This window comes from Ammodytes marinus (assembly GCF_949987685.1).
Source record: "Ammodytes marinus genome assembly, chromosome: 5".
Taxonomy (NCBI): Eukaryota; Metazoa; Chordata; class Actinopteri; order Uranoscopiformes; family Ammodytidae; genus Ammodytes; species Ammodytes marinus.
In genome coordinates, this window is record NC_137234.1 from 23536353 (window position 1) to 23824710 (window position 288358).

The 288358-nt window shown below is 42.8% G+C and overlaps 8 protein-coding genes across 8 annotated transcripts; all 8 read left to right on the forward strand.

Annotated features, from left to right (window-relative positions):
- Nucleotides 1-2172: 2172 nt before the first annotated feature.
- mlc1 (modulator of VRAC current 1) lies at nucleotides 2173-5738 on the forward strand (the record flags this gene model as incomplete). Its single annotated transcript, XM_080027617.1, has 11 exons — nucleotides 2173-2439; nucleotides 2980-3069; nucleotides 3265-3318; nucleotides 3448-3549; nucleotides 3694-3795; nucleotides 3978-4046; nucleotides 4119-4235; nucleotides 4366-4422; nucleotides 4725-4847; nucleotides 5111-5266; nucleotides 5658-5738. The coding sequence occupies 11 exons, from the start codon at nucleotides 2173-2175 to the stop codon at nucleotides 5736-5738; spliced, it is 1218 nt and encodes a 405-aa protein (XP_079883743.1).
- A 5143-nt stretch (nucleotides 5739-10881) lies between these two features.
- On the forward strand, nucleotides 10882-16444 carry panx2 (pannexin 2; the record flags this gene model as incomplete). The annotated part of the gene is made up of 5 exons (XM_080028349.1): nucleotides 10882-11110; nucleotides 12533-13647; nucleotides 14806-14941; nucleotides 15657-15833; nucleotides 16122-16444. 5 exons carry the CDS (start codon nucleotides 10882-10884, stop codon nucleotides 16442-16444), a joined length of 1980 nt encoding a protein of 659 aa, XP_079884475.1.
- A 1966-nt stretch (nucleotides 16445-18410) lies between these two features.
- trabd (TraB domain containing) lies at nucleotides 18411-26683 on the forward strand. Its single transcript, XM_080028136.1, has 10 exons — nucleotides 18411-18470; nucleotides 18777-18944; nucleotides 20136-20202; nucleotides 20674-20840; nucleotides 21745-21885; nucleotides 22257-22367; nucleotides 22486-22625; nucleotides 23345-23517; nucleotides 24249-24345; nucleotides 24463-26683. Exons 2-10 carry the CDS (start codon nucleotides 18891-18893, stop codon nucleotides 24632-24634), a joined length of 1122 nt encoding a protein of 373 aa, XP_079884262.1. The 5' UTR covers nucleotides 18411-18470; nucleotides 18777-18890; the 3' UTR covers nucleotides 24635-26683.
- A 568-nt stretch (nucleotides 26684-27251) lies between these two features.
- Nucleotides 27252-35804, forward strand: selenoo1 (selenoprotein O1). The gene is made up of 9 exons (XM_080028128.1): nucleotides 27252-27920; nucleotides 28415-28618; nucleotides 29097-29274; nucleotides 29655-29785; nucleotides 30185-30462; nucleotides 30908-31076; nucleotides 32382-32567; nucleotides 33542-33698; nucleotides 34328-35804. The coding sequence occupies exons 1-9, from the start codon at nucleotides 27364-27366 to the stop codon at nucleotides 34535-34537; spliced, it is 2070 nt and encodes a 689-aa protein (XP_079884254.1). The 5' UTR covers nucleotides 27252-27363; the 3' UTR covers nucleotides 34538-35804.
- A 476-nt stretch (nucleotides 35805-36280) lies between these two features.
- Nucleotides 36281-44964, forward strand: mapk12a (mitogen-activated protein kinase 12a). Its single transcript, XM_080028167.1, has 12 exons — nucleotides 36281-36687; nucleotides 37365-37494; nucleotides 37676-37734; nucleotides 38861-38972; nucleotides 39059-39088; nucleotides 39275-39322; nucleotides 39752-39866; nucleotides 40539-40610; nucleotides 40830-40909; nucleotides 41021-41099; nucleotides 41199-41372; nucleotides 41838-44964. The coding sequence occupies exons 1-12, from the start codon at nucleotides 36569-36571 to the stop codon at nucleotides 41903-41905; spliced, it is 1086 nt and encodes a 361-aa protein (XP_079884293.1). The 5' UTR covers nucleotides 36281-36568; the 3' UTR covers nucleotides 41906-44964.
- A 7929-nt stretch (nucleotides 44965-52893) lies between these two features.
- Nucleotides 52894-82234, forward strand: mtss1la (MTSS I-BAR domain containing 2a). Its single transcript, XM_080028166.1, has 14 exons — nucleotides 52894-53502; nucleotides 56946-57007; nucleotides 57118-57191; nucleotides 71378-71462; nucleotides 71642-71733; nucleotides 71840-71914; nucleotides 74867-75024; nucleotides 75193-75300; nucleotides 75487-75584; nucleotides 78466-78598; nucleotides 79123-79197; nucleotides 79937-80113; nucleotides 80319-80487; nucleotides 80769-82234. Exons 1-14 carry the CDS (start codon nucleotides 53434-53436, stop codon nucleotides 81563-81565), a joined length of 2172 nt encoding a protein of 723 aa, XP_079884292.1. The 5' UTR covers nucleotides 52894-53433; the 3' UTR covers nucleotides 81566-82234.
- Nucleotides 82235-87773: 5539 nt separating this feature from the next.
- Nucleotides 87774-193920, forward strand: LOC307250572 (neural-cadherin-like; the record flags this gene model as incomplete). The annotated part of the gene is made up of 33 exons (XM_080027689.1): nucleotides 87774-88779; nucleotides 132570-132767; nucleotides 135619-135844; nucleotides 136693-136897; nucleotides 138360-138471; nucleotides 140855-141104; nucleotides 144408-144550; nucleotides 146108-146280; nucleotides 148028-148196; nucleotides 148861-149031; nucleotides 149474-149646; nucleotides 152872-153039; nucleotides 154476-154725; nucleotides 154850-154977; nucleotides 155324-155510; nucleotides 157427-157570; nucleotides 158980-159263; nucleotides 159662-161270; nucleotides 161973-162066; nucleotides 162874-163058; nucleotides 164403-164632; nucleotides 165149-165426; nucleotides 167742-167956; nucleotides 169776-169903; nucleotides 170011-170138; nucleotides 173479-173602; nucleotides 175229-175412; nucleotides 175713-175879; nucleotides 178743-179007; nucleotides 179772-179955; nucleotides 181617-181867; nucleotides 192039-192193; nucleotides 193276-193920. 33 exons carry the CDS (start codon nucleotides 87774-87776, stop codon nucleotides 193918-193920), a joined length of 8829 nt encoding a protein of 2942 aa, XP_079883815.1.
- Nucleotides 193921-231718: 37798 nt separating this feature from the next.
- On the forward strand, nucleotides 231719-249313 carry tshz3a (teashirt zinc finger homeobox 3a). The gene is made up of 2 exons (XM_080028165.1): nucleotides 231719-232068; nucleotides 245109-249313. The coding sequence occupies exons 1-2, from the start codon at nucleotides 232029-232031 to the stop codon at nucleotides 248429-248431; spliced, it is 3363 nt and encodes a 1120-aa protein (XP_079884291.1). The 5' UTR covers nucleotides 231719-232028; the 3' UTR covers nucleotides 248432-249313.
- The last annotated feature ends 39045 nt before the right edge of the window (nucleotides 249314-288358 follow it).

The following is a 288358-nucleotide window of genomic DNA, read 5'->3' on the forward strand; positions in this document are numbered from 1 at the left end:
TATTGCGTCCAAAGGGAATTCTGCTCATCAGGCTTTGGGTCATGAACTTTCCACCTTGTTAAAAGGGTTAATCTATCTATGCCATAGACAATGTAGCCTACTCCATAGACTCTATCTAGAGTCTATGGAGTAGGCTACATTGTCTTTACTGGTAGGGGAAATAGTTTATGAATTTCGACAGATTTGGTCATTGAATGCATGTTTTTGTGTCAAATCAATGAAACGTGTTTTAGTCAACTTTGACTTCTGTTGTGCTTATTGCGTGAAGAGTTTTCAAGAAGTGTTTCAAACTGTTCTTAGTCCTTAGGGAAAAAAGGCTTTTAGCTAGCCTGCTACCGTGAACCCAAGAGCATAAAAACACGCAGGATACTCCGGGTTTGTTTGGCTCCACAATTTCTTTTTAAACATTTATAAAGAAAGGGAATCTCTCATTGTCTCATTACCTATGCTGTAGGCTATTTAATTTTTATTTTTTTTTATATTTTCATTTATTGAATAGTGTCATATCTATTCAGTGGATCCCCATTCATGTCTCCAAAGAACTGTTGCAAAATAGTCTACTTTTCTATTCAAGGGTGCATGGTATTTACACTGTGTGTGTGTGTGTGTGTGTGTGTGTGTGTGTGTGTGTGTGTGTGTGTGTGTGTGTGTGTGTGTGTGTGTGTGTGTGTGTGTGTGTGTGTGTGTGTGTGTGTGTGTGTGTGTGTGTGTGTGTGTGTGTGTGTGTGTGTGTGTGTGTCTGTGTCTGTGTGTCTGTCTGTGTGTGTTGGGCGGACACATTAGAATTGGACAGAGCGGACAGCAGTTGTTAAGGAGTCGTCAAGGTTACCAGCGCCCGGGAACAATGTTGAGCTGGGAATGCAACGCCGTGTTAAAGACTGAATGGAGTCCTGAGGTGCACAGGATACATGTACATGTTTGTGCAGTGACAAAATGAGCACACACTCACAAGATGTCGTCATCCAAAAAGACTAAGGCCTACTACCTGAATAAGTAATTGGGGGAAATTCATCAAAGGCAGAAATCGATCTATCTAATCTATCATCAGATTAGTTATGTCAGACAAGGAACCACGTGATTAAGCCCTGAAAACGTCTCTGTTGCCACTTTTCTAAAGCACTGTTGGGCATCTTAATTTACTGGGCTGTGAACTGCAAGTAGAGCTGTGAGGGGAATTCCACAGGGGGACACATTCAACCACATAGACAAACACACAAACTGTATTGACACGGACACTATACATCAATAGTTTGTATGTGAATATCTCTCTTTTCCAAACAGAAAACTTTGTGTGTTGCCATAGGCTCCTTTCTAAGTGCCCATTGTTTGGTTTTGCGAGTGGGCTGTAGAGCATGTGTGTGCATGTGCAAATAGGAATGTAAAAAGGGTGTTTGCCCTACTAACTCTGCCCCCAGCGCGAGCCCCTTCATCCAACCCTGTTGTCATGCACAGGCGCTCTCTCCTTGGCACAAAGCAGGCTGGCAGCACAAGAGCCATGTGTTTTAGCTCCACGCTTTGAAGGGCTCTGAAAAAAAACTTTTCAGGACTGTTTCGTGTAAAGGGATTGAGAGAGAGAGAGAGAGAGAGAGAGAGAGAGAGAGAGAGAGAGAGAGAGAGAGAGAGAGAGAGAGAGAGAGAGAGAGGATACAAAAGGAGAAGAGAGTGGGGGTGGGGGTGAAAGAGAGTGTATGTGTGAGCGAGAGAGATGGGGAGCAGAAGGAGTTTTAGACAAAAACAAGCTCTCTTCCATGTTGTGATTTGATCAGTTGTCGGAGGAAACCCTTGTTGGATAATCTCTGGGGGAACATTTGCAAGCGGTTCGACAACAGGTGAGTGTGCAAGGGAGCAATATGAAAAACTGTTTTGTTTTATTTCATAACACTGCATTAGTGACCTAATTGATCATTTTCTTTTAGTTTACTGCACTTCTCATTGCTTTCCTTCCTGAAACATCCATCTTCCTTTTTTTTTTAAATAGGCTAATTGCTTCCTGTTGATAGGAACGTCTCTGAATAAACATTTTGAAAACAAGGTTAAAATATGGACATTGGACCTGAACGTATGACACTTTCACGAATTGGAATATGTTTCCCCCTCTTCCTCTCCCAGTGGGCTGTGGCCCTCACCCGCTGACCTCATCATTAAAGTTAGCCACCACCAGCTGCTTCAGTGATGCAGTGCGACGAGCTCTCGGCCCGGGAGGAGTTCACCTACAGCTACATGCCCACCAGTCTGGAGAGGGGCGCTGGGTCGCTGGGCCGACGCAGCGACAGGGGAACAGGGGACAGGAGGCCAGACAGGGGGACGGAGCGCTATAGGCCCGAGCGGGACAGCTACACAGTGGACGTTAGGGCCAGTGACCTGCAGCTGGCCCAGCCGGAGCCTCTAAAGCACCCCTGCTTCAGCTACAGGGCTTGGCTCTACAGTGTCCTCATAGGGGTGAGAGCGAAGAGGTGGCTAGGGGGTGGCATAGGCTACAAGGGAGGCACATTACAGGGTGTACTGTATATATTAAGTCCATAACACACAAAGTTTATAGGTTGGTGTGATCTTTCCTCTGATGAGAGAGAGAGTATCCCAATCTAGAGCATTTTGAGTGAGATGGCCACAAGGAATCCTGTTCTGTGCTTCCACATTTTTGGAGAGGAGAGACATACAACGACTGTCCGATGCATCAAAATAATCCAAAAGCTATAACAAAATGGGTTTTCGGAACGGTGTATGAGTACATACCAAGACAAAACTAGAAAAAAAACTTTACAAAGGTTTGAAAGTGGTTGCTGCCTGTCAGTATTTCAAATATCAGCAGTTTGTCTGTGTGTTTTGTGTTATATCTGGTGAACTGAACACTTCTAATTTATGTATTATATGTTTGCACGGTGAGAGGTGTTTTAGCATTCAGGTGCAGTCTCAGCTGTTGAATGCATTTATGAGTGTGTGTATTTTTGTATGCATGGTTGTGTGTGTGTGTGTCCACAGGGCAGTCTGCTTATCACATCTGGTTTCTCTCTGTACCTGGGAAATGTGTTTCCTGTTGCCATGGACTACCTACGCTGTGCCGCAGGCTCCGTGAGTGACCGTCATGGAAGTGTATTCACACAGCCATGATACTATGCTGAAATTATATGCTGCACCACCTTAATGAGTTTATACACATTGTTTTCCTCAACACTGTCATGTCTAAATCCCAGTTACACATCCATTTTAGACGGCATCTGCTATAGAGATAGATGCAGCAGCTCATTCATTGCTGTTTCTACCCAGGGCCTCCCTGCGGCGATAGCCAGCCTTGCCATTGCCAAGAACAGACATGTTGCAGTGAGTAAACAATGAACACACCAAGCTAAAGAGATAATTATGTTTAGCCTAAATGGATTTGTAATTGAATTTCCTACAGGCAATTAAGGCTTGATACTCATTGCAGATTTTTATCGTTTTTTTTTCAAGGTGTCAGATTTCCAATTGGTCTATGTGTCAACGTTTGCTGTGACCACCACCTGCCTGGTTTGGTTTGGATGTAAACTGGTCCTGAACCCTTCTGCTGTCAATGTAAATCCATCATAGTATTATATATAGGATACTGATACTCCTCTGGCTGCACATACTGTATCAAGTTATTCTTCAGAAAGAAGCATTATCTTCTACTTCAACCTTCCTTCGGTTCTCCCTCTCTCCCGCTCTGTCTGTTCTCAGATCAACTTTAACCTCATCCTGATGATTGTTCTGGAGGTGTTGATGGCTAGTACTGTCATCCTGTCAGCGCGCTCTGCAGAAGACTGCTGCTGCCACAGGAAGGTGAATGTGTGAAAGTGTGTGTGTGTGTGTGTGTGTGTGTGTGTGTGTGTGTGTGTGTGTGTGTGTGTGTGTGTGAGACTGATTGCTTTTATACCCAAAATTGATGTCTCTCTCCCCTTATTCTCCTTATAGCTATCACTCTCCCCTTTCAACTCCTCTCAATCTTTGTATCCATCTTTTAGCCAGCATATGAAAGACCTGTGGATATGAAGCCTGCAGTGTTCCCCTCTCGACTCCTGAAAGCATATTCTGTAGGTACTCCTGGCATTTGTTATTTTACATCTGGTTCATTCTTATCAATCACTTAAGAATGTCTCTTATAGGTGATCGAAGTTATTGTGGGGATTTCTGCCGTGTTTGGAGGAATTATTGCACTCAACATGGACGCTTTGCTACCTGGCCCCTACTTGTCAGTCACATTTTTCTGGATTCTTGTGGCTGTAAGTCTTTTCCCTTTACTACTTACTTTTCATTATGACATATGATTGCACCTCACAATGATAATCAAGATGCAGTCCATCACTGGCCTTATATCACATAACTTTGTGTCTGATCTTTAATCCTTTGCAGTGTTTTCCTTGCGCTATTGCCAGTCATGTTGTGTCAGAATACCCCAACAAATGTCTGGTGAGTACAAGAGAGCACATCTGCTATGGGAATATTTAGTTTTTTGACTGTCCAAACCAAATTAATCATGTTTTCCCATGCTACCTCAGTAGGAGAAAGTATGGAGCATCTTTATCTGAAACTCTGTATTGTTGTGTACACCAAGGTTATGTATGTTCTGGGTCCTATTCTGTTTGCAGATGAAGGATAATCTTTATTATTCCTACATTTCTCAGTTATACAAACTCTATTTCCTTTTTAATCTTTGTCTTCAAACTTATTTTCTCAGTTTCTCCATTGTCTTTCTTCACGGTGTCTCTCAGGTGGAGATGCTGATTGCCATCAGCAGCGTAACGTCCCCCCTGCTCTTTTCAGCCTCCGGCTTCCTCTCTTCCAGTGTGATCAGCTTCATTGAAATTTTTCTGCATGATGTGCCTACAGCCAAGGTCAGTTAAGTGAATCCACTATACTATTAGTATGCAATGTTTAGCATCTGTAGTCAGCATAACCTATTCAGCCTTAACCTTCTTTTGCATGAGAAAATAAAAAACAGATTTTAGAGAAACTGCAAAATTGACTCTACTAAAGTAATTTCATCTCTGTACTTTGTACTTGTGTGTGTGTGTGTGTGTGTGTGCGTGCGTGCGTGCGTGCGTGCGTGTGTGTGTGTGTGTGTGTGTGTGTGTGTGTGTGTGTGTGTGTGTTCCAGCAATCCTACGACATCCTGCTGCTGATTCTGATGGTGCTGCTGCTGGTGCAGGCAATTCTCACTTCAGCCACGGTGGTGCACTGTGCATCCTACAAGAGTCAGCTACGCAGGGGTGCTCCAGAGTGCGAGGACAGCATGCACAACCCGATCCATGAGGTAAGGAACTTGTGGTCCGTCTGTATTTCTTTCTCCTTTTCTGTAAATCCACTTTCAACAAGAGACATTTGAAAATGTGTCAATAGATATAATTATTTCTCAGGTGTAAGACTCATTAGCTCATGTGAATGGCATATATCTGTAATTGACTCGACGTCATTGTAAAAGAGGGTCACCCCTCAATGATCTTTCGAGGATAAATAAAGGAAAATGAATATACATACATATCAATGAGCTGGTCCTACAAGTTCAAACACATTAAAAACACACTTGCCGCATATCCGTCACACATCATTTATCTGATTGTTTTTTGTCACCTCTACCCCTTCCATATTTCATCTCTCCCTAATTTGTCTCTCTCCATCTCCCTCTTCTTGTTTTGCTCCCTCAGCAGCACGCACCCAATGGAACACTGCCGGACTTTGACAAAGACATAGCCTGGAAGGCTGTTGTGGTCCAAATGGCCCACTGAACAGTGTCAGCATACGGAGAGGAAAAGAGTAAGCACAAGGAGTACAATCCGGACACAGTAGTAACGATGTGATCAGAGATGGAGAGAGACATGGTGGGAAAGAGAGAAGGAAATGAAGAAAATAAAGAGGAAGAAATCAGAGAGAAAAAAGTTTTCTCTCTGAAAATCGTTTTTTTATTTTGATTGTTTTTCATGAAAAGATTTGCATACATAATGGTTTGAATATTTTTCTTTGAAGCCTGTTTTCTGTGGTTTCATAATTGTTGCCTGATTTGGCGAGGAGTGACATTATTTGACCTGGGAATTGAACCATTCTCTGTAGTTTACTAAGCACATGTGTTAAACTGTTTTAGTTTTTTACTGTGACAACAGATAGCTACAGTACATACAATGAACAATCAATGACAATTTTCATTTGTATTCAAATGTTCCTAATCACAAAGATTTATGAATGATGTCTCAAAATATTTAACTTTGTTTGATGCTGTTTATATGTACACAATTAAAATCACACACACAAAGTATGATGCAATTTTCAATTCAACTCACTTATGTTTGTCAGAATCATTGTCAAGGTTGCACATGTTGACAGAAAATGTCGGAATGTATGCAGTACATCCAACTCAATGTTGTTCTCAATGGTTCATCTTTTTTCTCTAAGAAGAGAGTTATCTTAAATGAGATACACTATGCAATTTTGATACATTCCTCCAAATGTGGTGGCTTATCTATCGCCTAGCACTGGCTCAATTTACATAGAAGGAGGATAGTGAACACCGCTTGAATGTAAGTTATAGGCCTTTATTTTGTATTAGTATTAGGCCTCTATGTGTTCTCCTGTATATATCGGTTTGGTAGTGGTAATTATTTCTTTTTAGAAAAAATAAAATGTTTGTAATTAACGTGTAAAATGTTTTAAGGTTGCATTTCTTAATGTTGTGCACTTGATCAATCTGCATGATGTAATGTATACATGAAGAGATAACAGACATGGTTCACACTCAGTGGCCAAATAAAGTGAGTTAAGCCTACAATCTATTGCATTCCAATACAATTGTTTGGCTATACATTCTTCTTTCATGATGTCAATTCAATGCTTTATTGTTGAGACTTCTTTTCACTGGACGGTGTTGTTGCCTAATTGTTGTTGCATTAATTTGCCCATATACGATTATATCCAAATGTAGGCTAATATCAAGTTCTGCCACCTTCAACTATGTCCACAGTGATACACATATAATCGATATAGCCTATATATATATTTTTTTTTATTAATAGTAAAGCAGTTTGTACAGTTGGACCTCGAGAGAGGGCACTGAGTAGCCTATAGCCTTTGATGAAAGGACAGGTTTGTTTTGTTTTTGTTCTGTCTTTCCCACCGGCTGTTATTGCATTCTTCTGTAGTCTATTCTTTACAAGATGCCTCACATCCTAGACGTGAACACACAAAGATATCTGCAACAACGCCGAACCCGAGGGAGAGAGAGAGAGAGATAGAGAGACTATAATTGGAAGCAGTCGTAGTGAGGTGCGGCTTCCCCAACCGGCGGGAACCGGCTCGAGGAAAACTGACTTGTGGCTTGCGCCGCCTCCGCGCGCTCAGAAAGAGAGCCCAAGGCTGCTGGAGGCTGCAAACAAACTTACCAAGCTGCTGCAAACCCGCTTCCCTTCAGCAGCGATGTAGTGGGAATGTAAAGGCACCAAATATCATTCAGTGAGAGCACTAGCCTGATAATGAATTCCTTCTTCTTCTTTTTTTTAAAATAAATAGCCTACTTCATTCTGTTTCCTTAAATGACCTCTCTCTGTGTGTTATCTCCAGAGTCAGCGCCAGCAGCCCGTAACATTATAATGAGGACTCCTCTGTTATCAGCTCCAGGAGGCGCTACTTTATTTCAAACTTGAACTTGGTGAACCCCAACACGGATGTTGTTTTGGACCATCAACTCCCAACAAACACGCAGCACGCCACACCCCGGCCGTTATTCTGATTGACAGATATCTATCCCATTCGTTGTTTTCACATTCCTTTGGCCAGTCCCACTATAACAAATGATGGTCAGGCTGAATACACCTTTCACTAAGAAACTGAAAGACTGGCAGTGCCTTGTAGTGTGGTTGTAGATTGATTTGAATAGTGATGTCATTGTCAGTCATTGATTTATTTAGCCAAAGTCATATTCCTAAATAGGCACATTCCCTATTGCCTACTCTCAATCTGTGGGTTTAAAAGACTATATCCATTGTATAACATTCCACTAATGTTGAGGAAATATAGTTAGGTAACTATTTCATTGATAAACAAATGTAAAAGTAGCTATTGTAAAATTAGTATGATATCAATTTCTGCACACACATTTATGTTTCAGCATCTCTGCTCTGCAACACCACCACCTGTCCTTATTGGAGTCGCGGTCGTCGTTGGGATGAGAGCGAAGCGATGTGATGGACGAAGGAATCTGGATGCGTTATGTCATCCGTCGGTTCTAAGGAAGAGGTAGGGCAGGGGAGGGGAGAGGAGAGGGGTGTGTAAGGGGGGGAAAGGCGGAACAAACCGGTGTGTGCTCGGATACATGCTGTAGCTGCTCGCCCGCACTGCAGATTAACTCCTGCCGGGCCGGTTGAGATGCAGCGAGATATGGTGGTGAGTGGATTTTTGTTATTTTGCCTTCACTGCATGCACATATGGCTTTCCTTCCGGTGCTAGTCTCTCCAGCGTGGACAGGTAGACGGCTGATGCAGGTATTGAATATCTCAGAGACTCTCATGCACGCACGCACGCGCACATACAAACACACACACACACACACACACACTCGCACACCACAGTCGCTACACTTGATTTTAAGCAGGTCCTCTCTTGCTTTTCGGGAGCTATCCGCGGCTCAGGTGCTGAAACGGCTCGTCATCTGCATGCAGCTGCAGATCACTGCAATGCAAGTCTCTATTGGACCGTTGGTGGACCTTACTGGTTGCGATTCTCCCGATGTCCTGGACGCACAGACCTGTCAACAAACGGCTCTGAGAGGAACCCTAGCTCAACACGAGCTATTTAGGACACATCTTCTTATCTTATTTTTATCACCCGGATCAAATGTTCCTGCAGTGTCCCCATTCGGTTGTCAAAAGTGAGAAAACAGCCAGGATATTTTACGTTGTGCAGTTTTCTATAAGTTCAAAATTTTATTTTTTCTAAGATGTAGGCTATCATTGGTCTGCTAAAGTTAGTCTTCCGGACGGATTTGTTTTGTGAATGGCTGAGAACTAGTGTCAGATCTATACGGACAGAAAGTTTCAGTTCCCTCTTCAGCCATCATCTCATTCATAATGAATGAATGGGGCTCCTCTCCATTTATCTGTGGTCCCGGAGCTTCATCTCTTTGTAGCCGGCTTTGCTGGTCACAGAATTTGCGGCCAAAGAATGTGGGATTCCCTCTTTGAACATTGGAATCATCCCCTAAATAAAGGGAATTATCTGCTGGACTGGATCAGTGCCAGTGGCTCAGAGACAGCAGTGCAGCCTCCAACTGAGGGGCAGAAAATGCGATGCTGCCCCTTTAAATTTCAATTATGCAAAGTTTATTTCCCCCTCTCCCTGCAGACAGTGTTTGAGGATATAGATAAACTTAACCCTGATAGTATAATCTGTACTATGTGCTATGATATACCATAAGGGACATTTTGTTCTCTTGCAGCGTGTCAGCGTTAATATGAAGAGCAGCCTTGAATGATGTCCTCTGATAGCATTTCAAAGAAATCCGCTCCTTGTGATCTTGCTCACCCTGCGGGTGATAGTGCTATAATGCTGATTAAAGTAATTGTCCCCTGTACTCATGAAACTGCAGTCTCAAGGCTCCAATCCCAGAGGTAATAAGAATACTTTCCAAACCCTGGACTGGAGGGCTTGGCCTTCTGGACTTAATCATTTGTATAATGGGAAAAAGTGAAAAGAGGGCAAAAAAGGATTAATGACGTGAGGAAAAAAAAGAGAAAGTGTATTCTCACTCCTCCCGAAGGACATTCACATAACCTTCAAGTGAGGTGAACAGGAACAAAGTCCACCCTGCAAAATGACTGTAGAGGCGCATGCTTATGCATGTATCCATATAAGAGTATCTCTCTCACACACCCACACATACACTCACTATCTATGCTTGACAAGGTACCCAACTGGCTGGGTTCACCTGCCATCCGAGTGTGAACATGCTGTTCCACTGAGTTATTGATCACCAGGACTCCAAAGGGGGGACCAGGGGACTACCAATTTAGGCAGTGTCCAAAAAAAAGATAAGGTTGATTATTTCTCAACAAAATAGAACATTTGTCAAAATCACTGACTGAATTATGTGCTTAATCAATGTGTGATTAGCTTCCTACCTAGAAAATAAATCTGCCCTTTAGTGTCCTTGCTCCGATGTAATCACAATCACACACTTCACTGGTCAGGGAGTGAGCATTAGTCGTCCTCACCACATGACTGCATTGTGGAGGACAATGGATGCGAACAGAGAGTCTTCCTGAGGAACACGTGAGACAATTCAAATTCACACCATGGCTTGTTGGACTAATTATCTATCATACAAATTGTTCCCCAGAAATTCAATCCTGTACCTCTCTGTACTTTGATGAAAACACACACCTTGACTGCTTTTCTGTCTTTCAGGAAAGGATCGGTCAGAGCTTCTCCTGCCCGAAGCTCGCTTAACAACTCTTCAGCCAGCGCTCGTTCTCCCTTGTAATCGCAAGGACGCCTCTTAAACACGGCTCATTCCTCAACCTGCCACACAGTGTTTGTGTGTGTGTGTGTGTGTGCGTGTGTGTGTGTGGACTGAGGCCAGACACTGTAGAGATGGGTCAAAACAGAGGGATGCACACAGAGGAGGAAGAGCGAGGAAGGAGCTACTGAACATTACGTCTATCCTTTTAAACAAGAGGGGCAGTGGCAAACTGAAGAAAACTCAAAGCTCTGAAGAACAGACCACACAGTTTGACCTGTTTCTTACCCACGTGTGTGGACAGGGGCTGTAGTTGGCAAAACATTTCTGTCTGTGTGTGTCTGTGTGTTGATGAGTATTTAACCACAGCAGGGAGTGTGTCTCCAGCCCCAGAGGGAGTTTGTAGCGTGTGCCCTTTGTGGTTCCGGATGCAGAACATTCTCGATCAAAACCTAGACATGGCTACAGCTCTGCTCGCCGGGGAGAAGCTGAAGGAGCTGATCCTGCCCGGCTCGTCCCAGGATGAGAAGGGCGGGGTGCTGGCCAGCCTCATGGTGCAGCTCAAGCTGGAGCTGCCCTTCGACCGCGTTGTCACCATCGGGACGGTCATCATCCCCATTCTGCTGGTCACCCTTGTCTTCACCAGGAACTTTGCAGGTGAGACTTCACTGCCTACTAGAGGGCAGTTCCTTCATTGCCACATGTTTAACAGCGAAAGGCCAGCGTGGCTAATAAAGTTGCGGTATCCCTTCAGTTGTATAGCTTCGGAAAGAATCTAGCATAGGTCGGGTTTGGAATGTTGCAAACACAGATCACTTTTAAGGCAACAGAGGGTCACAGATAAACCCAACCTTTTTATCTAAGAATGCAACAAATGTAAAAGAAGTTGAGCCGAAATAGTTACACCCAGCATATTTTGAAATGAAGCCATGCAGGGCTTCAGACAGTGTCCTCTTGAGACAGACAGTGTTAAGAAGAAGTGTAGGTAAGAGATTAGGCAAGGCTGCAAAAGGAGCATAGACAAATGCATTAGAGGAGCAGACAGGGAGTGGTAGGAAAGGCCGGAAAGGCTAATGATGGGGATGGATTATGTGTGTGTGTGGGGTGGTAATGTTGTTTGGTTAGAAGGCATAAGACTGGAAGCGATGAATGGGACAAATGCTAGTTCACTGCTGAGTCAGCCTCTCTGCATAGAGTCATTAACCATCTGGCACTGAGCGTTAAACTTAAGCAGAAGAAAGAAGTGGGAGTTTAGTGAAGTTCTTCTTGTCATGATGTTTAGTGCACTACCAAAACATATTTAGATGACTCAGCACAAGGAAATCACATTGTCCTCTGTGACAGTAACTTGAAAGAATACATGCTGACTTGAACATAAATCACTTTTAGTCATAGCTTTTAATAAAGACTTGCTGGAACCCTGAATCGCTTAGATTTGTACTGATACAGAAAAACCTTGAAAGGAAAGGGTTGTTCTCACTTCCCCTGTGTGAGCCGGGCGAACATTTCAATCAATTCACAATCAGTGTGTTATCAGAGACACACAGTTGAAGGATTCTACAACATTCTCAGAAATACAGTGCAAATAGAAATGAAACAGAGATCATTTTCATTCATGCAAGTATTTTCCTAAAAAATTGAAATACATATTTTCCAGACACATTTATCAACCACTAACTTTGGAAGAGAAATTAATTGAGCTTTCAAGTTGTTACTCAGACTGTCTGTTTTAAACATCTGTTGCAATATTCAGAGTGAATAGTCACATTGACTTACAGTGCTCTGTCTAGGTGTGTGCGCATCCGATTTAATTGTACAATGTATGGGTACTACTACAGATATTTCGGGAATGTTTACCTCTTTTCATTATTAAATAAGCTTGTGAGATGAAATTGTTAAACTGGGGTTTTAGTTAACCTGTCTGTTTGTGTGAGGTCTTGCAGGTCGTTAAATTGCAAAGTTTTCATATGGCCAGAACAGGGGAAAAAAGAGGCTCAGGATCGAGCATTGTTAGATGTCATCATCCAACTTCTTAAAGTAGTGTTTGGGTCTGATTCTTTCTATCTGTGCTTTCCTCAGAGGAGTCCATATACTGTTACACACCGCACAACTTCACCAGAGACCAGGCACTGTACGCCAGAGGCTACTGCTGGACAGAGCTGCGGGATGCTAAACCTGGTGTGGAGTCTCACCTTTGGCCTTCGCTATTTGAACATAAATTCCTGCCCTACGCCCTGCTGGCCTTTGCTGGAATCATGTACATTCCTGCTCTGGGCTGGGAGTTCCTTGCCTCTACTCGACTCACCTCAGAGCTCAATTTCCTGCTTCAAGAAATTGATAACTGCTATCATCGAGCTGCTGAGGGCCGAGCCCCAAAGATTGAGAAGCAGATCCAATCCAAAGGACCTGGCATAACTGAGCGAGAGAGGAGGGAGATCATAGAGAATGCTGAGAAAGAGAAAAGCCCCGAGCAGAACCTGTTTGAGAAATACTTAGAGAGACGAGGCGAGAGTAACTTTCTAGCTAAGATTTACTTGGCACGCCACTTGGCTATTATCTGCCTTAGCTCTATCCCCATTTCCTACCTGAGCGCCTATTACGCTCGTCAAAGGCAGAATGAGTTCACCTGCGCACTGGGTGAGCCCCCGGACATTAGCAGCTATCTAGAGCTGAAGCTCAGGGTCAACTGTAAGCTGCCTGCTGTGCAGCTGCAGCGCATCATGGCAGCAGTAGATATTTCTCTGCTCTGCACCATGAACCTCATCATCCTGCTTAATTTGCTGCACCTGTTTGTGGTGCGAAAGTCCAACTTTGTATTCGACAAACTGCACAAAGTTGGTATTAAAACACGGCGGCGCTGGCAGAAGTCTCAGTTCTGTGATATCAACATCCTGGCCATGTTCTGCAACGAGAACAGGGATCACATCAAGTCGCTCAACCGGCTGGACTTCATCACCAATGAGAGTGACCTCATGTATGACAACGTGGTCAGGCAGCTGTTGGCTGCGCTCGCACAGTCCAACCACGACGCCACACCCACTATGATGGACTCTGGGATACAAACACTTGATGCCAATATGGACCCCTCTGATCTTGGAATGGGAGAGATTGGTGGGGAACCGCTGGTCATCAAACGGCCCCGCAAGAAGATCAAATGGATCCCCAGCTCCAATCCTCTTCCTCAATCATTCAAGGTGAGGCAGCTGCAGAATCTAAACCTGTTTTCCTATAGAAAACGAATTATACTTCCAACTACACTCAACAAAAATATAAACGCAACACTTTTGTTTTTGCTCCCATTTTTCATGAGATGGACTTAAAGATCTAAAATTCCTTCCAGATACACAATTGTACCATTTCTCTCAAACATTGTTCACAAATCTGTCTAAATGTGTGATAGTGAGCACTTCTGCTTTGCTGAGATAATCCATCCCACCTCACAGGTGTGCCACATCAAGATGCTGATCTGACATCATGATTAGTGCACAGGTGTGCCTTAGACTGTCCACAATAAAAGGCCACCCTGAAATGTGCAGTTTTGTCTCACAGCAAAATGCCACAGATGCCACAAGCATTGAGGGAGCGTGCAATTGGCATGCTGACAGCAGGAATGTCAACCAGATCTGTTGCTCGTGCATTGAATGTTCAATTCTCCACCATAAGCCGTCTCCAGCAACTTCACACAGCCATTGAAGAGGAGTGGACCAACATTCCACAGGCCACAATTGACAATCTGATAAACTCTATGCGAAGAAGATGTGTTGCACTGCATGAGGCAAATGGTGGTCACACCAGATACTGACTGGTTCTGAGTCCCCAGACCCCCATTAAAGCAAAAAAATGCACATTTCAGAGTGGCCTTTTATTGTGGACAGTCTAAGGCACACCTGTGCACTAATCATGATGTCAGATCAGCATCTTGATGTGGCACACCTGTGAGGTGGGATGGATTATCTCAGCAAAGCAGAAGTGCTCACTATCACACATTTAGACAGATTTGTGAACAATGTTTGAGAGAAATGGTACAATTGTGTATCTGGAATGAATTTTAGACCTTTAAGTCCATCTCATGAAAAATGGGAGCAAAAACAAAAGTGTTGCGTTTATATTTTTGTTGAGTGTAATTATACTATGTATTATACTAAAACTTCTGCACATCTTCCAAATGACCCATATCAGCTCTTTATAAGAGCATCTTTCTATGAACAGAAACAGGAAGTGGTCCTATGTAGGTCTTCCAAAATACTGTATGTAGAACTCTTTAATGCTGCTTTAATTGTTGCCTCTGGCTACCTGAACAGCAGTTTAAACTATGATAATTAACAGTTTCTTTGTCTCTGTCCTTTCTAAAGGAACCCCTAACGACAACACGTCTAGAAAATAACACCAAGGCTGAAAAACCCAAACCAATCAAACGAAAGACAGTGGCAGACAACTTCATTGCGCCACTTCAGGATAGCAAGAGTACACAGTATCCTGTAACAAAAGGTATGTGGTACAATGAAAAGTAATTTTGTGACGTGTTAAGAAAGAAATGTTTCATTTAAAGTAGCTACTTTAAATGAATGAAAGTAGCTACTTTAAATTAAACTAAAAGCGGTAGTGTTTTTACGACACCAGCGCCCAAGTGTGTGTTGTTTTGTTTAGGAAGCAAGTGAAAGAGCGATAGCAGGATGCACCGCAATGAGGTAATGCATTTATATGTGACTATGTCAGATTAATAACCTTCCAATATGAAAGCAAAGAGAACTTTGATTTAGTAATGTGTGGGTAACACAGGATGTTTCACTCTGCTTGCCTTACATCGTTTTGGTAAGGTTCGGAGATCGTACCCCGAGCAAAGGCATTGATAATAACTAAATAAGAAAAGTGTTTTTTCACTGATTGTCTCGTTTGCAGTTACAGGTCAGTTATAATGACCCGCTCCTTGTAGCATTTTTTTTTGCGATTGATCAAATGACTGTTATGTAAAGGAACTGGCTCTCAAACCCACAGAGAACCACCACCAAACTTCAGTTCAGCTCATCTGCTGGATGTGTACATATTTTCAATATCACTTTCATACACTGATAATACATGTTGTGTTTAGAGCTTGTCCCAAGAGGTTAAGGCAAGTTACTCTGGATGTATGACTTATCTTAGCTAACTACCTAGCTGTAATGTTTACCTCCTTTTAAGTCAGACCTTTCATTTTCAATCGTAGATGCTAGTGGGATGGACAAAAAGCATGCTCGCAACTTCTCTCTGGACGTCCACCCATACATGCTGACCATTCGTAAGCCAAAGGTAGAGGCCACAACCACAGAACCTCTACCCAACGTGGATGCTGTGTACCTTGAAGGCACGCACACTATTGTTTGTGTGTCTGGTGCAATTACAGGTAAGACTGATCTCTGCCTCACTCTTGCTCATTCTGGTTCTGGGCAGATTTGATCACATTTAAGAGACAAACGCCCACAACCACAGCTTGTTAAAACAGTGGCTATGATTATTGAGGACATGTCATTCCACTTGCTTAAATAAATATTGCTAATGCCGCCTTCCATGGTGGCCACACAGCCTTAGAATGCAAAACGTCAGCGTAAGGGACGCACAAACTTTATAGTTTAAATAGTTTCATAGATTCTTTTTTGAATATTGTCTGCCATTTCTCCTCTTGTCTCTTTAGAAACTAAGGTATGCTCTCCGGAATGCACCAACTCTGCCTTTACTACAATGACCCTGCCCACTACTAGTTACGAGAACGGGGTGAGCCCGAACCCTCCGTCCAGTGAAGACCCCCTCAGTCCCAAGTCGTCTCCAACCCAGAGGGAGCCTTACACCCAGCCCGCAAAACCGGAGTCTCAACCACCTCCACTGACCAAAGCCTCGACACACCAGCTACTGAGCAGTATACATCACACTCTCTTTGAGGAAGAAGAGGATGAAAAGAACCGTATGGACAGACTGGCGGAGAGACCTGGGGAGCTCATTGCCGCTGGGGAATGCTGAAGGAGGAGAGGAAGAGGAACATGGACCGAGATTCCTTTTCCCACCCCGACACTACGCTCTGCGCACTTGACCAACACGTCAGTCACCTCCTATCAACAACAGCCACCTCAGCTCTTTAAATTAACTCACAAATGTCTGTGATGGGTGGAATTGGGCGGGAGATGGACTGTGAGAAAACGACATGGATTTTTGGTAGTCGTGAAAGCAAAATGACTCAACTTTTAGACGGGAAATGAATTCAGAGGATAACAAACCAGTGTATCTCTTAGATCATGTTGGCCAGAGTACTAATGTGGGAAATGATGTCACAATCATGTCTCAGGATGACTGTGTATGGCTTAAAACCCACCAATGAAACCAGCAGTGATTTAAAGCAACAGGGTGCTACAGTGCAGGTTCAAACAGCAGCATTAACAGAGGCCTAATGGAGGGATGAATGGCAATGAGAGATGAGTGAGCTTTCTAAAAAAAGAAATAAGAAAATATAGCACACACTTTTTAGAGATGCAAATCTGCAAAGACGATTGCATCATGGCTTCAAACAAAATGTATTTTAAACACATATGTTAACGCTTAGTCCCTTTATCCCAATAGCCGAGTAGAAAGGTAGCTCACGCAATACAATGGCTAAAATCTGCACAATTAATATGCAAAAGATCCCAATATTGTGGCAATAATGTATGCGCTTACAGCATATTTCACAGAACACTATACATGTATAGACACTGTGTATGACTCAGTATTTTGTGGGGTGTTCCAAGTATAACACACTTTTCATGGCTTTATCATATCAGCCATTTCACTTAATGGAATATGAATGTGAATCAGATCTTGACTGGACTACATTTGCACGCCAATAATAGGTCAATTGGCATATTATACACACTCACACTGTGAGGTGACTTGTAACTACCATTATTGCTCGGAGAAACGGTCAGATTTGTCCGATAGGTACCGAGTATCTATGTCATCTTGTGGAGAAAAAGCAGCAATGTGGGTGTTTTCTTCTTGAAGACTTTAGCAGTGGAGTCGCTCCCTATGGTAAAATATGTGACTTTTGTGTTCTGCTGGCTTCTTGTGGGAGTGCTGTCATGTGAAGTGAATGAAGTGAAGAATAGATTTAACGTTGTTCATAGCTTGAAGGTTTATTACATGATGAAGAAGCTTTTGATTGGCATCTGTCTCGGACACAATTCAAACTTCTTTCTGGGATTCTACCCATTCTCGCACTGTGTTCGCATCCACTTTAAAGGAATTTGTAGAGTAGTTGGTCTGGTATTTGTAGTATAAAACAAGCGTATAAGGAAGGCTATGCTTACACTTTTCACAGGAAACAAGTGAGTGAACAAGAGGGGGATTGGTACCACAACAGCTTCATACCATTTTGTCCAGCTGCATATGATTACAGGAACGTCTGGCTGCACTGACTTGTTCAACAATGTGACATCCACTACATACCTATGCATACTATATTCACCTTTTCTTCTGGGAAATTCAGTTAAAGGCACACTTTCAAGACTGTGATTGGAGGTAGCTTACCCACTTCAGCCTACCTTTCAGTTAAAATAACAAATGTTCCATATCATTGTCATGACACAGGTTAGCTCAAACTCCCCCACAATAGACTAATCGAGCACACTAAATGCATCTGAAAGCACTTTAAGACTTGTAGCACGCACGAACGAGTGAGTGAGTATGTGTGAGGGCATACAGTATGTTGTAGTAGGCATACAGCTCTCTGCATTTCTGTGTAGGCTACACTTTCACATTGAGACAGTAGCAGAGGTAAATATTTGAAGGTCTAGTGATAACGTAGAGTAAAGGAAAGTCCGCGCGACTTTGGTTGGTTGTACTGTGTGAAACATTATAATGAAAACCAATTAAAAAACATTCTCCAAATAAACGTGCGTGTCCCCACAATCAATAGCCTACGTGTACCAGAATGCACCGCGACTGTCAGTTTACAGCCGAGCACCATACTGCTGTACTGGCGAAGAGCTCATTCACAGAAGGGCTGGCTTGCTCAGTAAGTTTTTCACATTTGTTTTAGACGACTATCGTGTGATTTACAAAATTATTTGTACTCGACAATGGCAGCATTTGTGTTGAAAGTATTACGTTACAACGTGTTTATTTGACGATAACGTTATCGGTCTGGCTAGCCTACTTTAGCTTGAGTTAGCTGTCTGTCATCATCCGGTAGGTAGCCAGCCAAAGCGAGGATCCCTCAGTAAAAGCTCCATGTTTAGCTGACCCGCACCTGGAAGTAATTTTGTCGTTTGTAACCCTGCCTTTTCCTGTACGTAATTTCTATGTTTTTAACTCATTTCAGCTTTTGCTAAAGGCTACAAACCTTGCCGTTTCACTAAGCAACGTCAGCAGAAGGTAACGCTGCGCCGTAGTAGGCAGCTGTCCGTGAACGCCTCACTGCTCACGTCTGTGTTCTATGTTACATGCAGCGTGCAGCACTTCAAACATGGAACAGGACAACAATTCAGAGGTCTGTAACAGTTGCGTACTTATTATGTGTGGGTGATTTTTTGTTGTTGTGAAATGTTCAGATGTCTAGCTCACATAAGAATAAAGGGGCTTTTTTTTTCTCCTTTGCAATAATAATGATGTAGTCTGTGTTTACTCGTATATTACTCTGTTGCTGACTTGATTAAGTTGTGTTTTCCACCATTGTTATTTTTAATTTGACCTGAGCAGTTGCCTCAATGTGTGCAATCAGTCCGTCTTTCGCAAACTGGCTAGACGTGGAGAGGAATGATCTCTTCATTTTGCGCAGGTGTAAACATGCCTTCTGTCTAAGACAGGGGTTTTCAAAGTGTGAGAGAGTGAGCCCCCCCTCAGAGAACAAATTTCAGCGGAACCCCCCCCCCATTTTTTTTCTAAATCCCTGTGTTTTGAAAGATCTTTTAATTATTTTACAAATTTAAACATATTTTTGAAACATTCTAATTTTTTTTTGCATTTTTAAGCAAATTTTTTAATAAATTTTAACATCTAAATCCAGTGTTTTAATCCTGCTTCCTTGAAAGCATGGATAGTAGTGACTGAGTGTGCAGCGGAGTGAGAAAGATAGATAGACAGACAGACTTGCCCAAATTATTGACTAGTTAAATGTCATTCACACATCCAGTGTTTTTTCGCTAGTGCCTCCAATGTCCTGCTGGAGGAAAATAGTAGCCAGTGGAGAACCAGACCCTCCTAGCGGGGTCCGGCGATTTTTTTTCACCTTTTTAAAGTGAAATGCATGAATCTGGTGCATTTTGAGAGGAAAATTAAGAGGCTAAATATGAGGAATTTTGTGTGAACAAATAATTTGGAGACACTGGGTCTGATGAATTAGAAGCTATTGAAGAAGGACACATGGATTTTCCATAAAAATATTAATTTAAAATGAAAAAAATTGTGCAGGGTCCTCTGGGTTGGGCTTGGTGGTCTTTTTCTTTAACAAGACCTATTTCTCTGTAATATAATGAATGCATTTAAATGCAGTAAGAGGAACGAAGCAGAAGAACTCTTGTCCAGCTATGCCGTGATCTTAATATAAAAACACAAACTCAAAAAAAAATCTTTAGATTATTATTTTTTTTCACATATTCATCCGCGCCCCCCCCCCTGCCATAACCCCACAGTTTGAAAACCACTGGTCTAAGATATTGCTTGCTGTTTCTTTGATTGCCAGGATGAGTCGGTTGGCTCAATAGAGGATCCCTCTGAAGAGGAACTGCCTCGTCTACCTCCAGGCCTCTGTAAGCTGTTTGTTTTTCTCGAAATAGTATTTCACCAGAAAGATTGTGTAATACCATTGCTGTCATGACCATTTGTCATGTCATGTTCTTTGTTACAAAAAAATTAATACTTAAATTTTTTTTAAATTTATAATAGTTTATCAAGCTGACAATCCATTTCCATTTCATATTATAAATATTCATGTCACAATAGTGAAAGTCTATGTTCTGTACAAAAAAGGAATTTGCCACATGTTGTGTAGTGCTACTTAATGATGTAATTGTAGATAATCTCCATATTATTACACAACATACCTCAAGAATGCAGTTTAACCGGTTGCTACTGGGTTCATAATACTCCTAGAAAATCCCAACCTCTTGTATAGTGTCTCTTATATGTTGTTCTTTTTTATGTGGTGTGCACTTGTAACTTAACCCATCTCCATGAACCTTTTATTGGCTTTAATAACGGTTTCTGTTGTTCCTTCCTAGCGGAGGGTGAAGCATTGGAACTGCTTTGGCAGCTGCGAGCCCAGCGCCGGCAGCCTTCTCCCGAGCTCCCAGAGACAGTGACCCGTCTTACTGCTGCTGATGGCAGCATCCTGTACCTGGTGGGCACTGCTCACTTCAGTGACAGCAGCAAAGAGGATGTGAGAAAGGTGAGGCAATGAGAATTTTTAAACAGCCTTCATACAGTACACTGCCACCTAACACCCTATTTATTGCCAAAGGGAAATAATGGAGGGATTCTGTGAATGTGGAGAACTGCTGTAGAGTAGCACCCTTAAGCGATTATTAGTTGGTCTGCCTGTATACGGTAATCAGGTTGGCATTCCTATTTTGCCAAGCATAAGGAAAAGCTTGTCTGCTTTTTCTTTCCCACTTTTTTTTGTCTTTTGTTTTTACTTCCTCCCTCACTGTTCATTTGCTAGATGTTACTCTCTTACCCCCTTATGCTCTCTTATGCCTCGTTTCCACTGAGCAGCACAGTAAAAGGTTCAGCATGGTTTGGTAAGGAAAAGTAACCCTAGATCTGGCTTTGCGTTTACTCTGCGCACAGTACCCCCACTTGGTAGGCGGGATATGCCGGACAGCGGCCTCCATTGCTGGCTAGGCCCGACCTGCACTTGCACTGCATCAAAAGATCCTGGCCTAAGCACAATTGCTTTTTGCCATTATGTCACCAAGTTGAATATTTTCCTCTGGACAAAATTGCAGCAAACTTTCCACTTCAGTTTAAAGTAAACCCTTCAGAAACATTTTTCTAAATGTCCACTGCGAGAATTGACGAATTGGGTCGCGGGGAACATAAATCGATGTCAAGACTACGGATTTATGCTTGTGCGCTTACATGTGGATCAGTACCGCGACGAAGCACACGTCTTCCAACTCTGGCACGTTAGTGTATCGTGCTTGATCGTGTTACGGAGCATTCGCACTGGTCAAACGAACTAGACTTTAGCCGTCAATCACGCTCGGGCACAGCACAAATTCCTAGTGTGATTGCGCCTTTATTCTGTATCCTATGTTACATACCCGCTGCTCTTTCTCTCCCTCAAACAGACGATCTGCGCTGTGCAGCCAGACGTAGTGGTGGTGGAGCTGTGCGAGTACAGGGTGTCCATGCTGAAGATGGACGAGAGCACACTGCTGAGGGAAGCTAAAGACCTCAACCTGGATAAGGTTCAGCAGGCCATCAAACAGGTCAGGCCTCAAGATAACGTTGATTCAAAATGGTGGTAGTGTGAAAAACAACAATAGCAGATGAAATGGAGGAAGGAGGGGAAAAAAAGAGAGAAAAGGGTTTTTGACACCGGAAAAAGCTGTCATCCTATGTTTGGGAGACACAGCGAATGGGGTTGTAGCATGCATTAATTCTTAATGGAAAAATCAATATCTCTGATATATGATGCACAACAGGATGGAGTATGAGCTTTTAGTCTGTTCAGGACTTATGTGTTTTTTCCTCTTATGTCTCTTATGTTTTAAGTTATGTTTTTGTGAGTGCATAAAACATATAAATGAAAAGAATGACTACTAAATGCATATTCCTGCCTTACTGTGTGTTTCTTCAGAACGGGCTGATGTCTGGCCTGATGCAGATTCTGCTGCTTAAAGTTTCAGCTCACATAACAGAGCAACTGGGCATGGCTCCTGGTGGGGAGTTTAGGGAGGCCTACAAAGCGGTAAACACACACACAAAAATAAGTTTAAAAAAAGAAAGCTGAATAACGGTTAAATTTTTTACGTCTTCTTTTTTTTCCTCTCTTATCTTTAATCCTTGATATTTTTCTTTTCACACAGTCTAGACAGGTGCCATTCTGTAAATTTCACCTAGGGGACAGGCCGATCCCTGTCACATTCAAGAGGGCCATTGCTGCTCTCAGTCTGTGGCAAAAGGCCCGTCTGGCGTGGGGACTTTTATTTTTGTCCGACCCAATCAGGTACAAGCTCACCTAAGTCACTTTTTGTCATAAGACACAGGGTCGTGAGATCTTTTTTTTTTAATACATCTATATCATTAGACACTGCTGTTCAAAAAAGAATAAAGCCGTTGAACGGTCTCTCTTCAGAAATTTCTATTTTGTGAGTAGAGTAAAGTTTAAAAAATATATATATATTTTATTGTAAATGATAGATATTAAATAAATATTTGGGAGAATTGTTGTAAAAGTAGCACACATTTTGCGTTGATCAATTTCAATCTTGTATAAAGGCAGCCACAGTGTATGTGTGTGAGCATCATGGCTGTTTATCTGTGTGTTCTGTTTAGAGCTAGGGGAACGTGCGCCCACACATATTTCACATGCCAATTTCTTAATGTCAGCCTCTGTGAGATCTGACTGGCGGCTTTCTATAGAATGCGATTATGTGTCCATCTTGCGGTATTTCTTAGATTGTGCTTTAAAACTGAAGGGGAATTTTCCACGGCGTCTTTAAAGCCTGGAAAATGTATGGCTAATTTGCCCCTAAAGATAATAAATGTTTAGGGTTAGGCATTGAATACATCTTGTATAAAGACTGCTAGAGAGAATACTAAATAAATAATGCAGACTGTGTAGGGCCCTTTGCATTTTTGTTCCTCTTTCTTTCTTAACCATGAACTACTTCCTACGTGACCACCAGTGCTTCCTGTGTTGAACTATGTGTCATCATGTTTCAGTAAAGAGGACGTAGAGAAGTGCAAACAGAAGGACCTGCTGGAGCAGACCATGTCCGAGATGATCGGCGAGTTTCCTGCTCTCCACCAGACCATCGTGGCTGAAAGAGACATCTATCTTACACAGACGCTCCGCCTGGCTACACGCTGTGTGGAGGCCCCCCCTAATGCCCAGAGTGCGTATTACACCGCTTAATAATTTCACAGTTTTATATATGTATTTGTTATTCCTCCCTCCTTGACATGTATATACAGTATGTTTATAGGATCTATGGTTTATGTATGCTTATATTTTCATCCTCTCATCATAAAATACTGTTTTGCCTGTTCATTTTGTTGTTTTGCTTATACATTGCTCTTTGGAAATTAACATGTAATGCTAATTTGATTGTACATTTAAATGTATCTTCAAAATTGCAAACATGTGTACTGTGTTTATCTATCACCACATTTGTTACCAGATTGTTGTGTAATTACCGGACAGTCATGACAATGCGGGTTGAATGCTACAGAGACTGTTGATGGAAATGCTAAGTCATTCTGTACATGCATTTTTTGCATGCACCATGTTTAACTATATTTCACTGAAGCAGTGGGACATGTTTTTATTAAGTTTCTCTCATTTTAAAAGCAAATATTGCTTGGATGGCGAGACAACGGGAAGTCATGCTCACTTAAAATCATATTGTAGTTTCTGCAGTGCATTTGTTCTTGGTAATTGAAATATGGTTTTGTCTGTCTTTGTCTGAGTATTGGATGATTAATTTTTTCAGAATGCCCCTGAAATGGTGACTCACTGATAAAAGAGATGACTTTACCTGTCACACCTAATGATAGAAATATTAACACATGTGATTGTGTAAGTGTTGATTGTTTGTGTAACAAAACATCTTATCCTCTCTTGTAGAAGTGCCTGGCGTGGTGGTGGGGGTTGTAGGGATGGGTCATGTCCCTGGCATAGAAAGAAATTGGGAGAAGGAGCTCAACATTGATGAAATCATGAGGTACGTTTATCTTGTTTTGGCATTACATTACAGGAAGCCTGTAAAAGATACATCATGTGACTCTTCCTCGATAAGCGCGCAGTTGCTCATTGTGTCTATGTGTCTCTTCCTTTTTAGCGTCGCACCTCCCTCACGTTTTGGCTGGGTGGTGCGGAATGTCATAAAGGGTGTTGTGATGGGAATGCTGGGATATGCCTGCTACCGTGCTGGAGGGAGTCTAGGTAGAACGCTGCTGTCTTTACCTGCAGTCCAATCTATACTGGAGACCATACATCCACCCCCTGCTTGACCCCCCCCCCCCTTTCCTCGACTGGCCTTCTCTAAAGCCATCAGTGACATGACCTTTTTGATCTATTAAAACAATGCATCCTTCACCAATGGCCTTAAACACAGGAAGTGAGGCTGGAGGAAAGATTTCAACCAGCCGCACACGACGATGAACTAACAAGGACCTCAGGGGGTCAAGAAGAGCCTCCCGCCTCCTACTGCAGACCCTGTAGACGCAGCAGGGGCCGTACTGCCAAAGAAACCATGACAGTACTCTTCGTTTTCCTTCATATTTGGTGCAAACCCTGCATTTTGTAAGGTTTACATATGCCAATAATTCCTTTTGAATAGAAATACATATTTCCCCCACCATTCCTTAAAATCACTCGTCTGCAGAGTTTTCAATTGACAAGTACAGTATTATCAGGATCATCTTCAGTCAGCTACCCTGATGCAACTGAGGCATTTTTTTGAGAGGTACCCTGTTGTAATGCTGTCTCCTAATTCCTTTCTCCTTTCCGGTGCCAACCAGCCCTGTCGAAGTCCAGCACTTTATAAGAGACTGGAGTATAGTCTTGTACTGCACATGTGGCCTATGGAAGAGAAAAGACAGTTGAACAGGATGTCATCGATATAATAAACAAATTATGAAAATATATTTTAGAAAATTAAAAAGCTCACTATAATTTTCTTTATTAATTTAAAGTATGTCATTTGAAATTCATGTTCTTCCAAAACGCATGTACAGAATTAGCTTTAGACTAAATTACCTATTTTCCAAGTGCACGGTCCGGCTGTCATCCACAGACAAGTGCCTCATATTGCAGCTGTAAGGGCTAAAGGTGAACTCAATGGAAGGGGGAAAATGTGTGTTACATGCATCTTGCACATACTGTCTGCAACCCAATGGTCAATGCAAGTTTCTAATATTCTATCTTTCTATGATTATACGATAGGCCTGATTCATAATTAATGTCGCCCTAAATGTTGACCATCTTGTTTGTGTTGTCTTCGTTTCAAATTGACACGGTACGACCACCCCTTCATTTTTTGTGGTCAACGGACTGATTAAATGTGCCTCCGGATGAGCAATGCGTTAATGTTGTATACTATTGTTTTGATTGTACCTTCCATATGAGGGACCCTCTCGTATTGGCTTTAACTGAGTAAGGGTTCAGAAAGCCATCTCTTATGTGCGAACATGGGTCATTTAGTTAACCAGCTGTTTTACATTCTATGAAATATGCATTGTTGCTTGCCCGTCTGATTATGAAATGGGGATTGAGATGATGAAAAAAGACATTGGTTTGTTTCCCTAGAATTAAGGAATGAACTTTGCTGTAATGATTTCTAGCCGGGATTCCCATGGAGGGAAGTAACTGGTCAGAGTTGGGAGGTTAAGCCTTACACTGCTATCACTGCTGCCTTTGACCCTCTGCTGAGGCACTGACCTGTATCCATTGTACAGAGCTTGTTATTGCATGTCTTGTTATTACAGTCTAGATGACATCTTCTTGAACTTGCAGGATATGTCCCAATAACTCCATCTGTCCCAACATCAAGTATTCTCATATTAAGTGATTTGATGTCAGCAATAGAAAAGGAGATTGTATACTGTATTTAATTCTGGAAATGGTTCAAGCTAATGTAGGACTTGAGTGAATGAAGGAGTGCCATTTTATTTTAGAAACATCATTTAACCACTTTAAAGTTCTCCACACATCAAACTTCATAGATAACTGGTCTTCCAATTTATAAAACATGTCTCTTGCTTGAGTAGGAGCTAAGAATGCTAAAAGAGTGGAGGGGACATAGTCATGCGTTTCAGTCCCTCAGCAGTATGGTAAAGTGAACCTCAAACATTTTACCCTCTTGTATAATTTCCAAAGGTTTAATCTGTCGTGTGTTTGAGATGTGCCAAGAGAAAAACTATTGAATGCTTGTATTTGTTGTGAGATTTGTTTCCCCACACCTGTGTGTGTGTGTGTGTGTGGGTTTGTCATTGTCGTCAAACCAAACATTAAATCCTAACTTCTGTAATTAATTATTAAAATATTTCAAATAAAGATAAACTATATTTGCCTTAAAGATGTTGCTTTTTTAACCCTGTTGCATTAGTGTGAGAGTTTAACTATCAACCATACCAGTCATTCTCAAATGTCGGTATGCACGTTTTTTTTATTTAAAAAAGGTTAATTTAAAAAAAAAAATATGAATAATGCATAATTACTAAACTAATCAAGCTTTATAAACTGCACTAAATTAAAAGTGCAACTATAACTATGGTTTATTGTTAATTATTGCAAGTGTTTTTGGGCTTCAATGTTTCTGTATTGTAATTTTTTATGTAAGCCTTTTTTTATTCTAACAAAAGATGTTTGGAAAATATTTCAAAAGCGGTTACTTACACTATAGAAAGAAGTTTGAGAAACACTGACTTAACCTTAATATCTTGGTTTGACGCTTATTTTACTTTCGCCCCTAGACCAGACTGTATTTAAGTTTCGCCATTGACGGTGAGTACATCCTTGTTTTATTAGGTCCATGGTTCAGCCAGCAGTGCGTCTTTACTGTTTGTATCCGGTCGGACAAATAACAATGTTACACCGTGTTACACCGACTGTGCGACTGGCCCGCAAACATCCGCTGTAGTTGCAGGATTATGAAAGCATGACTTGTAGTAGCCTGTTACCACTTTCTAACTTCGCCAGCGATTAACAGCGGACAGATGGCCTTATTGTGTGTCTGTGGATGGCTTATTTAGGACGTCGGCTTGGACCATCCCGCTTCTTCCTTCCCGGTGTGTCCGTGTTCAGACTCCTCTGCACGGTCGGCATGGACGACATGGGTCTGGCCATGTCTGGTTGTTCCCCGCTGGAGCGACTCGACTTTGACAACGTCGCCCTCCGGAAACTCCCCCTGGACGCGTCCGAGGAACCGGGCGCGCGACAGGTGAAAGGAGCGTGTTTCTCCCGGGTCAAGCCGACGCCCGTGACCCGGCCCCGGTTCGTGGCCGTGTCGCATGACGCCCTGGCGTTGCTGGGGCTCAACGGAGAGGAGGTCATGAACGACCCGCTCGGCCCGGAGTATCTCAGCGGGTCCAAAGTCATGCCCGGGTCTGAGACCGCCGCACACTGCTACTGCGGCCACCAGTTCGGCAACTTCGCCGGACAGCTGGGCGACGGGGCGGCCTGCTACCTCGGAGAGGTCAAGGTGCCACCAGGACAAGATTCCGAACTGCTTAGGGACAACCCCAGCGGCCGATGGGAAATCCAGGTGAAAGGAGCTGGACTGACTCCTTATTCCAGGTTTATACTTCAGTTTATCTTAATTTATATTAGCTTTAAGTTATTTAATGGGGTGAAAGAACCACAAATCACCAACTTAAAAAAAAAAAAACTCTTAATAAGAAAAACAAAGCTTTTTGGGGAAACCACCATGAAACATTCTTTGAATCCACCTGCCATCCATCCTCCAGGCAGCAGTTGGGCTCATATTGAGTGAGCAGATCACATAGGCCTATTGGAAGGAGCCTGACCATTCAGGGTTTTTAAAAACAAGCAGTAAAATATTAAAATCAAAACAACCAAAAAGACGAATAGACTGGTATAAAGGAAACGCTTATCTTGCTATGTTGGTGGCTGCGTTTCGTAATGTTTGCAGTGTTTGGGTGTTACTGACATAGTTAAATGGTGGTGGATTACATTTTTTAAGATTTTTAAGCTGTCTGACGTAACTATCTGTTTTAATGAAGAAAATTCCCCCTAATCCATGTATGATCCCTCTGCTCTGTCCTCCACAGAACAGCTGATGGCCGTAAGGTGCTGCGCTCCAGTATAAGAGAGTTCCTGTGCAGCGAGGTGATGTTTTTCCTGGGTGTTCCCACCACCAGAGCCGGCTCCGTAGTGACCTCAGACAGCAGGGTCGTACGAGACATTTACTACAGCGGAAACAATCGCCACGAGAGATGCTCTGTGGTCCTCCGCATTGCACCCACCTTCCTCAGGTGAGTCTGCGCTGTCTGTCCCCCACTTCTCTTTCATGTCTGTATGTCAGCTTCCCGAGAAGCGCAAACCTAAAAGAAGAGCCGGCGATTTTGGAGAATGCTTGTTGTCAAAATCACTTTTGTCAAAATCAGGGAATATCTCCTCACGATAAACTACCTGTCCGCACTGTGTGTTAGCTAAAAAAAATCTGGTGTTGATTGACACACAACCTAGGTTCTGTAAAGGGGTATACAAAAGGTTGTGTAAACGAAGGAGGCCACCGTAACAAGCAATGCCCGATTACAAAGCCTATGCTGTATACTAAAATTGGAATTATTTTTCAGCACAATCGGAAAACGTACAGATAGCAGATCATGAAGAGATGTTCTCTGATTTTTAAGAAAGTTAAAAGTCGTCTTGACAACACGCAATGGCTGACTCCACCTTTAATAAGTCCTTTGTTTTGTCTTGTGTTGCGCTCTCTCTCTGTCTGAGCAGGTTCGGATCCTTTGAGATCTTCAAGCAGGCCGACGATACCACGGGCCGCCAGGGTCCCAGCTACGGGCGCGATGACATCCGCCGTCAGATGATGGATTACGTCATCGAGATGTTTTACCCCGACATCCAGCAGAACTACCCGGACAGGGTGGAGAGGAACGTGGCTTTCTTTAGAGAGGTCAGAGCACACTCGACATACAAATGTCAGCCAGTGAAATTGACTACAAGGCTAATATGTTTTCAAGGATTTACTCGAATCAGCAAGTAGTCAGTTAGTGACAGTAAAGTTCGAAGCCAAGAACATTAGGATCCTCTTATCCCGTTAAGCTGCTGTAGACAGTCCAGTGACTGCATGCGTGTGCTGAGTCACTGTGCTTTCTGCTCCACATCAGATTCAGATATAATCAAAGAATTAACCTTGGGGTACAGACTTTTGAATTGTTTTTGATCTAGTTAGTAATAAATTGCATCATCTATACGACCCAGAGGTTGTTTTCAGAATGAAGTTATTTTTGGAAACACAGCATGGCAAAGTGACTGTCCTCTCCCTGTCTGTAGGTGATGGTCCGCACAGCTCGACTGGTGGCCCAGTGGCAGTGTGTAGGTTTCTGCCATGGTGTACTGAACACGGACAACATGAGCATACTGGGACTCACGCTGGACTACGGTCCATATGGCTTCATGGACAGGTCAGGCACAGTTGTTTTTGATTGATCCAATAGTAATCCAATTGATCCTATATGCTTATATGAAACTCAAGTCAAAAGAGGGCGCTCGTGGTGTAGTGGTTAGAGCGCCCCCCCCCCCCCTTCAATAGAGGATCAGTCCTCCAGCAGACCACGGGTTCGATTCAGGCCTGTGGTCGTTCTCTGTATGTCATTCCCCTCTTTGCCCAATTTCATCTCTGTCTCTCCAAGTTATCTAATAAAGCATGGAAATGCCAAAACAATCTTTAAAAGATCCTTTGTATTATTGTTAATTATCACCATAGGTTGAATGCTGATCCTAATATGCGGGTTGTTTGTGTGAATCCTCCATCATTGGTCAGACTGTCGAAAAAAAAAAACATCTTTCCTCATCCCTCTCAGGTTTGATCCAGATTTCATCTGCAACGCCTCCGATAACTCTGGCCGATACTCGTACCAGGCCCAGCCGGCTATCTGCAGGTGGAACCTGGTGAAACTGGCTGAGGCTCTGGCTCCAGAGCTGCCAGCAGGGCGTGCTGAGGCCGTGGTGGATGAATACATGGATCTATATAACGGCTTCTATCTGGAGAACATGAGGAGGAAGCTGGGCCTGTTGAAGAAGGACGAGCCTGAGGACGAGATGCTCATCACCGAGCTGCTGCAGGCCATGCACAACACAGGTTGGGTTTTGAGAATACTATTTTTGCAAACATAACTGCATGTAAGAAATGAACAAATTGTCTCTGGAAACCTGGTCTAAAATATCAAAGTCAATATATGATAACACAGTTGGGTGTCTCGATAAGCCCCCCCTCCCTCCCAGGGAGCAGGGAGGAGCTTGGGTGGAGCTTAGACCTGAGTCTTCTGTTTACAAAACAATACCAACAAATGCTACTATGTAAAATACAGCCAGAGAAAGGAGGACTGTGCAGATTAACACACCACCAAATCTTCTAGTAGGGCAGAAGTGATCATTGAGAGGGATTATTTTTGTTGGACTCTATAATGAATTTTTTAATTAAAATGTTTCATAGTTTTAGGTAAGAAGAGTGATTTGTGGATTTGTGTTTACAGGGGCTTAGTTATCACCATTATCATAAGCCTTTTTCTGTGCCCGTCCTGCAGGTGCTGACTTCACCAACACCTTCCGCAGCTTGAGTCAGATCTCCTGTCCTGCGGAGGGAGAAGGTGATGGAGAAGAGGAGGTGGTGAGGAAGGCTGCAGACCTCGTGCTGGAGCAGTGTGCCTCCTTAGAGGAGCTCAAGGCCGCCAACAAACCCACTATGGATCCACGGTGAGCGCGCCATGCATGCTGCGTATGGGGCATTCAACCTGTTGGAGACATACAGATCGCCAGGAAATAAATCTTACTATTTTTGGTGACCTCCTTGGACCCTTTAAATTAAAATGTCCATATGATGAACAAAACGCATGGTTAGATTGTCATGATATAAATTAGAACGCTCATGCTTCCCCAGCGTATGTGGCGCATTGAAGGCTCGGGATAAAGCACCACACTTTTTGGCCCCTTTGTGTAAAATCATAAGTATAGCAACATCAAAAACATTGAATAATGTTCACACTGTCCAAAGGTTTTGTCTTGTCTGGTGTAATGCTCAGTTTATCCTCTAGGTGCCACTAGTCTAGCTTCATGTAGTTGGACTTGATCAGCACCTCAACAGGAAGAGTAACATTGTATTTTGAAACGGAAAGAAAAATGGATGTGTCTCATTGCGTCAGTTTGAGTTGTCTTAAAGGTGTTGTAAGCGGAATGGTTCTTTTAGCTAACTTCCTGTCAGTTACTGCAGTTAGCAGTCCCCTCACTCGTCCCTACGTCACCACATTAATGCACTGCGGTCTTCAAGCAGTGAGTTATCTAGCATCATCTCAGATCCATAAGTGTGATAAAACATGATAAAAACCATCAAAACAGACATTGGGAAGGATTTTTACCTGCTCCTGCATAAACATTCACCCATCTGTCGCTCTGGCGTGCTCCGGCAGGGAGACCATGAGTGAGATGGGTGTTGGTTTGTAGCGTTCTCTCTTGTGATTGGATACAAATTTTGGGTTCCTCCAATAAGTTTATTTGCCGTTTACATGTAGAGCAGCTGACTGAGAGATCGGCTTTATAAAACGTGCACATTATGTAAGTGATCACTGTATTAATAAAGAGCGATTTAACACTTATATTAACACAAATAAACCGCTTACTTCACCTTTAAAGTAACATGAATTGATTTTTTTAGCACTGAATTTCAGACTGAAACAATGCTAGAGAAACTACAAAATGGCATCATGTGTTGGGTCCAATGCTGTGTGGAGCGCTGCGAATTATGTCTGGCTTTTTTGTTTTTATTTTTTTGTTTGGAAGCCATGGAGGGAAACGGACTAAACCAAATGTCAACAACACATTCAAACTTGAAATCTGATTTCCTGCTTGTAAACAGAGTGAGCGGAGCAGAACTCGACAGAAATCAAGTATCTCGCAACAGTTGAAACCTGGATTTGCCTGCGTTGGCAGCTTTGGTTCCGCTGCTTACTCCAGCACGCCAAGAAAGATTATAACTTGCATTGGATTTATGTCTTGTGTTGACAGTGAGCTGTCCATGCTGCTCTCCATGGCACAGACCAACCCTGCATTGTTCCAGATGATCTCGGACCGGATGACCATCGCCAAACAGTTAGAGAAACTCAGCAAACTGAAAGACCTGATGGAGACCAGCCAGGAAGAGCTGACAGCCAAACAGGCCGAAGAGTGGACGCGCTGGATCACACGCTATAGGTGAGATCTTTTTTTATATTAAATTATTATTAATATAATTATTTGATTTAATAAAATGGCCGGATAGAGGAAAGGTACCGACGGGGTTTGTACAGAGTCTTGAAAGTCAGGAAAATGCTTGATTTAAAATCTTGTGTTTTAAAATGTGCTTTGAAATCTGAACACATTACTGGAAAATGCTGGCTTTTTTGCCATATTGACCAAATTGGCTTAGGGATCGTCAATAAAATATTTTCTAGTTTACACAAAACAGATATTTTTCAATAACTTTATGGTGACTTATGATCATAAAATGTAACTCAACTGGGCGCTCGTCACACACTTATTTTGATTGATTATGTAAAATACTTTTTACATCATTAATGAATTAATCATAATCATTAATTTAACAAATGTGTCAATACAAGATAATGGATTTTTTCTTCAATAGCTTACAGTTCATGTGTCACCAAATTATTCCAGAAATTAGAACTACATAGCAAACACCTCTTTAAATTGGATTTTAGTGCTTATTCTATTTTAAATTAATATTTTCCAATCCGATGATTGTCAATATACATTGTATGAATACCCTTCAATTCTACAGATGTGGCAATGTATGAAATCATGTTTTTCCCCCCATATAAAGCTTTGGGGTCCATGGAAAAGTTTAACTTTTATCTTCAAAGTGCTTGTATTTGACTCTTAAAAAGCTGTACGAACCCTGTATCTGAAGGAAACGATGAGAAAGAAACTACTGTAGGTTGGCCAGCGAATCTAGAGTTAGAGGGTGGAGGTGGGGGGAAGTGCATGGGGCAGGATAAGAGATGTTTTCTCTGTTTTTGGCTTGGATAGTATTGGGTGGAAGTGTGACTGATAAAAGCGGGCGGACAGAGGGGAAAGGGGAGGAAACTGTGAGATGGGTCTGACGTTTGCTCAGTTACTGTAACTCCCTGACTGTGTGTTTTTTAATGTGTTATCGCTGCGTTGGGCAGGAAGCGTCTGGCCCGGGAGCTGGAAGGCCAGAGCGATGTGCAGGCGGCGCAGGAGGAGAGGGTGAGGATCATGGACGGCACCAACCCTCGCGTGGTCCTCAGGAACTACATTGCCCAGAATGCAATTGAGGCGGCAGAGAACGGAGACTTCTCTGAGGTCAGGCTCCGGAAAACGACTTGAATGCGCTTGTCATTCTGTATTCCTTAAGTCAATTAAAGCTATAGTGTGTAACTTCTGTCCGTCCCCTCCCCCCAATACTGTCAGAGCATCTACATGAGATAAGCATGCGGTGTTCCCACATGGATTTTATACGTACTGGTTAACATCCAGGTTTTTTCTTACCAACTGAAACAATTCGTTACCGCTTCTTTGGATTTTTCTGAGCTCCTGCGGCAGTGCAGGTGGGTGACACCAGTGTAAACGCTGCCATATTAAGAAAAACAGACAAGAGTTTTGGAGAGCTAATAAGCTAAATCAACTTTGGGTCAACTCATTTGGCGATGTCTTGAATGTAACCCAACATGCATTGATATGAAAACGTTACGCACTATAGCTTTAATTTATCATTGGTCTGCTACTTTGTTTTTGTAAGTTAAGACTGTTGTGCATCTGAAAAAATAATTCATATGTTAGCGGAGAAGGTGTTCTCACCGCACTTGATCTTTGCTTTAGGGAGTTATTTAAAAGTAGAAAGAAAAATCTTTTTTCGCTCACTTCCGCTTCAGCGTTTTTCACTTCCAGGCTGTTCACAACCTGCCTTCTCACTTCCCCTCTGTGTGCCTCAGGTCCAGCGGGTCCTCAAGGTGCTGGAGAAGCCTTTCTCCTCTCAGCCGGGCCTGGAGCTGCCGGCATGGGCGGGCGGAAACCAGGCCGCCGTAGAGGGAGACGAAGGGGAGGAGCCACAGTCAGAGGCGCCTTCTGCATCCACAGCCCGAAACCCCGTCCCTTATGACAGCAGGCCCCCAACTTGGGCCACCGAAATCTGTGTCACTTGATCTTCGTAACAACTTCCCTGATGGTTAGCCTGCCTGCCTGTCTATAATGATGAGAGTTTTTATTGTCATTTTCTCCAGTCTCTGTACAACTCTCTGTAACTTTGGCAGGCAGCATCGGGGAAGTTAGAATGAGGCACGGCACCCCACACAGGCTACTGATACAGAAACCCCAGACAGGGAGTGAGTCGAGTTTTGGTTTGCACAGACGCATAGAATTACAGGCATGACGTGGCTGTGTCTGGTAAAAAAAACAACAACGTTTTACCATTTTTTTTGACGTTGTAATTTCTCTTCCATGGTTTGACACTCCTGCTTAAAACAGGATGTTACCGTGTGCTTCAACATAAGTGACTACATTTGAGAAACTTGATAGAGGAGTGGTCCGACAAGTCGCCCATAAATCCATGGTAGATTTTTATTTTTTATAAAGTGGATTATTTGTGGATGACCCTCAACGAGAGATACGTTAAGTAGGGCGAAGACAGAAAAATGCAGTTTACGGAAGACGTACAACAACATATGGAAGAGAAATGCACCCAAAGACATCTAGGAAAATACTTGACTTGCTCCCTGTCTGATTGGTGTTTGTCTAGCTATTAATGACGACTCTGACGACAAAGTCCTACAAGGGCCCGTCTGACTCTGAAAAACAGTGGGGTGTCTCCTCGACACAAACCAAATACTAGGATTGCACTTGACCTGAAAAGCCGCAGTAGATACACACGCACAATGTATATTTTCAACTTTTTCTTTTGTTACAGTAGCTAATGGTAAACACTGCCTTTTGCCATTTCATAGGCACAGGGCCACACGCACAACTTGTGTGTTCAGTAAGCTTCAAAACAAAAACTACAGTGAGTGGGTCTAAAGTTCAGCAAAGGAAAAATGGGAACTGCATGTTCATATTTGGCTGTTGTAGTCAGTTTGTGACCATGCCAACTTCTTAGGGGAAGTTAATTTGTGCCACAAAAGTGATGCTATGTTATCAAGTATGATGCTGTAGAAAAGGCAAAAAACTTCCACTGCTATTCATGAATATATGTTTTAAGACTAACATAATTGTTGACTATTGGAAATGGAATTGTGATTAATCTGATTGTTTGGACGGTTAATTAAATTCCAATTTGTTGTCAAAATCGATCCATTAATAATTGATGAACTTTCTACTCAAACACATGACAGAAATGATCATGAATTAAGAAATGATATCGCGCCAGTGTTTTATGATTCCTTAATAAATACGAACTATGGGTTAGCCCTAACCTTAATATATCCTAATAAACTGCAGAGCTTGTAGACTTTTTGTCTTGCTTCTTTTCTGCCAGATCATGCATACCTACCATGTCTGTTCATGAACTTCCCCACCACATTTTTGCGTTGCGTAACAGTTCGATTGATGTTGCCAGGTTGTTGGATAGCCTACTTGTAAAGCGAATCTGTATACGTGTAAATGTTTTATTTCCAGTCACCCCCCCCCCCCCCCCCCGTGGGACGAATAGGGGAATATCGTATCTTTATTTGCGAGACAAGGGGTTATTCGTCCTGTTTTCTTGACGCATTGACAGTGAAGTATATCTGTAACCACTTAGCCGTGTGCTTACACCCCGAAGCTACGGTAGCCTAATATTCATGTCCCAGCAAGTCTCAATATTTACATACCCCAGTCTTCAGCATACCTCCCCGAGTGTTGCCATTTAAATCAGGCCAAAGTATATTGTCTACTTCATTTGGGTTGCTGTCCAAACTGCTGTGCGCACCTAATTACGCATTCAAATGTCAGGCAGCCAGCCCAGTGTCCTATGTCTCACATTCCAGTGTAATTTTCACCTTTTATTGGAAGCCTCCTGCAGGACTCGGGAGTGGCTTTGGGTGACCTTAGGGTGCGCCCTGAGCGGCTGACACGCAGAGCTGCGCAATGAGCGAGGGTGAGCGCATAGGTGGAATCTGGGACAATGGGTGTGTAGCAACGGTGGAACCAAAACAACTAACGAATCACCTATCCTAGACCCTTTTTATTTTATTTTTTTGAGGATGTCTAAGCGAATCAGACCCGGCTATAGCCGCCAAGAAGTCAACAAAACCTCATGGGAAGTACCGGAGCGGTACCGGGATCTGAAGCAGGTGGGGACCGGGGCGTACGGGACAGTATGGTAAGTCTATCCTGCCGTGTAGTGAATGGGGCTTCAACACGAATCGCACACTGGTGGTGAATTTGTAGCATGATAACAATGACCACGACGGAACAGATGGTGCGACACACACCGTGCCACCAAAGCCGAACAAAAGAAAAAGTAATATGCGCTCCGCTGAACACATGCTTCACTTCCTTATATGATGGAGACACTTGCAACGACACCTTCGCTTCGCCGCAATAGCCATCTTTGGTTTTGCTTGAATAGATTGCCGAGTTATGAAGACCGCATGGCTGGCTCATAGTGAAATACGCGCGTAGCCTATAAGCTACATAACAATAAGAAGCAACTTCTCGGGCACCTTTGTGCGTCTCGCCTCATGTGGTCCCTTTGTTGTCAATGAACCTTGTGGGCGGCTACGAAACTGCTCCTACTGACTCAATGCGACTTAATAACATATGAACAACTCTGAGAAATTGTGGTCGGATACAAGCTGGAGATGGAACCGCCTGCTACAGCCCGGTCACTGGCTGCCGGAAGGAGCTGATGAGGGAAGGGGGGTTAGCCTACAATAAATGGTGAACATTTCTGATCAGAAGATAACAGTCATTTTCAGTTACATAACACAGGCATGTTGGATCAGTTAATGTTGCCTGGAAGATGTTATATATTTGCTCTATTATTGTCGCCCTCAGCTCGGCAGTGGACTCCAGAACAGGAGGCAAAGTGGCAATCAAGAAGCTGTACAGACCTTTCCAGTCGGAGCTCTTTGCCAAGCGGGCCTACAGGGAGCTGAGGCTACTGAAACACATGAAACATGAAAATGTGAGACATGGCACAATCGGTGCACAGTTAAGGGGTCAAGGCCCTCGGGGGCTACAGGCCTATTTCTTATTACTTCAGTGCAATTTTACAGTACTGTCTAGAAAGAAAGAGAAACATCAAAGTTAAGGTTATACTCCAACTGTAGTTTATGACATATTGTGTTTTTTCTCTGTCTGTGCAGGTGATCGGCTTGTTAGACGTGTTTACTGCTGACCTCTCCCTGGATGTATTCCATGACTTGTAAGTGCACTTTATGCTTGAGTGCAGGACTACCCTATTGGTCTCAGTTTTTTTTGTCAAGATTGTTTCCAATTGGCATTAAAGCTATAGAGTGTAACTTCTGTCGCCCCCATGAGGATTTCTGAGTAATAACAACAACAGCGATCGTCCATGGGTTTTATTCAGAACTGAAACATTTCGTGGCCGCTTCTTGAGGTCCTGCGCCAGTGTCGGGCGGGGGGTGGGGGACACACACCAGTTTGTAAACGCTGCCACACTGAGAAATACAGAGAGTGGAGTTTTGTGGAGCTGATAGGCTTTATCAACTTTGTCAACTCATTTGGCGAAGGCTTGAATGGATGGAACCGGCGCAGTATATTTTCTTGGTCCTTTACTCAGAAAGCCGGCGTTGGTAGTTAGTTGATGGAAGAAGACAGTTGAATGCAGATGAGGAGGTCTCAGGAACAATTCTTTTTTATTTAAACAACAAAACTCATCCTGCAGTCAAAACGAAGCCAATAAGAATTTAAAGTGTTTGTAGCCAAATAACTAATAGAGGTACCTACACAAAACAAAAAGCTATGGAGAGTTCCTTACTTTGAGACCCGATTTTTCCAGAATTGTGGCTGCTTTTAACCCTAACCAGCTCCACCCGAATGGTCAGAGGGCAACCTCTGGCCCCCAGAGGACATCCTGAGTTTAGTCATCACCTAGAGTCGATATGTCACGTTGGCCAAGAAGTCTGATTCAGCAACTTTTAAGACAATGCTGATGATGAGGATGATGATGATGGCCAGGGTCAATAAACTACTTTTAACTCTTAGCCAGACTGTCTTTGATTAACTCACAAGACAGTCACCTTTGTGTGAAATTTGAATGATCTACAGGTCAGCCTTGAGGGTTTCCTCACTCAAGCAGCTGACATCCCTGACTTTGCCCCCTGCCAGATGAGGCTAACTGTCTTTGTCTCCTCTGTAGCAGTAGACCTTAATATAAAATGTATAGTAACATAATACACTACAGTAATCTTAGAATGTGTCATAACAAAATACACTACACCGGCATTCATGTATATGAAAAAGTTACGCACTGCAGCTTTAAGTCAGGAAAGTGTCCCACCCGTGATGTTTCCTCCTCCTTCTCAAAGTTATCTGGTGATGCCGTTCATGGGGACCGATCTGGGGAAGCTGATGAAGATGCAGAGGCTGTCGGAGGAGAAGATTCAGTATTTGGTTTATCAGATGCTCAAGGGGCTTAAGGTGGATTTCATTGTGGACTCTTTTATCACTTTGCTACTTCAGTTGAACTGTTGGTTAAATCCCTGTTCCTTATTCTCTTATTACAGTATATCCATTCTGCTGGCATAATTCATAGGGTAAGCCGTCTTTTATATACATGTATTCATTTCCACCTTGTATGTGTTTGATACAGATTATGTTCACAGTGTTACCTTATTGTAAAGGGTGTTGGGGTTTTCCCGCACAGACTTATTACCCTCCCCTTTTTATTACACTGTTATGACTGTTATTTTAGTTTGTCTTTTCATATCAATTCTTTTCAGGACCTCAAACCAGGAAATCTGGCCATCAACCAAGACTGTGAGCTCAAGGTGCATATGTACACACCCCTAACGAACAAAACAAACACAATGCATCACGTGACTTCATTTCAAGATATAGTAAGGTGGAATCATTGATTCACGAGACTGGTTGTTGATACACTTGCCTGAGCTCTGTAAACAAAGGCAGCCTACCATAGCGGTAGCGGATTGTGAATATATAGTCAATGCTTTTGACAACAAGCTTTCTCCACAATTGCCGACTCCACCTTTACCTTCCGGAGTCACAATTTAAAATTAGTACTACCAATCTATAACTATAAACTTGACGATTCTACATTCCTGAGCATTTCCATTAAGGCTTATTAACCAGAGCCGTATTACCTCAGTATGAGAAGATACGCTATACGTTTTGCTCTCTCTCTCTCTCTCTCTCTCTCTCTCTGACTCTACTGCATGTTTCGTTTTGTGTTCTGTCAGATCCTGGACTTTGGTTTGGCGCGGCAAGCCGACAGTGAGATGACCGGGTACGTGGTGACTCGCTGGTACAGAGCCCCAGAGGTCATCCTCAGCTGGATGCACTACACTCAGACCGGTAATGAAGAGCTACTTACAGGGAGAAAAAAAACTCTACTCCTCTTACTGTCTGCTTTCATCGCTGTGTCATGCCCCATTAGCACTGAACCCTAATCTTTAATCTAATCATGTGGCATGAATTAGTTGTTGAAGTGTACTCACTTGCCCTCTACTCACAGCTTCGGCTTCAAGAAATGTGATTTACTACATTTCCGAGAATTGCCTTTACAACCCCCCCAGTGAACAGGGAGGCTTGTTGCTTTACTATTTTTTTCTTAAGATTTCTTCGCACATTCCAATCTATTGAGGCTACACAGCCCGTAGAGATTTAGAATGTGTTCCTCTGCTATGACAGATTTCAGTGTATGATTGTGAATGGTGCTTCTAAACAGCAGTTGATAACCCTGCTTTATAACGGCTTGATTGTAAACACATTGGGAAAATACACCTCATCACTATAAAATAAACCCAGAAATACAACGTTAAACAATGTTTAGCAGGGTTTTGTGTCAAAGTGGTGTCAAAAATTGAACAAAGTAAAGTCTAATAATGAGAGTGATCTCGTATAACGCCTCACCCTATACTGCAGGTGCAATGTTGCTTCTGTTGACTTCCCTACTATTGCCTGACTTAAATACCCTTAGATGGTAAGAGGAAATCTGAAATGTTTTGTTCTCTGCTTCTTCCTCAGTGGACATTTGGTCTGTGGGCTGCATCATGGCAGAGATGCTGCAAGGAAAACCTCTTTTTAAAGGCAGCGACCGTATCCTTCTACTACTACTGCTGACCCTTTTTCACTGACCTCACAGCTAAAACAAGAATTTCACCGTTTTTGAATGATCCTGTGTGTGTGTGTGTGTGTGTGTGTGTGTGTGTGTGTGTGTGTGTGTGTGTGTGTGTGTGTGTGTGTGTGTGTGTGTGTGTGTGTGTGTGGGTGTGTGTGTGACTCAACACGTTTGACCCTTGACCCCGTTTTCATCAGATCTAGATCAACTCACTGAGATTATGAAGATCACGGGAACCCCGACTCAGGAATTCATTTCAAAACTGGTATCTGAAGACGTGAGTTCCCACCTGGAAGTCCCACAGTTGGGCAAAAGCATACACACCACACTCCTATTTTATAGTTACAATCATTTGTGGCACATTGATTGTCTACATTTCTACTTTTAGGCCAAAGGTTACGTCAAAAGTCTTCCAAAAGTGGAAAAGAAAGATGTTCAGAAGATGTTTCCCACAACTAATCCACAAGGTAGGATCGTGTGCTTTGCCCGCATTTTAAATTTCGCCAATTTTTTAGTTTGACGGTCAAACTGTGATTTGGTTTTGTGTTCAATCTCTTTGTCCTCAGCTGTGTCTGTGCTGGAGCACATGTTACTGCTGGACCCAGAGAGCAGGGTTACCGCTGCAGTGGCTCTCACACTGCCTTACCTGGCAGAGTTCAGGGAACCAGAGGAGGAGACGGAAGCGCAACAGTACGACCACTCACGAGACAACGCAGACCTGACCCTCAACCAGTGGAAACGTAAGGACGAACGGGGTGGAGTACCGTCCTCATACACCCTCTTCACTCTTACTTTGTAAAAAGCCACTTCCTGGCAAATAATATGAAGAAATCTGGCGTTTTTCTATTTGTTCTGTTTTTGGAAATAGAAAATGAAAATCAACCTGTTTTGTTCATCTCTTTTGGACCCCAATAAAGAAAACACTTTGTATTTCAATTCTCTTTTTTGGATTTTAAAAACTAAAATCCAATAACTGCTAATTTTTAGTTTTTTTTTTAATATCTTTTTGTAAAAGAAAAATCGAACGACCAAAAGATACACTGACCCTGGGCAAGACTGATGATGGTGCTAAGGAAGCGGGGAAAAAAAAGCAAAAGAAAAAAGTTCAGGAAAGGATGGAGGATGTGATGTCAGAAGGGGAAAGCGAGGAAGACGATATGAGCTGTTTTTTATTGATCAGTGCCTTGCTGTGTTTCTTTCTTCAGGTCACACCTTCACAGAGATTTTGGCCTTCAAACCAGTTGTGCCGGAATCCAAGGAAACCTCACTGTAGGACACTCTTTAGAGGAGGCTATGCAGCTCGGGGATCACAACAAACCAACATGACGTTTTATCTTCCGTCTCAACTGGGTCAAAGCTCTCTATGCACGCCCCACGGAGCCAGTTCATATCTTTGTGCAACAAAGTGCAAGCTGTTTCAATCCAGTTGTGGATTTGTCTTTCAACATCACCATGGTCCGGTAGCATGTCTCCTGCCAGGCATCAGACCTCAACAGTGTGTCCTACAGTTCTGAGGAGGTTATTGGGTTGCTGTAAGTCAGGTAATAATATTGTTTGATAAGTAACTAAGTTAGCAAGGAGTTATGTTTTGTATTACTTAAGTTACTTACAAAAATTTCATTTCGGTTTGAGTGGTACAGAACAGTTTTAGGAGTACTTTACTGAATACATCAGTGTGTGTGTGTGTGTGTGTGTGTGTGTGTGCGTGTGTGTGCGTGTGTATGTGTGCGTGTGCCTAGTTTACATGTCTGCTCTCTAACCTCGTTAGTCCTCACAATGGCCTTAATAAAACAACACAACAAAAAATACTGCTAAGCTGCCAATCATACGAAATGCCCACACATTTTAAATTCATACTAAAACTGACAGATACTTACAGTTTTGTATGTTTTACCATGTTTTTTGTTTATCAGGCGGTAGCACAAGACCATGGACGTCGATTTGGCTAAACAAGTGGGGGGGACAAACAGGCATTCTGGAGTGCATTTTCAAAAGTGGGGGGGACAATGAGGAAACATCTTTTTTTCTCTTTAGTGCAGGTAATGAACGGTTCTGAAAGACGGCATACCCGCTCACTAATGAATACAATGTATACAAAACACTGATGTCTGACACATTTGATGAAAAAAGCATTTTCAAAAAGCAGCGGACATATGAGCCACTAGCTGCTCCCCGTAGCCCAACCAAACATGACGTAAACAAAAGGAGCTTGTGAAGGTAGTTCCGACTGAGCACATCGAGCCGAAGCACGGCTGGACTGTCGCACAACAATATTACTCCGCCTCGGTCTCCATGGCAACCTAGCTAGTAGCATAGCCATGATCAGCTTCAATTACTTCTTGATAAGTGACGTGCGGTGAGGTCAGTGAGTGGGTAGGCACTGAGTTCTGAAAGCCAGATTTCTCTAAACCTATATATTGTTAAATCAAAAACAATAAACAACAAACAGGCACGCACGGCCGATTTCAAATAAGTTCCTCCCTTTCTTTCTCTCTCTCACTCACTCACTCACACACACAGACGGGACGTATATGAAATGTCACGACGGTGACTTCAGGTTTGCCCGTAGCCTACTGTAGTTTGGTCTAAATGATTAAACATCGCATCCATCGACTTAACGGACCCGTCCCTCACACCGAGGGCCGAAAAAACGTAAGGCAACAAGTCAAACCTTCGCCGATTCAAACTACCGGTACTACTTCTATTCAACTTAAAACTAAAAGACAGCATTCATCATTATGTAGGACTACAGCATAACTGATGGCAACTCCACTCCATAAACTTTATCTTAATAGATAAAGTACCAGTAGCCAGTATGCCCCATGGACCTGTCCAGCATCAGAATGTAACCATTTATCCACATTGCAGAGCTTAGGTTTGTCCGTCAGTAACAATGAAAACACAACTGCTCAATTGAATATAAAATGCAGAATGGATTGCACTCGGTATCAATTCATCCAACTTTATTATTAAATAAACCCCAAAACAGTTTCTGACTCACCAATCTGACTCCCTGGCTGTAGAAATAAGCAAGACGATAGTAATCCAGTGACAGTCTGACTGACAGCACAGCTAGCTAGCATCCTTCCGTTCATGTAGGCTACCTGTCCGTTTGAAATGCTCGAACATTGTTTGTCCCTGTTGCTGCTGTACACCGTCCAAGGCTGGCGCAGGCCTTTCTCTTGCTATTCATTCTGTTCCTTTTTAAATTATAATCCAATATCCAACTCCAGTCTGAAATATCTGCGGGCACGGCAGCTGCAATGTTGATTTAAAAATCCGCGGGGGTAATGCGACGTGAATGAGCATAGCCAACGTAATGACGTTGGCCTAAGCTGCGTAAATGTCTAGTAATATCTCGATTTTAATTGGTCCATGAATGATATGTAATGTAAAGGCTTATGTGGCATACCATTTACGTAAAAAAGGCACAAAGAATTATACTTATTTGCGTACATGTTAAATAATACAGAATCAAGTGTGCAAGCGCTTTTTCTTGCCGTCCACAATGAATAGGCGCATAAGCACTGATTCTTTGCCGTACACAATGAATGGGAAACAGCAAAGGCACAATATTTTTTTGGCGTAACTTACTAACTGCCACGTTTCGAATCAAAACGTCTACACTTTTTTAAAGTAATCGCGGATTACATGTAAAGATCGAAATAATTAACAGTAACAGTAATAATACAAATATAAGTTTATTAAATAAAAAAAATATTTTATTTTATTTTATTTTTTTGCACACGGCGCCTACCCTGACCGCACGTCACTGTAAACAACATCGTCAATATCCATGTGCCGCGACACAAGCTGCTGTTAGTGTCCGCTACATTAACAGTCATTAGTGGGCATAGAGGATGGTAATCCCTACAGTTTACACTTCACAACGGGACACTTAAAACCACTCGCCATTGTCTCTCTGCTGCTGATTGAAATGCATCAGTCTTCTCTGGTGTGCAAACTAGCGGAGACTTCGGAGCATGTTTTCTCTGGTGTGCAAACTAGTGTGTCTGCGTGTGAGAGAGAGAGAGAGAGAGAGAGAGAGAGAGAGAGAGAGAGAGCGAGAGAGAGAGAGAGAGAGAGAGAGAGAGAGAGAGAGAGAGAGAGAGAGAGAGAGACCTTAACGCTGTGTTTTAATACGGCTGGACGCACTCCATGTCCGGCTTAAAAAGTGGGGGGGACAAAATGAGTCTTGACGAAAAGTGGGGGGTACATGTACCCCCCATCCCCCCCGTAATCGACGTCTATGCACAAGACACATGATCGATGCTGATTTGTACATTCTTGTTTTTTTTTTCGAATCCCACTCATGCATTTTTATCATTAAAGTTTCCCTTTTTAAAAATGATGCACATGTTATTCTTTAGGTTCCATCCAACCATGCCTGTGTAACTGTTAAAGTGTATTTAGGCTCATCATATAGGGCCAATCATCCTATCGCTGGGTGTTCATTCAGTTTATTCTGAAGTAGTTCAAAGAATAACGCTGTAAAATCAGCATACTAAACATGCTAGCTACAAAATATGCAGCAGAGTTTCCAGTTTCGGGTCAAGGAACAAGCTCTTCAATGGCTGGATACTACATTTCCCATGATGCAACTATATAATCATATGATATATAAACAAACACTAGGTGGCAGCACATACACAAGGTATCACCAGGCTGCATGTTTAACTCATGACATAGTAATGTTGTCTTGTCCAGCACTTTGGTCTATAGACTCTGAAATATCTTGACAAATGTTGGATCAATTTCCATGAAATCTAATACAGCTTGTCATAAAGCCCCAATGGATAAATCCAAATGATTTTAATGAACCTTTGATTTTTCCGGCAGGCAGATAAAAGTCTTCTTCAATCTTCCAGTTATATATTATCCGTAATATTTCAAAATCTGGATTGGCACATTTGCTACACACACACTCACAGTTCTTGTACAATGTGGTTTTTAACTTAAGTATCCCTTGGGTGGAAATTTAAATTTTTCCCAATACTTGATGAAACTAATGACTTTCCCACCGGACTCAGCTTTGTGTTTGATGCGTGATATGTAAGCATTCTAACATGCTAAACTAAGATGGTGAACATGGCCATTGTTGTATGTAAAAATGACAGCATGTTAGCATTGTAATTGTGAGCATGAAAGCATTGTAACATTTAGTTTGAAAAACCCTAGGTTCCCTTAGCTCAGTCTTGTTATTCTCCTTTCGGACGATAAAACCTTTCATACGGGACGGTTGCAGTGATTCATTGTACTGCTGCGGTTTAACGCAGACACAATTATTTTTGTATTCAGTATGATTGATGACTTCACACAGCAAATGTTTAAACATTCTCGCAGTCGGCCCTGTTTGCTTTGAGATTCTGCTCATTCCTCCGCAGACACTCTCCCGTTTAATGGGTGTTGAATTTAGCAGGCTTGTCTTGAGTGACCTCCAGAACGCCGACTCCCCAAAGGGCGACTCCCCGAGGGTCAGGCTTCCGTCCTGGGCCTGAGCTCCTCCGACCTTCCAACCCAAACCCTGGGTGATGTGGACAGTTCACCCAGAAGTCAGAGAGTTCTGTTCCCCCCGCTGCAGACAGGAACACAGCAAGGGAGGGAGGGGGGAGGGAGGGAAGCACAGCACAACACAGCACAACACAGCACAGCAACACATGGACCGGAATCCTTCCTTGTTTGTTGACCCTTTGTTTATTTTCAGACCACGCATATTTTCTAAGACACACACACACACACACACAACACACACACACACACACACACACACACACACACACACACACACACACACACACACACACACACACACACACACACACACTCACACAGATATGCCTGGCATGCACAGTTGTATACACACACAGGCAGTCAGTCCGTACACTTAAGACTTGACACTGACTCTGGAGGGAGTACCCGTGGAATGGCAGCGATGCCCAGAACACTGATCTGACCAGGGCCCGCCCTTCTTCCTTTAAAGTGGAATGTCAGTTTTTAGCTGTGTTTATCTTACGCGTCTGCTGGGGGGCACAGCATCAACGTGAATCTCATCATGGTGAATGGATCAACACTGTCTTTTGCTGACATTCCTCACCCTTTTTTCCATTGGTTTTTAACTGATATGAACCACAACAACCAATAATTTGGGTCTTTGCATCCGTCCTTGCTGCTGAACAAATATACACACTCAAGGGCTGAGTGGCAGAGATAAATCGAGTTTTACCAGAAGGCGAAATGAAGATGTGTCACTCCACTGAATGTCCTTGTCTGTTTTTTACAGATCACTTTATGTACAAAATGTTCATGTTTGCTTGGTTCCAGATGTTTGTTTGGATCTGTGTTGTTGGTGCTGCTTTGGCAAGTTTACAGAGGTCTGCGTTTCCTCACACTTGGCTACACATGTGTCAAGGATGGTGTTAAAGAAGACAGGTATTCTGGATGAGAGCAGAGCCCTCTTTAGCACAGGCGAGAAAGGTCTGTTTCATGGTGCATAGGGTTGCAAAGGGGTGGAAAGTTTCCGGTAAATTTTCGCTCGGGAATTTTGGGAATATTGAAAATTGGAAATTATAGGAATTAACTAAATGTCGGTAATTTAAATTATTATTATTATTTTTTCATATCCAAACATAAATCTAAACATTTAAACACTATGTTTGGTCATAGGCAGTCATCCATGCAAAATAATACAATTAAAAAACATTACATTTGAACAGATATATTTGTAAGAAGAACTTTATCAAGTTTTGATTATTTTATGAACAATCAGTAATTTCACTGAACAACAAAAAGATGAATGTTGAGTTAAATATCTGTCTGACCCCACCCATTCAATCATTAAAGTCAAATGCCCCCCATGTAATGGAGGAATGCACAGAGCATGGCCTCAGTACCCCTGCAGTAGGATGTGTGCTATGTGCAATTTGCCAAGTGTACTTGCATAAAATCTGGTTGTTTTAGTCAAGATTATGCTAAAATAAAAAATCTGATTTGAAATAAAATGTTCATAAATATATTAAAACTTAGTTGAAAAAACTGTTTTTTACTGTCTAGAACGTTTGCCTGGACTGAAATAACATAGTTAGGAGAATGTTGTGCATTTGGGTTGCTTTAAATTTAGTAAATTCCCGTTTATTCCCGTTAATTCCCAAAATTCCCGTTAATTCCCATGGAAAGTTTCCAACTTTGAAAATTCCCGGAATTCTGCAACCCTAATTGTGCACCAAATATGGATTTGTTCCCATTCTTTAAAGCTTGCACACTGTCTGGTGACAGCTGTTTGAGGCCGGTTCAAATAATAAGTTCCACATTTATAAGTGAGATAAATCATTTCCCCCAGCCTGGCATGCTTAAAAGTTTTCTATTTATTTGTATAAGCGAATGAATACTTGTGTTTATAGCTTTCCCTGGCTTCAGTATTACTTTGTGAGTGTGTCTGTCCTGGGGGTTTGTTTGTGTGTATATGCGGCGGCTGTGTTTGTGAGTGTGGAGGTCAAGCACTCGCAAAGAAGTGAGTCACTTGTCCGACACATATAGCTGAGGGGTTTTTCTCTCTTCATTCCAATTCCATTAAAAAAAAACTTTATTGTTTATCACAGTGACGGAAAATTGCCTCTAGTTTGTGGCTCAAACAACATAAAAACAATATAAAGACTTAGGCCTATATAAAATCAAGACAACAAAACAAGACATTTCTGTCTTACTCGCTCACCCTCTGTCTTGCTGTCTTTCCACGTGCCCAAGCCCCCTACCCCTGCCCTGGTGGGGTGGGAGAGATGTATACAGAAGAACACGTGTCCACATGTGTTGTCAGGAGGAGAGCAGGACCTGTCCAAATTCCACTGGCTCACATGGAGCTGATGACCCCAATGTTAACGCTGAGGGGGATTCTTCAACTCTCTGAGGTAAGGGGGGCACCAGGGGGAAGTAAGGTGTGCAAGAAATAGGGAGGACATTTGGAAGTTTTGAAAAAAATGATAAGACAGAAAAACCGAAGAAGATTGGAAGCAACTAGGGCGATCATGGAGATTTAAAGCTATAGTGCGTAACTTTTTTATATACAAAGATGAATGTCGGTTACATTCAAGCAAGCCCCAAACAAGTGGACACACAGTGGATTACGCCTATCAGTTCCGCAAAACTCTCTCTGTATTTCACAGTATGTCAGCGTATACAAACTGGTGTCACTCCCTGACACTGGCGCAATGGCTGAAAAATAACCAAAACATGTTTTAGTTGTTGATTCTACTGCTATGAAAAAAACCTGGAGGTATAGCAGAAAGTTTCGAAACCATGGTGATCACCGAAAGTTTACATCATGTAGATGCACCAACAGTTTTGTTGTAATTACCCAGAATGCCCCATGGGGGAGCAACAGGAGATACACACTACAGCTTTAAGAACAGAAGTACGGGTAACCTAATTGACAATCTCAGCCAGAATGACCTGTCCAGAATACGTTAGCCATCCAACAACCCCCCCCCCCTCCCCCTGTGTTTGAAAGCTTGTGGAATATGCAATGTAAAGAGTGCATACCACAGATTCTGATCCTTCTCCCAGGACAACATTCAGTCCATCTGTGGTGTGTTGATGTACGGGGTTATGGTGTGTACAGTTCAGAGAGGCGCAACAGAGGGGAGATGGGAGCCAGCTGCCCAGCCGAGACTGTCATTTGTTTTAAAGATGAAGGCTGCAGACGATCGGACATAGCTTGCGTATTGAAAGTTCAAACGAATTGTGAAACTCTCGATATCTTTTAGGCAAAATAATCACCTTAATGATTAAAAGCATCATCTCATCCTTATGTGGTCAGTTTTCACCTTTTCCATAACCGCTTACTGTTTGTCTCCTGGATATGATTTTCTGTCCGTGTAGCTTATGAATAAATCACTGTCTGGCTGGCAGCCTTTGGAAAACATTAAAAACTTCCACCCATAAATAACAAGACAGAATACCATAATCTGCATTACAGTAATTGACTGCGTATTAATCAACCATGACCAATTATAATGAAATTGGTGATTGTGCTTCCTATAATGAAGGTAACATAACAACAAACTGAGTTGGAACCCTAGATGATAAATGACACCTATCTTTTTCATTTGCCATTAAGAAAGCAGTGACAAGACAGTACATATAAGCCAAAAGCACACTATGAAGTATCCCGCTCAGCTTGAATTCATTTAATTAAAATGGATTTGAATGGTGACAAACATTCACGGTGGAAAGGAAAAAAAAGCATCTAAACATCCACAGGAATTTCTCAAACAAAATTGTCCGTCCCCCTCCGCATGATGGGCTTCTTCTTCTTCTCTGCGTGGGACCGACTAAAGTTTAAAACCAGAGGCATATAGCATGTTTATATATGTTTCCTTACGGCTCCCTACAGGTGAACTCACACCACATGGTTCAAAGTGAGTCAAAAAAGACAACTTGTACAACAATCTGACCCTAGTCAACCCCTAATGATATATCCTGATAGATTTCATGGTCAAGTGGACACAAGACCTCAGTGGTGACCTCAGTGGCCACTTCAGTGGGAGGGTCACAGGCTAGCTTCTCCAATGTTGTCCTTCAGTGATAAACCGCGGATGGCAGAAGGGCTGCAGCTAAATCAAGGCTAGGACCTGGCCTCGGAGGTGAAAGGGTCACAATACATCACAATGCCTGTGTGTTTCCCTTTTAGTATCGAGGAGAGCTGCCTCAAGGTTGGAGGGGAACCTGAAATACCACCCAGAAGAATCAGGAAGTGAACAGGGGCAGAAAATAAGGCGAGATTAGGAGAACAAACGGGCGTTTGCTTTAAAGTTGCCCACCTCGTACCCCTTACGTAACCCGGTGTTACAATGTAACACCTAATGTTATCCAGATATCAACGACTTATCTGCAAGCTGAGTAAATGCCAGATTGTTTTATATTTCCCCTGGTTAACAAAATGATAAATTCCCTCTTGTCTGGGTGAGGTGAAACACAGAGCCAGCGGCGGAGGCTGAAAAATAAACGAGCATTATCGCACAATGGTGGGTGAAAATGTACCCTGAAGTCCAAAGCCCTTAAAAGTCAGTTATATAAGCCTTCAAAAATCTTCTGAGTCTCCCCAGCTTGATGTGTTTAGGGCTGATGATTGCTTTCAGTTGTACGGCGTAAGTGGGAGAGCTAGGCGAAACAGAAACCGGTGCATTTTTCCTTACTAAAACCCATCCCAGCCGAATTAAGGAGCCTCTTGAAGGCACACACATATCGGTGGTATGGCAGAGAACAGAGTGGACCCTTTTTTCCTTTTTTTTCAAAGGGGGGTGGTGAGGAATGTCAGCATCTGTGTTGGTGATATTTTTCTGTTTTATAGGCTTAGCTGTTTTCTCAGAGATGCCAGTGAGTGCTGTGGTGAGAGCACTGCAGGGACTGGGCTCCAGTCCCGGGCCTTCCCTACCTCATGTCTGTCCACGTGGCCAGGAGAAGACACCAAAGCAGACATAGTTCCTCAAGTAGTCACCACGACTTCATAAAAAACGAGGAAGGATTTTGTTTTCTTTGTGTTATTCTCAGTCTCCTTTTGTTCCTAAGGCACTCATGTTTATGACTCTGCTCTCATTTAATAGCCCCTGCTCTCATGACAGGATGCTGGTATCTGGTTGCTCTATAAATACCCACAGCAGAAGTCATGTTTTTCTTCTGTAGGCTATAAGAAGTAGGCCTATAATGGATATTATTACATGGCACAACACTATGATCATGTAATTGCATTGTAAGCGAACTCTAGTGACATGGCCCGTAGGGGGCGGAAGCAGAGGAAATGATGTAGGCTAGTAAAAGAAGCATAATTGATTAAAAAGAAGAAGAAGAAAAAACTCTGGGGTTGGTCAACAGACAGGCTGCAGTTCTTTGGCTGATCTGTGTTCTGCTCCGAGGCCTGTCTGCTGGAATGGTCTCTCTGAATAAAAAAAAAAAGAAAGACGAGAGGGGAAGGTGTGTGTGGCAGATAGAAATGGACAGGATGTTTATAAGGAACACAGTGGGGTGACGCCAAACCCCCCCCCCTTCTAGCCACCTAACAACAGACCAGTTATGATGTGATTTAAGTAGGCTACATTATGAAAAACTCTGGTTGCCTGTAACTCTGCTTGTAAGGCTGAATGGGATGGTGATGGATTAATTAGACAGTTGTTAGTTAAACCTCAGGCCTACTGCCTTGGATTCTTTAATTAGCCTATTTCGAATCTTATCAGCCTACCTCCAAATGATGTGAACTTAGTTTAACAGAATTCTGTTTTCACTTTGTATTTGTATTAGGCTAGCCTATATCTTAAAGGTGCACTGTTTAACTTTAGGTGTGTCAGGGAAGTGAACATGTTCCAAGGTATATTCTGATAACTGGATTAACAAACTTTCCACAGAAAAATGAGATTACTGGAACACTGTTTGAAGTTAGAAAGCTACCGGAAACGTTACTGTTGTTGTTTACAGCAGCAGGGACCACAGTTTTGTTCTAGTCTTACAATTGGTTCCATGTTCCTCAAAATCATTTTGATTTGATTTAAGATGATACAATTATTCAATACAAGGAGGTACGTGTTGAGAAAATATGTTTTGTAAACTAGGCTAACTGCTGGCCTGCAAATACAAATGCCCCTCCCTAGAAACTGCATAGTGCACCTTTAAATGCAATATCAACATGTTTAATATTTTTAATGTTTTTAGTAGGCTATGTCCATGTAAAGCACTTTGAATTGCCTTTTGCCTGAATTGTGCTAGCCCTATAAACTTGATTCTTAATCCCCCCCCCCCCCAAAAAAAAAAAAAAAAAGTGTATTTCCCCTATCAGGAACAAATTACACTACATTGAAATTAACATTGTCATGTGTATGCAGGAGGTTAATTGATGCAATTGCGGACCCCATGCTCATGGTCCATGCTACTGTTGCCTGAAAACAACTACAAAGAGCCAACTGATCAGTGATCATTAACGGACGCGTGCGTGAATACACATCGGGGGCCGAGGAAATCCTCCTTTTGCATCTCTTGGGACTTCTCTATGGGAGGACAGCCTTCACTTTTGTTTGCATGGTTTGCCTGGGGGTGGAAGGAAAAGAGGGGGTCGGGGGGTGTTCTTTCTTGTCCCCTCCTCCTCGCCCACTTTAATGTGAAGAAGGCAAAAAAAAAAAAAAACTTGACCGGCCCCCTTTCCATTCCCATGGATCGCGTTACGGGAGACTCCACTCCACTCCAGTCCTGAGACATCTGCTCCGCCGCTAACAACGGAGCGCGTCCCCGTCTGCCTGCCTGCGACCGATCTCGTCTCCCGAGGTGCCCCCTCCTCCCCATGCCTCCTCCTCCTGCTGGTGCTCGCTGCTGCCCTCTCCCCATACAACTGTGATCTCTCCGTTATTTGCGTTAACGCGGTGATCATGAGGAGCCACAGTGCACGTGCCCTCCACGTTTTCCGGCTCTAGTTCACCGGGAAAAGAAAGCGCTTTACGTCCCTTGCCCTATCCATCCCTCTCTCCCGTGCGTCGGTCCGAGAGGCGTATACAGCGAGCAAGAGAAGCAGCAGCGCCCCGGTGCTATCGGACGAGTAGCAGCACATTTCTTTTTGTCTGTGTGTGCGCTCCGCAGGCTAGTGGTGGCTGTGGGCTTTTTGAGGCACCGCATCCTTGTCTCCGCTAGAGTGCTGGCTTGACGTTGGGAGAGGACAAGCAAAGGGCGGACGAACAAAGATCTCCCATGTCTTCAACAACCGGATATTTAATCTGATTTCTTTCTGCAAGCTTTTCCCCCCTCCGTTTGTTTGTATTTGTTTTTGACACCATGGAGTCGGTGGAGAAGGAGTGCGGAGCGCTGGGTGGATTATTCCAGGCCATCGTGAACGACATGAAGGTAAAACGCGCACGTCACGTTCAGATTGAAAGTATAGACAACAAGGATAATATTATGTGACCTTTGTGGTTTGCACGGTGGCTTGATCATCAGACATATTTTTACTGCCTTTGTCTCTTCCAACCGGGTTCCTCCCCCCACTGGAAACACTAGCGCTGCAGGGACAAACTGAGGGATGAAACATGTTTCCCTTTGTGCTATTTGCATAATGTGGAGCAGGTCTGTCAGGCACTAGTTACATGAAACAATACTTCAGTCACTGTGTCAAACTGTGTGCCATATAACTGCCTGCAGGGAGGTATTAGTAGAGCCATATGTTTATTCAGTTAAAAAAATACTTTGTGTTTGCGTCATGTGTTTGGTTCAGGGGTCAAAATCTAACCTCCTCATCATACCAATGAAAGGGTTGAGTCAAGTAATCGTTTAAACTTCAACCAAAGCCAGGCAAAAGAAGGGAGTAGACTAGAGCAATACAAATTGAAAAGAGTGTTCAAATATGTGTGCAGCTATCACAGTTTAGCCTACCAATGTTTTCAGGGGGTGCCATTTGACCCCAAACAAGTGTTCCTCCCTCAGCCATCCCTGCCTCCAAGATATCTCTGTATTAAATGTAGCCTAACACACATAATGATGATGTGATAAAAAAAATGAACGTTTCCATCACCTCAACCTCCTGGACTGAAACAGCAACCAGAAGCTTTATTGATTGCCCCCCCCCTGATGTTTGGCATTGTGGTTGGGAGCCGTTACCTTTTTAAAAATATGTTAGTTAGGCCTTAGTTTATACAGGAATTGAAATGACTCAAAGTAGCATCTCATTTTGTATAACACATCAGGTCTTCCAACTCTTTTGAAACAACTTCTTCAGCTGCAACTCGATTTCTCCTATTTTCGTTTTACATGCATGCAAGTGTGTGTGTGTGTGTGTGTGTGTGCGTGTGTGTGCGTGTGTGTGTGTGTGTGTGTGTGCGCTGGGGGAGGGGCCAAGTCAAGGAAGTTGAACCCGGGGGGGGGTGGCGGCCTGTTGTTTGTCCACTACAACAGATGTTTAGTGTGAACGTATTCATCAAGCAGCTGGCAGCTCCCAGTCCTCTCACTGTGGAGGACGCTCATGCGGCAAAGTGTTAATAACGGGTGAACCAGTCAAGCGTCGGCAGGCACTTTTCCTTCCCTAAAAGATTTCTCATTGATCTCTGGCTCACAGGGCCGCAGCAGCAGCAGCAGCAGCAGCAGCAGCAGTGCCTTTCAGGACAGAGTATTTATGGAGCCGCGTTTGTCAGGGCCCTCCGATTAAATCAGCCCCCGTCTACTGGCGAGCAGCACTGTTTTGGTTTCATAGATTTGCCTTTACTGTTGTGCTCATGCCAGGGCCAGAGAGAGAGAGAGAGAGAGGGAGAGATGAGAGGTGGTGAGCTCATAAAAAGAGGCAGTGAGTCTGTGTATTGATAAGCAGGGCAGATGAATGAGACGGAAGCCCTTAGTCAGCACAGTGTCCATGTCCACTGTCTGAGACCTGACCTCATTCTGCCGCCTGGCTGGGCCACACAAGCCTGTCAGACCCCCCCATGTGCTGCATATCCCCCCCCCCCCCCCCCCGTAGAGGCACGACTTTCCTGTGCTGATCTCACCCGACTGAACAATGCTACAGCATGATGTACTATAATTGCTTACTACATGATAACTGTAGGCTACAGTGCACTAAGTCAACCTCTAAGGCCTCTTATAGACTGTGTGTGCGGAAAGAAATGTTTCGACCCAAACAGCACCCGCTGGTTACATAACTGTCTACTGATTGAAGCAACAGGAGAAAGAGAGTGAGAGCTAGTGGGAGAGGAGGTGGTGGAGGGTGAAAATAAATGTAAATGATTCAGCTGGATTAGAGCAGCCATAGAGAATTAGGTCAGCGGCGGATGTGAAACGGGCTGAGACTCCGAGCCTCTGTTGTGTGGGTGAAAGCGACCACCACCTTTTCGTTTTTTAACCAATTGTCCCCGAGAAACTCAACTAAGGCCGATCGATCTGACCTTTCCCTCCTGTGGATGACGAGGCATGGGAGGAAGAGCTCTCCTCTCCTCCTTTTCCTTCTTTTCCTTCTTCCCTTCCCCTCTTTCCTGTCTCACCTCTCGGCTTACTTCATGCTTGGTGCTGGTTACACACATAGCTTACCTCGGAATGGATATTTCACTTTATTTAAAGAAGTATAAATGGCTATAAAGGTGGCCTGATTCTGCTCTGTATGTAGCCCCTGGCTTTCTCTTGCCCGCTCCTTCACCCGCCTCCCTCAGCTGTCTTGGCAGCGCATCCCTCCAGCCCCTGGGAGTCGCAAGCCACACAAGCTAATTAGACACCTGTTGGGAGTCAAGTGCAGACAGTGAGGCTGGGGAGGTTCATGGAAAAAAACGTTTTTTTTTTCTTCAAGGGACGATGGCTCCTAAATCACTTCCTAAGGCTGAGGCTCTATAGTACGAGAAAGGCTGGGGAGCTTAACGCTGTCATTGTCAGAAACGCATGATGCTGTACCAGAAATGATGGAAGAGCCAGATTGTTTCCAGATTGCAAACTTGACTCTAAGCAGTGGAGTAGGATGTGTGGCCTATTTTGGCTGCTCTGGGTCAAAGAGGCTCGAAGAGGTTATGCCCTTCCCCTCCTCTCCCCAGGCCCCAAGCTCTGGCTCTGATGCGATCTAGCCTTGAATGTGTTTTATGTTTGGCTTCTGATCTCATAGCTCAAGGCAGCCTGGCTGTGATGATCCCGCGGCGAATCTAATCCAGATTTTTCAAAGAGCAGCCGTACTACCTGCCCCCATCACACACACACACACACACACACACACACACACACACACACACACACACACACACACACACACACACACACACACACACACACACACACACACACACATTTTTCCTCCCTTGCACATAAACACTCGTGATATGAGAGCCTATAGATCATGCATGTGTGTGCAACAGGCACATGAAAGTGTGCACGCATGGCGGCTCACGGCGAATAAGTAGAAAGGAGAGGGCCTCCAGCCTCATTTGAGGACAAGAGTAGCGTTAAGTATGCTGAGAAATCAGGCTGACCTTCTTTAAGCTTAGAGCTGAGTTCATAACACTGACCTGTTTCCAAACCCGGGGTAGAGTTATTGCGACCTTATTTGGACTTCAATTCTGTATCTTATCAGTGTGTATTAACAGCAAATAAAGCTGAGATTGAAATTTCTATCCAGCTGTAAATAACCTTATTTATTCTCTAACATAATTATGTGTGTATGTAAGTACATTTGTGTGTGTGTGTGTGTGTGTGTGTGTGTGTGTGTGTGTGTGTGTGTGTGTGTGTGTGTGTGTGTGTGTGTATGAAAAGGTTAGCCGGCACATTTAAATGTCCTTGGCAAGATAAAATGTGTTGTTTGTCTAATTTATTTCCCCTTCTCTTATCAGAGCTCTTACCCCGTGTGGGAAGACTTCAGTGCCAAGGCCACAAAGCTGCACTCACAACTCAGGTGAGAAAAGTAGTCCCAGTGAACCCTGATGGACCCATTTCTCATGCAATGTTTACACACTCTTAATGTCTCAGTCGCAGTGCAGTGATCGTGTGCCTTTGTGTTTGCAGGACCACGATTCTGGCATCGGTGGCCTTTTTAGATGCCTTTCAGAAGGTTGCGGACATGGCTACCAACTCTAGAGGTAAGGTTCAAGGTTTTTCAATTATTTCAAGCTCACTCACACTGTGGACTTAAGACTGCAGAAGAACTGCTTTGGGGTGAAATAAGGAAAACAAGCATGGAACACCGATCATCACCAGTTTGTTGCAATGGAGTGGTGCACCCTGTTTACTTGGCAATGAAAGTGATTGCTTGTAATTGCTCTTTTTCGGAGTGCACCTCATTTTTCTTTTAAGTTTTTGAAAGATGGGGTATTGTGCATGTCACACATCTTGTGGGAAACCCAGCAAAATCACCTCACAGAGAATATAGTAGAAACAGTTAAAGCTTTTTTTTTTCCTACTTTAATTTTTTTTATTTACACCATCAAGACATAATTCTGCACCTTTTTTTTTTTTTTTGCCAAAGATATTTTTTGGCATTTTTATGCTTTATTGATAGTGCAGAGAGACAGAGGTGAAATGGGGCAGAGAGGGGAGTGACATGCAGAGAACGACCGTGGGCGGGAATCGAACCCGGGTCTGCTGCTGGGCCTGGGGGACGCCCTACCAACTGAGCTAAGGGCGCCCCTCTTAAGATGGCCAAGCTGTGAGAGGTTCTTGATGGTGGTAAGCTCAGAGAAGTGAAAATCTGAGCTTATTGTTTGTTCAGTCTTAATGAGGTCTGCTGATCTGCTTTGTCACTCTGCTAGTGGCAGCAGACAGGCTGCCCAGAGAGGCAGCCGATTAACAGACTTCTTTGGAGTCGATCGTCGAGAGCAATATGTAGGTCAAAAAAAATCTCTGCAAACCCAGGGTGGGCGTGTAAAGGCTCCTGAGGCACGCACAAACACACAGACGCGTGACAGCTGGTGGCCGGTCACCTGACCCTGCAGGTCACATGCAAACATGCTTTCAAATGGTCAGTGCTAGCACAGCCCCTCACTGACCATTGACTGCATGAGAAAATGACTAAAGAGCAACAGTGTTCGTTCGCACATTGTCACCAGTTTTAGTCCTGCAGCCTGTCCAGTAACAGTAGCGTTTATTGCATGGTTATACAGCAAATGCCCCAGAGCCATTCCTGATGTGAGTGCACATGAGTTCTGCAAGATGAAGCGAGTTGGACTAGGGTCAACCTGCTAGCACTTGGCTGCCTGCTGCAATAAAGCAGAGGCACAGACCCTGGCAGGGCAGGACTTCAAAGGAAAAGTGTGTCTGTCTACGGTAAAGCGGCAGGATGATGGATGGACCGCAGAGAGATGAGAAAGAAAAGCAGTGAGTTTTATAGACGTGGATGCTGAAAATCTCTGTTAGTTTGTCACTCTAACGTCCACTCACTCTTCTCCAAGGGACACTAACTTTAGGATTAATGACATCCTTTTCTGGCCACAGGCTGTGCGAGGGAACATGAAGTCTCTCATCACATGCAATTAAAAAGAAACTAATAAAACATGTTGACTAGTGCTGGTGCAGGAAATGAAGACACCATCATGGCTTCAGGCCCTGGGATTTGCACGTGTCATTTTGGATTTTTTCTTTAGACTACACAACTAATTAGAACACAAGGTGAAATTATTATGGACTAGAAACTGAGAACCTATTTTCCGTTTATTTCAAATAGATTTGTAAAGGAATTTGCTCTGAAAGTACATAGCGTTTCTTGAGTATTGTGGTGTTGGAGCGTTGGAGTAGGAAGTTAATTTGTTTCCACTGCTCATATTAATTTGACTCAAATGTAATCACTCGGTAGAAGCAAAACATCTTTGCTCGCAGTTGCAATTATTTCAAGTGATGTAAAAGAGATTGGGCAGTTTTTTTATGCGCTCTTAACCAGTGCACCACTTAAATCCCCCATGTCCTCATGGGAGCTGTACTAGTCCTTGCGTGCTGCGAACCCCAGCAATTAATTAGGCAGGAAGGAATGTCGATATTTACTGGAGCTGGCTCCTAGTGGACTGCGATAACCTTTGAACCCCAGGCAAGCAAATGTGCCAGTCTGGCAGCTGCGACGTTAAAAGTTAGTATCCTAAAATAAAGTGCTGTCCAGATGTTTCACATCTTTCCATTTGCTTTGACACTGACTCGAGACTGTTCAGGAAACAGTGGGACAAAAATAGAATTCAGATATTCCGTGCTCACCATTTCGTAAGTCTCAGTTTCTTTCTGTTTCTGTGGCTCTTTCACCCTGTCTCTCCCTCTTTCTGTCTCCCTGTGTGTGTATGTGTGTGGGTCTGTCTGCCAGCAGCGATCATGTTTGTCTCAGCGTCTGCACAGCCATATAGGGCTGATTGCACCACAGGAGGCAGGCCCTGGGCAATGAACTGTTGGCCGCCATCGCTGCTGTCACCCCGATTCCCCTCTTGTGTTAGTGGGATGAGCTGCAGCTGCCAGCACAGCTGGAGGTTTGATCGCGTTCTTCTTCTTCTTCCTTTTTTAATCTACCTTTGACACACTCTCTCCCGTGCGCTACCCCTTTAACCCTTACACACAGTCTCCAGACTGTACGGGATGTGTTTCCCTGCCAAGAACAGCAACCATTTCCCCTCATTCAGTGGGTCCTGGTTGATCCAGGGGAGAGAGCAGGAGGAATGAAAGAGGATTTTATGATATCCTGCCCTGACTTGTGTTGTTTTCTTTTACTGGGAGGGCAGCTTTTCATATATGCCCATAACAGCTGTAATATGGCAGCTACCCACACTTCCCTGCTATTATGTATGGTACAAACAGATTTAGGATGCCCCAATACATGAAGTCAGATGCAGCATTCTTAAAAATACCTGGATGCCCTTCTACATCCGGTCGTAATTAGTTTGTGTGGAAATCAACATGCGTTTTGGGTGATTCTGACCCAAAATCCACTGTGGCCTGTAAATTATGTTACATTGACGGAGCCTTTGTGTGAAAGCAACCAGCAATGCGACGGATCTGTTAGGAAGAGGCAAGTTCAAGACGTGATGTTATTATGATGAAATAAGTAGGTAAAAGTACGTCCCGATAGTCTGCCTACTGCATACTAACTACAGTACATACTTTTGATAATCAGCTGTATTAGAAAAGTTAAAAGAAAGAGTATGCAATTTGGAATGCAGGGTATGTTTGAAGACCCCCCGCACCCTCTCCCCACCTCACAAAACCACCTGCTCTCCATGTTTGTGTGTGCATGTGTCAAGCAGCTTGGCCTTGGTTTATGTTCAGGCTTCCTCTTGTCCATGTTGTCCGTTTTTAGACTTTATGGTGACGGTAATGGCGTCAGCGTCTGTGTTTTTATGAAGCAGCTGGAGTCGTCGGCTGCCAGGAGTTTGCGTTGATGGATCTATGTCTAAAGGCCCGACCGTGAACTGGCAGCCCGCATCTGGCTTCAATAAAGTGTCCGCCAACCACAAAGTCTATATTGGACGAATGTATTTGTACTTGAGGCCTTTAAAAGATAAATGTGTCATGTTTCAACACCCATCTTTCCCTGGGACGTAGTTTTCGGCCTTGCATCTCTCCGAGGTGTTATTAATTTGCTTGATTGGTCAACCTAATGTTTTTTTTGGTGTGCTGGCCTAGAGCATTTTTGTCATTTACATTAAACTGTTGTGTGATGTATTTAGGAGGATCGGACATGTCTGTAGAACAGTGGGCTCTGTTTTGTTGTTGTTTTGTTGTTGCTAGGCTGAATGACATGTGTTTTAGTGGAAGGGTTTGCTTCATTTCTTCCATTGTTGGACATGGTAGAATAAGGTGGATGTCATAGAGTTGTTGATCCAAGGCTAATGGGCCATCGGGGTATGAAATAGGGACTCCATCTTTTTTTTTCGGGGAGCGAGGGGAATGGAGTTGATGGTGGATTGGCCTGGCCGGGGTGGGGGTTGTGGATGCAGTGGGATTTCCACAGCTCTGGTGTATCCAGGCTAGGCAGAGGCGTTTGGCTAATCCTCTTAGCACCACTCTGTAACACACAGACACAGACAGCCTTCTCTTCCCTTCCTGATCAGCCAACCCCCGGCTTTGTAAAATTCACACTCTGGGATCACCGGCCAGACTGCGGTGCAGTGCGTGTTTGTGCTCTACGTTGACAAAACGTTTCTCTCTTTTACATCTGTGTGCCAGAGCGCTGCACTCCACTCTGCAGGCGACACTCTCCATTACACACTCACATAATGTTCCAGTGGGTCCTTGCAAGCTATACCTGCATGTCTGTCTCCCTGTCTGTCTGCCTGTCTCCCTGTCTGTCTGTCTGTCTGTCTGTCTGTTCAATTGAAATTCAAAACACTTTATTGCCATGATTTTTGTGGTAAACAATATTGCCAAAGCATTACAGATATTACAAAATAATAGCACATGAGAACAATATGTACAGTACATATATCAATATGATGAGTTCAAATGTACATATAATATAAACAATAATGTACATCAAATAGTAGACTTGAATTATTACAAGTAACACATGTATAGTCTTTCTGTCTGTCACTCATCCAGTCCACACATTGGCCCTCATTTATCAACCGTGCGTAGACCAGAAAAGTGGGTGTACGCACATTTCCACGCAAACCTCGGCATTTATCAATATGGACGTGAGCGTAGGTTACGCTCAAATCCCACGCCAGCTCTCAGCTCGTGTACGCAAGTTTGTAAACAGCATGGACTCGCAGTGCAGGCTGTGCCGGGTAGCCGATGACTTTGCTGGACAATTATTAGAAGATAATACAAATGCAGTGTTTGCTCAGACCGAAATAAAGATATTAATCACTTAAACATGTGCAGCTTATGGTGTGCAACTGAGTAGGAGAGCTGATTCAATAGTGCGCACACCAGCCACTTAGGAGCGCTGCATGGGACTGCGTAAGGGCAGTTGTCACCGTCTTGGAGCAGCTGGGGGGACACTGAGGCACGGGGGCTGCATTCATTCAAAATGTTAGCCTAAGTATTAAATATGTAGTAGGCCTACACTGCTCTTTATGATAAAAAATACACGGCACAACATTCAGCTTCACATTTTATTTATTTGACACACTTTTTAGATGTTAGTTCCTCTTTTAATGTGTCATTGATCGCTTAAGCGAGCGATTTATTTCCACCGTTAACCGGCACGTTTTTCCGATCTGCTGGTGGAGCAGGACAGTGGGTGCTCTCACAGCTGATCGTTGCCGGGTCGGCTTGTGCAGCTGACGGCCGGGCTGACCACTCGTGCCAAGCGCATGCTGTCATACAGTAAAACGCAAAATGTGTTATTTTTAGTTTTTAAAACCCTTTTGAGTAGTGCTATCTAAAAGGGTCAATACATTCCAATCATTCAAATCTCTGCAGACGTGTATTTCTGTTATTATCGGACAGTTGGTGCATCTTTTTCTCCTCTACCACTATAAATATTATGCCCGCATTTGGTTGCATTTCAGAACAGCAACACACTTTTTTAATGGCGATTTTTGAGTCAGACCACTTTTTCTTCATCTATGAAATGGCGACATATAATTGTATATGCTGTTATATAGCATCTGAGCGATAGCCTACTGATGTAAACCTCTGCATCAAATGCAAAATCCCCAGCTATAGATCGTTTGTTGTCAACACTAACGCTGTTGACTGCAGCAGTTATTTATTCCTTCCTAACTGCTGCCTTCTGTCGTTCTTTGATGCCGCTTGTAATGCTCCGAAATGAAACTTATTTTTTTCTACTTTCGCTGTTATTCTGTCAATTTCTACTTCAGAGAAGTTCCTCTTCTGTGCCGTAATGCGCATATCCATGTCGTAAAACCTCTGGGCGAGGCCTCTAAACTGAGAAAATATAGGGGCGTGATACGATTGTTTTCAGCCGCCGCATTTATCAATAATGGCCTGGCGTACGCTGAGATTGGCGAGATACGACTGTTTGATAAATCCCACGCGACACCTGGCGTAGGGAGATATTTGCGCCAGAATCTGCACCAGTTTCCACGCAAGTTTGATAAATGAGAGCCACTGAGTGGAGGACTGGAGGTATGCTAGTAGATCAGTGTAACAGCAAAGCAGTAATCTGCTTTGGACCCCATGCTTCTCTGGGTTGGCAGATGGGATGGATATCCCTACCCGCCATCTGGACAGCCCGGCCTGGACAAGAAGCAGCCTAGAGCAGAGCGAGATCAGGGGATTACTGTCCCCCCGTGCTATCCCGACAGCGCAGCTATTTTTACGGGCATGTCAAATAATGAGAGTGCACCCATGTGACCAGCACTGACTGACATCCATCAAGCCTTGGCATTTCATGTCCAATCCTGATGTGATCCTTTATTGTACAAGGACAGGTTGGAGGTTAGATCTGCATCTTCTGTCGCGTTCGTCTTTATGAAATGAGCTTATGGATGTGTTTTTATTTTATTTTTTAGATTGGATGTACATAAACACGCAGCCACTTTAATGAATGTGCCAGCTGAAGCATTATACTGCGCTGTGCCAGTCTGCTCAGAATATGCAACTAGGCTCTCTGGGTATTATAACAGTTCTTGTCATGTCTTTCTTTAAAGTATTTGGGCTGCAAGCTTAACACTCAATGCTGTCTCTCTGCAAATGAATGTTTTCCATCGACTATGATGACTACGTGCATAACATATTTAAAGGGTGAAGTGGTTGGAACAATGGTGCGAGGAACAGACGACGAAAGCAGGGAGAATAATACTAACGGGATGGAAAAACAAATATTTTAGGCTCGGCATAACTTTCATTCTGAGGCTGAAAATACCAAACTTAAGAAGACAAACATGAGTCTTGTGGTGGAACACTGTGTTCAGCTATATCCTGAACATGAACTCTGCATGGAAAGGGAGCTGGAGAGGGGAGGGAAAACACACGACAGAGAGCTCCCAGGAGGAATGTGAGGGAGGACGTGTAAGAAGGGAATAAAAAGGTTGCTGCTGCTTAGTTTGAATCACCTGAGATGGCTGAGTGAAAACAGTTGCTTGGGACGAGGAATTTGCTGAGAATGGTGGATCACTGTACAGATGATCACATGATCTCTGGGGATTATGCTCCGCACAACTTCAAAAAGGGTTGCCCTTTGGTTTGAATCATTTGCAATTCTGTTACCAAACATCTTGTCTTTTAGCCATACTAGCAGCCGGGCTCTCAAGATTAAAATGTCCCCCACTTTCGTCCACACATTCAAAACTTTGCCTACATACAGCATAAAATAAAGCAGAGCTGCTCGCATGGCCGTGGAATCTTCTGACATATTTTGACATATGTTTGAAAATAATTTGTTCTCACTTTTAAGTTTAAAGGAATAGAACTGGCGTTCTATCATTATATAATCGCTATTATAAGATAATGAATGAGGTTTTTCTTCCCTCAGTCTTTCCTCAGTCTTCCATTGGCCCAGCTGTCCTGTTATTGCTAAACATACATTTTTACTAGTGTGATGTCACACTAGTAAAATGTAGGGTTAGACAGTGAGACCATAAAAGGCTAGGATGAACCGATTTCAAAAATGTTTGCACATTTATACTACATAGGATCTCAGAGTTCTATACACTTTCATATTCCCACCGGTGAAGGTTCCAATATCTAATCGTTTTATAGCAGAGAGTTCAGTCCAACCCCCTCCCGAATAGAAAAGGTACTGTTGTTATGCCAATTCAAAGTATGTGTGACGTCTACGCTGGAACTTAACTCCCCCTGCAAGTGTACACCAAGCTCAGCACAGAAGAGAATAGGGAGCGCTGTTAACACTGTGTCAGCATTGTTTTGAAAGGATTGTTTGCAAATGAGCAGAGCTGCGGCAACATGGGCAGGGCAAAACAGTAGGCCGGGGGCATTGTCAGCCGAGATAAAGGAAATGCTATTGCAGGGGGGGTGTAAAGCAGGACAGTTTGAGTCATTCCATTGAACTGGCCTCACAGGCTTTTTTGCTGCAATAAACACTGAGTCATTCACTCAGGCTGCTGCCTCAACGTCTGCCTCGGTATGCTTGCGTATTGTTGAGGTGGGATACATCCAGGGTCCTGCTTCCTCAAGGTGAAGAGAAGCTCCCGTGGATTTGTCTGTTCTTTCCATTTCATAGCACGACAACGACGCAGTACTTTTTCTCCGTCCGTCGCACCCTCCCTCACTGGACACTTTTCTCTTGTTTTCTTTCCCTTTTGACTCCAATGAAAAGCACATCTGGACAAGGGCCGGCGTTTATTTTTAGCAGCATTTATGTCCCTGAACAGGAAGCTCCTCCAACCGAAAAAAAAAACCTCACTTCCTCCTTGTTTTCCTCCTCCTCCTGCTGCTCCTTATTCGGTCTCGTCCAAAACTAATGCACTCCAGAACATGTTTACACCACACCGAGGTCTGTCTGTGTCTGTGGGTGTTTCTGGCTGTGAGGTGAAACTCGCTGTGTGCAGTGGCCAGACAACAATGGACTCAGTGTGTGTTTGACAGTGTGTGTGTGTGTGTGTGTGTGTGTAACTCAAACAATTGATCATGAGGCCCTTTCCTCTGCCTTTCATTAGTGTTGTTGCTGGTAAGAATTGACATTCCACATGTCAAGGAAGTGACACAAAACTCTTTGAATAGTGTTTTGACAAACAGCACAAATGGTCCATAAATTCCCTCATAAACATGCTCACATTCATTTGGTTATTTTTGTTATGGAGGGTGGGGGGTGGGGGATGAGCTTCATTTCTCATTTTATCGGGTTGTAAATTAAATTCAATATCTTTGGGGTTTGGATTGTTGGCTGGACAAAATAAGTTATTTGCAGAAGCTGGTATTGGCAGTTTTAATAGAAATGTCATTGACAATAACATCATGAAAAAAGGATCATGAAAATATTCCCTTCTTACAGCTCCACATTCATCCATATTTAAATAGCAGTCCCCTTAGTCTGCTTAAATCTTAATTTTTTTTTTCTTATTCATAACTCATTCGTCCTGGTCCAAACAAATCCTAAAACCACAATGTTCTGTTCGGAGTTCAGTTCTGGATACCTTGGGTCCTTTCAAAACACTTACCTAACATTGTTTTATCACCTTAGTACAGCATGACTTGTCCCACAGACATTTACTTTGTGCTCCAAGCATAAACAAAGAGCCTTAGCCTATGCTTATTATTATTTTTTCTTTCAAGGCAAGCCCTTTGGAATATGAATAAACTCACATTTTAGATTGGGGAATTTCTAGAAAGACTAGCACACGGGTTGTGTCTGTGATCCACAATTTATGTAAATTCCGTTGGATTAAATTCAGTGTTTGCATGCTTCCGTTTTATCCGCAACTCTTCCCGTTCATCAGAAGATACTGCCTCGCCTAACACGCGGACGCAAGGGATACTGCTTTACACATGCTCCAGCTGAAACACACCACCTCTGCTCTGGCTGCGCTTTGAAGCCAACATTTGATGATGCGAATGCATGATAGATTTGTCAGGTTTAAAATCTCTGTGCTGCATGTTTGCTCAGCTGGTAACTAAATGTAACCAGTGACGCTGCCACAATCAAAGCCATTCCTCCTCATTCTTAAGTTCTCCTCTCCATCTTTTGGTTTATTTCTTAAAGTTACAGTGCGTAACTACTATATCGCCCTCATGAAAATTTCAGATTAATTACACCAACACTGTCGGCACATCTACATGAGCTAAGCCTTTGGTGATAGCGCATGGATTTTATACCTCCGGCTGTACATCCAGGTTTTCTATTGGCAGTAGAATCAACACCTGAAAAATTTTGTGTTGGGGGGGGTGACACCAGTTTGTAAACGCTGCCATACTGAGAAATACAGAGCGAGATTTGTGGCGCTGATAGGCTTAATCAACTATGTGTCAACTCAGTTGGCGATGACACAAAGGTAACCGATAGTCATGTTTATGAAAGAAGTTACGCGCTATAGCTTTAACCAAAACTTTATGTTTGCATGATGTCTCTGCACCCTTAGAGAAGATACATTGGAATACACAAGTGAATCCAAGTGAACCAATCTATTCCACTTTCTTCTCGTTAATCATATATTTCCTGGGATTTCACCCCTGGCGCAGCGCCTGTTGCACCTGCAGCAACCAGCTCTCACTTCCTCTGCCCCCTGACTGGCCGAATCCAGCCGGCACCTCGGCAGTGTGTGCCTTCTTTTATCCTTCCCATCTCCTTCCTTCTCATCTCACTCCCGCTTTTCAATCCATCAGTGGCCTCCGCTGTGCCCCTGCCAGTTTCACATTCTGTAGCACTTTAAAGGAGTTAGGGAGGGGAGGGTAAAAACTGTAGGATTAACTGTGTGATGCCAGCCGCGGTCAGCTCCACTGCCAAAGGTGCCAACGTGAGGAGTAAGTGTTATCTCACGGGCGATGGAATTTCCTTAGCCAAGCAGACGCCCGATTGAGAGCTTAGCAGTAGTAGAAGAGTGTATATATAATAAAGGGATTTTATATTTCCTGGGAGTGTTAAGTGTGAGGATGTCCTGTACCTTTTGCTCTGTACAGCCCACATAAACACGCTTTATTGATACAGGAAGCAGAGAGAGACGGGAGCACCCACTTCAGCAGTTGGAAACTGGTAGCGGCGCACGTGGCTATATAGCTATAGGGCAGAATCTCAGTCCAGCTCGGTAGTCTGGAGTAGTGCAAATGAAACCCGAGCGGAGCAGCGGGGTTTCCATTGCTGAAAGGGAGAGATAGTCGAGACAAGTCAAGGTCTCCCATGTTGAAGACATCAGTGAACGAAAGGGGCCGTGGCAGTTGAGCTCCTGGCTCCCGGCTCCTGGCAGGAGAGCCCCCTCTATAAAGCAAGGCCCATTAAAAAAACCGCTCCTCCTTCCCCCGAAGAACCACTGGAGCTAATCCGAACCAGAGCTCTAGATGGAGCCGCTCACTAAACACCCAGACCACAGTGCGCTGGTCCTTGATAATGGAGCTCAAGGTTCCCATGCATAAAGCCCAAAAGTGTGGGGCTTGACCTTCCAACCGACAAACCCAATGTACTCCTCGACATGCACGGCGAAAGTGGTACGGGATTGAAAAGGGGTTGGTTTTGTTGAATTGTATTTTACTTGTTGATTTTTCTTTTCATGTGTGAGTGTTGGCTATATGTAAGATAATATTCCAAAGAAGCATGTGGACCGTGTTACACTTTAGATCTGAAATAAGATTCTTCACAATAAGAAAAAGTATTTGATTTGAAATACTGATATTAATGTTTGGCACATACATGGAATCAGGCGCCATCAGCCTCAACGACATAAGGGCCAATGCTGTTATAATGAACCAAGCAGCTATGCGCTGTTCAGTTGATCCCAGTCGTTAGCTCCATGTCTTAAGATAAATAAATGGCTGGCCTGGGTTACTGCTCTCTTCCATCGTAGGCCTGTGTTTTGCTTCATTCATGCACGTGTGGGTGTCTGCTACGAGGTCCACACCGCTCCCCCTAAAGCCCCAGGGGTCCAGGTCTGCGAAATAATCCCTTTCCCAGCCCCTATGCACTCACAGCCAGTTTCACGCCGCTACAAAGTCAAGTATTTATAGATCTATATGGGGAGAGAGTCGAGTACATTTGATTTATAAAGCACTAAATCACAAAGGGCTCCGATCAGGAAAAATTCCAATAGTAGGCTACATAGAGGCGGAAAGAAATGGATGAAGAAAAGTAACAGAGGAGGGAGCTCTCTCTTTCTTCTTCTAAGTTTTAAAGTGGATAAGAGGAACTCTCAGTTTTTGATAATTCTAGAGCCCCCTTTGGACAAAAGCAGTAGTTCTTTTTATGACTCCATTGCCTGTTGTCCTAAAGATCTTTGCTAGCGTGTGCGGGCGGCGCGTGTATTTGCTTAGGAAGTGAGTGAAAGAGAGGCAGCAGGATGCATCGCGATGAGGTAATGCATTTTTATATGTGACTATGTCAATTTTAAAAATGGTAATATGACGATGGTGAAGCAGAGTAATCTTTGATCTAGTACCCTTCATAAACACAGGCTTTCCCAGTCTGCTTGCAGCACATCGTTTGGTCTGAGTTGGCGAGGATTCAGATAATATAAAAACTTTATAAAAATAGTGCTCTTTACACTGATGGTCTCTTTTGCTGTTACAGGTCATTTTATCCTCAGATAAAAAATTAAACAACAAAAACATTCCTCGTAAGTTTTGTAGAAATACTTGTCTTTCTAGTCAATCTAAACACTCCCTCCTGTTTTTGACATGCATGTGTGCGCAGACAGGTCGCTGACAGAGGGAATAGCTTTGTCCCTGTCCGTCCGGTCGGGGGCCATAGGCCAGCAAGGCTCTTAGACATGGGCAGGAAGCCTCTGGACCTCCCCAGGATGTAGCTGTCAGCTCATCTCTCGTGGGAGAGGAGAGGAGAGGAAGAGAGGAGGAGAGAGGACAGAGAAAAGAAATTGGCAGGTGTGGATGGGACAGGAGAGTGGGGGTCGGGGGCTATATCGCTGGCCGACGGTGACATTGGGAAGGTCTGTTAAAGAGATAAAAGAGCCCTCATTTCTCACTGGCTCTCCGTCCCTCCCTCCCTCCCTCCCTCCCTTCCATTTGCAGCTGTGGACGTATCCTGTAATGCTTTTAAGAGAAGAGGTGCTTAACCCCGGGCACACGTGTCCCGTGTGCACACGTCTCTGTCTCCCCCATATGACTGTTACACTTGACTCAATGAAGCCAGAGTGAGTAGAGGCTGTTACATGACGTATACTCAACACCCGTACTTCAAAGAAGGATACCCCCTTTTTGCTATTTATATCAAGAGCTCAGCCTGTAGGTTCCACATGTTCGCATGTGTGTGTGTGTGTGTGTGTGTGTGTGTGTGTGTATGTATGTGTGTGTGTGTGATGCATCTGGATGACCTTCCCCTGTCTCTCAGTCACCTAGAAAAAGAAATGCAGAACACAGAACTTCCTTCCCCCTCCTCTCCTCTCCCCGACACGCAAGCACGCACCAAGTTCTTCTGCATCTGCCTGATGAAAAATGCCTCGGTGAGATGGAATCCAGATCTGTTGCTCTTTGCCTTTTGATCTGGTGCCGGTGTGTCACTGAAGTTGACAGCCGAGCGGTGGAGCTACATGTTCTTTGAAGCTGCAGTGTGACGCGATATCGACCGGGAGAGACGGTAACCTAGTTGCTTTTATGTGATAACTGGGAAGGAGCACAGAATATCAGTTGACAGAATATCAGTTGACAGAATATCAGCCGACCTCCGTATGGAGTGTTCCTCGCTCTGCGTTTGCTATATTCGTAGTGTCCTGCGTTGCTCTTTCTTTCTGCCTGTTTTTTTGCAGTACAGGTTCAAGCTAGTCTCTCTCTCTCACTCTCTCTATCTCTGTCTCTGTCTCTCTCTCTCTCTCTCTCTGGCCCGAATGAATAGTGTTTAGGAAACAGAGAGAACAGGAAAGGCAGAGCAGGCAGGGAAGAATAGAGGGATATCCCCTTACAAGGTTCCCTCCTTTTCCCTCCAGGATAGAGTGGGTGAGAACTTCGGAAAGGGTGGGGGGTTAGTAAATCACACCACCTGTCCACACACACGCGCGCACACGCACGTACACACACATACCCATGAAACTGCACATGCGCTCAAATAATCCTTCATGAACCCAAAAACAAACGTGCATGCCTCCGCTCTGTGAGGCCTGTCTGCTGCTGAGCGACGTCCTCTCTCTTTCCACTTGTGTGTGTGTGTGTGTGTGTTTGTGCGCAGGGCCGACAGACCCTCAGATTAGCCCTATGTGGCCCAGATTACAACAGGATCAGTGCTGCCACATATTACACCAGCCTGTGAACCATCAGTGAGCGCTTTAGAAGGCTGAAGACCTTATTTAATTACACTTGAGCAGAAGAGGAAAAGTACAGTAACCCATTGAGCCAAGCTGTTGTTTACACTGTGGTGGGGATCCTGCACGCCATCTCGAAAAGTGTAAAGTGGGAAAAAATGCATGTTTTGTCGAGAAGGGAGGCAGTGTAGGGTTTTTAGTTTTCCGGCACTGTGTCACATTCGCTTTTCCCCAAACAAACATGACATTTATAGGGCTCTGCTTTTACAATCAGAGTTTGTCCCCCTAGTGGCTGCAGCTGGAAATGCCTTTCTCCAAGCAGGGGAAAAACACTCTCATTAAATCCATCTGACAAATGAGAGGATTAGACCTTTCAACATGTTCTCCTAAATGTATTATTTCTCCTTCCTTGACAAATCATATTTTTGCTTTTAGGCCAGGAGGCACGTCGGGTCTGTGATTTTGTAATGCCAAGCATCTTGCATCGTAGGTGACCATTTGTCTGTTTTTTTTCTTCTTCTATTGTCTTATCCAAGGTGCCACCAGGGACGTCGGCTCAGCCCTGACAAGGATGTGTATGCGTCACCGCAGCATCGAGGCAAAATTACGCCATTTCACCAAGTAAGTGTCATCTGTGTTTCCTTCCATGTTTTTCATTACTCTATAACCTTAAGAGGATTATTGTTATGCCGGGTCACGTCTCATCACTGTTGACGTTCCCCTCATTCTGCCCTCTCTCTTGCCCTGGTTATAAAGCTGTTATGCCTCTTTTTTTTCTTCTCTCACTCAATCTGCTGTAGTGCTCTTATGGAGGGCCTGGTTACACCACTCCAGGACAGGATAGAGGAATGGAAGAAGACGGCCAATCAGCTGGACAAAGACCATGCCAAAGGTGAACAACAGCCAGGAGACACAGACAACACATTTGATGATGATGTATGTTTCGACCCAGATTGATAACCCCTTTTGTTCTTTGCCTTTATTTTTTCTCTCCACAGAATACAAGCGGTCTCGCCAGGAAATCAAAAGGAAGTCACTAGATACCATAAAGCTCCAGAAAAAAGCCAGGAAAGGTGAGAAACCGAGAACCTGTCGATGCATGAAACCTTCGATAAAACGCCTGGTGCAACTTCAATGAGACATTACAGCAGGTTTTAATGAGGTGTGCTTGGCTGCTGGCCCCTGCTCTGTCAGATTGAACTGGCGCCATCTAGAGCGTAGAATCAGAAATGACAAAACTCAATCGCAATCAAATGACCTGGCTCAGTTTCAGAGGCTCCTTTCCAGCTTCCGATGATTTGTCAGCGTCTGCCTTTATAAATCAATGGACGATCTCCTCTCCTGGCCGTGCCTGCGTTAGCCCCTACTGCTGGTTGTAATTAAACTCCTATTTTCATTCAGGCACTTACAGTACACCAGTGGTACAGGCTAGTCATAGACATGCACTTTGCCCTGATTTGTTACAGCTAACACTATTGCTTGTCCTTCTCTCCCGCCCCCCTTGCCTCTTCCTGCACCCCTCCCCCCCCCACACACTCCTCTGTTTCTTTCTGGCTATTTCCCCCTGGCTGTAGAGCTTCTAGGTATGTCTGCATGAGAACTTCATCAGATAGTTTTTTTAAAGGCATCATAATCATCTGTAGATTCACCTGCCAGTGAAAAAAAGCCCTTTGCTGTTTTTTTTGGTTAAAGGTGCTACGAGGAACTTTTAAATATTTCTGAGACGGTCTCATTTTTCCTTTGATGATCATAAATTACATGTAACAGCAAACGAAAACGAGAGTGCAAAGAATGCTATTTTTGTAAAGTTTGAATGCCTTTGTCATGGGTAAGCTCACTCAGGGACAACAGCTTACGTAGTAAAAACACAGAATTAACACAAACTGAAAGTTCCTCTGAGCACCTTTTTAAAGGAACAAATAGTTTGGCATTTTGGGAAATACTATGTTTTGCCAGGGTTGGGTTACAAGATTGATACCACTATCTAATCATGTACACTGGATATGAAGTTACCACCAGTAGCCGTTTAGCTCAGCTTTCCACAAAGGCTGTAAACAAGGTTAAATGGCTAGCCCTTTTCAATGGTACCAAATTGAGAAAAACTCAAAAATTCCCTTATAAACACATTTGGTCTTTGTTTAATGTGTACAATAACGTGTAGAAACAACTTGCTGTGTTAATCTAGCTATCTTGCAGTTGCCCCCCCCCCCCCCTATTTGTAGTGTTTATGCTAGGCAAAGATAACTCCTGGCCTGCTGGTGATAGCTTCATATGTAGAGGACAGATATTTTGGTAACAAAAAATTATAATAATGTTATTCAGGCAGGCACTCATAATGATCAGTAGGGCCTAGTTTAGGTCATAGCAGTAAAGCATAGGTGTTACTAATACCACTGACAATGGTTCAGGTTTATTCAAGTGTCCTGCTGTCGCATACTAGTGCATCAGTGAGCCACCATGCATGATACCTGCACTCTAAAACTGAAGCACTTCAGCCGTCAACTCTCTTATTTCAACCTGTCTTTTTTCATACTGCGACAAGACAAAAAGATTTTCCTAAAACACTCTGACACAAGGCGTACATCCGTCTAGGCTCCATCTAGGAGCTCCTTGTACTAAGAAACTGCCACTTGTCTGGCAACTCATCTGCCAGACAATCTTTCATTCCTCATAGTAATAATAGCTTCTTTGTCATGTGCTGACATTTGGCTCTTTGATGATGACTAAGTTGTTTGAAGTAGTGTCTGCCAAAGTCCCAAACTTCTGTTTTTAATTGGCGAGTTGTCACTTTCTCATGGGACCCTTTTATTTAATCATTGCCTCATTAAATAAAAGTGCTCACCGCTCGGATTAGCCAATTAAGCTGATCTGTGTTAAACATATAGATAGTGGTTAGACGAATATACACCGTGCTGCCTGCTAAAGCCCGCGAGAACACTTTGAGTGACAGTGATCTGGGCAATTGCTAACAACACACCTAGTCCCAAATCCTAATTCACCTGCTATATTCCTTACCTATATTTCCAAGCTATAAGGTAGTAACAGTGAACCAAAAATGCGAAGACATCCCCTGCGTTCCGAATCGCATACTTTCTACTACAGTATATAGTATGTAGAAAAAAGATTGAGGATGTCCTGATTCTTGTGGCCAGATTTAGGATGGTTAGAAGTACCCGGATGTCCTACTTCATCCGGCCAAGATTGTTAGTGTTGAAAACTGCATCCTATTTGGGCGATTCTGACCCACAAGTGAAGTGACGTCACATCGACGAAGCCTCCATATGAAAACAAACGGGGATGTGCCGAATATAAAAGCAAGAGGCAAGATCAAGGCGCAATGTTATGATGAAATAAAAGAGTAAAAGTATGTCCCAATAGTATGCCTACTGCATCCTAACTAGATTATTTTTATCGTCGGATGTAGTATGTAGAATAGAAAAAAGAAAGAGTATGCGATTCGGAACGCAGGGATACTGTGGGCTGTTTAAAAAACCTTTCACTGGCAGCGCATGTCTGTGTCATGCATCATGCTATCACAGTAACAGAGAATGTGTCATCCTCATCGCTTCCGGCTTTCATTCTTTGGCCTTCCCTTCATTTTCTGTATCATCGAGTGTCACTGTGGCATGCAGTCTTGTTCGACTGTTAGACATACTGTCTACTTGTGTGTGTCATATCACTTCCACTGCAGCACCTACACGTCCCCATCCAGTTGCCTTTACATGAGCTCATGATTGATGGCTTAATCCCAGACAGTGTCCTCTCATTCCCTTGTGCATGAACCATTTTGAGGGTCTTGTTTGTCAGTGCGTTGACCCTGTAGTGCACAAGCAGTTTATCATCGTGTGCTCTAATCATCTCCCATTTTGTTTTTTTACCCTTTCCCTCCTCCCACACTTTTCTCCTCGCATAAATATTACCCGCTCTCCAAAATCCCAATCTCTTTTTCTTGTCTGTCTTTTCTCAACAAATCCTCCCTTCTTTTCTTCTGTGTCCCCCTGCACCCTTTGCCTTGACTTGCTTAGGCCGGGGTAACCTGCGCCCACAGCTGGACAGTGCCATGCAGGACGTCAGTGACATGTACCTGCTGATGGAGGAGACGGAGAAGCAGGCAGTGCGCAGGGCCCTCCTGGAAGAAAGGGGCCGTTACTGTACATTCATTAACCTGCTTCAGCCAGTGGTGGTAAGGGACATTTGGGAATCTATTACATCTGTTACATTTATACAGTATATATAGAAGAGTGCAAATAAAACTGTTGTGAAAAGAGTCGTTTTACCTTGTTTGCTCTTGTTGCTGACGTGGTAGCAGCTTTTTAATTAAAGACCAATCCCATTTTCTCCCCTCTTTCAGAATGTAGAGATCGCCATGCTGGGAGAGGTAACACATTTACAGGCCATTGTTGATGACCTCACGGTGCTGACCGAAGACCCACACAAGCTGCCACCGGCCAGTGAGCAGGTACTGTACGCCTGTGATGCTACTAATACTCCTAATGCTGCTTATCATCTGATATCCCCAAAGATTGTCAGGATATTTTTCTTACTGTAAACCTTTTTTCCCCCTATCTCATTTATAAGCAATGCCATGCCCATGTCTATTGCTGCCACTGTGTTCTTACCATTTGGTTTTGTTTCTTTGCCGCAGGTGATCCGAGACCTGAAAGGTTCAGACTACAGCTGGTCCTACCAGACCCCTCCTTCCTCCCCCAGCAGCGCTGGCTCCAGGAAGAGCAGCATGTGCAGGTATATCCTGCACATGCGCACTCACGCACACACACACACACACACACACACACACACACACACACACACACACACACACACACACACACACACACACACACACACACACACACACACGCACATGCACGCTCACACACACACACACACACACACACACACACACACACACACACACACACCTTGTTGCACTCTTTGTTTTTCTTTGCACATGAGGATATGATACTTTTGGGGTTCTGGGTCAGATGTGTTGTTTAGGGTGGATTTTATGAACGCTGAGCTGTCATTCTGTTTTGAGCAAACATCCATGCACATTCTTGATATCAAACTACCTGTTCACATAATAGCAAAGGAATTCAATAATACACACACACACACACACACCACATAGTGTCAGTGTCAGTGACAGATGACATGAAGTGTTTGGCGTATCTTGCCAGCTTCCCAGCTCTTGCTCCTGGCAGATTTGCAGTTCTCAAGCTTCTTACAGCCAGATTAGGTCCAAAGCTGTGAAGCATCACAGCCTGACAGCCGTGAGCCTACATGAGAACCAAAATACCAAATGTGTGAGTCTATCGGTGATCATTCAACAATGTATTTATTCACACAGGTCAAAGGTGCATTTTAGTTCAAGAAAACAACTTTTCTTTACAAAAAGAGTAAATGGGACAGAATAACTTGTTATCAAGACCTTCGCCTTCCATTAGTGTGACGATTCTCAAAAGATTATCCTTGATATACAGTTTGTACCAATTAAAACTGGAGCCTATATGTATTATTTATTTGTTCACAATGCAGCCACACTCTTTATGTTTGATTGACTCATTTCAGAGCAGATCCAAGTTGTAAACACTGGAAATGTTTTCTAGGGTAAAGTAAAACTAACCCGCGAAAGGCTTTATCTCCCAAACAAGAGCTTATTCGGGAAGTTGGAGAAACAAACTTTCAGGCTGATGGCTGGGAATTGTTCAGTTTATCCATTGTGTCTGTTTTTGTTAACATGCTGAGTGTATTTAATATTTGTATGTGTATACAGACGCATGCCAATTCAGTGTGGGTAAAATAAAGAAGTGAAAATCAAAGGATTGGTGTTACAGGAATTTCCCATTGCAGAAGTTATATACCGACATAATAAAAGAACGTGTGATGAAGAGACAGGTCTTTGTAGGATAGAAGAAGAACAAGTGTACTGATTACTTTTTAAAAGAAGGAGAAAAAAGGCATAAGAATAGTGTCTGGTTATAAAAAAAACTGTAAGGTTGTTTACATTGTCATATTTTTATTGGAATTCCTCCTTAAACCTATTCCTATATAGGAGGAAGATTAGAAATAAATGATTACTTCAGATATATTCCAGATGGAATCAACCTTTTTCAAAGAACTTGAGTGACAAAGCAAAGTAACACTGATTGAGAATGACGGAGCGTGATACATGAAACACATAGAAAGCTGATGGTGTTCAGAGGGAAATAATCAAAAGGAAGGAAAACTATTAAATGCTCTTTGATGCAGCAAAATTAGAGGAATGGCGTCATTGAAAATGTTCACACAACACTACCTTCATGTTCTCTGCCTTTTGTTATGCATTTTTCATCTTGCTTTTTCAGTTTTTTACATTGGTCGACACATAAACAAGTTTCTGATCAAAATAATTGGGAGGAGTTGGAGATGCTAGGTTCTTGATCCCAATTCTATTTTACATGCATACTGGGTGTACTATGGAAGACTTACAATGGGGAACAAATGGATAATAATAAAGAAAATGCATTTTAGCATAGATCTGCTTATACTAAAAGTATCATCCATGTATAAATTAAATATAAACCACTGACATAGCTTGGGGTAAAATCATCGGTGGAACGTGACCGACATCCTTTCACATTAAACAAGTTCCCATTTTCTGCAGGGAAACTACTAATGACTGAACATCCAGCTGCATTTGTGGTTGAGAATTCTCAAACTACATTGACAGTCAGTCACAATTTTAACTTAATGTGCAGTCAACAGTTTTGTCTCATCGGCCGGCTAACCCACAGGGAACTCTCTTAATGGGAAAGGCTGGTTTACATGGCGGCCATCAGCAACACTAATTCCTAGGATGATTGTATTTTTAATTTTGACACGGATGATGCGTCTCCCTTTCACAAACAAACATGCTCACTTGGATCGCTTCTTAAATAAAAATAATAACAGTGTTTTGCATATTGTATTAGTTAGTGTTGCTTTCTTCTGGTAAACACAGAAAGGCATTCTCTTCACTTTGACTTCTGTGTTGTGACTTGGGACGTGGAAAATTCCTGTCTCGATAATAAAACAAAGGCTATATACAGTAATAGTTAAAGAGGTTAAGCCTACGCTTGAAGCCACTGAGATATCTCTTGCCCAGGTTGACTTTAATGAGTTGCTGCTCATAGTGCTGTAATTTTGACAAGTGATACTCTGAACACTGTTGATTTATTTTCTCTATCCAAACAAAATGGCAAATCAACTCATAATAAAACAAGTAAAAACTTAAGTACAGCTGCCTCTGCAGTGGCACACTAACTGTAGCGATTCAGCGGTAACATTAGCGGTCAAAAACTGTTTGCATATCGGGCATAAACACTTGTGCGGCATAGGTTGCTTCCTCCTCATACTTATCACCTCAGAGCCAATGAACACCATCTGCTCAGGTGCAAATATATATATTTACAAAAATAAAATGTTGGCTCCACCAATAGTCATGTAACATGCAGGATGACACAGTAAATGCATGTTTAAAAAAAAATGGAAATACAAATAAAAATGTGTATAGTTTTTCCTTGCTTCATTTGTTTTTCATTATAGCATTGTTTATCTCCCATACGTGTTGAGTTACATCCTGACGTGATCCTCTTGTCAACAGTATCCTTCAGATGCCCTCTGCGGGGGCCCATCGGCTCAGCAGCGTCTCCTCCCACGACTCGGGCTTTGTGTCCCAGGACGCCAACACCCACTCTAAGCCTCCATCACCCATGCCCTCTGACATCGCCAGCCAGGTAGCACTCTCACTCATATCATTCAATACACTTCCTCCTTTTGATCCGGAGAAAATAGTTTTGTTTTTGTTTTTTCTCAGAACAAAGCACACTTGTGAGTCTAGTGGTGTCTGTGAGAACTTGATAACTCGGAAACCAAACTCAGGAAGACCTCTTAGTTTTTTTTTCTCTGCAATAGAGCTTTTGCAGTTGCGAATGTTGAATTTCTATCCCCCTGGACTGATAGTTATTCCTACTCTCACCGTCTGAACATATTGCAGTTTACAGATCCCACTCAGCGGCACGCCACCTGATGCAATGTTCTTTTTCGGAATAAATAATCTCACTGTCTACTTTATTTTGGATCTAAGCTGTGCCATATAGATCCCTTCTGAGAGGAAAATAATTCACTCCTCCTTAAGCTTATCAGCAGTCTTCTCCAGGGCTCACCCTCCTTTTCATATGCCCCTCATATCTCTCACACATCCCTCCCTCTCTCTCCATTACCTCTCCCCCCATTTTTACTCCATCTTCCCCTTTCCCAGAAATCAACAAGCTCAGCCTCCTCTGAGGCTTCAGAAACCTGCCAGTCTGTCAGCGAGTGCAACTCTCCTACAGCGGTTAGTACTGCATGAATCTAACTTGCTTTATTGGACACTCACACACTCACACACAGAGGCATGCACACATATACACACAATGTGCTGGGCCTTTTTATTCATTGTTATCTATAGCTTAAAGAGGCCTTAGGGCTACACTTGACAGCCAAGGTTTGACGTGGACTATTCATGGATGTTGAGCACTCTGACTCAGACTTGTCTGTCCGTTCCGCAGTTTGGCTCATGCTCATCCTTCGGTACCTTTCGCCCTGCTTTCTCTCACACTGGCACCATCAGGCCTCTCTCTGTCATACTTCCTGCGTCCCCCATATTTAACCACTCCCCCGGATCCAACACCCCCTCACCCACATCAAAGGTTCCTAGCTGGAAGGTTTGTTTTCATTTGCAATTTTACTTTTGGGTTTTCTCCCTTTTTCTAAAACCTTTGTTGCTTCTTTGCATCTCATATTTAATTTCCTTCACGCACATTAATTGACCACGCCAGTCACCATTCTGCTATTGCTCTCCAATGCTCAGTTTTTTTCCATCTTTGCTCGCAAAGATGTGCCAAACTGAGATGGCGCCATCATTTAATAACCCTTCCATAGCCCAACTCGGTCTTTTACATCGGCATCTAACCAGTTCCATGAGCCAAATCAGCTGCTTTTATGTGTAACTGACTGCACTACTGTTGGACGGCGAAACACTGGAGATGCACAGTTGGAACACACTCTCATTGTCCTGTCTGCTGCTGATGCAGGATTGGGCCAAATCGAGTTCCTGTGAGCCATCATTGGCCAGCACTCTGCAGCGTAGGAGGGAGTCCGTGGAGAAGATGAGAGAACTTGATGCTCCTCCCAGTCCACTGGGGTATTCTGGGATGCATCTAGATGATCCACATAGGGGGAGAATTGGCCCAGCAACCATTGCAGCCAGGGTAAGAGTAGAACAATGTAAATGTCAGCGAAAACATTTGCATGCCTTGGGAATTTGTTGTGTGGCGAATTGCAAATGTAAATCTGAGGCTAATCTTTATGTATTTCCTGTGTGTGTGTGTGTGTGTGTGTGTGTGTGTGTGTGTGTGTGTGTGTGTGTGTGTGTGTCTGTGTGTATGTGTGTGTGTGTGTGTGTGTGTTATTCAGCATGGCGAGCCGCTCTCTCCAGCAGCCAGTACTCTAGCCATGGTTCTCACCAGAGGCTTGAGTATGGAGCAGCAGCAGAAGAGCAGCAGGGACTCTCTGCAGTACTCCAGTGGCTACAGCACCCAGACCAACACCCCCTCCTGCTCTGAGGACACCATACCTTCACAAGGTAACACTCACCCTCATCAGCCACACACACACACACACACACACACACACACACACACACACACACACACACACACACACACACAACATCAATACACAGCTTGTTTGAATTTTTGATAGGAATAATTCTACTTCCAAACTGCAATCTGGACTTTTACTAGTATCAGTACTGGTTGCCATCTATGCTAATGTAATTACTGTAAGTTATTTTGTGATAAAGCTCAGCAGCTGTTTGATTTGATTATAATTCAGTGGACACTCATGACTCACTGTCACTTCTAGGTTCTGATTACGAGTGCTACTCTCTCAACGGGGACGCTGACAGCGAGGCGCAGGCAGACTTCGACAAGTCCTCCACCATCCCACGCCACAGTAATATCGCTCAGAGCTACCGGCGCATGATCCAGACCAAGAGGCCTGCCAGCACGGCGGGTCTGCCCGGTGTGGGGAAGACCCTGCAGGGGACTCCAAACGGCTCAGGGGGGAGCAGCAGCCCCATCACCTCGGGGACGGCCACCATTCGCCGGACGCCGTCTTCCAAAACCGGAGTGAGACGCACACCGTCCACGTCCGGCCCCATTCCCATCAGACCCCCCATCGTGCCATTCAAGACCCCCACGGTGCCAGACTCTCCGGGGTATGCCAGCCCGTCAAAGTATCTCCTGGGCAGCGAGGAGTTTCTGTACGGTGACGACCCATCTGCTAGTGACTACATGAGGGCCTCTCCAAAGAGGATGAGTCTGCCGGACTCAGCTTGGGGCGGTGCGGGAGGAGGAGGAGGAGGGGCGGACAGGACTGGTTACGCCCAGCAGGCCCTCCATGCTGCTGAGGAAGACCCTCTGCTCGCTGCCAACCGCCACAGCCTGGTGGAGAAGATAGGGGAGCTGGCAGCCAGCGCCAACGCCCTGGGTGAGGGGCATTTCCCCTTTAGCAGCTCACTGCCCCGGGATCCAGCATACCAGCCGTCCTCCTCCTCCAAGACCCAAGAGGACAAGGATATGCTGGTGTCTATACGCCGTGGGGTGAGGCTGCGCAAGACATTGACTGACGACAGGTCGGCCCCGAGGATCCTGGGGTAGCCCGAGGGGAGAGAAGGAGGCTGCTGTGAAGAAGCAGCTGTATGGTGCCCCTTTATTTACAAAGTGAAGCTTTGTAGTGAAATGCAAACAGCACTCATGTAATACATGAACTGAGGTACAAGTGACGACGTAAGAGGACATAAGATTTTGGGTTAATGAAGGCCAGTTCACAGAGTTAAAGAGTGAGCACGGACAATGTTTGAGTCATGTCATGTATGTAATAGCGTACGTACAAAGTAACCCATATCTTTTTGTTTTTTATTCTTAATTTTTTTCGTTTCGTTTTTCGTCTGTGGGCTTCGTGGCTGTGCTATTCTGCTCCCCATGCGATTAGTAGTTTCAGCCCAGTTTTTTCCCTATTTTAGACCCAGTGATGAAGACGTCACTCCTGTAGGGAAATCCAATGCTCTGTGTCTTTTGTGTCTTGCTCTTATGATTGTTCTAATATTGTGTGTTCCTTAATTAACACGGCCACCTGTCAATGGGAAGTGATTGGGCGAAGTGCTCTGTGAGCCTGTCTGTATGTTGTGTTTCCTCCTCATTACTGTACACGTACCGTATTACTGTTTTGTTTCATAAGCTGAGCAGCAGCTGTGTAAGTCATGTAAAATAGGAGCGATATGGCAGTGTTTTTATTGCTGTACTGTACTATCAATATATTCTGCAATTAAACAGGCTTTTTACTGTTAAATGAATGGATGTCCTTATTAAAACAATGTGTTAGAATGTGTAATTAGTCTTAACTGTAGGTTGGAGTGCTATTTGCTGTATTTGCTCTGTGATCAGGATATTGGCTAAAATGTGCTTATGTTATTTTTTCCCAGCCTCATGAAGTTTTTTATTTTCATTACCTTACCCCGTTCGGATTTTCTTAAACCATGTAATTTTATTCGATTTTTATTTCCTAAGGGGCCTTTCTCTGCTTCCCATTTTACACTGCAGTTAAATTATCAGTAATTTATGATTTCTCCAGTACAGTAATCTAAATTTTCCAGCAGTCTGTGCGCTATAATTTTATCTCTCGACTGTGTTGTCTGTTTTTCCCCCCCATTATTTTTTTATGCTTAGTTTACTATTTGCCCTCAGTGACACCATTTAGGCGTCCCGTAATAGGACAGTAGAGGGCGCCAGAGCCCCTCCACTGTCGCGGAGCTGACACAGTGGCGCCAAAACGAGCAGTAATGGAGGACATCCATCGACATTACTGCTTCAGCAAAGACATTTGGCGGGCTGGAAAGATGAATGATGAGTGAGGTGAAGTGAGAAAGGTAGGGACGTTCCACACAGCCTCCAGCAAGGAACACATTGGTGTTAAACTATCAAAACAATGAAATGTAACCTGACATTTGCTTGCATCGCTTCCCCTGCTGTTAAAAAGAAAACAATTTTTTTTATTGTTCTCTTGAATGATGTAAAATGACCAAAACATTGCCTCAAATGAAATGCAACAAAATAAACAACACCATATACATATATGGTACAATGTACGCTACTCAAATTGTACACCACATAAGTAGGCTAGCCTTGATTTTGTAGGACAACAAACTCTCAGAAGATATTTTAGTGCATGCAAGGTGAAAGGTGTGTTCCAGGAAGTGGCATATATGATTTTCTGTGAAAAATGACTCAATATGAATTGTTTATTTATTTTCTAGGCACCAGCTAATCCAAGGCGCTGTGTGTAATAAGGTAAGGGACCTCTATTGGGGGACCCACTTCTGTATCATAGACACTATAGCAAAACATCTACTCCTTCTATAAGGCTACTTCACAGTGTATCCTGGCTACCATACAGGAGATTGTGTATATGTTCCCTCAGATATGTTCTCACAGCCCTATGTTCCCACATTCTAAGGAATCTAACTATATAATAGAAAATAGTATGTGTGTGTGTGTGTGTGTGTGTGTGTGTGTGTGTGTGTGTGTCTCGGTCTCACTCGTATTCTAACCTCTACATGTCCCCTTACCCTAACCACCCAGCTTTGATGCCTGAACTTAATCGCCAATTTCAGGAACATAGGGCTGTGGGACCATAGGGAATAAACATAAGCATGTAGCCTATAGAACAAGAAGAAAGAGAAGACCGAAGAAGGCTCGAGTGTGTTTTTGAGACGGAGAAGTGATCTATTTTAATCTCTGTGACACTGAGTCATCGTCACTGACAGCCTTCACTGATTTGAAAAGAAAGATTGAGGCTCACAAGGTTTGAATAGGACCACAAAGCCAATGAACATCAGACAGTTGGATCCAGTGGTCTAACCATGGATAATGAGGGGTGGGGATGTCTTCTGTTTTGGTCCCATGTCTAAATATAGGAGATGCTGCAGGATCACACCACCAAGGCAGAGGAAATGATGAGTCTTCTGCATTTTTCATATTACTCGAAATATGGGTCCATCACAGTCATCCCAGCCTCATAAATGGCACATTATTGAATTTACACTGTGAGTTTGGAGCCTTGAAGTGGCCCGGGATACCTAAAAACTGTCTTAATGGCCAGGGCTTGTGGGATAATGAACCAGAAAAAAGAATGAAGGAGTTTCATTATGCATCGGAGAGGTAATGTTCTCACTCTCCAAACTGTGTTTCAAAAGAGAACATTATCAAGGCCTCCTTCAACAATAATCTTACTTTGTTGGTTGGGCAAGAGCGGGAGGGACAATGGGCTGTGCCTGCACTATAATTTTATTTTTCTTCGATTTTGTCAGTGACCGTCTCTTCTGTCTTTGGATTGAAGCGAGACATCTCTTCACGTGCTAATAGAACGTTGTGATTGTTCGCCGGGGCTGCAACGAGACACTGTTCCCCTAATCAATGGTCATTTCTTAATGGTCTTATCACTGTGGCAACCAAGCACTTCACAAATCGGAATGTAGATCCATCCAATAAAAGCACTCCTCATGACATGATGTGGCCCTGGAGTTGATAGTTTTGTTCTCATCCAAACAGCAGAACATGCATTAGTCATTACATTATTTGTGGCCTTCTCTTACAAAGTGGCTTCTGTTGTTCTCTTGTTATCATGCTTGCTGTGTCTCTCAATGGAAAAAAGTCATATTTTATGAGATGTGGCATTCTAAGGAAAAGGCTACAGAGGCGCTCCATAATGAGACGGTTTGTTTTTGTGAAATGTCGCCGTCTTTTTGCACAACTGACATTTCCAAAAACCTGATTGCGAAGTTGAATTCTGAACCACGTTTTCACATGTTGCTCTATAATTAATCCCTCTATTAATAAACAGCTATGGTTTCTTACCGCATAGCTTAAATACAGTTGGTGGTAGGAGCCTTAAGGGGATCACAGATCAAATCTAATTAGCTGTACCAAATACATGAGGGAAATGTCTTCATATCTATCCAGATCCTCTAACCGCTTTTTGCCTTCAGGCTGCGATGAGGGGAAAATGTCCCCAGGGGCCCATGTTCACAGGAACCGCACATTGAATGGCACTAGAGAGCTGCTTTGCTCCTGTCAGGGAGCCATTGTGTTTCCAGGAACGGCTCTTTGCAGCTCTTCCAGTAGAACGTGAGGTATACGGGCTTCCGTCAATGTGCACAGATGAATAGCAACCGGAGAGCTGGCTGCTTAGTCATCCAGTTTAATTGTCCTGTCCTTCTTTAATAAACCCGCCGCTTTCAGCCAATTATATCACTGACTTCTAGTGAACAATGCATTTTTGGTGACATTATTTAAACACAGTACTTATTCTCTGGCACAAACCGTCTATTAACTAATGTTATTGCCAAAACCGCCACCTTCCATCATTTAACTGCTTTTTTCTTATACTCCACATTTCCAGGAGGAATAATGGACAATCTGCAACCAGCATAATATACCAGTTATTGTTGATAGGACCTCCATCCCATCATCCGTTGTCTCTGAAGAGCACATATGCAAAGGTGGAATGTTTTAAAAGCTACAAGGCTACAACCTTTGCCTTCAGAAGTGGTCTGAGTGAGAGAAATGGATTGGGTCAATTATTCATTAAGTTGGCATGAAACTTTCTAATGTTGGTCGGCTGCTTGCTTTTTTTTTTGTATGCCCTGCAGCTCTCGGCTATCTTTTGGAGAAGAGGGATGATCAGACCGTTTCATGAATTATTATTAATATTTTTTTATAAATTCATTACAGCTGTGTTGTTTTTGTGTGGTGCATGTCGAGCGTTTTATCTCAGTAGATAACGGCAGCACTGCAACCCTCAAGTAAACTAACCCTGCACACTCTGGCCCTGGCCCCCCGTGATTGAATTAGCCTTTTTTCTCTTTTTTTTGCTACAGCTATCTCCCATGCTGGCAGTCACGGTGAATTTCACCATGCGAGAGAAACACGATAAAAGACAGGATTTGATTTGCATTCATGAGGCACTTAGGGAGTTCAAAGGAAAGTTGCACAGCATTGGAGGGAACGCAGGGTCCTCCCAGACTGTGTCTATTTGGTCTATCACGATTCCACCTTAAATGACAATACCAGTGATGTGACTCGAGGTCATTTCCCATCAATAGGCTTCCTGTCATATTTTGATCCAAGGCTTTTTTTTTTTTAAAGTGCACGTCCTTTGAAATGCCGTCCCTTCCCTTGGGTCAGAGATTGTAAAAACACCAGTGAGTGTGGGGATTGCTCATGTGTGCTGGTGACACAGCCCCTCAGCTTGTGCCACATAAAATAATATAGCGATCAACCAATATGAGCTTTGTGCTCCAGCTGCAGGCTGTGATTCAAAATTGTCTCAGGGCTCACTGCCAGTTACCAGAGTTATTGCTTGAAAATAACAGTTTAGTGCAGAGGGTGGTTTCGGCAAAAATTTCAGTGATGGATCTGGGTTTCAAATTGATAAGGATCTTTTTAGCGTTATAGCTTTGATGAATTTTCAATCTGAATACAGATGTAGGCCTATAGGCCTATACCCCTATAAGCAGAGGAACATGGCATAAATTACACGGCCAGTATAACGTCACAGCCAGATGCTTATTAATATGTATCCATGCACTTCTGTCAAGGTTGACATGATATTAGAGTCAAATTCAATCAAGCGCAAAGCTCTCTAGCCCATTATTTTCTTATCTTTTTTTTGACAATTTGGATTCCTCCACTCCATGTAATGTTTAGTTTTCTGACTTGTCACGTCGGGAAGAGAGGTGAGGGGAATTGAAAGTGTGCAATGTGTGGGAATTAGCAAGCGCCACCTAAAGGTAAGGATTAGAGTGCTGTGGGCACTTGGCACACTTGCAGAGTGGATAGGGAAAGGGAGCGCAATCGGGGTGACAATGTTAATTCAAAGGCTGGTGTGCATTTGACATATGAAATGGCTCTAAAGACATATGGTGCTTTGCATATGCTGTCTTAAAATAACATATTTGCTCATTTCACCAGCCCCCATCCTAGCATTTGCATTTATATTGAAGCATGTTGCTTCTTTTTTATTTCTTTTTTTCTGCAGGCCATAAATGGAACGTGATTATGTGGACATGTGCCTGCAGAAATGCAGCGCCTTTGACCCAAAGTTGAGGCAGGGCTTACCAGAAGGTCGTGGATTCAGTGCCACACAGAGAGAGTGGAGATACGACTAGTGCAGTGCATGAGTAATTCCTCCTTCAACAACACTGTAGCCCACTAGTGTTGTTCAACAAAGCAGCCCTAAAGCTGGTTCACGGGAGCCAGTATTGCGAGGCTGTATTGGTGAGATCCAGACTGAGCGTCGATGGGGAAAATGCGCATCTGTGTTGTTCACCCGTTTTTCTCTGGACAGGAGGGATGAGTGATTTTCTCTCTATCAACACGTCCTCACGCTGAGAGCGGATTTGTTGCAGACGGTGTCAGCCTGCTGCGTGCGCACAGGCTTAGCCGGCGTGCAGAGGTTTCAGGAGGGGAGACTCCTGACTCCTGACCATCACAAAGGGTGGGGTTCACCCAGGAGCTCCGTCCCCGTGCGCCGCCGCCACGCCCCCGCGCTTGGCGCTGTCCGGTGCTCTGGTGCTGAACGCTGGGTTCCACTCCAGCCAACTGCCTGCAGCACGCAGCCGTGCTGCATGAAGCCTACACAGGATCTCCCAGGATGAAAAAGCTTGAAGTTCAGAGGGGTCTCCTGGAAGGATCATATCGTGGATAACTATGCGGGAAATGTTTCTCAAGTGTGTCTCTGTTATTTTTTAAATTATTTTCTACCAAGCCCCCTGAGTCGCTTGGAGGTAGCCTATAACTTACCACCAACATGATTTGGGGTGTTTTGCTATGTTGCCTTCTGACGTCTGCAGTTGGATACCAAACACAGGAGCGGCTGCCTTTCTTTCATGGGCATGTTTTTGAGAACTCCCCGACAGCTTCGAAAGTAAACGGTCTGAGCATTCCGCTGAGGCGCATTAACGCGCAAAAATGGTGCCCAGTGTCCGGCATGCATTTCAAGCTGTACGGGAACGGGAGCGAAGATTTCCGCGCCTTCGCCCACCACAAGCGGGGAAACATATTGCTGAAAACTTCCAGGGTTTTGGACAGAGAGTCTCGCTCAGAATACCTGCTGAGCGTAGGTCTGTGTTGCCAGAACTGCGTGTCTTTGGAGACTGTCGTCTTCAAGCTCGCTTCGGTAAAAGTGGACGTGTTGGACACCAACGATCACGCGCCGACTTTTCGCAGTGCAGACTCCGTTCACATAACTTTAGACGACACCACCGCTCTCCGTAGCGTGGTGTACAGGCTGGAGGCGGTCGACGCAGACAGCGGCAATAACGCAGAGTTGACATACATTTCCGTCCCCAAAAATGGCAGTTTCTATGTGGTGCCTAAAACGGGCGAAGTTTTGCTCGTCGACTCCATCCTGGGTCTTCCCAGTCAGTTCACATTCTCTGTTTTTGCCAGAGACCACGGTTGGCCCCCTCTCACCAGTAAAGGTGTAGTGGTCACTGTCGCTCCACAACGGTGGGCGATGCGTCCCGCTGAGTTAGCGGGGTCGGGAAGGGCCGGGCGCTCGCCCAGGGCATTACTTGACCCCGGTACAGTGGTTTCCCTCAACGTGTCCGAAGATGCCAGCGTCGGCTCGGTCATAACGAGCCTGAGTCCCACCAGGTTCCAGTCGGCCGCCTACGAGGTGATTTACCCTGAGTCAGAGAGCTCCCCATGGGTCACCGTGGGGCGAGACAGTGGAGATATCGCCATAACCAGGAGGCTGGACAGGGAGACAGAGCCTTCCGTGGAGCTCACTGTTAAGATTCAGGATAAACGAGGTGTGTAGAATATTCCCTCCATTAATCTGCACTCAAGTTAAGCCCCCCCCCCCCCCCCAACCCAGGAATGATTTGCATTGTGGTGATGATGTCCTATATTTAATGAAATGCTCCACATTACATGAGCAGTGGTAAAACTGGGCTGCCATCTGGACACCTCAGCCTTCATCAGTGGAGCCCCTCAACAGGCCTATATATTTTCATATAGGGCTGTCAGTGTAGCCAAGGCATATATAGGCTCATTCCACAGGTGGGCCTCATTATGACCCATCAATCCACATACCTGTCATATGAGCTCAAACAATGCAACATTCAGTGGAGAGTTATTTTTATTTCTTTAGTGTATTCAACATTTGTCTTATTTGTTTTGATTTGCATCAACGTTTCAGCTATGATTTAACATAACAAGCTCATTAGTAGAAGATGAGTCTCTCAGTTTATGTTTGAGGGTCTTTGTGAACTGGCTGAAGTGTGTCCTCCATTGACATCGTTTGCAACTGTGAAGTTGTTTTCAGAGCTAATCCGTGCAGAGTGGCAAACCACTTCGACCCTTTCTCTCTTTCTCTCTCTCTCTCTCTCCCTCTCATCTACTGGCATTAACCCTCTAATCCTCCTCTCATTCATTCTCTAGTCCCTGGGATTTGAAGAGGCACTGTCACAGTCAGGCAAACTCCCAAATTCTCAGGGGAAAGGTGAAAGTCATGTGTGTCAGTCAGTCATTCAAGTTTTCGTTTTGCTCTTGCAAAAGTTAGGCTCCAATCCTAAAAACAAAAAAAGACGAAAAAACAAAAACAAAAACAAAACAAGGAATGAAAATGATTTGCTTTGTAATTGAGCGGCACAGTGTGCGCTGTTTTAATTTGAACTGCCTGCTGCTGCAACATTACACAGCACGTTCTAGATTGTAATTGCGTGCATGATTGGGAAACATCCTTGCAAACGGGTGTCTGGAGGTATTTCACAGAGAATAAAAATTGTCTGAATTCTGTCTTTTTTTTTCTTTTTTTTTTACTGATGCGTAACCGAAAAATAAGCCTCTCTATTCTGACAGATATTCAGATTTCTTCCTCCATCTTACCTCACTCACCTGTGAATCTCTCCTCTCCGGATCAAAGGCTTGGCATGTCCTTTATCCTGTGACAACAGATTTCCACACTGAATCCCGATGTGAGTCTGGGAGGACAGGCCTTTTCTTTTGATTGTCTCGTTCCCAATCCTTACTGAGTATGTTTTAGCTGTTACATCTTTTTCATTCTTTTAGAATTTTCACACAAGCTCCCACATGAATTCACGTCCTTATGTTGCATGTGGGTTTCCTTGGGTGTTGCAATAAGTTCCTGGACTGGCTCAAGGATAGAGGAGCGAGCTTATGCCTCGTTTCCACCGAGCAGAGCGGCTCAGTTCGGTGCGGCTCAGTTCGCTTATTTTGGGCTTTGCATTGCTAAAAGTTGAGTACGATCCCAAATTAAGCGAGCTGAGCCGCTCCTATTTTTGGTACTCCTCCGTTGGGGTACCAGCAGTCTGAAAGGGTGCGGAAAAGGTTGAGCTGCACACTGCTGTCCGTTGATTGGTCGAAATAATAATTTAAGGGTTAAACCGCTGTTTGTAGTCACCTCGGCAATAGTGAAGAAAGTCTTGTGTTTAGCAAGAAATGTCAGCGTCTGGTGTTTTTCCTCTTCTTTTATTAATCAGTGTGCTACACTGTGTCCCACTGCTACGATGTTACCACAGCAACGTAGCTGTTGCGGCCAGCGCTGTTCGCTCACTGTGCCTGTCGGCTCGCCCCAAGCCGTCTTAATGCATTTACGGCGTAATATGCTCACAACACGGGGGGAATATATACTGTATAGCAGCCGAGCGGACGGTTTGACCAAGCACAAACGAGAGATGGCTGGCTTGACCGCAGTCGCTCCACTCAAGGCCCGATACTTGACCCATATTCTAGCGGCGGCTATCGCTGTCCAGCCTAAACCCCACAAGGATAGATAGATCTGAGCCGCACTGACCCGAGCTTGGTGGAAACAAGGCATTAGAGGCACATCAGATTCCCATTTCCCACCAAGGCAAAATGGAGTCCGGTTCAGAGCAGGGGCTCAATCGGGAGTTCTCCAGTTCTTTGGTTTTCCACTGCAATAGAACCGGTTCCAGTTCAGAAAAACTTGAGCTGGTTTGAAACTAGGAACCGCTTACATCAGGAGCATGGGGTGGGATTACATACCAGAACCAGACCAACGAAAACTTCATGCCCACCCACCATATTTAAAGAGCTAGCATTAGCCGGGAGAGCAGCGACGTCGGGTGACGTACACAGACGTTTACAGTGACGTCATGACACAGCTCTCTAGTCTGTGGAACAGGGCTGGTTCTAGCCAGTTAGATTAGGGTGGGCAGAGATGGGGGAGTTACCATGATAGCACTACTACCAGAAGCTTTCCACATCAGTTTAACAACCATCTGCCACCTTCTATACAGAGGTAAATATTTAATTTTCAAATGTTCTTAGAAAACAATGAATAGATAAAATATACAGAACTATTTGCACAACACCTTCACAGAAACACCTCAGAACTTGATGAAATATCACAGTATCTCTGAATTGAAAAATCCACTTCTGCTGGCAGAAACACAGATATTAAGGATGAATGGAGATTTGTATGTGTGCAGCTTTCCTTGTAGGCACTTGTTTGTATGCATATGGCCACTGGACCGCAGGTACATTAACACCAGTTTTGATAACGCCCCATGTATTGCATCGTCTGCATCTATTCTACCACTGTGAACTCTCTGTAGAACAGAGCGGTCCTTGGTGCTGACAGTTACCTGCTGAATGTCAAACTGAAAGCACTGTCAGGCGGTAGACTACCAGCAGTTCAAAGAATATTCAAGTCAGCAGCATTCAGTGCCAACCTTAAAAAATAGTGACTCCATTTTTCACGTACAAGGGCTGGAAAATAAATAGGTACACTCTTCACTGTACCTTCACAGGTAGCCTTTATTACTGCATCTTTGTAGCAGCATCGTTCAATTGCTGAGTCTTCTTTTCATTTGGTCTTCCTCACCTTGTGCCTACCGAGCCTGGCACTTTCATTCTAACAAAGGTGCACTGGTGAAAGTCAATATTCTGATGCCATTCAACACAAATAATGCTTCCCACAGCTACTATTACTATAAAGCCATCTCATCTAGCCTATATGTTAATTCTGTATAAGTAATTAGTTTTCTGTCACTAGGCAACACTGTTCAACGGTTGCTCTCCTGGATAATTCAAAGAACACACGTTACAGTCTGTGTAAGAACAGACTACATGTGGTGATGAACTGGTGAAAGCAGCTTTATTCAATGTGCAGTGAATGTGTTAATTGAATGGTTAATTTGGGCATGAAATGCTCATTGCACTGGTGCGAGGCATTCTTATGTTAATAAATTTGATGTGGGCACAGTGCTACGATCAGAGCCATTAGATTTGTGCTGGTCAAATGGAGATTAGGCTAGTTTGACACTTTAGATGTTCCTGATAAATTATTCTGGCACACTAGAGATAAGGAAAACATTGACCAGAAGTACTAGATTACTCTCAGTATGGGGTAAAGCCTCACTGACTTACCTGAAAGAAAGTGTGCTTACTAACATCTCCCCAGACCCCCCTCCGTTTGTTTTAATCAAATGTTTTATTTGGATAAATGTTTTTTTTTAAAAGGTTATTATCTACAAAATTTGCCACCAGGGATTGTAGTGCTACAGCAGTCCGCACACATTTTACCCAGGAAATGCCGTTTGTCCTCCATTTATAAACTAGTGCAGTGCCACTGCATGGATTTGGCACCAATCCTTCGTTTTGGTAGCTCCAAGCATCGGTACTGTAACATCAGGAATAGCTGTGCACAAAAGTCCAGCTGACTTGACCGGGGGTTTTCGCATTTTTCTACAGAAGCCCTGATCCAAACAGATTTACAATTGACACTGCACTCCCTTGAGTCCTCAGCAACACACCCCATCGAGTGTGAAGTATATCGGATGAACAGTTGGCAAGAAACTTGAAAACACATAACACAGACACAAAGACATACACAGATACTAGTGGTATTCCTTTATAGTAAGACAATGTTCTCCGTAATGTGATTGCTTCTCACATCCATGAATATGATTAAAATAATGAACCAGAACCGTCTCATCTGCTGGTGCTCTTATCCAGATGCGATACAATTAGTCATCCGCTTCATTGGCATTATCAGCAGAAATGAATCATCTCATTTAATCACACAACATATTGTCAACATGTGCTGTAACCACTCAGTGTCAACAGTGTCATTTTATTTTTTTAAACCAGTTTGAGATTATTCTTTACTCATTTCTGAATTAACATTCCTATCTTACATAGGCCTATTGCCATGCGGCGCTGTGATTCATTACACAACTTACTCTTTAATTACGCCCCTAAAGTAAGGCGTAACTTTATCATTTGCAAAAATATATAAAAACTGTATTATTAATTCCTTTTAATAATGACTTTGCTCCTAACTTTATCTGACCTAATTAAGAAGATTAGGTTCAATAAGTATTAGTTTTTGAGTAAACTGTATGTATGGATTTTGCATTATATTTAGATATATTTATTTAAAGATCGTTAAAGACATATTGAGCCGTAGAGATCTAATTATTTACTGCATATATAAGACAAGATTTCAAGACCCCCTGACGGGCTTTGACACTGTTCCTTCCATGTGGATGCCTCACACTTACACTAGTATCAGCTTGTTTGCCTAAGGAGTCTGTTCCTGCTCAGGGCCCCGTGAAAATATTCTCCCTCTCTACTTGACTAGATTCACTGCTAATGGCAAAGACATTTTTAACCTCCTTAAATATATTCAGTACACACACAGAAAAAATCACCCCAAGAGAAAACAAAGAAGTGCTACATTTCCGACACAGCCTCTTTGTATCAAACCAACAGTAAAAGCAGGGGAAAAAGGTAAAGGCAATGGAAGTAGGCCATGCTTCGTGAATCACAGAGACTGGCGTTGTGATGTTTGTTTTGAGGAAAGGGAGTGAGGGACCTCGACAGCGCTTCCTGTAAAGGATTTTTGCTGGCCCACAGAGGACGTCAGTTTAGATTTGAATTGGTGGAGATTTTTTGTTGTTGCTGCTTTTGGCCGTCCCACCTGAAGAATTCTTTTCTTTGCACCTGAGTAGGGATCTGTTAATGGTATTTGACGGGCTAGGAGCAGATTTGAACAAGTGGGGCAGTCCTTTGTGAGATAGACTGGGGGTTTGGGGATGTGTGTGTGTGTGTGTGGGGGGGGGGGGGGGGGGTGAGGGGTGGGGTGTTGTGTTTTCACCCTCTCCTTTACGTATCTGTGGGCAGGGTGGCATTCAGCTTGTGGTAGTACCTCTTCTGAGCGTTTTTTTGTCAGGGAACCTTCTTCATATTCTCTCTCTATATCTCTTTCTATCTCTCTTTCTTCCTCTCTCTTTTTATTTTTCTCTCTCCCTCTGTCTTTCTCCCTTTTCCTGCCTCTGTCTCATATTCAGCATCTTGCCTCATGCTGTCTTTAATCCAATTCCCCCCCTTTCATACTCGTCAACCCCCCTACTACATTTGCATATTCCCCTTGTGATGTGAAATGAATTGAGAAGAGACCTCGATCGCATTTATATGTATAATTTGTGACTGTGGGGCTGTTTGCTTAAGTACAAAAACAATTTCACAAAAAAGCTGTCTGTATTTATTCAATTTAGTAACAAAATATGCCCTCGGTGATTGTTCTCTGTTTTGTGTGATCTAGAGGATTTGTGTGATTGCATGTGCATGTACGCAAGGGTTGATGTTTGTTCTTTTTGTCATGTACACGTCTAATTGTGCAAATGTGTTCGTCTATCAGTCTGTGCAACTGTTAAATGTTATTATCTTCCCAGGATACCCACATTCCCGGCAGCAGAGATTCTTAAATGTGTTGCTTGAGACGACATGCTGTGAAGCTGTAACATGCCTGCAGCATTTGATTTCTGCTCTGTGGTCTCTCAGATATCAAGTGAATGTGTCTTTGCAACATCGCCGCAGTCCCCTCTTCTCTACAGTCCTAGCATGTATCTGAAGCTGTGTAGGAGGGAAACGGGAGTGGGTTTGTCACAGCTTCTTTTTTTTTTAAAGATGAGATTAAGCAGAGAGAACAACAGGGAAAGGGCGGAAAGTCGCTCTCCTGTACATGCAGAACAGGTATATTTTAAGGGGTTGCAAGACACTACAACACTACAATGAGGGGCACAGAAAGGTCAGGACAAGCTGTAACGCTATGGGGGGGGGGGGGGGGGAAGGGGGGGCGGGGGGCATGGTCACAGAGCTAAAGAAAGTTCAAGGTGCACTATGAGTGTGTCAGAGAAGTGATCATCTTTTCCAAGATATATTTGAATAACTTAATCAATACATTTTCCTCACAGGAAGTTGAAGTTTACAGCAGATTTTTGTTTGTGAGGTTTTGTTTACCAACATGTTTTAGTCCTACCTTTGGTTCCAGTTGCTTCAAAATAATTGAATTTTGATTTATGATGATAGAATCATTCAATACTAAGAATTTCATGTAGTAAAAATATGTCTGTCAACTAACTGCAGGCTCTGCAAATGTAAATAAATCCCCCTCCCTTGAAACTGCGTAGTGCACTTTAAAAAGTGGTGTCAGCAATTCTGGAGAACGCTTGTTGTCGAAATCACTTTTTGTCAAAACTCCTCACGATCCGCTACCTGTCCGTGCTGGGTGTGTGTGCTGAAAAAGAATCTAGTGTTATACACAGCCTAGGTGCTGTAAACAAGTATGTTAACCACGGGTATGTATACAAAAGGCTGTGTGTTCACACCAGATATTGTTCAGGGCACACACAGTACAGGTAGTGGATCTTGAGAAGATATTCACTGATTTTGACAAAAAGTGATTTTGACAACAAGCGTTCTCCAGAATCCTGACTCCACCCTTAAGTGTGGAAAAGGTGAGAAAGGTGAGGTGGAGGATGGAAGTGTGGAAATGCATGTCTGTGAGATTGTTTTTCCCCCTGTGTGCCTATAAGCCTTACTGAAGATAAGCAAAGGGCAGCCAGATCACAGGCTGGGAGTTGTATACTGCCGAGGTCAGCTTGGTGAAACGTAATTGTCAGATGGTTAGAGGGCAGCAGTGAGAAACTATTGGGGTGTCAGGAGGGGAATAAGGCGCGCGTGTAACTGTAGCCTGTGGTGCAGAGTGGAAGGCTACAGGGCACGGGGAGGGTGAGAACATATATATAGTACTATACAGGTGGGAAAAGGGCAATGTGTGCTTGTATTTGTCTGAAGATGGTTTGAGGGCAAATGGAGGGAAGATGAGAAGAATAGTATGACCTGCCCTTTGAAATAGTGAGAGAAGGCAAAAGACAGAGGGACAGAAATACAGAATAGGGCATGTTTTCTCTCGAGACAATGGTTCGAGCTGAGCACTGATAAAATTCACACTTGGAACCCACCGACATCCTCTTTATGCAAGGTGGACACAAGGCCAGAGTTTCTCCAACAAGTCCTCCAAATGAAAATGCCACATAAGTCGTTTGGCCTTGCCCTTCAGAAGTGCTTTCTGATCTGATGCTGTTAAAAAAAGAAATCCTTCTCATGATGTGACAATGCTGTGGTTAAGGTTTGGTCAGTTTTTTGGCTCAATACTAACTGGGTTAAATTTAGGGAAATATCAATGTTTGTCTTAAAAAGATTACTGCATTGCAGTTATGACACCTTTGCTGCCATGATTAACATGAGTCTCAATCATTCTAAATTCAAATTCTAAATGCAATCTTATTTGTTGAAAACGGGAAGCGGAAAGCCTGTCAAAGTGCGATAGAGGTCTCTGTCACTTGAACTTAAACATATGTCGTTATTTGTAATTTTGCTGAGACGACTGATGCTGCACTTGCTCTTTTGAGGAGACTTTCCAGGGCACAAACATTATGATGACGATGACAGAGACTGCATTCACTGTGAATCGCTCACTTCTGATCTGCTTAATAAGGTCAGTATTGACTCTGATAACAGATGAAATCTGTGGATCCCCATTACCAGAACAACTATTAAGAGGAAGGCAGGGAGTGTGTGTAGTCTTTGTGTATGCCGATCAGGGTAAGCTATGAAAAAACATTATTATCGGGCCGGAGACTTGGAGTGATCAAGTTTGCATATCTTTGTCGTTCTGTTCACACAAGCGACATACTTACAGTGTGTCTAATTACAGCAGAAATCCAAGCCCACATAAATTATGCAAGCTGGTAAGTGTGAGTTGTAGTGGGAGTTGTGAGTGCGGCATGAGGCACTGTGCTGTGGGGACAGTTATGGCGACAGGGAGTTTTTATCTGGCCAAGGCGTCTGCATTATTGATGCCCATTACCACAGACGTTGTCAACTCCAGACATTGGCGCAGAGGCAGACCCTGTCAGGTAAATGTCTTGCTGGCCTACAACAGCACTGATTCGGCGGATGCCTGCGTGCAAACCCAGTGTATACCTGTGTGATAAATGAGCCTGACTTGCACATTGTACAAGGAGCTTATCACCAACTGAGGATGTTTCGTTTTTATTAAATCTAATCCATGACGCGCTGACACCAGCTTTGTAGGAGACAAAGGTTTGAGTTTCGGGGGGTTTTCGTTGATGTAATTGAATTCTCCGCTGCTGTGTTTGCCAAAATTTGTGATGATTTATTATAAACACAGGAAAAGTTTATACCACACTGGCTTAATGTCCCTATCCACACCTGCCTTTCCCCCCTGTTTATTTAAAACTTTTGTTAGCGACTCCACCTTTGCATGCTGGCTAGCCTTTTTGTGGCGTTTCCTACAGAGAGAACTGAATTGATTTTGTGCAATATCGATTAACCAGAAGCTGTTTTGCTCCCAGTCACAAAACATCACTTTAAACAACAATTTATATGTCGCCGAATAGGCTGTGACAGACTGTTGCTGATAGTTCTCTAACTCAGGTAAGAGCTAGGTGTGTGATTTGGTCGAAAAGGCTGATAGAACTGTCCCCGAAGCACTGTAATGAATCAGCCCTTTCAGACAAGCCTCCGTCTGTGGGCCAGAATGAGCAAAGGGGCAAATTGGAGCAAGTGCTGCGTGCAATATGTCGTGGGAATTCAATGCTTAATCTTGCTTATTTATCTATCTGGTCTTGAACATTTCTCGACCTTTCGTACCCAGAGGTCCAATTAACAAAGCATAACAATGGTCGGAACGGATCTCTCGGTGGCCCAAGGAGGCACTGATAAACACGCAGGAGAGACAAAATTGAAAGCTTTGCTGAGCGGATGGTGAACAAGGAGATTTTCACTGCAGGGGAACAAAAGATCACATGGCTGGCCAGGTTGCCTATATAGTGAGATGTTCTGACATGCCGTGAACTTTGCTTCGGAGTAAAGCGCACAAATTGTAGAAAATGTCGAAATTGCAGTAATTGCGCGACGCCAATTTGCAGAGCGAGTGCGCCTTTTGTTGAAAAGATGAAAATGAGGATGGTGGATTGAAGAAAAAAACTGTTTTTCTTCAGTGTTTTAGTCTGGCTGGTCTTCAGAAAAAGACTCTGACGAAGGCAAGGGATTTGCAGGCTGAGATAAAAAAAAAATGTGTTTTGAAGATGATGTCCATCTCATGGTTCAGTTGTTTAATCAATTCCGGGAAACAAGGAGATACTGTGCAACTCCACCACAGCCAGAGGACGGCTGATTACAGTATAGCAGGTTTCTTTGATGCAGAGAAAATGTAGTGCCTCTCAGGGCTGATGAGTATCCTGGAGAGACCATGGGCTTTTATATGGATATTTTCACATGTAACTTGGAGTGGGTTCATGTGTGAGAGAGTGGCAGATATATATATATAGTATATATTTACTATACACAGAGATATGCAAACAGAGGATCCAAACACAAAAAAGGAGGACATACAAAAGAAAATTGTGTTTACTCTTGCTTGTGTTGTGATTTGTTGGACTTGGACTGTCTGCTTTGATTGTGTTCTTCCGAGCTGTTTTAGGACATTTCTGTTATGTCAGTTCCTAACTGCTCTCATGTGCTTGTGCGTGTGCATGTGCAGCATGTGTGTGTGTTTCTCTTTTTTCCAGCTATCAATTTGTATCTGTTCTCAGTGGAACCAGGGAACGTGCATGGCTTCCTCTCTGCCTCGACAGTGTAGGGCTTAATCCCGTGGACTAATCAGACCATATGGTCTCTACAGTCTTATGATGTGCTGGGAATGATGGGATAGGGATGCTGCTGTGTCGGTAGTGATGCCAGCCCTGCTGTAGACACAGGCTGCTGCAACACATTAAGGATCAAGATCTGGAACTGAGTGCAAGGAGTTTAGCCCCTTCTAACTCCTTTGACCTTAAAATAAACCCCCCCCCCAAAAAAAAAAATTTGGAAAGTTTTCCGTTATGTGCTGTTTAGATTTCTGCGTGACATTTTGCACAAAACATCGACTCATAATTACTGCTGCCCTTTCTGCCCTGTCACAACAGCTGCTAATTAATCAAGCCATTTCAATAATTAATTGTTTGAATTTGCATTAACTTGGTCTTGATGGATATCTCTGACTGAGAAATTGGCCTGTGTCTGTCAAGCACTACATCGACGATCCGTGCCTAAATGTTTCGGTTAGCCCCATGAATAATCATGCGATCAAAGTAACAAATGAGTCAATCAGCTTGTCCTAATATTTGGATTGAATGCGGGATCGCCGCATATTTGCAATAAATCCTACTGATGGAGCATTACTTAAACAAAATATATTTATATTAATTTGAGATCATCTACATCCGATGTGAATGTGTGAACATAATCACAGATTTAGGGCACTAAGGTTGATAAATATTGCTCTTTACGACATATGTTACGTATAAACATGGATTCCCGTTGTTAATGTAAGAAATGTTAATGCAGATATTGTGATAATTTGTGGTGATCGTGGTTGGGGGAGTTAGGGTTGGTTTTCTAATGCACACAGTGGGTGTTAAACATTGATCTTGTTTAATCTTGCTGGCCTGCTGTTAATGACGGGAGATGATGGTCCACACAGGACAGAGTGCTCACAGGATTAGATATCTAAATGAGGACTTTATCCTCATCTACTCTTCCTCTTCCCCTGCGCCTATAAGCCAGACCGGGGGTCACATGCTGAGTTACAGTGTAATGCATGTGACTAGTGTAGCGTGTAATGCCGTGCGTGGACATGTGTGTACATAATGACAAACCACGTCCATGTGTGTTTTGTCTGTGTGCACTCATGTAAGCATGCAACGTTTGCATTAGGGGTAACACAGTCGGGAGCTACATACTGCTCCATACTAATCTGCTGTGTGCCTCTGCGGGAATACTTCTGCGCTGTTCAACACAACACTACTGTACCTTTTTCCTCAATAACAGAGAGTGATAGGGTGTTCCCAGGGTGCCTCCCTCTCTGGTGTTCTAAACAAACACAGAGATGGATTAATACTGTCTCACCCTATACACTGTGGTGGATTTTCCTATTAAACCTGTGAGGCTCCCTCTGTAGCTTCTATAGCCGGGTCTTTCATGTGTGTTTGTTTGTTTGTTTGTGTGTGTGTGTGTGTGTGTGTGTGTGTGTGTGTGTGTGTGTGTGTGTGTGTTTGTATGTGTGTTTGTGTGTGTGTGTGTGTGTGTGTGTGTGTGCGCGTTGGCATCTCCGACTGTGCATGGGCTGTGTGTGTCTTTGTGTCTGTTTGCCTATACGTGTTTCTATGAGAAGATATTGAAAAGGCCTCTGAGGACAACCAACATCAATCACAAACTCACAGGGAAATGTAGAGACGGATGGAGGATGGAAAGAGAGATGGAGGTCGCCACAGAAAGCAGCATTTGGAGGAAAGGAGAGGGGGAGACAGGAAAAGTGGATGAATGGATGGAGCACTCGGAGCTGGCTCTGATTGAGCTGGGTAGTGTAGTTTATATCCTTTAGAGATAAGGTCGGGGAGCACTGCTCAGCAGCTTCCTCCCCCTGTAGCTTCAACTGAGTGTGATAATAAGAAAGTGTGAATGGGGCAAATTGAATTAATGCGGCTGCACACCATAAAAGCCCTAACTATAATGCATTTTAAAATCCTATAATGAGCAGAGAGCTAAAATAATTTCACACTCCACTGAAGAAGATGGCCCTTTAACAGATTTTGGGCCTGGCCGGCACTGCCAGGGCTTTTGTCATTTAATGTGACTCAAGGTGCTATGTCAGAGTGATACTTACTCCTACTTCCTGGGGTACATCAGGGTGAGACAAACTCAGCGAGCAAAGCATTCAGAATCCTGCAACACATGCAGAGCTTATACCAGAGCAGGGAGCTGCTGCTGCTGCTGCTGGCCTGCTGATTTCTGGCCTGGGTCAGTTTTACAGTCTCGGGGTAGAACTGAGTTGCAGAGAGGGGCACATCTGCCATGAAAGTACTCCCTCATTACTCTCCATTAACAGCCCATTCGGTGATGGGGACAGTGGTAAGAGTTGGACACTATCCTGCTTGTGTCCATACACTGGCACACACTCATACGTGTGTGTGTGTGTGTGTGTGTGTGTGTGTGTGTGTGTGTGTGTGTGTGCGCACACACACATAGAAAAGGCACAGATGTGTGCTGTTGTATGTACAGGCGTATTTTTCACTGTTGCCAGCCCTCTCATGCTGTCAGCTCTCCCCTCTTCAATATTAGAGTCCTGCAGTCATAAAGCTGAAATTACCTCTTCATCATCAAACCAGAGGGAGAGAGAAAGATAGCTCTCTGACACACACTAACACTAACAGACGGGGGCTGATAGAGACTATGGCCAAATGAAAGCCTCTGGTGTGAATGAACAGTGCACCTTCCTGGCGGAAATTGGAGAGAGCGACATTATATCAACTGCTATTTTCTCTTTTCTTCGTTTCTCTTTTCTTCTCTTCTCTTCTCGACCTTCATGAACATTTGACCAAACCCTGATGATCTGAATATATATGTATACTACATTGGCTTGAAAAAGTATTCATACCCCCTCACATTTTGTCACGTAACAACCACACACGTACATTTATTTTATTGGGATTTCATGTGATACACCAACACAAAGTGGCGCATAATTGTGAAGTGGCATGAAAATGAAACATGGTTTTCCTTTTTTTTTATAAATAAAAAACTGAAATATGTGGCGTGCAATGTGCATAACTTTCAGCCCACCTGAGTCAATACGTTGTAGAACTACCTATCGCTGCAAAATAGCTCGAGCTTCAGATTCAGCATCAGATTGGATGGAAAGTGTCTGTGAACAGCAATTTTCAAGTCTTTCCAGATATTCTCAATTGTATTTAGGTCTGGACTTTGACTGGGCCATTCCAACACATGCATATATGCTTTGATCTAAACCATTCCATTGTAGATCTGGCTGTATGTTTAGGGTAGTATCCCTGCTGGAAGGTGAACCTCCACCCCACTCTCAAGTCTGTTGCAGACTCTAACAGGTTGTGTGCCCTGCATTTGGCTCCATCCATCTGCCCATCAACTCTAACCAGCTCCCCCGTCCCTGCTGAAGAACAGGACCCCCAAAGCATGATGCTGCTACCACCATGTTTCACAGTGGGGATGGTGTGTTCAGGGTGGTGTGCAGTGTGACTTTTCCACCACACATTGTATTTTGCATTATGGCCCAAAACTTAAATTTTGGTCTCATCTGACCAGAGCACCTCCCTCCAACCCTTGCCACAAACCATTAGGGGGACAGAGCATATTCAGATGAGACCAAACTTGAAGAAAACTAACACTGCCCATCACGCTGAACACACCATCGCTACCGTGAAACATGGTGGTGGCAGCATCATGCTGTGGGGGTCCTTTCCTTCAGCAGGGACAGGGAAGCTGGTCAGAGTTGATAGGAAGATGGATGGAGCCGAAAACAGGGCAGACAACTTGTTAGAGTCTGCAAAAGACTTGAGACTGGGTGGAGGTTCACCTTCAAGGAGGACTACTACCCTACACATACAGCCATATCTTGGAATGGTTTAGATCAAAGCATAGTCATGTGTTAGAATGTCCCAAAAATGTCAGTCTGTAGATGTACAAAGCTGGTAGAGACATACCCAAATAGACTTGGAGCTGTAATTGCAGCGATAGGTGGTTCTACAACGTATTGACTCAGGGGGGCTGAATTCTTTTGCACGCCACACTTTTCAGTTTTTTATTTATAAAAACAATTGTAAATCATATTTCATTTTCATTCCACTTTACAATTATGTGCCACTTTGTGTTGGTCTATCACATGAAATCCCAATAAAATAAATGTACGTGTGTGGTTTTAACGTGACAAAATGTGGAAAAGTTCAAGGGGGATGAATACTTTTTCAAGCCACTGTATATACTGTATATATATTATTATTATTATTATTTTGTTTTGTTTTGTGCAGCTGCATTAGGTTTCTTGGAACTCCTTACACTTTCCATTTAACCCCAGGCTATAGGGAGCTGAGGTGTGCATAGTAGCATGTCACTCATCGGCTTTCTACTGGAAACACACACAGGCACACAGGTGAACGGCTACTGTTACACATCAGTACACATAACACACACACACACACACACACACACACACACACACACACACACACACACACACACACACACACATGCACAAACACACACACAAACACAAAGGTACACTGCACTAACAACCCATCTACACATGCACAAACTATTCCATACACGTGAATGCACAGACAAGACACAATTCAATAAAACCTATATTCCCTGTCATGTACAGTCATAACACACACATTCACACAGAGTGTATATACAGGTTGGGAACACATACACACACCACATGTTTCCTGTTTCATGTAGGAAAATGAAAGCCCAGGACGTGGTTCAAATCTCGGCAGAGAGCAGCCAAACAACAATTTATATCTGTATGCCTCAGATCTAAACATGAGATTGCACTGGGTTATTCCATGTTGCAATGTCATTTATATTAACTCTTCTCGCTACCTTTCCAAGTGAATGGTCTCTGCTGTGAGACAGGGTGTGCATCTGTGCCTTCGCACATCCGTGTAATTTGTAGTGTAGTGAGTTGGTGGGTGGGAGGGTGTGTGAGTGAGTGCACCATGCAATGTGCTGTACTGTATGCTTGAGTGCATATTATTTCTACACTAAGTGTCTGTTTGTATAGCAGTGACATTGTTCTGCCACAAACTTGAGAAGAGAAAGCATTCTTCACAACCAGGTCTAATTATATATGATAACACAGATATGTGTGAAGATACAATGCTTGACTGCTAATGTAGTGCTTATGTAAATGTGACTTAATACCTGTGTATACGGTTCCTTCTCACAAGCTTTATTTGAGGCAAGGCGGGGATTCCCACATGCTGTCAATCAATGGTACTCCCTTTAATATAATTCTAAACTACCCACCCAAAGCTCAATATTTCTATTTATCTTCACCTGCCCATCCAAGGCTCATAGGCAACAGAGCAGTTTGGCATTTATAGAACTGAGGAGCGAGCTCATGTAGCCGAATCCTCCTTTTAGCTTCTTAGGCTGCTTTCCAATCAATTTGTAGCCCAAAGATCTTATTCTTGCACAGCAAATGGGCTGTCTACAGCCTCTGAAGCAGTGATCTTACAACATATATCTTTCAAGAAGCTGTTTTGTTTAGACTCTTTCAAAGTCTGGATAAGAGATACAAGGCGAGCAAGCATTTTCAATCAGGGCCTTTGAAGCCAAAATGCAAATAGCAACACTGTAGCTTCTTTTAGAGACAAATGAAAACCTAATTCTCTTGCTTAAAGAGTCAGCCGGTTAGTGCCCTCTCTATGCTGCAGGACTAATATTGATTTTTTTGGAGCACTGGGTCCTGTTTGATTTGATGGTACATTTAGCATGAATTGGACCTGTTTGGTAATACATCTCTGTCTATTAAGGCTTTTACTTTTTTTGAATTCAAACCAATGTATTTGACCTGTCGGATAAAAGGACGAAAAAAAGCGCTCAAAAACTACGATTTGTCAAGGCTTTACACATGCAGCATACTGTATGTGAAGCTTATAAAATATAGAGCTTCTTTGTAGATTAAACAGTGGTTGGCAACCTTTTCAGCTTGTGACTGTCCTTGTACTATATAGTGCAGTGCACTATATTTAGCCTCAGGCTGCTTATCCTTCTCAAAGAGTCCCACCATGTAATTAAAAAGTAGTGTTCAGGATGGCGTGGACAATGCCACAATGCGTTGCACCCCGTTCAAAGACACAGACATTTCTGGTGAGTGAGTTCTGTCAGTGAGGATCCATAAATATCTAAAATCTCACTTTAGTGCTTACTAAAGACTAAACTGTTTTACCTAAGCCATTGGCCAATAAAGCTGAAAAAGACCCAGTGTGGTTGTGAATAACCTCAAACTGTTACATTATATCTATGCTGCTTATACTGTACATGCATCATTGTTCATGATCCACTAATGTTGATCAAGGCCATTCTCTCAATGAAGTTTTCTTTTAAGTATCAGTTTCTGCATTGCAGTATTTCTAGTTTTCCTCCAGTACAATATCAAAGTACTTGTTCCACTATCTGGCTCAAGCAAGCAATATTATTAGTATCATAAGTTACATTATCTTAAAGATGTCCCCAATAGCTAAAATGTAAAATAGGTTAAGTAAGGCAAGTCAGATCATGGTGTTGGAAGTATTTCACGTGTAAAACAATGGGCAACATACAGTAGGAATATATAGGTAAGGGAATTACCTATTTCATCAGCAATCAAGTGGGGTGTGAGACCTTTCTGGTCCGCCTCCATTATTAGCAAAACAAAGCTTTGCCCCTCGGACACTCCCAATCTACTCTATATTCATCCACATATTCTGATTAGTGACAGATGTTGAACTCAATGGATGCTCGGTGAGTCAACACACCTCGGCAAATTACACCTTTTCATAACAGAAAGTAGAGCAGCAGAAGGGTACAGTAACAGCTGGCACATATACACATGTGGGCCTCTTTTAATGTGGTGGGCAGCGGTTAAGGACTGTTAAGAAGAAAATCGTCTCACTAATATAACTCGGTCATGAAATGTGAATTGATTTTCTTCTCAGTCAATTCTTTGCTCATCAATAAGTAAAAATGCCCGAACGTTTTGGGCCTGCGGTTTGGAAAAGGCTTTTTAAGTGTGTAATCAATCATTTCTTTTTCCTGCAACACACTGTTGCCAAGGTAAATGTGGGTTGAGGTGCAACAAAGAATCCTTTCTCCAGAAAGTTAAGCGACCGAGATTAAGTTCAGCATTTTTACCTTGAAGTCGGTGTGTCAAAGTAACTGTGTTCACTTGTGTGAAAGGAAAAGCAGAGAGTGCTCATGGTGTGGGTTTGTTTAAACATACCTTTGTTTGGTAGCCAATGTGAAAGTTAAAAAGTGTGTCTACCATGGAGGCAGTTCAGTGGGCAAGTGTTTCAGACACTGTCAGGCATTTGTTTTTAGTGTCATATTAATTATCCGTAGTCAAAGGCAAGCATCCATTCAGTGTCCTTTGTCTATGAAGGACATTGGGAAAGACAGCAAATACACTGTTTCATTAACGACAGAGTGAGAATAAAGCATGCTTTATTGGGCACTTAGTAAAACATCAAGCTCTAAATCCTTTGGCAATATTTCACCGCATTCTGATACCAAGAACACTGATTGAATTCTGTCAACAAATAAGCTACCTCATAACACAAACGTTACCATGGATCTCCTCCTTATGACGCAGACAACTTTGTGTGTTGGGCTAAAAAGAGCCAGGACAGCGTGACTCACATTGCTTTTAGGAGCATGTCTAACTATAATGTGTGTGTTTACCTGCACAGTCTTCTTTTAACTGACCAGATATAGGCAAAGATGACTATAACATGCCCAAGAAGCACTCAGACAATTAAATTAAAATAAAGAAGTATTAAAAGACACTTGCGCTTCTAGCAGAAATTCCGGTATACTGTTTGGAAGGGAACTTTTTTAGCAACCCAAGTATAAAGTAACAACTGCACAGAATCTTCCACAGGTGTGTGTTATGTAGGACAAACATATGGATGTATGTGTGTGGCGTAATATTGTTATAATCTGACGGTGATAACGATCCTGAATCCAATTTCTGATGTTCTGTCCAGTTTTGGATCTTGTTCCATTCCCATTTGATCAATTTGATACTTGCAAAATCAAAATTTCCAAAAGCAACTAAACTTCCCACTCAGTAGTTGAAGTAGTTCTTAACCACTTAACATGAAGCATGTTTTGAAAATGACATAAACCCATATGGCTAAAAACCTGTAATGTTTCCACAAAATGGAAGGGAGAAGATTTGCTTTTCAATACAGACATGACATCCTTATGACCTCACTTTGGGCATATTTGTATTCTGACCGTTATGGCTAGCAGGGGTTCTATGAGTCCTTCTGGAAGTGACACCGCTCTTCGGTCGGTTCGCGTTCAAATAATCAGTCTGGTCAGAATCTTGCTTCAGGGGGTGACACGCTGTATCTTGCACAATCTTGATGTCAGAAGCAAATAGAGCGAAATCCTTCCCATCCATGAGTGTTTCTCAAATGCAAAAGCTGCTTTGAATGCATTCTTGAAGGGTCACAATTTTAACCCAGTTGACCCCTTTCATGTGAGACATTTTGACTCATCAAAGCAGAGAAAGCACACTGCTGGAGTTAGCAGCATTCTTGATGGCTGCATTTCATGGGTGAGACCATTTTAGGGCTCTGCATTCTCACTCACTCACAGGCCTAACTGGGGCTCATGGTGGACTGGAGCCAACATTTATTTGATCATTTACACCTGTGCTTTTCCTGGCGTGACAAGTCAAAATGACTGTTGTAAAATAGCTCTATTAACCGAGTAGAAACATAGGATGGTGTTCCGAGCCAGTGACCCAGGCTCAGGTGCAGCAGAAATGCACTTGGAGGGCACCGAGAGGACACAATTACACAGGATCAGTTTCATCTACTCCTGTTTTATGGGTTCACAGTTCGTGTACTATAAATATGTAAATAAACACATAGTGAAGCACGTACGAACCTTTAAAAAAAATCCAACTTTCCTCTCAAATTGTCTCATGGATATGCTCAGCTATGTACAATAGCTCACTATGCAAGCTATAGTCTACAGCAGCATCCGCTATATCATCTTTTAAAGGCATACTCAACAGAACACACTGGTAGTTAGACTGTGTGGCTCGCACATGCACTTGTTTACCTAGCCATTTTTCGGAGACTGGGCTGTGCAGACTTTTTTTTTCAGTGCACACACACTGTAGAAAGAAAGCGGACAGTGAGTAGATATTAACTGATTCTGACAAAAAGTAGAGGTTTACAATGAGTATGCCTTTAGGTCCAAGAGTGGCATTTATAATTCAGTCTGGAGGTGACACTAGAGGCTGATATGTAACAAGGGGAGAGAGAGAGGGGGGGGGGGAGGATGACAAGTCGGAAAACGAACTGGGTACGTAACTATTACTCAGTGTTGGCCCTATTCCTCATGGACGCCCAAGTTTGCTTAAGAGCTATTGTGTGTGGGCAGTGCCTGCAGTCTTACTGGGGTTTAAGCCTTTGATGGAGGATCCCAAAGAGGGAAGAGTGTGATGCATATTTATGGACCCTTCCATAATGTGTGGTTACTTATCGGACCTTGCCTGTGGCTGTGGGGGGCGGTGGTAATGTGCCACTATGTATGAAGAGTTCATTTTGGACAAATCTCCAATTTAATTTTTTTTTATTTTGCACTCCAGGGAACATAAATCAAACTGGTATGGAGTGTTTTTTAAATTGTTTTTTTTTTTACTTATCTATGTTAAAAAATATGAAAATGTTATATGTGAAGGTAATTTTGAGTGTTGTTTAATATAATGATATTATTTAAACGTACAAATTCATTCTTGGTCAGAGTTGCTTAATATGGACTCCCCCCTGAAAGGCTTAACAGTACCACTGTATCTCAATCAAACAAACCTTTTTTAAATCCTTCTGTTTTATGCAAGTGAATAGACATGAATAGGGCACATCTTTCTCAGCTCAAAGCAATGAAACTAAAGAGATTGGAGGAGTTTTATAATTCTTTTGACTTAACTAAAAGAGAAAAATGACCCCACCTGAAAAAAAAGACTTGCTGTCTTGAGTCTGATGGAAGAGAGAGAGAGCCATCCATCCATCTTTTTTTCTAAGCTATATCCTGTCAGGATTTGAGAAACTAAACATCTTCAGGGAAATAACCATTATTACTAATGATACTAGTAAATAATAGAGCTGAAGGTTCAGATGCAGGACCATAATATTACTGTTGTGTGGATACTCCTATAGGAAACTGTAGTTCCCTATAGCCATTTTTTAATTGGTAAGTCATGCATCTATACATGCATGCATCTAGATCTATGCTAAATGTATTTCTGTCTTGCTAAGTGCTAAGAGTATGTAAGTCTGTACTGGGTTTTGGGGCATCAGTTCATCGGTTCCCATCAGTCTTATATCTGTGTGCAAGTGCACTAATTAAAGAGATAGATGAAGACCTACGTAGAAAAACATGCTTTTTGTGGAGAAGGGCTGGATTCAAATTGAAGAAAGAGTTTGTTTTGTATTTAAAGAGGCAAAAGCTCTTTATGCGGAGTCCTTGTGCGAATTACGACTACAGTAGTGGCTCGTTCATTTAATGGATATTTCAGATATAGCTCTTGTCATCTTGAAGGCCATTTTCTGTTGGCTCCAGTTGTCTTTAAGTGTATGTGAAATTCAAACGCAAACATACAGTCAGTACTGCAAGTCAGAGTCTCAACATCCAATTAGTTCTCGGGTGTCTCTGTGGCAATTTAAAAAAAAGAATGTTACTTCTAAAGATATGAAGCTTTGTATGTTTGGCATTTGTCAAGGTAAGACTATAAATGTCCCCTGATGTTGATGCTACAGATGCGTGTACTATGTCCAATATGTGTTCGGAAACTGCAAAAATAAATAAAACAAAGAACAAGAAACAAACCATCGTTAGCTTTATCGAGCACTTTTAAATGCATTTTCTGCAGATACACAGCTTTGAAGTTAAGGAATGTGCAGAACTTGAAGGCCCTCAACCATTTGTAATTGTTCGGGGAGAGAAATTTCCTGCATGTGTGTTTACTTGGTCAGCCATTCTGAGCCTCAGAGTCTACGGCGTGTGGTGCCCGGATCCCTGAGTTAATAGATTTCAGTCCCCCGAGCTTTTAGCGTTTTGATCTCCTGCTGACGACTTCGCTCTCTGCTTTGAGCACAGAGATGGGGGGGGGGTGGGGTAGTTTGGGGGGTGTGCGGCTTAGAATAGAGCCTCCTTAACACCACAAACATTTGGCTAATGTAACTTATTGCTCCCCCATTGAGCTGATTATCCCTTTCCATTCATTCTCTGCTTAAAAAGCCCCCCTGAAATTCCATCTCTCGCTTGGGCCATCGATATTTATGCTTGCGGAAGGCAATTTGTGTAATTCCACACAGAAATATTTGTATCTTTTATGTCCTCTCTCACTAGACGCAGAAGAAACGAGGGATCCATAAAAAAAGACCTTGTGATATTAATTATTCTGCATGTGTTCTATGTTCATCTTATTCCCCTCGTAGTCTGTGCTCCCAGTTTTCTTTCCAAACATGGACGCTCCTCCTAGCATCTTTTGCTGTGCTGTGCTGTTTGTTGTGCTTCCCTCGTATACACGTTTTAGGTTCCCTCTGCTCAGCATCACACAATACTTCTTCCTTCACTATGCCTGCCTCTTCCCCCCCGCTCTGCCCCTCCCCTCCCCCCTCTGTAGATATTTGTGCCGCTGCATCTGTGCCTCTCTCTCCTCCACTGTTTCCTCTCATCCCCTTCCCACACACACATTCAGTGTCCTTGTACTGTGGGCAGTGAGTGTACATGTGTACAGAAGCACTTGAGAACACTTTTTTCTTTTTACTATTTTTTTTCCCCCATACCGGCAAGCCACTTAGCTGCTTTATATAGCAACTACCCAAGGAGAGGATTAACAGCAGGACACAAACAAGAACGGCTCGCAGTAATATTGAACAGAGTCATGCAAATCTAGTGCGGGCACACACATGCAAACACAGCAACACTCATTGAGGCTTGGTTGACCCCCGCCATCCCCCTCATTGTCCACATTTCCTGCAATCTATTATTCTCTTAGTCATATGGCAGATGCTCTCATCCTCATGGGACTGGAGTGTAAGGTATGGATCATCACTTTGAGCGAGCAGGAAGAAAGCATATTTGACTTTATAAAATCCAGTGGAGCCTGTGAGCCTTAGCTGCCTGGCGTCGCTTATTTGATCTTTTGTCTCAGTCAGGTGAGGGCGGCTTGTGTCGGTCTGGGGCTCCAGGGGCATCGCTCACAACCGTTCTGTACTTAACCCGCCAGATCAGAGAGAAACCACACATATCTGCTGCCTCAGAACATGGAGCACACACACACACACACACACACACACACACACACACACACACACACACACACACACACACACACACACACACACACACACACACACACACACACACACACCTACATTACTAACAGGGGACTATCGCAGGTACCAGCCAAGTGTGGCAACCTATTTCTGGTCATTTAAAAAATTAAAAAACACAACAGAATATTTACTTTTAATGTCTTCTGTCATAATATTACTTTAAATGTGTTTTTTTTTTTTTTTTTTGAAGAATTTGCTAACAGTGGACTTGAATCATTGGGTGACATCTAAGAGTGGACTCCATTCACTGCATCAATGGAGCTGTCTGTGCCTATTGTTTCACTAAATGAGTGTTTGCTTGCTGCAGTTACCTCCCTTTGTTTCTTTTTAAGATAGATTATATACCTTTACAGTGTTTCCCCCAGCGCTTTATAGTTAAGGCGGCCGCCTCAGCAAAACCAGCCCCCCGCCTTGACTACTGACCGACATTATTTTTAGTGCTGCACAATTAATGTACTAGCAAGCGCGATGTGTGATTTTTCATGGTCAGAAATGCGCGAAAGGCCGTGATTTGCGGTAAATAAATGTGCACATATGTCTCCAAGCGTTTCTCTCTGCTCAGACTATCAGCTGCTCTGTGTCAGGGGCTCTGCGCGCGCGACCGTCCCGCGCTGCGCGCGACTACGGCATGTACGCGGGAAACGAGCAGCAGCAAACCGACATTTAACCTGTGGCGATAATAAACGCAGTGCGGTTCTATGGGGATATTTAGCTGAACAGAAAGAAGTGCTCTGCAAAGCTAGACTAGTTTAAGACTCCACATCACCGTGGCAACACAACTTATCGGCTCATACAGCGCAGAGAAAAGTCTGATACATGCATGAGAGTGATGGCCCAGGCACCTTTCAGTAAGTTTACAGAAGTGCACACTGTAACTGTCTTTGAAATGCATTTAGTAATTTTAAGGGGAAAACACTTTGTATTATTTCAATTATTGAATTATTTTTCAAACAGCATGCTAGTGTAGCCATACAAGATTTATTTTTCTGAATTTTAAATGCTGCTTTATTTTTATGTTTTAAATTTGGAAATACATGTTCCAAAACAACCAATAACCTCTGTATTTAAAAATAAATCAAGCAAGTAGGCTAATAATAACCATATATGAATTAATCGCATCACAGTAGGCTATGCCTATTGTCCACAACAATCTCACAACAGCCCCCCATCCGAAAAGGAACTTTAAAAAGCACTTTGATACACATGTTAAGTGTATGGTCCATTATTTTTATTTAGTGTGTCTGCATGGTATTGCACCAAAACAGTAGAACTTTTCTTTAATTGTATTTTGTACCGTCTGCATGTTTGCACAAAATGTGCACATAGCAAACAAAATTGCACAACTGTAAGGTCAGTGTCATTCAAATAAACAGAACTATTTCTTTAGGGCGCATTGGCATCTTTGACCAAAATACCCCCAAAATTTTCGCCGCGGCGCTTTGCGCCGCGCCTCCTGTACGGCTGGACAGTGACCACCTTGACTAAGACATTTCCTGGGGGAAACACTGCTTTAACTTTAACACTAACTAAACATATGATACAAATACTATGAATATAATCATGGCCACATGTTGCAAATAAATATCAAATAAGAAGTAACTTGTTGGATGTACTAATATCAGGGACATAGCAACAACATTTTCCTTATCCAAGCCTTATCTTTATTTAAAGGAATGTGTTCACAATGTTACATTCTAAAGATTTATTAAACCACTACAGTTTATTTTGCGGTTCTAATTAGAAAAAGGTCCTCTCTTCTACTGTTTGAAATGACATGAGTCCTCTTTTAGTTGGTACTAATTGACACAAGTTCCCTGTTGGTTAGGATGGAATGATATTCACACTCCATCATGTATGTAAAATGTATGTCTATTATAAAAAGTATTTAGCGGTGCTGACTAGATGAACAGAGGGCTAACACATGGATGTCTGCTGAGAGCAAGTATCTGTTGCTGTTTGCTGTGATTTTTAACAATATGTAATGCACATTATGGAATAAATCAAACACTGCTATTACTTTTAAAATGGTAAAAATATGCATTTTAATTAGGCAAACTGAATCATTCTTAAGGGAAATAAAATATTATAAATGTAGTCTTAAATGTCTGTATGTTATACATATTGATTATACCTGCAGTCCTAAATTGTATGGAATGACAGGAGTCCCCGTTTAGTTGGCACTAATTGACACAAGTTCCCTGTTGGTTAGGATGGAATGATATTCACACTCCATCATGTATGAAAAAGACCTAGCCAGATCAATAATGCCTATGAAAATAATCTGAACTGCATTTGAGAATAGTTATAACATAACATATCATTTGAAAATGATTGTAGAGTTTAAAAATGTTTTAATACATATATTTTTTTAAAGATTTTTTTACGATAGCTGAACGACAGTGGGCACAAGCGGAGCGACATGTGCAACACTCTAACTACAGTCTGCTTTACCAATAGTCACCTGAGCTGAACAGTTCACAACACCTGCAAAACCCATTCCAAGCAACACACTGTCACACACATCTCAAAACACAAACACACACTGTCAATCAGAACACAGAGTAAAAACACCAGCATCAAACACCAATAAACAAATTACAAACATTTACTCATTACAGTTTGAATAATGTGAGTGACTTGAATGAAAACCAACAGTTTGCTTCAATAGATACACTGCCCGTCCAAAGAAAGTCATGGCCACTAGTTGCAAATAAATATCAAATAAGAAGTAACTTATTGGATGCACTAATATCAGTGACTTAGTAACACCATTTTCCTTATCCAAGCAAATGTGTTCTCAATGTTACATTTTAAAGATGTATTAAACCACAACAGTTTATTTTGCTGTTATAATTTTCTTCTTTCAGTTTTAACAGTACAAGAGGGGACTTTCTAGTGAAATCTTAATTGTCTATTATAAAAAGTATTTAGCGGTGCTGACTAGATGAACATAGGGCTAACACATGGATGACTGGTCTGCTGAGAGCAAGTATCTGTTGCTGTTTGCTGTGATTTTTAACAATATGTAATGCACATTATGGAATAAATCAAACACTGCTATTACTTTTAAAATGGTAAAAATATGCATTTTAATTAGGCAAACTGAATCATTCTTAAGAGAAATAAAATATTATAAATGTAGTCTTAAATGTCTGTATGTTATACATATTGATTATACCTGCAGTCCTAAATTGTATGGAATGACAGGAGTCCCCGTTTAGTTGGCACTAATTGACACAAGTTCCCTGTTGGTTAGGATGGAATGATATTCACACTCCATCATGGATGTAAAAAACTTTGGCAGATCATTAATACCTATGAAAATAATCTCAACTGAATTTGAGAATAGTTACAACACAACATATAATTTGAACATGATTCGTAGATATTAACATGTTTTAATATATATTTAGTCTGCTGACAGCAAGTATCTGTTGCTGGTTGCTGTGATTTTTAACAATATGTAATACACACTATGGAATATATTAGAGGTGTAGCCTAGTTTTGTGTAGTGGGTATACTGTGATGATTCCCACCTCGCCTCTTCCTGAATATGCAACATAGCATTTTGTATACATTTCTAAACATATGGCTTACACTGTGGTGGGTTTACAATGCTGTTGTTATTGCAGTTGGCGCAGCAAAGGTAAAAACATTTTACACCCTACTAACATGGGTTTAGAAACATCAAAATTAGGAAGAGCTTCCATCACAAATTATTTGTGATGGAAGTTCTTTCAAGGTTGGAGGTCAACTCAGGTGGAAGAATATTTCAGGAGACTTGGATGAATTATGAAGCAATATTTATTACAGACTTGGCCAAGGAGAACCGGACTGCAACTCGGGTGACTTGCACTTCAATTCTGACAGACACTTCCTGAGAGCTGTGTATTAACCTTGTGCTATCTCTAACACCTCCCTGGCTCGGGCACCAAGCGTACCAATGTTTTGGTTCAGAGCTGAACACAGTGAACCATAACATTCTGGAGTCTAAAGCCCAGTTCAGACCAAAGATTCGCCTTGCAACTGCTTGCAACTGCAACTCCTTGCGACGAGACCGCCGAAACGTTCTAAAACTGGACCTTGCGATTTGACATGTTGAATCTTCTGCGACGCCTTGCAACGGCTTGCAACGCGCTGCAACGAGCAGTACACACTGCTGCAATTTATCCCCCGCGACGTTCTAAAACCGTCTCGTCGCAAGCAGTTGCAAGGCGAATCTTTGGTCTGAACTGGGCTTAAGGAGATGAGACTTCATCTATACAACTGACCTAAGTGTCTCCTAACAGTCTACCAGGCTGACCTAGTGTCTGAGATATAGACAAACACACAAGACAGGTATAAATTAACTATACATCTCTACAATTAATATTAACCATACTAAAGACTGAAAATTCCCTCACAACATGTACTTTAAGTTCACTGTATGGAGGTAGTTTAGGGCAGAAAACCAGTCTGTGATTGTAGCAGCATGGTGCTATGTTATACATATTTACCCTACCTGCAGTCCTAAATTGTATGGAATGACAGGAGTCCCCGTTTAGTTGGCACTAATTGACAGAAGTTCCCTGTTGGTTAGGATGGAATGATATTCACACTCCATCATGGATGATAAATACCTAGCTAGATCAATAATACCTATGAAAATAATATTAACTGCATTTGAGAATAGTTATAACACAACATATAATTTGTAAATGATTGTAGAGTTTAAAAATGTTGTAATACATATATTTTTTTAAAGATTTTTTTACGATAGCTGAACGACAGTGGGCACAAGTGGAGCGACATGTGCAACACTCTAACTACAGTCTGCTTTACCAATAGTCACCTGAGCTGAACAGTTCACAACACCTGCAAAACTCATTCCAAGCAACACACTGTCACACACATCTCAAAACACAAACTTACACTGTTTATCAGAGCAAACAGAGTAAAAACACCAGCATCAAACACGAATAAACACATTACAAACTTTTACTCATTACAGTTTGAATAATGTGAGTGACTTGAATGAAAACCAACAGTTCACTTCAATAGGATCACTGCCCGGCCTAATAAAAGTCACACACTCAAATATCTTGTTGGACCATCTTTAGCTTTGATTACAGCACATATTCGCTGTAACACATTTTGATACGCTTTATTTTGGCACATAAAGTTGCTTAGAACCTAGGCCTGACCAACTGAAACAACCCCAGAGGGGTGTTTCAGTTAGCTGGTTTTACATACTTACAGTTTAATCGAAAACCCAGAGTTGCTTATCAACCCTGCGCTGAGCGCAGGGTTGATAAGCAACTCTGGGTTTTCGGTTTCAGAACAGTGGATCAGCGTTGGATTAATCAACTCTGAGCGTGATTGATCCTACCACTTCTCCACTTCTCAAAAAAGAAAAGAAAAAAAATCTCCGCTCCTCCCACTAGAGTTAGAAATATTAACGAATGAGCTTATGGTATGGAGAAGAATTAACGGGGATATTGTCTCATAACTCTGATCTAATCTCCTCGGCAATTCAGAAAAAAACTGAGAAAACATTTTTTGTCAAGAGAATAATTTCGCTTCCGTTTGATAAGCCATAGTCTATTTTAAAAAGTTACGCATATCAGCAGTAAAGTATTAAGCTGGCGCGGCACAGCATTGCTGACAGTGTTTTATATTCGCTGTATAATATGTTGGCAAGCTATAGCCTAATACTGTGCAGTAACAGACTGTCACTTCTTTTAAATGGGGAGTGAAATACATTGCGTCAGACACATTAGGTGACAGTTTCCATTGAAGAGCCTGATTGATTTATTACCAGATCCATTTTCCTCAAGTGATCACAGTTTAAATGATTGTATAATTTTTATATTCATATTAGGCTATTTAACGAGGCTCGTCTGCGACTTTAGGATCGCACAAGTGAACAGTAACGATCGCGTGCAGCCGCAGCGTTACATGAATTCACCTGACATAAATCTGTTCAGTGGCACAGACGTTAAAAAGCATACAATACTAATAGGTTTATTAATCTGAATGTAGAGCATGTCACGATGTGTAAGGGGGCCGCCTATATGAACGGACCAAGGGCTGAGAACAAGGCTACTGATCAGATAAATGATCGGTCAAACGTAAAATCATCAGGAAATGATCAAAACATCCCGATGGAGATTTCTATGGAGTGATTTTGCTTCAAACTGTACAGTCACGCGTGTGACAGTGACACTCTTTCTTCAGTCGGAGCTGCAGTGTAAAGTGAAAACAAACTCAGGGTAGGTCTAACCACCTATCCAGCAGGTTAGACCCATGGCGTATGTTGCCGCAGTAACTGACCCTCGGTTGCGCTGAATCTGACCCAGAGTTTCCACTAACTCAGAGCGAACAAACTCTGGGTTGCCTCAAAACCAGCTACCTGAAACACCCCTCTGATGATAGGCTCTCAAGTTCAATATTGAACATAGCCTAGAGTTCTATTGTTGATATTTAAAATGTTGATACAACCAAATAATTGTATTTATTTTAAGTGATCTCCCATCATGAACATTATTTTTTTTTCCCCGACCACATTTCTTCAAAGATGAAAGTTCACTACTATCTCTCCAGGCTTTTCATAATGCGTTGGACAGTTCTTAACAAGATTTTAGTAGTTTCATCTTTTCCTGAGTAGTTTTCTTTGTTTAATGCAGGCCAATAATTTCACTCCACTGAAACAAAGTTACATCTTTTCCCAAACCACAGCATATGTCATCCTTATAGCAGATGACAAAATTACAGGAATTGATTTCTGTATTATAATTATAGAATATTTACACAAATAAATACTACAAAAAAATCAGAATGTTACGTGTCAATAAAATAGAAAATAGAAAAATATGATAATTAATAAATAAAAATATGATCTATTAAGGCAAATTCTGATTTAATTTACTTTTGTTTACCTAATAAAACTGGTATGTTATAAAATAAACAATTTCATGTGAAAGAATTGAAGTTCCCTCTAAAAAAATGTGCTGGTGTTTTGTTTCATTTTGGTAGTAGGAGGATTTCTTCCTTTTGAGCCAGAGAGCCTGAGAGACAATACAAAATATTTGTTTCCCTTTTCTCAGGCTAGGGTGAACAGATTTCTAAAATATTTGCAAATTTATACTACACTGTGTGCACAATTATTAGACAAGTGAGTATTTTGGCCATATCATAATTTTTATGCATATTTTCCAACTTTAAGCTGTATACAATTGAGTGCTTATTCAATTTAAGCATACCAGGTGATGTGTATTTGCGTAATGAGTTAAGGTGTGGCCTAAGGAGTTCAACACTCTATATGAAGGTGTGCATAGTTATTAGGCAGTTTCTCTTTCTCAGGCAAAATGGGACAAAAAAGAGATTTAACGGACTCTGAAAAACCAAAAATTGCATAAAGTCTTTTAGAGGGATGGAACACTCTTGAAATTGCTAAGATATTGGGGCGTGACCACAGAACCATGAAACGTTTTGTTGCAAATAGCCAACAGGGTCGCAAGAAACATATTGAGAAACAAATACGCAAATTAACTGCCAAAGATTTGGAGGCCCGTGGCTGGATCAGTAACGTACACAGAGCTCCACTTCGACTCAGACGGCAGCAAGGTTGAGGTGGGGTACTGGTATGGGCTGGTATTATTAAAGATGAGCTAGTTGGACCTTTTTGGGTTGAAAATGGCATTAAAATCACCTCCCAAACCTACAGACAGTTTTTAGAAGACACTTTCTTCAAGCAGTGGTACAGGAAAAAGTCTGCATATTTCAAGAAGACCATGATTTGTATGCAGGACAATGCTCCATCGCATACATCGAAGTACTCAACTGCATGGCTAGCCCGTAAAGGCCTTAAGGATGAAAAATTATGACATGGCCCCCTTCCTCACCTGACCTAAACCCTATTGAGTACCTGTGGGCCCTGCTTAAACAAGAGATTTACAGTGAAGGAAATCAGTACACCTCTCGGAACAGTGTCTGGGAGGCTGTGGTGGCTGCTGCACAAAAAGTTGATCGTCAACAGATCAAGAAACTGACAAACTCCATGAATGACAGTGTGACAGTTATCGAAAAGAAGGGTGGCTATATTGGTCACTGATTTTTTTTTACATGTCAGAAATGTTTATTTGTAAATGTTGAGTGGTTTTATCATTCTCACTTTAACAGATGCAAATAAATAAGTGAAATGGGAAAATGTTTATTTTTTCATTTAGTTGCATAATAATTCTGCACACTAATAGTTGCCTAATAATTCTGCAAATATATGTATTCACTTAAAAAAGACAAAACCTCACTTTTAATTTCTTAAACATTCAGGTTTAGGTTAATTTACATTTTGGATTGACCGAGAACACTGTAGTTGTTCAATAATAAATACATCCTCAAAAATACAACTTGCCTAATAATTGTGCAGACAGTGTACATAGGTTCCCAGAGTTCACTGAAACGTAATGTTTCCTCCAGTGAAATAATTATTTAAATAATTTTCCATCTTTTGAGTCTTTGATTAATATTTTTCTGAATTGCTTTTATTGGGATCATTCATTTAATAAAGACATATTACTTATACAGACTAACTTTCCATTGATGTGAAAGGTCACTCTCTTGTCCCCCACATACATACCTGCCAAACCATGCCCTTGCTGGCAGCCCTTCAACCCCCACCCCTGGCCTGCATTGTCTCTATTCAAAGTAGGCACTTCACACATTTTCTACAGCAACACTGGCAGTGAGTTGGACTTGTGTTATAAGACTGTGCTGCTGTGTCTCTCCCAGAGGCTGCATACATCTCCTTGCAAACATAAATATAGTGGATTTATTAAAAGAGGTATGGTAACAGTTGTATGCGCCAAGATGTTTAAGCTAAACTTAGTTGGATATCTGGTTCCTTTAGTAACTTTATTTTAAGCCTAGAGTAGCTCCCTAAAAATATCCAGCCATGTAGGAAATAATTTATTTACCAACATAATCAATTGATGGATCCTTACAAGAGAAACATGTACACATATGGAATTTACCTTTCAAATTCACTTTGAAGCCCATTAACCCTTCTAGTTTCACAAGGAATCCTATTGTGCTATCTACTCTGAAGATTTGGTTCCAGTTTAGGCGCCATTTTATGTTTTCCTCTGCATCCACTCTGATGCCCATAGTGAACAATCATCTATTCCCCCCATCTGTTGGGAATATATCCTACATGTTATGGCAAAATAAAGGCATTTAGGTATTCAGACCTTCATAAGGATGGGCACTTTGCTACTTTTTCAGACTTCCCAAAAGGTTTTAATGTACCTACATCCCATTTATTTATGTACGTTCAAATTAGACATTGTGCCTCTTCTCTTTTTTCGTGTTATCCTTCTCTCTCTATAAACCAACCATGGGAAGACCTTCTGACCTTTAAACCCCATCAGAAATTGCTAATTTCTAAGATGTATGACAAACTCATGGCTCTGGAAAACAATTTGGCTGTCGAAGCTAAAAATGCTTGGGAGCGTGAGCCTGTGGTAAATTTGACAGATCAATAAGGTGGTACATAGTATAAGCTCATCTTCTCCTTGTGTCAGGCTGCATCTTATACAGTGTTAAAGTGTTACATAGAGTCCATTTCAGCAAATCTGAAATGTATCCAAATGGTGTGGACCAGTGTGACGTATGCCACGCCTCCTCATGTAAATTTAGTCATAATTTCACTCCTCTGAAACAGAGTTACATCTTTTCCCAAACCACAGCATATGTCTTCTGACGTGGTTGTTTAGGAAATAAGAAGCTATTCACTCCATCAGTGAGAGTTGCACTCTTACAGTAAATGCAAAATTGCAGGAATTGTTTTTTGTATTACAATTATAGTATGTTTACAAAGATAAATACTACATTTGAAAATGTTACATATCAATAAAATATGAAATAAAATATAATAACATTTTGAATTATTGAGGCAAACTTCTGATTTAATTTATTTTTGTTTACCTAAAAAACTAACATGTTATAAAATAAACAATTTCATGTGAAATAATTTCACTCTCCTCAAAGAAAATAGTAAGATCTTTGTGTGAAGTAACTAAAATTGTTCAAACTGTATAAAATTAAAAAAAAAATAGTTTGCTGATTTTCCATCTTTTGAGTCTGTGATTAATATTGTTCTGGATTTGTTTTATTGGGATCATTCATTTAATAAAGACATATTACTTATACAGACTAACTTTCCATTGATGTTAAAGGTCACCCTTGTCCTCAACATGCATACCTGCCAAACCATGCTCTTGCTGACTGCCCCTCTACCCAACCCCCGGCCTGCATTGTCTCTATTCAAAGTAGACACTTCACACCTTTTTTCCAGCAACACCTTTAAACCTCACCAGAAATTGCTCATTTGTAAGATTTATGACAAACTCATGGCTCTGGAAAACAATTTGGCTGTCAAAACTAAAAATGCTTGGTAGCGTGAGCCTGGGGTAAATTTGACAGATCAATGATGGGATAAGGTGGTACATAGTATACGCTCATCTTCTCCTTGTGCCAGGCTGCAGCTTATATAGTTAAAGTGTTACATAGAGTCCATTTCAGCAAATCTAAAATCTATCCAAATGTTGTGGACCAGTGTGACAGATGCCACACCTCCTCATCTAAATTTAGTCATACGTTTTTTTATTGTCTCAGACTACATACATTCTGGACTGCCTTTTTATGATTTTGGCGGGCAACAACTCCACATTTACTAGTTGCAATCAGAAATACTAGCCTTCACTTCCCTTCTGGCAAGACGTCATAGTTTACTTATGTGAACATCTCCTTAACCCCCATTTATTTCTATCAGGCTTAAGGACGTTATGTTTTTCCTTAAATTAGAAAAAATAAAAATAAACAACAGTGAAAGGCTCTTCTAAAAAAGTCTCACACAAATGGGAATAGATCTTTAAATTCTGTCTGTGGTCAGAAATAAGCTGCAGTGTATACATGTGTGTGTGTCGGAGAAGTGAACATTTTCTAAGGTATATTCTCCGAACTGAATAAACAAACTTTCCTCACAGGAAAATGTGATCCCTGGAACACTGTTTGAAGTTAGAAAGCTTCCTGAAAAGTTACTGTTTCACTGTTGTTTACAGCAGCAGGGCCCACAGTTTGGTTTACAAACATATTCTAGTTGGTTCCAGGTTCCTCAAAATAATATTGTTTTGATATGTGATGATAGAATTGAATCACATTTTATTATAAACATTGAACTTCACAAACATGTTTTAACTTCACCTAACAATATAAGATAGATAAAAGGATAAATAAAAGTTAAATGAAAAAATGAAAAAGATAGCTTGCCTTGTAACCTATAGAACATAATGTTGATTACAAAAAAAGCTTTGACTTCTAAACTTAAAGATGTAAAATACAAATTACTGGTTTTACTAGAAATTTCTCGCTAGACTCTCTTCACTCTTGCCGAGGTGACTACACATGGCTCTCCTCTTTCCTTGCCGCTGGAAGCTCAAACATGCACGTCACACCAGGAAATGGGCGTGCACTTAGACAGGAACAGCAAAAAGTGCAATCTGACTGGCTGTTGAGTTTATTTCTGCTTTGGCTGTTTGGTAAATCCATATCAGGACTGTTTTTTTGTTTTGTTTTTCATATCAAGCATTTATGTCAAAAGCTTATCGTCATAATCAACGCAAGTGTTATCGCAATTAATAATTGTAATCAAATGATTGCCCAGCCCTACTCTACAGTATGACTTTAAAAGGTGTCCCTTTAATAAAGATCCTGTTTGCAGTATGTGAAATTATCATGATCTTAAAAGGAATCAAGATGTGGTCTTGCAAATATGAGATCTCCTGTCTCTGTACAAACTTCTAGTCTGAGAGTAAAATATAAGAGACTTGTGACAGGTTGTCTTGAGATATGAGACGTGTCAGACTGTTGCTTTGTGATGCATTTTTGAAAAAAAATAAATGTATTTCTTGATATTTACCTGCCCTCCACTCACTAAGGCAAGAGCCTGCAACACGTTCACATCAGGCAGTCAATCTCTAAAGAGCCTCGGCAGGGAAGAATAGCCTACAGTTAATGTAAAAAATAAAGTCACAAGCCAACTATAACGTTTGTGCATATTTTTTAATATATTCTCTGGTAAGTACTTTTATTTATTCATTTGTTAACTAGAATTCATTTAGGCTTTTTATCTTATTTCCTTACTATTGCTTTGGTAAAGTTAACACTTATTTTCCATGCCAAACAAGCCCCTTTAAATGTAATAGAAATTGCATTGCAAAGGTAAAGAAAAAAGTGCCATTTTAACATTTGGGGCTTGAGGCTTTAGGGATTGTGCCTCAGTGACTCAGGGGCACTTTACACGGTGAAAACGTGAGTTTTCCCGTTTTTGGTTTAAAAAAAAAAAACCCGTTCAGACACAATTTATCTGACATCTTCACCCGTACACAAAGTTTTCAGAGGAAACGGGCCGAAATCGCTGAGTAGCAGCCATGCCAAGCCAATAGTCAGTGGTGACACAGCCTAGTAGATAGCTCTTCCGGTACAATTTGATGCATAAAACCTTACTGTAACCGAAAATTAATGCCACTAACGTTCATAAAGCGGTTGGTGTAAGCTTGGGGTTACAAATATTGTAAAAGACAAGCTTTCTGTCCTCTTATTTCACCGCATTGAACTCGGAAAAACAGCAGACTTGCTGATAGTGAAGGGGCTTCGTGAGCGGATATTTTCCTGTTAGGCGTACTTCAAAATAAAAGTCAACTCACGTGTGTCCAGCGAAATGCTATGAATGTTTAGCCAGTGAAATGCTTTTACTGTGAAGCCGTAGCCTTAATGCTCCTTTTGTTGAACAGTAGCCTAACTTAACCGCTGCACGCTGATAGTGTTTTTTTAATGTAGAGCCGTGTCCCTGGCATATAGAAGTGACACACGTTTATTTAGCTAGAAAAACAGGCAGAGCACAACTCTTTCCCTATTTGCTTGTAGGAGCGATTGGTGGCACGATAACAAATGCATCAGCAACAGCACAACGTCCATGAGCACAATGAATACAGCTCGGTGATCCGCCATTGTTGTTGTTTTCCAACTGGCGCACGTGGACCTACAAAGACGGCGCATGCCTATTTATATCCAAACGCAATGCGCATGTGTGAGGGTGGAGCCGTGACGTCAGCGTTATCAGGGGAAATGGTTTCGGTGTTTACAGGAAACCAAAACCGTTAAGTTTTCCAAAAAATCCTCCCTCGGAGGTGATCTCAAAAATCTGCGGTTCATGCCTGCGTTTGCGTTTGCGTTTGCTGTTTTCCTGTAAATGATATAGTGCAACCGCAGAAATTTTTCTGCGTATGCACCGTTTTGCGTGGCCGTGTAAAGTGCCCCTCAGAGCAGGCGAGTGCTGTTTCTATCTGTGACAGCCTGTGTCACTCTCTGATCGTATGCAGTGTGGGGGATGGGTACCTGTGTCTGACGACGGTCGTTAGGCCTTCAACAACAACAGCTAACTTCAATAGCCAAGATGTTATGTTGAATTCAGAGTGACTGTGACATGGGTCATTCTCCTTCCGCTGTATTGGAGAAGATGCTTTGATACAAATTACATTTAAAATAGGTTGAGTGCAATCAACATTTAACTTTTGTTGGAAATCAAATCCTTTAATACAATATACTCAAAAAAGGATCTTAACAAGGTAGTAAACTTGAAAAAATTTAAAATATGCAACTCTTCCTTGAAAGCTCTTTTAAGCAATAAAAGTCCACTGAAAAAGTTAAACTTTCATATATTCTAGATTCATGACACAAAGTAAAAAATGTGAGGCATTTCTTTTGTTTTAATTTGGATGGAACAAACATGGATTAAAAAAATCCAGTATCTCGACGCAAATCAAATACAATGCGCTGTAATGTAGGGATCTCAAAGTGATCTGCACAAAACAATTTTGTTTTCCGGTAAATCTTTTAGTGCCAATGCTTACAGATCAGTCATTTAGAGATGGCTACATAATACAAATGTAGCCTACTGAAATGCAACATGATTGGACTGTTGGAAATAAACAAATAGGCCTTCAGCTGGAAAAGTACAGGTTCTAAGCACCAGTTCTAAGCACCAGTTTGATGGAAATGTTGTGATGTTTGAAAGAGTTTTTGCGGAATAGTGAATGTAAATACATCAGGGAAGGGCTGACAGTGAATCGTGAGGGCAGCATATTCCATCGGTTCGTCTCTTCTCCACCATAAAAATATAATGTATTTAATTTAATTAAAAATGGTTCAGGTTAAGGCGAGACACCCCAGGTGAATAGGGATTTTTTTTTAACTTGTAGATATCATCACGAAACTTTGCCAGTTGATTACGGACACTAACACAATTATTTTTTGTATTACATGTTTTTCTTTAGTATTATATTAAATATGCAAATATGGCAATATTTAACCAATTATGCGTAAATTTGGGTCATTTTTCGAGAAAAAATTTGAGATGTTGGATAAAGCCAGAGTTAAAATCTCTATTTTATTTTAAGCACATATTAGTTTCTAAGGTTTTTACACAACAGATTTTGGATACAGCCTTTTTTCATTTAATAAATCAAAAAATACTATGTACATGTCTTAGAAATGCATTTTAGGCATGTTTTTAGGAGGAAAATGTATCATAAATCAGACAATTAACAATATATTAACAAATCCTTCTGTAAAAACCTTTAAAATAGTGCTATGAATGATTATGGAAAGTTTGGTTGATGTCAGTGGTCTAGAAGTTGAGATATCTTTCGCACAGTATTGGAAAAAGCTCATTTTGAGAAAACGGCCGTTAAAGATAAAAACGTGAATTCTGCTGATAATCACTGATGATAGCTAGAGAGTAATTTATTGAATTAGGCCCTACACCCTTCAATGCCATATAGGCCTACCACTGCTTAACATATAAACCATAGCATAGTAACATTTACATCCACATGCTAATTTAAACGTGATTCATTTATTATTAGCCACTGTCTGTCAACCTGCTCCGGAGTCGGCACAGACGCTCTCTCTCCCCACCATGTCCCCTCTGATCGTCTGACAGTCTGTGTCTCTCCGACGTGATCGGCGTGATTTACATGTCTTTAACACTTCTCCCCTTCAAATGGCGATCATGTAGTGTCCGTAGCCAATTGATTAAGTATTTTTTTTGTGTTGGTTTGGCATATTTTCGACGTTTTTCCCATTTTATTTTGTGATTTTCGAGCTACCGCGGCTAGCATCACGTGATGCCTTTTAGCGAATCACATCGTCAGAAATGTGCATTAGCCAATGAGGTCGCGTTCCTAGCATTGAATCCCTCCTCACACTTTCACGATTGGTTACTGATACAAAGGAAATGACCATATTTGGATCAGATAACGTTGTTCTTGAGATTCAGAGCTTTCCAACAGTACCATGGTTATTATGATTCATACAGCGGTCGCGGTGCTGTATGTTACGTTAGAATGCTCACTTTTGACGAATTTAGGAGCAAAATACAGACACAAGCAGTCAAAGTTTAGTAAAATAAACACCTAAAACGTATATTTTGGACCTTTTATCCATACTAGTATGAAAGAAGAGATGTTATGGAAGCTAAATAGACACAAATCTCAAAATTGACCAGTGCTTAAAAAAACGATGTTTTTGCCTGCCGTGTCTCGCCTTAAATAAAGATAATACAAGCAGGAATATTTAACTGAATGAAATTGTAGTCCTTGATGTGGTACATGATCATAGAATAACTGTTGAAACAGCATGAATTCAGAGTGACAGCTGACTGAACCAAGGATGCAACTGAATAAGATAAACTTTTGTGCAACTGAATCATGGCTTAAGCAAGCCAGGATAACAGAAATATCCTAGGTAAATCTTATCTTGGTTTTGTGCAATAGGCCGCAGGAAGCACACAGTGAACTGCCAAACTGTAAACAATCATGGAAATATTCCATACTGCGATCTGTTTAGTGATTTGGTGCCATCAACAAAAAACTGTGTGTCATTTACATCTTTAGGCTATAAACTGTGAGTCATTTAAATTTTTGAGAGAGATTAAGAGAGAGAGAGACACAGAGAGAGAGAGAGATAGCGAGAGAGAGAGTAAAACTACTGCCTGATTATATAGGGTTCAAAATAATAAATAAATACATCTAGACCTATACATTAAAAAGAAAAACATCACATTATTGTTGTTTTATATTGTCTAAATATGTATGTCAATGTCACATTTTGTGGCTTGTAGCCTACAATGTGAAACATTATTTTCACTGTATTTTTGCTGCTGGACGCACAGCTCACAAGAAGAATAGGCTGGAGCTGACACACTGTCAGATGTGTGTCGCGCCAAACCGACAAGGGACAGTTGGCCCATTATCGGTCGAACCTGTTACCATCAGAAGCAAAACACTCCATTTAGACACTCCCCTCTCTTTCATCTGCTCATTGAACACGGCGTTTTTACTCATCCTCACTATCAAATGTAATAGGCCTGAAGCCTATTGGCTCAGGGCTCCCGGTCAAACCAAAACTAATTTTCTTAATGATGGCAACAACAACACTTTCCCGTGATGTTAAGCTGATGGCGATTTATTAAAAAAGAAAAGAAGGAAAATGCACAGTGCTTCCTGCATTAGGCTCGGGTCCAGTGGCAGAGCAAGGACATTTTCATTGGGGTGGCCAGGATGGGGCCAGTGATAATTTTTGGGTGGCAAGCACAAGGGCTTCGGTTTCACTTCAACATAAGTGGGGGTCTGGGGGTAGTCCACCATAAAAAAATGTGCTTCAAACATACCATTTTGTGCATTCTGGTGAATTTGGCCGGACCCGAGTCGGGTCCGGCCAAATTCACACCACAAACAAACTGCAGCAGCCTGAGAGATGCACACTGAGTTTGTTCAGGTGTACTAACACGGCAGGTGTGAATACGCCCTAGCATCTCTGCCCCATTTCAACTATGTCTCTACACTATCAGTAAAGCATAACAATGCCAAAAAAATAAAGAAATAATCCAGTTTGGTTTATTCCTCTTAAATTCATCCACGATGGAGTGTGAAAGTCGCACCATCCCAACCAACAGTGGACTTCAGTCATTAGATACAGTGGAAGTGTGGACCTTTCTCTGTGATTGTGAAATAAACAAAATAAATATAGATTGAAGACACAAGAACACTGTCAAATTGATTGAAAACCTCTTCTTATAAAGATTATTAAAGGGAATCTTGAGGGACTGAATTACTCTAAAGGTCTAGGCCTCTAAAATGTTCTGATTGTAAAATTATAGTCTGATGATCAATCTGTTTTTGCAATTAATTAAAATACAAAGAACGTATCTTTCTCTTTTAACTTGTCACCCATAGTCTGACAGGAGAGAGTAGACAGAGAACCAAATTGGCAGCTGAACTGTCTTCACATACTGCAGGCTTTGGGTAGCTGTTCAGCCAGGTCTGAGATGGTCCAGAGACAATCTCCTTAACTCTCCGTTACATTTGGAGAATGTAGTACTGCAGGTAGGGTCAATTAGTATGACACACATAAGACATTTTAGACCACATTGACATTATTATTTCCCCTTAAGAATTATCCAGTTTGGCTTATTCCTTTTAAATTCATCCACGATGGAGTGTGAAAGTCGCACCATCCCAACCAAGAGTGGACTCCAGTCATTAGATACAGTGGAAGTGTGGACCTTTCTCTGTGATTGTGAAATAAACAAAATAAATATAGATTGAAGACACGAGTACACTGTCAAATTGATTGAAAACCTCTTCTTATAAAGATTAATAAAGGGAATTTTGAAAATAAAGAAATAATCCAGTTTGGTTTATTCCTTTTAAATTCATCCACGATGGAGTGTGAAAGTCGCACCATGCCAACCAACAGTGGACTCCAGTCATTAGATACAGTGGAAGTGTGGACCTTTCTCTGTGATTGTGAAATAAACAAAATAAATATAGATTGAAGACACAAGTACACTGTCAAATTGATTGAAAACCTCTTCTTATAAAGATTAGTAGTAAAGGGAATTTTGAGGGACTGGACTATTCTAAAGGTCTTGACCTATAAAATGTTCTGATAATAAATAATAGTCTGATGATCAATTTGTTTTTTGCAATGCATTAAAATACAAAGAACATACCTTTCTCTTTTAATCTGCCACACATGAGTAGTCTGACAGTGGAGAGTAGACAGAGAATCACATTGGCAAGAAAATAAAGGATCTTACTGCTGATCTTTTTTCCCATGTTTGTTTATATCTATCTTTCGTCCTTTATAAAACTTTTATTAACACTTCAACTCAACATATATATTTAGTTTCAAAAACAAAATACAAATCTATTTTCAAGAGACTGGTGTCTTCAGTAAGTAGCCTGTCAACAGCTCTTCACAGCCTGAAAGACTCCCTGGGGCTCAGACAATAGAGGAGTGTTTAAACGACGTGTGTGAATGGGCCAGGCCAGGGCAGGCAGAGGCTGTCCCAGATATGAAATAAACACTCACACACTTCCAAGTCCCCTGTTAGCAAAAGTTATGAAAATTTACCAGAAGGTATTACACATGTTTTTAAGATGATTTAAAGCATGTCCAAGAGGGGACTTGAAAAATGTCCCCTGTTAGTTTTGGAGTCCACTGTTAGTGGATGTGTTACGATCTTAGGTTCCCTGTTGGATAGGTCGGCACACTCACACACACACACACACACACACACACACACACACACACACACACACACACCTACATACACTACTAGTACATTCTTCATTATAATTCCAGGGCTGATCGGCTCTAATTATCTGCCTTGCCTCTGATTAGTCTCTCTGTAACAAGCTAATTAGATGGAGCCTTGTAAAATCATCACCACTATTACCACAGAGACATGGTTTGGAAAGGCACCAACAAGCAGGAGGGGAAGGAATGTGTCTTGCTCTGCTCCCCGCCAAGATTTGATAGCCAAGTAAATGTTAAGTGCTGGGGCTCTGATTTCTTTTTGATTAAGTGCCTTTTAAAGCGCTCGACTTTGCAAAAAGAATCTTTATCCTTTCGCACTATTCATCAGGAAAGGATTGTTACATCTTACAGGGGCAGGCTGATCGGGCTTAAAACCCGCATTAACAGCCACTGTCGACATGGTAGCAGATAGCATCTGTGCATTGATTAGTTTCTCTGCGCCCACGACACAGTGGCTATTTATCCAAAAGGAACTCTCGTCAGATCCCAGTCAGAACTTCCCTCTCTGCAGAGCAACTTTAAAGCCCGGGCAGAAAGCTAGATTAATACTCTCCTCTAGCTTCTTCCTCCCTCTGTTATTATCCCTCTAACAATCCTTTTAGGAGCTGTCACACACTTTATAGTTATTGTGTTTTGGTTGTGAACACTCCGCGGCTACAGCCTGGAGTGCAACACGTCGTATTTCCCATCAAAATGCATCTTAACTGTAAGCCAGTTAAAAGTGAAATAGGACTAGTGATCTCAGCGTCTGTTTTCTTCTTTCCAACTCATTTGAGCAAACACTATAGGTGCTGTAAAGGATTTATTATAGCAATTTGTAGAGTTTGAAGACTTTATACCATTCGCTGTACGCATGTATAGCTCATTACCATTGCATAGTTTTCCATTATCGGCTATAATTGACTTTGTAGAGATATTATGTCACAGATATGAGGGAAACCGGCAAAGCAGAGCTGTTTTGTACAGCGATCATGTGGGATATATTTTGTACTCACAGCCAGGTAAAACAGTGTATTCAGATAGAATGGGATGCAAATTTAAGTCTGGTCAAAGTGCATTTTGAGCTTTAAGAGAACAGGGGAAGAGTGTAGGGTCCCATGGACAGGTATACTGTAAATGCCTTGGCCCTCAGCTAGCGAAAGGATGCATCGCACACTCCAACTGCTTTTGTTTTGGATTAAAAAGTACAAATATAACCCGGGGTCACACACGGGAGAGCCGCTACATAATGGGATTTGAAACCCATAGTTGTTTTAAGCCCTTAGGTAACTTCCCTGTGTGTAAGCTTGAGCTGGTGTGAGCTTGTGAGAGAGACAGAAAGAGACATGCTAATGTCAGCTACGACAAGAGATCAAGCATTTGTCTGCGTGTGACGGGACGACGTGCCTGTATGTCACATCTGTGTGACTGTGTAAATATGCGTTTGTGTGACTGTGTTTGTGTGCGTGTCTGTGCTGGCAGGGGGTTGTTGTTCTTCTCTGGTGTGAGACATACGGCCCCTGTGGATTGCAACCTGCTGAACTGGTTGGCAGCTCTTCTGACATTCCTTCATGGCACGTTGACAACAGATCACAGCCAATATTTGCAGAAATAGTGTCTAAGCTTCACAATTCTGTGACTTGCTCCACTTGCAGGAAAAAGATTCCACACTAAAAGTGACCTAGATTAGGCCTGTGACAGTGTCAGGAGTTTTTCTTGTGCATTATTTCCAGATTGTTGTCATTGTATTTCATTTGGATAACAATCCCCGACTATCAGTTCTAGCGAGAGGCACGCTACGCTGCTGTCATGGAGACTGCAACGCCGTTCTTGACCGGTTCTTGTTTGGTCGCTGCTGTGCACACTTACTGTCCGCTGCGACTCAGGGTATGAGTATGTAATTGGATTCCTAGAATGTTCTTATTCACTCCAGCGATGCAGTGTGCAGGCGACACAAAACGCCTGCAGCCATGAGGCATCATCCCTAGGCCCCTGTAGGAAGATCAAGGTAGCCTTACACAGACTGGGTAGATGAGACTGTGGCTGAGTCTCTCTCCCATGGGGAGCCTTGGTGTCTGGATGCCTGGATTGGAGCCCCTGATGGATAAAGGATATTTGATCTCACGTCCAACCAACCTCCACCTTTGGGCCCCGAAACACAGCCCTCCTGCCATCCACTGAAACCAATCTCCACAAAACATGGCAGCCATGGCCAAGCTGAAAAAATAAAGTAGGAAGATAGCGGTGTTATAGTGTTTAAGATAGTGTAGTAATTGCCTCTGACCCCGAAAACTCTTAAGCTGAATCCAGACCGAATCGGTATTGGTTCCACACATTGCAGATACCAAGAAGAATCGCTGAGATTTATTCTAATCCTGCAGCATTATGGTTTGCCATCTAGCGGATTTCTATCTCACATACCTGTAAGTCCTCTGTTGTCTGGCTGCTTGATGGTGCTTCGGATCCCCCCCCCCCCCCACCCCCGGGCCGCTTGTCTTCCTCTCTGAGCACACACTTACATGACAGCTGTCACTTTGAGTAACCACAGCTCCGTCACTATCTCTGCACTATATCCCCTCTAGGCCCAGACTGGTACCTGAACAAGGTGAAGCTTAAGATCACTGATGTCAACGACAACGTCCCTGAGTGGAATATGAAGCCGTACCCTTACCTGGCTATAGTGTCCCCGGAGGCCCCCGCCGGAACCTTTGTCTACCAGCTACAGGCACACGATGGGGATGAAGGCAAGAGCGGAGAGGTGGAATACTTTTTGTCAGACGGTAAGCTTTTTCGAGCGCTCATGCACCCACTCACTCAACCTCACACACACACACACGCACGCACACACACACACACACACACACACACACACACACACACACACACACACACACACACACACACACACACACACACACACACACACACACACACACACACTACAACAAATATGTTGACAGGCCATATAGCTTTGGAAATAAATACAACTAGTCAGACACCGGCGCAGTCGCTCAGACAGACAGCCACCGGCGTTCGCACATTCATTCATGCATTCATAGACTCTTTAGGTGTCCATTAGTTTCTCTGTTTCTCTGTGACCCTGTCTCTCTCTCTCTCCCTCACTCTCTCTCTCTCTCCCTCTATCTCTTTCTCTCTCTCTCATCCCTTTCTGTCTCTCTGTCTCTTTGTCTCTGTAGCTGTATCTTTATCTCTCTTTCCCTCCCGCACACACAAAATCACACACACAAAGCCAGAGGCCTTCGCACATTTTGTTTTATGCACTTATCATGCACTCTTGTCTATCTGTCTGCTTCTCTCTGTTTCATACACACAGAATCATGCAAGCATCCACTCACACACGTACAAACACACACAGTGGGCTGTTGGAAGTCAGCCAGAGAAGTAGACCCCCTGGTGGTTGAGGGGATAGAGGTTTGTTAGCATGTCAGAAATGGGGGGATGCGCTAATCTTGCCAAAGGGGCTTTACAGAGCACTACTGCCTTCTTTTTGAGTCACATATTATTCCAATGCACAAATCCCTGATGTGAATTAAACCACAATTACCACAAGGTACCCATGGTCTAATATGCTCATGTAAAGAACCCTTGTAAGCAGTTAGGTTTGCCTCAAAAAGCTTGAGCTAACTCCACCGTAAGTCATTTTTCTACACAAAAAAACTACATCCAAATTCATGATTTGATCTGTATTTGTTTGACCCACTTATCTTGTGCTTAACGTTTAAGACCTCAAGAGGATGAGTGAAACTGCTGGCCTTTTGATGAGCAAGGTCCATCTGTCTGACACCATTCTCTAATATTTAACAGTAGTGGAAAAAGTAGAGCTTTAACTAAAACGCTCCCTGTGGACTATATTTGTCTTTTAAATGAAACAATATTTATGTTAACATTCAGTGTTTCTTACCAAATTGTACATTGTTTAGACATTGTTTTTGTACCTCAAACAAACACAATTAAAACCCACTAATTATGGCATTGATCCATAATCAGAAATATTGAGAGATAGATTTGTTAAAAATAAGAAAAATATAGAACATTATCAGTCTCATCCTTAAGAGGGACCCTGTAGGATTTAAAACTGCTAGTAGTGCTATTATGGGGCAATATTTTTTGCAATCGTGGCCCCACTGTGTTTTTGCAAGTGCATGTGCAACCTCATGGTCAAGTTCAAAAGCATGTAAGGGATACAACACAAATCCTTGATGTGTCTACCTATTGCACTGATTGACTAAGTATGGCAGATGTGCACAAATAAATGTTACAGTGCGTTAACAGGAATTATGAATAGCTGGCTGCTTGCTTCCAAACATGGCTATGAAATGTGGATCCCAGAATAGTTTTATTATAGATCAGATCAAATGGCTTTTGGTCGGAGGTAAGACCAGAGCCAGTCATGCACCAGCACACACAAATATCATCATAAAAAAAACAAAGAAAAATTAAAAATTTTCAAAATAAAAATATTAAATGCACCCAATGGGATGAGCCTGTCAAGTTTGAATGTGTTTTCCAAGTTCAGAATTCACACTGGGATCCAGTCTGATGAACTCTAATTTAAATGTTGAAAGGAAATGTGTCATTCTAAGGCAGCTTTAGTAGTGGACGGTCATTAAAACATTTAGAACTTGTTGTTCTCGTCTTGCTGCTATTGAGGGACCAGCCTACTTTCTCATAGAATGCATATTCATGAGTTAAATATTTATCACTTGTAGAGAAACAGGGTAAGTTGTTTTACTGTAAGACGGTATAGTATCTCCATAGTCAAACACAATGTTTTTTTTTGTTTCACATGTGGCTGAGAGTATGTGGATTGGAAGTAAGTTTCATCAAAAAAGGGATTTTCTAGGAGTTACACACATTTTATTTGTGAGTTTAAAATGTAATGATGCTCCACTATCTTCCAGTTGCTGCTAGCATTTAATTCAAGTCACCAATGCCCACTTTCACGGCACCCACCTATTTGAACTCCATTATTCAGGGGTTATGAGCCCTCTCATTCATTATGATCTGCAAATGAATGAAGACTAGTCCTAGCATCACTTGTGTCAGCTGGTACATGGAGCTGCTGTTGAGGCCCTTTTTTATCAAAGGATTCTTCTAATCGTATCGTATCATGGCTTGGATTGTTTCTAATTTGTACATTGCTGTGGAAGAAAGCGTCTCCCAAATGAATACTTGTAATTGTAAAGGTAGAGTCACCTTAAACCACCTGTTCATTGTCTACCGTACTGCCTGAATACAAAACAGCAATCAAAGAGCCATTTTAATAAAGCTGCTTAAAATCTTTCAATCCACTGGGTGTTACATCATAGTGGAGCACGTGTTACAATTGATAAGAGCCTGGTGATCAAACTATCAAGAGGCTTCAATAATAGCAAAACATCTTTTGCTTTCCCTTTCCTTGTGGAACAAATTTGGATAGAAAATGTTTCCAGTCTGTTTGTGGGTTAGGTAGTTAATTCATTTGAGCATGAAGCATATGATAAGAAAGACATTTTATATTTGTTGTGGGCACGACGTTTAGGTATGAAATTCTGAGTTAGTATTCGGGGCCAGCGGTAATAGTTTGGATTGGATCCAGTGCTGGAAATGAATCTTGTTATTTCCCTTTAGGCGGTGACGGCTGCTTTGCAGTGGACAAGCTGACAGGCCAGGTGGTGACCACGGGGCTGGTGCTTCAGAGAGACAGAGAGTACTTGTTAAGCGTGGTGGCTCTGGATGGCCTGGGCAGCCGCAGTGCCCCCGCCATGCTGTCTGTGGTGGCAGGAGCCAGGGCCCCACAGTTCACCAACACCAGCTACGCCATCTCCATACCAGAGAACACGCCGGAAGGACAGCCGTGAGTGACGCAGGCGTTAACACTTTTCACTCACACATTAGCAGGGCATCAATCGGGAATGTGCTAAACAGGCCTGAAATAATGTTGTATTTATATATCTGTCTCCTTCTCTCATTTCCTAGATAGTTCACTGTATTTGCCCTTGTCAGTGGATATTGTAATAATACACTTATTTCTTCTATGAAGTATTTTCTTTAGTAGTTAAATGGTTACGTTAGGGCTTTTACTCATGGCTCTATTCCCAAGTGGCTATCACCAAACACACTCTGTCATATGCTTTATTGTTGCATATAGGCAGCTATGCATGAACACTTGCACAAAGGCATACTGATTAACCGGCACAAGGAGACACTGTACAGTATCCTACATTGGTAACAGAAACACATACATGTGTGCCTCTGCAAAAACAAGCAGTAGAATATCTAATGTAAACATGCATAAAGAAGACACACACACACACACACACACACACACACACACACTCGTCTTGTGGATTTCCAAGACGTTACCTGTTAAGACTCCTGTTGATGAATATTCATGTGGTCACACCAGTGCACTCGAGCATGACTTGACAAATCATCACGCACCATTAGGGGGAATGCAAACTCTCTTAGCCGTACAAACAAACATTGATATCTGCATAATAGCATGACATTATATTACACAGGACTGACAAGTGCTGATTGATCGCTGTTATGCCATGTAGTCAATGGGCCATATACAGTAATTGATTTCATTACAGGGCATGTGCTGATCTAGGAAGAAAGGATTTCGATTTTGATTTAACAAGTGTGCAAACTGAAAATCATTCAGTTAAGACTTTTTTTTCGCTTTTTTTTTTTTTGCAGCTTCCTGGTGGTGTTTGCCATTTCCTTCCAGAAGCAGCCAATAAGATACAGCCTGCTGATCAATCCCAGTAGCCTTTTCAGCATTCAGCAGGAGACGGGGGAGATTGGTCTGACCAGAACTCTAGATTATGAGGGTGACCAGCGGCGCTACCTGTTGATGGTGCGGGCCAGCGAGGAGCAGGGCAGCCTCAGTACTGCCACAGAGGTTAGTTTAATCAGAGAGTGCTACTAGGCAAGACACATGAGTCATATCAAAAAGTTCCTGCCCTCCGGGTCAAGTAATCTGAAAGCTGAGGTCCACTGTGATATTTTATTATTGCATCTGTCACACAAGTGTTAACTCTTACTGCCAAACTCGAATAAAAATGTCCGCTTTGTTGCTCAGCTGTGATTTGCTACATTGTGCTCTCTCACTGGATGTGCACAAAGCTCCCAGTTTCTACCCAAATGCTATGTGTCATTAAAGGTGGAGTCAGTGATTCTGGAGAATGCTTGTTGACAAAATCACTTTTTTGTGAAGATCAGTGAATATCTCCTCATGATCCAATGCCTTTCCATCCTGTGTGTGCGCGCTGAAAAAAAAAATCCAGTGTTTATACACAGCATAGGCTCCGTAAACTGGTATGTAAACAAAGGGAATGTAAACAAAGGTGGCCCTCTGTTGCTAGTAACATGCTAGTTTACAGAGCCCATGGCTGTGTTTAAATACTATCTTTTTTTCAAGCATACACACAGTACTGACAGGTAGCGAATTGTGAGGAGATATTAACTGATTTTGAAAAAAAAATACATCTTGACAACAAGCATTCTTCAGAATCGCTGAATCCACCTTTAATGGTCTGATCTCAGCGCTGATCTATTGACAGCACGCTTTTGGCGATAACGACAGATTAAGAGCAGCAGACTTTGTGGCTGTCTACAGGAATGGCATGACTCAATTGTTGTGAAATGTTACTAAGTGAACCTTGGGCTCAAATGAATTTCTTCTGCGGTTTCTTTTCAACCTTTTGTGTTTTTGTTTCTCTGTAAGTGCTTTTTGTCGAGACTGTGATCTCGAGATGAACTGTGCAAAATATAGAGCACCCTCTGAGGCACTCTGCGCTAGGACTCCAAAATCTAAAAAACTTCATTTGCGGACAAATATTTCTTAGATAAACTATTAATGAATTCAGCATCCTTTAAATGATTAATATAAAACATTTTGTTACCCAATTATCATGTCAGGCACTCACTTCGTCCCACCAATTTAGTAGGCAAAATCTTTTGCTCGGCTGCACGTTGGGGAGTTGGAGATGCGGCTTGGGAAAAGAACCTATCCCAGCTATTTCAGGACTATTACTCAGCTGTCACTTCACACTTTACACATAGTGGGTGACAGGGAGCTTGTAGGGCGGACGGCGGCTAAGGGCCTTTGTTGAAAACACACACATGCTCTGAACATTTCTATTTTGGAATCACTGAAAATCACCAAAGTGGAAGATTAAAGAATGTGTTGAAACTGGCAACTTGAGAAACTATAGAATGCCATTTAGATTATGTTTTGTGGTCAGCTTCTTGCACAGAGAATTTTATATGGTTGTCACCTGGATTTGAGGGATTATTAAAGAGGGGTTTATTTTCTATTGTTCTATTTTTGATTTCCTCTGTCTCCTCTCCTCACTAATCAGGTTCAGGTGTTGATAACGGATGAGAATGATTGTGTCCCAGAGTTCCTCCAGTCCATCTACAGCGTGGACGGTGTCCCTGAGACTGTAACCACGGCAACATCCCTGCTGCAGGGTGAGACTCCTCTAACCCTTTATTTCACATTCACCTGTTTCTTTTTGAAGTGGAGATGGAAACCAACCGATAAGAAACTTTTTCTGCAGAAAAACAACAGATTTAGTCGGGGGCGGGGGGAGCCAAAACTGCAATTCAGACCTTGACTCATTGTTTGGGCTTGCAGAGCCATACTGTTTCCATTTTTCATCTTTCAGATCTCAATTGCTTAACTAAACAAGCGGCTGCTAAGATGCCACTTTGATTTATGATGCAGTGTATGAATAATGACATGTCAATTCAATCCATTACTGGATGACGCTGCCATATAATTATCAATCATGAGGATGAAGGCTTTGTGTTGCCTTCACCACGACTTAGCTTGAGTGGAGATGTTTGTTAAATACATATGAAGAAACATATTGTACCATTTTAAGTGTAAACATGTTCGGTACGATATCTTTTAGATTAATTCATTTGTTTGTGTGATAACCTATGTTGCTAAAAAATGTGTCACTGACACATTTCTACTAACTAAACTAAACTTCTGATTGCACTCAGGTGACATTTAGGTGCTTTAAGTTAACATGCTCTAACCACTTAACTCAATGTGACAAGAGCTCCAGGCCTAAATCCATTAAAAATGTGAAATGCCATATTATTCTGAAGTATTTTTTTTTAACATTGCAACCTCTTCACTGTTTAATCCTGCCAAATGTTTCTGCATCTGTGTGATGTGTGTCCCCAATGGGTAACCATATGGGATTCATAGGAATGTGTGGCAGGGCAACTGTAGTAGATTCTGGGTGAGAAAAATGGAACAAATTTAATCTGAAAACATTCTGAATACACTGCCGAGAGCAGTAGAAATTGTTGGCATAGCAGAGCCAGCAGCAGTATGAGAAAATGGCACCCAATATAAACTAATGCATCAACAGAAAAAAAGCAACCATTACAGTTGAAGGAACTCAGCAGTGGATGAATCAAAGGTAGAGAAAGTGAAGTCGGGATTTTTTTTCCGAAAAACAAGATACCAACAGGGTACGCTAGATTTTTATGCTAAAACAGACCATGGAAATGTATAACTTTAAAAGCCCAGAATGCACCGAAAATTCAGATCAAGGGGTCAAAAATTGGGGGAAGGAAAGGGAGTTTATTTCTTAATCTGGTGGACTTCACTGCTAACTAATGAAATGTTAATGTTTCGCGGATCCAAGGGAGTGATACCCTCCATTACCCTGTCAGCTTGCATTCTACTAGGCAGACACAGATGGATACTAAAGGATGGAGTCACAATATAATTCATAATATTCAGTGATTTTTACAAAGTGAATTTGACAGCTAGCATTCTCCAGAATGTATATTTAGACTTTACCCACTGAGCTTGATGGTAAAGAAGATATAACATAAAACCGCACTTAATAGCCTGTGCTTTTTATTTGTATCAATTTTGTTTTATTAAGAGTCTTAAAGTCCCATGCACCTCGGACGCTACACTCATAATAGTAAAATGAAATGAACAAATTAATTGTGGAGAATCTAACTGATCTATCCATGTGTAGCATTGTGCAATGTAGGCAGCACAGAACTAGCATCGTAGCCGTTGGAGGTTTTATATATCAACTGAATTTCCATAAACCAGACCCAGCGACTAATTGAGTTCTAAAAGCGGCATGACATTTAATTGATGTTTCATGGTAGTTGATCAGTTAAGACTGTTATGACTAGTTAGATGCTCTACTTTAATTCTTTCACACGTAATGGGTCACATTTCAGCTGATTAACTGTAAGAAACACTTTACAGTACATTTCCAGTCTTGAACTATATTACAAGACATGCTGAAGGAGGATGAACCATCGCTGATACTTGAAGAAATAAACAAACACACAAACAAAAAATACACAATATGCAAATGTTAAGCGCCAGAGGGGCTTTGCGTGAAACAGGGAGTTTAACTGAAGTCCGACAAACTTCGACCAACATAAGCTTTTCCAACCAAGGGTGTCAATATCTGGCTGTGGGCCTTCAAGAAAAAAATCTCATCGTACATTAGAAACAAATCTATAGTTTTTTTCTGTGTGATTACCTCAGAATAAACTCCTCTCCTAACACTATCTGCACAATAGTACAGCTCGTTCATTTAACTGGGGGTCTTTTTCGCTGTCTTTGAGCTAATCTTTTGCTAATGGTATTGGATATAATTCCGGAGGGTGCTAGTAATTGTAGCTGTCTGAGCTTATGATCTATTGCATGTTTAGGCTAGGCCGTGAAGAGATAATGATCTACACAGATGTCAACATATTCATCGGCTAATGCCGTCTCATCAGCTCATTTCGATTAACTGCAAATTGATGGTGCCCCCCCCCCCCCCCCCCCCAAACCCGCTCCCCCCCCCCTCCACAGTGTTGGCCACAGACTGTGATTCAGGGTTAAACGCTGAGCTCACGTATTACACTCTGAGCCCGGACTTCAGCATCTCACCCCATGGGACAGTTTTCCCCGCGGGCCGGCTGGACTACGAGAGGCCAAACCATCTGTATGAGTTTGTTGTCATGGCGATGGACGGAGGGGAGGAGCCCCATTCCGGCACCGCCACAGTCCGCGTGAGGATGGCAAACATCAACGACGAGGCCCCCGAATTCTCCCAGCTTGTGTGAGTATTTATATATATATACTGTGCTGTATATATATATATTATTTTTTTAAATATTTTCTTTTGCCATTTTCAAGCTTGATTTGATAGTATAGAGTTGAAATGGGGAGACAGAGAGAGAGAGAGAGAGGGGGGATGACATGCAGTAAAGGTCCACGGGTCGGATTCGAGCCCGCGACCACTGCAACGAGGCCTGAACCAGTATGGTACGCGCACTATCCACGATGCAACCGTAGCGCCCCATTTATATGTTTTTTTTTTACTTACAATTGATTCAGATTTTTTCTATTGTATTGATTTGCGCACATTCATTCAACAAACAAAACAATACACCATAAAACACAACAAATAGATCTTTCATATGGAAAGAGAAAAAGTGTGTGTGCTGGAGAAGTGAGAAAGCCGTAGCTGGGGCTTATAAGGACACCTCACTAAGTCACTAAAACAGAAATTATGATAAAAGTTAGAAAAGAATATAATTACAGGCTAAAACTCAACTTGATGAAAACTAATACAAAGATAAATAATTACAAACTACAACTCAATTTCTTGAAAATAAATATATAACAATAAAACAAATGAGTCATCGAGACTGCAAATAAGGGGAGGAAATGTAATTAAAAAAGAATAAAAGCTTTTACATAATTTCAATAACTGCCATCGATTAGGAAATTTCTCCACTGAGCACAGTTTTTCTTTCATAGTTTATTAATTTCCTTCTGTATTCAGGTAGGGAGGATGAGCTGCCTACACAGTGTATAAAAGTAATCCATTTGAACACACACATCTCAATTTCTCCTGTCAATTATGGTGTAGTTTTATTTAGTTTTTGAAAATAATGCTCATTTTTTGAGGAATCGAAATGTAGCATCTGAAAGACTATATAGGCCTATACTGAAGGAACAAAGAAGTGCCTAGACACAACTGTGCTACGAGTAGATCAATAAGCTATTAAAAAAAGTATTCGGTGTATGCTTTTCTTTGTGCGCACACATTCTGCTTCAGATAAAACAAAATCAAAAAATACTTTTATTTTCAAGGCACCCCTTTACACACAAAATGCAACATGCTCAAGGTACACTCATTGTTACTATAGTCTTCCTTCAGGCTATTCTTCACAATGATATTCATGATGATTCATGATGAGTCCTTTCATGAAAAAGTGGCCAACTTGTGTAAACAGTGCTGTAGTAACACCACCACCACCAAGTAAGACAAACTCAATTTGTTTTATTTGATGTGTTAATCACCTGCAATCTTGCATAAGAACGATCTGTTACTCATTGTTCACACATTACCAACACGCAGTGACACAGTGTGACATGTTCACTTTAAACTGCTCGTTTAAATTGCTTTTTTTTTCATAAAGTTGTGTGAGTAGGTAGGCAGCAACTGTCATTCTGCTGCATTTAATTCTCCCAAAACGTGTAAGATGGTTGTCCCGTCAGTCATGTTTCATTGACCTTCACCGCAGACTGTTGCGTCCCTTTTGATACCTGCTCTTGTCGCTTTGTCAGGTGTCAGTCTCGGTTTGTGGATAAATACAGAAGCAAACCTACACGAGGGCAGAGAGGTGGAAAAGCAGGAAGACAAACTGAGGGAAAAAAAATGCACCGAAACATGGTTGCAGTAGGGCCAAGCAAGAAGAGAATCCAAAAAAACATGCACAGCGAGTAGACGGGAGACAAGCCAGTCAGATATGCACATAAACAGAGAAGCCTGTCGGGGCTGTCAGACAAATAGTCTTGCCAGACCAGCAGACAGATAGATGGAAATGCAGGGATTTTGCCAGTTGGGGTGTTTTTGAGTGGGGGAGCTTCGTCATATAATATACTGTGTGGCTTGCTTAGATGTTGATAAGTGCTGTGAGGGGCATGAAGAGGGCAGATTTACCACACACCAAAAAAAAACAGCACACAGACATAAAACATATCGAGGCAGACTGATGGATAATGTGACGCTCGTAAAATGAATCTTCCAATGCTGGACTAATTGAGCTACTCCGTGAGTGGACAGGCTAATAATGTTTCTCCTCGCCACAGTTCACATCTCCAATGAATGAGATTGGCTGAAAGTGACTGGAGTGAGGGGCGGACAGGCAAGGGAGCCCAGACAAGACATGCAGTGCAGCAGACTAAACAAGGCAGGGCTTACGCTGTGTGTGAGTACTGAACTTCACAGCTCAGTGAGATGTTAGGGGGAGATGCTTCCAGAAGGAAAAGGGGAGTGTATGTGTCTGGTCGCGGAGAGGTGGCCTCTGAGCCGGGTGACAGATTACAGGTCACTCATGTTGTCACGGAGACTGCAGCGGGCCCTGGCGGAGATGAATCACCCATCAGCGTCCCTCTGTAAACCATCCATCACCTCTGAGTTCTCACTACAGACACCGACTGACCAACAGCCCCCCCAACCCCTCCTAACAAACAAACAAACAACACACTCACACTCACACTCACTCGGACACACACACACACGCTAACGCGCGCAGACACACAACCACACACACACACACACACACCCACACACACACACACACACACACACACACACACACACACACACACACACACACACACACACACACACACACACACACACACACACAAACAAGACCCAGAGAGGATACAACATCCCCCAAAATCTCAAAGGGGATGAGTTCTGCTGAGGAATCAACTTTAGGATGCCGCCCCCTTCTTCAAAACCAGCTACCTCTCTTCCGATCTGACTCTCTCTCTCTCTCCTCACTCTCCTCTCTCTCATCCCTCATTCCCACATATCAATTACCTGCCACTTTAGTCGGCTTTTTTTGGTCACCTGCTCCTTTCAGGTATTTGCTTGGTTTTTCTCCATACCTCTTCATCTTCCCCTCCTCCCAAGTCATGCAGTTCATCTCCAGCCCATTATGCTCTGTACCACGGTGGTATATCAGTCTCTCCCCGTGTCTCGCTCAGGGCATCTCACTGCCCAGCTCCTCAGAGGCAAGCAAATCATGGTTGACATTTTAAAAGGCACTGGATCAAATGGCCCACAGTGGGGCTGGGTTTGTGTGGAAGCCCCCATTTGTTCAATGACTTCAACATCCCAGTAGACATTATCATTTGTCTCTGGTCTGGCCCCAGCCCGAGAGGACGGGCTTAAATCATAGTGACAAGCAAAAGCCACAGCCATAAGTCTAATCAGCCTGCTGATGCTTTGAACCGTGGTAAATGATTTGTAACTTGTGTTTTGTGCCTGAGTGTGTGTTTCTATCAAAAGCTTTCCATCTGTGCAGGCATACCTAAACTTGATAATTCCTCTATGCAGATATCGGACGTTTGTTTCTGAAGACGCGGGCCCCAACACCCTGGTTGCCACGGTTCTGGCCAAAGACCCAGACGGTGATGGTATAGTCTACTCTATAACTGCAGGCAATGAGGACGGCAACTTTGTCATCGACAGCCAGAAAGGTGATACTTCTTCATTTGCCGTCGAGGGCTTCACCTTTTGCAGCTCACACTCTAATTGACAGCAGGCTTTCCGTCAAACCGCACATTCAATGTTTTCTCTACTGCATTCCTGCTACAATGGCATGCAATTAAACCACCTCTTCTATCGAAGTCAAGGGGGAAAGATCTGGGAGGTTGATAGTAAATGCTGTAATTTCAATACCAGTGCTGCTCCCTCTTTTATGGAGGTCATAAATATAAACGATGATATTACAAGTTTAGGAAAATTACACACTTTTTTTTTTACAGATACAGGGAGGAATGTCCCACCATGTTTCTGAACTTTTCTAGCATTGGTGACTGCACAGTTTATCTTTTCCTTTACCCTTTGATCCGAAACCAGTGGCAATCGCTGTGACATTTGTCACCCAACCCTTTCAATTCAATTTCACAACAACTGCTCTATCATAGCTCACAATCTTCCAGCAGCGCTCTGCCAGCTCCTCTTTCTTTTGTCATCTTTTTGTATTCCTTTCCGCCCTTTTTCTGTGTATCCTCACCTCAAGAAAATGCGTAGGCTGGTATTCTTTAGGTGGAAAGGGAAAACACAATGCGGCATTCCCATTCACTGTAAACTGTACGAAGATTGGCGGCTCATTGAAGAGCTGCCGGAGCTCATGTCGCATTTGTAAACAAGGTTGACATTTAAGCCGGGGGAATTACAGAGTACATCCCACCGTTCACTCTTATTAATGTGGCGTTGCATTGCAATGTCAACGTCACACATTGTCATTAGGAGCTGGGTTGTTCCCTGTTCCGTGGGCAGCCAGGATCACAATTCAATTGGGAAAAGGGGAAAATCAAGCACTCGCATGATCGCATCTCTGTGTATCAGCATGCTGTGTTGTCTTTAATCAAGAGCCTTGAAATAGATGAATGGAAACACAACCAGAGAATAAAAAAACTCCCCATGCTCTCACTTCAATGACTCCTCCCCCCCACATCACAGGGTGCCTGCTTGTCCTGCAACCTCTGATGTTTTTGTATTCCCGTTGTTGACGCAAAATATGTTGACTCGGATGCTGCATCCTTTTATCCCACCTTTGATCTTGACTGTTACATGAACGCAGACAAAGGATGAGGAGAGAGGAACAGCTAATAGGCATCTGCTGAGCCTGGTTAACTTCTAACCCCGAGTCACTTACCGGTACTACTTAATGTTTTCGCTCAAGTGCTTCAGCTGCAAGGAGAGCATGCAGTTATTCGATTAGAAATGTGACAAAATCCCCACTATGAAATTGGTTTTTCGGATTTAATCAGCATATCAGAATTGCACCTTGTTGTTGGATTCTTAAGGTGTATTTCCACCACTCCACTATCTCACTCATAAGTTCTACAACATCCAGTATGCACTTTCTGGTGTTTTTTTTGTATTGATAGCGCATCCTTCCCCATGCAAGGCCACAGTGGCAGCAACATCCTGCTCAATGACTAATGGAGTGGTTGCACTTACTTTACTGCGTTAGGAAAGGAGCATGTTTTATAATGTGTCATTAAATGGGTCTGTGGTCTTTGTAGGATTGATTCGCCTCCGCTCCACTCCACTGCCCAAACTTCAAGGCCTGGAGTATGTGCTCAATGTAACGGCCACCGATGACAACGTATCGGGCGGGCCACACCCTCTCTTCTCCACCGCACGTGTCATTGTTGGAGTTGATGATGTCAACAACAACAAACCTGTATTTGAGGAGGTGAGGATAATTTTTTTTTTAGATATAAACCCTGGTTGTTTTGTACATTGGTCTTATTACTGTGTGCGCAAATTAGACAAAATGGCCACAATTATGAGAACGGGACCCAAAAGCTTGTAGATGCACAGTGTTGTTGTAATTCCTCAGAATTCCTCATGGGGTAAAAAGAAGTCACACACGATAGCTTTAATACATTTTTGCCTTGGTTTTGAGGGGATTGTTTGACAATTTGGGACTTACAATGTATTTGCTTTTTGATACTACTCAAATGACTGTACAATAAATATGATACTAATGGTTAGCTTAGCTTAGCATTAAGACTGGTAAGAGGCCAAAGAGCTAGTCTGGCCTAGCTCAAAGCTAGGCCAGACTAATCGAAAGCTCACTAACATGTTGCATATCTGTAGAATTTTTTTCTTGGCTGGCGACTCTGAAAGGATGACAGGCGGATTTTGTTACCAAGCATAACTAATTGTCCCTTGTTTTATGCTAAACCGAGCTAACCAGCTGCTGGCTGCAGCTATTCATTAACGGTAAAGACTGAGAGTGGTATCAATCTTTTCATCTAACCCTCAACAAGAAAGCAAACAAGCGTATTTTCCAAATTGAAGAACTATTCCTTTGAAGCTTTGTTTCTTGTTGTTGATGTTCCTATCAACCTGATCCCTTCTTATTAATAGTTGACAGTGAGTTGTTTTATGCCTCAAAAGAATGTGCTCACACAAAATACTATGTTATATTTCTCTAGCATTTCTGTCTGTCTCCTCTCAGCGCACTTGAGTTTTCTCTACGTCTATCACTCCATCCTCCCTCTCTGCATCCCACGTTTCCAGCTCTTACTTTTTCTCATTTCCCTGGCCTTCGTCTCTCTCGGCTCTGTTTTCCCAAGAGTTCTGATTAGCCTGCACACCCACTCTATCTTTGGGCACTCCGTTGGGATTTTAATTAATTTGTGAAAAAAAAGTGCAATATCATCACGATATACCATACCTGTTTAATTAACTTCGGCCTTAATTAGGAATGACTTGAACTTCAGCAAAATACATACAGTACTCATGCTGGCGCTGGAGCTCCTGAGGTTTTTCCAGGTTAGCTGGACGATTTTGGTCTGTTAAAATATCAAGTAATGTATCAGAACCATCTGGGTTAGCATGACCTTCTGCTTGATATCAAATGCTTTTTATGAACAGCTATAGGCTTTTTTGCTGTGAACATCATGTCATGTCCCATTCACCCTTGCATTACTCTTCTTTTTCTACCAATTGCTCATATCCTTTGATCCGTCTGTTTCTCTCTTGCTCTTCCTTTGCCTATTGTTCTTTCTTTTTTCATGGTCATTCAGTTGAAGAAGTTGCTAGCATTCGTGTCTGATTTCAAAAAAGAAGGACTCCAGAGAGCAGCTCTTTATCTGGGGCATATGTTCATTAGGGGGAAAGGATTGAATTGCTGGCTTAGACAAAGCTGTTCACTGCTGCCTCTTCAAAAGGAATCAGCTCAAGTGTTTTCATTTCCATAGATGTGGGCTACTGTCTCTCTAACATCTATATATTGTGTTCCATGTACAGTAACTCCCTGTGTGCATTATGACCTTCTACTTAATGAGTTGGTTTTTCTTTGATCCCTGTTTTCCCCTTGATGTAACATATTCTAACAATATATTTTCATATATATATGAGAATTTTTTATTATTTTTGTATTTGTTTGTCTCTCCTTCATTTCTCTCCTCTTCCCTCTCTCTCTACCTCAGTGCCAGCGATATCGTGAGCAGGCTTCAGTGCTGGAGAACCAGCCAACGGGGACTTTTGTGTTGCAAGTGCATGCGGTGGATGCAGATGAGGGAGCGAATGGAAAAGTCAAATATGGCTTAATGCACAGGGACAGCGCCCTGCCCGCCTTCAGAATTCACCCAGACACAGGTAGAGTGGTCACGGATTGTCTGGTCTAAATACAGTAGGTCTCCATTAGTGCATAGTGCAACATACTTTACTGTAGAAAAGACAGTGCTGCCTTTTAATTGGAATGGACATCCTTAATGTTCGTTCAAGTTGATCTCTTAGACAAGAAGAAATGTTCACGTCATTGAAATTGCTATTCTTAAGGGAGAGCCAAGGACCTTTCCATCAATCATCATTTCATTTAATCTGGTCCAGCTCGGTTTGACTCTTCAGTAAATAAAAATAATTTTTTCGTGAGGAAGGGAAGGGCAAATACAGAAGCTGCTCTAAAGTCCTAACACGCAGATATTATTCTGTCATCTTCTTCAAGGCTTCTGTTCAAGTTACGCCATGTCAAGATTTAGTAACCAAGTCTCTGGCCTCGAGAAGGAATGCTCGACTTGTTCAGAATACGCTCATAATTGTTTACTTGTTTTCTTGATTTGTGGGTGGATGCTTAGATGGATTGATGAATGGATGAATGCATGCAAGGATTTGAGAATTGCTGAAATGGTTTGGGATGGCTGAATATACATGTATTCATGTGTGTGTGTGTGTGTGTGTGTGTGTGTGTGTGTGTGTGTGTGTGTGTGTGTGTGTGTCTGTCTGTCTGGCGGGGGCTGTGTTTTTGTTCTGTAATCCACAGGAGCGATTGTGACAGCCAGGCGGTTCGACAGGGAGCGGCAGAGAGAGTATTCCATTACAGTAACGGCCACTGATTGGGCGGAGGAGCCTCTCATCGGCATCTGTCAGCTCACCATCCAAATACTGGACCAGAATGATAATAGCCCCAAGTTTGAGAATTTGCGCTATGAGTGTAAGTGATAGAAACCCTCAATCGTCATGGCTGGCACAACTGTTGTACAAACACATGTATCATTAAAGCAGGCAAGCATAACTAGGACCTTGGAAAGTGGGTGTGGGAGTGTTTTTTCCGCCCCACTTGTTAACATTAATTTACTACATTAATTTAATTGAGGAATGTTTGTACCGTAGATATGCATCTAGTTTGGCTTTCACTTTGGAATAAATTTAAACAATATCCATTACCTTGCTCAATGAATTACATTTCTGTGTGAACATTGGCGACACAAAAAAATACCTTGGTAATAACCTAAATAATTTTTTGCATAAGAACCAGTTTCCATAACATCCCTGGTGCTTAACCTTTACCATCTACTTCTCTCAGACTCTACTAAAATGTCTATTCTACGGCCAGCAAAGTGAGAGCACATACATTATTTCTATTATTGCTGCAGACTTTCTGAGAGAAGACACATCAGTGGGTACCAGCTTCCTCCGCGTGGCAGCTCACGATGACGACTTTGGCACTAATGCAGCCATCACCTACTCCATGTCCCTGGATCAACCCGAATATCTGCGAGTCAACCATGTCACTGGATGGCTCTATGTTAACCAGCCCATATCTCAGGTCAGTCAGCAAATATTAGCAGAATTGCACACACACACACACACACACACACACACACACACACACACACACACACACACACACGCATGCACACACGCACACACACACACACACACACACGCATGCATGCACGCACACACGCACACACACACACACACACACACACACATACACTACCGGCGGCGGCTTGTGGTTCTGTGTCAACAAAGTTAATGAATTAGCCACCTCAGAGTGCTTTTGCTTGCTACTCCCAATCTCTGGTACGTGTACTCCCAGCGCTGTTGCGAGTGGAAGGACCACAGCGAAAAGAAGTGGGACTAATTCATGCAAAACAAATTATTAAAAATTGATTTTTAACAGCTTAGGATTCCTGTGGTTATATTTGATGGCTACAGTTGTGTTTATTGCACGGTGACTAAAGATTGTCCTTGCATAAATGCAGAAGAAACTCTCAATCGCAGGAGCTGTCCAAATGAAAAGACATGCTGTTCTTAAAGTGATGGCACAGGGTTTTACAGTAAAAACCTAATCATCACACATGAGTCATTGTCCATCCCATATCTCCTAGCTTCGATTTGATAGGTTCAAGACTTTTGAATTTTGATACATCATCTATGATAAGGGTACTGACAGAACGCAGCAGCTTCATACCTGTGATGTACTTTGAGGCTTGTAGCTAATACATAATTGCTTTAAAAAAGTTATTTAACTTGCAAAGCACAGTCACTTCAATCCTAAAAGGTTCTCAAAAGCTAAAACGTTAAGCCATATGCTTAGGAAAGCTGCTACAAAGATAAATTCCCTTGTGATAAATGAAACTGTTCTTTTCAAAAGGTGAATTAATTTGGTCTTTGTTCAACTTGAAAGCTAGCTATATGTATTAAAGGGCTGTATTCTACTGGTTGTTGTTTGTGAATTAATGCATGATGCTCTAAGTGATAAACTGTGTCAGAGTGTCAGTGATGTAACTCTTTTCATACACTTTTGATAGGTGTCTTGTAGACTTACATGTTTGCTGTGGTCTATTGGCGCTCATCTCTCTCTCTCTCTCTATCACTCACTCACTCAAATGTGAGAGTTGTCCTTTCTACAGCACTATAGAGACGTTTATTATTCAGCATATTTTTTAAGCGCACTGTGCTAAAAGTCTGGCAATTTGACCGCTGGCTTCATACAAATTTGAAAGTGTTAAGCCCCAAACCTTGCTGAACAAAGCTGTTGCATATTTAAAAGTGGTCTCAGAAGTTGTTCAAATCACCAGACAATATTGTGGCTGTAACTAAGAATGTAAAAGCCGTTCATTAAATGTTAAATTTCTCAGTCGGTTCGCTCAGACATTATTCTATTTTGATTTTCTCAATTTCTGACAGTCAACAGAGTTTTAAGGCCAAATCTTCACACAACAACAACTCACAGTTCAGTGTGCAGCACACTTCTGCACATTTGGCCCTTTCAGTAGAATATGAAGAGATTGGCTCTTGAATGTCAGTTATTATTATGCCCTAAGATAGTACAGCCAGATCTAGCCTCGTGATGTGTCAACTCACAGTACAATACAACTCTGCAGATAATGAATGTGAAAAAGGTTGCTGTAACCGTATTCCAAATATTTTCTGGATGGAAACCTTGGTTGGATGTTACCGCAAATTCAACTAGTCCCTCATATTGTAAAGGCAAGCACATGCTTTGTCCACATCACTGATTATAATCTCCTTTCTATAGTATCAAGCGTTGGAAAAGAGTTGTACCATGTTCACAAATACTAATTGGATCGTCCCAGGAATGGAAAACGTAATTTTGAAGTTGGGCGAGATTTCTTTTTATCTGGCTACTGCAGCACAATAATAGAGTCAGTGGTCCGTGATTAACATTCATAGAATAATGCAGCTGATGGTTGAATCATTACTTCGCAACAATTGAATTCTTAGTTGAGCAATTTCCCAGTAACAAGTGCTAATACTATGGCCAGCATTATCTCTTGGTATGATTGGTTAGAATGAAATAACATTGCCTTGTGTGGGCAGAAAAGAAAACCCTTTAAAGGTTTCCTACATCACACTGGTGTGAGTGTAGTGTTGATGTTACGCATTGTTACACATTGTCTAATTTAGATAAACAGAATCCAATACCCTAATGACCTCTTTTCAGCATTTTTCCTGCAGTGTCCACTTTGATGAAAAACAGTTCCTGAGTCAAATTCACCTCGTTTATTTCCTAGCGGTTCAATTATAGCACAATAACCAAAGCAGAGGAGCTGTTTTGCAACCTGAAATATAGCTTAGATTTTTCTTGTAAGGCTCTTTCACTGCCTCTGTTGTTCTGAGGATAATTAAATCTTTTTCCTAATGGAGTTCATACAGCAAGTTTAGGTTCAGGCTCAGGCAGGGAGTCATTACTGCCAGTCAGCTGATCAATCTGAGCGTCAGCTACACATCTATCCACCTAATAGAGGGTCCATTCAAACACCCAGCTCCACACCTTTGGTCATTATTGCCGCTATCCTGCTGACACACAAACAGAGGACACAGCCATTTTCTCACTCAGATTATATAGAGATGATTTAAAAGCTATTATATTTAATACAGTTTATTTTACACACCTTGCATATCGTCATATGAAATTACTATGTTTTTGCAGAGCAGCCAGTTGTATTAATCGTAGTGAAATTACAGCAGAACATTGATCTATTATTTAAACTCCATGCCATTAAAACTATAGTGTGTGACTTCTGTTGCCTCCACTAGGAATTCTGAGTAATTACATGCCTTTTGTGATCGAGCACAGATTTTATACCTTTTGCTGTATGTCCTGTTTTGTTCTTAGCAGTAGAATCAACGACTTGAAGATTTCTTGGAGCGCTTCTTGGGTATTTTAGCTCCTGTGCTAGTGTTCGGGGGCACTAACTAGTTTGTAAACACTGCCATACTGAGAAATACAAGGAGAGTTTTGTGGATTTGAAATGCTTAATCAACTTTAACTCGTTTGGCAATGTAACCGACATTAATTTGTATATATACAGGTTACGCACTATAGCTTTTACACCTTGAGTTGAAGAACCCATCAACTATTTGGAATGTTGGCCTGAAAAAGTGTATTTTAAAAAGTGTATCTATTGTCAAATAGTTGCTCATTAATGTTCTGTGAGTCGACCATGTGTTTGTCAACGTTTATCTCTAAAGACTATGGTGATCATGTTAGTGACTGAACCATTACTGTTGACTGCAGAGATCCTATATCACGCGAGAAATCATAGCGACTGACGGGGGAAACCGAAACACCTCCGTGGAGCTGTCGGTCACCATCACCAACGTGAAGAACCAGCCTCCACAGTGGGAGAAGGACAGCTACAGTGTGATCGTCCCTGAAAACACTGCCAGGGACACAGCCATAGTGGTATGTATGCATGCATGTAACACTCGATTTCTAGGTACATCGTTCCTATTAGTACTTCTCTTGCCATTTTCACTTACTGCAATTGAATCAGCTGAATGTTTGTTTGCTCGAGCCCCTGAATTAGTGCTCAGTCTGAGTGATGCTCAAACACCTTGTTCTCTGTGTTCTCAAATACGCCTGTGAAAGCCTGTCAGTGTGCCGACAAATCTGTACACGTGTTACAGTTTGATGCTGTATAGGAGAAAGCTGACTGAGTTGGTATCACATGCGCTGAGCAAGTTCCATGGCTCCAGGCTAATTAAATCTATTCAAGCTGTCTCCTTTGATGTGAAATTATTATTTAGTTGTCAATCTGGAGAGCACTAAAAAAACCTTTTTACAAAGATCTTCAATAGGAGATTCCACATATTGTGTCAGAGCTGCTATGCTGTTTCTTTAGATAATAATTGATCACTATAATTGTAATCAAAATGTACATAACCTCTACTTCTTTCAGACTGCAAACCACAAAGGGTCCTTACCTTGTTAAAATGGATCCTCTCACATGGGAGCAAATATAAGCTGACCAAAGAGAAACCTTATGAAAGGAATACTTCAACATCTAAAGAAATACACATACATTGCATTTACTCTCGCTTGGATGACTGGAATGATACCACTCTCTTTAACTATGGCAGTTTCAAACCCCTCTGTTTGGAAAGCCAATAAACATATTTCCCAAAAGGTCAAACAACGTTTACTAAACTACTATAGTGTTAAAACTATTGAAGTCTTGTTAAAAATGTCCACAGATGGTAGGCTTTTTTTTTTTTAAAGTTTTGGACATAGTTGGTTTTTGCCTGCGGTGGTGAGTCATTATGCTTAACAAAGCTAGCCTTCCCTTGGCATTTTGTGAAGAGATATCGATCTTGTCTCACTCAGCCAGAAAGCTAATAAGCCTATTTCCCCAAATGTTGAATTCATTCTTTAAAGCAAGAGAGATGACTGAAATGTGAATGTCCATGCAGAATGTCATACCCGTTTGAGAAACTTAAAGGAATACTTCACCCATGTGGAACCAGGGTTGTATCATTATAAAATCGCTATAATACTATAATGAATGTCAGTCTTCCCTTGGCCCAGCTGTCCTGTTAATCCTAACCCTACATTTTCCCATGTATGATGTCACACATGGGAAAATGTAGGGTTAAACAGTGAGACCATAAAACACCCTTTCTGCCTTTTCTCAGGCCAGGATGAACCGATTTTTTAAATGTTTGCACATTTATACTACATAGGATCTCAGAATTCAATACACCTTCATATTTACACCGGTGAAGGTGTAGGTCTTAAAACTGGAAAGCAGATTACTGATTTATTGAACACCAGTCATCCCCCCCCCCCGACTTTAACATAACCTGAGCCAAATCATGATCTGACTTCTCATCCCCTCTTAGACAATCAAGGCCACCTCTCAGCTGGGTGACCCGAGGGTGACCTATAACCTGGAGGATGGGATGGTCCCTGAAACCAACATGCCAGTTCGTTTCTACCTCTCCCCCAACCGAGAAGACGGCTCTGCATCCATCCTTGTGTCGGAGCCTTTGGACTACGAGACCACGCCATTTTTCTCTCTCCGCGTTCGAGCGCAGAACGTGGCTGCAGTTCCTCTCGCAGCTTTCACTACCGTCTACGTCAACGTTACAGGTGTGATTTGTGCTTCTTCTCAACTTAACTCTATGTTCTTCGATATGAAAATGAAATTGATTATTAATATGTATTTAATTCATAATATTATAATTTGCGATACAAATCTCTCTTCTCTCCTAAGATGTCAATGACAACGTGCCATTTTTCACCTCCTCCATCTACGAGTCTTCAGTAACAGAAGGAGCCCAGATAGGGACTTCGGTTCTCCAAGTGTCTGCCCATGACAAAGATCTGGGTCTGAATGGAGAGGTTTGTGGCCATCTTTGTATTCGTGTTCATGTTGTTCAGTTGCGCTATCAATGTTATGCTTAAAAGAGCATTCTCGTACTAGACCATACCGTAGTCCCTCTAGTGCGAAAGCTATTGTTGTCCAAGAGTTGTTGAAGAAATGTGCCATCGCAACTGTGTGTGACTGACTGTGAGAAAATTGGTGGGATAGAGTATTGATTTGATTTGGCCTGTTATGAGAAGAAAAACCCTGGGAATATGATATAGACCTCCTGACATTTCCAGCTACAATTTTGGCTTTAATTTCTGCAAGTTATTGCTTCATAGAATGCTGCAGCTTGATTACCTAATTCCCCGTGCTCCACAGATCACTTACTCACTTCTGAGCGACAGCAGTGGAGACCATCGTCTGTTTCGCGTAGAGTCAACACTGGGGATCATCTACACAGAAGCTGTGTTTGATCGTGAGGCCCGTGGATCCTATTTGCTGGAAGTTCAGTCAGAAGATGGCCAGGAATCAGCGCGACCTGGCAAGAACAAGAAACCCAACTCAGGTTAGAATTTATAGAGATTTTTAAGATGACATCAGGCTCCCTCATGTAGCTTAAAACCCATCATGAATTAAAATGTTGCTTCATGTCATTAAAGGGATAGTTGGTTATTTTGGGAAATATGCTGGATTGTTTTCTTGCCAAGAGTTCCCTGAGGAGATTGATTGACCTAAAACACATATATCAAACAATGCACAGGCAATTTGGTAAAATCCCGGCAGTTATGGTCTTAACCTGCCTTTGAATACATTTCAATTAGACCGAGAAGTAATAGTAAGGAAGTAAAAATGAGGTTGATAGTGAGTTGAGACCATGACTTAAGTCTTGAGTACTACAACACTTATTGATACCCCTCTGTCTGGATGCGTAAATACTGTATGAAGCTACTGACATTAGCCAGTTTGCTTATCTTAGCACAAACTCAGGAAACAAAGAGAAAAGGCTAGCCTGGCTCTATCCAAAGGTAACAAAATGCACCTACTAGCCCTACTCTAAAGTTGACAATACAATGTTTTATCATAAACTAAAAATGGTCATATTTATTTTGTTCAATCCATACAAAAACCTGTCAGAGTTCTATAAACAAAAAACAAGTCTGGTACAATGATTTTTTTTTTACCTTTGGACAGAGCCGTCAAGGCCTTTTCCTTTTTAATAATTTAACAAATTCTTTGTCATTGTTGCTACATTCTTAGAAACTATATATGAGCTGGCAGAGTTGAAGACTTTGAAGTGACCTCTGGTCTGGTACAATGTCCCTTTCATGAAAAGCAGGATTGTGCATGTCCATAGGGCAATACGAAAATCCTTCTCTGTGCTGTGAAGTTTTAAATTAACTCGTTGGCATGACATAACATTAATTTACACCTTGGGATTGACTTTGAAAAATGAATTTTGACTTGATTTATTCCACTGCCATGACCAGATGGCTTCACTGTCTTCCATGGGAAAGTAGCTCAGAGATTTCTAGGCCCTATCTTTTTTGATACAAAGCCTTTTTTTGCCCAGCTTATATTTTATTTCCGCTGTTCAGTATTCAACCAGTACAACCTGTGTTTGTTTACAATGTACGCTTTGGGACACTTTGGCAGTCATAAAACCGCCGTCTGTATTTAGAGTGACGTACTATGACGTTTGTATTCAGGAGTGGGTCTTTTGCAAATGTTTTTGAAAGAGATATTAAGGGTAAAGGGTGATGCTTTTGGAGCAATAAAGCATTCTCTGCAGACTTGCCAGGGCTGCTTAGCATTTGCAACGAGCCTTAGCTGTGCCTTGTACTACAAATCTCCCACAACCAGGAGGGCTCATCTCCTCTGCAAACATTACCTGTCTACCTGTGTCACCGCTGGGACACAGCAAGGGGACACACAGGGAGGGGGAGATGTAAAACAAGCCAGGGGAGTAGAGCCACCCTCACCATCATCTCTCTCGGCAGCAGCTCCAAATTAACATGTCACCCAAGTCTTATGTGAGCAGATAATTTACCTTTTCTAACTAAAGAAATAAACTGCGTAATGAGGAGGAGTCCGATAAGACACACACACTTGTCATCATATAAATATTTAACCTTCCCAGAAGAGAGGTTCTCTGTCTACTCTCTGCAGCCTTGTTGTGGAGTTATTCTTTCTAACAGTTACCACTCTTAAAACAATAAACTTGTGACAAAATGAATAATTGATCTCATTTACAGCACATCTTTGTGGTTAACGTTTATTTTTCTGATTCCCATGTCAATGAGGCACATTGCGTCGAGGTTAAGTGCCTCTCCACTAAACAGTGACAGTGAATTGTGGAATCAGTAAACAGATGGGGATGCAGAATACAAACAGTGTGCATTTGGCAAAGTGTGTGTGTGTGTGTGTGTGTGTGTGCGCTTGCGATGCATCTTTTAATCTCTTGCCATTCTGCAATTCTTGCAGACACAGCGTATGTGAGGGTTTTCATCAGCGACGTCAACGACAACAAACCAGTCTTTGCCCAGCGACTGTATGAAGTGGGTGTGGACGAGAATGCAGATGTGGGCCTGGCCATTGTCACCGTTAGCGCTAATGACGAGGATGAAGGTATGCTTGATGAGTTAGCATGCTGAGGAGGTCCCAAGGAGATTCGCTGATGCCCCTTTTCTAGAAATAAAGGTTAAGCTATCCAGCCAGAGCCAATAGAAAAGTTTTTGTGAGACACTTTACACGAGTTTCCAGAATGGACTGTTTCTTTCTCTTCTCTTTCTTGAAATAACAGCAATTATTTGGCAGTCTATCAGTCACCTTTACAGCAGTGAGTTGTGTGCCAGGTATAGGCGCCTATTTGCTAGATTCCCTGCATTTTTAGCAGTATGAATAAAGTGACGCTGTGGGCAGTTTTTTTTCCCAATCTGGCCTGAGCTCTGCTGAAATCATGCAGTGTGCTAGATTTAGCTGTAGACATTTGAATGCTCGGTAATGCACTGTGGCACATATGTTCCAAAAAGAGTGACACGCTCCCACACAGTAGGTGGGCGGGATTTAACCAATAAAGCACTTGCTCATCCTCCCATACAGCAGTAGACTAAAATCCCTTTTATCAGGCATGTTTAGGTCCGTTAATCAAGTATTTATGGCAGGCGGGGGTGCAGCTTAGGCCGGGCTGCAGCACTAATGATGAATAGCAGTGGAATAACACCAACCCTCAACATTAAAGTTGCGCTGTTACACTTGCGTCTGAGAGGCTATACGCTCAATCTGTCTCCTTTAAAGACCCCACCCTGGGCTTGGCTGCTGTAAGCTTGCCAGATCCCTGTGGGAGGCCAGCAGCACTTTGTCAGCTAGGGTTGTGTTAATAGTACAGATTAGTGTATTTACATGGGATTGTGGCTACTTTAACCCAGCAGCATGATTGAAAGCAAAGACTGTTCATTCCAGGAGATTATCTAATCTATTCCAATGTTAAACAGTTAGGCGTGATGGTGTCCATGGAGACACAGAAGATAAGTTCAGATATTGACTTCCTCTTTCTACACCACATCCAACCCCACCCTCTCTCGGGCCTGAAAAGCATTCCCTTGAGGGCCCTATCGGAGTGCAGTACTGTATGCTGCTTTTTACTCTTAGCTCTCTTTTAGTCTGTTTTTAATTAGTATCTGATTGAAGCCGAGGAGACGAGGCACAGCGCTTCCATTTAATTAAGTAATCAAAACAAGAAAGGGATACATGAAAACCTACTAATGCTCAGTTCTCAGAGGAAATGAGGTGTAATACCCTTGTGGTTACGCTGTTCTGCTATGCTAGTGCTAGAATGATAGTGGTACTTTAGTTTAATAAAAAGGTGCAAAGATTGAAGGAATGATAATGCCAGGAGCAACCTGCTGCAAAGACGTCTACCGTCATAAAATGTTTTACCTTGAATTTCAGTAACCTTATTATTAAGCCGTTCATTCAGAGTCATGGGCAGTGATTTCACATTCATAATCATTCCATTTGTTAATTCCTGTCTGCAGGGGCCAATGCCAAGCTGCGCTACCAGATCACATCTGGCAACCAAGGTGGTGTGTTTGACATCGAGCCAGAGGTGGGCACCATCTTTATAGCACAGCCGCTGGACTACGAGCAGCAGAAGAGATACAAGCTGCTGGTGCTCGCCTCCGACGGCAAGTGGGAAGACTACGCCGCCGTGGTGGTTACCGTGGTCAATAAGAACGACGAGGCGCCCGTCTTCTCCATGAATGAGTACTATGGATCGGTCACAGAGGAGCTGGATGGCTCACCTGTGTTTGTACTACAGGTGAGAGACTGAAACTGTGTAGTGTGTGGATCTTTTGCACTAGTCTCTTACCGATGATGAACCACAGTAGTTTGAAACATTATGGAATTTCATCCCACTTAGTTAGAGAGACATTAGCGATGAAATCCTGGGGGAGATTCAGCAGCAGTAGTGGGCTGTCAGACCCACTCTGAGCCGAGAAGTGGGAAACGTGTTTGATCAGAGCTCATTGCTTTAATTTAGGTGGTCATGCAGGAAAAAAGTGCAAACACTTAAATGGGCTGGGATTCAAGAAATCCTAAAGCAAAGAAGAAGCAGATGATGGTTATAAAAAGGGAGATAAGGGGAAGTGGTAATTAGGCTTTTTAACTGGATGAATGAATATCCATTTTCTTAAGTTGTCTTTTTCATCTTCTCAGGTGACGGCCACGGACCCGGACAAAGACGCGGATCAGGGCGCCATTCGCTACTCCATCCACGGCCAAGGGGCGGAGTCACACTTCATGATCAACGACATGACGGGGGAGATGTATGCCCAGCGCACCGTGGACCGAGAGGAGCGTGCCGTGTGGCGCTTTGTCGTCATGGCCACGGACGAAGAGGGCGAGGGGCTCACCGGCTTTACGGACGTAATCATAAACGTGTGGGACATCAACGACAATGCCCCCACCTTCACGTGCGCGCCGGATAATTGCCACAGTAGCGTGGCCGAGAACTCCCCTCCCGGAACATTCGTGGTGGAGATGACAGCCGTGGACCTCGACGACGCGGCCGTAGGGCAGAACGCAATCCTCACCTACCGGATTACTGAGAACACACAGAACGCAAACAGGGCGGACCTTTTCTCTATTGACTCCAGCACCGGCACCATATCAGTGGCAGCAGAGGGTATGGACCGAGAGTTTGCTGACAGCCACCGTCTTGTGGTGGAGGCCCGGGACGGTGGGGGGATGACGGGCACTGCCACCGTCACTATAGTGGTGGCAGACATCAACGACCATGTGCCAAAGTTTAGAGAGGACTGGTGTGGTGCTCATGTGCCCGAGAGCACATATGAAGATGCTATCATTCTAGAGTTAGGCGCCGTGGACCCTGATTCAGGCACATATGGACAGCTAGCCTTCAGTGTGGTGGCAGGAGACCCCGAGCAACGCTTCTACATGGTCAGCCACAGACAGGAGCAGATGGGCACGCTGAGACTGAAGAAGAGGCTGGACTATGAGAAGCCAGGGGAGCAGCGCTTTAACCTCACCGTCAAGGTGGAGGATTCCGACTTTTCCAGCCTCATCCACTGTCTGGTTCAAGTGGAGGACGAGAATGACAACGCTCCCGCGTTTGCCCTGAGCTCCCACCAGCTCTCCCCTCTGCCTGAGAACGCAGCCCAAGGAAGCAGCATTATTCAGGTGGTGGCGACTGACTCCGACTCTGGCCTTAATGGGGACATTTTCTACAGCATCCTCCCTCAGTCTGACCCGCGTGGACATTTCACAGTCAGCCGAGTGGGAGTGGTCACGGTGGCCAGGCCTCTGGACAGGGAGACGGTGGCGGGTTATGAGTTGGTAGTCATGGCGACAGACCTGGGCACCCCGGCGCTGACTGGCAGCGTCACGGTCCACTTGCCGCTGCTGGACGTGAATGATAATGGTCCGGAGCTGGAGGCGGCCTACGCTCCTGTGCTGTGGGAGAACGGCCCCGCACCTCAAGTGCTCTGGCTCAACGAGAGCTCTGCACTGCTTTACATTGTGGACAGAGACTCCCCAGAGCACGGCCCTCCCTTCTCCCTCTCCCTGCCTTCACTTTACTCTGCAGACTTCCACCTGCAGGATCATGGGAACGGCTCTGCCACGCTCACTGCCCTGCGCAGGTTCGACAGGGAAAGGCAGAGCGAGCTCCACTTGCCGGTGATTATGACTGACAGCGGCAATCCACCAATGACAGCCACGAGCACGCTCACTGTCACCATCGGCGACCAGAACGATAACGCCCATCAGGCAGGGGAGAAAGATGTGTATGTGCATAGCCGCAAGGGTGAGTTAATCGCTTCAACTCATTTCATTCTCTTTGACCCCTTTGCTTTCGCTACAGAGCTTTTCACTGCAGGCAGTTGCTACAGCTGGAGGGAAAAGTTTTACCTCCAAATACCTTCTCAGTGCAGTCTTGAATTCACAATTGAACCCTTTTTACATTCTAACAGTGTGTTTGTTATGCAAATATCATTATCAAATTCTTTGCCAAGCCCTCTGCACATTCTTCCCTCTGCCAACCCGATGCCTAAAGCATCATCTAAACATCACATTATGATAAGGATCAGGATTCTTCTGCTTTCGTAGTTTTTTTACCCACAAGGTAAATTGGTTGGTTAGTGTTTTAATCTGCACTGTGCTACATGGCAGTTTTGGTAATTGTGTAAAACCGGAGTGCCATGACTCACGTGGGCGGCCATTGTTTACCCAGCTGCAGCACTCTGGCACTGCAAGTTGATAATAACATAATCCATACTGAGATAGCCCTGCTTCCTTAAGCTCTACGCTCTCTGAAGTGGAGCATTGAGTGCCTATTCATTTCAGCAGTGGGGCTCCACAGTTATGAGCATAATAAGTAGAACAGAACACAGGAATGCAAGATAAGGAGAAGAGAGGGGCGAGGTAGATAAGTGTTGGCATCAGCAAATTCAGACCAGACGGAATCAATGTGTGTGTGTGTGTGTGTGTGTGTGTTTACCTTAAACAGGAAGCATAGCAAATGCGGCACTGGGGAAGGTGTATGCCCCAGATCCTGATGACTGGGACAACAAGACCTACACACTGCAGACAACAGCAGCCAAGTAAGAGCTCTCTGTTGAATGCATAGCATGCTGATCTCCAAATGTGCAGCACAGTGGTAAAGCAATACAGTACCAAAAGAACCACCAACTGTGTAGAATTGGACAAAATAAGAGGAGGCTGTATTCCTCTAACACTGCCTCTGTCAGTACTATCACTTGGCCAAAAAACACACCTAACAGGTACTCCTCCTAATCTTAGATCCAATTCCCATGGCCTCTAATATACGATAGACTTTCGAGAGGGACTTTAATCATAGCCGTCAATAGTGATCGCCATTCCAAAAAATGCAATCAGATTCAAACAAACTAAGCAATCTCGGGTCCAGCTGAGTAAGGTTCCCGGGGATGAAACAGTCCATTTGACTCCATCAGGGGAACATGTGCAGCTATCCATTATTCACACACCCTCAAGATCAGATTAGAAATACCAATTGCATATTTGTTTTTCATTCACGTAACAAAATCTGACAGTTACCATGACAACTATCAAGACCATAGTCTGCATTTTTATTTTCTGTTCTTTTTCACCCTCTTTTCTTTTGTGCTATTTTATTTTCATGTTCAAAGTGAATTTGCATTCCCTGGAGAAAAACACCCAGGTCCCGCTGACCGATTCTCCACTTGTCTGTCTTCCATTTGTCAGGTGTTTTTTTTCTTTCCTTTCTCTGAACACAAGAGCTCAGAAACAAAAGGAGCTCTACTCGTCTCTTATTCCTGTCTTTTTTTCTTTCTCTTTTCTCTCATCTTTGCACTGAAGCTGTCCTCTCCTACTCAACACCTCCTCTTGCTTTTTTTTCTCCCCTCCAGATACTTCAGTCTCAACCAGAGCTCTGGAGTGCTGACTGCCCGACAGAGCACTCCAGCGGGCAGCTACTGGCTGATGGTGGGCGTGTCGGACGGGGTGTGGCCCGATGTGTCCTCAGGGGTCAGGGTTCATGTCAGGGAACTGGAAGAAAAGGCCATCCAATCGGCCGCCTCGCTGCGTTTGACCGGTAACATTATAGCAGAAGCGAATATACTCTCCCGATGGGATACATGCTGTGTAAATAAAGGGGGAGTCAGCGATTCTGGATAACGTTTGCTGACCGAATCACTTTTTGTAGGAATCAGTGAATATTGAGTCATGATCCGCTACCTGTCCGTACTGTGTGTGCGCTGAGAAAAAAAAGATCCTAGGCATCCTAGTCTCTGTAGACTGGCATGTAAACAAAGGATATGTACACAAAAGGAGCCCACCGTAGCTTGCAACATGTCCATTTACAGAGACTAGGCTGTGTATTAACAATGGATCTTTTTGCAGCGGACAGACAGTACGGACACGTAGCGGATCGTAAAAAGATATTCACTGATTTTGACGAAAGAAAATTGGACAGTGAGCATTCTCCAGAATCGCAGACTCCAACTTTAATCTTGAAGCATTGGGTGCATGCATTTCTGAAAGAGGGGTGTTGCTGTGATTCAACTCTGTTGTGTCTCGACCTGACCCCTTAAACCATAAGTCAAAACATCATTCAGTTTAATAGTTTTTCAATTGGATTCCCTGTCTCAGTCATCCCCCACAAAACAGAAAGCAGGCTCTTTGTTGCCGCTGCTGATCAATTATTTTGTGAAGCTGATGTTGAAAGAAACAGCATCTGCCACAGGCTTGAATAGAGGGGTAATTTTCATTTAATGATTATCAGGTTGTCATTCCAGTTAACACTGAAATAATAGGCTGTCAGGCGAAACTGTTTTTCTTGCATTATTAAACACTTGTAAGCGTTGCGAGGAAACCATTCTCACTGTTTGCTGGTCTTTACGTTTGAACACTCTGAAGTACTGTATATGTCGCAGTGTTCGCCTTTCTGTCTGTCTCTCGGAGCAAATCGGAGTTATAAAGGTCAATTTGGAAGTGTCAGGTAAAGTCCTTGACATTTAAAAAGCCATTCGGCGAAACAGAGTCGGAGGGCTTTAATGGATGCCTCTGTCTCCAAGTCATTATCATTTTAGGAGATTAAAGATAACTGCCCACATTTTCCAGATATTATTTGACAGTGGCGCCGCAATCGCAATTGATTTTCCACTCATTAAAATATATTGCACAATGCGGTCCTTCAAGACCCCCTGCTTTATTTTATTGAAGAAAATAACGATTTTTTACTTGCCTGCATCACTGCTCATTCACCCTATGGATGATTGAGTGAGGGAAGGATCGATAGAGGGACATGTTAGGCTGGCTCTATTGCTAACAGAATCAGGAATTAAGTAGACTTTGATCAACTCTATAGTTGTCATTGACGAGTCACTACTGTAGTCCTCATTGTGGCCCCCCCCCCCACTGTCTTTGTTCCCCGAAGGCATTACATCAAGAGATTTTATGGACTCTAACGTGGAGGGGAAGCGTCGCCTGGAGGCCTTCTGGGACTTCCTGTCTCAAACCCTGTCCGTCAGCCCGGGGACTATCAACATATTCAGCATAGCAGACCGTGAGGAAAAGACAGTGGACATCTATTTCTATGTGCTAACTGATAATGGCTACCTGCGCCCGGAGAAACTCCACGCTGTCCTCAGCGCACAAAAACAGAAGGTATGTATACCATCATTTCTAATAGATAGCGATCAATGCTCGTATATCAAGTGATACACTTTGGCGCTCCGGGAAAAGGGATATCAGGGCTTTTTATCTGCCCTTTTATTTTCACACCAACTTTCCGTCTGTTTACTGCCTGGCCCTGTCATGTCTCTTTGTGTCTCCCATTCATTTCCTCTCTATGGCGCCTTTCTCTTTTTTTATAATCGTGTTGTTATTCCTCTATATTTTGTTTGTGCATTATTCTTCTGTCATCCCTAACTGTATATCTTGCTCCTTTAAAAAAGAAACAGTGATAAATAATGAAAAGCATTTATATAGATTAGGCCTTGCCTTTTTCTTTTGCTTGGCTTGCAAAGTCTTTTATTCCTTCCAAATGTAGCACTGTGTGTACCCTTTTGCCGCAAACTTTGAAGATACAAATGCATGTATCTTCACTGACAATTATTGTAATTCCCTTTTTTTTGTCTGCCTTGTCTTCTCGCATCTTCCCCTGTTGTGACTCATGTGCAGCTGCAGACAGTGCTGCGTGCAAATGTGAGCCAGGTGCAGGTAGACGAGTGTGTGCACACGGACTGCAAGTTATCCGGCGGTTGCTCAACACAGTTAAGCATCAGTGACTGGCCCACCCTACTGGACTCAGGTGCCTTATCCCTGGTGTCAGTAAAGGTGACATCCTCTGCTGTGTGTGGCTGCGCTGCCAGAGAAATGACCCACCGACCCTGCTCCTCCTATCCCGCTAACCCTTGCCTTAATGGGGGAACCTGCGTTGACACCCACAATGGATACAGGTGAGAGGCACGTCTGCTGTTAAGGACAATTGGAGTTGGAAAAAGCTCTTAAAGAGGGGTAAAAAAAACCAGGGCTAGGTGTTTAATGGTGTGCTTCAGTCTTCTCTCTAGTCCTATAAGACTAGTGGGAACATCTTGGAGAATGAGTCCACAATTACTTACTGCAACCCCTTGTGAGAAAAGTCTGATTCCCCTGCAACTTGACCCAACTAGCTAGAGCTGCACTACTGTACTGTCAGCTAAATATAGTAGAGTAGCAGGCTTTGGACCATTTGCAATGGAGGCATTGCACATGTTTGTGCATATCTGAGTGTGTCTTGCCAAGATGATTAAATCAGGTCTCTAGGTTTATAGCTCTGGTGGCACTCTATTTTGCAGAAGTTAAGAGTGAATAATTAACTTAACCTTTGAATTAAAGCATCAGCCAGAACTTTATATATATTAACCATAAATATTGATCAAAGTCTGCAGTCGATATACAGTATAGGCCTTCAACCTGGGCCTGTGGGAGTCTAGTGCAGGAGGAAAAAGTAGGTATTTTATTTCATGCACACACTAATGCCCAGATTAAATAAATATAGGGCAAGGGGATTAGCGCAACTCTGGCCCCCCTTCTATGCTCACAACTTCTCAAAATCTCATTTAATGCTATTCTACACGATCATGTAAGTTTGTCAAAGGCATGTTCTGTATAGAGAGAGAGGGAGGGTGTATATAGCAGCTTTTCTTCTTTTACTTTTATCTTCTAAATTGTCTCTGCTGTGGTTGATCTGCACACTGCTGAGAGGAGCCTCTTCCTCTCTGTTAGAAGAGTATCTCCCTGCTATATGTGCTATATATACGTGCCCCCTCATGTGAATGCAGCGGCAACCATACAGAATCCAATTCGTGGTTCAATCCTTCGTTGAAGGAGCTTAACAGGCAACCTCGGTGAGCAGCAGCCGATCAGATTTTTGTCAGTCAGAAGAGAAGTGAGAAAAACAATCCCCTGCACTTCTTGATTTGGATTGGCATTGCTCTCATGAGTCACATGAGAAAGCGGTGAAGGGGTGAGGTGATGTGTTCAGCGCGTGCATATGTATGCAAAAGGCTACGCTCCTACCTAAGCCGCCTCCTTTGCTGCGTATTGGATCAGTATTCCTGACGTGCGTTGGCCCCTCTGCAGAATAAACAGCGATGGGGAGGAACAGCCCCTAACAGCCTCAGTACACACAGCTTTCCACAGACACTACATGAAAATAGATGGCTTTGACATTATCAGCAAAGCCAGCTCGCCGCACATGCCTGCAGTGGAGGGGGACAGGATGAGATCAACCGGGCCTCTCTCTCTGTCCTCCGCCATCAGAGTGATGGAATGGACTGTTTTTCATTACTGCACGTATCTCTTCCTTTAATGGTCTTTTTCTATGGTTATTAATATTTACCATTGTTTTAAGTATCACACAGAAACACGCCGTTGACAGGTATTGAAAGCAATAATTTTCAGTTCCTGCAAGAGCAATGATCTATACAAGGATCTATGCAACATGGCTGCCTCCATGTAGGGTGGACCCGCTCCTGTGTACATATAAAAAGGCAAATTTTAAGGAAATGAAAGAAGCCACAACTTTTATTTTCAAGAGATTATGCACTATTTAAAACCTGCTTGTGGATATTAAATTCCATTTATATCAAGTCTGTTCAAAATTCCAGAAGATTCTACACACTTCACCTTTAACTCTCAATCAAAGTAGTAGGTTCAAGAAGAGGCAAATTGTACAGATATCAACCAAAGAATGTAATACCTTAAGATTGAGCAATGGGGGATGAGTATGAAAAAATCCAGGAAATCAGTGGTGGTACGGCGCATAGAAAAGTGAGAGAAATAGAATTAATTATCTCCTAACAAAGGAGATGTGATGTGCCGAGCAGGAACCGTCTCCAGAGGGTTCTGCTCTGCCAGCTAGCGATAGATAAAGAAGAGACCGGAGCAATGTTCTGTTCATAGCCTAATTGATTTAATGTATAATTAAATATTCAGGGCTTCACAGCTAATATAAACAATTGATTGATAAAAGCGCTTTCTTGGCTTGTCTGTGGGCCACCACCAGTGTGCTGGAGCAAAGTCAAAAGCCCCCCCCCCCCCCTCCCACTGCCTGTGTGAATCAACAAAGCTGTCACGCCTGCCAGGGAAAAGTCACCGGGCACAGAATCCCCAGATCGGACGGTGTGAAGATTTCACACAGCACCAAGGAAATGAACGACAACTGATTGTTTTTTTCACCCTTTGTTTTGCCTTGATTTTCCTCACCTCTCCTCCCTTCTCGGTGCTACAGGTGCCACTGCCCCCCACAGCTCGAGGGGCCAGACTGCCAGCAGACGAGGCTTAGTTTCCTTGGCAACGGCTATGCCTGGTTTCCCCCCATAAGGCCTTGTTTTGATAGCCATCTTTCACTGGAGTTTATGACGGAGGAGGATGATGGACTGCTGCTGTATGCCGGCCCCTTGGCCACTCTGCTGCCTGGGGATGTGGAGGACTACATGGCCATAGGTAAAAAACAATGAGTCTGGATAATTAGATGCGTGCCCACAGGGGAGTGCAGCCCATAATTGCACTAAAAACTTGGGACTTAATTTTGTGTGTTTAATTACTGGGTGGTTGCTAATCAGATACAGTATGTGAGGCACATTTGGTTTGTTAGTGTACTACTGAGGGAATAGCAGCACTCTAGTCTCTCGCTACTGAGATGTACAGTAAGTTCTTAATGTAGTGACCTACAGGCAGCACGGTTTCACTGTTTAATGTTCATGTAAGACGTTATTGTGTGCCGTAAAGAATGCGTTTTTTGTTTGCTCCCTGCTTGAGCGTCAAAGCAGTGGTTCAGCGTGTGAGGCTAGTAGTCATTCAGTGCCTCTCTCAAGGACACATCAGCAGGGATTATTCTTGCTGACACAAAGGCTCCAATCTGATTCTTCCGGGTGAAGGACGGCAGTAAATATTTGATCAAACTGAATAGGCGTTGGGTATAGTGATGGCAATGCATCAGGCTTCATATTTACAGTATATTTATAAATAGTGTCACGATTGTAAAATACTTAATTTTCAAAATTGAAAGTGCAGCTGGAGTGAATTGACTCATGTTAGTCATTGATACTAGTCATGTCTTTTTCATAAACATTTATTACAGTTGGTTGAATGAATGTAAATAGTAAAAGCAGAGAGCTGTTAAATACTGCTGCCTATTGTTGCACGTACTGGTACAGAATAATAATGGTTTGGACAACGATGATTTAAATAATAAAGATGAGTGTTAATGTTGGGAATATTATTTAACGGGGAGATTATGCGATCATATAGAAAATATGCCAACCTGCTAATCGTGCATTTTGTGCTGTCAAGGGGTAAATACTTGCGCTGTATTGACTTTCTCAGTATCTTGCACACACACACACACACACACACACACACACACACACACACACACACACACACACACACACACACACACACACACACACACACACACACACACACACACACACACACACACACACACACACACACACACACACACACACACACACACACACACACACACACACACACATACACATACACAGACCTACATGCAGTCTCTAATGGCCATTTCCAACCTATGATTTTTTTCCTCACTGGGGCTAAACCCAAATGACACAGAAAACTCATTTTCTCATTAACCACTTGTGTTATCCAGCCATGCAAATGGTTTGGCTTTTTATTTTTTATTTTTTCTAATCCTTTTTGCTCTTTTATTTTTGCTTTTGAGATATCTGTCTTTTAAACATCTGCCTCCACCCCAATATAATAAAGGTGAATTCAATTCCATTTGCGGGGCTCACTTCATTTAAAAATTAGATGTGAAAAATATTCCTATGCAACATGTCATTCAAGAAAACACTGTCATCATTACTGAACAATTTGCACTGCTCAACCCCTTAATTGATTTTTATTTCCTATTTCATAACCGTGTGCAGTTATTTTCCATCACCTTTTTCCTGGCGCTATTCAGATTCCATTCTATTATTTAGCTGTGGTATAATGTATTGTCATTCTTTTCTTTTTTTTAGAGGAGATGCCTATGTCTCCTGGGTTTTTCTGTGCCTGTGCAAAGTAGTTATTTCCATCTTGCAATTTTTGTTTCCAATGAGATGCAATTTTATTCTTGACCTTGCCTGTATGTTTTGTCTGTGCAAGCAAGTTGGAAGCTGTTTTTTGATACTGTGGATAGGTAGTTGCCATTTTTTTGTGTCAAAACTTTTTTTATTCGGGTATCATAATAATCTTGATTTTCTTTAGAGATAGTGTTAATTATGTGCTCTCTTTTTCTCAGAGCTGATTGGTGGGACTCCCAGTCTGAAAATGAACCATGGTTCTGGGACCCTGGTGCTCCAGCTCACTAATAATGCTGGACTGGCTGACAGACGCTGGCATCGCCTTGATGTGAGGAGCAACAGTAAAGTAAGAGAGAAGTGCATTCATGCTCATTTGTAGAGATACACAGTTTACTCACACAACCACATATACAGCATCGATGACCCATCTCTGTATTCTCCCCCAATTTAAAGGAAGTTCGCTTCACTATGGATCGATGTTCCAGTGCGATTATCATGGAGACCCAAGGCACGGACTCCTGGGCAATGACAGAAGACCGCTCATCCTGTGAAATACGAGGGGTCACACCAAACAGGGACAAGTAAGATCAATAATTAAATAAAGCAAGTCTAAACAACGGGACACAATATAAAAACCCATTCCTTTCTCTGATTCCTAAAGGTAGCCAATAAGCTCACTAGCAGGTGCCCCAGTCCTAAATAAATATTAAATGTGGCTACAGCACATGTTTGTCTTAAAGGATGTATTCAGAACAAACTGTATTTATGGTCGATGTAGGCAACATTGAGGGTTTAGAAAGTCTCCAGAGATCCTTCTGGGGTTTTTCCATTGGTTGCAAACTACTAATCTACTAAGGTTTTGTTCTCTTCGCTCCTCTTAAATCTAAAAGGATGCATGGCCCGTAGGGACGGTGTCTAAATGGCCCGTGTCCCTTCAGGGGTAAACAATCCTATTAGAGGACAGGCATTAGCAGTCCCAGAGGCAGCAGTTTGCAAGCTGGTAAAAGTGAAAAATGAAGAATGAAGTCAACTTACAAAGTACATACAGATACAGTTGCTAGGTGTATACTGCATGTACTGTATTTAAAGGATAGTCTTGCATTTACAACGTATCAACACTAGGTTCAGAGAGTAAAGGATGTGCACACTAGTTACATTTTAATGGATAGGATATTCTTGCAGAACTTATTTGGTAACATTTGTAATGTGGCACAACATCCCCCACAGTGTCACAGCCACGGAGCATAATGTTTTGGGGGGTCAAATGTTGCAGCAGAAACTAATCGTTTTCAATGCTCAATGTTTGACCAATGTGCTATAATGGAGCCAAATTGTTAATATTCAGTGTCCCTGTCTCATGCATATTACAAGTACATGTTTGTCTTCAATTTTCTCTTTTTGTGTAATATTTACACAAAAAGTTTCACATCACAACCTTAATAAGCTACTGTTTGAGTCAAACGTTTCAATACTTTTCACTGCTAATTTAAGATGTTTCGTTTGAAGGAGAGTGCATTCGAGTTCTTATTATAACTACTTAAATGAACTCCCCCTGCGCTTTATTCGTTTCTATCCGTGGGAAAGTCTCTTGTTTTGCTATGACTCACTCTGTATTGAGTGTGATTGTCATTTGGGGCTTTATCTGTGCACCCTCCCTCATGCCTCACTGTGCATAGCGAGCTGTTTTATCTCCTACTCTGCCCTATACTGTTCCAGTGCGTAGCCATCATTATGTGTTGCTTTCTGTTTTGCAATGATATACAGTATGTTGTTGTAGTTGTTGCAAAAGAGATCAAAGTACTACTGAGCAATCGCAAGTCATGCTATTGACTGAGAAACTCCAGAAATTGTGCGGTGGGGACAATTAGGGCACGATTCACGCCACTGTGTCTATTCTGAATTAGACTGCACCCTATGGTCACCGCAGCCGGTTGCAAATCCTGTTCATTTAACATTATTCAACACTTTTTTTTGCTTGGTGAAAAGTATATTGTTCTTGTGCTATAAAGTGAGTGTTATATTCAGTCATCACATGTGTATGTGTGTTAAGTGCCACAAGGTGGAACTTGCTACATTCAAAGTACTGTATGGGAGCAGTGTTGATCAAGTCACTGAATTGTACATGATCCTGCAAATGTTTCACAAGAAGAGCCTTATTAGGCAATGAAGGGATCCTGTCCATTAAAGCGCTTGAGGGGTTTCTAGTCTGAACGGATACAGGAAGCTTTAACAACATTATGTAGTAATAAAAAACTTAACAGATGGGAGATTGTCTCGCTGAAATCACCGGATTGTTGATACAAGCTTAAGTCATGCAACATTAATCTCAACTTTCAAATGTCTACTACTAAAGCATTTAACCTACCTTGGAGACAGACAAAAAGGGTCTGATCGATAACCTCCCAAGTCTTTAGTCAGATACTTGTTAGCAATAGCAGCAGAATATTCCATTTGTGTCGTGCAATATATTGGAATGAGGGCCAGAGGACTGTTTGCTCCGATTCATTTTGAAATGCTCGAAAGACCAATGGTGTAACTTCATTATTCAGTCAGTCAGTGAGTTATAGGCATTTGGTGCTTGCCAAAAAATAATGGCCTTTCCAAAGTTCCTAGAGCTCAGAGTGGTGTTTTCAAATGACTTGCTTGGCAGACCACCAACATCCAGTTTAATATGATATAGTACAACAGAGAGAGCAGCAGATTCTCAAATATAATGAGCTGCAACCAGGAAGGGGTGGCATTTCTGCTTTATAATTTACCTCGATTTTTACACAATTATCAAAATTGTTGCAGTCATTTTCTGTCGATTGACTTTTTAAATATTTGATTTATTGTACCAGCAGCACCAAAATGTGTCCAAAAGTTGGAGCAACCTCAGTGCTTTATTGCCTCACAGTAATAATTTACAATCTGTAAACAGCTAGTCCTTCAATATAAAAACAAATTATGTCTATGACTTTTTTATATTATACATTTATAGTCCTATAGTTCATGTTCAGTAAATCCAAAGGGGTTTTTATGTGCACACTGCATGGAATCATTTATTGAAATCAATTCAGATGACTCGGACTGTTTTCGGCTTACTGTGTTCAATTTGTCATTGTCCCTGGCTGTTCTCTCTGGAGGGAAGAACGGGCTGAAGAAGTCCTCAGATCCTCAGTTTAGGAAGGGGCTTATCATAACTATTCATTCTCATAACATTTCATAACTTAACTTTAAAGTTCTGAACATCTTCAAGAACCCTTTACAGGGGGTGCCCTTAGCTCAGTTGGGCGATTCCCGCCCGTGGCCGTTCTCTGCATGTCACTCCCCTCTCTGTCCCATTTCGCCTCTGTCTCTCTGCACTATCAATAAAGCATAAAAAAAAATGCCCAAAAAAAAAAAAAAAGAAAGAACCCTTTACAGAGATCACAGTACCATTAACTTATTAGTGCAAACAGAGTTGTGTTATTGAACTGTGAATAATCTACTTTTTTTTTACAAATTGAGAAAGAACCTGTTTTTTTATCGCCTTTGTTCAGCTAGTTTTGATAATACCAACGAGCTGCTGCTGGATCAGTTTGTGATTTGATGTTCCGAGCAAAAGTAATTTACCCATCATGCATTTATTTTAACAACAAGGTGAAAAGAACAAGAATAACATGTCATGCTTGTTGTCACAAAGCAATGGAAGGGAGGACAGCCTCAGGAGGAAAATAATGAAACCATGAACGCACTATATAACCTATCAAGGCCTTAACCTTGTCAGCTTATATGGTGTGTATGTTCCCTTATTTCTGCTTGCATTCTCTTTCTTTATATTGAAAGTTGTGATTTGAATTTTACCCTTGAGAACATGGTGCCTTTTTCTTTTCATCTGCTCACAGTTTTCTTCTCCTTATGTTGTATTTTGAATATTGAGAGCTGTTTTTTTCACCCCAGGTATGTAAATGGCAGTCATGTAATGCAGCTTGGGGGCGTCAATGAAAACATATCGTATGAATACCCACAGCTGCAGCACAAACACTATACTGGATGTATAAGGAACCTCATTGTGGACAGCAAGGTACTGTATAGAGGTAGAAGAGTTCACTGAATACGCATTGCATGAGGTCTGTTTATGAGGCCTGTTAGATGAATAGATAGCTCTATCGTATCCTTTTTGTTTTTTAATAGGAATGTAAATTTGGCCTTGAGGCTGGAAAACCTGATGAATGCTATTGTAACTTGTTCTTTACTTTTTCTTAGTGTCACATTCCCTTTTACTGTCTCAGCAACAGCTTAATCTAATTATTCTATCCGATTCCAAGTTGCTTCCATACCATCTTTATTGTACATGCTATTATATAATTTAGCACAATGGTAAATAGGACGGTGGGGAAAGAGGCATTTAAATTAACTATCTATATCTTTATTTTAGTAATACCACAACATGTATTAAGACCTACTCAATTACAAATGATGGTCCTGCATTCTGATAGGTTTCTCACCCAAAAATGTTTTGTTATTCGTGAGGTCAAACACAAACGTGTTGAGGGCATTTCCTTCCTCCAAAAATATTTACAAAAACCAATTTTGTCACCTGCTATGTTTCTATGTGCATAACCATCCCCTGAATCAGTTGACTAATGTTAAAACATTGGCTGGTAACCTGTATGATCTGCAAAGTCCCATGCATGTACTGTACATCCTCGTGCAACTACACTAGATGAACGAAAACGGGAATCAACGCAAAACAACACAGCTCAATAGCGCTACTAGTGGTCAAAAATTCCACAGGGTACATTTAAGTACAAATACAGAAATAATATCACTAAAATCAACTTGAAACTCAAAAGCAAAATTATTCATTTAGAAAACAAAAAGCCATCTGCCAACAGTGCATTAAAAATGATTAAATCATTGGATTATATTAACTGATGCCTTCATTTATAAGTAGAATATTTATATTGTACTGTAGTTGATATAGGAACAGCTGTTAGTAGGCCTATGTAAAATCATAATCTGCAAAGCAAGTATAAACTATAGCTAATAATAAATCTATTGGACTTAAAAGTACAATATTTTCCCCAGAGGTATTGTTGAGTAAAAAATAGCATAACATGAAGACGGACTCACCTTTTAATGTACCCAATTCCATTTATTGAAGCAAATTTTCATTGTTTTATTTCAACTAAATTATATTAGGACATTATATGTGAGTATTTGAGTTTGAATATTAAACAGTCATACTATTTATGTATGATGTATAGTATAGTATAGTATAGTATAGTATAGTATAGTATAGTATAGTATAGTATAGTATAGTATAGTATAGTATAGTATAGTATAGTATAGTATAGTGTAAGTGTTTTTATTTTTTCTCCTTTACTTTTTTGTAGATCTTGTTGCTGCCGTCACACTTTAACACATTAATATCTCATCTTTATCTCAATTGTTATCATATTCAAATAAACCAAACTTCAGAGATAAGATGAATCAAGCTGTGATACAGTATATCAACAGTTGGCAATCAGATTCCAATTTCTACGCTTTTATTTCTTACGTTTGATGATTATACACAATTTCATTCCTCAATCTGCAATCACATTTCCTTTCACTCATGTTCTGTTTATCGCAGGGACAGAGAGACACCCTTTCATTTTTCCTTCTCTTCATATTTTTTTTCTTTCTCCTGTGATTCTCCATTCAGCTGTATGACCTTGGTTCCCCAGCTGAATCCTCCAACACTGTGCCAGGCTGCTCTCTTATTGATGACCACTGTTCCAACTCGCAGCAACTTCCCTCCTGTGGCAAAGGTGGACGCTGTCACGGCGACTGGGGCTCCTTCCACTGCCCGTGTGAACCGGGGTTTACAGGGCCACAGTGTGATCAAGGTAAGGATTTAAAAATCACTTCAAAACTGGCCAAGGAGGTTTTTCAGGAAAAGTACAGCGAGGTCTCTGCGGAGCTAGGGGACTTAAAGCCTCACAAAGTGTGTACCGTCCAAATGGGAACAATCCTGTGTTCCTAAACGTCACTCATGCTGCTGTAGGAAGGAAGATAACCTCTTACATAAAAGTGCCTCTACGAGAACATTCACGCCCCCGCTTGAGATACCCCCGTGTATTTCCCACATGACAGCTGAATTAATCGAACGAGACATGTGTGTGTTTTTTTTTGTTTTGATTGACAAGTGGCTCCAGAGTTCTCCTTTGACGGTCGGAGCCACATCCAGTTCCAGCTCTTTTGGTCGTTGCCGGCGCGACAGACCAGGATCCAGGTCGGCGTTCGGACACGCGCTGCCGCTGGTGTCCTCCTCAGCCTGCTCTCTCAGGAACAGAATGAATACCTGCGTTTAGAGGTGAGTCACGGCCCCTCCTCCACCTTGATAGCTCTGATTGGCTTGTTTTTATGGGCCTCTATGGCTTATTAGTGACAATGAATTCTTCAAATGCTTGTCAGGCTGAGAATTAGTAATTTCAGGGTTGGAGACATATGGGTGGATCGTGCGGGGGCTGGTGATTGACGTATGTATGTTCTCGACAAGGTCTTTCAAGAAGTCTGCAAGAATGTCACCATTTCAAAAATTTGTCCTCCTTTATTCAACATTATGTCCATCACTGGTTAATGTGCCGAGGACAAATCAGTACAACAAGAAAGCAGCAGCACTGTGTACTGTAATTTTCGCAGAGGAGAGTGTTCTTACGTGATGGTCAGATCCCTTGCTCTGTACTTGAGGGCTTCGACTCAGCTTGCTTCGAGTGGTGAGCTCAAAGTCATGTGTGCATGCATACTGCTCATTTTGCCAACAACATGGGGTGGAGTGGTGCTCACACAGAGCGTTTCTTCAGGTCTACTTGGCTTTGTCAAACCCACCATAATAGCATGCCTCTCCTGTCTGACACGGGCCTGAGTGGATATGATGCCGGTGTTCCTCTTCAAAAGCCTTTCGTCTCAGTGACTGACAGGCCGAGTGTGAACTGCACCTGGAGTTAAATGGCTTTGTTAGGGCTGTCACTTTTTGCTAACTCAAAGGTCTGCTGTTTTTGGTGAATGTATCTGTGTAATGGTGTTTGCCACACCACTGGCCTGTTTTTGGAACACAGCTCGTCTTTGTGCTTGTTCTTTGTTAGAAGGCATTTTTTTTAAAGCATCTGCCTCATCCTTTGTTCTTCTTTGGGTCTTTATTCTACATGAGTAAAAACAGTGTTGTCCTCCCCCCTTTGTTGGCAGTCCCACAGTGACAGGAAGAGGAAAAGGCTGTGGCCTTTACTGTATGTGGGCTGTGAAGCCTCTCTGTGAAACACTATCTAAGTTGTGAACCGCATTACACATCTGATGTCTGTCTGCTGCAGCACGCTGAAGCCTTTTTAGCCCGAATGTCTCACAGCTCTTAGAAACACTAGAGCACAAGCCTGATGTATTGCCGACAACAAGCCCTAATTTAAAGGGCCATACTCTCTCCCTCTTTCTTTCTCAAGGGTAGATATGAGATAGAGTGCACACTGAATAAATAACCACACTTTCACACAGTTTTACAGGGGGTGAGCTGGGTATAAACAGCATACAGTTCTCCAAGGAGTATGGTGTCTCTGTAAAGAAAAGCATTTATCTAATGCAGTCTTGAGGAGTTTCTTTTGGGAGTGACTGGCGCTGTCTTTGTCAAAGAACAGTGACCCTCAAGATCAGTAAATCTCCAAAATCATAGCTTTTCTTTTTCATTTTGTGGCTCAAAATGTGATTAGAGTTTTAACTCCCCTCTATGCCCCATTCCACCTCTGTCTCTCTGCACTATCAATAAAGCATAAAAATGCCCAAAAAATATGTAAAAAAAAAAAAAAAAGTCTGCATTTTGAGATTCCATTTAAAGCTACAGTGCGTAATTTCTGCCCCCCCTCCCCCCATTGGTAATTATGACTAATGACAAAAACACTGTCAGCGCATCTACATGAGGTAAGCTTTCGGTGATCGTGCATGTATTTTATACCTTCTTCCGTGCCAGTGTCAGTGGGTGACACCAGTTTGTAAACGCTGCCATACTGAGAAACGGAGAAAGAGTTTGGTGGCGCTGATAGGCTTAATCAACTGTGTGTGAACTCATTTGGCGAGGGCTTGAATATAACCGACAATAATTCATATTAAATTGTTACGCACTATAGCTTTAACATTTTGTGCTCAACGGAGATTGCGTAGATCTCTGGGGGCACTCCTGACACTTTCTTTAATCTGAATCTTTCCCTTAGTATTGATTGAGTCACTTGGTCATTTTTTGTTGTGGACTTAAGGGGTGAATGAGGCAGTGGGGAGAGCATTGTCAGCTGTTAGTGTGTGTGTGTGTGTGTGTGTGTGTGTGTGTGTGTGTGTGTGTGTGTGTGTGTGTGTGTGTGTGTGTGTGTGTGTGTGTGTGTGTGTGTGTGTGCGTGCGTGTCCAATGGGGAGACACATCTGAGAAGCCCATGCTGAGGGAGCAATAGTTAATGCAGGCTGGGCTGAATGTGAATTATCTTACCCCACTGTTTCCAATTAAGCTTTGGACATGTACAAGCTGCTGTTATGGGAGCCCCTCTTTGGCTGAGTCCATTGTGTTCGCTCATCCTTAACTGCTGAAGATAATTGTTGTTTCTTGTATACCTTCCCTTTGGGAGGACTCCGTCTTGTACCATGCAGTGATGTGTACAGCATCTCTGCAAAGCATTATAGCTGCGAAATTGCTGAATTAATTTATACCACTGAAATTTAGCAATTTGCACTGCATTCAACCCTCAGAAAGTATTTTCTGAGGGTTTATAAGTAATAATTTACGGATTTTAAATATCACATTTACAACTTTTCCTGTCTTTTCTTTTTTCGCCACGTGAGTTGGCTTATTTCTTGGAAGGCTGTTATTAACAAGACCTGTTTGCAAAGCAACACAGCAACATATGGCAGGATTTCAGGTCTGCCATTTTAGAATTTGTGTCACCTCGTTCAACAGCTTTATTCACACAATTATTCTGAGCCTTGAATCCACACTGTGAATCCGCAAGACTGTTTTGACACTGCGTGGCAGAAGGTTTTCACATACTCAGTAGTTGAGTTTTTGACACATCAAAATCTGAAGCCCATCCAAAACATCTAAGCATTCTTCATTATTCCTCGCATCTTAGGTTCTCTTCTCTTGTCTCTTTGAAGGGGCCCCCGATTTTCAAAAATGGTCAAAGCTCTGACTGCTCTGTGTATCTCAGCTCACTCAGGGTCTGCTGGCTGTTTTCTACAACCTCGGAGATGGGCACTACAACGTGACACTGCCCTACCATCGCCTAGGTGACGGGGAATGGCATGAGGTGGAGCTGGACCGGTACGGCAGAGAATTCACCCTGCGGCTGGACGGAGGCGGGGGACGACGTGAGGTCACAGCCTCGCTCGGCCAGAGTCAGGAGATCATTATCGACCCTTCTGTGGTGATGCTTGGGAACTCTTTTCCCTCTGGACACAACCGCAGCTTCCTAGGTATAAGCGGCCGCCCACCCACCATGTGTTGTTTTGGTAGAATAAGACTGATTGAATGGACAATAATTGAGATGAATGAGTAAGTGGATTAATTAATTGTCGAGCGTACAACAAAAAAAAAATCAATAGATAGGCTGAATAAATTAAAAAAGGTTAATTTGTAAATAGATTAGTCTGCAAACCCAGACTTGACGGAATAAGATTCCACGGTTTAATTGTATACCTGTTGTGGTAGACGGACGTACTATAAATGATTCAGTGCTTTTATTTAACACTCGCTGCTGCTTTTTTACATTTCTCAAGCTGGTCCAAAAGGTGTTGATCGCTAATTGTTCAAGCAGATGGGAGAATAAGTGAGTAAGTGGGACTGATCTGGGTTTAAATGATATGTTACATCCTCATGCTTCCCACGGAGTGCCCAAACTAACCAGCACAACAAATATCCTGTAAAAAAAAAAGAACTCCATGCTGACAGCTTAGCCTGGGGCTGTTTGGGTGTTTGCATTGCGTGAGAGTGCGTGTTTTTGTGCGCGTTGCTCTGCAGAGGTGTCAGCGAGTCTGTTTACGTGAGTCAGTCAATACATGTGTGTCTGTAGCCGTATCAGACTTTATACTGCTGCCAGGGTGTAAATGTGTGTCCGTAAAACATTTTGCCCCCAGGACTGGTGTCTTTGTGTGTCTTTTTCCATTGTGAACTACAATTCTTTTTTTCTCCTCCTCCTCTTCTTCTCCTCCTGTTTTTTTTCTCTCTCTCCCTCCACCAGGCTGTTTGAGAGATTTAAGGTTTAACGGTCACTCCATCCCTCTGGGCAGCGAGCAGCCTTCAGAGCGGCTGCAGGTGGTCACTTGGCAGGGCGTCTCCGTCGGCTGCTCTTCAGACGCCTGCACGAAGCATCAGTGCTCCCCTCCCCTGGTCTGTGTCGACCTCTGGAGACACCACGAATGCAGGTGCTGTGAATATACAGAATAAATAACATAAAAAAAGATAACCCAGATCGGTCAATGATGCCTTTGCCTTACATATACATCCAAAAGCAAGGACTATACGCAGAAGCCTTATTGCTTAAATGAAAATCCATACTATCACTCAACCGACAAATTGGGTCAGATTAGATTACATGCTATTTGTATTTTTAATAGGTGCAGACAAGATCTGGCCATTAGGATTCATATGTATTCATAGGACCGAGGGTTATTTAAAGCAAAAATATAAATAAAAGATCCAAAAAAGACGAATCATTTGTGAGCAGATTGCAGGTGCATTGTTCCAAAAATACAGTATGTGGGGAGGGAGCAGCCTAGAAAAGCATGAAATGATATATAGTTCAAAGACAGACAAAAAAAGTTACCAATTCACTGTTATTCATTATGAAAATCATTTAAATGCTATAATAGTGAAAACTTGATTTTATAATATATGTGGCTGAATATGCTCTACACTAAGAGAATATATAAAACATTTAAAAATACACATTTAAATGAAAAACCTCCATGAAGAATCCATAAATTGTGACTCAGGACTTTATGTTTCGTAGTTAATCAACAAGTGCTCTACTTTACTGAGTTCTAAGACATCGTAAGAACTACTTTAGGGTTGACAGGTTGAGAACAATCCTTTTGTTTTGATTCTTTTTCCTCCTCTGTCACATACATTAAGTTATTAACATTAACAACTGTATTCCTGATGGATTGCTTAAAAAACTCTTTATTAATATACTATTGATTATTTACTGTTGCTGATGGCTTCTTGGAAAATAAAAAAGCCATACGCATTTTGTTAATGATACCTTACCGAAATGTAAAACTCTTAACACTGTCCTTTTTAATGTTCTATACATGATCTATAAAACATTGGTACACCTTTTATTAACAATAAAGAACCCATTACTTACTATGAATAAATCCACATGCTCATTCCGTCAATATGAAAATATAACATCTAGTATATCAATACGATATCATACTTTGGATAGAAAACACACATCAAAGTAGAAGTCTCATGTTCTGGTCAGAGTCTTCTGCAACACCCACTTGAAATCAAAGTGTCCACAAGATGGCAGCTAGGCAGCATTGCACTGTGTGTCGTTGCACTGTGTGTCTAATAGCGTGTCATCCTGAGAGAATAGTGTGTAACAGCAGCAACTGTGAGTGTCTGGGCTGCCCCTTTAAACTCTGCGGGAACACTCTGTCTCCCAGCTGTGATTTCAAACCTCTGACCCAGTGTGAGACTTCTCTCCGTGGTTGGTTATCCATATTCTGTGATTGCAGCACAGCCTCGGGATACAGAGCGTCGAGAGAAGCAGGGGGTGCACAGAGGTGAATGATATTGAGGGGGATATTTTGTACAAATATACTGTGGGACTACTATTGCAAAGCCAATCTCAGCTTCTAGATTTCTTTTCCCCATTTCTTTTGGAGTACGACTCGATCCTGTCAGCTTCAAAGAGCATATCATTGAATCTGATTTTTATTTTATTTTTTACATCGTCATCTTAGGTTTCATTGCTTTGTAGAATTCGGTGGCCCCCTTTTAATCTCAGGCAGCTTCCTGAGTGTGTCTTTGTCTTTTGCGTTTTCTAACACAAGTGTTTGGTCTTGTCTTTACACAGGTGCCCTCATGGCCACATGACTAAAGAGAACTCCTCTGGCAAAGTGTGCATCTACACGCTGTGCGCCAGCCGGCCCTGTCGTCATGGCACCTGCGTGGCTCACTCTCCGTCGCGCTACACGTGCCACTGCAGCGAGGGCTACCTCGGGCGCCACTGCGACGTCACGCTCGCGTTGTTCCGCAACCTGGACGGCAACAGCCTCAGCCTCAGCTCCATGTTCGCCATCAGCATCTGTGTCATGGCCTTTCTAGGTAGCTATGTCGACTATGTCCTCTTCTACCTGTGGTAAACCCAACGCTGCATGTCCTTCATCTCTTTTCCTTTAATTTTTGTATGTATATGTTGAATGTTTGTTTTGTTGTCTGGCACTTTCTTTTCTTTTTCATCTTTTTATGTTGTCTTTCATCCTATTGTACTGTATATTCGTTTGTTTGTTCTCTTCTCAATGGTATAATTCTTACATTATGTTTCCATCTGTAACATACACTCTTTTATTGCTTTGGTTTCTATGAGATTCTACATGCTCATTTCGTGTCATCATATTGATCTCTCGGGTTGTATACCAGGATGTTATTTCTCCATGGGAGGCTGGTGTGAAAAAAAAAACATGAAACAAATATCTGCGCCCGGAAGAGAGGCAGGCAGGGAAACATTGTACGTCTTAATTTGCGATTCACGGGGAAGCTGTAAAAAATCCCTGGAGAGTCTGGGAGTTTCTTTATGCGGTTTTCTGTATTTCTCATCACTTCTGTGTCCCCCTGTCTCTTCCAATGTTACACTCTGACTTCACAAGTCAATTTCACTCTGAGCCTTATTTTTTTATCTGTACAACCTGTTTTATATCTCACCATTCACTCCTTTTATTTCCTTGATGTCTTTTTTTTGCCTTCTGCTTCCACCATTTCTGTGTTCCCAAGCCTCCCTAAATGTTTCCATATTGTGTACTTCGGTGTTATGTACGATGTTAAGATCTGAATTCAAGGATCACTTACAGCCAGAAAAACCTCCAAATTGAGGAGATTTCTTTTACTGTCTTCTTACTTTAACCAAGTTCATTCTAAGTTGTCGGCTAAGGGTTAGATTAAGGTCAGGGTCTGTGATGTTTTATGTATCAGTATCACTCAGTCCTCAAATAAGGATTGGTCACTGTTATATCGTATAGTGATATATACATTCTATGGCACAGAACAGTACTTTGAACAGAAAGGTTTAGACTTGGTTAACAGCTTAAAATGATTACAAGTAAACAACTCCCATTTTCATATTGTTTGAAGGCAATGATTTCATTAACTTTATGCACTACAATACACGTATAGCCAGATACATATTTATATATATTTTCATATGTTAAAATTTGATCTGTTAGTGAAATACTTTCTTGATGTCCCCAGGAAAATGGGTGTTAACTGTCTCCGACTGTATCAGTGCTTGCATTCATTTTTTTCCTGGGACTACTTGGGTAGTGATCAAATTTAATAGCCATTTATAGGTCATTGTCAGTATACAATTGACAAATCAGCCACTGCCCATGCCTCCGAAGTCTCCAAAGCCAGCTTGTCCAGTGAGCGTAGATAGTGCAATTGAGTGAGTTTTGAGCTCTTGTGGGCACGTATGGAGGGTATCTGCTCGTGGATACTGTTCTCTGCTGTTCTCCTATCACTGTTTTTTATGTGTGCGAGTTCTGAGACTAATTTGACGCCATAAGATTCCTGTCGTCAGACATCTGGCAGCGAATGGCTTAACAACAGCAGCAAACAGGACACTTTTTTTCTTTAAACATAACTCAAAAGCCAACAGCATCTTTTTCCCTCTTTAAACTTTCATACCGGATAAAAAAAGTAAATCTTCTTGTGTATTTAAAATGCAGGAGGATAATGTACCAGCTTGCTTTTTTATGATGAAAAGATATCCACTACCAGCTGACAACGGAGGACGAGGGTCTTCTAATCAAAAGCTCTGCTCTTTTCACTTTATTGATAATTTAACCGTCCGTTCACATGTAAAATATCCCTAAATGTCAACTTTTAAGACTTAAAAACAATTGTTTTAAAGAGGACCTATGATGCTTTTTTACTTTTATGACCTATAAACGTTGTTATGATGATTCATAGTCATGCTTAACCATACTAAATTATCAAATAATGACTTACATGCATTTCGACGTATTCCCTGCTGACCGTCTGGGGTGTCTGTGCCGAGCACTAAACACTATTCTAGCCAGTCGAGAAGTCACGTGTTCAAAGCGGTCTACCCTTTGTAACTTCGTGACGTCGCATGTAACTTCGTGAAGTCACCACGCGGATGTTTCCATGTATGGTAATGCTGTCACTTCCCTGTTCGCGTCTGCCTCGCGCCCTTATAGGTCCATGCTCGCGCTTCCCGTCACTGAAAGTGTTCCGGAAGGAAGGTAACCAATCACAACGGAGTGGGGTTTGCAGGAGGGGGGGGAGGGTAGTGGAGATGGCCGATGCACAGGCGGAGGGAGTGGAGATTGCCGAAGCACTCACACTCAAGTGTTGACAGGACGTGCTGGATCGCCAAAATAAGAGAAAGAGCTTCCCGAAAATCTACATAGTTTTTTGTGATGTGATTCGTGTCAAGTTGCTCTATAGCAGTGTAAAACAAGAAATTAAGACCAGAAAAGTAGTATAATAGGTCCTCTTTAAGCTTGGTTAAAATGCATTTCTGAGGACATCCAGTGGCTATTGAAAGCCTTTATAGACTACTGTATGCTTACATAGTCACTAAACATAATTGGATTTTTCTTGTCTTCGTTAAAACTAAAAAAACATTTAACAGCAAATTGATTAACTGACATGAACTTTATGCATTTTGTTTAGGACAACAACAATAAAACATCATTAAACTATTCAAACTGTGTGAAAGCAGACTAAACAAAAACACCAGATTAAAGGTGCTCCTATGAACTTTAAGATTATCTTAATATTTGCAGCCCCTTTGGAAAAAGGCGGTAGTGTTTTCACTACGTCAGCTGTAGTTCCTGTTTGAGCGTACCCATGACAAAGGCATTAAGAAAACTATACAAAAATAGCATTCTTTTCACTGATGCACTCGTTTGCTGTTACATGTAATATGTATATGATCATCAGAGGAAAAATCGGACTGTTTCAAAAATATTTACAAGTTCCTCGTAGCACCTTTAAGGCAGATATGTGAGAAATAAAGTTCAATTCACATAATGATATCATGATGCAACAAAAAGAACCAAGTGAGAGCATGCTAGAAAGAGAGTTTTTCTCTAAAATATTTGAAAGTAAGATGTGAATGGGGCGAGGTGTGTGGAAGTTTGAGAACATTCCCTGGAAAAGTCTCTCTTTGAAGACTTGAACTTGTGGTTTGATCTAAGGCTGGACTCTGACATATAAGGCAGAATCTTCAGAAACGTATACCAGAGCCTGACCATCGACTGCTTTGTAGGCGAGGAGTATACCATGAGGGCTATGTGGTCCCTCTGTAGTGCCTGTTGAGGGCCAAGCTGCTGAAAGTTTTTTAGTTCTATGAATCTATGTTTTTAGACCAGAAGGTATGAACTTCTGTATGCATGGACGGTCTTTTCCAAGTATGTAGCAATTAAATATTATTGTATTATGCATATGTACATATCTTAGTTGTAGAAAGAATATTTAAACCACTTTATTATTTGCAGCATCAAACTTTTATTTAATTCACCGGTATAAAAATTCAGAAGATCAGTTTATCATTTAGTCCGTAAAATGACAGAAAATAGTGGAAAATACCCATAAGAATGTGCTAGAGCCTTACAGTTTTAGATTTAATTTACAATGTAAAAAAGAAAATCTAAATGACCGAAGTAATTCATCGGTTTTGAAAATAGTATATATATATGAAAGTTTATATTACATTTTTTAATTAGTTTCTAATGTTTCTGCTCTAGACTCAAACCAGTTAGGTGCCAATGACACCAGCCCACTTGTCTAATCTAAAAAAAAGTATTGTTGATAGTATCATAAACTGGGATCGGCTGCCAGCAGGGCCTTTTCAAATATATATGCCATGCTATATCAACACACACAAAAAAGATGAACTATCACTTTAATTCATTAAGGCATGAGTTAATTGTGTTTGGAAACACCGCCAACGAAATTGGATTATTTCCCCCCTAGGTCCTCACAAAGACAGAAGGACAAAAGTGTGTGTGTGTGTGTGTGTGTGTGTGTGTGTGTGTGTGTGTGTGTGTGTTTGCTTGCGTGGTCTGCATGTTGTCTCACTCACTGCCCTCTGTAGGGCCACATCACTGTTTATGAGTCTTTCTGCCAGAGACAGGCTTATAAAACGCTTGGGCAATTCAATACACTGTCCCTGCCTCTATAACTGACTCAATGTTTCCCCTAGGGCATGTGCCTAGTATTGAGGCATCAGTTATCCTGACAGTTGAGAGTGAAATGTATAACAGGGCTTCAATATTTGATCAACAAAAATTCAAAGATAATAAAGTGTGGCCTTGGCGTCATTTCGCGGAAATGAATGTGTTGCTTGCATGCTAAGTAGAAGCAGGTGCAGACTATTTAATTTGTCGCTGATGAAGCATTAATATTCAGTGCTCAAACTTTTCACATCAACAAGAATCCCTTACTGTTCCTCAGTATAATTCAGATTGGAAAGAGCTGTCTCTGGTGACTGCTTTAACACATTTTTACACCTTGGAGGGAATAAAGGTAACACGCTAAACGATCCTTTGTCTCAAACTGAAAGCAAAAAAGAGGAAGCAGTTTGTAATGTCCATGTTCAACAGAGGTAGGTTTAAATGAACAGCTGGGTATGCGGTATGTACTTGTTTAATGATGACCCTCATCGCCACAGGAACCACTACCATAAATACACACTCACACTCGCTGCACTGAGCGAGACTCCTAGCTGGGTGCTAAATTAAAGGGGGACTCTGCATCCGTCTCAGTGTGCATTAAAAGTTAAAAAGTATCATCCATTATTTAGCTTTACATAAGCCGTCACAGACCGACCAGAATGTGAGTTCAGTAGCGTGCGCTATGTATTGACAGAGCACACAGACGAGCCGACGTCTGACCAGGCCTCATTAATCCAACATCAGATCTGACGTTCTGTTCCTTGAAGAATGAATGAAATTAGCGTCCCATATGGGCTCTGTGTGCCAAGCGATCATGTAAAGTGCCTGTCCTTTTCATTCCCTGAAAGATCTATAAATAAATAATTTTTTCCCCATCCATCACCTGTCTCATTTCCTTCTGCCTGCTCGTCAGTTTCCTTTTTCCCAGAACCTTTTTCATTGATGTTCCATCCATCTCGCCAGCTCGTTTTTTTCCACCCTCTCCCCTCATTATCCTCAGACTGGAGCTGCAGTGAAAGGGTTAAGTGTTTTGATCAAGCTATGTTGTAGTTGTTTACTCGACTCTCATCCATAATGCACAGTCCGGTCCAGGCTAACATCATAATACCCTGTTCATAGTAGCGGCTAGAGGGGCAAAGAGGCAGCAGCATTACGGATTGATGAATGACTGCAATGTTTGTTCACCCACCCTGAGTCATATTGATCTCACTGGAATGAAGCTGCACGTGTATACAACACACACACAACACCTGGGCAGTGTGTGTGTGTGTGTGTGTGTGTGTGTGTGTGTGTGTCCGTGTGTACCTGGGCCTAATTGTGTGTTGTTGGTGGTGCTTGGGCCTCTCTTGCGCTGTGTATTATTGAACTCCTCACCTATGTGTGAGAGGTGCTAAATATCAGCGCAGGTGATGGTGAGGTGAGCATAGGCCTTCAGGCAGCAGGCCGTAGGTCATTCTAGAGGCTAGAAGCAGGGGCCGGCTTGTGTCTGGTTGTATGCCCGGGCCTCATCGAGATTCTGCATGGCTTTCTGCGAGGGTTCTCCGGCTCAGCAGGTCAGCTGATCAATACCATCTCTCCAGCCACCCCATACTGAGGAAGGCCAGCTGAGGAGTGAGGGAGGGGAGGAGGGAGGGGGGGCTTACAAACTGTCCTTCTCTGACTGGTATGAGAGCAGCATATTGAAATAGAAGAGAGCAGCAGTTTCTAGCTCTTTTGTCCCAAGCAGTGACTGAATAGCAGTGATGTTTTTTTTAAACTGTAATGACTATATTTTCTTTGGCAAAAGATGAGCTATCAGGGAAAGTTATTTTTCTTTCTGTCTTTGCTTATGAATACCTTGAATGCCTGTTAGTGTGACCCCCAAACACACCGCTGCAGGTGCATTATTCTCTTTCAACAACAAAACAATTACTTTCCGAAAAAATTCCAGGCTGATGTGATTACCTAGCATTTTCTCACAAGATTTCCAATTAAGCCCCATACTTTGCACGCGCCGTATAAACTATTCTAGTTGAAATGGATTCCATCTAGTGTGTGTGTTTGAGAGATAAAAAGCAGACGGAGGAAACTGAGAAATAGCAACAGTGAGAGAGAGTGAGGCCTTAATGACTGAGGGAGAGAAAGAGGAAAGACAGAGAGAGAGAGAGAAGGTCCAATACAGAGAGACAACACAAAGAATGACAGAAATAGAGAAAGAGAGTGAACCAGTGGACATAGATAGCGCGACAGGGGGAAAGGGGAGAAGGAGGGATGGCAGATGGGAGAAAAATATTGGTTGAGATTAATGGACTTTAAAGGTCAGTGCAGCGTCTTGTATAATTCAGCACACAATAGCTGTGATTGATGTGTATTCTTTAGGACCTTTTCCTAGCTCGGCTCCCGCAGCATTCCTCCCAGGGTTTCGGCCCACGCTGCCAAGGCTTTTCTGCTTAAGCTTGGGAGGAGTACAAATTCACTTAATAGGTTTCCAAGGAACTGCACTCTTTGTTAAGACAGGGAACAGGGAGGGGACAACATCAACGGCACTAGGTTGAAAAGGCGGTGCCACTCCTTCCATGTACAGTAGGGGAGAACGGGGTAATCTGAGCCACTTTTTACATTAGCTCCCCTCTAAGCGAGCTAAAATGATTTATCACTCAAATTTACACATTTCCCATTAATTCAGGATGTTTCCTAGAAATGGGCATTAGCAGATTTTTTTCAAGACAAAGGGCAGTGAAAATATGATCGTTTTAAAAAAAGTTGTCATGTGGCTCACTTTACCCCAGCTGTGGGGTAAACTGAGACAGACCAGAAAAATCAAGGGGGTAAAGTGAAACAGCTGGGGATAAACTGATCCACTTACTTTTTCCACTCTGAAACTACCATAACAACACATATTGTAACAGTTAGAATCCTGAAAGCTAGCCACACATTCCAGAACTAATGTCGGACTAGTAAAAGAATTATGGGGTTTGGTCAATTAAGCAAAGCAAATTTTCTAAACACTTGAAAGTAACTCTGAACAAAATCAAATACAACATATTATAATACAAAAGGTTTTAAATAAGATTCAAATGAAATATAGAACCAGTTAGATTAGAACACAGTCTGGGGGTCAGAACACAGGACCCTTAGAGCCAGCTAGTGTCTGGGGGTCAAAGCATATAATCAGAACCAGCGAGAACAGCCTGGGACTCAGAACACAGGAGAAGACCCAACTGGATTATAACATCAGCCTGTCATACTCTACAACTAGGCCTACTCTACATTCCAGCCCTGAAGGTTACAGGGAAAGATGAGAAGGTGCTCTTTCCGTGTGGTTGCCCCAGGTCGTCTTCCTGGTGTATTTCCTTGGCATGATGGCTTTTCTACAATGTCTATGACATTAAAATAAAACATATGTTATGTAATATTTAGGGCTGTCAAATTAACGCGTTAATTTCGATTAATTAATCACAGAAAAGTTAACGCGATTAAAAAAATTAACGCAGATTAATCGCACTTCTATAATGCCTTTTGACCCGGTGCAAAAGTGGTGCGGAGCTGCACCTGTAGCTCGCCGGGCCGGGCGCGTGGGTTAAAGGGAGAAAGGTAAAGAGAGAAGCAAGGGAAAGGGGCCGACTCGAGGGCTCTATGGACGGTTTATGGGATGCATGAAGGTAGGAAGACATCTTACTTAATTCTCCGCAGTGTCCGTGCATTATTTATTTAGTGGGTGCAACAATGTAGGCTAGGTTCAAAACAGTAGTAGGCCATATCTCTCAATCTTCCTCCAATTTTGTTTGCTAGCTGTCTAGCACCCGCCCCGTGTGTGTGTGTGTGTGTGTGTGTGTGTGTGTGTGTGTGTGTGTGTGTGTCAATATTTTTGCCTATGAGTAGGCTACGAAATGGTGGCAGTGCAGCGCTGTCTGTTGTGGGAGATGGAAAGTCGTAATTTTGTCTGCTTGTTTTTTTTAGAAAATTCGGCGCTAGTTCATGTATAAAGCTGGCTGAGGGGAGGAGACAGAAGTTATGAGAGACGGAGAGCGAGCGCGCGAGAGAGAGAGAGAGAGAGAGAGAGAGAGAGAGAGAGACACAGAGAGAGACAGAGAAACAAACTGTAGCAGGCTATACAGCTGTTTACAAACAGGTATAAAAGTGTCATATAAGTATGCGATTAATTTAGATTAATTAATCACAGAGCCTGTAATTAATTAGATTAATTTTTTTAATCACTTGACAGCCCTAGTAATATTACATTAAAATTTGTTTAAGACTAAACTTAACTTGTGCCTCATGGTAGGGGAAAGTGAGACAGTGTCTCACTTTCCCCCCACAGCATTTGGCTCACTTTCCCCCACCACCACAATTTGAGAAAAAACTACCTCTCTTAGCATTTCAGGCTAATCTTTAGCTAGTATCATCACATGGTTTTTATATGTTGATAGTTCATCAACACGTATGATAGAAGTTTTTCTACGTGAATACATTTGCTTTGGCACAACAGTTGATTAAGTTGACAGCAAGAAAATGTACTTTTACATGCAAAATACCTATTTTGGTGAAAAAAACATGCTTACCACAGCACCATGAGGTCCTCTCTTTCAGGGCCAAGGGGAAATGACAGGGGCTTGAAAACATATATCTCACATGACCACAAATGTTTTCCGTTGCCTAGACACATGGGGTGGCTCACATTACCCGATGCCTCAGATTCCCCCGTTCTCCCCTACATGTTAATTTAGCGTGTCTTTTAATTTTTTTTCTTTTTTTTTACTTTTATTTGAATGGTTTTTACAAAAAAAATCACATACGGACAAAAATACATACAGGATCAGGAGTTACAGAAACATGTCATTTAAGACATCTGATGAAGACATCAGATCTGCTGTTAACGACAAAAGTTCACTTTTTTGCCAGTTTATGGTGTAACCCGAGACTTCGCCAAAAGAATGAATCAGCTGGAGTAGGTGAGGGATGGAATTCTCAGGGTCGGCTACAAAGAGGGCGATGTCATCTGCGTACAGAGAGATATTATGGTCAATCCCACATAGTGATATTGGCTTTATAAGTGCGTGCCCTCTTATGCTAATAGCCAGGGGCTCGATGGCCAACACAAAGAGGAGCGGCGAGAGACGGCAGCCCTGGCGCGTGCCCCTCTGAAGGGCAAAGGGTGTTGATCTTTCCTGGTTTGTTAGAATGGAGGCGGTGGGATGGGCATATATTAAACGCACCCAGGAAATAAAAGGAGCCCCAAGACCGAACTCCTCCAGCACCTTGAGCAAGTACCCCCACTCAACCTGGTCGAAAGCCTTTTCCGCGTCCAGACACAGAACAGCTTGTTTGGAAGAGCTGTCGAATTTGTTATACGTAATATTTAGGACTCTCCTAACATTAAAAAATGAAAACCTATTGGGGATGAACCCGGTCTGATCTGTGTGAATAATGGATTCTATAAATTTGTTTAGTCTATTTGCCAGAATTTTTGTAAACATTTTGAAATCCAAGTTAAGCATAGAAATTGGTCGATATGAGGACGGGTTAGTTTCATCCCTGTCTTGTTTTAACAAGAGAGACATTTTTGCGTTATACAGTGTTGGTGGGAGCCTATTCGCTTCAGTTGAGTGGGAGAACATTCTATGCAAGATCGGGGTTACTTGGTCAGTGAACTTCTTATAAAATTCAACTACAAAGCCATCTGGCCCAGGGCTCTTGCCGTTATGCAGTGATTTGATAGCGTCCGTGATTTCTGTGTCTTTTAACTTTTCACTGTGAGTGAAACCGATTGGTCTTTCCAGGACTAATCAATGTGACGAAAAAGCCCAATCAGAGGTAAATAGTATCCACTCTGCAGCATTAGCATTACCTATTCATATAGAAGAGTGATTTATATTTGATGAGAACGACAGATAGTGACATATAGCACAGCACAACCAGTGGCTTGTATCTACCTCTAGTGTTTCAGTGTTTATCATCCCACTCACGTTTGTCAATTCCATTTACACCCCCCCTAAGATGTATTATTTTTCTTCCCAGAATCTCATTTTAATTATGTAGCAAGTTGCTCCCGCTGTGCTATATAACCATATAATCCATGCTCTCTGGCTCCCCCTCAGTGTTGATGCTGGGCCTGTTCCTCTACTCGTGCTGGCGGAGGCACAAGGGCCTGAAGGAAGGGGTGTACCATGTGTCAGCTCATCACGGCGAGTGGGAGGACATCCGGGAGAACGTGCTCAACTACGACGAGGAGGGAGGAGGAGAGCAGGACCAGGTAAACATAATAAACACATACATAGAGCCTATACTGGTGTTTGGACAAGCGGGTAATGTAAATATCACACCCGAACGCAAATGCTGCACTTGCTCTAAGTTGTTCCCACTGTCTGTTTGTTTGGCGACATTTCAAATGTCATGGTGGCGCTGCGGGTTTTCAGGACTTTTTTTCAAAAACACCAGGAGAATACAAAAGAAGTCGGTGCATAAAAGTTATGGGAGTGTGTCAGTGTTCCCAGGTCTCAATGGGATAGGAGGCTACAGCATGTCTGGAAAAAGTGGGCTTACCTTTGAAAGATTTCACCACATGTCTGGAGTGACATTTTTGTTGCTAACTTCCTTGAACGAGGCGGCCTAAAAAGGCATCATATTAAAAGACACAGTGATATCTAGTTGATTGTTGTTCTGCTGCAAACATAACATAACTTAACATAATCAGGTAAAGTTAACACACCATGGATGTATAATGCATATCAAGTCAGTGTTGTTTACTTTACTACTGGTGATATATCATATTGGTGCCATATGAATCTGGGAACACTGGGACGACCCCAACTAAACCCGCAAACTGTGAACATTTGATAGAGAGAGGTGTTTTGTCGTTGCCTTGGAATGAAAACCACACATCAGTTCCCTGGAGATTCTAGGAATGTGAGTCAATTAGCTGAAAATTAAGCAAGTAGACACCAAAAGCTGTTAATGCCTCTGTTTTAATAGTGCTGGTAATAGCACCCCCCCTCCACCCCCACACACACACACAGACACACCACCCCACCCCCTTAGCAATAGGATAATTAACTACCTGGTAAATCGATGGAACTGTTGTCGCCAAGTTCCTTCCTTCATGGTGAATCTTGGTCTGATTCTGAGGAACAGGTTCATTTGCTACGGCAGAGGCATTACCTAAGCCTCACCGCTTAGCAGATTGGTGTTATGTGGCAATGTTGTTTTTCATCATCTCAAAAAAATCCACAAACAATAATTCTCCAGGGGCAAAACAAAAAACCCATCCCTCTCTTTCTCTTGTCTTCATTCCCTGTTCCCCCCCCCCTCTCTCTCTTTCTCTGTTTGAATCTTTAGAATGCCTTCAACATGGTGGAGCTGCAGCGCTCCCTCCAGCCCAGCCCGGCACAGTCTCTCCGGTACAGCTATCCACAGAGCATCCTCTCCTGTCCACAGCAGACTACTAAGCTCCCCCATCAGGACACAAACAACCACAACAAGAAGGCGGCGGCGGGAGTGGGGGTGACGCCCAACGGGACCAACGGCAGCGCTGCTATCGCCCTGCGTCTGGCCATCCCGCCCTCGGAGACCGTGACCCTGCCGTCCCCTATCACCTTCCGGCGCTCCCAGAAGAGCCTCTCCTTCTCCAGCCAGGACCTGGCCCGCTACCTGTGCGAGGTGATCAGGGACACGGAGCAGCACGCGCCGGGGGAGGAGCTGGGCACCATGACAACCACCATGCCGCGACACCGCCCCTCCAAGGAGCGCGGGCTGGCGGCGGTGCGCTCCCTCAGCTCGCTCACCACATCTCAGGGCTCCGAAGGCAGGCTCCACGTGGCCCAGAGCGCCCGCATCGAGAGGTTCAAAACCCTCCGAGCCGTGGTGAGCGATTTGAGAGGCGGCGAATCCTCCTTGAAGCCTAGCACTAATGCGGAGACGGCCCAGAGGGACAAACTGAAGGCAGAAAGCAGAGGGCAGCTGAACTGTGAGAAGAGCGGTTGAGGGGCAAGGCCTGCTGCACTCCTATATAGGAACTGAACTCAAGGCTGCAGGAGGAGAGCAACGCTAATCAGAAAAGCCGGTCGGTGGAAAATCCCAATGGGAGATCATTAAAATGTGAAATACGCAGAGACTGGGAGGCTGCCCAGGATTTATGTACTGCTATAAATGTACTGTATTGATGAAACTTTGAACTATTTCAGTTCTTTGATATAAAAAAGATGTTTACCAATGAATGATCAGATGTGATGTATTGTTTACTCGGCTTTGCACTGTACAGTATTTACCCCACAGAAAGCACTTTTTCGAAGTGGCCTGTGTCAAAACTATCCATGTCATACAACAACTCATAATGTCGTCTGCAATGCACCGCGGCAAATGAGTTTCCCGTGAAAAGAGACTGGATTCTTATTGCTGTTAATGACTCATGAAATGGTTTATGTGGCAAAAAATGATTTGGTTTCATTTGTATTATCTTTTTTCCTTTTAAATAAATAATTATCTTTGATAATACTCCAGGCTTTATCTTGTTCCAACAGCAGTTCATATTTAGGCTAGTGATCGTCAAATTAATTTGTTCTTCCCTTTTATATACTATCTATGGTTCTTCCTCTTTTTTAAGTCCCAGCCAACTTTCATCATCAAAAATGTTGGCCAGGCTCTTTAGTTCTGCAGACCAAGAAGAGTAAAATAAGATGTCTTTCTTATTAACCCACACATGAGTAATCCCCCTATATATTTCCAGTGGTATCTGTCTTCCTTTATTCCTGATGATTAGGATGACAACATGCGTGACCAGCCATTTAAACTGGAACAGCTGTCCTTGTCTTACTGCTAGCTATTACCAGCAAAGGGAGCCTTGGCCTTTTCCATGGGAATTGCAAAGTCAATTTCAGGATTAATCATTCATGTCCAGAGCCTGTAGCAGTCTGACCCGAGCTTCTGGGAGTTTTCCAGTATGAACTGAAAAGGGGGGGGCGGGGGGGGACCCAGCAGGTTGGCCCACACCATACATAATTAGCTGGCATTACTGGAGTTAAACAGCTGTGACACTGGTGCCAGCCGCTGGGGAGGAATCACACAGAGTTGCTCTGCATGGTCTTGATGTCTGTATCCAGTCTATATATTTGCCCATCTACATAATGTATTGTAGCCTGCTACTAACCAAGATGAGAGGCAACAGGGATGGTCTCAGCTCCCTGTAGAGTTTAAGGGGCTTCACATTTATCCACGTTTGGAGTTTGAGCTCAAAGATCATCACTGCATTCAGGCTACAGAGCGTCTGCTTTCAATATCTGATCATTAATATTCATAATTGTTACAAAATGATCTCTGGTTGAGTCAGTCATGCTCAATCACGAGCCCAGAGAGTGAGACCAAGTGTGTTGCACGGATGCACACTGCCACCTATTGGCGAGCCTCTTCCACCGCATGTGCTACTAAAAAAAAATCAGCTCATTGCTTCAGATCTTTATTATACTATCTATGCTTCAGATCCACACAGTTTAGCTCTGCGGCACACACACACAACGGGGATTACCCACAGTGGGATGTAAGGATCCTTGAACAAGTTCATGGTTGTTTTTGGCATCATGCATTACAATTAAGCTCTAGCATTATTGTTAAATCAAAGTTACCCGGGTATTATATGCATGATTAGCCAATTGAAAATGCTAATTACAGTCTCTGCAGTATTGTCTCCCCATTTACATGGTAAACAGTCACATAATAATCTGAATGTGAATTAAAAACTAAATTGTAAATTTGGCTCCCATGCTAAATGCATGTCTGTTTCCAGGTCATGGCTAGCCTGAAAATCCAGACCTGCCGCTGGCAAATTTAGATGTTCTCACCCTGTTGGCCTGGACACGATACATTTGAGCTCATTAACTATGTCGTAAAATTCTGACCTGCCAATCAAATGATACTATCTGTATGATACAATGCGTAAAAATATTAAATGCAACATAACGTGGCAAATAAACAAATCCCGACAAGCACACAGGAGTGTTTAGTGACGTTGTAAAGGGTACCTTTTTGACTGGCTCCCCTTAATTACCAGTGTGTGAGTTAAGATAACCTGGATGAGTAACCTTTGGCCATTACTTTATCAAAAATGCACGCACAGTTACAGGAACAGTTTCTCTCGCCTTTTATTGAGCTAAACAGTGACGCATAAAAATTAAAAGCATCAAACTAATCCTTTAAAGTTCCTTTTCGAGACCCTGAACCTCCAATTGCTTCAGTGGATCTGCTCAGTAGCAAACTGATCACACTGTGGTTATACTGGGGCAGCTTCCAGGTGTGACTGCGAACAGGATATTTTTGAAAATGAGGGCTTTGCTATGGCATCTCCACCAACGTGCAATGCATAAATAAAGAATGAGATGAGAAATATCCCACCATTATTTATTTTTAAATAGATGTAATTTATCATTCAGCCATCAGAGGTCACTATAGGTCCATAAGCAGCAGCTGTGTAGTAGGACAGAGCAAACTGAGCAGACCCCAAGGGGCAGATACAAAGGATAAACCTAAATACATGAATGGATCAGTGAAGAGTTTGATTACTAGAAATTTGATCAAAAGTGATTAGTAGCCTATGTTATGGCCTCCGCAGTGACCAGATTCATCTAAATGAAACCACTTGAGAAGTTTTGACCCAGAACACCACACGAGAGCACATGTTGTTCATAAGCAGTGGTTCAAAGACTTTTAGAATCTGGGTGGAGTCAGAGAATTTAGAGATCTCTTTTGTCAAAATCTGTGAATATCTCCTTGTGATCCGCTACCTGTCCATACTGTGTGCTGAAAAAATATGGGTTTATTATACTCAGTAAGCTTGTATGTAAAAAAAGGGGTACTACCACCATGGCTAACAACATGCTCGTTTAAAGAGCCTATAGGCTGTGATTTAACTCCAGATCAGAGCACACACATTATGTACAGGTAGTGGATCATGCAGGGATATTTTCTTATTTTATTTTGGCAAAAAGTTATTTTGAAAGCATTCTCCAGAACCGCTGACTGCACCTTTAAGCACCAACACCTTGCCAGTACACTATATGCTTTTTGTCACTGATCAGTAGGTATCGGTGTAGTGTTTATCATAAGATCATGCTGCTGGCTGCTGTTCCCACATACTTGAAACCCTGAGAGGGGAAAAGTCTTTATATCAAGTCTGGGATCATTAGATTACCGCTTTAAAACCCAGCAGATTCAACAGAATGAGGCATTATTTACTCAGGGACTAACAAGGCTGGATGATAAACTGTGTCTGTGTCCTTTGGCACTGCAGGATACACATTTCTGATGAGATCTCAGTACAGAGAGAAAGACAGAGAAGGGGGGTGGAGGGGAGGTGGGGGGATCTGGGGGCAGGGGGCGGAGCAAAACGGGAGCAAAGTGCTTGATGTGACAGCTGGAGATTGTAAGAATGAGGGGTGACACAGAGCTCCGGCTTCCTCAGCCCAGGCCGGTCATCCAGTCAGAGTCAGACTGTCAGTCAGTCACTCTCTGAGATTCCAGCTCTGTTTACTCGTGTGTTATTAACGTGTGACAGTGTATGTGTCTGCGAGTCTCCGTGTTTGTGTGTGTGTGGTTGTGAGTGTGAGTGTGTCTGTGTGTCTGTGTGTGTGAGTGTGTGTGTGTGTGTGTGTGTGTGTGTGTGTGTGTGTGTGTGTGTGTGAATGTGTCTGTGTGTGTGTGTGTGTGTGTGTGTGTGTGTGTGTGTGTACTCTTGTTTATCCCGAGGCAATGGATCTGGGGAGACGTGACAGTGTGGCGTGGCCCTCTGTCAGTCGCCCAGTAAAGTGGCATGCGTGTCAGCTCTCCTGACAGACGCTCTCATCCTGCTGGCCAACCGAACGGCGTCTGCAAATGTGGGACATGTCTTGTGACAGAGCGACACAGCCTACACGACAAGGCGGGCGTGCAGACAGGACACGAGCAGTCGAGTTTGATGTGTAGGGGGGTCACCGCCGCTGAGGGCCCGGCCCCCCTGTGACTGAAGGCTGCACTGCTCTCTGCACAGCTGGAGACGCAGCAGTGCCCGCGCTACTACACCTCACGCAAGAAGGCTACAGTCTGTCTGTTCGGTCCCTAAATGGATGTGAAAGAAAAGTCTAGGACATTGTCAACAAATGAGACAATCACTGAGAAGCTCAGCAGCAAACAGTAGACCTACCTGCTTCCATTTTAAAGTCACTATCCTGACCTCACCCTTCACCCCTAACTGCAGAGGCGACGACTACAAATGCAGTCAAAAATGCTTTGAGTGACTGTTGAATAGTCTTTTTAGGTGCAGTTTCGATGAATGACTGTTATTCTGTGTCTGTTTTGCAATAAAAGTGACCCAGTGTTTTGCTTGTAGAGAACCTTTAATGTTATTTAGGTAGGCAGTTTGAATCCAGCATGGGAATAGCAGAATTAAAGCTGCTCCAAAGAGGTAGTTAACTGAATGTGAATACAGTATATGTAATGGGTATTGATAGAAAGAAATGTCAACCATGAATGGCATGGGGTTTGATTTCATAATATATTGTTTTATGCTATAATGCTTAACCTTTCATATAAATGCCAGTTACATTCAAGCCATCGCCGAACGAGTTGATAAAAAGTATGGCAGCATTTGCAAACTGGTGTCACCCCCTGACACTTGCACAGGAACTCCCAAGAAGCACCCAAGAAATGTTTCTGTTGTTGATTTTACTGCTCAGAAAATACCTGGACTGTCCAGAATGGATCTACAGCAGAAGGTAAAAAATCCAATTTGAAATTTTTTTTTTTTTCTATTGTGAAGTTAATTATCATTTAGCTATAAATTAGATCTCTTCATCTTAAGTTTACAATTGTATGGCTTTTTGACATAACCAAATAATAATTATTTGGGTTTATGTGAGTTTTACCTACACAGCATAATATTTTAGGGGGACGGTGTTCCAGTTTTTATAATAAATACAAAAGTCCCAAATAGAATGTCAGTAATACCTTGTGGTAAGGTTAACTACCATTTCGCTCAGACAAAATTGGAAATTATAAGATCCAGGCAAACCATGACAACTAGAAAAACTTTGCTGTCAAAAATCCTTTCATGGGGGGCGCTCATGGTGTAGTGGTTAGAATGCCCCCCCTCCCCCCCATGAGGTTCAGTCCTTGTCGCAGTAGACTCGTGTTCGAATCCGGCTCGGGTTGTTTCTGCATGTCATTCCCCTCTTTGCCCCATTCCATCTCTGTCTCTCCTCACTGTCATCAAACACATGAACAATGCCAAAATTAAGAATAATTTCATATGATTGAGAAAACCTCTGTGATAAATGTCCCTTTTGTGTGTCCAAACTATCAGGAGTTGTTATTTGGTTCAAGGCAAGCCTTTTCCCATCATGCAGACCTCAACTTGTACCCACAGATGGCACTGTTTGCCACACCTTGGCATTGACTCATACCACTGATCTGTGCTCACATCAAGATCCTCCAGTTTCTTTTAAAACTCAAGAGGGTTTAGAGACACCTCATTCCCTCCCTCCATTCTGCAAGGGAGCACCACCGCAGCAGCACCTCCCAGAACTGTGCTGGCCTTAGTTTATCATTGATTGGGAGCATTTCATGGAACAATCGTGATGGATTCTCTGAGCAGTTGATTTATTGGCCATTGTCCTTAGGTAAGCTGTGGATAGTCACATAGTAGTTACCAATCACTTCCAGAAATCACCTTGCTACATAACCTTCCTTCTCAAAAGTTGTTGATGAATTTCATCATGCACCACAAGTGACTTTGAGACAATAACTGATTTAATATTTGTTGGTGGATTACGTCACGTGTGAACAATTGCAGCAGAGAGGCTGTTTTTGTGTTGAATGTGGCCATTTGAGGCTGTCCAGGACTTTATGCATCCATCATTGAGGAAGAGGAGGGTTGAGTGGAGCAGCAGTGGTGGAGAGGAAGAGGGGAGAAGCGGAGGGCGTCTGACAGATGGGCTTAGTGAGTGAATCATTGACAGGGGCCTGCTAACCGATGCTGCTTCCATCAATAGCTCAAAGCCCGTGTGATGAATTACTGCAGACAAACAATGCTGAGTAAGCAAATGTGTTTTTAACAAAGCCAGGTGAAAATATTGCAGCTTCTTTTCAAAGCTTCAGACGTCAGAACATAAGCTATATATACCGCGTGTATGCTCCATTAATTTGTGTGTTTGAAGGCACACAGCCAAGCAGGAAAGCGTATAGCATTTCCATTCTTATATCTTTTTTTTTTCAATCTTAGAATTTTAAACCTTTTTTTTCTTAATTTTTTACTGTCCTTGTAATTAATATTCTTTATTGCAAACCATTAGTTTTAGCTCGGCTTCAAAGGCATGTCACTGCACACGCGGTTAGTGGATGTTATTATGGAAACTTGGAATGTTGACAGTATTTAAAATAATCTCTAGGTGTAATGTATTTTTTTCTTCTTGCACATCTTTTTAATATACAATATGTTATGCCTTAATATCATACGTTTTACTATGTAAGTGCATAACTTACAGGTGCTTCATAATAAGTGGGATTTGCACATACGCAGTGGTGGCATTAGCCGAGCACCTGCAGGCTTTATTTTGTCCACTATTTTGGATTCGGTTCACAAGCATTTCTCTTTTTATACTAGGACCTTGGGGAAAGATTGACTTTGGGTAAAACATTAAAGAGGCTTTTGTTTGTTATTTGAAGCGGCATTTGTTTGTTAAAATTAAAGAGGCATTTGCCCATCCATTACGTATTTCTTTGTATTTTCATGTGGCTGGAAAGTGTTCCCAGGCTTCCCACCTTGGGCTCAAGTGTGGAGCATCAGTACTGCCACACAACTAATGCAAATATTTGGTTTTTAGGGTTAAATACATAAAAGACACACACACACACACACACACACACACACACACACACACACACACACACACACACACACCTAAATAACCAATGATCATGCACACATAGCACATTTATTTGTGCTCTCTGCTAAATCACATAATCATTAAAAGTAATATTACTTTATAACTAAAGATCAGAACTTACATGTAACCCAGTTTTGATGATATTTATGGTTGGCATTTTTTGGAAATAAGTAACCATTTACTTCCTGTTATAATGTTATCTTATTTTTCATTGTTAGTGGCGTGGTCCACCATTTCTGTCCGGGATTCAAATTGACTATATGCATATCTACAATGTAACCCCAGGCAGTAAGAGGTACTTACATGCCCTGAGAAATATGGGTCCTTTAGTATTACTGTAAAACAAACTTGAACTTACCACCGGTAATTGAGGATGTTGAAAAAATCAACAAGGCCTGTATTTGAACTTTGAGAAAAATAGCAGAAAATATATCTAAAATACAAAAAAAAACTTATATTAAAATACAAACTTCAGTTCTGTTTCAAAGTTTCTGCTGCACTAAAAAAAGAGGTTTTTCCCACAAGATGTTAACGCCTCCCTTTTCCAAACTAATCCAGTCCCCTCTCTCTGTGCGTCTCCTCCTCTCCCCATTACTGCAGACAGAACTCCGCCAGGTGCTGCTGGAAACAATGGCTGGCCCATACAGGGATCAATGCCAGGCCACTGATGGGCTCTCATTCCTTCACCAGCAGACGTGATAAATGACATGGCCCATATGTTTCAGCAGCCGAGACTCTAGACGCCAGCCTCCTTTGTCTCCACATCTAAAGGGAGTTATGCTGTGTGAAAAATGTAATGTGCGCACACACAACACACATACACACGCAAACAAAGCACACTTTAGAATCGCACATGTTTTTTTGTTTTAATCAAACGCCGGGATTGGCTGTATTAACTGTACTGGGGTATCTATGTTTAGACAAGGACTGACTAATTGGAGGCAAATCCCTTCAGTTTATTAAAATAGATTTATGCAACTACAGTATGTGATTCTATTGAATTGTTTTGGAGATGAATATCATGTCCTGTTTGAATGTAAGAATGTGAATTCAATGAATCATAGGAAAAAGTAACTGCCAAAGTCTTCCGTGAACTGCCCATCTACTGTATGTTTAAATTAGTTTTGCTTTTTAGGTCAGATAGGCCAAAAAAAGTTCTTGGTAAAATGGGTGCTTTTTGAAAAATGTCCTTCCATTGTAATATTTGTTGAATTTTAACCATGCAGTTCCGCCATTGATTTGTTTTGTTATTATAGTATGTTTGTGCTCCATACCATGGTAATATGGTCACAAACTGTAAATGAAATGAAAATATTTGTATGCTGTCTCTCCTCCACCACCACCACCACCCTTCTTTCTTCCCTCTCTCTTCTCCTTGGCAGCAGTAAATCCTGATGTCTATACAGGTATTGCGGTGCTCTGGCCCCTGCCTGCCTTATAGTCCCAGGTGTCTTGTCAGCTGTCAGAGACGTCCGACAGCAGACAGGGGATGGCATGACCAGCGGGCCGGCCCCGTGTTTGGACGGGTCAGCCGTCAGCGTTGCGGACAGACAGGCATGTGGCAGTGATCTCCCTGTGACAGGCTGTCAGAGCCACAGCAGAGAGCCACCAAGCAAGCAAGCAGCACTCGCACCCCCCTGTCATCATACCACCTGACTGCAGACAGAGAGGGGAAGCTCTGAATTCTCAACTTGGCACCCACTGCTTCCTCCACCGCGAGCCCTAGCCATACAGTACATCCATTGTGGCGCTTCTATATTCAGTCAGCTTCTCCCTCTATCTCTGAACTGCATCAGTGTGGTGTGTGTGTTGGCATGGCTCACTAATAGTGTCGCTCAGAATTAGATATTCCTTTTTGAGAGTGTTGTGTGAAAGCAGTGATTGAGTTAAAGTGGGTTAACCCGCTTCACCTATACGTTGGAAATGTATACCTGCAGGGCAGACAGCATTGCAGCGAAAAGGCTTATACAAGAGGAGCAGATGCAAACCTGTCAAACGACATAATTGCCATTTTATAACAAGAGACATCTCTACAGCTTCTAAAGATCACCCTGATGTGGAGTGTTTGCTTTGAATGTGTGTGTGTGTATGTGTGTGTGTGTGTGTGTGTGTGTGTGTGTGTGTGTGTGTGTGTGTGTGTGTGTGTGTGTGTGTGTGTGTGTGTGTGTGTGTGTGTGTGTGTGTGTGTGTGTGTTTGTGTGTGTTTACCCCAAACGGTATGCTGGCCCCCCATATTCTCTGCGTCCCTCTGTGACAGGTGACATTTGGAGTGGTCCAGGAGATGTATGTGCCATTTGTATCCATGGCAGGGTCAGAGCATGTTACATGACCTGCAGGACAGCGAGCTAGAGAAAAGATAGTGATCTGGGCCAGGGATCAATACGGGACAGAGAGGCTCTGATAATTGGCTCCTGTCAATCTATCAGCTCCGTGTTTGTGCAGCAGTGAACGTCTCTCGTTGGGAGGAGGAAGTAATGTACGAATAAGCCGAGATAGAGGAAAATCCATAGAAGAAAAGAAAAGCTTGGAATTTTTCTCTCACCCTTCGACAACAATGAAATCTACAGTGATGTGTTAATTTACTTTGCTTTAGTAATAGTGGCAATAATGTAACTAAGTTACATTTTGAGTTATCTGTACTTTACCAGAGCAATTCAATTAAATACTGCTTAAAAAAACTCTAAATCTACTCCATTTCATTTATTTTTAGAACTAATAAATACAGTACTTACTTTGAATACTGTACTTTTTTATAGATAAATCTACCCAAAGGTACATAAAGTAGTTAAAACTAGCAGGGGAGAGTCGGTTGAGTTGTGCCAGCGGGGAAGTAGTGCCATCCCCAGGTTTCTAGAAAACCATAGAAGAAATTGTAAATGTGACCACATATTTGTGAAGACCCATCCATTTGACTCATCCTGTAAAGAAGGGAGACAGGTGGAATAAGATGTAAGCACAGTTCAGTTCAAAAAACTGTTTTTGTCTTTTTTCAAAGTAAAATCACTATGATCAAGGTTTTTTGATAATTGTGTCTGAACAATTATAGACGCATTTGAAAACATTTGACACATATTTAAGTGTTTTAGTATGCTACACTTTGAGTCTATACAGTAAGGTGCTAACGATGTTAGCCCTAAACTGCTGCATCATGGGGTGAGTTGTAAGTAAGTAATTACAGTTTTTTACGATTGCTAAACCACAGTGGGCACAACTGGAACGACAAGTGCAAAACTCTAACAACAGTATGCAGAGCAGCGGTTCATTCGGACCAAACTGTAGCTCGTTTTTCATTGCTTAAACACAATTTTCAAAACTACACACCTATCTCATGGCTTAACCACAGCCTGCACAACAATGTGGATTTCCAGCACTTTTTTCAAATGCTAACACACTGCTGCCACAACTGTAAACCACACATTCAAAACTGAATTAATGCCTTTCAAACACTGCGGATTGCAATTTCAACTGAAACACTAAGATGTCTTGTTTTAGACTTGTTAGTGAACATATATACAGTATAAAGGGAAAGCTCAAAAATATATTTTTTGGGGGAAATGGACCAAGGAAGACAGGTTGTTGGAGGGAGAAGAGAAGCAGTGAGAGTGTAGATGTGTGGAGGAAGACCTAGAAGACATAGAGCTGTAATGTCTGATGACATACAGTAAGGACTACACTGATAGACCCTGTTGTGAATCATGGTCTCGCATTGAGAGAGGCAGGGTTGAGAGTGCAACCCAATCTGCAAAAATCTAAAGTTGCATCTGTAATACGAATTTTCCAGCAAACAAACAGCTTAGAGTTGCCGTTCCTTACAGTAAATTACAACATTACAGGAATTGATTTCTGTATTACAATTATAGAATATTTACACAGATAAATACTACATTTGGAAATGTTTTCAATAAAGTATACAAAATGTGTATCTATTGAAGCAAACTTCTGATTTTCATTTCTTTTTGTTTTTCTAAAAAAACTGGTATGTTATAAAATAAACAATTTCATGTGAAATAATTTCAACCTTTCATCAAAGAAAACATTATGTAATTTGTGTAAAATAACTCAAATTATTCAAACTGTAAAGATTAAAAGTTTGTAATTTGTGTATTGGGGTTTGATGCTAGTGTGTGTGCTCTGAGCAGGTTCTGAGTGACAGTGTGTGTTATCTCAATGAGGCTGGTTCATAGTGTTTGCTGCACTGAACCTGTTTTGCAGGTGAAGTGAACTGTTCAACTCCAATGACTGTTGGTAGTGCAGACTGTAGTTAGAGTTTTGCATATTGAGCTACAGTTGTGCCCACTGTGGTTTAGCGAACGAAAAAAACTGTAAGTAATTTTTTTTTTATAAAACCACATTTATAACAGTTCACACTGACTAAAGTGCTGTACATAGTGCATTCAGTAGGTAAACAAATTAAGGTAAAATAACAATAACAAAAATAAAATAAAAGACATAAAACCCAGACATCTACAAATAAACACAGATAGCAGTGCAGAGGTAAGATAGTTAATGGGGAGGAAAAGCCAGGTTGTACAGATGGGTTTTGAGTCTTGATTTAAAGGCAGACATGGAGGGGGCATCACGTATGTCAGGTGGCAGTTGGTTCCACAAGCGCGGAGCAGCTACTGCAAAGTAAATTTCTGAGAGTCGCACCAGTGGCATGGCTGTATACGCTGGACATCAAAAAGAAAGTGATTGTCTATAGTAGCTCAGAAGAGACTGACATCTCATTACACTTAACGACACCACTGATGAGAGTTTAGATGGCCAGAATGATGATGATGGTGACTTTGTAATTTTGAGCTTTGCAGGTAAAACCACCTAGATCTGCTAGGCCTTGTTTAAGAAAATTGACCTTCAATCTTCGTAAAATATTTACTTTATTTACTAACCTTAAATTTGTAACTGTCTAATGGATTTGTCTTGCATTACATTTTATGATATATATATATATATCTCAATGGCACAATTTACCCCATGGTATTCTCTCCAAATGCACATTTACCTCGCACCGGGGGCAAGTTGTGCCACAAGACAACTTTTTTTAAAGCTATATTTCTTAAACAGTTTATTTCAGATCCAAGTTATAGTTGCCAGGGATCACCATATCCTGAAATATACTTACATATTTTAGTTGGAGACATTACTGTCAAGGCCTCACTTTAAAGTCACTTTGAGTAAAAAGTGGCACAACTCACCCCACTGTCCCCTACCACCTTTACCAGCTGAAACACTGAAATTATGCATACATTAAAGGTACACAGTGTGTATCGGAGTATTTAGCAACATCTAATGGTCTATGTTTCAACACTGCGTCGCTAACCCCTCCTGTTTCTAAGATAATTAACAAAAGCTACGGTGGCCTTAAAGGACAATACGCTAGATACTAAAGATGGCATCATCCACCACGATCAAGTGATGAGGTGAAGATGTATTGAGGCATTCATTCTAGTACTTCATTCATCTTCCAACAGATGCATTTCCGGCGGACACCCATTAAAACGGGCAAGGCTGTTAAGTTCAAAGCATCGAGCAACAAAGCATCAGCCAAACTGTGCAGTAAGATCTACGTTGATATAAGTGAGTATTCCTTTTTTTTCATTAACATTGATGGATAGGAATGACACTATATGATCTTACACTGAATTTGTAGACCACTTTTTAAAAATATAGGGCCAGACAAATGCACTGTGAAATAGTTGCACAGAGATGTCATAAATGCAGTTTAAACTTGAGGGATTTTCTGGAATATTGTTGCAACATTGTTTCTTGATTTGATAAACATGCCTTCTCAGTGTTGGGTTAGTGACATTGTGTAGGGCAGAACCTCCGCCGGGGGGATTTCATGGCTAATATTCTGAGGAAAGAGGCTGCATATACACTCTGCAATCGTGAAGACATTAGTTACTAAACAAGAATATTTCCATAAACATGTCTGCAAGAGTGATTGAACACCCGTCTGTTGAGACCAGCATGTCTGACTGTGCTAATGGGTGGTGTAGTTAGCTATGTCTGGACTGTTGGTGCACCGCAGAGGCACAGAGGATACACATATGTAGACGTGCACAAACAAAAAAAAGACACCACACACACACACACACACACACACACACACACACACACACACACAGTACACTAAAGGCGTAGACTACAAATGCATGTGATGTTCCTAGAGGAGGTGACATCAGAATATGCAAAAAAGACTTTGCCGCAGGCCAGAGATTTTTAATGATGAATCCATTCATTATAGAATAAGGTCATTATGCTTTTGTTGTCATGAAATGTACACATTCATCATCGGTCCACACAGGACCAAATGCATTGTCCCCCTTCTCCCGACGACCTTGGATGGAACATTTATAAAGTGAAAAAATAACAAACACACACAAATACAAACACAGACACTCACGCGCAAACATGCATGCTAGTGCACACGTCAACATCCCCAAGGACAGCAAACATACACACCATGAAATATTTTTCTAAACCACATTCATTTCATCACACTGTTTATAAAGCCGGGGAGGAAATGCAACAAAATTGTAATATTTTATGTGTGTGTGTGTGTGTGTGTGTGTGTGTGTGTGTGTGTGTGTGTGTGCGCGCGTGTGTGCGCGTGCACACGCGTAAGTGTGTTTGTGTGTAGCTCAGCCTTTTTTATACCCTTACCAGAGTCTAAACCAGATATATGAGCCTGTAATGAAACATTTTATGCTAATTGTATTTGTTTATGAGCAAATTAATGGCAGCCGTGCAAAACGGATGATGATGTGAGCACATACACAACATGATAGGATTCCTGAGGAATTCATTAGCTGTTTGCAGGTAATTAGAGGAAATAATTAAGGTGATTAGAGCGAGTCACGTTCACACACACAAATGCACACACAAACGCACACACACACACACACACACACACACACACACACACACACACACACACACACACACACATAGAGTCAAACACTGGTACAGTATACATCAAAAGATCTCCCCTCCCTGGTTTTTCTGCAACTCTTTGTGGAAAGTGCTGACAGTGCTGTCTAGAATAACCCAATCACTGAATACAGAGATATTTTGATCCGTCTTTCTTGCCTCATCTTCTCCTTCCTCCCTGGTCTCCTGTTTGCAAGGTCCCCCTCCAGTCACAAATCCCTCATACCAGACTCGGCCACAATCTGACACATGCAGAGGTGGCATATTGTTGCACCAAAGATACAATCGAGTGGAGAGCTCCGGCGACACAATGCAGGCGTGATAAATCAAAAAGCTTGGGCACCCCAATATAGACAGCACAGCATCACAGACAATAGCCCACTGTCCATCTGAATAGTATGGCGGTTATATACATACAGAAACAAACATATGTGTATATACTGTATATTCACACTCAGCTATGCACATCCTGCAAAAATCAAATCTTCATGTGTGTAGCAGGAGCTGTAACATGGAGGGTAAAACCCGCTGATTATCTGAGTGTAATAAGCAAGCAGCCTCTTCTCTAGTGTAATTGGTCTGCAGTGGATCTGCAGCCGAAGCTCGTTAGTGTCACAGCAGAAATAATCACGCAGTAAAAACCCCTCCTGTGACTGATCACCATATATCATACACATACACGCTTACAGATGCATGAATGATTCCCTCATGCACACACACACACATACATACACACATACACATACACATACATACATACACACACACACACACACAAACACACACATGCGCGCGCACACACACGCACACACACACACACACACACACACACACACACAAGCTCTTGATGGGTGGAGCTTTAGTGTTTTAATGCAGATTTGTGCATTAATACAGGATGTGGAGAGTGAGTTGGAAGGCGGCTTGATTTATACAGATAAATCTTTGTTGCTGTTTCGTGTCAAAATAATTTTTAAAATGTCTGTTTCGCATCCATCACCTCAAGTCTAAAAAGCAGAAGTGCATGCACAAATGCAACTTAATGTTTCACTCTTTACCTAAAAAGAAATGTATGTCTCCTAGTGCCATGCTGTATATATTGTATGATTTTATCCGAAACTTGATTATTCCCGCCAAAACTAATATTTATCTCCTTTCCTTTTCTCCCCCGTTTAAAACACACTTTTATTGTCAGTGGAAAAAACAGATATATATATATTTTTTTTTTGGGGGGTGGGCATAAGCCCCCATCTCTTTTTGATTGAGTTTTGAGAAATGCATCCCCAAAAGTGGGTGCAAATGATATATTCACTGTCTTTTCAAATGCACCCTTCTACATGTTAACAAAAAGTCATTTGCTCCCTCTGGTTCTACTGCTGCAGAAAACCCTATGCATGCTGTATCTGCCTCTGGATATGGTGCTCGGATTCCAGTCTTACAATTGCAGAAAACATCACATCGCTGCAGCCACTGATGTAGCTTAGAGAGAAATAGTTCTACACGAGCGCTCCTATGAGAAGAAATACTGAGTAGATGGCATTGGAGCTATTACAGTTAAAAGAGTGTAGACCCTTTCATTGTTTAAGATGAAGGTGAAAGAAAGGCAGTATGTGAGCGTGTGTGGGCGGTGACTGATGATCCTGATTTAGAAAAGGGGACCTACACACACCGTCTGAAAGAGAATCAAACTCCCGACACCCAAGTGTACACCACCTGCACCAAAAGTCATTTAAATGTCCTCCTGGGCCATCGTAACATCAGGAAAATTCAATCACCCTGTCTGCTCTTGGAAGGGGGGGGGACAACGTTCTCCGGGATTACTTGCAAAGAAACTTAATAGCTAAGAGCATTAAATGCTGGTAGTTGCTAGCACCACTGCCAATAGTGAATAAATGATTTTGGCAGTGTATACAGACAGAGAAATCAATACCAGAGGGTTTTCTGTGGCGTTGGGCTTCTGTATTCATGTAAACATGGGAAGTGGTTTTCTTCACACCTCAGAGCGAGATTACCTCTCACCACTGGAGGCCTGCCCGGGTGCAGGGGGAAGATGCGGCTCTCAGCTTGAGTCTGCCGCCGGCACCAAGATGATATTTGTACATCAGCCGTTCCAATGCCATGTATGCAAATGTGAAGCAATTTCTCCCGGTTGCCCACGCCACATGTCGATGTAGGGGAGAAGGAAATGTCGCTCCTTTGATAAGTGAGTGTTCAAGCAGAATAACTGTTGCACATTTAGTGGCAACTGCCTAGCAGGCTTGAAATTGAGTGATCGGTGATAAGCCCAAGCAATATTTCATGAAGTGTTTCAGTTATGCTCGATCCAAGCTGCCAGCTCTTTTTTTTTGCTGTCCCTTCCCCTGTTGTGACCCCTCTTTCCATATCTCCAATCTCGATCAAATGGAGGGACGGAGACTGGATGCTGAGAGGAGGAGAAGGAGGGGGAGGAGGGGGAGGCAGTGGTGTGAGGGGGCTACTGCTCAGCCATAGTGACCGGGTGAAAAGGCAGTGCAGATGTAATTTGTCCTCAATGGCTGTTTGGGAAGAGTAATTGTGGTGACATTGGCGGGTCGATAGTATGGATTTTTTGTTTGGAGTGCCCTGTGTGTGTGGTGCTAAGGGGAGGCCAGGAAATATAACACTGCTGCTCAAATACAATAAAAATGGATCGAGGGTGTGGTGGTTGTTTGCAGAGCTGGTAGCCATCGTTTGGCCGCGGATGTCATACTGTAGCCGCTGTGGTTATCAAATACACCCTGCCGTTCTGCCCTATTAACACCAAATGTTCGGGGCTCCGAAACAGGTCTTTCAAAGAGGTTTAAACGCTGGAACAAAACCATCAGTTAGGACGTGTTTTACTGGGGAAAATGTGTGTCCAAATAAACCATACAAAACAGTGCAGGCTGGGTGCTGAAACAAATGCCGATTTGTTGAGCCCCTTTTAATGTATACCTTCAGGGAAACCAGGACATATTGGTAATGATACAAAGCACTCAAAAAAGGTCTGTGGCAGGAGTGTTGGGACATTAACGCTACAGTGGTGCGTGCTACCAACAGGATCATGTGAAGGTTTTTCTGGGGTGCTGAATTGTGGGGGGGGGGGGGGGGAGGGAGGGGTTGGTCAGTTGACCCTTGTCCCAGTGCTTGTACAGTAGCAGTGGGGGGTAAGGAAGAGGCCTCAGGGGGAGGCCAGTGGACGGCAGCTCTGAGGTCCCACTCGACTCTAACATGATCAGGCAATGGTGTGTGAGCACAATGTGTTTTGTCCACCCTAAGAAAAGTAATGAGGGAGAAGAAAAGGGGTTATGACACAGCGAAGGGACATACACAGTTTGCTGGCATTAGATGAAGCCTCTTGGGTGTTGGGGGTGTAAGGTCAACATGTACACTTTTGTGCCTTTAGAAACACATCAGCATGGTAATGGGGTTTTGAAACGAAGAAACACTTTTCGATTAACCCTTTAAAGCTATAGTGAGTAACTTATGTTGCCCCCATGAGAAAAACTGAGTAATTACACTGTCTACGTGAGGTAAGCCTTCGGTGGTCGCCCATGGATTTGATACTTTCTGCTGTACGTCCCAGGTTTTCTTAGCAGTAGAATCAGCAACTGAAATATTTCCTGGGAATTTTTGGGGATTTTATCAGAGCTCCTGCTCCAGTGTTGGAGGGGGGGGACAACAGTTTGTAAACACTGCCATATTAAAAACTACAGATAGAGTCTAGTGGAGCTGATAGGGTCGGAGGGCAGGCCAAGTAATGTACAACATTCTGTCTGTACAGACAGTACTTCCGCAGGGGCATGTATCCATTATAAATTGACGGTACCTCCTTGTTGGCACCTCAGTGTCCCCCTGCCTATCATGAGTGTGTCAGAAACACTTATGTACTCCTACAAATGCACTATTTCTTTTGGCCTCCATCTAGGAAAATGCTCTACAACTTCATTAAAAGTGAACAGTGTGTGACCCGTCTTAATAGGACACTTTCCCAGCGAAACACGGGCCACCACATCGAAAAACACAGCCAAGCCAGCCCCGTCTTTGTCACCCCTCCTTGTCATCTCACATCGTATCCTGTTTCACTACCGAAGCCGTGCTCTTTGCTTTCCAACCATTACCACAGTCAACGGACACAAACAGGAGCACATTTTGACACTCAGCCGCCGCCCTGACGTAACCGGGCGCGACACCTGACGTGGGGAAAAGGTCAGACGACTCGTCAGGGAGACAGGGGTGCCTCAGATGGAGGACGCCAGGACTCAAAAATGGACGCCTCCCGACAGTGATGATGGACACATGGCTGAAGCATGGCCTTCTGGGAGCGGTGGGAGGAGTGGACGTCCTGCCGGGAACTGTCCCTTCCGGTTCCTCCGGCCGGCTGACGAGCGGTGTCCTCGCTGATCTTGCATGATGAGCGTCACGCTAAGCAGGGCAAAATCATATGTGGTTAAGCGTGGACAGTTTCACACGTAATCAGAGCGGGCATGAATGCTGTCGGTGCCGGCGTAAGTTTGAGATGATGATGATATCCACATGGTTGCTAATCAACCTTCTACCAAACACTGCACCAGGCTACATGTGATAATGTTTTCTCTATATATCGATGGTTGTAACATGTTCCAGCAGCACTTTGCCATTAGCAATTGTTTGGATGTTTTTTGAAAATTCATATGCTTCTGTACCTCTGTGTGCATGTGTGTAAAATGGATATTGTTGTGCGGGTTTCTCCGTTTGTTTATGTCGTCTGTGTATTCTACTTAATGTTGTTACACTTATGTGCTTCTCTTGGTCAGGCCTCTCTTTAAAATGAGATTTCAAGACCGTTAAAGGAATCGTACATTTTTTGTTTTTCACAGCAAAATAAGGAATGTAATTGATGCTAAGAGAGAAGTTGGACATTTAGGGAAATACATTTAATCGCTGCCAAGAGTTCCACGAGAGGACTGCAATGTTCTCATATCTGTCCTAGTACAAAACCTGCCAACCAGTTCCTCTCAAGATAACTCAAATAGCATATACATAGTTTGTATAATCCTTGCAAAAAAAATGAAGGCCAAAAAAAACATCACGTTTTTAGGTTACCTTGCCTCACACAGGTTCACTGTCTCCACTACGTAGTTTTTGTGCCAAGCTAAGCTGACTGGCTCCTGCCTCTATAGCTGCATACTTTGCGTACATACAGGAATGTCGTGCCAAATCTTATCTTCTAGTTTTCAACAACAAAAGCAAATAAGGTGTTTCTGAAAATGTCACAAACTATTAATTCTAAATATCTTCTTCTGTCTCTCTCCCAGCTAGGTCACTTGAATGAATCTGGCTCTTGGTCACGTGGCTGAGTGTTATCTCGATTGCACATCTGAACATTGCAGAGGACATTTATCAGTTTTGTAATTTACACATGTAACAGTTGATACAAAGTGTCATAGGGGGAGAATGTCAGGGGCAGATAAACACAGGGAGAGACTGGCTAGAGCAAGTGAGGCGGGAGAGAAAGAGGAAGAGGGTGAAAGAGAGAGATAGAGAGTCCCTGGAGCCCCATTAGAGGCAGTTCTGAGGCCCTGTGACATCTGACTGGATCAGTGTTCTTCAGTCAGAGGCTCTCCTCTTATCCACTCCTCCACTGGAGTCAATAAACACATCACCTACGCACAAACAACATACATACACAGCAACCGAGCCTCTAGGGTGAACACCAGATTAGTTCATTTAGAGACAGTTTCATTCTTTTTCCTTGAAGGTACACAGCTTACCAAGGACTTAATGAGGATGTCAGTGCTATTGCATATATGTGCTGCACCTGGAATTTGACTTTTATTAAAGGTACAGTTGTTTGAAAATAGTTGTCGTTTTTTTTTTTTTTTTTTTTTTTTCTGTAACTGAAAATCTGTTTGTGTGCTGTTTGGGCTGTAAATGTTTGGGGCAATCGTACAGTCTTGGGTGTGTGAGGATCGAGGCAGTTAGCGAAGACGCTTGGCTATCTTTGACAGAAGAAAAAACAACTGACGAGCCGTGAACACTTTTCTCTCCGCGCTGACGGTGGCGGCGGTGGCACCGAGCGGGGTGAAACTTTGAAAGTCAAGCGGTCCTTTATCCATCCCTGCTCTGACCTTTCTGCTAGGCTGCCCTGTATTCACTGGCTGTCAGTGTGAGTTTGTCAGGAGCCATCCGTCTCTGTCCACCTCCACCCCCCTCCCCAAATCCCTGTCGACCCATTAGCCGGCAGGATCCGGGGGAGCGGCAGCATGGCCGGCCTATGGGGGCATCTCCTCCCTTCCCCCCTCCCCCTTAGCCCCTGGTATCCACGTAGCACACAGCTCATCCAGGTACCCCCAGAGAGGTAGAGCTAGCCGGCTATATATATATATACAGCATGTAGCAAAAGCATCAACACAGCACTACTGTCTGACGTGTTGCCCATGGGAGCTGCAGAGAGGCTGATAGCTGCTGGGACAGAGGGAGAGCTGGTGGCATCACTGCAGGGGTAATGCTCCACCACACTGATCTGTAATGTCTCATTTCTAACAGTCTGCATGTTTATCAAGCTTTTTAAATTGAACTTAGCCAATAATGCAAGTGTTTATGAAGGAGACCAAATTAAAAGGGGTTGCAGGTGTAACTTGTGTGAGTTGCTAACGGATCAAGCTAACTGATGAAGCCAATATGTGTTGGATCGAAGAATATAGCAGTCAGGTAATATGAAATATGGTGGAAGTATTGACCTGACAATTGATATTTTAAGAATGCAGATCTGAACCAAAAAAGAAAACAGATGTGTACAGATGTGACAAACTTTTAAAAAGTATTATGCTGCTAATTCTGAAACATATTTCTCCTTGTATACAAATACATACAACAAAATAGTACCTACATTTAGAAATAATTGACTGTTTTCTGGCAGTTATGTTACATCCTGTGATGCACATTGACTTCCTCTTAACCTAGCTGGTTGCTTTTGATTGGAAAGCCACACCAATATTTCTTTGCAGCCAATTTACACGTTACAGTAAAACAATAAGAAAAAAAAAAGTCTTAATGGTGCACCTGGATTTAGTCAAATAAATTGTTTGACGGTAGCAGTCACATAAACTGGTGTAACCCAATCCAACATATTTTCTTGATAGGTGCTGATATATGTCATATAAGAAGTAGCCGAGATTCTTGTTACGCAATGCTACAATTTGATGTTAAAGTCTGTGATGGCCTCAAGAACTGTTAGGGAGTGGCAAACTAGAGGCAGACAGGACTTAATAGGATGATAGAAAGGGCGTGTGCAGGATGAGCAAGTAAGTGAGGGTTTGGGGGAAAAAAGTGATACAATTGTGAACGATAGAGGGGTAGATGGATAGCTGGAGCGACGGAGGAGGAGCAGCAAGGTGGAGGGAGGAGAAATAGACAGTGAGAGAGGGAGGGAGGAGGCAGTAACATGTGATTAATGGATGGGTGGTAGTGGGGAGGTTGAGGCAGACTGGGAAAGAGCAGAGTGACAGTAATAAAGTGAACCTGCCTCCCATTCATCTCCCTCAACCCATCTCGCGTTTGACTGGTAGGGCTTTACACACTCTGACTAATGCCACGCTCCGCATGCGGGCACAGACTGCGAGTGCCACACACCGCTTTTTGGCTGCTATACGCCGCCACATAAATGAACACGCACCTTCGCCGTGGCCCTCTCATCGGCGGCTTGAGAGCCCCCCTCGTCCCGGGCTCAATCATTCATCAGCGGTGATAGCTGTCTGAGAGATCAACGCTACCTCATCGCTTTTTATGGCTTCTAAATCATAGTGTGCATCAGACTCATCTGGCGTAAAACAATCGCTGTCGTCGTTTTAACAACAGGTCAAACATGGCGGTCGTGTTCGCCGCGGGGACATACTCGCCCATGACCTTTCCCAAATGGAATGTGCATGAGCTTTTTGGTGCCATCTTTTTTTTCTCTCGTTTGCGTGTGAGTCACATCATAACAATGTGCTGATTTGCAGGGGTTTTTGGGTACATTTCGCCCCGGCTTTTTTTTTCAAGGGTGAGTTTGTCAAGCTGCGGTGCTAAAGGTAAACAATGGTGTTTAGTGACCTTCCCTCCGGCTTCCCTAATGAGATGCATATCCCCAAATGCGGCCTCATTAACCTGTCCTGAGCTGTTTCAGGTCACGTGTTTTACATTGATTCTGCACTTGGGAAACGTAACCCCTGCGTAATAGGGTTATGTTAGGGTTGTTACCACCGCTCATAACACGCTGCCTTTCACTCAGACTTTCTGTAATTATAATAAATTAAACATGGCTCACGGTGGAGTTGATGAACCTAAATATTCATCCTTCTGGGATTGTGTGTTGCATTTAAAGTGAACCTTTGCTGACCTTGCTGGTGTGTGGAGAGCCTCACCTACATCCCCCAGCACCCCCTCCCCCTCCCAAATGAATATATTATTAGACTCCCTCCTGCATACGTGCAGGTGAATGTAACGTTGAAATAACTTAGTAGATGGAACGATCATTCATCTTTCAGTCAACTTCCCTCCCGCACCGGTAAATCACGATGTTTGAAACCCCGGAGCCTCCAGCGAAAATAAAATGTATGACTAAATTGCCTTAAATTACTTTGGCACTGACTTGATGAAAGACCCTCCGTGTTATTTCAATCATTAGCGCTTTTAATTGCTCCAAGGTATAATGAACACATTACTAATTGATAAGGAAACCAGTAACAGTATAAAAAAAAATAAAAATCCCTCTCCAATGGGCCCCACCTGCATGGGGTAAATCTGTCTTCATATCAGCCGCATGACTTTTGCCCGGGCAGACAATAGATTAAACAATGAATGAATGATTTATTAGCTGTCGTTGTCATGCTATTTAGATGGATGGGTGTACACGCGGCATGACCTCACTTCCTTGTTCTCCGCCTTGTATTGGAGGGTATGAGCAGAGGAGGGGGGCGGACGGGGAGATGTTGGCAGGGCGGGGCGGGTCAGGCACACCACTGGCCACTGACAGGACCCAGCCACTTGATCAATGATCCCTGCTTTGGATATTGTGCCGGGGTGTGTGAGGCAGCTGCGTCTGAACCTCAAATACATATGGAGGGACAAAGGTGTGTGTCTTTAAACGGTATCTGTCTTTGTGTGTGCGTGTGTGTGTGTGTGCGTGTGTGTGTGTGTGTGTGTGTGTGTGTGCGTGTGTGTGTGTGTGTGCGTGTGTGTGTGTGTGTGTGTGTGTGTGTGTGTGTGTGTGTGTGTGTACATGTGGGATGGAGTGCAAAAGCCAGAAAAGTAACTACCTTTACTCTCTCCAACCTTACCTCCCCTCTCTTCCTCTTTCTCCCTCTCTCAAATGGGTTATTCTGGCGATGGCCCTGACAGGCCATGGTTTGGATTTTGATTTATGTTCCTGTGAAGCTCAAATCAAAGATTCCATCTACTGCTGCTTTATGGCAGCTGGGATGATGAATGGTGCAGTCTCTCGGTCAAACCAAGCCTCTGTGTCTTTGCCCCACATTTTAATTGCTAAAGTAGCCAGTCATCGCTCAGCCCTCCTACCCTCTCCCTGCCTCCCAACCTCATCCTTTTCTCTGCTCTTCAGCCCATTGTCTCTCACCCTCTCTCCTCCACGCACAATAATGTACCTTTATCCCTTCAAAAACGCCATAACTATCCTTGATAAAACTTCAAATTGGCACCTTAAGAGTCGTGCCGTGTGAAAAAAAGAAAAAGAAAATCCCTCACAGTTTATCCAGATATTTAAGCAGTTAACAGATATTCCTTGATATTTAGAAAACAGTGTCTGTCTTTTCATCTCGCCGGCATTATTTTACACCCCCAGCGTTAGTACATGATATACAGCAAACAAGTCTGATGAGGGGGAAAATTCATTCCTGCATCAACATAAAAAGCCACTTTATTTGGAGGAAGAATGCGTAGATGTCAAGCTCTGATAGAGTTTATGTTTTCTCCCTATTTTTCAAAAGTAAACACATTCTGCGGTACATGACATTACTAAGTAGGTTAAGTATAGCCCCGGGCCATCATCCATCAGTACAGAATGAAGCGAGCATATTCTGCTCGATGAGAGGTGAAAGTTTTCCACTGTGCCACGATGACATTTAATTTTTCACATCTCCTGCGTGTTCCTGGGATGAATTTTGGCAGACCTGGTGCAATTTAGCTGCTTGGCAGTTTGAAATTGGGCGATGAATCACAACGTGGATTCAATGGGAGCCAGTCAGTGTACAATATTTTCTACGTGTCAGAATGGAGAGAGAGAGAGTGAGATACAGAGAAAAACATAGAAAGAGAGTAAGAAGAGAGAGAGAGAGAGCCGCCGAGGCTTTAGATTGTGTTCTCCAATCATCTTCCACTCACACAGCCTATCATCCCTTCCTCCCCCTTCAAAAAAACAAAGTAGGAGTCGAGCGTTTCTTAAGAGGAGCCGCGTGTGTGGCGGCAGATGTCGAGCAATGCCGGAGGTCTTTAAGGTCTGAAGTTGGATATTTTGACAAAGAGCAGTGAAGAAAGAAATCAATAAAGTCAGGACTTTGCCAGTCACTGAGCAGAGCGGCTCAGAGAATGCAAAGCTCCTCTTCAACCCCTCGACAAACTCAAAATGAGCAACCGATAGACTGACACTGCCTCTGACACAAGCCATTTATTAGCCTGGCAGTAGAATATGGTGGATTGCACAGCTGATGGTCTGTATCTGGGAGGACCACACACCTAAGGAGGAGGGGTGTTAGAGAGAACAGCTCCTGTGTGGTAGCAGCACTGGACTGTGTGGTAATGGCTCACAGTGGGCAATAACCGTTGTAAATCACATCGAATATGACATTTGTTCACGTAAAATAACAGACCATTTTAGATGTACAACATAATCCATATAACCAGGCACCGCAATGCAGTGCCGTGTGACATAAAGGAGGATGTGCTCAGGCCCCATGTTTGCATCATCTGCTCCAGTGAGCGTTGTAAAATCATCAGCTCCAGTGGGGCCTTTGTGTGTGTGTGACTCTGCACTTTGACCTCTCCAGTAGAAAGGGCAGCGAGAATGCAGCAGCGTGGTTCTCTAGTGATTACACACATGTGAATGCTCTTTTGCCATGTGTGAACGACGTGGAGTGAGAAGTAAACACTTATAACTGATCTACCAGTAAAATAAAAGTCAGTCAGTTCAAACAAGTATTTATCAAGCGAGTTATAACTGGTCACATTAGAATGAAAACAGACACGTCGTTCAATATGCACAAAACCAGGTGGAGCTAGAGCAAATACCCCATCACGTATAGTCATTGGATTCAAGATTCAAAAACTGAATATAGGAAAAAAATCTGATAACAGTCACCAGATTAGAGAAAATTAGAGATGTATTTCAATTGTGTTGTGGTTTTTGCTGTGTGTTAGTACTACATTTAAAACGGGAATCAACTCAAATGTTGGCCGGTTGTTTTCTGACGGAACAAGGAAACTACATGTTTATCTAATCAAACAACACTCACACAGTCCTCGAGTGAAGCAGACCAACTGGATTCTGCGGTGTTAAGCAATAAATTAATATCCATTCAAGAATTATTTAACTTAACTTGTTACTTATTTAGTCGCGAATAAACATTTTACTTGAAACAAAGGGCTTTCTGGCTTTTAATTGAAAAGTTGTGTACATTAGACTTTTGTATTCTTATAAATACTTGTGACTATAAGAACAACTTAAATCTAAAGTATTTATTATAAATGTAATACATGTTCAAATCATTTCCTAGATCATATGGTTAAGATGAACTTATTAATGTCAGTTAACTAGGTAGGGACAATCCAACTGAAAACAGTTAGAAACCTTTCTTTAATTGGCCTTCAGTGAGAGCCAATACACTGCCTTTCATTTTTATTACACGTCTAAACGCTCCAGCCACATCATAGGAAGCCGGTCCGACCCCACCGTTGGAGCAGGCTGGCCTGTCTGCTCAGCTCACTGATCCCCTGGTCATTGACGTGCAAGAGACTCCACTTACACTGTGTAAAATCACATTACTCTAAAGGGGGAGGCCAATGAAAGTACAGTGCTGTGGAATGGCCATAAACCAGTGAGTTGTCAAAGCCATTTATTGGGGCTAGAAAGCCAGAATGGGTGAGCGAAGATGCAGAGATGAGGTAGACGAGCTTGGTTAGCAGAGGTCTTTCAAACAACATTGTATCCCTGCTTTACTCATGTGCTTGTCCAGCTAATTCTGTCTCACACACCTGCATTTACACCTCTCCTCTGAGTGACTTGACAAAACAAGGCATATTCCCCTCTTACAAAATGACCCTGTGTCTCCTCCCCACCTCTTGCGGTTGCATACTTTTACATGACATGGGGCTTGGCAAATATGAAGTGAAATGTCTTTGTGCATGCATGTGTGTTTGAATGTGTTTTTGTGTGCATGTGATTGTGTGTATATGTCCGGGACGTGAGGGTGATTCAAAGTGCCATTCGGTTGTGTGTGGACAGCCTTCACAAACACACTCGTCATGCAGAAGATGTTGTCATCCTCCGCCTCATTGTTTGTGTAAGTGATGTCTCCAATCACCATCAAACACGTGGAGGTCTTACCCTCCCTCTGTCACTCTCCTTTCTCTGCCTTCGCCCGTCCGATTGTACAAATTGTTCCATCGTCCTTCTGCTCGACTCTGCTTTGAGAGGTTCCACTCAAAGGCACTCACAGATGGAAACAGATGGAAAGATACAGTAAGCGCAATTAATCTCAAAAAAGTCTCGAAATGAGTGCTGGGCCCAAGCCTTTTATTGACAAATGTACAGGTAAAACGACTGTAGTCAGAGGTTCATATGCACTACATGACAGTCAGGCACATTCGAATGTAGCAGTCCAGTTCACATGTCGGTGGATTATGGGATGAAACCTATAGGTAAACAAATGACACATAGAAGCGAACACATTCAAAGTAGGGACCTCTTTACACACGGCCAACCACTGAGCCGCTGTGTCAACACTGCTGTCAGGCTGAAGAATAGCATCATGCATTCACCTTATTAAAAAAAACATACAGTATATATATATATATATATATATGTGCAATACCTGTGTGTACCTGTGTTGCATATGATACCACAAGTGAAAATGTAATAATGTTTCGCATTTATACATAATACAGCGTATTGTCAATACATTTTCCTTGATGGTTTAAATGTTCCTTTTCTTGGTTGGATGAGCAATGTCACAAAGCTAAAAACAATGCTGTTTTTCTTGACTTTTGGAAATACACGGCTAAAAATACTGCACACATACACACTCATGTTGACATGTACAATATATACAATATATACATTGTATGCATATGTGAACACATATTAAGATATATGATAAAATAGATATAAACCCACATGCTACGGATGTGGTCACTGTCTTGTACGAATAACTTCAAATTCTCAGTCTTGCCTTGTTAACGAAAGGCTTAGGTATGGTTGTCATGTGATTTCAGACATTTGATCTGTTGCGAATCTTGCAGTCACAAACTTCCTCATACGTGTTACAATGCTTTCAAAAGATGGAAAGCAGCTTAAAGCTCTGCAAAATGCCTCAAGCTTTTTGTCCACATTGCCAAGTGTTTGTCCAACAGAAGAGAATTACCTATTTGAAAATGCAGGTGTACACAGGAAACTTTTCACAGATAAACAGCGTTCTCAAATACCTTCGCACTAGAGCTCAGGTGGCCTTTGATGCCTCTAGATAGGACCAAGGTTAATTGGCATCACAAACACATTTGCACCAAAAAAAAGGGAGAAACATTTTGGTTGTGTGCTGCTGATTTCGTTGTTGCTATTTTGTATCTCTGTATAGGTGAGTACTCCATTAGCGCTGTCTCTGGCGGTTATAATGGAGCCAGTGAAGGCTTTTGGCAGGCCCATTTCAGCACCACTCCACTCCACTCCCCACCCACCTATCCAAATATCTCTTCTCATTACCTGATCGACCTGTTAGCATTGGTTACCAAAAGCTGAAGCTGCTCCCCGCAGAGTAGTTCAGATAGATTTCCCATTTTAGATCCGAGCAAAGTGGAGTCAGCTTCGATTGGAGCCGACATCGGTGGAGTTCTTCAGGGCAAACCAGCTGTGACTGGGCTGATGTGTAGCTGTCACTGTGTCGTGACATGATATAATATGAAATGATATTGAACAACGCCGGTTTGGCACTAAATTGTTAGCAGGGCTTCAGGTCTGACAGCAGCCAGTTTATGGCTTTAATCCCAAGGTCCTTTAAACCTTGTTTGACATAAATTGAGTTTGGCTTCTTGACGGGCGGAAAAAAGAGCAATGACAGAGAAAAACACTTTCCGTTCTTGCGTCTTGTTTGGTTCAAATGGAAAGTTCTTCTGTGTGTGAAGTTTCGTTTACTCCTGAGCCGCGGTAAATGTAGATGTTAACGTCAGAGGCTCAATCCAAACGTCCAGACTTCAGCGATCTTGCGAACTCGCAAAATGTGTACAGGGCACGTCCCTGAGAAGTCCTCGAGTCCTGTGTGTTGTCCAAAACAATAATTCATCTAGTCCATAAGGGACCCCCAGGGGACTTTCTGCAGACTGCTTCCGAGTCAGCTAAGGGGGAAGACTTCACCGGACCACGCCGATTTCATTGACAAACATGCACCGCAATAAGGACATGCAATTTTTTATTTGAGTCTTGAACCTCAATGTTAGGATCAGTTCAAACAATCCTTTGCCTATGGTAGTTTGTCAGTATTACGACGGTTACATATGCCAGCACTGCAGCTATCACGGAGTACATGTTGTACATTTCCACAGTGGCAAATGAAAGACCTGAAGTCTGTCTATCGGCAGGTTTAAATAGCCCGTAGTCTGCACTCTTTCAGGCTTGACGTGAGGACCTTGAACACTTCATAATATGTGCGGTTGAAGTCCGCGAGAGTCCAGAGTGTGCTGGTTTGGATTCAGCCATAGTAGTCTAGTCGGATCCCATGGCATTCAGTTTTGACATCCTTTCCACACCGTACACGTTACAATAAACAGACACCACTTCCCATATCACATGCTTATATCCACATACTGCATCATCCAGCCCCTAAATTACAATACCGAAGCTAAACAGCCATAGACGGTCATCTCATCTCATTGTTAGGACGCTGACATCAGCTAGTGATCTGTGATAAATCTGCTACGTACAGCTCAATGAAAAATCCAGAACACAGGTCTGAGGGACCCGTTACCATGACTAATGCCCCGACTGACAGCGAAAGATAAGACTCATCCCTCACCTCAGCCGGGCCCATTTCTCAGCAATAATGTTCATAATGGAGCGCTCCGGTGTCGTTATTGTGTGAATAATTTAAACGGTGATTTAGGTTATTGGGCACCGAGGTCCCAGCCAAAAAACACCAGCCGAGCCCGATCCAGAGGAGATCCAGCTTTAATACTGCATAGGTGGAGACTCTTCTCTCGTACAGAATGCAAAATGGCTGGAGATGACCGAGAGGCAGTGATTCGGTGTGTTGCTTAATTAGATGTTCCAGCAACATCTGTTTTTAAAGGGAAACTGCAACTCTTGCACATTAATTCACTTTGTAATGAATGACTGAATGTCAATGCAGGGCCGTGAAATCACCAAGTGGGAAGTGTGTGTGTGTCTGTGTGTGTGCAACACAGTGATGCTTTTCCATCTGTTTGGCAAAAACATTTCCCCTCTTCCAACACTGGCACCGCCGCTGCGCAGAAGCCAGAACGAGGAGGGATTCAAGATGGCCTAATGCTGATTGGAATGCCTTTTGAATGGGAAAAATGAAACAAAGATGGAGTGGACATTATGCCGCTGAATCTTAGTTAAGGAAGCTTCACAAGTGTGTGACAGTGTCATTAATCTCGGGGAATTACAGACAGAGAAACCAATACAAAAGAATCAGAGGCTGCTAACAGAAAATGTACATATAGAAAGACCCCCTTTTGTAATGAAAACCTTTGGGAAGCACACAAGAGGATGTCCATACAGCCAACATAAACATCACATGAATGGAGACATATTCTTAAAATAGTCATCTGTATATCAAAGGAGAAAGTTTCTTTTTTCCTGTGTTCAAATCTGTTTCAACTCAACTGAATAGCATTTTCTGTGTTCCAGATGGAACTAATGCAACTCACCATGTTTTTTTCTCTCTCCAGCAGGATGAAAATGGGACGCTGCTTCCTCCCTGTGTGAGTGACTGACTGTAGTCCAAGGAGACCACTTGGCACCTGGAGTGACAGGCTGCCATCAGCGTGTAAAGATGCTAATATGAATTCTGATCACTCACTCATATGGGCAAGGGAATTACTGCCCAGCCATCACCAGCGTCTACTGATTCCCCGCACATGGCGAAGTCAGTGGGGGCACGCCGTAAAAAACCCAGGTAAATGGAGTTGGCAACGACAGTCAAAGCCAGATCCTGCTTGACACTTCCTTTCCTAAGTGATGGTGCTACAAGATGTGCTCTGTAATGTAATAAATTGGGAGCTCTGCCCCTCAAGATTTCAGACTGATGAAAAATTTGTATGACAAATCCATCGCTTAAACTATCTCTGTCCTTCAGTCTTCACGCCTGTGTGAGCCCAGGGGGGGTCAGGGGATAATTACCAAACAGGATAAGAGGCAGAGGAGGAGAAAGACAGAACACAAAAAAAATTTTAAGGTGTAAATTTATGCAGATTATTTCTGAGACTGGAATGTCTTTCAACCTTAATTTAAAGGGAAGAGGCTTCTACCAAAATGTATCCTCACACATGAGCCATGTAAAGTTTAACAGTGTGTCTGTTTTGGAGATATATTCTTTGGTAATCTCATGTGAGTGATTGTCAACATAAGGTCATATTATAACTGCATATTATATATTGCTGTGTCATTTAATGCATCAATTGTGATGATACTTAATACTCAAAATAATATTTTGTCATTTGGAAAATACTCTCATTCAAAGTAAATGTATTGGCATATGCACAACATTTACTGGAGCAGTGGAAATGTTTTGCTTTAACGCTGTCTCCAAGAATGCTTTACAAGATGTAAAAGAAACACATGCAAGTGGAAAAAGGAGAATCTAATAAGACATAATAGAGCTAAGTTATACAATACCAATAAAATTAAATGTGTAAAATATAATATAATATAAATAATGAAGAGAATAGAATAGAATTCTGGTGTTAGACTGGTGATACAATAGTCTGTCGAAATGAGCTGCAATGTAGACTGGATTTTTAAATAAATATTTATGCAGGTAGAATATATGTATATTAGCCCACTGCTACTATTGCATAAACAGAATTATAAAGTTAAGGAGAAACTCGAGACACAGCAGCCCTCCATGGCTTCATTTTCAATGAGACCATTGCATTCCTGCTGAGAGTTAGATGAGACGATTGATACCACACTAATGTTTATACGGTGAATATAAGGCTACAGCCCTAATAATAAAGATTGGAATTTATTATGTGTTGGACTATTTCTTAGCCAGGAGCTGTGACTTACTGAAGTATCCACTGTTTGCACTGGCAATTTCACTGCTAGTCACTGTGACTTCAAGACTTCCTGAATTCAAAGTACGGCTTTTTGTATGTGTTGTTTCATACTACAGACAGTAGTTACAGAACCGGTGCTCACCTCTTTGGGGCCCTTAGCAAAGTTCTGTTAAAAGGCCCTCCTGCCTGCCTGTTAGTTATTGAGCTTTAGAGAAGCAGGTATGCAAATCTTACCTTTGAACAGGACAGATTACAATTGTGCCAAACACACTGGCTTAACCCTCATATTTGCCACACAGACATACATAACAAAGGGCTACATCTTATCATTGTATTCCCATCAAGAAAGAAAAATAAACCTGTTCCCAAAACTGTTTATTGGTTCTACTTTTTTGTTACAGATAAAAACTGTACTTATATGGTTCCATTACATGTGGAATTTCCATTGCTAATGGACATTAAACATTTCCGTGCAAACACATGAAGTGTATTCCCAGATCTCTAAATAAGCAAGGTAACAAAGAACAAGCAAAAAAGCCTGATAACAATTATTTTTTTTAAAAGTCCAACCTGACACAATAGTCAGGCCAAACTACGCCCGCTCTGCACCACCACTGTCCCTCCATCCACCTCTTCTCTCCATTCCCCTGCGCATCCTCTCCCTCACTCTGTGGAGAGAGAGCGATGATACTGTCTGCTCGGCTGAGGCTCCCGTTGCTTGACATGTCGACATGGTGGAGAAGGATGTTCCTGTCTGTCTCGTCACATCACAGGCCCGTCCTGACTGGGATCCCTCCCATTCCAACACCCCTGTGATGCTCCTCTTTAAAAAGCTGCCCGTCCATCATAAACATCCTGCCTTTTATGTTCCCCGCCCGAGAGGGGAAGGGAGGGGAATCAGCCCAAGTCTCTCAAACACAAGCTGACAGCACTAAGCAGACTGACGTGACATCAGAGGAGAAGATGTGCCAGACGTAGCTTTGAATCTCCATAACAAGGAAACGCCACAATTATTAGTCACTCAGCGAAGACCATATAGCTCCTTAAAAGAAAAAGAAAAACTTATTGAAATATTTCCTGAATTTGCTCACAAATGCCAGCAAAAAAAAAACAGAAATCCATTATAGAGTTATAGGCTACTACTGATCCTGCGTTGAACTTTTTTCTTCTCTCTCTCTCTCTCTCTCTCTCTCTCTCTCTCTCTCTCTCCCTCTCTCTCTCTCTCTCTCTCTCTCTCTCTCTCTCTCAGAGAAGTGTTAATCATATAAATCATTGTTCCTTCATCCGTCTTTTTCTAAATATTCTCAGCGTTTTTTTTTTCTGCGAGATTCTTAAATTAAATCCCTTCCACCTTGACTCCATATAAATGTAATACTGTCAATAAAGGAGATATAAATAGATGTAAGGGGTGTAACCATTCATAATCTACCTGAATATTTTAAAAGGGTCTTTTGGGCAATGAGGCAGGGGAAAGAGAGAGAGAGAGAAGAAGGGAGGGGGGTGGGGGGGGGTTGATCAATCGTCTTATTTCTGCTTCTACAATCAGAGGTGCGCTAATTGAAACGGCGTGAAGTCATCTAGCACGCCACATAAAAGGATGAGGCTGTTCAGATTTTTAAAAATAATTTGCAGCACAATTATAAAAACCCTTTTTTTTCCGTCTCTCCAGCCTCATGCCTCTCCTCCTGTCTTCCCTGGACCATGATTTAGAAAGAGTTGTTTGTATGCGGTCTGGGGAGAAGCAGGGAGAAATGTTAAGGAGACCTTTTCAACGGCTGACCCCTTCAGTTTATGAATGTTAATGTTATTAAATGAAGACGAGGGCTGAAAACTGAACTAAACAGCTTGATAACAAGGGAAAGGAGATGGAGAAAAAAACACACTATGAGGGAAGCGACAACATTATAGCAGAGGAAGTCATTTTTTTGTATTGTGGGCATATCAAGCTTAAGGGCACAAATGACCCCAAAGAGAAATATGTAGCATGTCATCGGCTTAAAGACGGATCGTGAGTGTTTAAGGTGGATTGGTGGACATATTTTAAAGGTGCTTACGCTGAGCCTCCGTCACATGTCCACCTTTCCCTGAGCTTTTCTATTTTCAGTGTGAAGCTAATGAATTGGGATGTGGAAAAGGTTTCTCTGGAGGCTTACAATGAGAAATGATAAGAGATTATTTTAGAATGAAGATCAATGACTGAGTGCAAACGGTATGAGGAGGAGGAGGAAGAGGAGGAGCATGTGCCCTAATGTAAGACGGGTGTAATGTGCAACCCAAGGCCAAAGGCAAAAAGAGCTTCATCTCACCAATTCTTTTTTACAGGAGTGGAAATTACTCTGTGCCACACATAGCTGATTTATACAAATTGATGGCCGGGCTTATTAATAGGCGGAGATGCATATATTAAACACTATGAGTAAAGGTAGCTTTAATTATGCATCCTTTATAAAACCTGTGTTCAGGTGCATCTTCAAAATTAATCAGATTCCTGAAAAATTAGAGTTAATACAGCAATTGTGCCTCCGCCTCCTTTTGAATCATATGTTGCTTGTAATATATCTATTCTATATGAATTATGAAAATGTGTATTCACAAAGGATAATAGAAAAAGAGTTGGAGAGTTATCTATTCCTATGGCTTGATTATCTGCATTGTCAGCCGAAGCACTTGTAATAGTCTCTGTGTTATTTATGGTGCGGATATTGTTTGGGCTTCACTATGGGCGCAGCCTATTTACACTGAATGCTGTTCACATTTCAGTGGAGACTTTGGAGCCACCGTATGAGCGAGGGTTCCTGCCCTGCCCCTTCTGTTGTCCGAGGGGACCGCTGCACTGACAATGGTGTCACCTCTCCCCCGGGGGGGGGACACCTCCGAGTGATTTGTGGTCGGGGAAGACTGATGAACTGCTATTGCCACCCTGTTTCTTTGCAAGATCAATTCTACATGTAGGAGTGCGCTTTATGAATGATGGAGACCTCCTCAAGCCATCCATACAGCTGCCCAAAGACGCCGCTCTGGCCCCCATAGCACCTACAAGGCAGGAATAAAGCAATCACTCTTCTCAACAGGGCCATGCATTACGCACCCACTCCCACACATGAACATACCCACATGAATACACAGATAAGCCAACTTAAGCGCACAGGCAAACACTTGTATCTGTTTGCAGGGAATAAACGGAAAGCCTGTTCGATGTCATTTCGCTGCCTTTAAGGTTCTATCCATAAGCATTTTTCAGGACTATAGCAGCAAAACTTTGCCCCATTACAGAAGATTGGTCCTCACTTTGGACAAAGCGGTGCTGAATGGGACTCCTCAGGAGAACAAAACTGTCAGTTTGCACCCTGACACTACGCTGTCTTTCTGGACAGGCCCATAACTGGATGCATGCCAATAAGAGGGATCTGATGGTATTGAGGGATCACTTGCAGCACACATCTGAAGGCTGAATAGCATTGTGAATAAGAGCAGCATACATAGATGTCATGAGTCCTGCCTCCCGCCGAGAGGTTGAAAGCGAAAAGTAGAGCGCAATGAATACTTGAGTGTTCTGGGGGCTATGAAATTGAAAGGCCTCTCCCTTTTTTTTGCCAAAAGATTTCAATAGAAAAATTGAGGCAGCTCGTGCTTTTTAATCGCAACTTTGAGATTGATTGGGCGAACTTGTGTGCAAATCAATGCAGGCTTGACAGACGTTTCTCTTTTATGATAATCCGGGTGTCAAGAGCACGAAGCGGGGAATAATGCAGCAGGGCTACCTGACATAAGAGAGAATCACACTTGAAAAAAAGATGAAAATCTGAATATTAAAAAAAAAAAAATGCACACTTTCTGTATAAATCTGGATCCCCACTGTGTACAACTGCATTCTTTCATTGTATCTTAAATTAAAAGCACATTCTGTTTAACACTTACATCAGTGCAATAATTGTTAAGGCACTATACAAGCATCCAAGATACAATTGAATTTCACTAATGATATGTGCCTAATATCCTTTTTTTCGTGATGTGCTGAACACCCAACAGTTTTTTTTTAATGCAGTCTCTGGATATCCATGTTTTAACGCACAGCAGCAAAGCAAGACAGATGCACAGCTGAGATAACTTCCATTTACAGTGTAAGCCTGGGAGAGCCACAGTGTAGAGGCCATATACTATTTATGGGTTAATCGATACAGTAGCTGGATGACACCATGTCCCCGCTACTTTCTGTCATGATGATGGCTCACTAATTTTGGAACGGCTGCTTTCTCCTCCTGCCTTCAGCAGCCTGCAAGACGGTTTAATTTGGCTGTAAAAACGCCAATCACCCGGTTACTTCTTGTTCCTGGGGGAGGTCATGATGGGGGCAAGTCCATAGGAGGAAATATATTCACATAGTTCTCTCAGAGACACTGCTAACCCCTGACATCCCATTTGGGTTGTAATTTCATGTTGTTAAACTGACAGGGACCCAGTCTCTGTGCTCTTAGAGACGGGGAGGCAGGGGCGGGTACTGATCATAGGGGCCTTTAATTCTTCTTCCCTGAGTGAGGACACTCGCGTGTGTGCATGTGAGTGTGTGCGTGTGTGTGTGTGTGTGAGTGTTCGTGCGTGTGTGCGCGCACATTTGTGATACTTAAAAAGAAAGAGGGTGTGTGTGTAGTATGTTGCCATCCGTGTGTGCACAATGTTTGAGATTTGTATCTGAGCAGGAGAGAGAGAGAAGATACTTCACTATGTGCTCTCTCCATTGCATGTGTGTGTGTGTGTGTGTGTGTCTGTGTGTGTGTGAGTGTGCGGGTGTGTGTGCCTGTGTGTGCATGTGCGTGCGTGCGAGTTTGTTTGTGTGTGGAGCATAATATGTGAGCAGCATTGAGCACCCACACACACACACACACAGCATGTTTTGGTATTTGTATGTGTCTTGATGCTGGCAGGGGTCAGCACACATCAGAGGCACAGGGGGAGACCTGGGACCATCCCGCTCTGCAGAGATAATGTTGGCTGCAGAAAAAAAGCTAAGAAGAGTGGTGAAAAAAAAAAAAACCTTATTACCTTGGCATGAAGACTTAACGCTCCCTCCTTGAACTGGCTTTGATCTCTACCTAATGTGGATATATGGGAGAAGTGATGCTTTTACTGTGATGAAAGCTAACATTTAGCTGCTCACATTAAATTAGCGGGGAAAAGGCCTTGGGCATGTTTGCATTTTTTGCTTTGCTTATGAGATATATAGAGTATCCTACGTGAGCATATTCCCCCCCAATAAATTCAATTACAGAAATGACTTGAGCACCATTTCTTCATGTTTTAGCACTTTCTGTTTATATTTAACACGTTGTTTTTAAGTCTCACTATTTTTAATTTGTTTGCCAATGCACTACATAACATAACCAGACTCCTACTGAATACCATTGTTTGGTTCTCCATAGTGATAATAACATAACTGACACATCATAGCTTCCTGCTGGACATTTTGTGTATTGTTTTGAGGATTTTGTGTGTATCGAAATACATTCCTTCCTACTAGCACGACTACCCCACTTGTTTATTGTTCATTTTGAACATGTGTTTAGGTTGTAATGGATCCATATGCATTCCTTTGCATTAAGCTACTTTTTTCACTGTGGCTTGGTCAGATGCTAAACTGCTATTAGTGTGTGCATAGGTAGGCTACACAAGTTCAAATCTAAATAATTTATAACATTGTAATGAGATAATAATAATATAATTTATTTTTGATTATCAGAAAAAGCTATGTAAAATAAATAAATAATAATTATTAGCCTATTATTATTAATAAGAATAATAAAACTAAACAGAAGAATACGAATGAATGCTGTCCTATTGCACATTTTATTAAACAAAATGTCAAATCGAATTATCATGAACTTGAATACAAGCTTTGAAAATCTGTGAGATTTAATAGAATTATATTAGTGGCAGAGTAGTGTGTTGCATAATTAGACGGAGCCTGTAACAAATGTGTTTTGTCTCTTAAAGGCCAATTAGAATAATTTAAAAATAACTTTAAGAATTGCAATGACACTAACTGGAAATAGCCTACATACAATGCAAACATAGCAAAGTAGCAGGCTACAGTTCTATGATAAAAAAAAAAATTACCTGCGGCCGATTTAAAACACAATGTGATGACGATCTAATTCAGCGATGATGACGAGTCCGGTGTGAGAAACTTACCTGGTGAGATTACTGGGATATGACGCATTGTTTTGATTGTGGTTTTGTGGCTGGTAACTGTGTGTTCTAATAGCTCGGGAGTTGCTGCGATCCATGGTACAGGCAGTAGAGGTAGGCTATAGGAGGAGGACGCTGGCTGAGCGCGCTGTGTCCGCCCCTCTCTGAGAGGTAAAGAGTTAACGGAGCGGTGGGTTTGCCCATTCTCCTGCTGTGAGTGACGCGATCATCTCTCTTATCCCTCAACTTTGCCTGTTGCCAGACCAGGCAGCCGAGGTGGACGCTGGCGATTACTGCAGACATTCTCAACGCGATCACACACACACACACACAGGAAAAAAAGAACATTTCCATCCCTCAACACCTCGTTTATTTATTTTATCACGGCTGACTTTTCACCCGGCAAGGCTGCGATTCCGTAACGATGATGTTTAGTTTTTCTTTCTATCGGACTCCCCGATGTTCCCGTGCAGTCTACTCCACGAAGGCGTGAATCTTTTTTGACTAGAGGTGGATCTTCCCGGATACGGCGAGGGGGTCTATTAAAGAAAAAGAAAACAAGGAGAGTTTCACGGAAATCCCCACAAATACAAAATGCCAAGGAGGAAACAAGAAGCGCCCAAGCGCGCAGCAGGTACGTGTATCCAACTGTAATTTGCGTAAAAAAATAAGGTTGTACTACCGTAAAACTGCGGATGTTACCTTTGTTTTGTAAAGCTCACTTTACAGTCACTGCATTTCCGTTTCCACTTTGTGTGTGTTTTTTCTCTGGCTCTCTCTCTCTCTCTCTTTAACGATGCGCTTTGTCACTCTTGGCTACTCTTGTGAGACCTCATAGAAACCTTTTGAAAACGAATGTACAGTTTGTAGGCGACACAGCGATTCTTTGATCCTGCGGTTTCGCTCTCCACGCTGTGCGGCCACTGTATAGCGTAGTCCCCATCGGATGAGTTGACTGCTGTAAACTTTCGCTTCCTATTGTTCCCAAGCTTGAATCCCTGTTAGTTTACCGACCTCAGCTGTCCGAATCAATGCGATCTGTAAAGCGTAAAAGCCGCTGTAGAAAATACGCAGTGTTTTCTTGGTGGTGAAGTGCCCGAGGCGTGCCATAAGGGGGGACATTTAGGGCTTTGTGCGCATTTGATCCAAGCGCATAACTTCTTTGCACAAAACCTACCTCCTGAGCGTTTTTTTCTTTTCTTGGGATAAGATAAACAATTTGAGAGCAGACAATGGGGTTTCGTGGGCTGGAAGGAGCCATAATCGACAGTTGCCATGTCTGATTTGACGGTTGATTGATTGGCTGTCATGCGGCTTTGATCTGATCCTTCCCGATTTGCATCAGAAAATCACTTCCCACCATGTGCTGCAGGCCCCTGACGTCACGTTTAAACCACTTTGAAAGGCCCTGTGTACTTTTCTCTCTCTCTCTCTCGTTCTCACTCACTCACTCACACACACACACACACACACACACACACACACACACACACACACACACACACACACACTGTGATGGTCAACTGACTCACGAAAAAGTGAAAGAAGGGGGGACAAAGTGGTTTCACTGTGAGACATCACACACACACAAACAGACACACATTTGCAGCAAAGAACATCTCACTCCCATGTGCACAAGCTCACTTGTTCACTTTGAACACACACACACACACACACACACACACACACACACACACACACACACACACACACACACACACAGTGGGCGGAGGAGGCGGGAGGAGTGGGTTAGAGGTTGTAAAAGGAGCCGTGTGCTATGTAATGGAGGGGAGGAATGGGTTTGCTCTGTCAGACCGGGCCGTCACAACGGCTTTGTTTCATGTTTGATTTAATTGTCTCTCCCCTGACAGGCCCATTCATCAATGGCTTTAATGGTCAATCAGAGACAGGCTGAGTGAGTGCTCCCATTCTGTTTAGCCATAAGCTGGCCTGGGCTTTTATTCCATCAAAATGCCCCAGCCTAATGTACATGCTCACTGGCTCAGAGTGGCCGCGGGGAGCACATAAAGAATGACTGAAAGCTTTCTGATTTCAGATCACTGAGAAGGATGGTTTTTTTTTCATCTCTATGCTCTCTCCTCCCTGCCACGCTGCTGTTTCTCTGTTGACGAACGGGAATAAAAGGCTGTAATACGGATCGTTTTGTGTTTTTAGCAAAACAACTTTGTTTCTCCCCGAAAACCACGCTTCTTTGTTCATTCATTCATCCGTTCATTTCTTCATTTTTTTCGTGCTCCCCTTCCACCCCTGTCAGTCAGCCCGTGCAGCTGCAAGTTATAAAGTTGTCAACTGTTCAGTGGCACACAAAGGGTGATGATGAATTGATTGCAGCACAGAGCATGGTGATAGAGAGAGCAAAGAAAAGGATGACAGATGATGGGCCTTGATTAGGGACTTAGGGGGAGAGTCAGCCCACTGCAACCTTGAGACTTGCATGAAAAATACCCCTCCCGCCCCTCCGCCACACACACACACACACACACACACACACACACACACACACACACACACACACACACACACACATGCATCCAGCACTGCTCTCTCATTGTCTCTCCACCACACACTCTCTTTCTCTCCTTCCGCTCTGTCTGAGAGGGTTTCTCTCTCTCCCCACACAGTTGAAAACTTGTTTTGCCTGCTTCATTAGCGTTGGTCCAATTAGCCGTGAGGCTGATGGAGTCCTGACAGGCCCCGTGATTGGAGATGACAAGCTCGGGGTGCCCAGCCCAATGAGGTTTGCCACCACTTTGATGTAATCAACTTGATATTACACAGAGCCGCTCGCCTTTGGTTGTGCTGTAACTCAATTTTCCGCTGCAGGTGACAAATGGGCCTGCCTACCTGGGTCAGGTCTGAGTGCTCTTAACAACCGAGGGCAGCTGGCCACGTAAACAGCCCGGCAAACATGAGAAAGAGACTTCTCCCAGCTGTGGAAAATACAGACCCCAAGCTTCATTTGTGGCTGGTTATTAGATTGGCCGCAGCTCGTAGGCAAAGGAGCTGCTCAAATGGCTGCAGAAAGTTGAAATACTCCAACGACTTAACGGGAAGCCGACATGGACTTTACAACGTGTGGGCAGGCAGCAGCGGCTATTTCACTGGAATGTCTAACCTGTACAGTACGTCTGCAGTATGGTGTCAGTGTGCTTACAGTGTTGCATGTGTCAGTGCACAGTCAGGCCCTAAGTAGAGAAAAGCCACCCTCTCCTTGTGTGTGTGTGTGTGTGTGTGTGTGTGTGTGTGTGTGTGTGTGTGTGTGTGTGTGTGTGTGTGTGTGTGTGTGTGTGTGTGTGTGTGTGTGTGTGTGTGTGTGTGTGTGTGTGTGTGTGTGTGTGTGTGTGTGTGTGTGTGTGTGTGTGTGTGTGTGTGTGTGTGTGTGTGTGTGTGTGTGTGTGTGTGTGTGTGTGTGTGTGTGTGTGTGTGTGAGATAGTGTCCCTCACAGAAGGGAGGGGTGGTTAGTCTGATTTGGACCATGCTCCACAGCAACAGTCTCTTCTTTCTGCAGGGTCAGGATTTTGGTTGCCAGACTGGCAGCCATCACTCATGTCTGTCTGTAAGTGTGTGTGTGTGTGTGTGTGTGCGCGCGCCCACTCAAATCAGTGAGCTTCCACTTTCTGACCTGTGTGTGTGTGTGGGTGGGTTGAGGTTGGCTTGTGATACTGATGAAAGGAATTGTAACAGTAGACCACCTGCTGGGGTCACGCCATAATTCTCCGTACTCTGTAGGCCTTTGGACGTTGCTCAGTTTCTTCCGCTCCTCCTTTCTTCTCCATCTCTCTGCCATCACATACGTAGTGTTCATATACTCCGCCTCAGAGGCACATGTTGACGCTAGTAAAGACACAAGCATTTAACAGCACACATTGCGGACACATGCACATGTTGCAAATGGCTTGTAAAAAAAAAGAAATCAAACAAAGTGAAGTAAGCTGTTTTTATATCTGTCTGCCTTCCTGTTGTTTATGTGTGAAAATCATGCTCTTACGGAAGCGGCGGGGGAGCGCCAGTTGGGACTTAATTGTTCGACCGACATACAGGACTGACAGCCTTATAGCGAGCTTTAACAACACTACGCCTCTCTGCTGGCCTTGTTTGCAGGTGTGAGTGCGGCAATTGTTTTGGCCTGGCAGGCCCTGTTGCTAATGAAAGTCCTGTGGCTGGATTCCGTTGAGGTTGAGTCACGTCTGTGATCTATGTGTCTGATAAGTGCATACCTAATGAGGCTATGAGCACCAGTGGAGGGAGGAGGAGGAGGAGGGCTGACAGAGTGTTTCCCACAGGTATTGACAGATGCCTTTTTGTTTTTGCCATAGGCCTTGACTCCATAAATCCTGCCTGTGTAATGATAACAGTGCCACCCTGCCAGCAAGTGAGTGAAAGAGAGAGTGTAAGAGGAGAGAAACAGAGAGAGAAGGGAGGGGGGGGGGGCTGGTGGTGGGTACGATGAGGTGAAGAAGAGTGGGCGGGGGGGCAGTGAAATGGGCCTTCTCTCTTTTTTAACACACACTTGGCAGATGTCAAGCCATAGGGTTGGGCTTCGGGAGAGAAAGACTAGTGTAAGTGCTGTAGTAGTGTCACAAATAGAAAACCGTTTTTTCTTCCCTCTCTTCTCTTTCAGCTTTTCACTGTGCTTTCAGTGGAGGTTTTCAGTCCGGGACTGTGCTGTCTGGGCACTGAGTCGGAGGCTTTGTAAAAATAGTCCCACACCGCTGTTGTGATAGATGCAGCTGCACTGTGGCGACAATTGGGACAGGCTGGATCCCTCCAATCCCCCACCTTTCTCTCTCTCTCTTTCTCTCTCTGTCTCCCACCCCTCCCAGAGGTAGTAGCGAGTGAGCGTCAGAGCCCTGGTTGGATGTGTTCTCTTTTTCGGGGAAACTGAGCCGCTCCGGTCTTCAGGGGTCCCGAAACCCAATCCAGGAGGAGAATAGCCTGGCCATGCCAGAGAGCCGATTTCCTTTTCAACAGAGTCATTTATCACTGACCCACCCTTCGCTTCTGACACGGTGACGTGTGTCATTTATCAAACGGGCTTTACCAGACACACAGAGAAGGGAGGTGGATAGGGGGCAGAGACCAGGAGAGAGACAGACAGAGAGAGAGAGAGAGTGAAAGAGGGAAAAACAAGACAGAGAGAAACAAAGAGAGAGAGAGAGAGAGAGAGAGAGAGAGAGAAGGAGAGGAATGGAGAATGAGGTGCAGAGTCAATGGGGAGAGACATAGGAAGAGACCGTCGCTTGTGTGCGTGCGTGAGATAGTTTTTCCAGGGAAGAGTGAGTTTTCCTTAAACCCTTGAGGAGGAGAGAAGCGTTTGGGAGGGGAGATTTTTGTGAGATGACAGGGGGAATTGAGTTACACTGAGTTGTGTTTCGATGAGTGACAGTATGTTCTTCCATGACACGTCTCTGGATGTCTGAATAAAGGGGGGAGAGTGTACTTTGTGAGTATACAAGTCCCACAAGTGTGTTGGTGTTATGCACTCATAATATATGCGTGACGCATACACGTGGCGCGTACGAGTGTGCGCGTACGCGTGCCCATGCGTGGCCATATGGCGTCAATGTTTAATGCCTTTTGTGTGTGTGTGTGTGTGTGTGTGTGTGTGTGTGTGTGTGTGTGTGTGTGTGTGTGTGTGTGTGTGTGTGTGTGTGTGTGTGTGTGTGTGTGTGTGTGTGTGTGTGTGTGTGTGTGTGTGTGTGTGTGTGTGTGTGTGTGTGTGTGTGTGTGTGTGTGTGTGTGTGTGTGTGTGTGTGTGTGTGTGTGTGTGTGTGTGTGTGTGTGTGTGTGTGTGTGTGTGTGTGTGTGTTGCTCCCTGATGAGCAGGGCTGACAGGTATCACTCATGCAGCAGCCTGGCCTTTAAATGAACCCGAGCTGCTCTGCTCTCCCGTGGCCCTAACAGGCTCTCTCCAAGATGGATGCTTCTTTAAAAATCAGATTAATGATGGATACCAGGCTTATAGTGCCATTTATCATGAAGAATATTATTTAGGCGGCCGTGTATGGCTGTAACTGGAGAGCCAGGACGAGGAGAAGCAGGGTGGAAAGCCTTAGACAGACACTCACTGTGTGATGGATGGCTGAGCGCCCTCTCTGAGTGTTACTAGACACCAGTGCCGCAGCAGTAGGCCATAATCAGATAGCCCAGGGATGTTTATCCCGCAACTACACTACCCAGATTGCCCTGCCTGAAGGGTTGGTTTATGAAAGGTATAGTCTATCATTATTATCATCTTTAAAAAGTTAGTAGAATCATAAAAAAAAAGTCTAGACGGTGTAGGGCACGTAGACGCCTGAATGGAGTTTATTGCAATTATACATTATAAAATGATCCATTGGATCCATTCTAACTGACTATAATGATTACCTAGAAGTTTCCATTGAGCCTTGCCCAGAAGAGTCCCCAGCCCAACGTCCTTCCCCAACAATCATGAATAAAAGAGTACAGTGAGAGGTCAAGGCAAGGCCAGCTCTGCTGCCTCTATAGAAAAGTGAAGGAGAAAAAAACAGTTGTTTTGTTTTTTTGTCCTCTTCGCGTTCCCTCTCTATGCCTCCTCCTCCTCCTCCCACTCTCTACTGTGATTTATGGTGGCCATCCATCTTCAGGCTGCGTCCATCACCGCCTCGTTGCTAGGCGATCATGGCAGCAGCTGTGCGTTGTGAGTGGGGTTTGGGCGTCCCACTCCCAAACGCAGACTTTATGCCCCCCCCCCCGCCACTACCCTAAGATTTGACTTTAAGCACAGTCCCAGTTCAAATCCCATCTACAGGTCAGGCCACAAACTCATTTCCGGTTTCAGAATCCATCCTCTTATTTTCAACTGAAGCCGCAGTATTAGATGCTGACATAGTGTCAGCTCTTTAATTTAGACTTACGGTAGGCCTGATTTTAGACCTTTCCTGAATTCTATGGTCTTAGGTCCTATGTTATAGTTTCAACAGTCATTTCATTTTGTCATAATAGCATTTTACTTTACCTAAAAATGTTTGAGGGGCAAAAGCATGACAAATTCAGACACAGTCTGACATAGGCATGAGTTAACTGAGACAGTTTAACAGGGAAGTTCCTGGAACAAATAAAACACGAGCAGATCAGTTTGGTCCCTTTTGTGAAAAGAAATATGAACCTCCTGCTAATGAAACTGATCATTGTGTGACTTTGATATTGTGCTTACTGTAGTTTAAGCAAATGCAGTTTAACAGGAGGTTGACCTAAGTAGCATTTCTCTGAAACTAGTTCTTGTAAATCATGTGTAATGTGTTTTGAATAAAATGTTGTAGCAGAAATTATTGAGAAATGAAGAACCAAAAAGGAGAATACCTACAATAAACCTAGTATTGGACTTATTATTTATTTATAGTATTTAGAGCAACATGAGCTTACTTTGAGCATTTGTTTCATGTTGGACTGTCCAGCCCTGTTCACACCACGCGGTGACCTTTTAACACACATTTTCTATGAGGCCTAAACAGTCGAAGGAATGGGGAAATAAACAGCCGTTCTGCTCCATGGAGCTATGCTTGAGAACTGCCTGAGTGCGGCCGAGAGAGAGAGAGAGAGAGAGAGATGGGAAGAGAGGAGGCATGAATGTGGGATAGTTTTAAGGAAGTTTGACTGACCACATATCATCAGAAGAAACTGGCTCGATGTGGGACTGGATCACTGTCTCTTCCCGCGCCATCTCTATCCTTATTGCTGCCCTTATTTTCTTGCACCTGGGCCTGTTTGTTGTTGGGTTTTTTTTGCCATGTTTTTATCGCTTATTGTGGCTGCATTGAGTTTCTAACAGGACCTTCTCGGTTTCTGTTATGTGAGAGTTAGTAGCAGGAGGCATTCTTGAGTTTTTGGCTCATCTAACGTCTGATAAACGAGAGAGATTGTTCAGGTCTTGAAGGTCTGCGTGTGCAGCTGGCCGTTCTGAGGTCAACTCATAACACAACAATTAGCCGAGGGTTGAGTGTATTCAGGGTATTTTTCTTTTTCTCTGTCTCCCTCCCCTTGCTCGCTCCTCTTACTATGTGCATTGACAAGGTTCAGCCCTAAGCTTCGCCTGGGGCCAGAATGATCTCTCTGTTTTTCCCATCTCCCACATCACACATCCTGCACTACAATCGGCGGACACAATGCATTCACAATGCCATCAGGGGGTAGAGAACACACACAAATAAAAAAATGACAAAGACATCCATGATTGCCAGTAACACGATAGCCTGTATAAGGACAATGTAGTAGCAGAGAATCAAAAAAACTTGGAAAACTGAGAAGTTCAAGGTATCCTCCACTGGTCCTATACCTGGGGGAAAAAAAGCTAATTATGTCCGGACCAGTTCATTTCTCAAATGGCCACGGATCACCTGTAACATATTTTCTCATGGGACTTTCAGCCGGGCATGTTAGGATCAAAGGGGAAAGAAGGGGAAAGAAACTAAGTGTGATTGAGTATGTTGCTTTGACAAATGTGTACAACACACAGGCATTTTAGGTATGTCACTGATCTGCTGCTATTTTGACAGAATGGGGCTGTTTTGGACTGAATTATTCTAATCTATTTAAAGAGTTTTTTTTCTTTTCTTTCTTTTTTTTCGGGCTGCTGGGAAACTTGAGAGGGAGTGGAAGTCTGTGTTTTGTGGGTTTTTTGATTGAGACTGAGGTGACTTCCTGTCCTGTCGTGCTCCGGAGCTGTTTCCTGTCAGTAAGAGCCCCCTGCTGAGGGGGCCGTGTTGGTCTTAAGGGCGTCAAGGTCCAGCGAAAAATACTGTACACATGTCAAGAAGCACTCGTCATGTTGTGACCCAGTTTAACTCTCTCCTCTCTCCAGCAGCCCCTCCGATCACCAACCGACTTGAAATAGCTCAGCCCCACATGTGATCAAAGGTCTTGCCAACTACTTCTAACCTCACCTCCTCAGCCTTCTAACTAATAATCACAATAATACTTTATTTATTTGTTATCTTCAACACACAAAATCCAGCTTTATGTATACATGGCCACATGGACATTAGTATGCAATATAGTTGAATAGTGGCAATTTATTTAACCAGTAACAACAGGCTGCAATCCCTGTGCTTTCTTTGTTCCTGTTGCTTGATTGTGATGTTGTCTTTAAAGCCATAACAGTTTTTGTAACCTCTATAGTAAGGCTATAAGGGACCACCCATGTAGACAATTTCCTCTCCCCTCCCTGCATCCCAGCTGCGTCTTTGTGCACGGGACAGTTCCCTACAGAGCGTACAGTGATACGCCAAAGTTATAAATAAAGATGTAATGAAGCTACGACACCCAATTTAACATTACTTTTCAATCACAGCGGTTACTGTTTTTATTTTTACTTAAACAAATCTTGCAGGATGTTCGGTATTATTATTTTTCTCTTCTGTATAATACACAAGAATGTACAGACTGAATTTACAACCATACATGATATTGGTTTGTGTAAAAAAAAAAATGTTAAGAGATTATTTCACATAGTAGTAGCTATATTTAAAGAGGTCTTTTCTGACCATATTTCTGCACAAAAACTTCAAAAAAAGAAGCACTGATTATACACTTTTCATCAGATTTTAAAGCCATCTGCTGCCTTCCTTTTGATGTAAAAAAAAAGAAAAAAGCCCACATGAAATATTGCACTCATGTGGACCACACAAAGGACTCACCTTTTTTATATCGCAAATGCCCGTGGCAAGGTTGGATCTTTTTTTTTTTTATCTCCAAGCAGTCATTTGAGTATGAGGGTCAGACACAGGTAGAGGTTTTAATGACACATCCTGTTTACCCCGTTGCCGTTGGGTGTGATCTGGCTTCTAGACTGTTTTCCCAGCTGTGCTGGCCAGAGCAGGAATTTGCTCCTTGGTCATCAAGGGTCAGATGTAAGAAAAGGGAAAGAGGACTTAGTAGTGGATTGATAAAGGGGTATTGCATTGCGCTTACACTAATGCACGTTCACTAAAAGCTATTTAATGCATAACGTTCAAAAGAAAGGAGGTTTTTTACTTGGGTAACGCACAATGTTTTTTAAAAAAAAATGTTTAGGTCTTCATATTATCATTCATGCATACAAGACCTATTTAAAATGCAGCATCAAAAACAGACAGCGCTTTCAGCAGTACTTGAGGTGAAATAACCCATGGGACAGAGTCAAAGCGACAGAGAGAGGGAGAGAGAGAGATAGAGACACACAGTGAGAGGCGGCCACAGCACCTTCCTGCTTAATCACCCCCTGTCCCTGCCCTGTCTGTTGTTCCTGATCGTCAGAGCAGCACTGCAGTATTTCTATCAGATGATCTCTCCTTCCTCGTCTGCGGCCCTTATGTTTATGAAAATGATACTCCACAGGAATGCCTCCTGCATGCCAAGATGTCACTGTCTTTCCTCATCGCTTGCATCTACGTACATGTATGAGTGTGTTTTGTGTGTGTGTGTGTGTGTGGAACCGAGGGGTTGAGCCCGTGTCATAACTGACTGACTGACTGTAGCTTTATTTATAATTACCTGTGCGCGTGTGCGTTACTGTGTGTGAGATTTAAATATTTTTTTTTCTGCACCTTGTGTGTTTGTGTGAATGTGTTATTGCTATTTCTGTGCAAGCCGTGACTGAGATGTTGATTGTGTGAAAGTGCACCTCCCGCCGTTCTTATCCGCCCCACCCTCGGCACCCCCCCTCAAAGGAATCATTCATGGGACCTAATGATTCTTGTCTTTCCCCACATGGCATCAGCTCACTTTATCATTACAAGAACACACACACAAACGCACACACTCTCTCTCTTTCTCTCTATCACGTACGCACACATACCCACTAGGAAAACTCACACATTGGCCCTACACCATATGTTTGGATATTAGTTAAGACTGCATCCAAGAGTATTGTTGTATTCATAATCCCTTTCTTATTTTATTCTAAAGGAGCCTCTATACTCCCATCACCTTTTATTAGCTTGATAAATCACCTCTGTTGTCAGTCAAGCCAGGGAGAATAATTGGATGTGGTTGTCGCCCTGTGTGATGGATTATCAGTCATTGGGGATTAAATTAACAGATAGTGCTCAGACATAATGGTTTTTGTTTTGCATTTTAAATTGCCTGGGAGCTCGGCTAGAGTCTGTAGGTTTTTATAGCTGGTCCTTTTGGACTTCTCTCCGCCTCTCTGCTCTGTCTTGGCTAAATGACAAATGAACAATAACCTATAAGGCCACCGCACAATTATATGAAATGTAAAACATTTACTAGCAAGGTAAGGCGCAGTGAAAACGGCCTGGGAGGGAATTGCGAATGTGATAACATCGCATGAAATCAGATATAGCAATAGTTTGATGAAATAGCTTGACAATGTGAAGAAATATGTGGACTATTGTTCTTGATGAGGAAGAGAAAGGTGACATGGCAACTTGGTCAAGCAGTGTGTCGGACTCGCCTGATGCAAGCTGACATCCGCAACCAGCTAGCTCAGGACACAAAACACATTAACTACCTCATCCTGGCTGCATTTCCTCTTTCAAATGAGAATCTGACACGAAAACCTTCCAGAGCAAAGTAAAGCGAAAGGAGGGTGTGGGCAGTCGCTGGAGAGAACGGGTAGCAGTGAGATATCTCCCTTTGCGTGTTTGCCCAAGCGTGAGCGATTTACCTCCTCGCTCCCTTCTCCGTCCTCCCAGACCCCTCCCTTCCCTTCCCCTCCACATCCACATTATCATAATTGTGTCCAGAACATGAGGGGCCGGGGAAGTGATCATGTCATTTTATTTACACCCTGCTTGGCCCTTTTTACAAACGACATGCCACTGACTGCCAAGCGGACTGGGGCCCGACGACATCTTTTGATCAGGGCTGTCGGAGCCTATCAGCGGAGAATGGCAGGTAATGGATACCCAGTGACAAACCAAATCTCCGGGAGGACGGAGAGTGGGCCGCACCTGCCAGGTCTCCATTAGGCTGGCCTCTCAGTGGGGCTGCCTGCTGACTGTGCCCCCAGGGCCCAAATCAGACCAGCGCCAGCCGCATGCCTGCTTAGAGATTGGCTGTTAGCACTGGAAATGAGAGTTATTTCAGCTATGACATTTTTGTTTAGACTGGATGTGTGTGCACGGGGCGGTGGGAGGAATGGAGAATTCAGTCATTGTGTGTGTGTGTGTGTGTGTGTGTATGTGTGTGTGTGTGTGTGCCTGCCTGTTTATCCACATGCAGAAGCACAACCGTTTGAGTGCCCAAACTATATACCTACCTACAGATTTTTCTTTGACATTTGTCTCAGGTAACTATATTGTCCAAATGCCCTCTGACTTGTCAACATGCCATTGGCTATTTTTCCAGGAATTATTTGTTTTTTCTTAAATTGAGTCGTTTGATGAGTGAGGTGAACAGGAAATGATAAAGGGGGCATATAGTGACACTGCAGAAGAAGGGGGTGAGTGGTGGTGGGTTGGCGTTGGGTGGGCTGGCTAACCAACACAGAAGACTTAGGAGCTTGTGTGTATTTGTGTCAGGAGCAGTTCTCACACACACACACACACACACACACACACACACACACACACACACACACACACACACACACACACACACACACACACAGATTGCTTATGCATTGGCATCATGTTGACGGTTCTCCCTCTCACCTTATCATCTTCATCCCTGTCTTCCCTCTGTCTTATTTTCTTCCTCCATTTATTTTGTTCAGTTTTCATTTTTATGATGTTTGAAATGTCTTTTTCGTTTGCATGACATTTACCACTCGTTTAGACTGTTGAGATTGTCTTTTCAGAGGGCAGCTAGACACCAGATTATTGATTATCTTCCACAAATAACAAAACTATGAACTCACTAGCAATCTTGAAGACACAGAGGGATGTCTATTCAAAATGTCAAAACTCTTGAACAAAATTCTGACATCCCTTCTTCAATATGCTTTTTGTCTGTGTGTGTGTGTGTGTGTGTGTGTGTGTGTGTGTGTGTGTGTGTGTGTGTGTGTGTGTGTGTGTGTGTGTGTGTGTGTGTGTGTGTGTGTGTGTGTGTGTGTGTGTGTGTGTGTGTGTGTGTGTGTGTGTGTGTGTGTGTGTGTGTGTGTGTGTGTGTGTGTGTGTGTGTGTGTGTGTGTGTGTGTGTGTGTGTGTGTGTGTGTGTGTGTGTGTGTGTCGGTATGTATGTGTGTAATCATAGAAGAGGCAGATGAAGAGGCGTCAGACATATTAACTGACAGATGGAGGTTGATCCAACTCATTTATTACCCCAGAGGAGAATGCCACAGTGAGATTGGGCTTCATTAATTTCAGATTTAGTTTTCATTTCAAGCTGTTGCGCCCTGAGATAAATAAAATGGCGCATTATGTTTTTGCCAAGATATTTCTTTTTTGTTTTCCTCCAATAGAAGGAGTGAAAAGAGGGGAGGCATAAGTTCCGTGTGGCTGGGGTAGTATATAAATACAGGCTCGCCTAGAGGAAAATAACACCTCAACGGTTGATGAGGTGAAATGGGATGACTGTAATTTCTCAGCTCAGCTTTAAAGGCTCCCACACAGATGGCTCATTTATCCCTGGGAGTCCTCGGGCACACATAGCAGGGAAACTTTTTCTCCAGTTATTCTAACATAGCGTGTTCACTCCCTGCAATTTAACTCATCTCTTTCTTTCCCTCTTTGTCTCCATTCTCCTTGCAGCCTATTCTCCTGATGAGCTGACAGAGCACACTGCGGCGGAAGAGGAGGTGGAAGCAGATGACCTGCCCTCGTCCCCTCAGGATGACCTTCCCATGGAAGATGGTTTGGTGGAGGAAAGCGAAGGGTCTGTCAAGGAGCAGCCATGTGACCCGGAATCAGCTGTGGCCGCAGAGCTCTCGGGACAAGAGATGGACAGTGAGTCACATGTGAGTGAGACCAGTGACCGTCTCTCTGACTTTGAGAGCCCCTCCAGTAAGGCAGAGGGCAACTTGGTCTCTGCACCTCTAAATGGTGGCACTAAAACACCTCCCATTGGCATGGACACCTTAGAACAAATGAAGGCCATCTACTCCAGCTTCCTGAGCAGCCCCTTGTGGTCACCAGCACCGCTGAACTTTAATTCCACACCGCCACAGGTGCAGTCTTCGGTTTCTACGGAGAAGCCAGCTCGTAGCAACAGCACCAGTAGCAGTGGTAGCTGCAGCAGTGGTAACTATGACTGGCACCAGTCTGCAGTGGCAAAGACACTACAACAGCATCCTCCCCAGAGCCGTTACCCTGCTCAATCTGAGCACAGCCTCTTTAGTACAGTACAGCTACACAGGCAAAACCCAAAGCTGTTTGGCTCAATCTTCAGCGGGGCAAGTAAATTCCGCTGTAAGGGCTGCAGTGCTGCTTATGACACTCTAGTGGAGCTGACAGTGCACATGAATGATACAGGCCACTACCGTGATGACAACCACGACAGGGCAGGCAGTGGCGGAAAGCGCTGGTCCAAACCACGCAAGCGCTCCCTGTTGGAGATGGAGGGAAAGGAGGATGCACAGAAAGTTTTGAAGTGCATGTATTGTGGCCACTCCTTTGAATCCCTCCAGGACCTCAGTGTCCATATGATCAAGACCAAACACTACCAGAAAGTGCCTCTGAAGGAGCCCATGGCCCCTGTGGCAGCCAAAATCATGTCTTCTAAGAAAAGGGGACTCGTAGGCTTTGACCCGACTGCCTCGCCACGTTCTAGAGAAGGGACCCCCAAAGCTAAGCAACCACAGGCAGATCTGAGCGAACCCTCACGTAAATCTTCCACTAGCCCCTACACCAACGCTAGCAACCGCTATGGCCACCAGAACGGCGCTAGCTATGCTTGGCAGTTTGAATCCAACAAATTGCAGATCCTTAAGTGCATGGAGTGTGGGAGTTCCCATAATACATTACAAGAGCTGAGAACCCACATGATGGTGACAGGACACTTCCTGAGGGTGACAAGCTCTGTTGGAAAGAGAATGAAAACACTTCCCGAGGCCACCTCCCCCAGCCCTCGGAGGGTCAGCACCCCTCCTGAACAGAGGGTCCAGTCTGTACCACTCGCACCCTCCACCTTCTCTCCTCCACCACTTCAAACTACCACGCCTCCCCCCGCCACCTCCCCTCCACTCAAAGAAATCAAAAAGGAGGAGGTTGAGGAGGAGTGCACTGCGCAGGAGATGGTTGGAAATGAGGAGCAAGTTGTAACTCCAGTTCGGAAGGAGGAGGATGGTGAGAAGGAGGAAAAGTATGACATCTCAAAGTATAACTATCTCACCGAAGAGGACCTGAAGGAGAGCCCTAAAGGGGGCTTTGATATTCTCAAATCACTTGAAAACACTGTGACATCAGCCATAAACAAGGCGCAGAGTGGGAATCCAAGCTGGGGGGGCTACCCTAGCATCCATGCAGCCTACCAGTTCCCAGGTGGCGTCAAACTCCAACAGGGCAGCATGGAAAAGAATTCCCCAATGAAGTATTTGTTCAGCGGCGGAGATGGAGCGTTCTCCTCTCTTGCCAAGAACCAGCCCCTCATTTCCCCACCACTTAGTCAATCTTCCCCCTTCCCCAGCAACAACTTCCAGGCAATGGAGGATTTGGTGAAAAAAGTGACTGAGAAAGTAGCAAAAGTAGAGCAAAGGGTGAAGCAATTGTCTCCTAAGGTGGAGAACAATCTCTCTCCCTGTAGCAGTGAGTCTGGAGAATCGCATAAGGGAGGAGAGGCTGACTCACCTCGGGAATGGAGGGCAGTCACCCCAGCCAATAGCGACAGGGGAAGCCATAGTGACAGAGCATCCCCGGCAACAGAACCCAAGAGAGAGACTGCAGTCAAATCCCCACTCGCCTCTACACTGAGAGGCAGTACTGCCATTATCACTGGCCATACTCCTCCAGAGCAGCCCTTTGTCAACCCTCTAAGTGCTCTTCAGTCAGTAATGAACATTCATTTGGGGAAAGCAGCCAAGCCCTCCTTGCCAAACCAAGATCCCCTGAGCCTGCTCTCCAGGCTTAGCCAGAGCATGGCTGAGAGGGCCGCCGTGGCCGCCCCTCCCTCACAGACCAAAAAGCCTGAAAGTGTAGTTGATAATAGTTTTTGCCAGCCCAGTGATGACCAGCCTATGGACCTCACAAAAGGAAAAAGCGATAAAGGAGGCTCTGTTGGCTCAGCCCCACTCACGCCTTCATCCACAGCCTCCTCCATCTCCCCCTCTACCCTTGTTACTCCCTCAAAGCTAACAGTGGTCTCTCCCTACACATCCAGCAGCCCTCTACATGAAAATGCATTGTCGGATATCTCAGACATGCTGAGGAACCTGACGCAGTCCCACCATGTCCCAAAGCCTCCGTCACGGACTCGGGTCACGGATAGAGTCGAGATTGTCGGCTCTACTCACGACGATGATGACGTATCCCTGCATGGCCACAAACGCAAAGGTCGTCACTCTAACTGGAACCCCCAACACCTCCTGCTTCTGCAGGCCCAGTTTGCCTCCAGCCTGAGGCAAACATCGGAGGGGAAGTACATTATCAATGACCTCACCCCACAGGAAAGAATGCATGTGTCCCGTTTCACTGGCCTCTCCATGACCACCATCAGCCACTGGCTGGCTAACGTCAAGTACCAGCTAAGGAGAACTGGCAGAACCAAGTTCCTCAAGAACCTAGACTCCAGTCAACCTGTATTCTTCTGTAGTGACTGTGCCTCACAAATCCGAACCCCAGCAGCATATGTATGCCACCTGGAAGCCCACCTAGGGTTCAGAATCAGGGACCTGGCCAAGTTGTCTCCTAAACAGACTGTTAGGGACCCCCACAGTCTCACTGAGAAACTAGTTCCCCTGGAGTCCTTCCTTTCTCCACAATCACAAGATGACTCCAGTGGTAATGGGCCAGTGTTCCGCTGCCAGCTCTGTGTCCGTAAATTTGCCACTAAGCATGCCATCAAGCTTCACCTCAGCAAGAGCCATGGGAAGTCACCAGAGGACCATATGTTATATGTGTGCGAACTAGAGAAACACTAAATTGCTCTCAGCAGTAGACCTACTGGAAAACACATGTAGAATGGCTGCTAAAAACAAAAGATGACATCAGAATATTGGAAAGTTTGGTAATGTGCAACAAATGCCATGAACTACGGTTAAAAATGTCAGCACAAGGTGTTTACATCTATTCGGCCTACACACATTTCTGATTTCTCTGCATTTGAAAAAGACATTCATTTCACATCAAAATAATGTAAGTCAAATATATTCAGTCTGATTTGTTGTCAGCTTTGTTTTCTCCCTTACTCTATGTACACCTTTGGTAATGTGAGACAACTGAGGGCAGATTATTTCATGATCCTAGTGAATCTCTTGACTAGAAGGTCAGTTAATAACTTGAAATGTATTAACTTTATTGTATTTATTTTCTCTTTTTGTGAGTTTGGTTTTGATTTGCTGGTAGACTGCATGTTCAACAAGTTTTGCTGTTACATATGTACAGTCCTGTTCTGTCCAGATGTTAAAATGCCCTTCCAAACTGGTCATTTTCTATCACTTTAAAACAGCCAAATGCCTGGGGAAAGCTCCTTTAAAGAATCTGCCAAACAGCAAAAGTTCATTGCTTGTTTTTATAGTTTTTTTTTCTCTGTGTACAGTCTATTGATTTTCTTGCTGATTGTAAAAGCTGCCTTGTTCTTCATCACTTAGTAAGGGGCACTTAAGATCCAGGTCTGTGTAAAAATGTAAATATAGTGTATAAGCTTACAACTTGCTGTTTAAATTATGCATACTTGTTATATTTCCTAATTTAAGAGGACTATGACTATCCACTGGTGCAGAGCCTTTGAAGATGATTAAAAGGACATTGTTTTGCACAATAGTTTTATAAATGTTATTTGATAAAAAAAAATACAAATATGTTAATGCCTTGTGCTTCTATGATTAAATTGAATTAACTGCTGCATAAAACATTTGTTTTCTTTCATATATTTATCAATGAGTCATTTGTAGCTCAAGGTCCATCAAGGAATCTCTCATTTTAAGAAGTGACATTGTGAAGCAGTTTGTGGATGAAGAGAGATAACTGACACACCAAAGCATTTTCCAACACGACATTTCCAATTTAGTTTTTCACCTGGCCTACTGTAAATTCACGCATCGTAGAAAAAAAAACTCACCCCTCCCTATTGCTGTCCCACATTGTAATGAGTAAGCGTTTACTAATCAGCTGACGGATTTGCACACAGGGCTACATCTGCAGAAACACTGAGCAGAACTTCAGAAACCTCAGCATTTTCATCCGCAGTTGTCTTCACAACCGCAATTTGTCTAGATATTCCTGGTGATTTCTGTGTTGTTGTGGTGGGGCGGACTGGAGAGGTGCGAGCGGTTGCCACTGCCTGCAAGGCGTCTGGCAGGTGGTGTGTGCTGCATGTAAACCACCAGATGTTTCTGAAACGAGCCACTGGAGGAGGAGGAGGCAGGCGGGCTGCAACAGCAGGCAGAGTGGGCTGATTACCACGGGGGCTTGGATGCCATCAGGAGCCCTGGGCACAGACAGCAGATCTGGCACACACCTGGACTCCAAGACTGTCCCTTGGAAAAAATAAAGCACATCCTATATACGCGCGCTGAGACAAGCTGACAGTGGCGCAGAATGCACAGACAGGTGCTATTCCCTCAAAGCAGGCTTTTGGATCTAACAATATTACTGGCAGGTGTTGATGCTATCGGAGTAGTCACAATTCAGGCTCAGTGCCATGTAATGAGAAAGTTTTTTTCTCATGTTTTTCAGTATGCATGACAAAGGCACACACACACACGCATTAACACACAATAACTTTTTTCTAGATACAGATTTTTTATATCATCTACCGTTGTCTTATTTGAAGATTGCCTGGGGACACTGTGTTCTTTCTGTTTGATGTTCCCAGGCTTTGCTTGTCATGACTGACTGACTGAGTGACTTGGGGCTGAGGAAGTTATCTGGTTACTATGGTGACGGCCATTTGGCCAGCCTCTAACCCTGCCCGCTCACTCAACAGAGGACAGCTCGAGTGCAGCACACCCATTTACTCTCTTAAATCTCATCATCTCGCTTCAGTTCCTCCCACCCGGGAACAGATTAATTAACACACACACACTGTGTCCTGACCCCGTCTTCTCACACAAACTCATTACCGCCTCAGACTTGCTCCCGGCCCCTCCGACGTTTAGGATACATTGGTCCAACGTTGTGGGAGAACCCAGTGATGACTCACATCTGACAAGCAGAATAAAGCCCTTAACAAAGGATGATAATTGAAAGATGGGATTCAGACCGGTAGCCATTGATAATGCAAATGAAACAGGCCAAGCCGCCTTATTGAATATCTCGTGAGTTTTTATCAAGCCTACTCAGAGTCCTTGCAGATATAGAATTATCTAGCGGGCGAGATCAATTTATTCTTCAACACCGTATGTGTTGATGAATGCTTCAGGCCCGGTGATGGACTCGGGGTTAGGATGGTTGGGGGCGTTAATGAGATAGTTGACACTTTGGGGGTTAATGAGGGGGCTGGAGGGAGAGGGCTAAATGATTGGACTTCTGCTTGGATGAGCTTTATAGTGGCTGCGAGGAGAGGAGAGCAATGTAGATCTGAGGTAGCCAATTATTTTGTACGGAAGGCACAGCAACTCCTCTCGATAGTTTTTTTTTTCTGCGATAATCAAGAGGAGATTAGATGTGTTATCCATTGTTCTTTTGTCTGCGATATCCTTGAGGGCTGGGTTTGTTACAGACGCCGATGCGCCTCAATGCTCCTAAAACAAAGTCAGTGGCGGAGGGGGAAGAAAGGGAGGCGGACAGGACAGGGATAGGATAGGAGGAGAACGAGTCCCCCCACTCTTCCACTCCACAGATCTCCCATCAGCTCTTGTCATCCCTCTAATGAATATCAGTTAAATTGCTCTGTGGATCTGAGGAGTTTGGATGTCAATGTGATTTGTGTGAGTGTGGCGGACGGAGGGGCCCAGACTAATGAAAGGCGAGCCCAGCCTGACAGAGTGATGAGCATCAGGCCCATCAGACCAATCACACAAGAGTTGGCTGACAGCAGCGACAGACAGACAGCTAGAGGAGGAGAGGCTATATGTGTTTAGGGAAACAAAATGGCTGCCAAAATAGTGGCGGATGTCTTTAGAGCCCGTTGATGTATATCGCTGCTGTCTTAGCGTGGGGCTTGTACAGTTGTGCAAATGGATACGGGCAGCTGTGTCATGCACAACTACAGTAGGTTGTTCTGAAAATACATAAATTGTGATTCCAGTAAGATTTATGGGAGCCAGTGCTCTCGTGTCCGTTTTAATATCTCTTGTTAATCAGGAAAAGTCGACAGAAAATATCAACAGGTTAGAAGGATTAAACGTGATGACTCCTATTAGCAAATTAACAGAAAATCAAATGTTCCTCTTAAATCTGCAGTTGAGAGTTTCAGCCATGCTCTACCTGCTGTAGCTCCTCCCTCCGAACGACAGCTATGCGCGTTAATTTTGCTCCTAATCTGGCGCTTCATCATTTTGTGTCAAAAATGGTTCAAAGCGCCCAACGCATCTACACAGTTAGTGTCCCGGACTTAGCCGTTATGTTTCGGTTCATTATATGGAGGTGGTGGCTGCACACAACCGGGTGAGTTAACTAATGCTATCCGACCGGTGCTAACTTGGTTTATCGGCTAAAGCACAGCCGCACATATTCACTGAATTAACCAGGAAGCCCATTCTCCTGGCTCACTTTCCACACGTCTTCTAACCCCGAGCGGCTTCATACAGCAACAGCCGCCCGCAAATACATTTCCTCATCGGTGTTTCTCAGCCTATGTGTACACACTCTCCTCCCACCATGTTAGTTGTTGGTATCCGGGGAATGGTAAATTCAGGGTTCGTTGCATAGATGGTAGCCTATAGTATAGATAGTTTGTTGGTGAAGACATTGCTATTCGCTGTCCGCCGTAGTAGGGCCAAACAGTAGTGTCAGACTGCTAGGGTCGTGAACGCTCACGCAACTGACGCATCAACGTCGTGGCCAAGTGAATGGACAGTCCCACAGCCAATAAGAACGGAGAATCTGAGCCTCGCTCTGATTGGTCAAAATTAACATAAGCGGTGGCAATTTTTGGGGGCAGCACACAGGCAGGGGGGAGCAAAGTGATGAAAACCACTTCACCTACATATAACTGAATGGCTATTATGACAGTTTTGCCAAATATTACAGTGAAAAAATTATCAACTCTAGCTTTAAGTGTCTCTGGCAACCATGATGTTGGCTATGATCACTTTTCCAGTCTCCCTAAATCCTTGCGTGCCAAGACGCAAAGACAATGATAGAAGTGCTGTCCATTCGTGCAGCCCATGTAAGGTGATGTGATGTCTTCTGACAGTAGCGAGGGGGTCATGGGTATAGAGCCAAGTTAGCTTCACCTTGCACCTCTGACCCCTGTCTCTAATGTATGGGAGGAGTCACACACTCATATATGACAGCCCATATAAAGGTCATTGGCCTGTTTCCATTTGCGCCATAAAAGGAAATATTCCCTCTACATTCTACAACATTAAAGGAATCGATTATAATGTCATTTCTGTTGACGGCACAAAAGAGTGAATCTCACAATGCAGTGCAAAGATTTGTTAGAGAGCGCAAAAGAGATGGAGACAGAGACACCAACAGAACGAGTCGGAGAGGTGACTTTAAGATAGTCTGATTTCCAAATGTGCCTTCCCTGGATGGTTAGGGTTTCCATGCTGCTGTGTTGCAGTGTGTTTTGCCGCTGCCCGAGATAGCTGTCAGAGGCATTTTGGTGTGATATCTGACAGATTTGCTAAAGACACTCGTCTCAGGGCACTACTCTATATATCGTTAGTTTAATGCACAATGACATGACCAATTATAGCGAGCTACATGCTCAAATAGCATGTCAAAACCTGTGTATCAATCCATTAGATCCTGTCTCCCATCACATTAAGTGGTACCTTTAGCTATCTGTTCGGCACGTAAAGGGAAAATGCTGACGGAATGGAAAAATCTGCCTGTGCTGTTCACAGAACTGATGTCTTTTAGAAAAGGAGTCTCTCTCTCTCGCTTTCTCTCTCTCCTCTCTGCTTCTTTGTCTTTGCTGCTCGCTCGCTCACTTGATCATCCCAGCCACGGAGCGGGAAAAAAATGCATAAACAATACATCTCGATAATGGCCTGCATTGTTTACTTAGCTCTGGAAATGTATTTGTGCAAAACTCTAAAATGCATTTAGGAGGAATCATTCACTCCGCGCAAAGCCTTGTTGACATTGGGGGTGCTCTCAAAAAGGAGAGGAAGTGTCATAACAACATCATATATTACTGTATCAATTGGATTAAGAGGATTGTGAGGTCTTTTAGTTGGAACAAACCAGTCGATTCGACCAGTAGCTGCTCGGCTTCTCCCCCAGTGTTTTTTTTGTAATAACCAGCTTTGTCGGTCGGCCATGCCAGTGGGTGGGGAGGAGGTGTGTGATTTAGTGTGCTTGGTCCTAACGACCTCTCTGTCCTTGTGACGAGGACACACAGCCTCGGGGCGCTGGCATGGAGGATGTGCCTTGGACCGCCTGGCACCTCGCCTGGCACCATGCATGGCAACACGTCCACACTCTGCCGGCATTCTGATGGATTGGCCTGTCTCTGGTGCCACCTTCATGAAATCGCTTTTTGATTTGTTGTCATGTTTTTCTCCCTTTTTTCCCCCTGCTACTTGGGTTTTTCACGGGTAAGAACCCCCTCTGGTCAGGTATTACAAGAGTGATTAAATTAACCTTCAATAAATCAGCATAATAAAGCATTACCTGTGAGTGTGTGTGTGTGCGTGCCTGCCTGCCTTGCAGTGTGAAGGTGTGCGATCGGGGGAGGTCGGGGGTCAACATCCATGGCTGTACTGTATGAAACACAGTCGCCCCGTGGCTGAAGCTGCTCTTTCCAATGTGCCATTTCGCAGGAATCACATCAATAAGGCGCGATTACAAGGCTGACAAAATTAATGTCAACTGTCATTTCATAGAGCTCCGGTTTGAGAGTGCCCTGATCAAGTTACATTAGTGGGAAGCTACTGAATGATTTGGAGTGGAATCAAAACCCATTTGACTTCCCCTCTGTTTGGCAAGGGCTTATTATCATCAAGAACCATTTCTTATCAGAAACAAGTGACATTTATGAGCCTATTTTAATCTAGGTCTCCTGAATTTAATACATATGACGCTATAACTGTGGAGCTCTGTTTTATCGGCAGCTTGTGTAGGAGCTGACATTTGAATGGGAGAATCCTTAGTGTCACTTCTTCACTGTGGGTGTACACAGGCCTGCAATGCCAAAAGTCCATTGTGCTTTAGGTACTGGAAGAAATTATTACATTTTTTTACAAAAGCCAAAGTATCATTACTACATTGCAAAAATACGATATCACAGGTAAAAGTCATGCTTTCGCTTAAAACAAATTCCTTAAGATCTTATCAAATACAACCTAGTTGTTGATATTATTAAGCGTTGTCATTTTTTCGGTCATAGCCATCCAGTATATTTACATTCTGTAATGTACAGTCTGCCTTCCTGCACTGGATTGACATTTCCTTTACACGTAAGAGGAATTCAGAGGAACGGTTGTTGTATTGACAAAGGAGCTGCTCAAGGAGTGTTTCTGGTTTTATTGAACTGCCTTTTTCTTTTAACACCAGTAACCAATGGTGTCATCAAATCAACCAGGATTACAGCTCTAAGCAAAGGTATACTAGCAAATAAGTATCTAAAGTAAGTAGGTAATTATTTTGCAAAAGCACACCATTCAAATGTAATGTAATAAAACATCATATTGAAATATAATTAATGACGCATTTACATGTAAACAGAATCTTATTATTGACAACTGTTTTAATCCGTATAGCAATAGCAATGTGTCATATTTCATGAGTTAAATCTTGATCAGAAAAGTTATGTATATTGAAATGAAAATTAAAACATTCACCTAGCCTATGTATAAAGTGTCATGAAAATGAAGTTAAATACAAGTACCTTTAAATAAAACTTGAACACTGGATAAATTAAAAACTCCACCACTGCCTTTTGGTATCATCTATACATTGTAAAATGAATCAGGGTCAGGGTTTTTCCTATGAAGAAATGTCAGTGTGTATATGATAGAATAATTTAAGAAACTTTATTTATTTAAAACAATATTCTAATTCGAAACTGTTCTAAAAATTGATTTGTCAGACCGACTATACCAGGGGTTTTCAAAGTGTGAGAGAGTGAGCCCCCCCTCAGAGAACAAATTTCAGCGGAGCCCCCCCCCCGCCCCCCCCCCAAAAAAAAAATCTAAATCCCTGTGTGTTTTGAAAGATATTTTAATTATATTTAAAACACATATTAAACATATTTTTGAAACATTCTAAACATATTTGTGCGTTTTAAACAATTTTTTGATGTTGATCATTTTTTTTTTTTTAAATCACATATTCATCCGCGCCCCCCCACCCCCCTGCCATAACTAGGGGGGCACGCCCCACAGTTTGAAAACCACTGGACTATACCATACAAAAGGAAAATTAAGACTGAGAATTGAGCTGTGGACTTTTTTCAAGACGGATAAATCCTATAACAGACGATCCAACCACATTTTCAACACCAGAGTTTACTGTTTCTCATCATAAAACTTATTCCTGACAGAGAAACAAGCTGAACCTCTGACATCTCATTCTTTCCATCTGCGCCTGTCTTCGGTGTCCTTCACGGGCAAATCTTGACAGCTCTGTCCAGAGGAGGAAGGCAAACTCAGGACATCTGCTTCTCTGCTTCACCGAGACATGGCAGAGATTTTGACACATGGTGTCAGGGTAATCTGACTAGACAAGCCTCATGTTTTATCGGAGCGTTTCAAAAAAATGTGCCGCCGTCGCCCTGGCTTGTGTCTTCCGTACATCATTCTGTCTTCTCCTTTACTGTTATGCGTTGCGTAGGTGGCATTGAAATGGACTGTCCTGTAAATCGGACGTAAAAAGAGGGGAGAGAAGAGAAGAGAGGGAGAAAGGAGGATGGGGGGTAGGGGGTAGGGTGGCGAGGAAGAGAAAGAAGAGTCAGACCCGTGACCTCTTCGGCCGTGCGACGTGTCTGGAGCTGGCAGGGGACACAATTGAGAGTGACACTCCTGGTTGGAGCTGCCAAACTGCCACTTCCTGTCCTCTTTATTCACACATAGCAGGAGTTTAAGCTGGACGTTTTGAAGAGCAGAGAACAGACATGTGTCTCCTTGTACAGCCATCGCCTCTGACTGTCATTATTGTGGTTCACGACCACTCCATCAACATCACAGTCCGAGAGCCGCCTGCCAAACAAGAATGGGAAAACAGGAAGAAAATATGAAGGACATAGCAACGTGATGGATTAAGATATGGCGGTGGTGTGTGCCTTCCTTTTTTTCTGGTTATTGACTTTAAAAAAGAAAACTTTCTTTGTCGTCATCTCTCCCTTTTTTCAACTCCCCACGCCTCCTCTTGTGTGTCATTGGATTTGGGAGTCCCGCCCTGGCTCAGTGCGATCAAATTGCTGCGAAATTGGAGAAATTGGACTCATAATTTCGATGTTTTGTGTTGAATAGCCCTTTAACTTTGTTAGGATCAACTTTGTCACTCTTCTTCCTCTGCTTTCACCTTTAATGGCTTTGTTTTTCTCCTTTCCCAGCATCACTAATAATGCCTGCTCCGAAGATGGGCCCCTTTCACCAATACAAATAAGATTCAAAGTCATGTGTCCAGCACCAGGTTTTCATCGAATTCTGTCCCCTTAGGTCAAGTTTGTTTTATTTCCCTGATATTCTTGTCTTGCCTGCCTTTGTCTTACCACTATATCCATCTCTGCTTCTGCTCAATTTGCTCTTTTTTTTCCGACTCTCTCTCTACTCAGAAACATACTCTCTCCCTCGCACACGCGCGTACACGCACACATTATCCTTGGGCTATTACCAGGATAAGTCAATTTGATCCATCCAAGGCAGTGGATGTCATTTTATTCATATATTTTCAAGCCTAGTGACTTTATTAAAGGCTACTGCTTCAATCTATCCTGAATGGATGAATGCACCCACTGATGAAACACAGGAAAAAGATGAGGCCTGCATAGCCTGAAATGACCACGGCCGAATCAGACTGTCATTTTCGAACATGTCCTCAAATTCTGTGTTTTATATGTCATCGAAAAACATCCTGGCGATTCTAAAGCTTTTTGGCACAATGTTTTCTATTCATCTGTGAGTTAGGAGACACAGAGCTGCCTGCCTACCCGCCTTGCAATGACAAGAGAATGGCTGTTGAGACTTCCAGCTTGGGGGGGAAAAAATGAGATGTTACAGTGAGTGGAGGCACGGAGCAGAGAAAGTTGGAGACGAGACAAAAATGTGTCTATTCATGCCAACTGGTGTCCTGACCCTCCTCCAGGCTGCCATTGCCTTCTGTCAGGAGAGGGAATTAAAGGGCCATTCACCAGACGTGAAAAACTTCCACTTTGTTTCCGACCGGGACTCGTGCATTCCCTCTCACCCTGCTCTTACTCCTTGTGGGTCAGCTCTGATACCTAAGGTGCTGAAAGAGGTGCCCTTCCCGCGGAGGTTCATTCAGGGGGGAAAAAAGCAGGTTCTGTCTCTTTAAGGTGAATCCGGAGATGGCAGAGTGCACACAGCCAACTTGTCTTCCAGAGCAGAGGGGGAAGGTCATGCAGAGTTCAGAGTGGGAGCGGTGAGTGATGGTTGTAGAGGGACTGTGGTGTCTGTTGTTGCACCTCAAAGACCAGGCTACACTACTGGCTGTGAGCAGGCCAGGACCTAGCTGGGACTGGACCAGAGAGCTAGCTAGGGCTCAACCCAAGTCACAGTGCATTCAGAGTGCCAACTGGATCAACAACTCACGGTAATCCTGTTCTTTCACTGTTCTTTCTTCAACCTGAAAAAGTTCTAGGCGTTAGCTAACTTGTTAGCTTTTAAAAAGTTAACTAAAGCTAAACTTCTGGAATATGCTGAGAATCAATAGCTTTCATGTACTATTTTTTCTAGTTGAATTGGTAAGTAAGAATTGTGTTAACAAAAGTGCTGTCCACAATTTCTTGGCAATTTTTTCACATGCAGGTCAGTTTATGCAGCCTTGGAAAACATTTGCTTAATGTCCTAATGTGGCTCTAGGGGGAGTTTTCCAGAGTTAAAAAAATCAGCAACAAATGATCAGGATATGTCAGCCACTTCTTCTCTGATCTCTAGTTTAAAGACTTTCAATATTCGCTGGAGTTCCCCTTTAAAGGAAAAATTTAGTATTTGTCTCCTTGGAGACAAGTTGAAGAACCTTAAGTTTCACCAAAACATTTAAATTAAATAGATTTTTCTGGTCCATCTAAAGGTAAATACAAAAGAAGACCCCCAGAAATCTCCCAACCCATGCTTGTGTGCTGTACTGCATAGCAAACCCACTTTATGTCAAGGAAAGAAATCATACGTAATGGTTGTACAGATGCACTTTGCAGAAGAGGCTCTGCTCTTTCAGTGAGCTCTCAAATAATCCAAGCAGTAAAAATGGATTGTAATGAGGTAACGCTTAGTGGTCCACAATGAGAGATAGCTGTAAATGTACATGATTTGGGGTGGAGGATGCTGGGGTTATAGAGGGATATGCAGCAGCAAGCACACAGTATCAAAACTTCTGTGAGGCTGTGGCTCACTTTCAATGTTGCTTATGTGCATGCTATAAGTAGTAGGTAACACAAAACGACTGTTGGCGTCTGCAATTTTCACACCATGCAGCTCTGATCTATTGCAGCTATTTGCTAAAGGGAAACCCCAGATGTGGCTCTACAAATTGACCCGAAATATAACTGTAGCATGTAGCAAACATATGCTATGCTACCTACATTCAACTTAGTTCTAAACACCTGAGCCTGAAACTTACAGCTGTTTCTAGAGTCCACATGCCCAGTGCAGGACCTATGCTTGTAGCTATATACGCTACAACATATAGGTATTTCCATGGGACTTCCAGTCAGACTCATTTATGAAGTTGAATGTGGGCCATGCTAAATAAATCTTTACATCAGGGTGAGATGATAAATGTTCGGAGGACAATATTTGGTGAACAAAAGAGAGAATCATGGACATTTTCTTTTAAAGAGGATAATAATAATAAAACTGTTAAACTGATGCATGGGGATCAGATGGTTGATTGGTGAATTGGATACTGTGTTGCTTCAAACAAGTACATGTTAAATGACCAACTTCAGCACCGCCCACAAAATCTACTGTAAGCGAGGAAGTGGAAATGCAGGGAGTCCACAAAGATTCCGCATCCACAGGGTGACACAGTTCACATACTGTATACTGGAGCTTTGACGAAATCCCATGGTCTCCTCCTCAACACTTTCTGTTTGACTTAACCACACCAAACCAGAGGCTCCCCCACAGCTGTAACGGAAGACGGATACGTGCGGGCGCATGTGTGTGACAGTTACAGATTCTGAATTCATCCCCTCTTGCCTCTGAAAGCCTCCCGCAGCCCTCCACCAAGCCCCATCCACCCTCCTCAACTATCAGAGCTGTATCGTTTTGCAAACCTCTGCGGTGATGTTGTCAGGCTTCTTTCTGTGAAGTGGCCCCAGCCATAAAACAACAGTGACGTGAGTGATTGATCCAGCAATGAAGATGGCAATACTCCTCTGCATCAATATGAAGGCAGCCTGCGGGACTGGAGCCCTTTCAGACAGCTCTCTGTTTCTCCTCAGAGGAAAAATCCATACACAATTGATGGCAGTTCAAAGAGAGGCTTTATTGTGGGATATCAAATAAAACATCAGAGAACACAGAGAGCAGGGAGAGAGTGCATGTGAGTGAGTGAGGGAGTACGTGTGTGAAAGAGGGGGAGAGAGGGAGAGAGAGAGACAGAAAGAGCGATCTGCATTTTGCTTTATCTCCTTTTTGCACCTGAATGGTAATGAACTGGCTTCGGCGAAATGGAGACTCTTTCTCGTTTCCAGAGGACTTGCAAACAGCATGTGGATGTCAACAGTATCTATGGCACAATTACACTATATGATCCTACACAAAAACCCTATGCAGATACCAGAGACCAAGGGGGTTTTGTGTGCGAATGAAGACAGCCTAGATAGGCCCCGGTAAAGGTGTTAAGTATTTATAGGGTTATTTCAGGGTATAACAGAAAAGTGTAAGTACGAGGGAGAGATATCAGTCGTTTCCTGTCTGTTCTCTGCAGCCTGGCCTCCGGCGAGCCCCGTTATGATTTCATCAGCACTGCTTCTAATCCACTTACTTAATGAAATACATAATTAACGCTGCTTAATTGTGGTAGGGACAGTTCTGACTGAAATCATTTCCCGTGGCCACTGTTGCTGTAATTGAATGCGTTCTTCACACCCCATCGAGACGTTTGGGTCGTTGAAGCAGAGGTTTCTCGGTTTTCACTTCTTTTTGTAATGTCATTATGTGAAATAAGTTACATTAAGTGGATTCATTGATGTTGTTCTTGTCTGGTTGTTTACCCATTTGTTGCATGGGCACACAGAAAACAGACTTCCGTGAATAGATTTGATTGCCTTTGGATTATACGACAGTAAATGCCACTAATTATCATAGGATGGGACACCAGTTAGCCACCATGCACTCACATTTTTTTTTTTTTTTTGCATTTTTTGCATCTGATCAGAGTTTGAAAAAGATATATGCTGCAGATACAATCTGTTTTATCATACTGACAGTGCATGAGATGCCAATATCACAAGTCACAACTGGTTATATATTGAGTCATAATTGGCTGGCTTACATGTTTGATGTTGCCGTGGTTTCTTTTTCATTCTGACTCTCTCTCTCTCTCTCTCTCTCTCTCTCTCTCTTTTTTTGCTCTTTGGTTGTGATTGATGGATGTGTCAGGTGTGATGGCGCATCATGGCATTAGAACAGGTTTGGCAGCTCAGTCATGTGACCGTGGCAGATGGCAGGGCTGAGTATCAGAGTGGGTTCACCTGCTGTTTGCTCTCCTGCTTCCTGCTTTACTGCTATCAAATACCGCCGAGGGAGCGCCAACGGAGGGAGCAAGAAAGGAGCCAGGGAGGGAGGTGACGAAAAAAAAAGTTGCAATGCAGGGGAGAGGCAGAGCAGGTTGAAGTAAGATGGAACAGAGAGAGAGAGAAAAGGAAAAGACAAAAGGAAGGGAGGGATGGATAAAGGAACGATGAAATAGAGGGGAGGTGGGATCATGAGCTATAGGATGAGGGAGGTGCAGAAAAAGAATACTAATAATGAATGTGCTGTAAGCTTTCAACTATCTCTTTCTCTTAATTATCCTCTGCGCCGCCCCTCCCCCCTCCTTCTCTCTTTCTCTCTCTCTCTCTCTCTCTCTCTCTCTCTCTCTCTGTCATAAGGCTCAAATCATAAGCTCTTAATGACGGGATGTGGTCGAGGATCCATTTAACACCCGTTCCAGACCAGTGGATGAGTACAGATAGAAGGGGGGCTTAGGAGACTGTGCAAAGTAACTATGACTGATCGCCCGAGCCTGCTGACTCCAAGGGACATCCTCTTTGTAATTCTCTTAGTGTAGCATAATATCATTTATCCCCTGCAAATAGACATATGACCCTGCAGTACCCGTGTCACTCAGAGTTCAAGACTGGGGGGGGGTTGCAGTGCACTCAAAGGACAGGAGGACACACACTCGTAATTACGCACACAATGTGGTCATATAGCACACATTACACTTAACACACATTCTCGTGAATGCTCTGCGCTAATAGTGCTGCATGGGCACCAGCGCAGTAGCACCATACACCCAGTCCATACACATAGACTGACATGCTCATTACACATGCATAACCGGCATACAGCATTGAGGGGGCATCGCTGCTGACTAATGGAAGCACTCTATGAAGGCCCTGCAAACATAAGCGCGTTATCAGTGATGAATTCCACCACACCTAGCCACCTTGACAGCAGTCCAAGCGACAGCCTCCTCCTCCTCGGCTGCTATCTGCCCTCTACAGCCCCGCTCCTGGGCTCTTTGGGAATGAGTGGCAGGTGTGTGTAAATGCCGGTGCCGATATGTCACCGGCACCAATCTGCAGTCCCTGGGGGGATTCTGCTGGGGAGTTCAGCCCGAGTATCACACCGCAGAGAAAACAATTTCTGCTGCCAATACTCCCGCGCAGATGAGAAATGTTTTAATATTTGCCGCTTGCGTTATGGCGGGCGGCTGTGACAGTGATGGAGAAAATGTCAGCTCTTTCCACCCTTAAATGCCACTCTTTGTCTCAGTCTGTTTCTTTTCATTGATCTCTGCCTCTGCATGGGAATCAATAGGGTCCACCAAACAGCCGCTTGTCTGAGAATGCATTGCTCTCTCTCTCAAACCTCTCAGCGATACAGGATTTCGCACTTTACTTTTCTTTTGCCTAATTAGCTACCCAGCTTGTGTACGGCAACATGTACAAAGGGAGAAATAAGCATTGTAATTCCACAGCTTATTTACTTGTCAGTCGCTGTGAAGAATGTGTGCCGGACGCCGTCACCAGAGAGAAAAGGCTAATGCACACATTGTGCTCGGCGAAACATTTGTATGCTTGCTTAACTTTTCTCTTTGGCTCTGAGTTGCAGTTTTGTGGGTTTGGTCTAACTGCAGCAACATTCCCCCCCCCCCCCCCCACCATAGTAAAAGCACACAGAAAAAGACAACAATACCTCCCTTCTTCCCCTCAAGCTTTACTCCACGGCTTTGGCAGAGGCTTGTCGATAGTAACTGACCTAAACATGCACCCTCGCGGGGTGAAGGGTAATTCAGTCAGCGTTGCCACTCGGAGCTGCAGTCCCCTCTTCAGCTTGTGCCCTCTGGTGCTGCTGCAAAAGAGAGGAAGAACAAAAGAGAGATATACCAAGCAGTAACAGTTTAAGGCTGGATGCGGATGGTGGATGTTCTCCATCGACCGTGGCCCTCAGGACTGCAGACTGGAGCCCCATGTCAATCCTGATCATATCTGTGATGTCAGTTGAATAGACACAGGACGTGATTGAAACAGATGTTTTTTTTTTCCTTCTTTTTTTTATTATAGTCACATACACACATAGGTCCATTTAGCTGAATCGTTGATTCTTGGGGTCATTCAGGGGACGTCGGGGGGAGAGAGTGATGATATAATATAACGCATCGCTTCCCTTACTTGTCGACAGGGCACACAATTAAAGGTTTGTTCTCACAAGGAATGTCTTCCATTCCTAAAGGGCTAGAGGAGGAGGAGGAAGAGGAGGCACTGATCCCTACCTCAGACTTATTGGACAGCGCGTTGTCTTCATAGACAAGTGTAACATACATTGTTCTTATGAATGCGCTATGGCACGTACTCAAAAAACTCAGATAATTCATAAGGGCATAAAATGTAACAATAGATGTACAGTAAGTCTCGCAAATGATCTTACATCGGGAAGAAAAAGGAAACAGATGCACAATACCTGGAAGCGCCAAATTCTATACATAATGCCGGCAGTTATAGGTTAATCTTTAAAGCAAACACACCAGTTACAGCTCACTTCAACAATGCACATGTTTTCCCTATGGTCTACTACACTTCAATCAATATTTACAACATGAGCAGCTGTCTCCTAAATCCTTTTTCTGACCTTTCACGTTATGCTGGCGGTCAGCGTATACGAGCGAACAAGTTCTACACCTATACTGTATAATAAAGAACAGAGAGCTCTTAAAACAATAGATAGACTTGCTTTAAGGGAACATGGTAAGGTGTTATACCCGATTAACTTTCAATAACCCTTTACAGGAATCCATGTTTTTAGAAAACAGACTTATGCTGCATTCATATCAATATCCAGCAAATGGCAAACCGGAAGTCATTGAAATGGACAAGAGCATGCGGTAACTTGGCCTTGTTTGCTTCTTTTTTTTTCACATAATAATGGAAGCACCAAGTTCAATTGTCACTGTCCATGTTGGAAATGAATGAATGAACTTCCATTTTGGAGGGAATGTAACATTTGCTTTAAGTTTGAAATATGAAAGCTGCTTCATTTTCTTTTTTAATCGAGACATATGAGAGTGGTATTGATTTTATTCATCTAATGCTCGGCAGATAGTATATTTCCCAAAATGTCAAACTGTTTGGCTTATTTTTAGGGTTTTAGTTGTGTAGTCATCTGTGCAATGAACCTGGATTCATTGGGTGTTCTTTTTCTTTTAAACGGTCCCAATCATCAGATAGCAGTTTAATATATCAATACATAAAATACACTGTCATGTAACTTTTCATAGTACTAGCAGTATGTGAAAGTTTTTAAAAAAGGCGTTGAGTGCTGCATACAATTTTAAATATAAAAATTCTAAACATCATCGTTATGTTTCTCAATTGTTCAATAGGATTAACATATCTGAACATCATACATGTGGTATGCATATTCAATGTATAATATGATCAGGTGTTTCTTATTTTGTCTAGGTTGTACATCTTCATGAGTTCAAATCTTTTTAAACAATGAAAGATAAATAATACATTTTGCCTTGTTTTTAATGATATTGAAATCCACACACACACACACACGCACACATACACACACAGCCAAAGAGACACCCTCTACGTGATGCAAGTCCTCGAGAAAACATGAGTAAGAGAAACCGATGGTGTGTGTACACGAGGTCTTCAGAACACTTCAGCTAAGGTGCTGCGGCTTGTCAAAGCAGCCCAGTGTCAGGCGACAAGGCATCACGCCGCCTCAGACAGAAATGGCCCAGTAATGTCTCAGCCGATGAACCACAGGCCACAGCTTTGTCCCTCCATCACAGCTGAGTCCAAACAGCAGCCTGCCGCTGTCACTGTCTGTTAATGTGTCTCCACGTAAACACCTGCCTTAACCGCGTCAATGCTTCACTTTCATGTGACCCGTTATCGTTATCGCTTTGTTTCAGCTCCCTTTGGACCATGGTTTTGGATGTGTGCTGGTCAGTGATAATGAGACCTCTCGCCCATTGTTTTGGGTCGACGTGGGAAGTGAGAAAACAAATTTAAAAGCTAAAAAAAACATTATCTGGCGGAGAGTCTGTGTTTGTTTAGAGGTGTCTATTTAAATAGTAGGGGAGACCGGGGATGCAAGTAACACGGGTAGAGTTGTAACACCACCAGTTCGACCAATCAGGGATCAGAAATGAGCCATGTGACAGTTTCAGTCTCCTCAGACTTCCTTTACGATCACTCATGGAAAATTTCTAGTTGTTAGCGCCATTTCTCTCGGAGTTACGAGAGAAAAACCAATTTTTTGATAAGAAAGTAATTTTTTTAATTTTTTTTTACGTTTTTTCTTCTAGTACTTTTACCGTTGTAGATGAAGTTCTATGAGTTGTATCAGGTAAAACTATAGTTTCTCTAGTAAAGAAAGGTGTATCTCCCTCTTGCTAAAGTCAAAGCACCATGCTTATACAGCTAGCTAAACATGGATAACAGTGCCGGGGTAGGTTGTAACACATGTGTTACAACTTACCTCGGCACTGTTATCCATTGGAATCAATGCACATAGAGACAATTAATTTACTATCTTGAGGAGAAACACACACTCACTCACTCACACACACATATACTCACTCACTCACACACTCACTCACTCACTCACTCACTCACCAAACACACACACTCTCTCTCACACACACACCTACACACACGACCACACACACACTCACACACACACACACACACACAGACACACACACGATGCATGTCACTATCTTCATTAATATCTAATTCTCTAATATTAATAATAATTTAAGAATATTTTTGGTGAATCTATTTTCAAACCTACCCTTTTGTTTATGCTTATCAATAAATGGGCCTATCAAATTAAGTCCCATTGTTTTTTTGCATTTTGTATTTATTTATTTATTTTATTTATTGTTTATTTAGCAGGGACAGTGCACAATATACAATTGAGCCAGATTATAGCCACATGGCTAATTTTCGTCTGTAGTCCCTGGACAGGAATTGGTGTTAAGCTAAAAACAAAAAGGATTAAAATGAATAATAATACAAGAATTTGATAATTCAATTAAAAGGTGCCCAATGTGCAAATATAGGCTCACAATATTGCATGACCAAGAAGGCATATCTAGTTAAAAGAATACACCAAAACAAGATGTATAATAAAGTAAACATAAAACACCAAACATGAGATAAATGACTAAAAATGTTCACATCGCTGCCTTGTTTTTAGCCATTTCTTGAGACCTGATTTAAAACTACTGAGTGTGTTGCTTTGCCTAATACCTACAGGAATACTGTTCCATAGCCCTGTTGTTTTTACAGAAAAGGCACTTTCACCAAAAGTGGTCCTTCTAAACACACTTAATGAGTCCCCTCTAGATGATGCTCTTGTGTTGTTTTCTGCTCTACTCAGACTCACAAATTTCTTAAGAGGGGGGGAGCAAGATCATTTACAATTTAAAAAAATAAACAGCAGTTTGAAAAAGAAATGAAATTGTCCAGACTAAATAAACCATACTTCTGTATGATGGGACAGTGATGGTATAAATTAGATTTTTTGTCCAGAATTTTAAGAGCCTTTTTATAGGATTTGCGAATCAGTGACAGGGCAGTTGTATTTGCTTGGGACCAGGTGGTCAAGCAATATGAGATGTGAGTTAAAATCATTGAGTGGAAGTAAAGTTTCGCTGCCTCTGTGGTCAACTGATTCCTTATTATCTTAAAATGTACGAGGTTCATTTTAACTCGTATACTTGTTACAATCTACCCCAGTAGTGGGGTAGGTTGTAACAATGGTAACATTTTATTTGTCATAATCTCACAAATTCCGTGATATAGTTGAGGAAATTTAAATGGTTGCCACTTGTAGTAGACAAATATGGGTACTTTGCCTAAAAGATCCAGAACTGTAGCTTTAAAAGAAATGGTAGTGCTCTGGAAAAAAGTGTTACTTTCATACCCGGTCTGCCCTACTGTACAAAGGATAATCATATAATTTAATTTTTATTTTCACAGTTTATGCTAATCATATAGGTAATAACAGCATTGTACTCAGCTATTAAAATGGAATTATGCTTACTTGTACTTTGCTTGGGTATTACAAATGTATGCTACTTTATAGTCACATTTTAGGGAATTTGATCAGCTAAAGTTGCAGGTGTTATATTATAGTAGCATATTCAGGGTTTACATACAAATCAATGGCCCAATCAGCAAATTATGATAAATAAATCAACCTTTCACAGTAATCAGTAAAAATTAAAAAAAAATTATATTTGTAATAATGACAGAGAGAGAGAGAGAGAGTGTGTGTGTGTGTGTGTGCGCGTGCGTGTGTGTGCGTGCGTGTGTAGGGGGGTATATCCATCTATCTATCTATATACCTATCTATATATCTATCTATATATCTATCTATCTATCTATCTATCTATCTATATATATATATATATATATATATATATATATATATATATATATATATATATATATATATAACATAGAGAGGTCATTTATTACAGAGAAGTACACTTTTTCTGTTTATACACACTTTTACTTAAATAAGATTTTGACTGCAGATTTTCACTTCTACTACAATAGTTTGACATTATACTATTGCTACATTTACTCAAGTAAAAGATCTGAATTCCTCTACCACCCACTGAATTACTCAGCAGGCACTTAGCCAAGCTTATGAGAAAAAGAAAGAGAACAATACATCTTTAATCAACAGACTGTCTGTTCTAAACATCCATCACAGCTGTCAGACTGATTTCCTGGATCAACTTTGACCTACTGTACTTAACAGCAACTGTACACTCAAACTGCTTTCCTGTGAAAGGAGAGATTTTACCAACCCGAACATTGTGATCCCTTCTAGTTTTTCTTCCTACGACGTGATGGATAATCTGGCTGAAAAATAAACTTGCTAGCTTGTTTGCAATCTGTCTGAATTTTTTTGTAACAAGTTTAGTGTTATCAGATCTCAGCTATACATTGTTCTGCACAGTTATCAAAGAAGTTACTGCCAAAATTATGAAAATTAGGCCGAAGTGTTAATAAACCAGATTTATCTAAATAGTCTTCCTGTAAAGTATACAATGTTTTTAATTGTGTTTGCTTGACCACTCAATCACACAATGGCCAGTGTCAGATTATGTCCAAATATGGTCCTGTTCCCTGACTTGTGACAGTCTTGGTCATTCTCATTGGCTCCTGCTTGACAATGAACAACTCTATTTGCGTTTTGATGTTTGCAGCTAAAACAAAGGAAACAATAGCAATCTAGTTAAATCCGATGGAGCAAACAAATCATCTTTTAGAGGCATAAGACTGGTTTGAATTACATTTGAATTCAGTTCTGTACAACATGTTTCCCTCTGCCACACATTTCCATAGTATTTTGCCTAATCCTCTTTTCCACGGTCTCGTCTGAAAAAGGCCTTTCACTCCGTGGCCTGAGGGACATGAATAATTGTTGATACAGAGGCTGTTTCATAAACTCATAGCAGTGTAATCACACTCTGACAGATGTAGGCCTACTACATGAAAAACACAAACTAACACACACACGTCACACACACACACACACGCACACACTCAGATTTAACCCCCTCTTTCTTTTCCCAGTGACTCACTGCTCATATCAGCATAATGACCGCAGACTGATCCAGCCCACAGGGGCCGAGGGTTGGAGCAACACTGGATTCTGAATAAACAATGAATGACGTCTGAGCAGGGGCTGGATGTGGTCGCAAACTAGTGTGTGTTTCACAACGTAAAAGGATACCCCACAGACACCGTGCATACTGCATCCATGTAAAAACAGCTGTTGATTTCAAGACTCAAAAACAAGGGACCTTCACTTCTAATACTGTATCAGCTCAATCCTTCACACCTCTTGAAACTAGAAGTTTTCTTTCTGTTATTGCAGTGGATTATGAAAGTAATGACATTTGACCAAATGCAGAACAATGTCTCACAAGCTAACCTTTTGCCCCTTGCTAAGTGGCAGTATCCTGGTATAGATTCTGCGACGATGAAGCCTGAATAGTAATTGTTTACCTGCAGTTGGTACAATGTCAACAGGCTAATCCATCACATGGACCCTGTCTACTTATTTATAGACAAGGGGGAATAAATCAGGCGAGTGGATGAAAGTTGAAAAGACAAACACAAGGACACAAATAGGAGTCCCGTAGATAATCCTTTAAGCATTTTTAATCAAGACGTCAGCACCGAGAAAGATGAATGAAGCATCCATCTATCTGTAATTAAACTTGTGCATCATCATAATGCAGATATAATGTGATAAACAGCCCGGCAGTGATATACCGATACTCATAGTGCTGTGAGTGATTTGAGCTTCATCATCGCTTGAAGTTTGCATTGTAATTCTGAAGGTAAATAATTCCAGTTATATTGGCATTATGGCTTTACATTGTGGAATGTTGCCGCCGCATGATATAACCTACTGTATATCTTAGGTGTGATTTAGTGTTGCGGAGTGGAAGGTTTTAATTATAGACAGAAGATGAACTTTCTGATGAAGCTCAAGTTAACAGCTCCTATAAATATGATTGAGACATTTATATCTGTAGGATTCTGTACTGTAAGGGCGTTGTTAATTCTCTGGAAGACTATCAGCAAGAATGAAATATGTAAATAGGTGTTCTGTGTCTTTTATATTTGTAGATAATCATTTTACTTTATCATCTGAGCAGTGGAGTTCAACACTTTATGGGAATACAACATGGATTTGGCAGGATTGGATTATCTCTTGTAAAATCTGTTTGCAATATGTTTATCTTTTGATCCCTCGGACGCTATATGCTCACAAACTGGAGGGCTCACCAACATTTCCTGGGAAACTTCCCCCCTATCTGTGTATACGCAAGAGATAAGGAAACACGGCAAGTGCTTATGAGGAAATTGAGCATGCATCAATAATTCCCACATGAGCCTTATTTTGAATTTTTTTCAGAGGAATACTCCGTGTCACTCTTTGCGTTTCTCCCACACACACTGTGGGACGCATGCTGTCAGGAAGCATTCTCTCCAATGTCTTTATCATCAAATCCAGGCAACAGGAGACAGCACAACACCTTCAGACACACAGACACAGTACAGTATGACGGCCCGGAGAAGGAATTCAAAGAGACAGGAAAACAAAAGAAGAAAAAACCCCACTGTTAATCTCTTGCCAAGTGCATTTCCTTCACTGCGAGATTTAAGCTGATGGCCCTGAAGATTCTATCTGCTCCAAAAAACTCCCGGTACAACACTAACTTTCTCAATGTCATTTGGGGTTTGCCTGTGTGTTAGCAAAAGGGTGTGGGGTGTGGGAAGAGAAGGGGGGGGGGGCTGAGATTACAGTGAATGTCACCCTACCTCCTCTCTCAATCATCCACTTTCAATCCATCGCCGTCCCGGGGTTTGTGAGACAGCTTGGCGATGATGCCAGTAAAATGGGATCAATAGCATAGGGAAAAACGGACCAGACAATCTCTTACCCCCTTGAACTTCTGTACCCGTGATTGATTTGTCCCCTGCCATGGCAGAGGAGACATTAGAGACAAGAAACATGTGTGTGGCCGCACATGTGTGTGTGTGCCTGTGCACCTGCATACGTGTGTTGAAAGCATGTTTTTGTGGAAAAAAATAAAAAAGCATGATGTCTGTGCGTGTGTGTGTGTGTGTGTGTGTGTGTGCATGCTCGGTGATTGATGATCTAAAGCGCACACACATCATCAGCGAGGCATTTGCGAGGTGTGTGAGTCAGGAGCTGTCATCCCCCTCAGTCTCCCCAAGCAGAGGCCTCGGCCGCTGATTTATAGTAAATCATTAAAATCTGCTTATTATTGCAGCAGCTCATCACCCTCCCCCCCCCTCCCTCAGTCCCCCATAAGCGGGGCCCCTCCCCCCTAAAAAACTTGCCACACCACTGCAGAGGCGCACACAGAGAGAGAGACAGAGAGAGCGAGAGAGAGAGAGAGAGAGAGGAGATGCTCTGACCAGCTCAGCGACACTAACTTATACGCACGGAGTGATGGTCAGCATGTTCTGGCACATTAAATCCATTTCTGACGCGCGTTTGAAAATAAATATACCAGATGTCTTGTTTCATAAACATCGGCTGAGGAAGCCAATAAAGGAATCTGGCTGTGTTCCTGTACAACAGCTGGAGCAGGGTGGGCATATCTATCCAACAAACAACAAAAAATAAGAAAGAAATGAAGAATGAAGAAACTTTTACTATGGACAGTCATGCTCACATGCGCATAAAGATACACACACACACACACACACACACACACACACACACACACACACACACACACACATGATCCTGCACACCTCTACTGTCTTTCCATCTATGAAACTGAAAATGTGATGTGACTTGAACAATGACAGGTGTGTTTGTCAAGGATGTGGCTGTCACTTCTCATCATGAGATGGGACCATGTTCCCAAGGGTTTAGGGTTTGCCTGGTTACTCTACGCCTCAGTGCAGGTCAGAAAACAGTAAGTTGTCAAGGTGGCATTAGGGGAGTCCTGCTTAGGTGTCATCAGATCAAAAGGAAAGTTATTAAAACAGGCTCATTTTAGCTGTGGTTTTCATCAAGAAATGTTATACACTGACTTAACTGTCTGGGCGTCTATCCATCTGAAGATCGTTAGCATGAACAAACCTGAGACTCACTGTTTTTAGAGATGTACTATTCAAGCAAGGATAGGGGCACGGAAATAAAATGATGATAATCATTTCCACTGAATAACTCTTGTGAGAATCACACAGCTTGTCTATTGGCGCTGTGCAGTGCGTGGTTTGTCAAATGCTTTTCAATTACAGCCTTTAACTTGAGGCACTATCACATCCCCATGAGGTGATTTTAATGGACTTTGCTGCAATTGTTTGTTATGCGAGACAGGTCTTTTCAGCGATAAAGCGGAGAGAGAGAGGGAGAAAAAAGAAGAGAAGGCTCCAAACTCAAATGAACTTTAGGCGATAACACGACACGAGCGGCTGAGCAGGGGGAATAGCTTGTGGGGCTTTAGAAATCTAGTCACTTCCTGTCACTGGTATTTAACTGAACATGTTGTATTGTACGATATGAGATGGGGGGGGGGGGGGGTACACTCTTACATGTACGCCTGAAACTCAAAACATGGGTGTTGGCATCTGATTTGGCAGATACAGCATTCTCAAGGCCTGATTGCTGTCTGCGACACCCCCCAATCAGTCTGTCCTGTCCCACTTTATTTCTCCTCCAGCTCTCCCTCCCTCTCTTCTCTCTCTCTCTCCCACTCTCTTCTTCTCCCTCTCTGACACATAACTGCCTCCGCTCCATTCCGTCTCCTCTTAAAGCTGCTGAGATCCTCAAAGCACAGGTGCAGGACTGCAGGGCTGCACCCCGACAGGCCCATGGATGCTGAAATGGGAGAGGCGCGCCCGGCACACATGCAGAATCACAACGCCTCCATTTCTCACACTGACATAATCCCCGTGTTTTATTTGTCCCCTTGTAATTCTTTTTATATCTTGGGCTTATGTTCTTTGGCATCCGTTCAATCCCAGGCCTCGGGACACAGGGCTCCAGCAAGGCCCATATGTGTGCCTTGCTCCAGTTAACGCATATTAGTTCCCCTTGTAACTGTGTGACTAAAGCCGGCACGTCTCTCAAGCTTGGGAGACGTGCCGGCCTTGACTGACAGCCCATGTCTGGATCCTGTACTTTGAGTCTCACGCCGACTTGTCAAACACGGGCTCTGTCAAAAGCATCCCTCACTCCGCTGTCAAGCACAAGGAATCAACGGATAGGCTGCAGAGGGTCCACAGCCCTGACCACATGTCTATGAATTACTTTACACTCAGTCTGTGTGTGTGTGTGTGTGTGTGTGTGTGTGTGTGTGTGTGTGTGTGTGTGTGTGTGTGTGTGTGTGTGTGTGTGTGTGTGTGTGTGTGTGTGTGTGTGTGTGTGTCTGTGTGTGTCTGAGCGAAGCAGGGGGTGAATAGTACGTGTTGCATTTACCAAAGCTGATTCTCGGAAGCATGTTGCTGGCATGTTCCTTCTTTTCCTCCTTATAGTAAAAATCCTAAGGGAAGAAAACTACCCAAAACATTTGTTCAGGCTTTCATTTTTTGGTTTGCTTCCGAGAAATGAAAAAGAAAACGAGAGACTTGAATACCCTGATCACATCAGTTACTAAAATTACTGCGAGAAAGCTTTTCCAATAACAGCTTGATATTAGGACTTCGGCGCAGTGCTGTTGATGTATGTCGTCGGCGGAGAAAATCTGTTAAGTCTGTGCCATGTGATGCCAACAGTCTTAAATATTGTTTTCACAACTGTGCAAGCTAATTACCTTTAATTTTTCATCTGTGCTCGGAGGGTTGTGAGAGACTGTGATTAGTGATTCATTACTTCTCATTACCTGGGCCTGTCAAACTGTTTCCTTTACTTATTCAAGCTGATTAGCTGTACATGGCCCGCCTCCTTCAATGAGGCTGAGAAAGAGACCTCAAACGTGGCCTGCAGATAAGCCACTGTAAACAGTAACGACTGTGAGAAGGATAATGACGGAGGGATGTGCACAGGGAGGAGGAGAAGGAAAACAAGAAGAAAAAGAGGATGGCGGTGATAATTGTCGTGATGGAAAGAGTAATAAAAAGAAAGAAAGAACAAAAGATAGAAAAGACTGTTTGGCAATGTTTATGGCCAATTAGCATGTTTCAAAAGCTCAACTTTCACTTAGCGTCAATTAAAAAAATAACATCTTTCTGATGTGTGAGGTCGTTAGATAAACCCCCAATGCCGACAGTCTGCCTTTTTCTCTAGAGAAGGGGGTAGGCCTATTTATAGGTGTTGCTAGAGAATGAGGATTGATTTACTGCAGGTAAACAGGATGTCATTCTCAGCGAAAAGGTCAAGGTGAGCCAAAGCTATAAGGTGGATAAAAAAACAGGAATTTGGCATCTGTGTATAGTAGTCCCCCTTGTCTGTCAAGCCAATCAGGCTGTGAAGACATGACAGAACTTGATAACTGCATGCCAACTGCCTTCTTAGATGAGGCGATGACACGACGAGTAGTTGAGTTCAAATGTTAAACAAAACTGGGAGGGGAGAGAGAGAGAAAAAAATAGGAAGATGAGCCCGAACATAGCAAGCAAAATGCCCTAGTATGTCATTGGCTATGATAGTGAGCGTTAACTAACACATTCATCACCATTAATAGTAATTAACAGACTTCCCCAGCATTAATTAAAGCGCGCTGCTTTAAGGGGGAAACTGTGCTTAATTAGGAGGTTTGACAGGATGAGGCCTTAGGGATGATCCATATCCAGAGGGCTGTTGGAGAGGTATACAAGTTAAGAGAATTTCTGTGAGGTTTTTTTCTGAAGCATTTTTCCCTCCACTCGCCACAAAACTCTGTGCCCTTGGTCAACTGTCGGGGCTTGGCATGGCTCTGGAAAGCTATTGACAGGTATGACAGGCCTCCGATTAGCCAGCCAGCTGGAGGCCCAGACCTTGTCACTTGTCAGGTAGAGAGATGAAGGGTGAGTGAGCACAGGAGGAGGAGGAGAAACTTAAGGGAGAAGAGGGAGGAGAGAAAGGATAGGTGACGGTGGCGTTGAGGGCTGTTGGGAGGGGGGGGTACACATAACTACAAGGAGCAGCGATAAAAGCCACAATGTATATCAGGCCTGAGTCACCTGCAGAAGTGTTTGTGGAGAGAGCACTCCATTACCAAAAAAAACAAAAAGCAGAGGGGGTTTGCGGATGACAAATGTGTACCCAAAGAATCTGTGATTGGATCTGGGATTAAGGGGGCTGCCATGTCTCTGAAGGAAAAACAGGCAGGAGACGGACAGACAGACAGACAGAGAGAGAGAGTGGAAGAAAGAGAAGGAGATGGAAGGGGAAGGCAGGGTTTGGATGATAGGGGGACAGTAAACGAATGTCGGACTGCCCAGGGAGAGGAGACAGAGTGGCAGAGTGGGTGGGCTTTGACAGACACATCTCACACAAGCCTGACAGCTCCGTCAATAGCCCCAGGATGGCCGCCCTGATTGACAGCTAGCAGGTGGCGCATGAATGGAGTTGTCAGGCCGACTGTCAGTCAAAGTCACATCGCTGTGGCTACGAGGCCCCGGCTGAACAGGCACACAGCTGCCCAAGGTGATCTCCCGGTGCACAGGCAGACTTTTGGCACACGGGGAAGGCAGGAGGCAGCTCGCTCGGATCATGCTAAAACGACCCTACTGGCAGTAGCAGCATACAATAGCCGTGTTGATTGGGACTATTTTACACTACTACTGGGCAGATCTGGTATAGGAGAGACACACATGGGTGGTTCCACTCTAAACTTACAAAAAAATAGGAGAGAAAAAAAAAGAAAAGGTTTGAATGCACTATCAATGCATCTCAGTTTTTCCATTTCCTTGGTTCCCCTTAATTGAGCATTGTTCCAGCACGAGAGCATGAAGCATAGGAGTTAATGGGCAATAATTATATGTGAGAGAGGCTTTCTCCCTGGAGTGGAATCCAGAACAAATGGAAGCTCCGATGTGCAACATTCTACTTCATTACATCTGCTGCGATTAAAGCCCGAACATCTGGCACCACATCCTGACAGATAGACAAGACTTCTGGACTGGAAGGGAAATCGAGCGATATTTACAAAAAAAAATGTAACACAGGGTATTTACTGCATGAAAGAGCAAGTGCTTTGGGCAGGCACGGTACATTCTCCCTATCAGACAAGTGTTGAACTGATAGATGCATGTAAACACAAGTAAATCCTTTGGACACTTTTGACAAAAATAAACGGCACTAAATACCCCCGCTAACACTTTCACATCACGATGGACTTTATTATTAATATCATCATCATCATCATTATTATTATTATTATTATTATTATTATTATTATTATTAGTAGTAGTAGTAGTAGTATAGGCAGCTGCTTTGCTACAGATAAATACATACTGTGGCTCTTCAAGTAAAACACTGGAATGTACATCAAGGTTGTTGTTTTTCTTCTTTTGTTTTAACAATCTGAATTATCCTAACCCCCCCTTCGAGGTGAAGCTAAAACAATAAATATAACTGTCTGTATCTGCTGTTGCCATGACAACATCAAGTCCCACAGAGTGATGTCATGCCGATGTGGTCTCTTCTGCCTTGCTCGCGATTATCCCCCATGATGCTCGGAGGCAATCTTGGGGCCCTCTGGGGCGGGTGTGAGCGTCGGAGGCGGCGGTCCGGGTAGAGGCTGTTGTCAAAGGGCTTGCGGTGGACACATAGCACGTGGGTCTTCAGGTTGCCCTTCTGCGAGGCGCTGTAGGGGCAGTACCTGCACTGGAAAGGCTTCCGAACTGCAGAGGGAAAAGAAGGTAGACAGAGAGAACAGACTTAAAGCTTCTGGTAACCTGGTCTCAAATAGTACAAATCAGTATATGATATCAAAGTTGGGAATCTCAATAAGCTTTTTACAGAATTCGATCGTAAATAAATTTTCATCAATATTAAGTTTAAAAAAAAACAGCTAAACAACTGTTTAGACCGTTTGACAGGACTGTGTGGGCGTGGCATTATCAAACCATGGCAAGAGTTATCGTTTTTATAGAACTTTCGGGCAGAGAACTGCTGTGATTGGTTCAAAATACTTATTGTGTAATAAGAACCATAGCCATAGTAATTTAACCTCTGCAGGGACTGGAATAAAAACCTGGCAAAAAAACAACATGTGGCAATGACCGTCCTTAAAAAGTAGACATTTCAGCATCATTTCTGATCAGATGATTGTACAGTTTACTGTTAGACCAGCTGACCACTGTGAGTGAATTGTATTGTATTATGGACCGTTTTTCTCTGTGTCTGGAATAAAATTAAATCAATCAATCAACACTAGAAAGGTTTCAGTTCATGCAGAAGCTTTCTAAAAGGATTAGTTTGAGTCATGTTAAAAAAAAAGATTGTCTTTTAAATTCTGGACATTACTGTATATAAGGTTTGGAAGGTCACTTTTCCTGTATCCTGTACCAGATGTTGGCAGGTGATAAGTAACATTTTGCCTATGAGCCTCTGACATATAAGTAAAGTTTCAAAGGGGTTCAAACAAGTTTCCTGTTAGTTAAAGTGCGCTAAAGTCATTGTGGTTTTCGTAGGAAAATGTTAAAAGAAAGTGACTAAACTATGAGTCAAAACTGTGACAGTGATGTGGCCTCATAATAACCATTTGCAATTTCCATCATTCCAACTTTACCATAAAACTGTGGCACTTCACCGGCTGACAGGTTTTTCTAAAAAAGGCCAGCAAGTTCTAATTCATTGTAAGACATTTCCTGCTCACAACCCAGCCACACACACTCACACACACGCACACACTCTCACACACACATAGACACACACACAAATAAACACACTAAAACACACACACAAGTGTTGAGTTGAGGAATGACAGACGTCTGCAGCTGGGAAGCAAGGCATGCCAAAACTTCCTGTCTGTCCCCCTCTTTAGCGCCCACTACATAACTCATGTGAACCTACATGACACAGCACAGAGTGTACCTTTAAGAAACAAACAACGCAGCATACCGTTAATAGCTTCCAGAAGTTTATCTGACCTCAATAAACCATCTGTATGACACCAGAGCCCCAAGGTGTCGCTAAGATCAAAACTAAAAACACTCTGGTTGACTCATTTACCTGTCTACGTGGACAGCCATGTGTCCTTGTTTTACTGCGGTGCTATTTTTGAGATGTTACCTCATATAATGACTGTCTCTTTTCCCCTCTGTCTAACACTTCAATGTGTTTTTTCTGTGATTCATGGTTACAGTAAACCATTATGTGCTGATGTCATTTGACATCACTTCCCAAAAACTGAGGGCTGTCTCAGCCTATTCAGGCCCGCCCTCGCCTCTCCTCCTCTGTGTGTGTGTGTGTGCTCCTCGATCAGGGCCGAGGCAGCTGCAGGCGGCTGAACACTCGCTTTCACATCTACATAAAAAAGGTGTTTTTGAGGGGGAAAAGTGGGAAAACTCACAGAAGGTGTGAGCAATAAAAGGTAATGCTCCATCTGTTGGTGTATAATAACCTGATGGCCGTAAAGGACACACATCGACATTCACACACAAGCCAGAGAGAGAGAGAGAGAGAAAGAGAGAGAGAGAGAGAGAGGATAAGGCCTGACACATCTGAATATCATCAGGATGGCACAGGGTATTATCCCGTGTGTGTGTGTGTGTGTGTGTGTGTGTGTGTGTGTGTGTGTGTGTGTGTGTGTGTGTGCATGTGTTTGTGGGTGAGAGAGAGAGAGAGAGAGTTGGAGAGACTCACTGAGGGAGGGAGGGAGGGAGGGAGGGAGGGAGGGGGAGCTGTCTGGGGAGGAACAATAGTAAAAGAAAAGCTTTGTCAAAATGCAGGTAGAGAGCCATTTGCGGTGCGTGTTAAATTCCGCCTGCCTCACTTCACTGTCTCTAAGCCTCAATCAACGGAAGTGGAAAAACAAAGAAATAAACAACAGCCACAAAGTCAACATCTCACATTCTGACTTCCTAAACCCACTTATCGACACTTTTTATGTAGCTTTCTTTAAAATGAAAATTGAAAAAGTAGGCCTATAGAAGACTTGCATCATGTAGAACACTGTAAAACTGTCTTCCCACTGTCCAATATTGTACACATACGCCGTTACTTGAGAGAGAGCCATACAGATTTCCTCTCAATTTTGCTAAAATCTTGTAAATGCACTCAGACGATGTGAACGATCCTGTAGCCTTTTATGCTTTCATAAAGTCAGTTAGCAGAAAGCCAAAAGGTCTCGTGTTCACATCAGTGGCTTGTTGACCTGCTTGTCTTGTTGTCCCCTCTCTGCCTCTACTGCCTTTCATTTCTCTCCTTTCGTCTCCCAGGGTTTGCTGTTCTTTTCTTCCCTCCCACCAGAGGAGAGGGGAGGTCCAGGAGAGGGCAACCTCCAAATAAGTTCCATTAATCACAAGCCACAGTCTAATGTAACTAATATTTTACAATTAGAGGAGACAGCAGTGGGCTCCGAGCCATCCATCTATTCACCACATGATCCTCCATTCATAGGCTGCTCGACAGCTCTAGACCAGCCACACGCACACGCACATGCACACACACACACACACACAAACACATTTGCACATATACGCACACACACACACACACACACACACACACACACTCCTATACGTGTACACGTTCAAAGACGCACAACTGGACTGGACAGGAAATGAGAGAGGGTGGGATCGCTCGGTGTTGAGAGGAAGAGTGACGAAAGAGAAAAACAGAATGAGTGATTACTGACTTTGACTCTTTTCAATACTGACATTGGACTGTATTAACAAGGGCAATTTTGGTTTGTAACAACTTGGGTCTCATGTAATTATGACCATCACTTCAATCTTTTATGATAACATTATAGGCTACTCAACAAAGTCATTTCTGAGATCTGGCAAGACAGCAACATCAATACAACAAAGTCAGACAGGGCAAGAAACATTGGCAGCCAGACGAGCAGACAGGTTGTAAACAAGCTAACAGTTTATTATCTAAACACTTTTATTTGGAGGTAATCCTGAGCGTGAGCACAACTAATAATTCCTCATTGACCAGGTTAATTGTGTGTGGACACAACAATAGCATGTGTGCGGGGTCAAAGATGAAGCAGGAAGACAACCAATAAACTGAGATGGATTTTCTGGGGGGGGGACATTTTTTATTTTTTTTTACTTTACTGCTTAATTTTTCTTGGGCTGGGGAACATAAAACTATAATTGACCACTGATTTATCTACAAAATAAGTAAAAGGTGTATATGCATGCTGTGTTCCGTTCATCCACAAGCTTAATTTAAAAACAAAATCATATTTAATTACACAATTATGTGTTGGTAGGCAGATTTCTTTTACTTTCAGACTGAGCCCTTTATTAATTTTTTACTCTAGCAGAGATAACCTTTGCCAGATTTCCTTATTTAAAGGATGATTCATCGATGCCAGAGAGCTTGTTGATATTTGACCTGAGCCCCAAAAACGAATCCCTCCCCTTCCTGCCTGCTCCTTCAGAGGCTCCACCCCCAGAAGCGCCTTGCCTTAGAAACAGCAGTCGTCACTAACTACCTGTCCCATGGGATTGTTGTTACTAATGTCAGGAACGCCGCCTTTAGCTCATTGGTTGGAGAAATGTTGTCGGGCTCACTCGCTCCAACTCCCTTTGTTTACATAGCCATATACAGAGCCTGCGCTGTGTATAAACAACGGACCTTTCAGTGCGGACGGTGAGTAAATGAGCTGATTTTGAGAAAAATGTCGTCGGATTACGACCACTGCCTCTTGAGAAATCTTCTCTTTAACACCGTTATTTCTCTTAATTAGCAAAAGGGGAAAAAAGGGTATTTCCAAAATGTCAAACTACTCATAAACGCATAAATAATCTTTGCCATATGGAGATCTGTGACTGACCTCTGTTGCATTACCTACCACTTCAAAATATATTTAGTAATGTTGTACTAATTTGTTTTCTTCTTTCTGTGTTTTCTTAAACATATTTTTAATTTGTGATTTGAATAATACTTTTGCAATTGTCTTACTTTTATCTATGCTAAAAGAGCCAACATTTAACATGAATACTTTCTCAAAGTAAGGCATCAAAAAAGTCATTTATCTTCTTCAAAACATATCCTGCACTGCATTATGTGCATAATTGTGTGAGGGTGAAAACATGTATATGTAGTGCACCTGAACGCATCATGATGTACTATTTCTCTGTATGTGTGTTTGCGTGTGTGTTGTGTGCAGGGCGGGGTGGGGTGTGTGGGGGGGGGGGGGGGTTGTGTTGTGTGTCACAGGGCTGAGATAATGACCATGATGACAGTGGCGGGGCCGACGGGGGCCAGAGGAGCTGAATGGTGACGGATGACACAGGCCTGAGCTCTGATGGCACACAGACAGTGAGTGATGACTGCACATCCTTCCCCGGTGCTCCACCCTTCATTATCTCTATGGGGAGAAGCCGCGGCACAAAGGCAGGCCGCGCTGCCCTCTCGCTGCCCTCAAACGACATCTGCTCATGGAGACAGCCGCACTATCCGCTCCTCTTTCACCTCTCTGTCGCTCCATCTATCTCCATCTATGGTGATCTTTCTCGCTCCTTTTTTCCTCTTCTCCTTTTTCTTTCGCTCTCTTGTCACCCTCTCCGCGGAGGGTATACAGGGGTCAGACAATGAGATAATGACTCACCCCCTTTCAACCTTTCAAATCAGGGCCTTCTCTTTCCCTCCCTAGGCCTCTTGTTGTTCTGTTCATTCTTAATCCTTTCTTTATCGATCTTCTCATATTCACTTGTTCTCATGAGGGGTCTGAGAGGGCCCGATCTGATGTCACAGAGCATGTACGGTTGGTTTATTTAGTTATCTGGTAAAACCCTGTTAAAAGTTAGTGAACACTCCAAACCTCGAGGCCTCCAATGGCGCCACATGACTGGAATCTCAAGAATAGCTGTCCCTAATTGTGCCCTGTTCAATATGAATGCATGCCAAAGTACCCGATGTGCAGAACTATTCAGACGCGTATACTTTTAGAGTGGTGAATGTTGCCATCTAGTGGTTGAATGTGAGCAGTGCAAGAGACCAAGAGTTGCTGTTTAAAACACAAGGGAGGGCTTTCGGTGAGACTAATGAGCATGCAGACAGGTTCAACCAGAGGTCACCATCTGGCCAATTACCACTGCTGGCACATTGGAGCCGACCTGAACTGTCATCACAAACACATCACTCCATGTCCAAAGTGCCCGGCAATATGTCACCATGCCACTCGACGTGCCATACAGTATGGAGAGGATGGGGGCAACAGGAGACAGCCACCATGACAAAGCCACCTGGTCAGCACCGCAGACAGGAAAGGCTGCCGGGCCACCTGCTTAGTTCAGTTTTAGAGGACACTCCATGGACTCTCAATGTCAGTTATACTCGTCTCGTAAGTCCAGTTTTGACTGACAGGTGTCCATTGTGTCTTTGACGTCTACTTTCTCAGAGGAGAGGAAGAAAAACAATATGTACACAGAGGATCAATCAAAAAAAGGCAAGGGATGCTTGCAATCGCTCTTAGATAGCGAGCAATGCATTAATGAGATGGCTGAAAAACACCAGCAAAAAGGCTAAGTGTGTGTGATGTGCTGTGTTTGAGAGGGAAACGGGTTCAACTGTGCCAATTTTTTTGTTTCAAATATGAGGTTTTCTCTATGAGCATTTACAACTGCCAGCTTTTTCACACAAGGAAATTATTACAAACGGCATTATTCACCAAAGAAACAGCAAGAAAGAAACATGGAACAGTGTGATGGCTATGACGCGAGTAAAGAGTGGAGGGCTGCTTTTTCGGCATATTATAATAACCATCTGTACAATCAAATAGGAAAATACATCTTGCTGTTGGAATCATAAAGAAAGGGAACAGATGTTAATCCCTAATGGAGTTGACAGGCACTTTCCTGTCTTTCACATGAACATATTGAGTTTCTGAATAAGAGGGGGGATCAGAGGGAAGGTGTATCATGTTGCACTCATAATACATGCATATCAAAGACCCCAGCTGTTGGATTCCCTCTCCGGAGAGACGGCATTATTAAATCTGCTCTCAGCAAGCATATCACACCAGCACAAGAGCTTAAGCCTCTGCATCAGTGGGCTCCACTGGCTAGGGCGGTTTGTAACTTATCACACGAGGAGATTATATCATCCTTTTAAGTGTAGGGGTAATCAGTGCCACACACCTGTGTCTTCTTTAGCCCCCTTCTCAGATCAGAGATAAGATCTGGTGAGAAAGAGAGAAACAAAAACTAAGAGTGCCATAAGTACAAGGGAAGTGTCTGTTGTTTCAAATTGCCGTGATTTATTCACACACACACACACACTCACACTCACTCCTCACACTTCCAATGTTAGGTGGCGAGCGCTGAAATACCTACAAAAACTTATTTCTATTGTTATCTCTACTGCAGTATTCTGACAATGCTAGTTAGGCACCTATATATAGAATTAAGTTAATAACCCATTGTGATATTATTATACTGCCATCTGCAGCGGTCTATCACATCCAGAGAGGGATGGTGCTAAGCAGATAACAAGATGAAAAAAAAGAAACGTGAAAAAAAGGGCCAAAAGGTCTTTGTCCACTAGGTGGCAATAGATACCTTGAAATATGTAAGCAAAGCCCAGGGAACATCTTGATACAACAGTGACAGCTGCATATAATATACAGTATATGACAGATTATAAACTGATGCTCACCTGATGCAACATCGTTCTCCATGTCCCCCCCATTCAGACGGGCATTGTTTTCGGGCGTGTTGCTTAGGCTGGCCTGGGATCTGAGGAAGGAGAGCAGGCCTCCCTGGTGCTGGAGTGGATCGGCCTGTCCTGGGGTCAGGTTCTCCAGGGAGGAGATGGGGGATTGGGCCAGGGATCTGCCCCAAGGTCCCGGCCTGTCGTGCTTCATCTCGCCTGGTCCCTGCTCCTCTTGCTTGAGGGCGTTACTGGTCAGCATCCTCCACTTGGCGGTGTCTAGGTCTGCTTCCTTTTCGTTTTCGTCCTCCCTCCCTCGCTCGGGTCTCTCAAATTCACCTTCGCTGTCGTGCCCTGTGGTGGAGGACCCTGCGTTCTGTGTGTTCATCTCGTCTTTTGTTCCCTGCGCCAAAGGGTCACAGTGATACGCGGGCTTCCCACGGAGTTCAGTTGCAGCATTAGAGTAACTTTGTAGCTGGCGGGCGATGGAGGAGGAGGAGGAGGAGGAGAGTCTATTGCTAAAAACGCCACCAGACATGTGTGCCAGTGCAGCAGGAGACATGGCTGAGTGAGACATGACAGACTCGGGCCTGACGGACAAATCCAAAGGCTCGTGCTGGTGGGACTTCCTGGTTGGAGCAGATACAGAGGCGTCTACTACATCTGTGTCAGTGAGGTCTGACTGCAGGATGTTTTCACCGTGGCTCTCCAGACCGAGGTAGTGACCCCCAGCCGGGCTCCAGTCTTCCTTGGATCGAGGTCTGAGCTTGGGGTTGGGGCTGGAGCTGCTGCTGCTGCTGCTGGTGGGCTGCAGTGGAGAAGAAAGATCCCTGCTGCTCTGCCAGTGGGGGAAGTGGTAGCGGTCCAGATGGAAGCCGAGGGAGGCTGTCTGTGCAGCGGTGTAGTCACTGGAGAGTGGACACCTGTAGACGTTCTCACCTAACAACAAACAAAAAAAACATAATGCAATCCAAATCAAATTAGGAAACTATGCGTATGAGAGGCACACTGAGCCTCTTCTGTTCTGAGAAAAAATGTATGAAGCAAACAACTGTTGTCTAAACATGAAAAATGTTGCAATCCCACACCAGGCTGAGTTGAATGATTTAAGCGCTGCCCTGCAGTAAATCAAGCTTGTAATCAGCTTTCAGCTCCAGTGATCCATCATTTTACAGTATGGACGCCACCACCATGTGCAATAAATACACCCGGAGATGTTAACACCAAACAAGATTCTTCCAGAAATAATAAACAGTGAAATTTAAAGCAACTAGAAAGAGGCAGATGTCGCAGACAAGAACCTCATTCCATCACAACCAGTAAGTGGGTTTCCCAGTCAGAAATAACGAAGTCCAACATGGGAGCAGTTCTGATTAACCGCACCATGTACTGTAGCTGAGTTTATTTTTGCTTCATACTTGAAAAATGGTCCGTTGGAACCATAATTCAAAAAGTACAAAGTGTATTATTGTAGAGAATGACAAAGGCAAATCTTTCTCCTTTTAGCGCCAGTGAAAAATATCCATCTGGCAACAAGATTTGATCCCTTTCACCATAACTTTTAATTAAAGGCGATTCAAATGTCTTCTACCCTCTGTTTACCTACAGTTTATTCCTTATAGCCATCACAGAAACTCCCCTTCAGGGTTAAACACACTCACTGTGAGCATTTTGAGTTAGTGATTGTCTGAGACCTCAGCCTTGCACTGTCTTTAAACAGCCCAGCTGTTTCGCTGCCATTCCAATTACAGTAAAAGTCATCCGACGCCATTAAGCCACAAATATTGGCAGTTTATTGCCCAACACTCTCCTGGCATTTGAAGGTCAGGTCATACATTATACTGTGTCTTTTAGGGATGCGCCTGGGATACGGAGATAAACCCTCCCACATTAATTTAATTCTATGCATATTGATGCCTTATTGTTCTTCTTTAATGGACTAATATCTGAGTTACTACAGTGATTCATCCCCGCCAGAGAAATATCAATTTCATACATCTGAAGATCTGACCCTGAGGTAATGATCTGTAGTTGTTACTTTACTTTGTTTCTCGCTTTAATATAAAAAAAAAAATCCACATTTGCGAGCTGAATGGTAGTAAAAAGATTGCCTGTTTTTTACTATTTTACGTGTACAAAACCATAAAATAACACCCACATATTAATCAAATAGAGCAGAACCTAATGAAATTGGAAAATCACAGCTGAAATGGCAAATATGTGTCCTTGATCTGAAGACAGTCACCCCAGTTTGTAGTGTGTGTGTGTGTGTGTGTGTGTGTGTGTGTGTGTGTGTGTGTGTGTGTGTGTGTGTGTGTGTGTGTGTGTGTGTGTGTGTGTGTGTGTGTGTGTGTGTGTGTGTGTGTGTGTGCATTTACTGTCTGTGTAAATTGAATGTGCGTGGCAACGTGCGTGGGCGTGCGAGAGCGGGAAAGAGACTTCAACAGTGCCACACCCTTGTCTCCAGTAACTGACAAAAAAGAAAAAAAAAATCCAAAGAGCTTAATGGAACGCAATATATCTCAATTATTCTGTGGCTTAAATTACGATGACATTACCAGCCAGCTCCAAATGCAGAAAAACACATATATCTGACCTCCTCTTTCAATGTGAACCTTCCTAAACCCATTTGCCAGCCTACATGAGAGGGGTAAAACAACACAAAGACTGAAGACTCTGCCTTTTTTCTCTTCCTTTTGGACGGGTGCCATCTTTGTGATTGCCTGGTTCATGCTAACTTAATCAGTTTAAGATTTACTTACACTGCCGAGGCTCACATTATTTGAGGGGAGTAATTTCAGAGCTTAGATTTATCAACCAAAACTCCAATTACTGCATCATTACAAACCCCAGCCTCTCTCACCTAACACAGAGCATCTAATGAAGTGATGCGTATGAGTTATCCGCCTTTACTGGATGTGGAAAAAAATGTAAATAAATAAATGCCTCAAGTGAGCCGTGTCTATGGAAAAAAAAGGCATGCAGCTGGGCTTGGACGAGTGATTCATTTCATATGGAAATAGGCTTTATGATTTACAACCATACATCACCGTCAATGCAATCACAGGCTCACATAGTATGCTTACACAGGCATTTGGCAGCTATATTGTAGATATCAAACTCCATACAGTAGTGCTTTAGCTTTTTCTTATATATGTGCAATCAGGCACCTGCAATGCAAAGCTACATTGCAAGATACATGGTGGCTGGTTTGGTTTAAGATGAAACAGAGTGAGAGTGAGAGAGAGAGAGAGAGAGAGAGAGAAAGAGAGAGAGAGAGAGAGAGAGAGAGAGAGAGAGAGAGAGTCACATACAAGCCTGGTGAGAAAAACAGGGGCACCAGATGTTCTTTGATGTTTATAATAGCATATATTATTAATATTAATTAGACCACATAGTCAATGACGCATTTGGGACGTTTCCAAGTCAATTAAGCCAAATGGCATTCAGGAGACGGTGGAACAATATTTCAAGGCAGGTGTTCAGAACTCCCTGGGTAAATCTTTTTATCTGCATGCTAGGAAAACAAGCATTTTGAGCTTAATTTGAGCCTCATATCTGCAATAATAATTAAAAAGAGGATTAAAAGACAGAAGTGAGAGGAGAAAGAGAGAGGGGGAAAGAGAGAGAGAGAAAGAGAGACAGAGAGAGAGAGAGAGAGCCGGGAAGCCAACAGGTAATCAGTTTAGATAATCCAGTCAGACCAACTCTGATCTCTGAATGAGAGGTGAATTTGTTATAGCCCAAACACAAGGTTGAATTAGATAAGGACCTGTTTAGTTTAAAGATGCTTTTACCGTCAGCGAATCATCACGAACAAACATACTGATGTAAGTGGAACAGCCGGATGAAAAAGGATACTCTGTATGGCAGTCTGCTTTAACTGTGTTTCTGGGTAAACCAAGGCTCATGTTACCCTCTGCAGTTCTGTAGACGTTTATCATTTGAGGCTCTCTATCCCTCTTCTTACAGTAAAATAAGTGTAAAAGCAAGGGAATGGGCGGCAAAACACATGTGGGGACAACATCATTACATGGTGTCTGCTCATTGACCTTGAGGTTAAGAGTATTGAATGGGCCTAATTAATAACTGTCAGAGCATTTTATGTTTGCTATGCGCGTTTTTTATTCTGAGCCGGGATCTTACTGGTCCAATGTAGGTCAGGGGCCCCGAAGCATGCACCCTTCATTAGTTTATCATTTTTAAAGAAGAGTCGTTATTCTTAATCTCAGATTGCATGTTCAAATCTGTCCTGATGAGATATTGAGAGGAGTAATTCATAACACACAGAACCCTTCTCTTGAAATCAAAGAGCGATTTCTAATTTTAAGACGCCGTTTTTTTGTATAGTTACCAATCTAAATCCAGCACTGTATCTGGATGTATCAGGCAAAGAAGCTGTCTCTGACAGCCGCGACTGTACTATATTTGCTATCCATATTGAGAACATCAATAACTTCATGACCACCATAGGCTGACTATGAATAATGCAGCCAGTAATTCTGGACTAATCAATGTTCCTCAAGCTGAACATCTGGCAGTGGTAATTCTTCCCCGGCATCTTCCGCTCTCCTGAATTAGAAAACACTCTCTCTC

Bases quoted from the DNA above. Each gene is read 5' to 3' on its own strand.
- trabd (XM_080028136.1), top strand. From the start codon at position 18,891: ATGTTACATGCAGCGTGCAGCACTTCAAACATGGAACAGGACAACAAT. The intron at 22,368-22,485 runs GTAAACACACAC...CTTTTCACACAG, and splicing joins TTAGGGAGGCCTACAAAGCG to TCTAGACAGGTGCCATTCTG. The intron at 24,346-24,462 runs GTACGTTTATCT...CTTCCTTTTTAG, and splicing joins AACATTGATGAAATCATGAG to CGTCGCACCTCCCTCACGTT.
- mapk12a (XM_080028167.1), top strand. From the start codon at position 36,569: ATGTCTAAGCGAATCAGACCCGGCTATAGCCGCCAAGAAGTCAACAAA. The intron at 37,735-38,860 runs GTAAGTGCACTT...TCCTTCTCAAAG, and splicing joins CTGGATGTATTCCATGACTT to TTATCTGGTGATGCCGTTCA. The intron at 41,100-41,198 runs GTAGGATCGTGT...CTTTGTCCTCAG, and splicing joins TCCCACAACTAATCCACAAG to CTGTGTCTGTGCTGGAGCAC.
- mtss1la (XM_080028166.1), top strand. From the start codon at position 53,434: ATGGAGTCGGTGGAGAAGGAGTGCGGAGCGCTGGGTGGATTATTCCAG. The intron at 71,915-74,866 runs GTGAGAAACCGA...TGACTTGCTTAG, and splicing joins CCAGAAAAAAGCCAGGAAAG to GCCGGGGTAACCTGCGCCCA. The intron at 80,488-80,768 runs GTAACACTCACC...TGTCACTTCTAG, and splicing joins GGACACCATACCTTCACAAG to GTTCTGATTACGAGTGCTAC.
- selenoo1 (XM_080028128.1), top strand. From the start codon at position 27,364: ATGGCTTATTTAGGACGTCGGCTTGGACCATCCCGCTTCTTCCTTCCC. The intron at 28,619-29,096 runs GTGAGTCTGCGC...CTGTCTGAGCAG, and splicing joins ATTGCACCCACCTTCCTCAG to GTTCGGATCCTTTGAGATCT. The intron at 30,463-30,907 runs GTTGGGTTTTGA...CCCGTCCTGCAG, and splicing joins GCAGGCCATGCACAACACAG to GTGCTGACTTCACCAACACC.
- tshz3a (XM_080028165.1), top strand. From the start codon at position 232,029: ATGCCAAGGAGGAAACAAGAAGCGCCCAAGCGCGCAGCAG. The intron at 232,069-245,108 runs GTACGTGTATCC...TTCTCCTTGCAG, and splicing joins AGCGCCCAAGCGCGCAGCAG to CCTATTCTCCTGATGAGCTG.